We start from the raw sequence: 288,358 nt of genomic DNA, 5'->3' as shown, positions 1-288,358 counted from the left end.
GCGTGTGCAAAGTTTCACTTTCTTGCTCCTTTCATACCAGCCGTGAGCGTTCTCTAAGCGCAGACGGCTCGCTTGCTCAACACAACCCAGCGTTACAAAATGCCATAATTCCAGCCAATCAGAGATGAGACTGCTAAATTCTGATTGGCTGGCTTGAAAACCAATCACAAGACTCCCTGCATCACCGACTGCGGAAGAGAACTAGTGCAGTTGAGTAAAGTTGTCAGTAAATTCCAAAACTGAACTGTGGAACCTTCCACATATCTGAATGGTTAATTTAAACACTCAGGGAAGGGTTAACTGACCAAAACTGAACTGTGGAACCTTTCACAGATCTGAATGGTTAATTTAAACCCTCAGGGAAGGGTTAACTGACCAAAACTGAACTGTGGAACCTTTCACAAATCTGAATGGTTAATTTAAACACTCAGGGAAGGGTTAACTGACCAAAACTGAACTCTGGAACCTTCCACAAATCTGAATGGTTAATTTAAACCCTCAGGGAAGGGTTAACTGACCAAAACTGAACTGTGGAACCTTCCACGGATCTGAATGGTTAATTTAAACCCTCAGGGAAGGGTTAACTGACCCAAACTGAACTGTGGAACCTTTCACAAATCTGAATGGTTAATTTAAACACTCATGAAAGGGTTAACTGACTAAAACTGATATGTGGAACCCTTCACAAATCTGAATGGTTGATGTAAACCCTCAGGGAAGGGTTAACTGACCCAAACTGAACTGTGGAACCTTTCACAAATCTGAATGGTTAATTTAAGGGTGATTCTTAGACTATGGGCACTTTTATGTAATTTGGTCATATTTTTAAAAATACATACAATTTTGGACAAAATCCTCTTTCTTTTTAAAACTAACAAAACCTCCTTAAAAACTTATTACTACTTTTCTATTATGATTTTTTCATACTTTTCAACCTCCTTATAGGTGTCAAAGTCACTGTTTTATCCTTGTCGCACACCCAGACTTTTTAACTTCAATGATGAAAATACAGTTTAAAAGTATGACTAATCTGGTAACTATTAATATACCTAAATTAAGCACTAGTAAAATAATTAAAATACATTATAGTATTTAATGTGAGACCACCATCAATATTACTTTTTATACAAAATATAGCTGTCGCACAGTATTGGTGTCATTTCCACCACAACACTAATGTCCCTTTAAAAAGTTTGTGTGAAAGATTGTTTAGGTGGTTTCTATGGAAATGTTTAGACTCAGAGACATCAGAGCACATGTTGGACAGAGGCAATTTTAAATTTTCATCAAGAACAAAATAAGAAAAATCAAGGTAGGCTAAATATTGCTTGATCAGTTAATATATTTATTCTACGTCATTTCCAAACATGCTGTACCTTCAAGGGTGTTTTTAAGAAGTTAAAAAAAATTAAGTTAAATAAGAGTATTTTACATACATGAAATGCTAAGTATTAATTCAAAGCTAATCAGTGAAGCCATCTTCCATTTTTTCACAAAAAACTACAGAAATGTCATTTCCACCACAGTCATTTCCACCACACTGCCCTCTGTGGTGGAAATGACAGCATGTGGTGGAAATGACATTTATGATTACAAAGTACAATTGATATAGATTGCAAGATCAGATTGACTTTGTGAATTGAGTTTACTGAGTGTGAGGAGTTTAATAGTTTTTCAAATAAATATTTCTCTAAATATTACTGTTTCTCTACATTCACGTTAATTCATTGTCATTTCCACCACCACCCTGTCATTTCCATCACCACACACATTTTTTAAAAACATTTAAAAAGTTCTCATCACACATTAAAAATGTATCCACAATTTACGAGATCATGCTCTACTTAATATAAAAATTCAAGTTATTTATTTTCTAATAAGCTATTGCCCAAACCAATATTAAATTTCAGAGTGTGACAGGTGTACAGTTCACCATTTGGTCCCTAGGGCAGTTAATTTATCTCATTGACAAATGTATTATTGTACATTGTGGAAAAACTGATAAAACTAGTTACAAAAATGATCTTAGACAATTCTTGAGTGGCATAAGTTATTCTGTTTTTAAATAACAGCTGTATAGAGATGTGGTGGAAATGACATTTGTTCATTGCAGGTCGGAAAAAAATGTAAAATATTAACAATTTCTCTTGTAATCTAAGTTTGTCCTCTTACAGACCTTAAAACTAGGCAAATTATTTAAACTTATGAGACTGTGTTACGTGACTTTTGAACAAGTATTTTTTATTCAACTTCACACGCCTAAAAGTGCCCCTAATTGAAAAAACACCCTTAAACACTCAGGGAAGGGTTAACTGACCAAAACTGAACTGTGGAACCTTTCACAGATCTGAATGGTTAATTTAAACACTCAGGGAAGGGTTAACTGACCAAAACTGAACTGTGGAACCTTTCACAAATTAAGAATGGTTAATGTAAACCCTCAGGGAAGGGTTAACTGACCAAAACTGAACTGTGGAACCTTTCACAAATTAAGAATGGTTAATGTAAACCCTCAGGGAAGGGTTAACTGACCAAAACTGAACTGTGGAACCTGTCCCAAACTGAACCTTGGAACCTTTCACAGATCAGAATGGTTCATTTAAACACCCAGGGAAGGGTTAACTGACCAAAACTGAACTGTGGACTTTTGGAGATATATGCAATTTAAAAATAAAAGTCAGTATAAAAAAACAAAAAACAAAATACACGCATTTCGGACCGGAGGACCGCATCACACGAATTCGCAAATCATGAATAACGAAATTAGATATTGCATGTCTACGACACCGCATGGCGGGACAATAGCCAAAAGAATAACTTACAGAATATCAAACCGCAAAACTATCTTTAACTACGTCAACATTTTAGCCATTAGTCAACGCTTCATAACATGGCTGCTGCTGTCTCAACCACAAATGCCTTCTTTCATCAGTTTTTTGCACTCTTCTCTTTAACTTCTGACAGTCTAAAGAACTCAAAATGTTTTTTCCCGGTGCGACCGATTGGTACAGTCCAAAACTCAACCATTTTCAGCAGCAATAATCAGCCAAATTTGCGAGTCCGTTTAGTTCAGTGGAATTGTTTACGTTCAGTGCCTCCAAAATGGCCGACTTCGCGATGACGTGCAGTGAAAACCAAAACCCTCTATCGGCAGAACATGGCAAGACTGTAAAAAAGAAGGGGTACACACCTTGGTCGCATATCCGCGTAGCCACATTTAAGCTATTTAATGTATTAAAATCATTGGGATTGCAAGCCCTCGTGATATACACATCATAATGTCAATTGCTGTGTTTTCCAGACACAGTCTCATCGCAAATTGACACTCTTGCAAACTTATTGATGCCACTTGGTTCACTTGTACTGCAGTGTGCAAAAACCTTGGTATGCAACATTTGCCTAAAGATTTACCAGAACTGTAGTATGATAGTAATGCGCCTTACCGTTTAGACAGTGGGCAGTTTCCCAGACAGAGATTAAGCCCCTAGACTAAAATGGCCCAAACCATGTGTTTACCAGAAGAACCTGCTTCAGTTACTCACATTACATTTTAAAATCACTGATTATTCATTACGAAGTCAAACACATCAGACAAAAACAAAGTATTTTAAAAAAAAATACACACATTGAGACCCAGTTTAATGAACATGATCAGATTTTTTATTATAATTTTCATCTCGCTAGCTCTAATTGTTTGATTGTGATTTTAACTTTTCCAGTTTATCAGTTTCACTTGATGAGACACTGTGTTTGTCGCTGATGCCATTAAACACTGATAATTAAAATGAGTGTGACACTAAAAACAATGACAGTGATCAGGGGAAAATGTCTGATGTGTTTGATCAATAGGACAGGTATCATAATTCATAATAATCTGTGTTCGGTTCACTCTTGATCATTATATGAAGATCAGAATAAAAGCATCTGTTGATTGTGTCTCATCAGCTCCTGTGATTCTGGATCCAAACACTGCAAATCCACGTCTCATCCTGTCTGATGATCTGACCAGTGTGAGAAACAGTGGGATCAAACAACTTCTTCCTGATAATCCAGAGAGATCTGGGGCCTGTTTCAGAAAGGAGGTTAAGTGAAAACTCTGAGTATGTTAACCCTGAAATGAGGGAAACTCTGAGTTTTCTGTTTCAGAATGGGAGGTATGTTAAACCTGAGAAAGCAGAGTAAGTCAAGCCCGTTTCAGAAAGAGAGGTAACTTATACTCAGAGTCAGTTACCATGGTAACTTACTCTGTGAACCTAACCTGGTCGGGAGCAGGTTTTCTTCAGTAAACCCAGAGTTTCTTTCGGTCTCCTCCCCTTTTTGGTCCAGAGGAAGTGGTGTTTAAACACCTCATTCATTCTTTCAGTACATTTTTATTAATAAAATTAATCTTTTATTAATAAATAAAATATTGCTTTTTTTTTTTTTTTGCTAAGTCTATATAACTCCTTAACTGGCAACTGAAAATACAGTAGTAGATTAGAGTTACATAATGTAGTTCTAAACAAATTCTACAGAATTAAACTGTGGCATTTACTGGAAATCACTGAACTGTGTTCATCTGTGCAACAGAAGTTGATGGACCCTCCTCCTGCTGTTCTTCCACACTCTGGGGGCGGAGGGAGAGATAAGAATACCCATTTATACTTAGATTTAAACTTAGATTCTATAGGCTACTCCACATAAAAATGTGAAAAAATGTGAATGTGTAGATTGTTTGATGTGTAGACACATAATGTTAACATTACTTCTGTAGGCCTCTCTGTGGCAGCAGAAACTCTTTATCCCCATGTGATGAGCATTTGGTTGAGTACACTTTATATTTGTCATAATTTCTGGTGTATTGAGTGGCTACTTACAACTGCCTGGGGTTCTGTTGGGACAGGAGGCTCCAAAAGACAGATATTACCATCAGAATCGGTTGGGACCAACAAAAATCCTAACCCAAAGTAAAATAAATGGAAATATCAAAAATAGCCTATATAAAAAATAACACATATGTAAACCTCTTACATTTTATGAAGGTCCTTGGATCTTTGGGACTGGCTCTGAAGTCCATCCAGGAATTCCCTCAGCCAAAAATGCTGCTGCACTGCTAGACACTGGATGCTTTAGTTATTTAATATGTCACATGTTTGTAAAGTCAGGTAGCCTACACCCATGATATGCTCAAGCCTTACTTGACTGAATTATGCTTTTATATTTAAATTTCAGCTGCTGCCATGCTCTTTTAATGCCTGCAGGATTGCACCTACATGAAAATTAAAATTAGGTTGAATAACATACTCTTCTTCCAGTTTCACCTCTGATATTATAACAGTTGGGTAAGTTACTTGTATTACTAACTACAAATGACATCTTCAACAGTGTAATTAGATTAATGTAATAATGACTATCTTTAGAAATTATTGGTCTACTTATTACTACTAAATACCATATAAACCTCAACCACTTGAACCATACAAGGAGAGACAAGAAACAGCACTTTTAATGCTTTCAAATAAACAATATACAATTGCATGTATTCTTGAATTGACCAAAGTGTGTAGAGGGAGAAGGTTACATTAAAAATATAACTTTTAAAAATGTATGTTAAATAGCCTATACAGAATTGTTCTATAGTCTAATACAATTACATCAGATTTAACTTTAAATTACAGAAGAATTAAGAGTAATCCCTTTAATTAAATTACAGTATTTAGATTACTTGGTAATTAATTACACCCATCACTGTATAACAGTAATTAAAATGTGAAGAAATATGAAGATCTCTTTTTGTCTTGTGCTGTTGCCATGGTGACTCATAATATCGCCATTGATAATGGCTTTTCATAGTTGTGGTGCACGCGCTTAACTCAGAGTCAGTCAACTCAGAGTTGATTGAACTAACTAATTTCAGCTGTTCTGAAACCGAAAACTCAGAGTTCAAGTTTTAACTCCGAGTTGGTTGAACCTCCTTATTGAAACAGGCCCCTGATGAGTATTTGTGTGTTCTGGGTTCAGAGGGTTTTAACTCAGTAACACACAGCTGGGATGTGGAGGTTAAAGAGAGTCGATGCTGGAGACTTGGAGTAACTACAGCATCAAACCAGAGGAAGGGATGGGATTTCTTTAACACCGATGTCTGGAGTGTGGAGTATGGAGTGCTTGGGTTTGGTTTTGTGATAGAAATATTTTATGGGTATTTTCAACATTAAATGCACAGAGAAACGGACACTCAGGTCAAAAGCTATATACACTTAAAGGGATAGTTGGCCCAAAAATGACAATTCTGTCATCATTTACTCACCCTCAAGTTGTTTCAAACCTGTATGAGTTTCTTTTTTCTGCTGAACACAAAAGAAGATATTTTGAAAAATGTCGTTAACCAAACAGTTGATGGACCCCATTGACTTCCATAGTAGGAAAAAAAATATGATGGAAGTCAATGTGGTCCATTCAACTGTTTGGTTAACGACATTTTTCAAAATATCTTCTTTTGTGTTCAGCAGAAAAAAGAAATTCATACAGGTTTGAAACAAATTGAGAGTGATGACAGAATTTAAATGATGACAGAATTTTTGGGCAAACTATCTCTTTAACAAAAAAGTGCTTAACACAGTAGAACTAACAGTCATATGACTAGCTCAGATCATTACAAACCAATCACCAGAACAAATCACAGTGAAGAAGACTTGAGTGATATTGATTTTTACTCAACTGTATGATATAAATGTACATGTATCTTTCTATTCAGGAGACTCACTTGGTTGTTTTGGCCAGTGATCTCCCGGCCGTGAATAAAACTTCATTTCTACAAAGAGCAACATGGGAGTCGTGTCAGGTATATGCTGCGCAGCTGAGAAACAGATTCTAGGCTTAAAAGAAAACAGCAGAACATCAAAGTGTGATTGAGGTAGTGATAGTAGATTCATCGATGGGACGCCATCACCTTACTTCAGGGAAGTATTGTATTGTTTTGTATTTTTAACAACTTCAAGTTGTTTAAATTGTCCGTAATGGTATATATACTAGTATCTAAAAAATAAGTACTAGTAGAATGAAAATAGATACTAGTTTTAAGGATTAAATGTTGAAACAGCTTTCTATAAGATGTGGGCATTTACTATACACTAAAATATACTGGGTTGTTTCAACCCAAATTTGGGTCAAAAATGGACAAACCTAGCAAGTGAGTTATTTTTTTTTTAAACTTGTTTTAAATGTATTGTTTGTCCATATTTGACCCAAATTTGGGTTGAAACAACCCAGCATTTTTAGAGTAATAATAGTGGCAAAACCCTATAAGCTTCATACCACACAATATTTGCCCATGCAGGCAATATTTTTAGTTATTCTTTGTGGGTGTGCAGAGATTGTATTAACTACATTCTAATACTGGCATAGAAAAACCTGATTATGTTAATATAAAATTGCCCACAGCTTTAATATTACTTTTATTGATTTGTAATTCACAGACAACTGACAGTGAGTCATGAACAGATTAAAGCACACAAACCAACATCAAACCAAAATCAACATGTTGAATTACAGACATGTTATAACATATTGCTGAAATAAAAAGTGTAAAATCTTACATATTAAGATAAAGTAAGCCCCCTATTTTGAAAACTTGAGAACAAAGGGTCCAAAGCAGGGATAATAACAAATCAAACTGCTCTCATAATTTGCAAGATTATCATAATGGTACATCTGAATGAAAAATCCTAAACGGGCGTTTCCTTAATCTGTGCCATGCGATATTCCTTCACAGCCTTCTTTGTATTCAGGTCTGGCTTTAAGTGTGCTATCTGTAGCACATCTTCCGTCAGTGGATCAGTACTGCCATGCCTGAAATAATAATGCAAGTCAAAGATGTCAAATAAAACCATCCATTTTCCCCCCACACACAATAGTCCACAGAGGTACTTTGATATAATATGTTTCTAATGTAGATCTGTCCAACTGAAAATATCAGTTATATCTAGTAAATTCATAATTTTAAATGCTGGGAGAAAAAAAAAAAATATTCCAGAATAATCTGCTTTATATTTAAAGATAATGTTATCGTTAACATTTAAGTTAGCTTACTGCTTCAAATGATCCTCAATAGCACTGCGCTCATACACCATCCCATCTGTAGTTTTCACTGGATCAACAAACAACTTGTGTGACAGAGGACAAGTCAAAGTAGGAGGAGTGACATTTTTCTGCAACTCTGGACCTACATATTTCTAGAAAAGGAAGAAAAAAAATATTAAGAATATACTTACTCTTTATGTAAAAAAAATAAATTGATAGTACTGTGAAAATCAAGCATGCGTGTCTGTATATGCACTGATTGCTGTTTTTAAATTAATTATGAGTTAGTAGTTACTACACTGTAAAACATATATGAGCAATAAGTTATGACAGTGTGTTTTTACATTGCTTCAAAGTTAAGTAATTTTCTACTTTTATTATGTTATACAAGATTCAACATTTTTTTTAAATCAGTTTATTTAATTTAAAATGACTTAAACATCCAAGTTGATTGTACTTAAAAATTAAAGGTAGTGTAGTGTAATGCTTTATCTCAACATTTTCTTTTTTGTCAAATCAACTTAGATAATTAATTTGGCTCACATAACACAATATTTTGAGTTTCTATTTATTAAATCAATCTCCTTTGTTGTATTAACTCAATTTTTTTATTTTAATGACCTCACAATTTTAAGGCAACCAGGTTAACTTACCTTTTTACATTAAACCAACAATACTTTTACACAGTGCAGGAAGGAGGCGTTTGTAAACTTCATGGAATTGCGGTTTTGAAATTACCTTTTCCAAGTCATCCAAGGAGGAATTAGCATACATCTTTGTACTTTTCTTGGCTTCTTCCACATATTTGTGTTTGTTGGACTGGAATTCTTCTGCCAAAATGCTTAACAAATAGCATAATGTTTACATAATGACTTTTTGACTACATGACTACTTTATGAAAAATCTAAAGAGCTACAACTTTAATCCTGTTATAGTGTATATGTTTCGTTTACCTGTCAAGAGGATCATCTGGTTCAGGAGCGATCAAGAGCCCAAATATCGCATCCAGAATCTCTCTCATGGTAATGTGGGCCGAGTAATTTCGATCAAATATGTTGTGACAGATTCTTCCCACATTGTTGACATTGCAATGGTAAACCTTTGTAAAAAAAATGTTAAGGGAAAATGAAAATTCTCATTTTGTGGAGTTTAAACTGGGTGAATGTCTATATCACCTATCTGTAACTGCTGAAAGACTCAAAATCAATCTTTTAGTTCACCAGATCTAGTATGGATGAAGCACTGTGAGGACATCAGTGGGTAAAAGGATACAGGGGTGACGAATCTCATGAGAGGTGGTTTCACTGGGTATTCAGGACCAAATTCACAATACAGCTCAAAGACTCCCTCTTCATACGGGGTATCAGACGGACCTTTCATGAGAATCTTCCAGAAGGCTGAAGAACAAAACCTGTATTATTTAACAGCACACTAGCTCATATTGCAGGTACATGAATACTAGTATTTTGATGCCTGTCTGGATATTGTCTTTTTGTTTGACACATTGAAACTAAATTGCTTTGTTAATAACAAACCGTGTTTATTAATGATATTGGTTATCTTTACACAGCGTTTGAGTGCACGCACACACATTTTTTTATTAGTCCGTCTAGAAAAAGTCTAGATATATTGATACAGTAAGGAAAAATAGTCACTGGTTTAGAATGTGTTCGTGAAGTCAAATCTTTATTTGTTTTGAGACCAATCTTTGTTTGAGACCAGTGTGCCATTATTATTTTATTTATCCATTTTCTCAGTAGTGCAATGTGTAACAGATAACTTGCAGCAAACATAATTACTGCAAGTAAGAATAATCTGATTCTGTTAGTTAGTCAAGCTGATATATCAGACTACATGATGAACTATGTGAAGTCACAAATACAAATTATATATTTTTATAATTATTATTCAATTATTGAATTAATGCAAGCCATTATTTTAAGTTAATTCATTATTATTAATATTAAACCAATTTCTTACCCAAATCTGCCTCGGAGGGCAGCACTGTGCAGAACGGATGAGGGTCACAGTGGAGATTCTTGAGCTCTTCCAAGATCCTCTTGTCCTTCTCCAAAAAGAAGCCCGTCTTGGACTCCACGATCCTCTTTTTCAAAGCACTGCAATAAATTTTGCATAGATGTGAGAGACACTTACATTTTCAATTATTTAAACAATATTATTTGTACCTCATGACTCAGTGTAAAGAAATCCAATCACTAAATTACAGTAGGCACTGAAGTTTAATGGTTTGGCCTTATTTCTAATTAAAAACATTTAGACAAAACATCAAACATTTTGATCAAGTAATGTACGTTTAGTGCCTTCAATGTTGAATGGACATTTTCTTTAAAAATTTCTTTAAAAAAAAATTTCATTTGAACTTATTTCTAATTTATGACTGATAAAACAATGAATTTACATTAAGCTAAATTCTCCAAAAATTACTGTGAAATTCTATACATGCTTTAATTTGGCTCAAGCAAATTTGAATTCAACGTTAGCTCTTACTTCTTTGTCAGTGTCACTTTGTTGTGTATCTGTGGAGGTAATTTAACCTCTGGTTGGACATCATAACCACAGGTCCCGAAAATGTTGAGGTCATCCTGTCAAATACATCAATAAAAACAATCGTGGATAACGCTTAAAACTGTACTTTTTTTGCATCATGTTTTCAGTCTATTGTCATTCTTTTCACACATTTTAGCAAACTACATGAACATCTATATGACTGAAATATAAGTTATCCAAAATACTATACCACTTTGTTAATTGATGATGCATCAAAGCATTTCTTTTCCTTCCTCAGCTCCATTGACAAGACAGTTTCCATCTCAAAGAGTTGCAAGGCGGCTTTACTCGTTTCAGGTTTAAAACAGCAACCACCTCAAAACAAAACATTTAGCAGTAATAATTAGACAATGAAAACAATATTAAGCAGTTGTATAAAAAAGCCTAGTGACCTATATTGTGTAATATATATAAAAACAAAGTTACCTGTAACATTGCTGATGCCATGTAACTCAGTGTTATCTACTGCACCGATCAGAACAGCATCAACAACGATTTTTGAATCCATCAACCTTTTTGCAGTCGCAACCGGCATACACATTGATCTGTATTTTGTAAGAATATTATTTAACTTCAAATATTATACTAGTTAAATACATGAGAATGCTCTTCAAACTGCATCTTATATAATTATCGTGTATTCAATATTAAGCAACATTTCACTGAATAAGTAGCACACACAGGAACTGCAATGTGTTTCGATTGAAACCTTCCCCCATTCATTTCTCCATATGGCTATAGTAAGATGATTGGTGACACTTTAATACATCATTAATTAATAACTACACATGAACTAATGAGTAATGCACTATTTACACTAACTAACAAGAAGATAGTTCACTATCTAATCAGTAACTACTACTTTTTTTCATACCTTCCAGAGGACTACCAAGAAATACTATATAGGTTAATAATTAATGTGAATAATGCATAATATATCATTAAATCTAAAGTGAAGGAGGGAGGTGGAGCGGAGCCGGGATGGAGAGCCAGGCCCGTGTGGTGGAAGGAATGAAGATTAAGGGAAGATCAGTGAGGAGCCAGTGAGGAGCAGGCGAGACTGGGGACCTCCACACTGAAGCTGGCAGGGCTGGAGCCGACACAGGACGTGTAGCCCAAAAATACATGATGGATATTGCCATCACAGCGAGGATAGACAAAAGAGGCATTACCTCTGGCCACATGACTAAGAAGCTCTGAGGCAGGCAGATTTGGGAGCATGGGTCTTGGGATGTAGGCTGCTCGTGCTGATTATCAGGGGAGTGTCCGCAAAACAGGAGGCCAATCTCACATGCCAATAAAACGCCTTAGTTGCGAGCAGTTTGTGAGGGCCAGAAACTCTGGCATGACATCCATGTTGTCTGGAGACTCTAGGTGGAGGAGGATTTAATCATGGCCGCCAAGCCACAGTCAATAAACTGTGCCAGGGTCCAGCTAGGGTCTTCCCATGGCAAATTTAAGCTAATGTCCTGATCTAGACCGCTCCAGAAACAGTCCTTTAGTAAAGAATTGTTATCAGGCATGAGGTGGCTATAAAAAAGGAACTCCTCCACATAATTTTCAATACAATGGCCATCTTGCAAAACTAATACAGTTTGCTCCATGCGTCCCAGATGATGCCAGCTGAGATCAACTTGTGGTCTGGTTTTGCTGCTAGATCCATCTTTTGGCGAGTCGTTCTGGTACGATGGTTGCAAGGACATAGTTAGGAGAAGCGAGGATTTACTTGCAGCAACAGTTTATTAAAAATAGGTCACAAAAACAAAATTTTAATCTATAGGTAGAAAGTAGAAATACCTCTTTAAAGCAACAACTGCACATCTTCACTTTTTACCGTGTAGAGAGTTATGCGATTCACGTTAAGAATACTGATCCAAGAGTTTGGTAATATTTGAGTCATTACTGGTGGGTGACCACGACCCTCGCTTTAGAATTAATTATACATTATACACATTAATTATGAACCTGTATATGGAGTCCTCTGGGAGGTATGAAAAAATAGTTGTTATTGATTAGGTAATAGTGAAGTACCACATTCCTCTGAGTGGTATTACTTGCTAATTTACCTTCTTTCTTGTTAGTTAATAGTAGTTACTAAAGTGTTAATAGTGCGTTACTCATTTGTTCCTGTGTAGTTATTCATTAATGATGGAACAGTATCTAAAGTGTTACCAGATGATTAAGTACATCTTTTGTAACATAAAACTGGTTATCTGAGAGTTCCTGAAAACACACCCGCAATCGTTTCCATCTGTCAGGCATAAAATGCGACATCGGCAATCTGGAAATCTCTGTCTGATTTGGTTAAGTTCTTTGCATCCACGATTTAAAGCATCATACAATAAAGTGGCTCCAGATGGCTTAAGTCCATGAACATGCTCCTAAAAACAAGGAAATTATGTATTAAAATGTAATTTACTTTTTTTTTTTTTTTAAAGGGCTTTTCACACCTAGTCAGAATATTACACAAGTGTCAACAGTGACACTTTCCTGTGTAGATTTATATTTAATGAATAAAATAAAAAATATATACTTACCTGTGTATTGTTATGCTAAACAACATTTCAAATATATGATAATAATAATAATAATAATAATAATATTATCAAATAACAATAATAATACAAATAATTAAAAAACTAAAATCTAAAACCACTTTACCTTGAAGGTTTCCACTGTTTCTGTGAATGTATGAAGAGTTTTCACTATAGAGTCAAACTTCACAAGGCAGATTACTTGCTCAAAATTATAAGCCATGCATCGGTTGGCAAAGCAATCAAATATTTCTTTGACGGCTTCAATTCTCGTCATTTTGCAGTCTTTGTCAAAACACTCCTCACCCATGGAGGAACTTGAATCAAGAAGTACCTTTGCAAAAATGAAATGCCACACATTATTTCACGACTTATTTTTGACATATTTATGTACAATAGTAAACATACCACAATAGCTTCTTTAGGAGTCTTAGTGACTTTGAAGGTTAGATCGTCTCTGACATCTCTCAGTCTAGGGAGACATAAACCAGTCACATGGATATTTGTAAAGCTTATATAACAATATTAACATTTATGCACATCAGCACAGTACTTCTACAGTGGATTACAATTTGTAGATTATGCATTGTTCAATACTATTGTTCCAAACCATATAATAATATCAAAGGTTTACAGATTTTTGTTTTACCTTGTTGAAAATTATTGAATGTATTAATAACATTACAATGTATTAATAACATTACAATATAATAATCCATGTCTAAATCATTATAAGTATTTGTTATAAGTGTTTGTTACACAGCTTTTTGGAATACTTGATTCTGATTGGAAGCTGCTGTATTTAGAATTATTTTATTAATACAAAATTACCTGTTAACAAATATGCCCCAACAAGATTACAATAAAAATTAGCCCTGTCATTATTATAATTATTAAAATGATATTTAAAATGCTAATTCTGTCATAATTTACTCTCGTTGTTCTTAAAGCTGCCGTCGGCAACATTTTTTGATCATATTCAGTGAAATCGACACTATAATCTGACAGAACAACATAGATAAGGTGGTTTTAGAAAAAAACCCAAGCTTCTAACTCCACCTGGAGCGTGTTATTTGTTTTGCAAAAATCCACCACTCCCGGATCATCGGGTCCAATCAGCGCAGGGGGGTGTGAGATCTGACTGTCAATCACAGTTCGTGCACACGCCACAGATCCCACTCCCCCGTCGCTCACGTTACAATCACATGCACACGCCTGAAGGTCGCGCAGTAACGAAGAGTGATGGCGGAAAAGATTCGCTTTCAAAACACTAACAAATCAAATAAGCTCATTTAGAGTATAAATGACATTAGCAATTACAATCTATGGGTAGATTAGCCAGGGCAGCATACCTCTCCGAGTACTCCATGGTGTTGATCGATCGATGCTGATGAGACGGGCGCGCTCACAGAAAATCTGGTGCACACGCACTGACGAGCACGAACTCGATGGGAGGGTATTCGTTGATAGTGGGGGCGGGGCATGAGAGTTGTAAACATTCAAAATTTTTGCTAAGTCCACTCAATCTTCCAGGGTTGCCGACGGCAGCTTTAAATTGTGTGACTTTTTTATACTTACAAAAAATAAGATATATAAAAAAAAATGGTAACGAAACCATTTTTGTGACCATTGATTTCCATTGTATGGACAAAGAAATTCTCAAATTTTGGGGTGAGCCTATCGCTCGATTGACTAAAATGATGAATAAAGAATAATACTTACTTATTAGCCAGTTCATCTACGTTCACTCTGATGTGTTCTCCAGAAAGAGGGTCGAAAACAACAACGTTTTGTTGAGCCCCTTTATCTTTATAGCTGTACATGCCGTATTTTTCTGTAACAATAAAACATTAGTTAATACCCCTGCTGAGTAATATTAGTAGTTACCATTACCAGTGGTCTATCAGTTCTTCTAACACTTCTAATGATATACGTTATATATATATATATATATATATATATATATATATATATATATATGTTATATACGTTATACATTATACATTAGTAAACAGTGTGTGACATCAGTTACCATGACTGAGGAGGATCAAGCGTGGTGGGTCTACTCCAAACTCCTTGAGTTGTAGTGGTGGAGTAACAACCAAATAAGAATACTCTTCCACTTCCTTGTTCATTTCGGCAAATGTTTCCTCTGGATTGACGTTAAAACTAAAAGAGCACATTGACATCAGGATTAGGATTAAGGATAATAATAATTATTTATTTTGCTGAAAAAGAAACTCAAATTCATTAATAAAAAGGTAAGATAATGTTGACATGATAGATAATGTGGTCTTGTTTTATTTAGAGTATGTTCAAAAATGAACCAATAAATTCAATGGAGAGATGCAAAAACTGCATTCATTGTTCAAAAAGAACATTGTACAAAAAGTCAAAGTCTAAAAGGAAAACACCATCCATCCATTTCCAAACTGCTTGTCCTAGGTAAGGTTGAAGGGATGCTGGAGAAAGCCTGTCCCAGGTTCTCAGTGGGATAGGCTCCAGCATCCCAATTTAGTGCAGAAGTGTCCAATCCTCCTCCTTGAGGGCCACAATCCTGCAGAGTTCAGCTCCGGGCCTAATTAAACACACCTGAACCTGGTAATCAAGGTCTTCAAGATCACTAGAAACTTTATGGGACATGTTGGAGCTAAACTCTGGCCATCCAGGAATGGACACCCCTGATTTAGGCTGCTTTCACACTGGGCTTGTTTACTGCGGTCTGAGCCAGAGCGCGATTGTTCCCGGCGCCCCCCGCAGCGTTGGTATGGTTTCACACTCAACTTGATTCTATCGAACCCTGGTGCGTTTGCGCGCATCTTATGTCATCGCAAACGTGCACGGTGCATGATATAAAACAGAACACGGGTCAATATATTGTGTTTTTTATTAGTTTGGTGCTATTATGTGCAGCTGAGGGAACAACAAGGGTTTACTGTGTGTCGCATAAGGTAGCCTTCTGCTGCTTGCAAACTGACTCTTTTGAGGAGACAGTGGATTTCCATTCATTTGTTGCACTGATTTCAGGTGCTGTGTGCGAATACACTTGCTGGCTCACTCTTGCTCGTATCCAAGGTAAAGCATCAACACTATCATCCCTTAAATGTGTTTTATTTAACTAAATACACAATAATCAGCTAAAACGCATGCGCATGTTACTTTACTTCCTGAACAAGTGCGCACCCGAGTCCGTGTTGCTTTCACATTCATGCGAACCGTACCCCGCTCAGAACTAAACTGTGTGAAAGCAAGGTTAGTGTCTCAAGTTCAACTAACCTGCATGTCTTTTTGTGGGGAAATCCTGTGGTTGTAGCATCTGGGTGTGCATGTGCATATGGTTTCAGGTGGATTGGGGCCTGGATTCATTAAGATGACATTCGTTTTTAAGTCAAGTCAAGTCATCTTCATTTATATAGCGCTTTTAACAATGTAGATTGTTTCAAAGCAGCTTTACAGAGATAAACGTATAATTTAAGGTAACAGAGATTGTTTTGGCTTTACAGCGGTTCTTTTAATAAAGTTATGATTGATTCGCTTCCGTCGTAACGATCATTTGTTATTAAATTAGGGGCCGCCAAGACGACACCATTCTCTCTACACAGACTTTAAACGCGAACCAGTGAGAAACGCTGATGGCGTTCACATGAGCATTAAGAATTGGTTCTATAGTTATGTGCGTTTGAATATATGTGCGCAGGCTTCGAATTCCCTACAAACCAAGCCTAAACAAAGTACTGGGTCTTTCCTTATGAATTTTGATACAGAATTTTATTTTGTCACTTCGGGGTAGATACGCGAAACGAATTTTCCCGACAATGCTTTCTGTAGAGTGGTAAAGGGATCCTCCATAGGGAGAGACTAGTTGGCACTTCAGCACTGCGTTGACATCGGGTCAAGGCGAAGGTCCTTCGTCAGATCTTTTTTTTTTTTTTTCTGCCATTATGGCTCAAAGCTGGATCAGTTTACCAATAAGTAGGGGTTGCACGACTACTGATTTCTGCTAGTCGATTTCTTATCAAAACAATACTCGAGTTACTCGACTACTCGTGGTTCATGCTACTGTAAATGAAAAGACATGAAATAGCTAGATCTTATCAAACATTTATTAATTCAAAGCCTAATGCAACAACTACATAAGTAAACTCTCAAAACATTATAATTATGACATTTCATTTTTAAATTTTCATGTAACAGTCTAAAGCCAAATAAATAGCCATTCTTGCCTTTCATTTCAGACGTCTGCTTCTAGGGGCCGTTCACATATTGCGTCTTTTTCGCACTGAAGTTCGTTATTTCAAATGTAGGCGCGCGGCGAGCACGCTCAAAATGGAAGCAACGTGGTGCGCTAGTTTTTACATCTGAAAACATCTCAACTTTTCAGAATGCCTCAAGCGCACCGCAGGTCATGTGACAAAAACCAATCAGCTTCGGCCTTTCCGTAACATCAATCGAAAGCTCGGCCGAACAGCTGATCGTAGCTGTACAGGGCGGGTTTTTCCTTCTCATCTCCAGAAATATATCTAGTAGTAAAGCTAATGCAAGGGCTAGAAATCAATTAATCCTTTGCTGATACTTCTTCGTCGTCATCATGGAGAGCGCATTCATGGTTGCATAGCAACGACAGACGCCATGGGAGCACAAGCGCTTGTAGGAGACAGCGGCACGCAATATGTGAACGGCCTCTTGCAGAGTTGGCCAATTACAATATTTTTGTCATCCTTGATGAAATACTTCCACACATCTGACATGTGGTGTCTGTTGTTGACGTTCGCCATTTTTAATTAATTTATGGTTAATGGACGCTCGAGTAGTCGATTGTTTCCGACAGCGTCGACTAGTGGTTGAAGTAGTCGATCTATCAACTACTCGACTAGTCTATGCAAGCCCTACCAATAAGTCTAATCAACTTGCCTGCATTAAATCAGTATTGCCACACAGATTAAAATTCAGTGATGAAAAGTATTCATTGACTATAAATTGCAATGTGCAGTCGGTTAGTTCTAGTTAGGGCCTGAGCACCGATGGTGTGAGGACATTATTGGAATTGCTCTATTGTCAATTGTTTTTTTGTCATTTTAAACCCCCAGTGTTAAACTAACAATGTGTCCACACCAAGCGGCAACCTCCCCGTCTCTCTCTTGAAACCAACACGGAAGTGAGTTAAACTGCAATTCGTTGACTGGCCGCTTGAGGCTGATGTCAAAAGTGAGTCAAATCTGTATCTCCCCCATGTTAAAATGCCAAATTTTACAACTGTGAGGGGGGTGAATTTTTTTATAACTCATCCATTTAGTTGATTAATATTTAAAGTTCTGCATAATTAAGGGTGTGGCCACTTGAGTGACAGGTGGGTTGTCGCTGATGTCAATGCTAGCCGCTTGTCTGTTGTTACTAGCCGTCACTTCACCTCAGCAAATGTTAGCTGCTGAACTTGCCATCTCTGCCGTGTTTTGTGCTTTTTTTCCGGGATTATTTCATACAATTGAATACACCCATTAAGTAACGTTAACTTTGCCCACGGCTTAGGATTGTTGTCGTCGAGTATCGTTCGAGAGAACAACCAGCGCTGTATTTCAGTTTTCCTCTGTGAACATGCACTAATGGATGTCTGACAATTTCGTTGCTTTTTGGAGTTTTCAGATTTAAAAACGTCAATAAAGGCTCGTTCGTTCTGCTCTCACGGAACAGATATCAGATTATAATATGCTTATGTACCGTCAGATGAAATCATGCAGGCGTCGGCGCTTTCTCCGTCCATGCTATAAATGCACATCCATGAATGAGCGCGGATTTTCTAGCGCATTTACTTGAACTTCATAGGCAATATATCTATAACCCATTTGAGAGGCGGCCAAAATCAGAATTTAAAATGGACTGAATAAGCTCTCTACGAACTTGACGAGCGATGCCGCGCTGACGGACCATAAAGAGTGACTGACGTGCACATAAATCACTGTCACACACATACTCTCCGAGTAATATTAAGTTACTGCATAATACATTTTCAACTAACGTTAGCAGAATAGTACAGAATCACAATACACAGTCTCACTTGTAGCCGTGTCTTTTAAATATTATAATATAATATTTCGAAGGGCAAAAACAGGAACTTTTAATTGGCTTTACATCATCAGCTAACTCGATCACGTCGAGCCATATATATAAACAGTGTTTATAGATATATCATAGATATAAAACAGTGTTTATATCTATGACGTCGAGCTAGGTGATTTCGGCTCCTGTTTGCCTATTTTCTATAGTTTCTATTTTCTGTTATCCGGGAGTGACGCGAGGCCAAGATGGCGACGGCCGGCTCCGCCTACTTTAGGCTTCAAAAATGCTCTTCAGAAACCTACGGGTGACGTCACGGACACTACGTCCATATTTTTTTACAGTCTATGGTCCACACACACTCACCAGTGTTATAAGTAACACTGAAGCAGTGTTGAAGTTAATGAAATAATTAAGTGATTAATTGAGTGATTATTGAGCATTATTGGAGACACCTGATGATAACAAGCAGAATCACTGAAGGAGAAAAGCACAATTTTTAAGTTTAAAATTTAAATAAAAATGTTCAGTGTTTGCTTTAGTTGGGCTCTTGACCCTTACATTTCTAACTTTAGATTTTGTTTGGCTGCTGTAACTGAGTTATAACTGCCAGATGAAAACTTATACGTTCCTGCTCGCTCAGCGCTCACGGCGCCCGCGCCCGCTCGCGATCTATGTCAAAATTAAAAGTAATGACATTGGCAACATCGCTGTCTGTATCTGACAGGACAGTTAACAATGTAAGCTAACTTACCTCAGGCTTGCTTTCTGACGTGCGGTTCTTTGTTCGGCAGTGTTGTCCGGTTGTCAGACTTGTGGTGTAAAAGACTTTGAAAACAATTCTGCGCTACTCTGCCTCGGATTGGCTATTTAGGAATGATGATTGTTTTTTTAAAGCTGCGAAGTTTATGGTAACTATAGAGATATAGCGGGTAAATGCTGGCCACGACTGCGAATTACAGTGGATCGCTATTGGCAAGTTTATAGAGCTTATAAATGGCTATTTATAAAAGGTGCTTAGCAGGCAACTCACAGGCTCCCCGCGGGATCACATTGGAGATCGCTGTCGTAGAGAGTGTCATTCTCGTTTTGTACTTTTTTTTTTTTTTTACAAAGGAAATCATTGTATAATGCTACCTGTTGTTCATGTTTTTAGGTTGTTGTTTTATGAATGGCATAGTGTGTTTGTTGGGTAAAAGCCTATTCTGGAAGAATGAGTTGATTTAGACACGAATGAAGTGTTTTGGTAGTTTTAGTGTATTTTGATTGTGAAATGAACTGCTGTGCCGAGCTGAAAGTTGGTTAGAAGAAATTTGTAAAGAGTTTTGAAAAAGTGACCCCAGTATTGAGAAACGTGTCCCAGCGATTGTAAAAAGAAATGTTAAAAAAAATTATTCAGCAGAGAAAATGTGTGATACCTGCAATCAGGTGTAGTACCATCACAGTCAGTCCAAAGGGGGAAGGATTCAATGAACGGCGGGAGACTGAGCAGAATCTTTTCAACATCAGTGGCTTTTTTGATTGAGGTCTCTTTAAGGTTCAGTTCAGTGCAGTTTGGAATAATTCCTCCCTCTAAAAAGATAAAAATAAAACAGATAATAATACACAAGTATTGTCATAGGATAGACAGAGTTTACAGAGTGGGGAATATTTTCCTCCTTCTGAAGTGAAGCATTGGGTTTTTGTAAGAAAAATATCCATATTAAAATTTTTGATGCGATGTAGGAGTAGTGTAAGCCTAGACGGCTCTCACGGTTTACACAAATAGAGCTGGGCATCTTTGAAAAGAATTGAAAATTCTCGTTTTACACTTCTAATTCGTGACCGTTGTTTTGTTTTGCTCCATCCTCTGCGTTTCCGTGTTCGTCAATGGGTCATGCCTGAAGTTACTTTTTTGGCAATTTGCGTAGGCTGTCTTCCAGAAGCTAGTTATTTCAGAATATAAAGATTGAAATATGGATATTATTTCTTACAAAAACCCATTGCTTTGCTTCAGAAGGCCTATATTAACCCCCTGAAGCTGTGTGGAGTACTTATATGATGGATACACTTTTTTGGCCTTCAAAATCTTGTCCCCCATTCACTCAGCCAGGATATTTTTAATATAACTCTGATTGTGTTTGGCTGAAAGAATAAAGTCATATACACTTAGGATGACTTGAGGGTGAGTAAATCATGGGGAAATTTAAATTTCTGGGTGAACAATCCCTTTAACATACACTCTTAAAATTGAAGGTTCTTCAATGGTTCTTTACAGCACCTTTGATTCTGCCAATAACCTTCTTGTCAAGAACCAATTATCATTGTATAGGGTTCTTGAGTGAGCTAAATGGTTCTTTGGAGGTTAAAGAAGTTCTTGGTGTTTCATTACAGGTTCTTCAGATTAGAATATTGGTTCTTCAAGGCATTGTCTTTTAGGTTAAAGCAGGGTTTCTCAACTCTGGCCCAGTTGTAGGGAACCATTGACTTCCAGATTTAAAAAAAACAAAAAAAAAACCACTATGAAAGTACATTAACTGTTTGGTGACCGACATTCTTCAAAATATCTTTTTTTGTGTTCAGCAGAAGAAACTCATACAGGTTTGGAGCATCTTCAGAATGAGTAATTTATGACATCATTTTCATTATTGGCTGAACTATCGCAATCATTTTAAGAATATCCTGCTTGTCTGGTTTTCAATTGACTCTTTAATGCCGTTTATAGGAATTTACTTTTTCTTACCTTAACTTCTTATTTGTAAATTAATCAATACACTCTTCATGAATTAAATCTGTGGGCTATAAATGGTGATTTAATAAAATGCTTTTGATAATTTCAAAGGATTTGGCTTTTTTTTTTTTTTAAGCAAAAAAGTTTGATGTCACCATTGATGTCACCATCACCATGATCATGTGTCTGCTTAAGTTGTGTTCTTGACCCTTGAATTTTTAACTTGAGTTTTTTTTCCCCATATACAGTCAGCATCTAGTCAAAGTTGGGGGCGTGGGCCAGGGTGAAGTCGGCGTGGGGGAAAACACTGCGAACATCGTGTGTATTTGAATGACAAAAATGTGGTATTGCGAGTCATTGACGCCTGCCGACCGGCAACGGTACATTGTAAAATTAACTGTAATAGGTTATGATAGCCCTTATTTAATTAAAAACTGGGTCAATGACCCAACCAAATGGCCAGAGGTGTCGTTTCCAGACATATTTTGTTATCTGGTTGAATCTCCAAGACATCGCGGCAGCTGTAGCGGTAACATTAGCCTATAACTCAATCAACTGATGTTGCATACTATAACTCCATAAAACCTTGTCACTTACCAGTTGTACGTATGCTTCACTCCAAACTATTAATCCTTTTGTAAAACGGTGATCAGTAGTACGAAGTTGTCAAGGGACTGTGTTGACAGTTATCCCTAAAGTCTTCTAGTAACTCACAGACTGCAGTCTACTCCATAGATTCACGGCTCGCGTCATGAGCCTTCAGCTGATAACGCCAATGTGAATGAGACACCCCTTATGAAACACAACTATAGGAATCTTGTAGTATTTTGGGACAAAATATTATAGTAATCCTATAGGAATACTATAGTATTTTGGGACATAGACTACTATAGAAGTACTAGAGGTATTTCAGAACATCACATAAGTATTATACACTACTATAGAAATCTTATAGGATTACTATAGTTCTTTTTCGTAAGGGATGTAGACAAAACTAGCCCACCACTGCCTAATACGAGTTTAACACCCACTACTATATATCACACAGGGATCTACTCACACAGTAATCTCAAAAAAGAAAGCTCAAAAGCCATTTTGTCCTCCTTTCCGGTTCTGTGTGTTTATTAGGAAGGATGTAGAACTTCAATTCATAATTTGTTTGTTTATTGGCGGTACAGAAAACGACACAGCAACTCTTCGGCATGATTGCCCCGTGTATTTCAATGAGCGCCAAGGCAATGTTTTCCCCCACGGGCTAAATTCACATCACGTGACGGGGCGTTCCCGGGGGCGTTCCCAGACCAACCGTCTGTATCTATGCTATAACTAGGCCTGTCGCGATAATTAAATAACCGTCTGATCGCGATTATTTGATCTAACCGCGATTGTTTCAGACAACCGCGATTATTGCGCTCTTTTATAAGCCTACGGCACAAGGGGGAAGTCATGGACCAAAATAAATAGACAAGCACTAATTACGTTTTCCAGCAATATATTCAAAGTCATCTGAAGCCATTCCATAGCTTAATGTGAGGGACAGTAGTATATTTACATTGTTAAATTAAAGTTCACAAACTCGTCTGCAGCTGTCAATCATTCCGTTCAGCATTCAAACAGCGCGCGTCGTCCGGTTACGACAGGATACACGGTAAAACTTTCTCCAATGTGACATTGACGTTATAATGCTTGATCTGTAGATAAAGGGCTGTGGATTTACATAAAATGACTTTATTTTGCTGGAGTTTTTTGCTGTTTCTAAATGACTCGCTCGCTACCGTGTGCCTACACAGCACAATGACTATGAATTGGCATCAGACGCACAATAACTGGAGTTAAAACTGTGAAGAAACAAATGATCAATAAACTGTTGGACTGATATACACTAGGATTTGTGCCCTCGACATTTCTTCGCTTTGTGCCGTGAACTTTTAAATGCGCACTTGTGCAGCGCTGCGCACTGTGACTCCATGTTGCATTAAGCACATCATTCTGCACCCGCGATGCGCATACGCGCTTTGTTCCGCTCTGTTTTGAAGCGTATCATATTATCATGGTTTGTGCACATTTGTTTTTATTAACATGTTTAGATTTTATTAAATTACTGTGCAGATGTTTTCAAAAATTTCTTTTTGCTGCCGATTTATACACTCACTAAGTTTAATAAACAAATTGTCATAGCTATTGAATATATTTATTTAATATTTAAAGGTGTTAACTGTAGCCTAATCTTACACTACAAAATGATAACTTACAAAGGATTAAATTCATCACAATTATTTAATGAATGAAGCACAAAGCCCTAAAACAGACAATTAATCGGCATAATCGCCAAAGCCCTAACACAGACAATTAATCGTCAAAGCCCTAAAACTGACAATTAATCGGCATAACCGCAATTATTTTTTAGACAATTAATCGTCAGCCAAATTTCATAATCGTGACAGGCCTAGCTATAACGCTATAATGTTTGTTTTGGCGAGAGAAACTCTGATCAGATGATGTCGTACACTTATTGGTGATGATATTGAAATCATCTATTAGCCTGATTCACTGACATCACTTAGTCAAATATATATAGTATAATAGAGTTAAATTAACATGGTTTACAGTAGCCTTTTACAGTATTACAGCAGTATTTTGACCTTTTTCATTATACAGAAAACAAGAATCAAGAATCAATGGTGAAAATCAACAAAGATTTTTTGTTTCAGAGTTGATTTGTTTATCTGAATATTTTTGTGTCACCATTGTTGAGATTCATACCCTGATTCTGAGTGAATCTACATGATCCTGCCAAAAGATTTTCTGCATAACGGCTTCATAAAATCTGTATAGTATCACAACACTGTGGTAATGTCTGCAATAAAACTTAGTTTTCAAACTTAGTTTCAAATCATCATGCAAGTTATTTGCATTATTCAAGAGATTCACATTTTACAGTGAATGTGTTTGTTAGTGATAATTCAGGAAATACTTGTAAAACAAGTGTTTTTTTGTAAAAAAGTTGGATGAAAATGTCTGTAATTTTTTTTTTTTGCACTTATTTAAATTAGGACATTTTAACTTTAATTTTACAGCTTTGGTAAAGCAACCATAGATGACAATCATTGGCCTTTCTTTTTTTTTTTTACAGTGCTGGTAGTAAGTGGTTCCTTGTGGCACTGCTGTGAAGAACCATTTCTGGGTTTTTTCACGTTACTGGTACGTCGTGTGTTAGCTGAGAAGGATTTGCATGTAGGGATGATTTTCATTCTATTCACCAGGAGCAGTTTCCATGTTTCATTAACAGTTCTTGTTAATATTGTGTATTCACCATGGTAACTGTCGTTTCAATATTAACCCCAAAATGCCATTTTATTTTCACTTTGTGTTATTTTTTTTTATTTTTAAATGACTGTGGTGGCTCATACATACCAGCATTGTATTAACAAAAGCTAGTTTGGGACTGCTATTTAATAGCTTTAGAATAGGCCTAATGTTTATTTCTTGGTAGTCTTTACTATTAGTCATATTCTTACAATTTATGTGTATGTTAAGTAAAGGGGGACAGTGCGTGTGTTCACAATTTTTAAGTAAACGTATAATAATATGCATACATATATATATATATATATATATATATATATATATATTATATATATATATATATATATATATTTTTTTTTTTTTCAATGTAAATTGTGATGATCGTAATTAATAAATCGCAATTACAATTTCAAGGGAATAATCGGCAAGTATGATTTTTGTCATAATCGTGCAGCCCTACTTGCCTGACGTCTCATGCTACTGCTAACCCGGACGTCGACGTCACTTCATTGAGTTAAGAAAAGGACGTAAAAGTCCTGACAGAAAGCGATGCATAAGGATGTAGTGTAGCGACTAGGGGTGTAACGGTACACAAAAATCATGGTTTGGTACGTACCTCGGTTTTAAAGTCACGGTTCGATTTATTTTCGGTACAGTAAGGGAAAGAAATGCAAACATTAAACTGCAGGTTGTTTATTACTATAAACTCTTTTTTAACAATTTGTTTACACTTTTTTAAACACTTTTTAATAAAATATAACAAAATAGATATAAAATAAAAAAAAGAATAAGAAATAAAATACTGCTGCAAAGTTCTCCACTAAATAAAATACTCTCAGTCTCAAACCAATATCACATAATAAAATATAATGAAAAATATAAATAAATAACTATGATTACAGTGCAGCATTACCAATCCCAGCTTGTAGGCCTGCTCATATTTAAAAATTAAGGCTGGGAATCGATAAAAAAAAAAGAACTAATTAATTGCACAATTTGCTGTAATTAATTGCAATTCCTCCAAGCTTTTAATCATCAATAATTAAACTTATAATCACCTAATTAAATGAAACACGGGGAAAAAAAGGAACAGAAAATAGCCCTATATTAAAATAATATTAAACATAGATATATCAATGTATTATTATTTTTCAATAATCAATCAACAATCGATTTTTTTTTCCACTTTTTTACTAATTATCAAAATAAAATATAGTCCAAAGCTATAGTACAAAGCTATTATTACCAGAGCATGTGATCAGAGCAGGTCATTTTACCATTGTTGCCAGCATAACTATATCAGCTCAGCAAACAGACGTCTACTACTGAGAAATCTCACCTTATTTAAGCAGACTTTGCTTTTCCAGTGCGTGATCGGTACATGATTGGAGTGTTTGGGCCGTTAACGACAGAGCAGAACGTGCAGCGCAAACACGGACTCGAACATTGAGCAGAGAGCGCAGCGGGCCGACACACACACACACACACACACACACGGAACGGAGAGTGCGGCGGCGCACACGGAGCGGAAAAGCTTTTTTTCGCCCTGCAGTCTATTTCACTGGTTTAGGTTACAGTGACGACGGGTAAAACACTGGTAAAACATTAGAATCAGCTGCAGGGCGGGATTTGCGCTGAACGCGGAGACTTCCGCCACTTAATATGTTCGTGTGGAAACACGAAAATGTACCTATGTTCCGCACACAAAATATTGCATTCAGTCATTCGGTACACACGTGCACCGAACCGAAAGCCCTGTACCGAAACGGTCCGGTACGAATACATGTACCGTTACACCCCTAGTAGCGACAAATTAGGGCTGGGCCTAATCATTTCATATATCGAATCGCAATAAAAATTTATGTCAATAACAATGATAAGCTCTGGACATTTTTACTCAAATTTGGATTAATCTAAGGGCCAATCTCAAAGCAAAAATATGCGACAACAACCAATCAGCGTGCAGCTTTTAATGTCAACACGAATTCAGTCAGGGTTGCCAACTCACACATTCACCGTGAGACTCACACAATTGACACTTTTCACACACCACACAATTGACGAAAAGATAATCAATTGTGGTCCTGGTGCAAAAGACCCTAGGTTGATTTTACTCTGAACCTTCCCTTTAAAAAGGTTCTCCTATGGCATCCAGCAGAAAAAAAACTTTCGTACTTGGAACCTTTATATTTAACAGTGTATATTAACCTGCCATACAGCATAAATAAACAAATTAAATGAAAAGTGAAGACTTTTACCTCTAATGACATCCAGCACATACTCTCTCTCAAAAACTTCAGGCACGTCTGCTACACGCACCGGCTCAGAAAAACGCTGATTTGTTGACTGTGCCTTCATGGAAATTGAAGCATAGTTTTCATGCTCTGTGCTCACATCCTGCAGGGAGAAATACTAAAATCACTGAATGATCTGATGCTGTTAACTGTCATTGTTTTGTTGAAATATTGGTATGAATTAAACACGATTGATTGAGTGAATATATGCAAGACACTGAAAAATGGCAATGTTGTTGTTAACTTGAAATGCTTCTTTAACACTTAACTAACACTTGTCAAAACACTTCTTTGAAAACACCTGTACATTATACAATGCAATTATACCTCTGCTTGAGATATGAGGTAGGCCCAGCAAACTGGGGCATACTCAAAAACATCCATGTCCTCAATTATCCTGTCATCAGATCTTTTTGTATGGCTGGGTAACAACTCCCTGAAGAGATAGTAAAGTCCTTCAACAATGGCAATCTGTAAGTAGAGGCAATATAATAAACATTATATACTGTATATATAGCATATTTATGTACAATTTTATTTGATGAAAAATGTTGTGCATATATTTACCTTCTGGACCCGTGTACCAGTCTTGTTTTGGCACACAATCTGAAACAAGCTCTGGGCTAAGGCATTGCATCCACTGATTTTCCGAATGTATGCAATCACTTCCTTGAACTCATCTCCCCCATTTTCAATTCTCTAGATGTTCAGAATTAGATTAAGTGGAAGCATAGTATTAGATTTACAAACACATTTTTGCCTATTCATGATAAATAAGTGGCTATTTTAGCCTAATTTTGTGTAATGTAGGTTATTGGTTCATGAACCATGTATCAGGTTAGTATACGAGTTTGCTTTGCTATGCATGCCAGGAGTACGGTGGCCGAGAGAGCTCAACGCGCTGCAACTGAAGAAAACACATGCAAATAGAAAAAAACAGCAAGTTAAGAAAACATATTCATCAGTTTGACAACACGTGCTGAAAATACTCAAAACAGCCAAATACAAAAACCCGCTGCAAACACTTAACACAACAGAGTACAGAAACGTGATGCAAATACTCACAACGCAAACACAAACCCACTGCAAATACTCACAGCACAACAGAGTACAGAAATGTGATGCAAATATTCACAACATAACCACATACAGAAAAAAACTAAAATACTCATAACACAACTAAATACTTAAATGCGCTGCAAATATTCACAAGGCAATAAATACAGAAAAGTCCCACAAATACTCAAAGCAACCACATATAGAAATGCGCTGCAAATACTCACAATGCAACCAAATACAGAAACACATGTTGTCAAACTGAGATGTTTCCTTAATTATCTGAATCACTCCCCATCATCTATATAGTACACGATTTCTAGATTCTAGAAAGCATTTGACAAACCGTCTTGCCAAAGACACTATAACATGAGAACTGATGTGTAAAGCATTATTATGAGTGTGATGTGAGGTAGGCTAGTTGTTTTAATGCTAAAAAAAGTAAAGAGAGTAATCAGAAAAGGAAACTTACAACGGCATTCAAGGCTGAGAAAAAGGCACTGAGGCCCTTCTCTGTTTGTTTCACTGATGGGGTGATATCACTTTGGCAGAATTTATTCATATCCGGTACTTCGTCATGAAATGAGGACAAAGAGAACTGCAGCACTGCGTCTTCACTGATTTCAAGTTTACGTAGTGTATCATTGACTTTACATGCATAGTCTCTGTAAAAGAGAGAGACAAAGTATTGATTCAATTTAGTAAGATTTAACCACTGGGACAAATACCACAGATATACTGTTTACAATATTTTATAGGGTGTTTTGATCTATCTGATATTCTGTATTAAAATGAAGGCAATGAATTACTTGAGGTAAAGCACATGTGAAGGTATTCCACTCTCAAGTGAAAGCCGTCCTCTCAATTCAGTCAATGTGTCACAATCCAAGTTCACATGGATTTCATACCTGCCCTGTTTGTAAAAAACAAAACAATAGTGGTATGTATGTACAGTAGTTGTCCATACCTACATGCATATACACTTGCAATCAAAATTATTCAACCTCACAGAGACTATCAATTTACAAATAGAAGCTTTTCTAAAGATCCGAGATCAATAAAAATACATGATTTGAGTTATAGGATTTTTTCATAATAAATCTGTGATAATCATTCAACATTACAGTTTTTAAGTCACTTTTAAACACAATTAAGCCTTTGGTAATTAAAACGACACTTAATTTGCTACACATACATAAATTTAGCCCCATGCATGTGCTGAAGTTGAGTAGAAAATATGGCCAAGACAAAACAGCTCTCATAAAAGCCACGAGAAGAAGCTACAAAAGGGCTATTAGTGTAAGAGCATTTCCAAGAGTCTAAAAGCTCCTAGACACACAGTTGGCAGCATTGTTTGTAAGTTTAAAATGTATGGGACCATAGACCATGTGACCAGTGGCAATGTTTATTTGAGGTTATAAAGAGTAAAGAATTCTCTGCAAAATTTGACTTTTGAGGGTTTGAATCATTTTGTATATTGATTAGAGCCAATTAGACCCCAATTTGAACTCAGAAACTTTACATTCTCAGAATCACTCAAATGTGTGTTAATAAACCTTCTATGATGGTTTACTGGTGCCATATCATTTACGTGTTTTCGCATACCTCGTTTATTGATAAACACCCCAATTAGGTACAATCCACTGAAAAATGTGTATTCTCTCAGCATTGCCGTTCCAGATAAACCCAGCCAGTGTAATCACAATGTTCGATTTTTCAAGTGTATTTGATGACGCTAAACTCTGTGTAATAGTTGCCCACCCCTGCCCTACAGTCTCATGGAAGAAAGAGTCATGTATGAAATAGTTTGAGGGCGAGTAAATGATGAGAGACTTTAAATTACTGATATAATGCATCTAAAGGAAAAATGTGAAAATTAATTACAACGAATTGTGCACAAGGTAGAATGACATTTAACCAGTGGCTCATGGGCAGATTCTTCAAACCCAAAAGAAGGGGTGATAGTTAAAATAGTGAAACTTTCAATAAGTGAAATATAAAATGTATTGGGGGAGGGGAAAAGCTGCATTTAAATTGATAAAAAATAAAATAAAATTCTTGTTACTTTCAGCATCACATGACAGAAGACACTGTTTGGGCCTTCATTTTTAATGTTGGTTTGCTGGGAGCTGGCAGTTCCTTGTAAGTTTTCTTTTGGTGTAAATATGGCGTACAATTCACTCCCATTTTCAATGTGCCTGTCTTTCAGGGACCCTGTGAGAATAAACACAAAAGGCAAAGACAATTTCAGTTACATTAAATGGAGAAAATCAAAGCTGTCTGAACACACTAGAAAGAGAGATCAACAATTAATCACTGAACATGATTTTATTAAATCACTTGAGCTTATTGATTGTCGATTAATCAGTTCAGCACAAATGCGTTCAGTAATCATTGAAAGCAGAAGCTGAAAACACTTTTAAAATCATCAGATGCTGGTGCACATATTTCATGTCTGCTACACAAATGCTCGGCTTGCATGAAAAAGTAATAGAGGCTCAACATCACGAGTGATGAAGTGCTTTTTCTTAAGGAAAGATTATGTTGTGTTTACAGTAATAAACAATATATACATTACTACGGTTTCATTTTGGTTGATGTGCTGAGATGCCATATTGGAATTAAAGTCGGGTTGTTGCGGTTTCCCCAAGTTTCTCAGTCCCAACTCTGACTTATTCCAGTTAAAAGTTACTACTGGGAACTAGGAATTTCCCACTTCCAAGGACAAATGGAACACACCATTATGCACACTAAAAACACTGTGATCAAGTTCAACATGAATACTTTTTATTTACTGTAATTGTCAATATTTCAAACATTTAGTTTGTTTTAATCAGCACCATGAGTGAGTTGCACCAGGAATTAAGATAGATTTTTGGTCATCTGATCACAAGTGGATCAGCCAACCCTTACAAAAATATAGGTATACTTCAAGTTCATTTTATTAAGTTTACTTAAGTAAAGTTCAAGTATATTTTTAAGTGCCCCTATTATGCTATTTTAAAGTTGCCTAATGTTGTTTTGGAGTCTCATACTACAGGTTTACATGCATCAAAGGTCAAAAAACTGTTTAATTTCCTCATAATATACATTTGAACATCACCACATTTTTCAATGATTCTCAAACGACTCGTCAGATGAATCAATCCCTCCTCTCTGCGAGCTACTCTGCTCTGATTGGCCACACAGCTCAGTCTGTTGTGATTGGTTTACCGCGTACAGTGCGCGCTTCGAAAACAAATATGCCCATTGCCATAACAACATCAGCTGTCCTGAGGCTTCCTACACCGTAAACTAAAGACAATAACGAACAGTGATGTCAATTTGACCATATCAATGCGAGCGACAAACCGTCACTCCATCAACAAACCGATTATTTTACTTGTACTCAATATATTGTGGTGAACATGTGGAAACTGTATCAATAACAGTGCATGTATGCAACGTATACATTAGCCGAGCTCTAGCGTGAATGACTGATGTAACAAACGTTGGTAAAACAAATCTTGCTCCATGCTTAATCTTTCCTCAAAGTAGTGAGAACGACAGACAATCTGCATTAATAGACACAGTTATAGGTAATAGTGGTCCACAACTGATTAGCAGAATTATTTCAGTAAGACAGTGATAACGTGAGTTAGCAGGAGACCTACACAATATAAAACTCAAAACTAAGTATTTTGAACACCATCTCTGAAGAGCAAGCGGTTTGTGAATCCTGCACTGAATTCCGAGATTTAAGACGCAGTTGTCAGGGAAATAAAGAGAACACAGCAAAAGTTTAGCATTATACTGCTAAACTTTAAGCATTATACTGCTAAAAGGATGTTTTCATCCACTTAGAGCTATGTTACACACTACATGAAAGGTCATTTTCAAAAATACATAATAGGGGCCCTTTAAAGTATATCCACTGGAATCTACTGCCACTTTATTGTATAGATGTACATATTTTTTTGAGAAATGTATAAGTTATTGATCAATAATCAATATTTTTTCTTCTACATGTTAAATGATTTGAACAACTTCAAGCGTATGTTAAAGCATTTACTTTACATCTTCAATCAATAACGGATAATAATGAATATTGTCTGTGCCTCTCATTGAGAGAAAGAACATTCATTCGGTCGAGCTCTGCTCTAAACAAGAAACTTTCCCAAAACATACAGATAGTGTGTTTTGGGAAAGTTTCCTGTTTAGAGCAGAGCTCGACCAAATGCAACCTTGACGAGGCTGGATCCTGTGTATCTGTGTGTGTGTGTGTGTGTGTGTGTCCTAATATTCTGTGTTTACAGGTCAGTATTTGTAAAATGAACAACTGGCACCCTGGAGAGATTAAATAATAGTTGTTCTCGACATGTTCTATCGTAGCTCTGTGAACTGAGGGTTCAGGTGTCATATCAATGAAGATATGATTTTCTTTCTTTTCTTTTTTCTTTCTTAAATCTTTTCATTGTATGTACCGTACCGAAAGCCCTGTTAGGCCTGTCGCAATAATCACTATATTGACTTATCGCACAATACATGTATACGTGACCTCAATCATTTTTGTTGACGCAATTTATCGCCCATTTTTATCGCGATCTTGTTGTAATCTTTTCTGTTCTTGGTTTCAAAGCTGCAATCCACTCTTTCCGGTGCAAATGTAAACGTCACAGCGCAAATTAGTGCACACTAAAATAGTTTTAGCAGCAGATATGGGCTGTTGAGGCATTAGTGCCTTTGCTCATACGGACATCTGACTGCTTACTAGGGTTTGTGTTTTTCAGCAATAGTCCACCCTTACTTTACTGAGAAAAGAAGGACAGGGCAAAATCTGCAAATGGAAAATCTCCATAAGTGCCTTTTTTGCATTTGCAAGAGTGTTTTTCTTCTACTTATTACTTTTTTTAACAGTTAAGTTAACAGTAAAGTTTTTTTTATTATATTACTTAAAAGGTTGTTGTCATTTGAAAGTGTGTAGGCCTTTTTGCATAATTATGCTGTTATATTATGATTATATTCAGTTGCATAAAAAGGTCTTAAGATGACAATAATATTGTTTATCACAATTATTTCTAGGACAATATATCCTGACAGGCCTACGCCCATGTCTCCGTTCAGTTCAGTATTACAACTATTCAGCTACTATATGGGCATTTGAAGTTCTCCACATGCGTTTTATGGTATTAACGTTAACGATTATTTATTAATTGATTTTAATAGAAATTGTTTACCACTATTCCTGAAAATGTACATCCCTAATTCTAAACATTTTCATTAACGGTGCTGATCCACTTGTCCGACACGACTGTTGCGTGGTGTCGCGACGCCTCCCCACATTGGTACGTTGATGGGCGTTAACCGCTATGGGCGTGGTTTTGACCGAGCGGGAAATGTAGCGTATTAGAACAGAGGACCTGCGAGAGACTTCCCTCCGTCTCCATATGCTCTACTTCTATTGGATAGACGCGTCGCGTTTAACGGACTTCATTTGCATAAAGATGGGCATCGGCCAGCTTTTTGACGCACAGCATTTTTTCAAATGAAGCGCCGCCTCCCCGGAATGCTTTGCGGGCGCGACAAAGTCGCTTGACGTCACCCATAGGAATATAGTGGAGAGCGGCGCGACAGAAGTGTCGCACGGACAAGTGGATCAGCGCCGTAAGACTATGACTGATTTGCTTCTAGCCCATGGAAAAAGACTGTATAATTGTATTAAAGTATAAAAAAACTCTTATTTCAGTGCTGTATACGACGTACTGTGTTACAGTAGAACATTATTAAATATAAGAGAATATCAATAAACACTAACATGTGTTGAAGAACGGGTCATCTGTCAAAGGCATCCCATCAACAGTGAACAGACACACAGTCATGTTGTCACCGATGTTCTCGTGAATGCTGATCCTCAGGATAAGATCATCCACTGTGTTTTGTAACGGGTCCATATCTGTGCAAAAAAAAGAAAGAAAGAAAGAAAGAAAAAACCCTCAAAATTATGAGTTAACTCTTAGAATATCACACAAAAAGTCATGTCTTTCAAGTTTAAGGGATTTACCAAAACACTTACCTTGTATTTCTTTGCGCCCTTGACATTTTGGATATGAATAATACAGGAAATATGTCTGAAGTGATTTCCTCAATGATCCTTTTTGTGGAGGAGCCAAACCAAGTCTCTGAATGTCATCGATCATGTTCTTAAATTTGTTCTTCTGAACTTGCTTAAACTCTTTGGGAGACACCAAGCAGAGAATGTCATTTAATAATTAAAGTAACTATAAAAAATAAAAAGTATAATTTGAATTGTAGTAACGGCATGTAATGACTTTACTATATAAAAAAAATATATATTAATACATTTTTTCCAGAAAAAAATGTTGCTAAATCTTACTCATGTTGTCCAAGTCCTCATCAGTCACACCGTCAATGAAATCCTTCACGTCCTCAATCCCAAGCTCAACAAACTGGTCGTAAAACTTCTCCAGTTTGTAGTTTTCTAAAAGCTTCAACACTTCATCCATCTGAAAAACACATGGACTTTATAATGAGTGCATTTTCTTCACCTACATTTTAAATATTGCATAAAATTTGAAGTTTTTTTTCTTCATTGTTGTTCTCATACAGGGGTTAAATTGGGATTTGTTATGCGCGTGTGTGTGTGTTACATGCCATGACCAAGTAAACAATGTAATAAATAAATAAATAAATAATGTTATATTTTTTTTTAGAAATTATAATACTGGAATGCATAAATATTACACAGAATAAACTGTGATATTATTTAATAAAGCTTGTTAGAAAAAGAAAGAAATAATTCTTGTGCTGCGTGCGCTTATAAGCTGGTGTCAGGATATATGAGGATGTGCTGTCCGCATGTTTCTTTTTTAATTCACACCACAACAGTTTGTGTGTCTTTATAGAAATCTTAAAATATGTATTTTCTTCAAAAGGCAAATAAAATTGTATCTTCATTCTAAATGGACAGCAATATATTTAATCATGTCTGGTTATTTGAAATGTTTTTTGGGTGTACAGTGCGTGCAGAATTATTAGGCACTTGTCAAAATTTCTTTGTCCACCACTCGTTCATCCAAAACAAACTACAAAATAGACTCAAAGTGTTAAATACCGGAATTGTCCTTTAAATGCCCATGAAAAGGATGCAATACTAGTGCAATACTAGAAATTGCAGTTAAGGCATGACCATTGGACAGTGAAATGCTCATTGGGTCATTCAAATACAAGTGGAGAAGAAAAGACATACATTCACTGCAAAAGAATGAAGGTGAAGAATTAAGTGTGAAACCATCAGGAAACCTTTAGTCTCCAGCGCCACCATTTTCCAGAACTGCAACCTACCTAATAAAAGACATATGTTTTATATTTCCCAACAAAGATGCGTCATATGGCCTTGAGAGGGATGTGGGACACGGACAGGAAAGAAACAGTCATTCTGTTTTCTAAAATCTTCATGTTTTCTCCTGTTCTCCTGTTGTAAAAGGTCTGAAGAGCGAATTTGATCTTTCGCAGTGTCAAGACTTTTAGGCTGTGTTTGAATTTGTGCAGCCAGAGAAAGCAAAACTAAAATCCCAAGTGTGTGTGAAATGCGCTGTACAAATAAACTTGACGGGCCTTACCATAATAACAAACACGAACTGTGTTGAATAAAATTTGATGTGCAGGCAAAAAGGTATCAGGCCAAATATACTCGCATTTTTACTGTGGTAAAAGCAAACCCAAGGAAGAAACGTTAATAATCCCCTACGTAAATGGACGAGACGTGAGTGAAGATTTGTGAAAAAAACAAGATATTCAATATCTAATGGAATATTGTTAGATATTCGCTGATAATCGGGTGACCAGATCGCAAAACATAATACAAAGCTTACATTTTTGGGCTCACATGACGTAACTCTCATTTGGCATGAATCTATGTTTTCATGGCTGTGATGTAACATTTAATTGCTAACCTATTATTTATTTTATAAACAAAGCTTTGTGCTTCACTCATGTCATAATATTCACGTAAAACAGCATTCATGTAAAATAAAATGTGTTTTGGCGAACCACCGCCGGTGCTACTCAGCCACCGCTAATATATCGCGAAAGTAGTAGCAAAAGTCAAGGCGTGAAAATGCGAAATTGCAATGTCAGATTTAAGAAGTTGCAAGTGCCTAAGTGAGGTTGTACTGTAAATGTGAATGAAAGAATAAGTGCAAATACTACAAGTTTGTGTCTGTCATTGTGTTTTTGTGAATGGTGTTTTAAAGATTTGTGACAACTTGTCTGAAGCTTCAAATTCAGAATAAAGGTTTGTGACTATTTTCTGCAAAGTGCAAATCTCAACATTCAACTTCAGATTTTTATTTTACAGGTTTTCACATTGGAGCTGTGGGCGTAAACTTTAGCGCACAAGCACGAATATTTATTGTACAAGTTCTCAAATTCACATCTTACACAATAACTTCATATTTTTATTCCTCATAATGTCGAAGAAAGTTGTTGGTCTTGATTTTCTTTTAACCTGTAATTTTTCGCCTACTAAATTACCCATAAAATTGCATAAATTTCATTAACAAGCACTCTTGGCCTGGAAACTGTGGTTTGTAGGCTATACTTTTTCTTCTAACAGAATGCAATTGTGGAATAATGAATTGATTACAATTAAAGGAAAGAGTATTTTTTTGGAGAAATGGTTGGATTATGGTTTAAATTACTTGCGTGAGCTGTTTGATTCAACACTACAACTTTATTCTTACGATTCTTTTATGATCCGTTCATTGCGTCTGTCACGTGACATGGAAAGACTAAATTAAATAGGTTATGTTCCCTGTAAATTATCTTTGGCTACATTATAATTATGTCTTAATTCAAAATATGATCAGGATTGCGTAGATGTATGCGTTCGAGGAAATTTCGGCTGTTAAAAAAAATAAAAGCCACTTAAATTAACAAAATGACTCGAATAAGATTCGTTCATTTTGATGAACAAGATCGAACGAGAGAGTCAGTTAAAAAGATCCGAACTTCACATCACCTGGATTTAGTAATTTGATGAGGAGCGATCTATTATAAAGTACTCAATAAAACTGATTTTTTCAATAAGAAATAAAACCTTATATAGCCCCGCCCCATTTTCAGCGATGCGATCGTTGTATTTCCACATTTCTTACATAGTTATGAATTAACAGCTCGTTTTAAAATCTTCCCGGTCTACTGACATGTGCTAAGACATCTGCTTTAAACATTACAATGCTCATGATAACTTTCGTTAACTCTACAGTAAGTAAATCCACTTCACCAGCTAATTAATCGACAGCGATGCCATTGAAATATACAGAAGTAACGTTACCGCAAAAATGGAAGTTCAGAGAAACCTCCAAAAATGGCAGCGCGCGCGCGCGTGTCTCTGGAGAAAAAGGTCTGATAAGACCATCCTCTTCAGTCAGTTTACTGAGTGAGAAGGGTGAAATATATTCTTACCGTTGTCTCCATTTGAGCTGCCATCTTGCAGACAGCATCTCTCTCTTGCAGTTCAAGTGCCAAACTGCTGGACTCTGAGGAACAAGACAGGGCGTTTGGGCGTTTCCAACCTTTGGCGCATTTTCAAAACGGGAGAGTTGTTTTTAACTAAGATATGGAAGCCTAAGAGGCTCATTCATTATTTTTCTTTCTTTCTTGTTTTCTCGTGATCGCAACTAAGATCATAAGAAAAATATCTTATGTCAATATCATGAGAAATAAAGATATATAAAATGGGACATGCTATTAGGACTTCCATAAAACAGGGGGCTATGCGTTTTTCCGTTTTCCCGAGTGCCTGCGTAGACGTTGGCAAAGGAAACATTTTACTCATGAAATTCACAGACTTTGAAGAGCATCAATTATTAATACTTGTAGCTTATATATTGAGAAGGCAAAATATGGCTAATAAAATATTTCTATATTAGCCTATTATTGATCTATATATCACTCAGTATTTTTTGTTTGTTTGTTTTTGTTTTTTATACAGTGCAGTCTTTCTTTTGACTGTTTTTTTTTTTTTTTTTGTTTGTGTGTAGTGTTTGTCACAATATAACTATTGTAGCCTTTATATTACACAGGTTACACGTTTAATTCATAATTTATAATAGGCCTAATAATAGGCCAGACTGAGTTCCAGTGCTGCGACACCTACATGTGCAATGACAGCCCTGCCCCAGGTATGCTTTATTTAGCTATGACCTAATGCCCATTTAAGTGTACCTACTAGTTCTGGTTCTGGTTCTCGAAACGGAACCCTTTCCAGCCAACAGATATTTTACTAATATCACACGGGAACCAGTTTGTATAAGTTTCATAATTTAATATTTTAGAACGCTGCCTTAGTACTTTCAAATAGTTTATTTTCTATTGTAATGCTCATTTAGATCCACAGCTGAGGAACTGTTGTTTGATTTCAGTGTTTCACAGAAATGAAAATGTTCTTTTGTTTCTTTCACAGACTTGAACTCTCAACCCAATGGGAAGAAATGTTACTCTTGTAACTCGGAGGGCTGCTCACAGACAGACAGTGGATTGTTTGGGGAATGAGAATCACTGCTTTACTGCAAACGGTACGAATTAAGTGATGGATGAAGAAAATGTAATAGTTATTTTATCCTGTATTGCCATCAAATATGATTTATTTCTGTATATCGGATACTTTATACAATAATTCCAGACATGACACGTAGCGTTGCTATACGACACTTCAGTTTTTCTTTCGGTTATGGTTTAACTCCTGTTTTATATAACAGTGTATGGAGAGAGAATTGTGTCTTTATTACATGCAAGAAAATAAATGATCTGAGAGAGAAAAAAAAGTTTGAGAGAAAAAGTTTTCATACCAATAGCAAAAAATAATAATATTTGAGACTAAAAAAAGTTTTGAGAGAAAGTATTTTCTCAGAACAAAAAAAATATATATATATATTTGAATTTTTTTTTTTTTTTTCTGAGAAAAAAAAATCTCTCTCAAAATACTTTGAAAAAAACTCTCAAATATATATTTTTTGCTATCAGTGTGAAAACATTTTCTCTAAAAAAAAAAAGTGTTTCTCTCAAAACGCTTTTCTTTGCTCTCGATGCAATTTCTTGCTCTTGTGTCAGGATTCGAGTAGGGTATAAACGGAGGTCGGAGCCAGCTGCAAGTGGGTGGGTTAGCAGCAAGTGGGTGGAGCTTTAGCCGCAAGTGGGCTGTACAAACTTCCAGAGGATTTTGATTGGTTTATTTAGTATCACCTGTGTTGTAGTAGCTATTGGTTTATGCTCCACAGTTGGTGGCGGTAATGTGTAAGTTTTGTTGCGATCCATCAGAAAACAAAGAAGAAAACCGCTTTCACATGTCAGCGTGCCGTTGAGATGAAGGGGGTAAGCTTGTTGTACAGTTTTTAGTTTTGTAAAAAAGCATTATAAGTTCTGAAAAAGACCATTTCATAATGGCGTTTGTACACTGTTTTTAGTCTTGATGTATTAAAAAAAGAATAAGGGTAAAGTGTATCCAAATAAATTTCTGTAGTTTTTTTTGTAGCACACAAATTACAAAATCTGTAACGTGCATGACAAGATCTTTTCTGCGTTCCATTTCTACAATTTGCTCTCCAGATTATGGATCGTGAAGACCATAATAAGGTATTGTGGCAGTGTAATTTTTGTACGTTTTAGGACTGCATTGATTTTCAAATTGTAAATGTCTTAAACGTTTTGTAAATGGATTTGATATCAGAATACAACTCCTAACTTAACCCTTGTGCATCAATTTAAAAAAGTTACTCATAGGTCCAAAGAGGACAAAAATGTCCATGTCAAATTCATAATTTATCCAACTGGCTCTATAATAGCTCAAAATTCATGGTTAACATTAACAACAACAAAAAAAAACTTACTTGTAGGTCCAAAAGGGACAAAAATGTCCAAGTCAAAAAACTCTCATAAAAATGTTACGCTTGGGAGCAAATACTTAAGTTTGGTCTCATTTTAAAGGAGAACTTGGTAACTTTTTTAACTTAATAAAACTGTCTAGAAATCATTTGGATGGTTAAACAACCTGTTCTGGTGATATTGGTGACTTTCCCCGCTCCCCCCAGCGTTCCCAGGCGGAAAACCAACCTTGCAACTTGTTCACTACCGTCCCGGCAAGATAGAAATTGGAAGTCTCGTGAGAAGCGAGAACTAGAACGAGAACGAGCGCGAAACACAAATTGCTTTACGGCAATTCGACATAAACACACACGCATGTATGATGTATTACCAGATTACCCACCTCGGTAGACATAGCTCCACGCGATACAGTTGGCTTGCTCCGATCAAAACAAACGCACATGAGCAGCGGTAGAGAAGGGGAGGAGGCCGCCGCAAGTGAGTTTTTTACGACCGTGTTGTGAAATATACACCCTCCCACAGCTGTAGGGGGAGCTCGTGGGGAAAACATGCAACAACAAAAGGGAAAATCAGCGAAGAAGTGACTAGAGTTCGCTAGAGTTACCGAGTTCTCTTACGAGAGGTCTCTCGTACTGCGTTGAAAACGCTAGGGGAAAAACTCTTTTTCACGAAATACTGAAGCAAAAAATTATCCTTTAATTTTGAAATAATGTAAAGCGCATTGCAGCAGCACGCAGCCATGGGCGAGACGGCTCGCTCGCTCATTGGCTGCTCTGCGGCAACTGCATAAGCCTATCGAGCGAGGCCTGTGGTGACGTCAGGCCAATGAGGGCGCTTCGCGCCCTCCTCGCCACTTCCCGCCGAAACGGGCGTGGCTTAGTCCTATAAAAGGAGCTCGAAAAGGCTGATTCACTGATTTTTCATCTCTTCAGCGAAGCTCACGCATCGTTGGATCACGAGAGGAAGCAACGCGTCGTCTGAGAAGCACTTCAGCGGGACGAGTCACTCACGGAAGCTGCTGGCCTACGCCGCCTTCGACTGCCGTTCCTGCTGCGCTTTCCGGCGCCCATATCCTTTTTCTGTTTACTCTCTGTGTGTGTGTGTGTTCGCCCTGCGACATACACTCGTAAAAGAGCTCGCGTCTTTTTCAAGATGCCTTCAAAATGCGGCTCGTGCCGAGCCCCACTCAGCGAGGGAGACCGTCACGTCATCTGTGTCTCCTGCCTGGGTGAAGACCATGCAGCGCTCGCGCTCGCTGACGGCGGCTGCCCTCACTGCGAGCTTATGCCTATGGTGACTCTGAGGACTCGCCTGGCAGTATTCTCCGAGCCTGCATCTCCCGCTGTACTGCCGCGCCGTAAGAAGCGCCGCTCTCAGCGGGTCCCGGAGCCTTCTCCAACCCGACTAAGCTCGCCGGTTCGCCCGCCTGCTTCACCGGTTTCGCCTGGATCACTTCCTGGTGCTCAGCGACCGCTGTCTGCCGCCGCTTCAGCAGAGGAAGCTGATTCTAAAGCCGCGTCGGGGGATGATGACTCGTGCTCTCTGTTAGCCTCGGGCAGTGAAGACTGGGCGAGCTCTGCGGATCTCGCGCTTCCTGCCCATACACCTAACAGAAGAGCTAACATCGAGAGGGAGCTGATGCGTGTACTCTCGCTGGCCGCGGCGAGCCTCGGCCTTGAGTGGTCCGCTCCGGAGCCCCCTTCTCGGACTCGACTGGATGGTAGCTTTCTCCCTGGTGAGCGCACTTCTCCGGAATCCAAGCCTGCCCCCTTTCTTCCTGAGCTTCATGAAGAAGTTGCGAAGGCTTGGAGCGCTCCCTTCTCAGCTCGAACACGTTCGTCTGTCTCACCAGCATTCGCTACGCTAGACGATGCTAAAAACAGAGGCTACCATTCGCTTCCGCCGGTGGAACAGGCGATAGCGACCCATCTTTGCCCGCCCTCTGCTGGACGGCGGACGAAACCGGTGTTGCCATCTAAAGCCTGCCGCATGACGTCGACGCTGCTCGCGCGAATCTTCTCCGCCGCTGGGCAAGCCGCGTCTGCACTACACACCATGGCTACACTGCAGATCTTTCAGGGAGATCTTCTCCGTCGACTGGATGAGATGGGACCTGACGCGATCTGCCTCTCGGACTTAAGGAGCGCTTCGGATCTTTCTCTCCGCGCTACTAAGTCCGCTGCACAGGCCATGGGACGGTGTATGGCTTCCGCCACTGTAGCTGAGAGACATCTGTGGCTAACGCTCTCAGATATGGCTGATTCTGAGCGCACCGCGTTCCTCGACGCCCCACTATCTTCTGCCGGCCTCTTCGGATCCTCTGTCAACGAGTTCGTAGAGAGATTCGCCGAGGTCCAGAAAGCGTCTCAAGCCTTTAAGCACTTCCTCCCGAAGCGCTCTAGCTCTTCAGCGAGCCGTGCTAAACCGGCCCCACGGAGCTCTCAGCCACAGCCTCCCCCTCCTGCTGCTTCGTCGCAACACCGACAGCAACGCAGCTCGAGGCCCCGCTCTCGCTCTGCCAACCGTCGCCCCGCTCCCCGTGGGCCGCGGCCGAGGATTGTGGTGAAACCGGAAGCCCCGAAGACATCCTAGCGTGCCTAGGAAAGCGCCGGTGTGTGAGTCCCGCTGCGGCCGGACTCTCACCCAAGCGCGCCGCTGTTTCAGTCCCAGGAATTGCAACTGTCTCAGCGTCTTCTGCAACGCGCAAGCCCGTACAGTTGCCCGCTTGCCTGCACACAAAAGCCGTTTTTACGGCTACCCAGATAAATCCTGTAAAGAGTGTATTTTCTGGTATTCCGGCCACGGCCGATGGTGCAATAAATGTAGCGCTGATGTCCACTCCTATGTGCCCATCCCTACACACAAGCACAGCCCTTCACATAGGGCGCGCACCCATAAAATCGACTCAGGTCGATCGCGCAAACAACATAGTAAACGTGCCCACTTCCCAGTGCCCACAAACGCTATGTCACACATGTCACAGGGTTTCTGTAAAAACGAAACCTGTGCGCGCTCGCTCTGCCCAGGCAGACAGTGCATCCAAAGCAGTAAATGTGCCCGCTTCCCCGTGCCCACACTTACTCACAGACACCATGAGTCCTCCGGGACCCGCTCAGCCCTCCCTCACTCGGTTAAGCACCGTAGTCGGGTTGAGGACGAGCGCTCTGCCCGCTGTGATCAGCGCGCCCCCCGCCCCGAGTCTCGCGGGCATCCCGCCTATGCTGCAGCACACCGAAGCACCTCTGTCGCCCAGCGAACAGAGCGCGCTTCGCATCCAGCCCTTAGCCATCCATGCGGACGCATGGGCAGCGCTTCCAGGGGTTTCGGAATGGGTGCTAGGCATTATAAAGAAAGGCTACTCGCTACAGTTTTATCGACGTCTTCGCCGCTTCACAGCGCGCGTCGAGACTACGGTGAATTCAGAAGTAGCACACCTACTTCGCGCCGAAATATCAAAACTGTTGAGCAAAGGGGCTATAGAGCCTGTGTCTCAGGCTCAAAGCGAAGAGGGGCTGTACAGCAGATATTTTCTGGTTCCCAAAAAAGACGGGGGTTTCAGACCCATACTGGATCTAAGACGGCTGAACAAAGCATTAATGAAACGCAGTTTCAGAATGCTCACGACCAGGAAAATCCTCGCGCAAATTCGCAGAGGAGACTGGTTCATGTCGATAGATCTGAAGGACGCGTATTTTCAAATACAGATAGCGTCGCGTCACAGGCGATACTTGAGGTTCGCTTTCGAGGGCCAGGCATACCAGTATACAGTCCTGCCGTTCGGCTTATCCCTGGCACCCCGTACATTTACGAAGTGCATGGACGCAGCGCTCGCGCCTCTCAGACTCAGAGGCATGCGAGTGCTGAACTATTTGGACGACTGGCTGATTCTAGCTCAATCGCGATCAGAGCTCGTGGAGCACAGGACCATTTTACTCGATCACCTCGAGAATCTTGGTCTCAGAGTCAACTGGACGAAGAGTTCGCTGAACCCCAGTCAAACGACTTCGTTTCTGGGCACAGTTCTGGACTCACAGTCTATGATAGCGCGGCTGTCACCACAGCGCGTGCTAGACATTCAGCGCACGGCGAAACTTTTTCGCTGCGGCGCGACCGTCACGCTCAGGAAATTTCAGAGGATGCTAGGTCTTATGGCCTCAGCATCATCAGTTCTCCAGCTGGGCTTGCTCCGCATGCGCCCTCTGCAGTTCTGGTTGAAAGAGCGGGTACCGCGCAGAGCGTGGGCATCCGGTTGGCTGCGTCTCAGGGTCAATCAGAGCTGTGTGAAAGCTCTAAAGCCCTGGAAGTCGAGCGACTGGTACCAATCAGGTGTAAGCCTGGGGACTTCCTCGAGAGTGTTAGTGGTGTCGACAGACGCCTCCACATCGGGATGGGGAGCGCTGCTCGAGGGCAGAGCGTTTTTCGGCCTGTGGTCAGAACGCGAAAAGCTCCAACATATCAACTGCCTGGAAATGATGGCAGTGGACAACGCGCTGACGCGTTTTCGTCCCCAAATCAAGGACCAACACGTCTTAGTCCGTTCGGACAACATGTCTGTGGTGTCCTATATAAATCGCCAGGGCGGTCTCACATCCTTAAACCTGTACAGGCTGGCGGAACGCCTCCTTTTATGGGCTCAGCGCAACTTGCGCTCGCTGAGAGCAGTGCATGTGCCAGGGATCCAGAATCTGGGTCCAGACAGACTGTCCAGGAACAACATTCCTACGAGCGAATGGTCTCTACACCCGCAAACAGTCCGGCTGTTGTGGGAGAGATTCGGCAGAGCGGAGGTGGACCTGTTCGCGTCCCACGAAAACGCTCACTGCCCCGCGTTCTTTTCCAAGAGGGAGAGCGCGCTGTCCCGAACGTGGCCGCGCTGTCCGCTCTATGCTTTTCCCCCCGTCTCCCTCCTGCCTCAGGTGTTAGAACGGATCAGGGAAACGAAATGCTCAGTGCTGCTCGTAGCGCCGCTCTGGATGAACCAGCCGTGGTTTCCAGTCCTGATGCAGCTAGCAGATACTGCCCCGTGGCCAGTGCCATTGAGGAGGGACCTCCTCTCGCAGGCCAGGGGTTCGATTTGGCATCCGCACCCGGAGTTGTGGTCCCTCCACGTGTGGGCGCTCAACGGGTACCCGCTGATCTCTCAGTAAGGGTGCTAGACACTATCACTCAGGCTAGAGCACCGTCAACCAGACGGCTTTACGCCTCAAAGTGGTCAGTATTCTCCAGCTGGTGCACAGCTCGGGGTTTTTCACCCCTCGATTGTGAGGTGACGGAGGTTCTCTCCTTCCTACAGGAGCTGTTGGATAAGGGCAGAGCCCCTTCCACGCTCAAAGTCTATGTGGCGGCTATTACAGCGTTCTCTGAAACAACGCTTGGTCAGTCATTAGGGAGGAACGATCTAGTCATCCGCTTCCTCAGAGGAGCGAGGAGGCTGAATCCTCCCAGACCTCCTTCAGTCCCTATGTGGGACCTCTCTACAGTTTTGGAGGCCATGAAAGGTGCCCCTTTCGAGCCCATCCAAACGGCTAGCCTCAAACATCTGTCATTCAAGACAGTGTTTCTGTTGGCTCTCGCTTCAGTTAAGCGCGTAGGTGACCTGCACGCGCTCTCGGTGAGCGCGCCGTGCTTAGAGTTTGGGCCAGGTGACTCGAGAGTCATACTCAAACCTAGGCACGGTTATGTGCCAAAATCCCTCAACACACCGTTTCGGGCTCAGGTTATCTCCCTGTCTGCCCTGCCGGTGTCAGACGAGGAAGGGGACTCAAGTTTTCTCTGCCCTGTAAGGACCCTGAGAGCTTATGTGTCTCGCTCTTCTGTCTTTAGACAGACTGAGCAGCTATTTGTCTCGTTCAGTGGACGTTCCAAGGGAATGGCTGTTTCGAAACAAAGCCTGTCCAGATGGATAGTCGATGCTATAGCGCTAGCTTACACTGCCAAGGGTCTTCAATGCCCGTTGGGTGTCAGAGCGCATTCCACGAGAGGCGTTGCCTCATCGTGGGCTTGGTCTAGTGGGATTTCCTTACAAGACATATGTATGGCGGCAGGCTGGGCCTCGCCGTCTACATTTATTAGGTTTTATAACCTAGAGGTCCCCGCTCTACAGGCTAAGCTATTGTCAGTTTAATCAAATCAGTGGTCTGATTAGGTCGCTGAGGCCGCGAGCGCAGTGCGCTACCGGCTATCATTTGGGCAGTATTGCGTAAGACCCACATATTCCCACATTAGTTCAGGCTCCCCGCCTTGTCTATGTGATGTCATGTTACTGCGTCAGTGGACGTCACCATATAAGGGCAGAAGGGTTCCCTTTTCTGTTCCAGGACTCTCTGTGAGTCCCTCTAGTGATTTGTGCTTGATAAATCCTGGGTTCCAGGTTTATGGGTGATTAATCACAGTACGCACGGCGTTTTGCACTGGTTCCCCTAGCGTTTTCAACGCAGTACGAGAGACCTCTCGTAAGAGAACGTACTCGGTTACTAACGTAACCTCGGTTCTCTCTAGAAGAGGGAACGAGTACTGCGTTTTCTGGCCGTGCGTACGGTTCACTCTGGTTCGCTTCGGCGATGAATAAAATCAGTGAATCAGCCTTTTCGAGCTCCTTTTATAGGACTAAGCCACGCCCGTTTCGGCGGGAAGTGGCGAGGAGGGCGCGAAGCGCCCTCATTGGCCTGACGTCACCACAGGCCTCGCTCGATAGGCTTATGCAGTTGCCGCAGAGCAGCCAATGAGCGAGCGAGCCGTCTCGCCCATGGCTGCGTGCTGCTGCAATGCGCTTTACATTATTTCAAAATTAAAGGATAATTTTTTGCTTCAGTATTTCGTGAAAAAGAGTTTTTCCCCTAGCGTTTTCAACGCAGTACTCGTTCCCTCTTCTAGAGAGAACCGAGGTTACGTTAGTAACCGAGTACGTTCTCCTTTAAAGAAGACCCTTGGCAGATTGTTGTTGAAGTGAAAAAAGTGCAACCAAAAAAATGTTATAGAAGTTTAAGTTTATGAAAAATATTTATGAACATTATAATCAATATTTTATCTAAAATATAAATAAGTATTTTGTGTAACTAGTGCAACATTTTTTTTTCAAATGAAATGGGGGTGAAATAGTAAAATTTCAATAAAAATAGACACCTAATTAACTGCCAAAATTAATGCAGTTAACATTAAAAAAAAGAAAAAACTTACACATAGGTCCAAAAGGGACAAAAATGTCCAAGTCAAAAAACTCTCATAAAAATGTTATGCTTGGGAGCAAATACTTAAGTTTGGTCTCATTTTAAAGAAGACCCTTGGCAGATTGTTGTTGAAGTGAAAAAATTGGAAAAAAGTGCAACCAAAAAAATGTTATAGAAGTTTAAATTTATGAAAAATATTTATAAACATTATAATCAATATTTTATATAAAATATATATTTTATGAAACATTTTGAACTCTAAAACTGATATAAATTCAAAGCCATAAATCTAAACAGGTTGTGTTCCGAATTTGAGGATGATATCTCAAAAAATGAGCTTTCAGTAAGATTTTGTTTGGCCGCAGTACCAAACTTTCCCCATTGGATGCCAGCATAACTCCACTGGTGAACACAGTGATTGGATTTTCGATTTGCAGTTGAGTTTTTCTGTCTCAAATATTACAAGCACACAAACAACCTTTTTATTTTATTACACACATACAAACCACACTTAGACATCCATACCAACACACCCACACAATTATCGTTGCATAATTTATCCAGTTGGCTCTATAATATGCCGAAACAGAAAACAGGAATAAAGCGAGTATTTGCTTTATAGGCCTAACCTGAAAAAATGGCACCATCTGATAAAAATTTGTAAAAATGTAAAAGGCATTTTAAAGGCATTTTGAAAGGCATTTTGAAGCCTTGCCAACAGAATGAAAGCCTATTAAAAAAGATTGCATCATTTTATAGTTAAACGGCACAGGGATTAAAAAATGCAGTTTTAATGGGTTTCAATGGGGCCATTTTTGTCCAAAAGGCACTGAGAGGAAGTATAGAGTGCAAAATAGATTTTTTTAAAGGAAATGGAGATGAAATAGTAAAATTCCAATAAAAATACACACCTGTGCCAAATTTTATGCAGTTAGCATTAACACAGGCAAAGTGATCAAAAAAACAAAACTGAAAAGGACAAAAATGTCCTCAAGGATGCACAAGTTGTACAAAGTATGCAATTCTTTTAAAACTTGTTTTCATTGTAGTTATGCTTTTTTTCTCCGTAATCCACAATGTAATGTAATGTAATTGAAACATTTGTTTTAATATCATAATTATTTTATAAAATGTATGTATTACTCATAACAGTCAGTGAAATACATGTGAAACGCATGTTATTGTGCTTCTTATGGCTAGAAAGTAAATATTGACATTAAAAAATAAAATGCATAATAAGAACATCATTGATAATGTTAAATGTTATGTTCATATTTTTGTTTCACCTCAGGTGTTGCATGCTGGAAAAATAAGTGGTCTCATTACAAACAGCTCTTCTGGAGGATGTACTCAATCTCCACTTGTTTGGAGTGAGTGTGGGTTTGAGTACAAATGCTGCACACCTGGTACATTTTGTGTAAATTGGTGATGAATAAACTAGTTAGTCTAAAGGAACCCTAGTTCTTATTGTGCTTCTTGTGTATCCACCAGGTTATGCTGGGAAGGGAAAGCGAAGCGAGCTCCAGGGCATTTATTCAGAAACCTTCCACCCTGGATTTTGCAGTTTTCACTGCATGCAGATCAGTTATTATGAGCTGATATAGTGTCCTTACAAATAACAAAAAAAGACTAAAAATAATAAAATAAACACTTTTGCAATCAATTCTGAGTGACTTGTACATGATTTTATTCATTGAAAAAAATAATTTATCCACCCTGAGATTTAAATGTAATGTATGTGTAACACGTTCAGAAGAACATTAGTCTGCTATTTAAAAAAAATATGCAGTGATGGTAACTTTGTTTTTGTTTTTTTTACATTAGCCAAATTTTTTTCATATATTTACACATTCACTTCAGTCCAATTGCATTACATTTTAATATGTTCATTTACTTGATACTGTAGAATTGTAGAATATATATCTAATATTCAGAAATATGCTTGAATAAGGCCTAAAGCCTGATTAATTTACAACACCATCACTTTAAGTATGGTAAAATGTGTAAAGACGTGACTTCATCATTGACAGTGAGTGGTATTGGACACACACAATAATAACAAAGCTGTAAGAAATCAGACCATGATGAGGAATGTAATATTTTATCGTTTATTTTCATTACTGTCGCTACTTCCTGCCATACTCATTCACCGCCGTCCTCGGCAATGACAGCTTGGGGATTTCCGCATAAGCTCCTCCCACTTGCGGCGTAAACTCCTCCTACTTGCACATTTCTGAAATCCCTCCTACTTGCGGCATAAGCTCCTCCCACTTGCGGCGTAAGCTCCTCCCACCTGCAGGTCTCTGGGCTGCAGCGATACATACATGGAGGATTCTGCTTTGACTGTGAGAATTGTGTCATGGGCGGGGCCACGATCCTATTGGCCAGTCGGGTGAGCATCGTCTTGTCTTGGGAGTCGAACTGAATCATTATACCATTGTTCGGTTCACCGGCATAGATGCCGCCTCTGCTAGTTGAGCAAGGACACTCCAATGTTTGGGTAAGATGATTCACGGTGATCTTAGATCACGGACGTATTGCCTGCGATAATTAATGCGATATTGCTCAGCTTGTCAGTGAACTACGACTCTGTGTTAATGCCGCTTCATCTGAAAGCAGGAGATGGCGATTTACTACTAACGACGAGATGCGCATAACAATATCGTGCGATATATCGCCCAGGCCCAGCCCTAGTTCATCATATACAACCTCCTGTACAGTTTTACTCGGACTCAGAATAAACAATTTTGTTTTAAGGTCAATACATTTCCTGTTTGAACCTATAACTTAACTATAACCTAAAAGGATTTTTATTCATGTGTTTAGCATCTGTATCTCAGATGCTATTGAGCACTATTGTTGTGCCTGAACGGTTCATTGAACAATAGTTCATATTTTGGGTGAACACGTGAACTGAAAGTAGCATACTGTATTACTGCCTGATGAACATTATTGTAAACTCGTTCATTCTGGTGTCTGTGAACGTCACGCTCTCTCAGTTTAACTTCGTTCGACAGAGTGCCAGATTTCTATAGAGCTTTCCAGGCGAAACCCCGGCATAACGGTCCTCCCTGGTGAAAAAAAAATATGTTAAGTACACTTGAAGCCAGACTAATTATTAGTATACTTCAAGTGTGTTAATGATTAGTTAACTTAAAGTGTGCTATTTTGAAACAACTAATTTTGTACTAAGTATATTTTAGTAGTAATGAAGTTGTAGTAAAGCATAACTTTAAATGTATTTAGTGTACTAAATTGGAACAACTTTAAGTATATTTAGTATATTTTAAGTATATGCCTGTGTAGGGACTAGTTACATACTTGATTAGTGTATTAAAGTGTACTTTATTTGTGTTACAAGTACATTACAAATTAATTACAAGTGTCTTCGAAACATACAAGAAATATACCGTAAATTTATTAAAAATATATACTAAGTATACTTGCAGCCACACTAATTATAAGTATACTTCAAGTGTGTTAAGGATTAGTTAACTTTAAGTGTGCTATTTTGAAACAACTAATTTTGTACTAAGTATATTTTAGTTGCATTTAAATTGTAGTAAAGCATAACTTTAAGTCTATTTAGTGTACTTTTGTGTGCTAAATTGGAACAACTTCAAGTATACTTAGTATACTTTAAGTATATGCCTGTGTAGGGACTATTTACATACTTGATAAGTGATAATAAAGTGTACTTTATCTGTGTTACAAGTACATTACAAAATCATTACGAGCAATATACAAGTCTATTATTTTTGAGTAAAAATGATATTCTCCGTAATACCTTTGGCTTAATCCAAATACTACAAATAGCACACTTTGTCATCAATAACAAATGCACATTAATAAACAAATATTACTTAGCTATACTTTGTACAATATACTTTAAAGCTATAGTAGGTAATGTTGGAGAGCTAGCAAGATTTGAAAGCGGCACCTCTTCTAAGCTCCACCCCCTCCCGTCAGTACTCCATCCAAAGCTACGCCCCCACAAACATGAACGCGCATCCACAGTCGGAGTCAGCTGCAGGTCACAGGAAAGCAGAGTATTTTTGTCATGTTGGAATAAATATTTTGAAACGATAAATGCCTTTCCTTTCCTTTACCATTTCAGCATAAACAAGCTATTACTTTTCTTACCTCCTTACATGCTAAATGAATAATGACAATGAATGTGGTATAACACTTTTTTTTTATTTTTTTTTTTAAAACGAACAAGAGAGACCTAAGAGAAATACTTTTTTACACAAGTATCTGTACTTTCGCTGCTTTTGATTGTCATAAACAATCTGTATTTACATATAATAAATAAGAAATAAATATATAAGAAAAGGAGTGTCCAGGGATGGCTGACAGGTCAGGCTTTGCATGAGGCGTCGTCTGCTGTGGTGATCTACTCCTTTGGCAGTGATTTACCTTTAGGAAGAATATCACAATTACACATCTGACAATAATTACTGCATCTCAAAGACACACAAAGAATGACAACAAAACTTTGTTTCCATTTCACACAGTAACAAACATTTCTTCTCGTAGCTAACAAAACACATATGCCACATCACCACAGTTGTCCCGTTTATAAGCAATATTAACGTCATTTTATCACAATTATAATGCAGACACTTGCAACTATGGCTGTGCAATATGTTCAAAATGGCATGTCCTAAAAGTCAGATAAGCAGACCTGTAACGCAACTGGCTTACACCGACAGAGAAGCTAATGTTAGCATTGCTAGTTAGCACTAGCTACAAAAGTAGCTACGTGGCCTAACGTAACATATATCATGGAAATAACAAATCCCCCCGAAGCAAAACAAATAATTACCTGTTCAGCAGAAAGAACGCAACCTCGGCATCGCTTTTCATCACTTTTGCTCCCTCAGTTGTCTCCACCATTCAAATGCTGCAATGTTGACGCAAGTTTGTTCTCTGGCTTTATCCAGTGCCTGTTTCGTTGCAGCCTTTTCTGCCTCCGATTTTCTTTTTTTTAGGCTTTTTATCAGGGCGAGCAGTTACCAGCAAAGCTGGCATTGGTAGATTTTGCTGCATTTTCTCTTCCATTGTGCCGCAAACTCCTGCTTACTCGGTGTAGTGAGCTGAATGTTTCCGGTGTTACAATATATTCAGTTCCTGAAATATTTGGTTCCAATCATAGACTGTAAAAAAAGATACAAACTTGGAGTTGCATGTTCCATGCTTTGGATGTTGCTTTACTCAACTGGAAATCTTTTTGATACACAACCTTTACTTTATCAAAGGTTATCATAAATGTTAAGCTTCAGATGCATTAACAGGTGTTTTCTCTAGCAATGCTTTAGAACGTTGGTCAAATTAATTGATAATAATGACTAACCATTAGGCTAATCATAAAAATTAGGCCTACATCTTATCAGTTTAGTAATGTTATCATTCTTTTCTTATGAAATCTTTTTGTAAACAAGTGAACACAACAACACACTGGTGTAGAAGGCATGGGTATAGGCTACCGAAATATTAAGGAAAGGTATATTCATAAATACATATTTGAATAATATAGTAAATATTTTTTTAGTCCTGCTGTATTAATTTTGTCCTTGATCCCATGTTTTTCTCTTGTCTAACATTCACGTTTTTACAGATGAATATAAATAAAATATGTCATTTTAAGACACTGTATCTTACTATTAAAGTAATTTCGAGTTAATGAGTGACTGCTTTAAAAAAAAACTTAATCATTTTTACACAGAAATATGTTGAGGAAAATTTTTTTGTTTATCAATTTTATGTATGTATATTTTTTTTTATTAATTTATTTGCACAAATTAAAGGAAGTACAACACCAAGGACAAACTGATGCAGTGCCGGAGAAGGCAAAAAGCCAGTATGGCTTATCTAAAGCCTCCACCAAAGAAAGATAAAAAATAACCAAAGAATGCAAACACAATATAATACAACTCATACAAACATTAATAAAAGAAAAAAAGAAAAAAACAAACAAAATATGTCATGATAATACTGGTGATAAAACAGCAAGCACTTCTCAGTAAAATAAAAATACAAAAAAATATAGAAACAACCAAGTGCACAAACTAGTTCATTAGCAGACCTCTTAAAACTCTTTTAAAACTCTCTACTGAGGTGCATTGTCTCGCCTCATGAGAAAATCTATTCCATATCTGTGTACCTTTAAATCTTATTGAAAATTGGCCTCTACATGTGGTAAAGTTTGGAGGATGGAGATCCATTACCTGCCTGGTATTATGGGCATGAACAGCTGAGTTAGCTTTAAAGTATAACATGAACTGACCAGGAATCTAACCTTCCAATGAAAATATTATATATAATTTGTACATGAAAACACATATTTGGAAGGTGTTAATGTCAAAAATGTAAAAAATCTGCAGTTTCTTAAATAACATAGCTGAAGATGTCTGGGAACCTGAACGAGTCGCTATCCTGACAAACCGTTTCTGGAGAATTAAAATTTTATGTAGCTTTGTAGGAAATGTGCTCCCCCACACCATGTTAGAATAAGACAAATACGGATAGATTAAACTGTAATATAGGGTACGGAGACATTTTGGAGTAACAAGATGACTAATCCTCCTTATTATGCCAATTGACTTGTTAATTTTGCCACAAACATAGTCTATGTGTCCTCTCCAACTCAAACCTTCATCAATAATAACTCCTAAAAATTTGTTGTTGTTGTTAACTGAAGCATCTCAACAGGCCCAATTCTAATTTGCGCTAGTTCTTTGTTGTATGTTTTTTTTGCCACTGAAAATAACAAAATTACATTTCTTAATATTTAAAGATAATTTGTTTAACGTGAACCAAGCAGTGTAAGCAACTAAGCCAACATTTGCATTGCTCATTAACGTACTAAAATGTGAATGTGAAAGAACAAGGGTTGTATCATCCACAAACATGATGGGGGAAAGCACATCTGAAACACTAAACATGTATATATGTATATGTATTTAGGATAGGTAGATAACTTTATGCATAATGTTTTATATTATAAAAATTATATGTATTATATTCTTTAAATGAGAATAATTTTTAATTATATGTCCATATCCCACCACACCTGAGAAACTTCTTTTCTGATCTCTATTTCGGTGCAATTTACTATTGTACAGCTTTGGCCAATAAATAATTGGTTCATTACATATAGTTTGCAAAGCATTCATCATCCAATTAGTTATGGTGATGTTTTAGAATAACGCGTCTTAACCACAATTCATGTATATAAACCTACCCATCTTTGTTGAATTTGTCATTTTGGCTGTCAATATAGATAAGGAAATGTTTAAAACCTTGTATGAATTTAAAGAATCTGGAAAGGTTCCTCATGGTGTTTCTAAAAAAAAAATGAAAAATATGTCCTTAAAAGGGCACAGACCTATACAATGAGAGGTGAGTTAAGTAACACTTAGTGATTTCTCTGTCTCTTTATGATCAAAACATACTACTTTTAGATGAGGTCTTATACTATATTATACAGTGAGGTTTTTATTTGCCCTAGATGTAAACACCCTTAATTTTGCACTCCCATGCATGATATTAATGAAAGAAAATATGAAATTAGGCAGTGTCAAATAAAAAACAAAATTAAATGAATCAATTTGCTAGAGTTTTGTCTCTGTTTTATTACAATTAGGTGCACTTACCTTTGGAATGGTACATTCAAAACGACAAATTGCACAAACTGAGTATAACATTACTTTAGTTGGACCTTGCTATGTATACATCAATACAATTGAAATAATTATCACTTAATTTGACCAACGTTCTAAAGCATTGCTAGAAAACAACTGTTAAAGCAACTGAAGCCTAACATTTATGATAACCTTTGACAGTTGTGTATCAAAAAGATTTTCAGTTAAGCGTAAAGCAACATCCAAAAAGCTTCCAACAACATGCAACTCCAAGTTCGTATGTTGTCTTGAGTTATCATATATCATATAAAAGCTATTTCAATAATAACCTACAGACAACTTTGGGAGACAGAATCAAAACACAAGAATATATCTGTAAATATTTATTTAAACATACAATAATAGACATTTAAAAAGCTTAATCTCAGAAACGAATAGTTATAGTTTAGGACGCGATCTGAGGCGCTCACGCTAATAATTTCTGTTCCACTCGCTTGTATTTGTCGCCCCGCCCACGCTAATGGTCTCGTGAATATTCATGATAGCTCCACCCATTGGAACCAAATATTTCAGGAACTGAATATATTGTAACACCGGAACGGTGACATGTGATGAGTGCACGCAGGGCAGCGCACGCAGTGGGGCTCGGGCACGAGACATGAAGGCATCTGATTGGTTCTTTACATTCGCACCGAATGGCAGTGATTGGTCAGAGTTTTTACTGTCCTGCAGCTGCTACAGAGGTCTGATTTTTTTCATTCCTTTTTCTGAACACATAATGTATTGACTACTCTCAGGATGGAAGGACCATTTCACCCAGTATAAAAAAAAGTGTTTCTGAACAGGATTACCTACCCTAGTGAGTGAACTTCCATTTCAGGCCAGTGTTTACTTGGCTGCATGTTAAACGGCCACTTGTGACATCACAATCCAGTAGCTGCCACTTTCTGTACAGTAGAAAACACATTTTCTTGTGTGTTCCAATGGTGTGATTGTTGATGTAAAATTTGTAATGGATTTGTGTTTATTGTACATTGTGCCTATCTTTAACATTGTATAAACTTAAATTAAAAATACTTAAATCACAATTACAAAAGTAGCCATTTGTACACTGCATACTCAAATCTATTTTAAGTAGATCAACATAAGTATGTTTTCTTTAAATACACAAAAACTTAAAAGGACTTGTAGTGTACTTTTTAGAAATATGTTAAACGTGTGCTTGTTTTTAGCATATTTCTTAAAAGTGTAATTAATCATATATTTATTACCAATGTACTTATAGTGCACTTGTTAGAAATATATTAAAAGTATGCTTGTTTTTAGCATTTTTTTTAAAGTGTATTTAAGCATACATTTATTATCAATGTACTTATAGTGCACTTGTTAGAAATATATTGAAAGTATGCTTGTTTTTAGCATATTTCTTAAAAATGTAATTAAGCATATATTTATTACCAATGTAGGCTACTTATAGTGCACTAGTTAGAAATATATTAAAAGTATGCTTGTTTTAAGCATATTTCTTAAAAGTGTAATTAAGCATATATTTATTACCAATGTACTTATAGTGCACTTGTTAGAAATATATTGAAAGTATGCTTGATTTTAGCATATTTCTTAAAAATGTAATTAAGCATATATTTATTACCAATGTACTTATAGTGCACTTGTTAGAAATATATTGAAAGTATGCTTGATTTTAGCATATTTCTTAAAAATGTAATTAAGCATATATTTATTACCAATGTACTTATAGTGCACTAGTTAGAAATATATTAAAAGTATGCTTGTTTTTAGCATATTTCTTAAAAGTGTAATTAAGCATATATTTATTACCAATGTACTTATAGTGCACTTGTTAGAAATATGTTAAAAGTATGCTTGTTTTTAAATATATTTTTAGAAAATATACTAAAGTACTATTATTTTAAAGTGTGTTAAAAGTTGTATTATAAAAATAGATAAAAAGCATGATGCTAATATACTTTTAATATATTTAAAGATAGTATATTTTTTTTAAATATATTTGCAATGTACTATTGAAAAAGGGAATATATTTCAAATATAATAAAGTATACTTTTTTTTCACCAGGGCTTGCTCGGTTCCGAGCGACGGGTTCCGCCAAGAGTGACTATGTGAGTCAGAGTGAGTGCAACAGCGAGTGTGTGTGTGTGTGCGTGCGAGAGCAATTGTGTGTGTGCGAGTGAGCGATTGTGTGTGCGCGAGTGAGGGAGCGAGCTACAGTGTGTGTGAGTGTGTGTGCGCGAGTGAGTGAGCGAGCTACAGTGTGAGTGTGTGTGTGTGTGCGCGCGCGCGCGCGAGTGACTGTGCTCGCTCGCTCACTCACGGTACGTTCACACGGGGCATCAGCGTCAACGCTTAATGAGTGAGCGAGCGAGCACAGTGCGTGTCTGTGTGTACTTGAGTGAGTGCCTGTGTGTGCGTGAGACGGCTCGCGGTGACTGGTCGGAAAGCAACGTGTAATCTGACATATGTCTTGTCCATCCACGACATGACAGGATTTTAAGGAGTCAAAATCGTGTAATCTGACACCGTGACTATCGTAACAGACACAAAATTCTTGTAATCTGAACCAGGCGTATGATCACCGTGAATCATTTTACCCAAACATTGGAGTGTTCGTGCTCAACTAGCAGAGGCGGAATCTATGCCGGTGAACCGAACAATGGTATAATGATTCAGTTCGACTCCCAAGACAAGACGATGCTCACCCGACTGGCCAATAGGATCGTGGCCCCGCCCATGACACAATTCTCACAGTCAAAGCAGAATCCTGACACCTATGGGGTTAGAAATCTAACCCCATAGACACCAGAGCAAGAAATTGCATCAAGAGCAAAGAAAAGCGTTTTGAGAGAAACACTTTTTTTTTTTTAGAGAAAATGTTTTCACACTGATAGCAAAAAATATATATATATATATGAGTTTTTTTCAAAGTATTTTGAGAGAGATTTTTTTTTCTCAGAAATAATAAAAAAAAAATCGAATTCATATTTTTTTTTGTTCTGAGAAAATACTTTCTCTCAAAAAATTTTTTAGTCTCAAATATTATAATTTTTTGCTATTGGTATGAAAACTTTTTCTCTCAAATATTTTTTTTCTCTCATAAAATGCTTTTTTGCTATCAGTGTGATAACTTTTTCTCTCAAACTTTTTTTTCTCTCTCAGATTTATTTTCTTGCATGTAATAAAGACACAATTCTCTCTCCATATTAACAGCACCTTTATTTTTCACAGCACCTTTTCCACAATCATTAGTGATGAAAGGATGTGCATCTGAATTTGTATGCGAGTCGTCAGGGATGTTTGGACCTCATGATAATGTCACATGTTGTGAGGGGAATCTGTGTAATGCTGTAGAGAGAGTCTCTCAGAGCTTCTTGTTTCTCTGCTGTTCTCTGATATTTTACTTCCTCCTGAACTGAGTTCAGATTCTACAGAAACACCCCCCCCCCCCCCACACACACACACACACACACATATATATATATATGTTTCACTCAAATTGTTCTACTGATCTGATAAATTTGGAACCAGTGTGTGTTTTCAAATGTTAAAAAAATATGCAACAATTTATTGCATAAATATATTCAGACCACAAGAAACATGTTTAATATATAATGTTTCAAAGAAAATAAAGAAAATTAACTATGCATGTCCAGACAGAGTTTTTAAATCCACATTAACAAATGATATATTCTTTGAAATAAGCACAGACACTTACAAGAAACATAATGCATTTCCTTTGCTCATTGTACCCACACAACCACACACACTCTTACTCTCTCACTCACTCACTCACTCACTCACTCACTCACTCACTCACTCACTCACTCACTCTCTCTCTCTCTCTCTCTCTCTCTCTCACACACACACACACACACACACACACACACACTCCCCCCCCCCTCTCTCTCTCTCTCTCTCTCTCACACACACACACACACACACACACACATTTGTGTGACTATCTTAGTGAGGATATTGCATATAATATCAGGTTAATATTTTCTATGGCCTAACCCAACTCCTGCCCCTAAACTTACCCATCACAGAAATATGTGTGAAACACTATGTTTTGTATGAATTATAATCCTTTTTAAGGTGCAGTAAAATGTAAAATGTGCATAATTTTTGCAGTCATGGTGGGGACTTTCCATTTACTATTATAGGTAGATAGTCTAACAAAGAGATTTGCAAACTGTATTTGAGGTTGTGACTCATTTTTGGTGTGGGTTTCAGAGTGGGAAAGGTGGGTTGCACATAGTCACTTAAGTAAAGCTAGTAAGCACTCTCCTCTGCTGAGATCTTGAGAGATCTGTTAGTGTTTAATGTTCTGTTGGGATAAAAAGTATTTCTGTTATCTGAGTTTTGTGGGTCTCCATTGTGCTGAAGAGTAGAGACTGTGCTTCAGTCCAGAAGAACAAGAAACACTGATGATATGCTGAATGTTGCTTTAATTAAAATGCAGTAGCAGTATTACAGTGAATGTATAACTACTGTACATTTACGTATTCTTTTTTATTATTTTATTCGGTCAAGTTTTAGACATGCACAAAGTAGGGATGCAAGTCTCATGAAGGCTTTCTCCTGATTGTGCCGGAATAGAGTCAAAGCTTCGAGAGTGTTGAGAACAGCGCCATCTGGTGTTTAGTAGAAAATAAAGCAGCCAAAACCCTGTAAAAAGAAGCTTCCTCGGACGCAACAGCCACCATACAGTATATTCCATAGACAGTTTCATGTTACGGCACAAATAAAAGCCTAACAGTGTGTGTTTAATTTATCTCTGTGATAAATTAATTTAAACATTAAGTTGTGGCAATTTAATGGCGGTACGAATATCAATATGATGTGATGAATAACGTACACGTATAGCCTATGAATTGCATATGGCAAATATTGTATTTTCCTGAAATAATTTGTATTCTTTATATTAATTGTATGACTGGGTATTTAACCCTCAGTTTGTATTCAAAACCCTATAACACTTGATGTTCCCAGACAAAAATGGCTGGCCTATAAAAAATAGCTTATACATAACTTATTATGCTATATTATCACCCAATATTGGATTCAATCTTTTTGTCAACTTGTTTTCTTTCAATTAGGACTATTCAATTTCAGTTTTCTATTTCTATTTGCATCTGATTAATCGTAGGCCTCATTTATCTGAGAGTAGGTATCTTTTTTTAGTAAAAAAAACCCCATTATTTATGAATAATTTTCACAATATTAAATAAAATATGAAAAAAAATTGCACTGTTGATCACACTAGTCTACTTTAATGTTTAACCAGGTAGTTTGTTTTGAAAAACTTTTATTTCGTACAAAATGTTATACTTGTAATGTTCACGGTCAAAAATGGCCGGCCATTGAAAGTGAATGGGAGAGACTGAAAATAAGAGAAAAAATACGTTTTCAGGAGCATTTTCATTATGTTCATGTGCAGATGTGCATGCAAACATCGAGCCCTTGGACATGTGCACGTGTGGATACATGCATACCCACACACTGCCCACACACTACCCACACACACACAAACACACTACCCCCCCCCCCCCCACACACACACACACGTTACTTTTAACACACTGCTGGTGGTTCCCATATTTCCGAGCGGTGTTAATTTAACATTGGGGAGCTTACTGTGCAGACATTGTTTTTGTGTGTCTATAAAGGCATGCAGAGAAGATTCACTTGCTACTGAGAACTCAGGAAATGGACAGACGCCACACAGAGAGCTACATCAAGGTTTGACTTTATTAATTAATAAGATACATGTTATTAGTTTGTTTTCAATTATTCAATGTCTATATATATTTTAAAGTTCAGAATCAGAATTACAGAGTAAAATACTGCACACTAAAATTGTACTGTAGGTACAACCTTTTATATAATAAACATTTATAATAAACACAACAGGATCAACACATTTTACAAACTAAATAAATTTAAACATATTACAGCTGTAATTTATAATATGAGGAACAGTCTAGTGTTAAATTTGAAGTTAAGAGTTCGGTGTTCTTCAAAATGTTCAAAAATGTAACTTTTTTTTTATTTGCAAATGTATTATCAAAGGTCTGACTGTACAATATATCGTCACCTTCCTAAAATAATTGGTCATAATCATTTTTTGATAAAAAATATTTTTTTTGTATAAGTCATCATCTCATGATACTGGCCACCTCTGGTAAAATCGCCCACATCCTCAGTTGAACAGATCACGCAGTTCTACCTGTAGTGTAATGGCCTAGAGTGTGACTTAGGCCGTTTTATTTAGCCTAAGTCAAAATACAATGAGACTTAGGCAATTTTACAAGCTTTTCAAGATGGTAGCTGCATCAAGAAGAACGAAAATCTACTCGGCCTCTGAAGTTAGGTTCAGTTTTTTGTGTTTTCTGAGAAACCTGAAAAAATTACTTGGGCAATTATTTTAGGAAGGTGACGATATGCAGATAAGAAAACACTTAACAATTTTATTGGGACTGTGGACTCACATTAACTCACATAACTAATGAGCCATAACTGTTGTCATATTGTCAAACATGTAAGATGATACATGCCAAATTGTCTCATATTTGAAACCTTCTGTTCTCATCAAACTCTTCCTGTTAGCTGGTGGCTTTCTGAAATGTACCACAGCGGTTTCATTAATGTCACGTGATTCGCTACCCAGCTAACAGAGTTTTGTTATAAGAACATTCTCCAAATATTCAGTGTTGGTTTTGGGAACGTAAAAAAATGTCCAGTTTTCTTGACGTTAGAGGAACATGTTTTAAATATGATGTTCCTCAAAAGTTCTTTCAACTTCATTTTGATTAACAATTTAACATTCTAGGAACGTTGATTTCTAACATTCCGAGAACATACAAATGTCTAGTTTCCTGAATGTTCACAGAATGCTATTTGAAGGTTAGTATGATGATGTTCCTGAAACATTATTTCAATCATTCAAACACCTGCTGTGAACAAGCACTGAAAGAAAGAGTAATAAGAACACAAACTACAACTTTATTTAGCCACAGCCTTAGAGTAACTGGTGATAAAAGACATTAACTCCCTGAAGATCTGATTAAACAACTCCACAAACAGCATTACAGCTTCACTTATTAACCAGACTGACTTTATTTCTGTCACACGTCTACAGTTCTTAGTGAGAACTAACAGAGGTTTAGATGTTGATGAATGATCGTTTCATTTGACGTTACCATTCGGTGATCAGAGTTTACTTTAGTTAGTCTCTTGACCCTTGACGTTTGTCAAGATGCTATTTTTTAGTTATTGTAGGTGTTTTCAGAAAACATTTCTGCATTGATAAGATAAATCAAATTAACATGACACCATTATGGTGATTAGTGTTTCCTTTAGTTGGGCAGTTTGATTTTTGGCTTATTGTGTGGACCTTCCGACCCACTATAGTAGCTTTCTAGTAATCCTGAAGACATTGATTAGCTGGTTCAGGCATGTTTAATTAGAATGTTTGCATGTTGGGAGCCACCAAAGTATAAAACCAGCATGTATTGTGGCATGAAGCATGTCACCATTGTTGAGATTCAAATGCTGACTCTTGATGTCTGTGTGTTTAAAAAAGAAAATTCCTACTTTGTATTTAAAATTCTAAATTTTTAACATTTGATCTGTTGCAAGAAAGTATTCGGTCAAGTCAAGTCACCTTCATTAATATAGCACTTTTAACAATATAGATTGTTTCAAAGCAGCTTTACAGTGATAATAATAGGAAATTCTTTTGGCTTTACAGCAGCTCTAGGATAAAGTTATTGTCCAAGTTAGTTTTGATTGTTTCACTTCTGTCGCAACGATCATTAGTTATTAACCTAGGGGCCGCTAACACCCTTAATGTGTTCAGGCCGTTCATTTGCACAAGACAGTGCCTGGTGGGTCGAGAATGCAAACCATAAAATAGGTTCCAAGGTACAAGCCTTGAAAAACTTTGAGAAAAAAAAAAGTTATCTCTGCACAAACTTCTAAAACACGAACCTGTGAGAATGCTGACAGCGTGCACATGCGCATCACATGTTTAGTCTATAGGTGTGCGTGTTTGAATATATATGTGTGCAGGTGTGTATAGTCCTTCTTTACAAACCAACCCTCAACAAACTACTTTTCTGGCCTTAAAAATGTATAATACAGATTTATTTTTCGCTTCCACATAGCCACATGACCCGGATTTATCCCATCAACGTTTTATCTGTAGAGAGGTAAAGGGAAAGGAAAGAGGCCTTCACAGGGGAGAGACTTGTTGACACTTCAGGACTGTATTGTCGTCGTGTCCAGTTGCAGATCACAGGAAGTTTAGACGGTAATGTTTTATGGAATCTTTCGTTTCAAGTCACCATTATGGTGGTCAGTGTTTGCTTTAGTTCTTGGCCCTTATTATTTTTATTGTTAGTTTTTCTCTGACTGTTTCAACATTGTGTTTATAAAGCACATTTGTGCACACAATGGTGACAATAATCAAACTAGTGACAAACAGATCAACTATCAACAACACAAAACAAGCTTCTAAAGTCAGAACAAAACAATAGCAAAATAAAAGCAAACAGGAAAAACTAATGAAAATTACAGGACAATTCAGCTGCATAATTTATTCATGTTGCAATGCATGATGTCAGCCATTGATGCGTTCTGATTGTTGGCTCCCATCATGCACTTCAATATGAAGCATTTGTGTGATTGTCACCATTGTTGAGATTCATATGTAGATTCTTGATGTCTGTATGTGATTCTGTCTCTTTTGCATTTATTTGATCAAAAATACAGTAAAAACTGTAATATTACAATTTAAAATAGGCTATCTGTTCCCTTTCGTCAGCAGGGAACTCCGACGCCTCGTCGGGGGAGTTCCCCTGATGAATTGAGATCACGCTAGAGAGCCAATTGCCTTCGAGAGAGTTAACAACGAGCCAATGAAAGAGAAACTGAATTGGCATGCAATATTTGCATTCCGCGGCCCGCCTACCAGCGCGGGTATAAAAGGCGGAAGTAAACATTGCGCAATGCTTATCGCCTCGGAGCCGAACAGGATTCATCACTGAAGTTTGCTGCTGTTTCCTTCGCCTGAGAGTGTCAAAAAGAGTTTGTTTCAACGAGTCCTCTTCAAGGAAAGAGTCCTCTCTCTGCCGGTGTTACAGCGCTCATCAGCGATCGCCGCTTCCTGCTGCCAGCCGTATTGAGTGCCCACACGGGCTTACAGTTTCCCCGTGTGTGGCCGCGGTGGGTCCCTGTGTGCTTCGGCACGTAAAAGAGAGGTTCTCTCTCTTTTCTAAAAGAGGTGACCTGCGCCTTTACGGGTGACCTGCGCCTTTGTCTACGTGACAAAGATGTCATCAGGCGATAAGATGTCATCAGGCGATAAGCATTGCGCAATGTTTACTTCCGCGTTTCTGGATGCGGTAGACTTCTGTCGCAGGGTGATGGTCACAAATACTGTGTCTCGTGTTTGGGCTTAGCACACGCAGAGGCAGCATTTGTGAACGAGTCATGTTCTCATTGTGGGAACATGACTCTGGCGGCGCTCCGCTCAAAACTAAGAATCCTTCAGCAGAAAGTTGCTGAGGGTGTCCCTTCAGTCTACACCCGTTCTAGTCCGTCTGCTGGTTCAGTCCAGCGGGCGGCTACTTCGGCTGTGGCTGTTGGTGAGCGTATGAGGGTTACAGTGCGGAATATCTCGCCAGGTGAAAGATCCTCACGAGGTTCCCACTCCTCAGTAGCGCCGTTGCCATCAGTGCCCCCGTTGGAGCCGCTGGAGCCGCCCCGTGCGGTTCCGGTAGTCTCCTTCGGGGCGCCACTTGACGATCCGATGTCTATCGCTGCATCGGAGGGAGAGCGGTCATCCTCAGGTGACGACTCGGCGGGTCTACCCCCTTCGGGTGTGGTGGCTGCGGCCGAGCCGGATCCTGAGTTGGCCGCTATGCTTGCCCGGGCGGCTGCGAATGTCGGGCTCGTGTGGAACCCTCCACCGTGTTCCGAACCTTCGCGGCTTGATGATTGGTGTATCGGGGCGGCCCGCGCTGGTTCTCAGCGTCCCGCTCAGGTCCCATTCTTCCCGGAAGTGCATGAGGAGTTGACGAAGTCGTGGACGGCACTTCTGACTGCCAGACATAGACCATCTCACTCCTCCTCCCTCACCACCCTGGATGGTGGAGCGGTGAAGGGATATGAGGGAATCCCCCCAGTGGAGCGATCGGTAGCGATGCAGTTGTGTCGGGATGCCCCTTCACTCCCCTCCCGCGCCTGTAGATTCTCTTCCAGTCTGACCGCGAAGGCCTACACGGCGTGTGGAGAAGCCGTTTCCGCCCTGCATGCCATGGCGTTGCTTCAGGTTCACCAGGCCAAATCACTTCATGACATGCAGCAGGGTGGTCCCGACCCAGGGGTGCTGCAGGAGCTGCGTGTGGCGACGGACTTCGCCCTACGGGCGACGAAAGTCACCGCACGTTCTCTGGGACGGGCGATGTCCACTTTGGTGGTCCAGGAGCGCCACCTTTGGCTTACCCTCTCGGATATGCGGGATTCAGAGAAAGCCAGGTTTCTGAATGCCCCTGTATCCCGAGGGGGCCTTTTCGGCGACGCGGTGGGGGACTTCGCCCAAGAGTTCTCCACCGCCCAGAAGCAGTCTGAGGCGCTTCGGCATGTCCTGCCCAGGAAGCGGACTGCTGCTGGTCCGTCTTCTGCGGCCGTGGAACCTCAGACTGCTCGTCGCCGAGGGCGCCCTCCTGCAGCCCCCTCTGCTCCTCCTCCTGGGCAGCAGTCTAACCCCAGGAGTCGGGGTGCCGGTCGCAAGAGGGCTCCCCCGCCCGCTCAGCCGTCTTCGACCCCCAAGAAGAACACCAGGGGGAAGAAGCGTTCCTGAGACGGGCGACCCGGAGGACCGAACAGCTGCTCTTCAGGAGGGGGCCTCTGCTCCTCTCCTTGGGCCGGGTGGAGAATCCTGTGTTTGTTTTTTCTGTTCCGCCGCCGACCAGCCGGTCGGTGGTACCCAAAACTTCATTAAAAGAGCAGTTTCTTCCTCCTCTGGGTCATTCACGGTTGGGTCTGCTGAACAAGCAGTCTCTCCCGTTAGAGAGTCGGACGGCAGTGTGCGCCACCCTCGGGTCTCGCCACTCTCAGTCCCCTCTCCCCAGCTCTCAGATAGCAGTGGCGCCACCTCGGTCACGCCGCTCCTGTCTGCCGCTGGGCGGGAAGGCGTCGAGGCCAGCAGCCGCCCTTGGGGCCCGCTTCTTGTCTCCTCCCCTTCTCTCGCCAGGCGACAGCCCGCAGCAGAACACTCTCGGGTCTTCTCTGCCGTCTGTCTCTCGGTGGAAGCAGGTAGGTGTTGTTCAAGTACACACTCAGACCCCGCTCTCAGCCGCTACAATGCCTCCGGAGCCGTGTCCCTGCCTTCCATCTCGCTGCCCCTCCGCGGGTACGCCGGCGGTGCGGGTGGGCTCGTTGCGGCAGTTTCTCGGAGCCTGGCTAGCGCTCCCGAGGCCGTCGCACTGGCTCATTCGCACCATCCGGCTCGGCTATGCAATTCAGTTTGCACGCTGGCCTCCCAAGTTCAGGGGCATCCACTTCACCCGTGTGCGTCCAGTGGATGCTCCTGTCTTGCGGAAGGAGATCGACGCCCTGCTGGCGAAGGACGCGATCGATCCCTCCAGCCGATATGAGGTCAGGGTTTTACAGCCCTTATTTCATTGTACCCAAGAAAGGCGGTGGGTTACGGCCAATCCTGGACCTGCGTGTATTGAATCGGGCCCTGCACAAGCTCCCGTTCAAGATGCTCACGCAGAAACGCATTTTCGAGTGCATCCGTCCCCAGGATTGGTTTGCAGCGATCGACCTGAAGGACGCGTACTTTCATGTCTCGATTCTTCCCCGACACAGACCATTTCTTCGGTTTGTTTTCGAGGGTCGAGCATATCAGTACAAGGTCCTACCCTTCGGGCTGGCCCTGTCGCCCCGTGTCTTCACGAAAGTCACGGAGGCGGCCATTGTTCCCATGAGAGAGCAAGGCGTTCGCATTCTCAACTATCTCGACGACTGGCTCATTCTAGCGTACTCGCGGGATGTGTTGTGCGATCACAGGGACATGGTGCTCCGGCACCTCAGTCGGTTGGGGCTTCGGGTCAACTGGGACAAGAGCAAACTCTCCCCTGTGCAGAGGATCTCTTATCTTGGTATGGAACTGGACTCGGTCGCCCAGACTGCGCGCCTCACGGAGGAACGCGTCCAGTCAGTGCTCAACTGCCTCAAGTTTTTTCGAGGCAAGTCAGCGGTCCCACTGAAACAGTTTCAGAGGCTCCTGGGGCATATGGCAGCCGCAGCCGCAGTAACGCCGCTCGGCCTGTTGCATATGAGACCGCTCTAGCACTGGCTTCGCGATCGAGTCCCGAGGTGGGCGTGGCAGAGCGGCAAGTTCCGGGTCAAAGTCACCCCGCACTGTCGCCAAACCTTCACCCCTTGGTCGGATCCTGGGTTTCTACGGGCCGGAGTGCCCCTAGTCCAGGTTTCCAGGCATGCTGTGGTTTTCACAGATGCTTCTGCCAAGGGCTGGGGGGCCACGTACAAAGGGCATGCAGTCTCGGGTCTGTGGACGGGGCCCCAGCTGCATTGGCACATCAACTGCCTAGAGTTGCAAGCAGTACGCCTAGCTTTGTGTCGCCTCAAGGGGTTTCTCAGACACAAACACATACTGGTCCGTACGGACAGCACTGCGACCGTTGCGTACATCAACAGACAAGGTGGTCTACGCTCCCGTCGTATGTCGCGACTCGCCTCCCACCTCCTCCTGTGGAGTCAGAAGCATCTGAGGTCGCTTCGTGCCGTTCATGTCCCCGGGGAGCTCAATCGTGTGGCCGACGAGCTTTCACATCGGTCCCCCCTTCCGGGAGAATGGGGACTCCATCCCCAGGTGGTCCAGCTGATTTGGCGAATCTTCGGAGCTGCACAGGTAGACCTGTTTGCCTCTCCGGACACGACCCATTGCCAGTGGTATTACTCCCTGACCGAGGGAACTCTCGGCATGGATGCCCTGGCACACAGCTGGCCCCAGGACCTACGCAAGTATGCGTTTCCCCCAGTGAGCCTTCTTGCACAGACTCTGTGCAAGGTCAGGGAGGTCGAGGAGCAGGTCCTTTTGGTGGCCCCGTATTAGCCAACCCGGACTTGGTTCCCAGAACTCATGCTCCTCGCGACAGCCCCTACTTGGCCGATTCCTCTGAGGAGGGACCTCTTGTCTCAGAGAAGGGGCACCCTAGTGCACCCGCGTCCAGACGTTTGGAAACTCCATGTCTGGTCCCTGGACGGGACGCGGAGGTTCTAGATGGCCTGCCACAGGCAGTGGTAGATACCATCTCTTCAGCTAGAGCCCCCTCTACGAGGCGCCTCTGTGCTCTGAAGTGGAACCTGTTTGTCGGCTGGTGTTCTTCCCACGGGGAGAACCCACGAACTTGCCCAATCAGAGTTGTGCTCTCCTTCCTACAAGAGGGCTTGGAGCGAAGGCTGTCTCCCTCCACCCTCAAAGTGTATGTTGCTGCAATATCCGCACATCACGATGTAGTTGATGATAAGTCCGTGGGGAAGCACGACCTGGTCATCAGATTCCTCAAGGGTGCTAGGAGGTTAAATCCACCTCGAGCTTAATATCCTGTCCATTAAGACAGCGCTCCTGTTAGCATTGGCTTCCTTCAAGAGGGTGGGGGATCTGCAGGCTTTTTCGGTCGATGAATCGTGCCTAGAGTTCGGGCCTGGCTTTTCTCATGTTATATTGAGACCCCGGCTCGGATATGTGCCCAAGGTTCCTACCACTCCATTCGCGGACCAGGTAGTGAACCTGCAAGCGTTGCCCCAGGAGGAGGCAGACCCAGCCCTAGCTTTTCTCTGTCCCGTCCGGGCCCTCCGGGTTTATATAGACAGAACGCAAAGCTTCAGGACCTCAGATCAGCTCTTTGTTTGTTATGGAGGCCAGCAGAAGGGGAAGGCTGTCTCCAAGCAGAGGTTAGCCCACTGGCTAGTGGATGCTATCACCAGGGCTTATGAGTCCCAGGGTGAGCCCTGCCCACCCAGGTTTGCAGGCTCATTCCACTAGGAGTGTTGCCGCTTCTTGGGCTCTGGCACAGGGCGCCTCGCTAACAGACATTTGTAGAGCTGCGGGCTGGGCGACACCGAACACGTTCGCTAGGTTTTATAGCCTACTTGTGGAACCTGTTTCCTCCCGAGTACTTGCTACGGCCAGTAATTAGAGGGAATAGGTGTGTCGGCTTGCGACGCCATTCCGTGAGTGGATACGTGCGTCTTTTTGCTCCGTTTGGTTACCCAACAAACGGCTAACCTTGTGAGTTCCTCCATCACCCCCTCCGGTGCCAGGTGTTGCGGACCGCCCGGCACCAGGTCTGCTACCTTCAGTAAGGAGTTGCTAGTAAACTGGGTGCCTTTTCCAGTGGTCCCTGCGGCGACCCAGGATTGCCACGTGCAGTTCAGCCGTGTCTTCCCCTTGACAGACTCATTCTGTCGTCCCTGTTGAGTACGCTCCTCACTCCTCCGGACTGGGACTACCTTCAAGGACTGCCATATGTTTCACTACCCTGCGTGGTTAGTACATGTGTGTATTTGAGGGCCTTCCTCTAGGCTGCCTCAGCTTCCGCAGCGTTCCCCCCCATTATTATTTTCCTTGGGGACGGGCACGCTTTCCCATTGTTATCCAATATCCACTGATTGGGTCTTGCGGAACAGCAGTATGATTCCCTAGCTAGCTCCCACAAAATTTCTGGAAACTGCTGCAGGGTAGCTTAGCTGGGCGCTGGAAGGGGCCAGCACCATGGCGTTTTGGTAGGGATCCCAATTCGTCAGGGGAACTCCCCCGACGAGGCGTCGGAGTTCCCTGCTGACGAAAGGGAACGTCTCGGTTACGTATGGTAACCCTCGTTCGCTGAGTCCAGGGAACGGAGACGCCTCGTCCCGTCGCCATGTTGCTGTACCTTCGCGGAGGACTGGACACTGTTCGGCTCCTCAGCGAAAAGCATTGCGCAATGTTTACTTCCACCTTTTATACCCGCGCTGGTAGGTGGGCCGCGCCTCGAGCTTAATATGCAAATATGCAAATATTGCATGCCAATTCAGTTTCTCTTTCATTGGCTCGTTGTTAACTCTCTCGAAGGCAATTGGCTCCCTAGCGTGATCCCAGGCTGGACTCAGGGAACGAGGGTTACCATACGTAACCGAGACGTTTTCTATGCCATAGTAAACTGTAATTTATTCATGTGATCAAAGCTGAATTTTCGGCATCAGTACTCCAGTCATGATGATGATTCATTTTAATATACTGATTTGCTGCTCAGGAAACATTTCTTAATATTATCAATGTTGAAAACAGTTTCATATTTTTGTGGAAACAATGTTACATTTTATGCAGAATTATTTGATGAACAAAGTTGAAAGAACAGCATTTATATGAAGTAGATTTTTTTTTTAACAGTGTAAAACCCTTGACTGTCACTTTTGATCAATTTAATGCATCGATCCTTGTTGAATAAAAATATTAATTTCATTACAAAAAATCTTACTGACGTCAACATTTTCAACCGTTATGTACACTTTTGGTTTGTTTATTGCGAAATAACTCCCGATTGTTTCTCTGTCATCAAGGCAAGGCTTCGTTTCCCAAACGCACTGGGCCTGTGAGCTCAGCGAAGCACCAGCATCGAACGCTCTCTGTGATTGATTGGTTTCGTCTTTTATCCAGATGACTAGGAGAAAAAGTTCTAACCTACACAATTATCCGCTAACATTCGCTTATTTTTGCACTTAGAAGCTTATTTAACGCACTGAATTGCGTGCTAAATTAATAAAAAAATACTGGTAAAAAAACCCACACATTTGGATCAATATTTTTATGTGAGGATCGATCCTTTTCGATACCACGTCAGTATCGAAAGTATCGATACTTCAGGATTGATTCGCCCACCCCTAGTGTGATTTTAAAACCTTCAGATTATTAAAGTACTGCAGGAAGTAGCTACTGTAATGGGAATTTAATAAAGCATTTGTATAATCAGTTTATAATGCTGGGTGAGATCAGTGAGTCAGGCCACTACAGAATTGTAATTTCATCATCTAAACATAACCATCATGACCTGGGCTGCGTTTCCCAAAAGCATCTTAAACCTAACTTGGCTCAAATTAGGCTTCAGATGCTTTTGGAAAACGCAGCCCAGGTCATAGTTTCTCTAGCCACAACAAATGGGCTTTATAAACACAGAGTTGGAGTAGCCAGAGAAAAACTACTATTAAAAAGTAAAGGGTCAAGGGCCCAACTAAGGCAAACACTGATCACAATAATGGCAACCTGAAACGAAACATTAAATAAAACATACCCATACTTTATGAGTCGTTCCTGAAGGAGAGAAGTGAGAATCGTTCATCAGGGTCTGAGGAGATCTGAAGTTTACACAATGAGAAACTCAAACTTCTGTCTGGGGGACAAACAGCCTGTGTGTTTAGTGTGCAGAGATTCACAGAAACACATTAATCACACATTCGGGCCCATCGGTGAAGTTGTGCCATTATATAAGGTAAGACGGATTTAAACATAGAGTTGCTCAGAGGCACTGTCGCCTCACGGCAAGAAGGTGGAGTTTCGGTGGAGCCAGTGTGTGTGTAGTTTGCATGTTCTAGGCCAGTGGTTCCCAAACCTGTCCTGAAGGCACCCCAACACTGCACATTTTCTTTGTCTCCCTAATCAAACACACCTGATTCAACTCATCAGCTCATTAACCAATGTGATAATGAGCTGATGAGTTGAATCAGGTGTGTTTGATTAGGGAGACAAAGAAAACGTGCAGTGTTGGGGTGCCTTCAGGACAGGTTTGGGAACCACTGTTCTACACTGTAAAAAATGTTCGTAATTTTAACAGTAAAAAACTGTAAAAAATCAACGAACAAAAAAATGTAAATTCCTTAACGGTAAGTACCCTTACTATATACAGTGAAAAACTGTAATAGCTTTCACGGGACATTTCATGTATTTTTACATTAATATACTGTTAAATGTACGGATTTTGGAAGTACACTTTAAAAAAAAAACGTACCGTTGCATTTACCGTACCTTACCGTAAAAAATACGGTAGCAATTGTTTACTAATTTTACAAAGTTTTACATCATCGAACTAAAAATTACGGTAAAAAAACATTACTTGGTAGCCAGTACTTTACCGTAAAAAAATACGGTAGAAATATATATGTTTTACGGCATTTAACTAAAGTTTACAGTAAAAAACTGTCAGCTGGTTGCAAGCGATTTACCGTAAAAAATATGGTAGTAATATTTTAGGTTTTACGGCAGTGATGTAAATATTACGGAAAAAAACTGGCAGCTGTGGTTGCCAGTACTTTACCGTAGAAAATACGGTAGAATCTTTTTTTGCTTTTACGGCACTAAACTAAAGTTTACGGTAAAAAACTAGCAGCTTGCAAGTGCTTTACCGTAAAAAATATGGTAGTAATATTTTAGGTTTTATGGCATTGAACATTGAACTGAACTTTTATGTAAAAAAAAAGAAAAAAAAAAACCCTGCCAGCTGTAGTTTCCTGTAATCTAAAAAAATACTGTATTACAAACCAATTTGTCATAATAACATTTATTATTGAGAATTACCAGAGGTTCAGACGTTGATGTTTTATTAAAAATAATAAAGTTTGAAGTTACCATTGTGGAGATGAGTGTTTGCTTTAGATGGGCTCTTGACCCTTGACTTTGTAACTTTAGATTTACTCTGAGTGTCTTAACTGTGTGTTTATTTAACGCAAATGTTATGGCAATCGATCAAAATCAGAGTAAAAATGTGATCAGGTGGTGTTGGCAGGTTACTGATAACATCATTATCATGTAATGGCCTGATTCACTGATCTCATGAAAAGTCTTATCTTTCACTTTATGATCAGAGTTGTAATTTTAATATAATGCATATTTTTTAGTATAATATCTCTGTGAGCCAGCAATGAGCAACAGATAATCTGAGGAACTTTAAAAAATACACAGTGAAGAAAAAAAAATTTGAACTATGGTGTCAGTTAAACCAACACAGATATCAAGAATCAGCGTATGAATCTCAACAATGGTGACAATCAACAAAATAATCAGACAAAACTCTGAACGTCACAAAACAAGCTACTAAAAAGCTGCAACAAAAACAACATAAAAAATAAAAGCAGATATAATAATAAAAGAAAATACTAAGGCAATTCAGCATAACGTAGTCCTGCTGCAATGCATGCTGGGAGATACTGATGAGTTTTGATTGGAGGCTTTATCAAGTGCACTGCACTTTTATCATCACCATTGTTGAGATTCATACGCTGATTTTGATGTCTGTGTGTGTCTGAAAGATACAGTAGTTCAAACCTTAATTGTGCACCAAGTTAAAAAAATTCTTCTGATTATCACAACACTGATGGATCATATGCTGGAATCATAGAGCTACTAAAATCAATAATGTAAAAGTAATGACATAAAATCAATGGAAAGACTCTATAAGAGCTCTGCAAATCAAACATGATGATTGCCATCATTAATACATAATCAACATCACATGATTCATTTTCTCTCTGATTTCCTAGCCATAATCAGTATGTCTTATAAACACAGAGTTAAAGCAGGCAGAGAAACACTAATGTCAGAAAGTCAAGGGTCAAGAGCCCAACTAAAGCAGTCACTGATCTCCATCATGGTGACTTCAAATGAAACAATAAATCCTCAACATCTAAACCTCTGTTAATTCTCAAACATAACTGTAGAAGTCTGACAGAAATAAAGTCAGTCTGGTTAGTAATAAGTGAAGCTGGTAATGCTGTTTGTGGAGTTGTTTAATCCTCCTCTGCTGAGATCTTCACAGATTTAATGTTTTTTCTCTTCAGCTGATTTCATCTAAGGCTGTGGCTGAAGTCAGTTGTAGTTCTTGTGTTTCTGCTCGTCTCTTTTTTCTGTTCTTCTTGTTTCTCTAAATGGACATTCCCAGAATTCCCTGTGTGACACTTCACATTTGATGCTATTTCATTTAAATAATTATGTTTCTTCTTGGTTTTTGTTATCAGATTTATACATTTGGGGTTTATATTACATCATATATTGTTTAATTAATGTTTATGGGATTATTTGGAGTCATGTGTGTGTCACCATGATGGTGTTTTGTGTTTGTGTTTGACACTGTGCACCTTATTGGTATTAACATGTGCCTCAGTTTGTGAAAAACTAATGGTATACTTGAATCATTGCTTGTTTTTCTTTTTTACCACCCGTCTTATTATGATGATTATCAGTATATTACAAAGATATAAAGCGGACTTTAATACTTCAGTGAATTTTGATGATAACACTTATCGGTTTATGTTCTATAATGATTGTCCCGTGCAAACTAAAAGGTTCCTACTGTATTTTTTTTTTACGGTAAAGTACTGGTAACCACAGCCAATGTTTTTTTTACCACACTTTTAAATCCTGCTGAAGGTTTTTTTTTTTTTTTTTTTTTTAAGTAAGGTTGCTACCATAATTTTTACGGTAAAATACTGGCAACCAAGCTAACATTTTTTTACCGTAAATTTCACAGGGTTTTTTTTACATTGTGTTTTTTTGCCCGTAAATTTAAATCCTGTAAAACATAAAAGGTTGCTACCTTATTTTTTACGGTAAAATACTGGCAACCACAACTGCCGTTTTTTTTACCGTAAATTTCACGGGGTTTTTTTAACAGTGTTACTGTACAGTCTACCTGTTCCTGCGTTGGGTAGATTAATTACAGAACACATTATAAAAATCTCTGGTATCTTATAGATTTTCTGTTGGAATTCTAGAGGGAGCTGAATACAGCACTGAAGTCCTTACAAGAGAAACTTAAACACAATGAAAACATTAAAGAAGAGCTTGAGAAAACAGTTCAGCATATCAAGGTGAGGATTGATATATAAAAATGATTGATTCTTTTGAGATATGTACAAGGATTAGAACAGCTGAAGTGTTTGTGACATAATTACATGTTCCTTTATTGACTGAAAAGTTACAGTTGTGGTTAACTAACCCACATTTTCCCACTCACTCTTCATGCTGCTCCAGAATCAGTTGCGTCTATGAGATGATTGAAGTGAATGTGATTTGATTTCAGTCTCAAGCTGAGCACACAGAGCGTCAGATTAAACAGCAGTTTGAGAAGCTTCATCAGTTCCTCAGAGATGAAGAAGAAGCTACAATCACTGCACTGAGGGAGGAAGAGGAGCAGAAGAAGCAGATGATGAAGGAGAATCTGGAGGAGATGAACACACACATCTCAGATCTTTCATACACAATCAAAGACATGGAGGAGATGATGAAAGGCAATGACTTCTGCTTTCTGAAGGTCTGATTTCACATCAGTGATTGATTGATTGATTGATTGATTGATTGATTGATTGATTGATTGATTGATTGATTGAGTTCTTGATGATAAATGGTGTGTTTGTTCTGCAGGAGTTTCCAGGCTCAATTGAAAGGTGAGTGATCTGCTGATGTCTCTGGTCTCTCTGGTTCTGATCCAAAGCCACTGCAGTTCTGACTCCTGAATGTTCTTCCAGAGTCCAGATCTCACAGTTGGATCCACAGATGGCTTCTGGAGCTTTGATTCATGTGTCACGATACTTGGACAACCTGCCTTTCAGAGTCTGGAAGAAGATGCAGGACATCATCCAAAACAGTGAGTCTGGAGAAGATCTGTGCTGTTACACACTGGAAATCATGTATGAGGGAAGATTTTAGCATGATGTTTGAATTACCAGATTAGATGCTCTAAATGAGCTGTAAAAAAGAGAAGAACATGATATTTATCAGTTACAGTGATATAGCAGATATATAGTTTAGAATGATTGATTGTTTTTGTCAATACAAGCTCTGTTGACATTAGATTTAATACACAGCAAAATCCCCAGTTAAATCAACACAGAGTACCAATGTGATACTAAAATAATAAATAAAATAAAATAAATAAATAAATAAATAAATAAATAAAAAGAAACCATGCTAAATTATATTTTAAACTCTATGCATCACTGTGTGGAAGAGACTGGGATACTTTTTTGATGAAAATCATCTATTATTAACCAATTACCACTTTTGGTCAGTGATGAGTTTAGTGAATTATTCTACCTTGTGATAATAAAAACTAAATCACATGGGGCCTGTACCATGATGCTTGTTGAACAAACTCAGGGTTACAGGATTAGTTTTGAGTTGACAAAACCAAACCAATCCAACCGGACTTTGTTGGTACCATGATGCTGATCATCTACTTTATCTGTCAAGTCAGGCGTGACATCAGTAGCGAACAGCCAATCACATGCTGAAAAAAAGTGAAACTGTAATTCACTTCTCTTCTGCATAATTTTACGGGATTGAAAAATATTAAGAATTTAAACAAATTTGCACAGCAATAAGATAATGGCTGTCTATGAAAGAGGGCAACTAAAATAAAAAATCTTGCTATATCAGTGAAAGTAAAGGTTTGTGAAGTTAGTTTATACAGTTGATAAAGGTATAGATAGAATTGAACATTTAAGCTCATATGTACTCATTTTATAGCTTTATCTATTGATTCTAAAGTGTATTTATATTTCCTTTATATATTTATTCATTTAAACTGTGTGTAATAATAATTGATAAACTAAACGTGTACACTGATTAAGGGTAATAGTTACATAAATAATATCTAAATCATAAAAAAATATTATTCTAAATAAGCATTGCTAAAAGCCAGACGACTTTAAAAATCATTTGCTATGTAGTGGCCTTTAAATTGGAGTAGAAACAAGGGGAATAAATTTATTGCATCAGACATGTTTAACTTTGCTCACAGCTGATTGGTCCAAGTTTGGTTTGCAAACTCTTACCTGGAACATCACCTGACCCGCACCAGGTTAGCAGTGGAGTGTAAGTTACTATGGAGATGAACACTGCTAAAAGCCAAACCACTTTCATGGTGCCTAAAACCCAGGGTTGGTGCAAATTAAACTGAAACATATCTGGCTAGCCACCTAATCCGGCTTCATGGTATAGGCCCCTGTTTTTTTTTTTTTTTTGGCTATTGTGATGATGCCATAATCATCCTGGAAATGTCTGATTCACAGTTCTCTTCCTGTGTATAATCTTTGAATTTATGTTTATTTCATATTTATTAATCATATCTCTATGAATCTACAGCATGAGATCCAGCAATCAGTAATTCTGAGGGATACTGAAATCATAATTAGTGCATTAAAACATTTTTAACTCCTGTTGGACTCAAGACACACACAGACATCAACAATCAGCACATGAGTCTCAACAATGGTGAAAATCAAAAGTTTCATGTCACAATGCATGCTGGGTTCCAGGATAAATTATGTTTTTTATTGCCACCTTTGTTGAGAATCATGTGCTGACTTTTAATATCTCTGTGTTTCTAAAAGACAGTGTAGCTCTGTTTTTTTTTTTGTTTTTTTTTTTTTTGTTGTTGTACATGATGTGTTAAAAAATTTCATTGTAATTGATTGCTGTAGTTTCAGAGTGGTGGAAATGTAACCCTTTTGATATAGGATTAAACTCCAAATGAGATTAGTAAATGAACAGGCTGTATGATGATTTTGTTGTCATCATCAACATAACAAACTGCATTCAAATTCCGTGTGTGTGCGTGCGTGCGTGTACAAGTATGGCTTTTAAAAACACAGTAAAAGCAGCAGGAGAAAAACTAATGTTAAAAAGTCAGGGGTCAACATCCCAACTAAAACAAACACTGATCTCCATAATGGTAACTTCAAACCAAACATTTTAAATTAAACATCTCAATAACAATTTCTGTAGATGTCTTTCTTTCAGTGATTCTGCTTGTTAACAGCAGGTGTTCATGACTAATGCTCAACAATCACTTACATATTCACATATCTAATTTCAACACTGCATCAATGTTACTTTTACTCTTTATAGTGTGGACCCTAAAGGATTTTCCATTGGGGTTGAAAGGGTTAGATAAAAAGATAAAAAGACACACCCACAAAATGTACAGTAATAAACTGTAAGTAAAAAAAAAAACAGTTATAGATAATAAATTACTGTAAAATTGTGTTTTATGGGTGCTGAAGAGTAGAGTCTGTGCTTCAGTCCAAGAGAAGATTTAGATATATTGATGATATGCTGCATGTTGTTTTATTTAGGAAACGTGATTGTGTAGTTGCTGGTCCAGTGAAAATCTCTTTATTTAAAATGTTTTTAGTGGTCTCAAATAAAATAAATTCACAGAAATACTTGTTCAAATTATTAATGCATTATCAATGTTATTTAATACATTTAAACAACAGTTGGTCAATTTAAGGCAGTCGATTTATGCAAATGAAATTAGTTATAATTTAGTACATATGTATTATTTTTTACAGTAACATACTGTAAATTAGATTACAGTAAAGAACTGTACAATTAAAAGTACATTTTACTGTAAAAAAGACCGGTAAGATCTAACAGTGTAGCCTAAAGGAATATACTGTGAATTAACAGCGCTCAAAGTCGACACTCAGAGGCTTTTCCAAATCACACCCTATACCCTCATTCACTATTCCCTACATTAGTTCACTAATATAATCCACTTCACTGTGTGAATAAAAACAGGTGAGTAAATTCAGACACTGATGAACACCTGCTGTTAACAAGCAAAAACAGAAAAAAGATTAAATCAACTGAAGATAAAATATATGAAATGTATTTTATCAGATTTGATGTTATCTTTTTTGTTGTTGATTGTCAGCATTGTTGAGATTCATTTGCTGATTCTTGCTGATTCTGTGTGTGTCTAAATGATGCCATATGAGTTTAAAAATCCTTTTTTAATCCTTTTTTGCAGCACTGCTTGATCAATAGGACGAGAGTCATAATTCATAATAATCTGTGTTTGGTTCACTCTTGATCATTATATGAACAACAGAACAAAAGCATCTGTTGATTGTGTCTCATCAGCTCCTGTGATTCTGGATCCAAACTCGGCTCATCCACGTCTCGTCCTGTCTGATGATCTGACCAGTGTGACATTCAGCTGGGACGAACAACCTGTTCCTGATAATCCAGAGAGATTTGACATCTTTGAGTGTGTTCTGGGTTCAGAGGGTTTTAACTCAGGAACACACAGCTGGGATGTGGAGGTTAAAGAGAGTGAATGCTGGAGTCTTGGAGTAACTACAGCATCAAACCAGAGGAAGGGACGTGATTTCTGTAACACTGATGTCTGGAGTGTGGAGTATGATCCGTATGGACTGTCTAGGTCTGGTTTTCGTGTTGAACAGGATCTTGAGTGTGTGAGAGTTGATCTGGACTATGACAGTGGAACGGTGTCATTCTCTGATCCTGTAACTAACACACATCTACACACATTCACAACCACCTTCACTGACACACTCTTTCCATTCTTCTGCAATTTTGATGAAATTAAATGTCTAAGGATTTTACCAGTTAAACTGCAACAACAGAAAATCACTGAAACATAATCTGATCCTGCCAATGAATTACTTGTGCCATCTTATATTTAGTATGTGAAAGTCTGAATTTCATAATGTAACTCAACATATTCAGAAACAGACAGTTAAAGCAGCAAAGGAATAAATCATATAAAAAAGTCAAGGGTCAAGAGTCCAAATAAAGTAAACACCGATCACCGATTTGTATTTTTTTTTTTTTCAATAAGACATCAACAACTAAATTTCTCAATAAGAAGTTTTGTATGAAAGAAATAAAGTCAAGCTGGATTGTAATGAGTGAAGATGCTGAGATCTTGAGAGATCTGGTAGTGTTTAATGTTTGTTGCTGCCAGTCATTTGAATTAATTCAAGAAATACAAGATATCCCTGTTAAAGTTTTTTGCACTTTATTTAAATTAGGATATTTACTTTCATTTTACTTGTTTTTTTATTTTATTTTATTTTTTATTGCAGTCGCTGCTGACTGTCATTTGTCATTTTTGTTTACGATCAGTATTGAGGAAGGAGATAAATACAAAAGCTTTCTATTTCAGATAAATGTTGTTCTTTTGAACTTTTCATTCATCAAAAAACCCTGAAATAAAAATGTAAATAACTGTTTTCAACATTGATAATAATGAGAAATGTTTCTTGAGCATCAAATCATCATATTAGAATGATTTCTGAAGGATCATGTGTGTTAAGATGTATAAGTATTATGTTGTCATTTGTATTTGTATTTGTTTTCCCAGTTTTGTGATTTTTGTGAGACAGGCAATCACACTGCAAGGTATAAATCATGTGACCTAATCAGTGACTGAATGAATGCACGTGACTTTTTTTGTTTAAATAAAAATGTGCCAGTCAGAGCGACTGGATGCTGTGAAAGAGTACAACGTATTCCGTGTGTTATCTGGGTACTCTGTTAACAGGTTATGGGCCCAGCTAACATAATATAGTTTGGGAGTTAAGAAGCCGAGTGAAAGTCGCAACGGATACTGAGTGTACCCGACATGAGTAGAAGGGTGAAGGAAGCGGTAACAATGAGCTCACGGCTTAATTTGAGCCGGAACACGCCGGAACATGTTCCGGCACATCCGACATTGGATCCGGAACCTTTTTTATTGGATCCGGCACCTAATGTGTCATTATGGAAAATTACCGTCTAAATGAAAAAAAAAAAAACTGTTTGTGTAGTGTTCAATGTTGTTATCTGTCTTGTTATTCTTTATTCCCCATTGAAGTTCCACAAAAATCTTGTGTTTGCATTTTCAATGCGTTTTGAGGTGAATTTTCAGGTTAAGACAGAGGGGGGGAGGGACGGGGGGAGGGGAGGCACTTCAAGTGACACATGCCCTGTACTTGTTGTGCTGGTTGAGATTGCTGTTAGCCTCGTTTCACTCAGGGGAAAAATGTCAAAAAGACAACAAAGTTTGCTTAACTTTTTCAAATACGCTGGCCAGTCAGATCCCAAACAAGCAAAAATCGTTTCCGCCGATCAAGAATGTGGAGACCACGGTGGACACAGCAGTAGTACGCCTACTATTAATGCTGCTAATGCACCTGTCGTTAGCGGGGATGATGATGACCCTGACGGGGAAGGAGATGAAGATGACGACGAGGCGGCTGATGGACACTTTGAATCTGCAAGAGATTGTGATGGCGACGAAGCAGGTACATTTGTCGGGGACACTCAAACTGGGCAAATCTAGACGGACGCTCAGTTTACAGAGAAAAAAAAAAGTTATCCTTGGCTTACAATGGACAAAACTGGACTGTGCCATTTGTAAAAAAGTGGGATCACTGGGTCAGGAAAAAACTGCAGGCGTGAAACTGGCAAAAAAATGGATCTCGGGCTCAGTAACATCATCTCTGCCCGATTTAAGAAAAAAGCAAAGAGCCTTAAGGAAAAAGGTTTTTGAGCATGGCAGTACTAAAGCACATGTAATGGCATCAATACATGTGTTTACAGTGGAAGTTAGATGCGGCTGAGCATGCGCATAACACACGCCATAACCAAACGTTATGTGATTGGATAACCAATGATTTTAAGCTTCAGACTAGCGCCCCCAGGCGGTAAAGAAAACGTTTTTCTATTACGGAACTCCAGACTCTCTCTACGAAGCAAAGCGAAGTAGCAGAGTCTGGTATTACCAGGCTAGAGGATTCTGCTCACGAGAGCGCAACTCGGGAAAGCTACAATGTCTTGGCAAAGCGCCTTTGTTTACAATTTAGGACTCATGTATGATGCACTGCAAGAACTGTCAGAGCTGTCTCTCGAGCTCCAAAAACAGAAATGCAATATCATAATGGCACATAAAGCCATTTGCCTACAGATCAGGGTTAAACAACTAGGCTATAAAAGGTTCACAATGTTAATTAAAGAAATTGACAAGACTTCTCACTCTTGGCTAGTTCCTATCCCAGGGATACAGGGATATACGCCAAATACACATAGGCGTACTCTTTTACGTTATTTATTTCTGAAACCGCATTCAGAAGTTTCTGGAGCTCAAACAGTGAAAATTGCTTCACTAAATGTATCTGCAGAAAAGTTTTCTTGTCCCATATGTGTCATAAAATCTTCAAGTCTCCTGTTCTTCTGTCATTTCTGTAAAGAGTGTCTTCAACAGTTCTGGAGAACCAAGGAAACTCAGGAGTGTCCTGTCTGCAGGAGAAGATCCTCAAGAGATGATCCTTCATGTAATCTCGTATTAAAAAACTAGCGTGAGTCGTTCCTGAAGGAGAGAAATGAGAGGCGTTCATCAGTATCTGAGGAGATCTCCAGTTTACACAGTGAGAAACTCAAACTCTTCTGTCTGAAGGACAAACAGTCTGTGTGTTTAGTGTTCAGAGATTCACAGAAACACGACAATCACACATTCAGTCCATTGGTGAAGTTGTCCCATCATATAAGATGGATTTACAGATGAGGATAAACACTTAAGCTTGTGTAATTCATATATGAATATAATATATCAAATAATTTAATAGATTTTAATTTAATTTAATTTAATTTAATTTAATTTAATTTAATTTAATTTAATTTAATTTCATTTAATTTAATTTAATTTAATTTAATTTAATTTAATTTAACAGCTCAGAAGTCCTTACAAGAGAAACTTAAATACAAACAAAACATTAAAGGAAAGTTTGAGAATACAGTTCAACAAGGTGAAGATTGATTCATTCGACAGACATTAGAACAACAGAAATTATTTGTCTGACACAAAAAATGTTGGGTATAAATTTTAAATGTTGACTATGTATTTATTGAAATAATCTATAATAATTATGTACAATCCTTTACATAAATAAACTAGGTCATATATATATATATATACCATATAGAGAAGTGCACATCTCACTTGTTCAAGTCTTTGTATTAAATGTTTATTTTAAATTGCATATGATTACAGTATATTTGACAATATATGTCACATACATCTGTGTCTCATAGACTGTAAAAAAGGATGGGCAGCTGCAGCACGTCGTTCCACTGTAGAAATATGAAGCCTTTTTTTTTTTTTTTTTTAAGGTATAGCGGAGGATCTTTCCGAATTTTAAATAAGACCCGCCCTCTCCACTTTTTGAAAAGTTTGATTGATTCACCAGAATGATTGACAATTAGGAGGACCAATAGTATAGGTCACCCACCCGGAAGTAAAAAATCCTCCGCAGTACCTTTAATGACGCTAAAAGATCCCAGAAATGGTCAATCGCAAGCACAGCTGTCAATCATGACGTTACATCCCATTTTTATGGCATTGAATTACTTACTAAAACCAAACATATTGGAAGAACGAACACTTGAACATGATAAAGCTATTACCAACAATGACAGAAACCATCTTTTGAATAAATAATAATTTGAAGTGTAATTTGATTTTTGTAGTCAGGCTTCCGTCCCATTTGATTACATGGAGAGGGCAGGTTTATGAACTATTCTGCAGAATCAAAATACTTTGGCTTCACTTTTAAGGATATGGCAGCACACTTGTTAACATGAACAAGAAGGAAATAATTTCACATACAGTCAAGTATGGGAAACGCTTTACAACACGGCTACACATTTATTAATATAATTTTAAAATTAAAAAGCTGAATATCATTGAAAATATCAACAAGCTGTTTGTATCCATCAACATTATCTAAATATGATTCATAGGCTAAATAAAATATTGCTCTTTGTAGCCTACATCATAATATCTTAGGTCCCATTATGCTTTTCACTTTTTCAACTTTAGTTAGTGTGTAATGTTGCTGTTTGAGCATCAAGAAGATCTACAAAGTTACAAACCTCAAAGTCACTCCAAAGGGATATTTGAAGAACTAGCCTACAACGAATGGCTCGTTTGGACAACAATGCGTTTTTTTCCAGATCTTATGAAGTCAAAATGTTCCACGTTTAAATAATAATTTCTATTAACAGTTCCAATTATAAGTTTATGTAGTTGCTATGATAGCATTGCTATGATCTGATATAAAGCTTTGCCTCAGCTCGCCTGCTTGCCAACATTAGTAATGATATGTGTTTACTGTAGATTTTGTAAGCTTTCGCTTTTGTAAGGCTATTAACTGCCCCTTAAAGGAAATTAACCAGCAGTATATCAAAATACTTCTGTATGCAGATTCTTCCTTCTCCGGTAAGATTAGTAATTTGGAACAAAGACCCTGAATCCTGCTGGACAAAAAAAGGTATAACTTTTATTATCTGTCGCTTCTCTGTCGTCTTAAGGCTAATTTACACTGCACATATCTGAAAATATACAGAATAATATATTGTGTTAATATATTACTATATATATTGAATAATACATAAGGATTTGCCGCTTTTCATACATTGAAAATATGTGACAATATATTTACTAAAATATCATAATGTATGTAATTTTATATTCAATAATATACTTCATAATATATAGAGAGTTATATGTGATCAGAAATGGTACTGCATGTGTAATATATTGCAGATATATTTACTCATACAAAATAAACACACATATATAGAGAAATATATAATGTAATATGTTTCTTATATTTATTTATTAATTATTTACATTATAAATGTTTCATATTTTCAAGCTAGTTATCATAAGCACCTGCATGTACTAAAGTATTTAAAGGGATACTTCACCACTGGAAAGATGAATGTGTATTTAAATTACATCATTTATGTAGTAAAAATGTGAAATTATTTTAGAAGTTGGTGCCTTCTACACTGAGAAAAGCCAGAAAATGTATTTTTGGCTCATGTGCAACTCCCAGAATGCACTTGCTTCACTGCCCTACGAGGCCACTCCCAAGCCACGCCTACACTCAAAAAAATGATTTTAGCTCTTTGTTCAATTTCATTAATTAAAATGAGCATATACAACACAACCCTTCATAGAAATGATTCCAGCTTAATTTCATTAAATGTAATCAATGTAATTTTTTTAAAATTTGGTTTACCAAATTTTTTTTAATTGAGTCAACATGAATATTTTTCGTTCGTCTTAACCGGATGTCACTCAAAAAAAGAATTTTGGCCTCTTGTTAAAATAATTAATTAAAATAAGCAAAAGTAAAACGATTGTTTAATATTGTCACAACTTAATTTAATTGTGTTCAATCAACCTAATTCATTTGTGTGAAAACTACATGAATCATTGTTGTTGACATCTAACTGGGCAGTGGATCTGTAGTTCCCAGCATGCTTTGCAAGGGACTGCATTAAGAGGGTCAATTTAGGGAAAAAGTGTTATTTTATGTGTTTTTCAGTAAATGGAAAGATGTTGTTAGTTAATGTTAGTGTTTAATGTTCAGTTATGTTATAAACTTAGAGGACTTTCTGTAATGTTTTTGAATTTTGTGGTTACCATTTTGCAGAAGAGTGGCGACTGTGTTTAGGCTGTGGGCTCAGTATTACGCTATATGTACATTAAACCTCGTGTTCAGGCTGTGGGCACTCAGTATACACTGTGTAAACCTTGCTCACAGACCTGCACAAGTAATAATTCAATTGAATACTAGTAGTGTCTATCATTAGAAGTGACCATAGAGTCAAATTAACTAAAGTTATAATGTTGGTTATTTAAGGCAGGACAAAAACTAAATGTAGTTAACCTGACAAAACTTTATCTAGCAGGAATGACTAAATTAATTTAAATTCATACAACAAGATTACAACAAATTATTTCAAACTATTTCGATTTTGTTGGAAAAATGTAATTCAATTTCGTGGAAAACCTTTCCTTAATTTAATTAAGTTCGTTCAACAGATTATTTTTTTGAGTGTACCGGTTTCAGAGGGCAGTATCGGAAGAACTGATACAAATAGGCAACTAGTTGATTCGCCTTAGACGAGGCCTTAGTCTGCCCCAGCTCGAGTCTGCCCAGGGTATTCCTCTTGACCGCCAAGCAGGTCTTGCTCCTCTGCTGCAGAAGCTGCTCTGGCTGCCTCTTGTTCCTCCATCGTAGCCACGAGCATCGGACAGGTCGACCGGCCGTGATTTCAAGATCGCCCAAAATGTCCGTTGCTTTCTACAGTCGCCATTCATTATGTTTACATTATTTGACAGTGACACGTACGTGCCAGCTTTGCAGGTCATGCATTCTGCTTCACACGGATCCCGACCGAGACGAAAACACAGGAATTTTCTTAGCAATGCTAAAACGCACATCAACCGATCACTTGTTTAGCGTTCATGTAAACACTACATTCCGATTCACCAATCGAGTTAGTCCGATTAAACAAAAGGTGTGCATGCAAACATAATGAATGACGACTGTAGAAAGCAAAAGTCGAATCCCGGACATTTTGGGCGATCTCGAAATCAGGGCCGGACATGTCCGGGAAAAAGAGGACAAATGGTCACCCTTATGAGCCTGTTAGCTTAGCTTAAAAAAAAGATGGCTGACACTATTTGTACATTCTGTGAGTCAGATACCACCCCCTATGGGCGGGTTGAAAACATGCCGAACTAGCTCCTACTACTGGCTGTAGTCTCTAGCCTCCGGCCAAAAAATCCTCCGATGACGAAAAATGACGATTGTTGCATCATCAGAGGATTTTTTCCAGACAAAAAATAAAGAAATCTCTCATCGCAGGGAGACATGAGGGATGGAAGCACAGTCATTCAAAAAATAGTACAGGAAAGTACTGATACAAAGCTTAATGTTAATCGGTGAAGTATCCCTTTAACCAAGAGACTGTCACTGTGTTGAGGAATGCACATCATTACTTTAAAATATAATAATTTTTAAAAAATCAAACAAACCACAGGCTCTACTCTTCAGCACAATGGTGACCCCAAAAACTCAAACATAAAAGAAAAACTTTTAAATTCCAAATGAATAGAACATTAAACATTAAACACTAACAGATCTATATTATATATTATATTAATATTGAGCAAAACACATTAAATATCACTTAATTTTAACATTTGCTCTCCTTTTAGAAGTCAGTCAGAAGCAAAGCATGCTGGGAACTAGAAATCTGTTGAAACTCATTCCGTGAATGTGTGTGTATATGTATGAACATACCTTCACATTTATATGGGAACATGTATGCAATATATGTATACAATAAAGGATAAAACTTTGTGAATATTACATGTAATGCTATTTTTGTCTTCATTTATAAATATTTTATATTCATTAATATAGCCATACATGGTCAATGCATATATTGCAGTCTATTGAAAAATATAAGCACTAGTTTCCCATATATGGAAATGTAATATATTGCATTATATTTTGCCATAATATATTCCCATATATTTTAAATCCGTAAGGGAAACTCATGTTAAACAGTCACCTACACAGCAAAAAGTCCAGTGTTAAATTAACTCTTCTGGGAATTTATATGGCTCCAGAGTCAGTGTTGAAAATTGTAAAAATACAGCAGCCGCACACTCAAACACTGTGCAAGATCAATTTATTAGCAAGCTTTCGGTCTTGCGACCTTCTTCAGGCATACAAACAAAGTGAATGTGGCCATACAAAAGGGCTCTTGCCAATCACCTCTCCTAATTGCATAATGCCAGACACCTGTGTTAACATGGCTAAGGCTACAGGGATAGGGAACATGGGAAATGTAGTTCAACATAGCCTATATCAAGTATAGCCTTAGGTACAGGGTCTACTCAAAAAAAACAAAAACAAAAAAAACCCCTAAAATTACATCAAAACTTCAAATAGAAAAATACATTACACGATAACCGTGCATCGACACAAATAGAAAGAAACCACTATTCTATGCAAATATCAGGCTATGACCATCATAAAGCATAGAATAGTCTATAGTGATGAGATTAAAGAAACACGCTCATATCAAACTCCTCATTGAGACCCAGTGGTTGTAGAGCTTCTAACTAGGGATGGGCGATATATCGCACGATATTGTTATGCGCATCTCGTCAGTAAAGCCGGTTCCCTTGATTAGTAGTAAATCGCCATCACCTGCTTTCAGATGAAGCGGTGTTAAATTAACACTCCTGGGGCTGGGAGTGTATATGAGTCCACACTCAAGAGTGTTAAAGTTAATGAGATAATTAAGTGATTATTAAGTGACTATTGAGCATTATTGAAGACACCTGATGTTAACAAGCAGAATCACTGAAGGAGAAAATCACAAATTGTAAGTTACCATTAAGGTGATGGGTGTTTGCTTTAGTTGGGCTCTAGACTAGAGGTAGGCAATACTCCAAATTTTGGTATCGATCCGATACCAAGTAAATACAGAGCCAGTATCGCCGATACCGATACCAATACTTTTTAATTTTAAAAGCATGCACTTGAACTTGTATGCACTTTCCTGTGCTAGAGCAGTGTGTCATGGTTTATGAGGTGAATGCATCATTAATATGCTAACTCTGAAAACGTTTTCATGACTACTAAATATTTTGTGATTTGTGCTCTCAACTCGCCTGTAATTATTAGTCATTGACTTTTACAAAACTTTTAATTTTCTTCTGCATTTATTTGATCAAAAATACAGTAAAAACTGTAATATTACAATTTAACATAGGCTATCTGTTTTCTATGTCATACTAAACTGTAATTTATTCAGTTGATCAAAGCGTAATTTTCGGCATCATTACTCCAGTTATGATGATAATTAATTTTAATATGCTGATTTACAGCTCAGAAAACATTTCTTATTATCAATGTTGAAAACAGTTTCATATTTTTTTGTGGAAACCATGATGCAGAATTATTTGATGAACCAAGTTGAAAGAACAGCATTTATATGAAGTAGATTTTTTTAACAGTGAAAAACCCTTGACTGTCACTTTTGATCAATTTAATGCATCGATCCTTGTTGAATAAAAATATTAATTTCATTAAAAAAAAATCTTACTGTCCTCAACATTTTGAACCGTTATATACACTTTTGCTTTGTTTATTGCAAAATAACTCCCGATTGTTTCTCTGTCATCTAAGCAAGGCTATGTTTCCCAAACGTGCCTGTGAGCTCAGTGAAGCACCAGCATCGAACGCTCTCTGTGATTGATTGGTTTCGTCTTGTATCCAGATGACTAGGAGAAAAAGTTCTATCCTACACAATTATAATCGCTAACATTCGCTTATTTTTCCACTTAGAAGCTTATTTTACGCACTGAATTGCGTGCTAAATTAATAAAAATTACTGGTAAAAAAAAACACATTTGGATCGATATTTTTATGTGAGGATCGATCCTTTTCGATACCACGTCAGTATCGATAGTATCGATACTTCAGGATCGATCCGCCCACCTCTACTCTAGACCATTATATGTTTACTTTAATATTTACTGTTGTTTGTCTGCTGTTATTGATTTATAACAGTTAAATGAACAAAGTAAAATGTTATCTTATAGTGTTGGTTATGTTTTGACATAATCATGCTGTGATCTGAAAAAGGAAACTTATTGAGATAGTTTGGTTTAACTTGTTAGCAGCAGTTTTGTGATTCTTCAGCCTATGATTATCAGTACTTTACTTATAATTCAAAATATTTAATAAACATTGTTCTAAACAATAGATATTCGGATTACTTCATTTAAAACACACACATTAATAATCAGCCTGTGAATCTCAACAATGGTGACAATAATAAAGCATGTTGCAGTGGCTGCCACCAATCACAACTCATTAATGGCTCCCATCATGCATTGTGGTATGAATAAATTATGATCTGAATTGTCTATGTAATTTACTTTTCCTAATTGAATATTCTGCTCATCACCATTGTTGAGATGCATAGACTGAATCTTGACATCTGTGTGTGCCTAAAAGAATGATTTTTTTTTTTTTTTAAAAACAACTTTTAAGAAATCCTTTATATTATATCAAAAATTCTGGGCATTTATGCAGATTCACAGGTATGCTTTAACCAACAACATAATTCGAAGTCAGAAAGAAAGATCTTAATGAGTTCAGTGATCAAGTTCAAATGATGAATGTTATAATATAACCAACATCATCAGACAACTCTTTTCTTTGTTCAAATGGCAGTTACAATTCAGATACAACAACCAAACAAAATCTAAAGTAAACATATAATGGTCAAGAGCCCAACTAAAGCAAACACCCATCACCAAATGGTAACTTACAATTTGTGCTTTTCTCCTTCAGTGATTCTGCTTGTTAACATCAGGTGTCTTCAATAATGTTCAATCATCACTAAATTAATCACTTAATTATCTCATTAACTTAAACACTCTTGAGTGTGGACTCATACACTCCCAGGAGTGTTAATTTAACACTGGAGTTTTTGCTGTGTACAAAGAGCCGTAGTTAACTGACAAGCTGAGCCATATCGCATTAATTATTGCTGCCGATACGTCCGCGATATTAATGCGATATGGCTCAGCTTGTCAGTTAACTACGGCTCTTTGTAGTAAATGCCGCTCCATCTGAAAGCAGGTGAAGGTGATTTACTACTAATCAAGGAACCGGCTTTACTGATGAGATGCGCATAACAATATCGTGCGATATATCGCCCATCCCTACTTCTAACATATAGATCCAATACAGCTCTCTCTGACATAGTCGCCTGTCAACATCACCCCCTCTCTGAGAAGTAACCTGTTCTATTCCCTGAAACCTGAGGGAGGATAGAGGATGCGAGTGGTTATTAAAGTGACGGGCAACAGGATAATTCATATCATTTCGTCTTATTGAACTTTTGTGTTCGCTAATTCTTTGCTTCAGAGGGCGAATAGTTTTACCAATATAAATCATATCACGCGTGCATTTAAGCATATATACAACATTTTTAGTGTTGCATGCAGGGCCTGAAATTAACACCCGACCACACGCCAAATGCGGGTGAATTCTGCAATTGGCGGGTAACACTGTCAATCTACCTGCCACATTGGCAGGTAGCCAATGAGAATCGACCCTTCGCGGGGAGTTTGATTGACGGCGATCTGGCCAATCGTAATCCGCCGAATCCGCCTTTTTTTTTGTCCGACAAAGCAGTCAGAGGAGAGTTCAACGTTGGATGATTTGAACTTGAAAAAACGGAGTATACTGAGTAGACCTACTGACATCTTTCCGCAGTTAAAACTTCATTCCTTCTTATGTTCATTCATGTTTATTTTATGCTATAAATTAACTAGAAGGAAGAGATGATCGGTTCACAAGCAGCTTTAACTGAGGCACCACAGCGATCTGTCAAGACAGTTACAGAGCCACAAAACGGTATTGTCTAAATTTCTTTAAAAATGACCAAATTTTAACGTTGATACTTTGTTTAAAATCAAAAGTAACCTGGACTGTCTTGTCTGTCAGCGTGTTGTCAGTGTCCTCCTCTCTGCTGCGCGATGTGTTTTTCATTGCGTGAGATCATGGTTTGGCGTGAGCGCGGTGTAGCTTGTCGGACAAAGCAACAGTAACTAAAGCGGCCGGGTCTTTGCGTTTTTTTTTTTTTGCAACTGTTGTTCTTTGATATTTAAACGAAGTCAGCCATAACGCACCAAACGCTAATATGCGTCTAAATTCGCGCCTGACGCGCTATTCGCGTCCGGTGTGAACGCACCATAACGGTTCCTGAACGCTGTAACTAACAGCTGCCCAGCCATCAACACAGCCGCGTGTGATTTGTTTACATACTAGCTGCTCTAGGTCTATATCTGTATTCTAAGAGTTATTATTACTTGTATGAATCTCGTTAATAACTTGACAGCACTTACATGTGTATTCTTACAAGTTAAAGAACAAATGTTTGTGCAGTTCCTTTTTTTCACCTTTTATGAGGCAAAAAAAAAAACAAAAAAAAAAAAAACTGGCTGGTAAAAAGTCACTGTGGCGGGTGGATTTTTAAATCCACCTGCCACAGTGGCTGGTGGTCAAAAAAGTTAACTTCAGGCCCTGGTTGCATGTGATAACCCCTCTTACTGGAAAAGAGTTCCCTGTTCTAGGATGTGTGAAAGTGTTGTTTTCCACGTATTGTGGCACTGGGCACAGTTACCACAAGGGTAATTTCCATGTTTGAGGGGAGCTAAAAGTGTCTGTCTGGGACTTGGTAATATATTGGCTCTAACCAATTTATTTCGTAGATTTGGCCCTCTTTTGTAAACAAAAAGGGGTGGATCTTTGAAATGTTGGATGAGAGCTGGGTCTGAGGTCAAAATGTGCCAATATTTAAGGATGGTACTCTTAAACATGTGAGCCTGAGGGGTATAGGTGGTAATACAGGTTAATGAAAAAATGTTTTCTTCCTGGATACTCTTTGTCAATAAGATCTGTCTTGATTTCGACAGGGCAGCCTGATGGGCGTCCTCAACACACTGAGCAGAATAACCCCTTTCTAGAAACCTTTGTTTCTTTTCCAAAGATTTTTCTGTGTAATCTTCATAGGGCTGGGCGATTTAAATCGCGATATTGTTATGCGCATCTCGTCAGTAAAGCCGGTTCCTTGATTAGTAGTAAATCACCATCACCTGCTTTCAGATGGCGCAGAATTTACTACAAAGAGCCGTAGTTAACTGACAAGCTGAGCCAAATCACATCAATATCGCGGACGTATCGCCAGCGATATTTAATGCGATATGGCTCAGCTTGTCAGTTAACTACGGCTCTTTGTACACAGCAAAAACTCCCGTGTTAAATTAACACTCCTGGGAGTGTATATGAGTCCACTCAAGAGAGTTGAAGTTAATGAGATAATTAAGTGATTAATTTAGTGATGATTGAACATTATTGAAGAAACCTGATGTTAACAAGCAGAATCACTGAAGGAGAAAATCTCAATTGTCAAATCGTCATAACGCCACCGTTATGACGATCAATGGTTGCTTTAGTTGGACTCTTGACCCATTATATAATTAACTTTAGATTTTGTTTGTCTGAGGTATCTGAGTTATAACTGCCAGTTGAACAAAGAAAAAAAAAGTGATCTGATGGTGTTGGTTATATTATGACAATCATCATTTGAACTTGATCACTGAACTCATTAAAATCCTTCTTTCTGACTTCGATTTATGTTGTTGCATAACTGTGAATCTGCATAAATGCCCAGAATTTTTGATATAATATAAAGGATTTCTTAAAAGTTGTTTAAAAAAAAATCATTCTTTTAGGCACACACAGATGTCAAGATTCAGCCTATGCATCTCAACAATGGTGACGAGCAGAATATTCAATTAGGAAAAGTAAATTACATAGACAATTCAGATCATAATTTATTCATACCGCAATGCATGATGGGAGCCATTAATGAGTTGTGATTGGTGGCAGCCACTGCAACATGCTTTATTATTGTCACCATTGTTGAGATTCACAGGCTGATTATTGATGTCTGTGTTTTAAATTAATTTATTTGAATGTCTTTTGATCAGAACAATGTTTATTAAATATTTTGAATTATAAGTAGCCTACTGATAATCATAGGCTGAAGAATCACAAAACTGCTGCTAACAAGTTAAACCAAACTATTTCGATAAATTTCCTTTTTCAGATCACAGCATGATTATGTCAAAACATAACCAACACTATAAGATAACATTTTACTTTGTTAATTTAACTGTTATAAATCAATAACAGCAGACAAACAACAGTAAATATTAAAGTAAACATATAATGGTCTAGAGCCCAACTAAAGCAAACACCCATCACCTTAATGGTAACTTACAATTTGTGATTTTCTCCTTCAGTGATTCTGCTTGTTAACATCAGGTGTCTTCAATAATGCTCAATCATCACTAAATGAATCACTTAATTATCTCCTCAGCCCTAAATGCCGCTCCATCTGAAAGCAGGTGATGGTGATGTACTACTAATCAAGGAACCGGCTTTACTGACGAGATGCGCATAACAATATCGCGATTTAAATCGGCCAGGCCTAAATCTTCATCAGAATGGCATATGCGCCTCAGTCTATAAAACTGACTCTTAGGTAAGCCATTTTTCAAGGCTTTAGGATGGGCACTACTTGCCAAAAGGAAGGTGTTACGGTCAGTGGGTTTCCTGTAAAGTGTGGTGATGAGGCCTCCATCCTTTAACTCAATCCACATGTCAAGGAAAGATACACGTTGTAGATCATATTCAATTGAGAATTTTAAATCAGCATAAACACCATTAAAAAAAAACACGAACTCTAAGAGTTCTTCCCTTTTCCCTTAAAAAAGACAGAATATATCATCAAGATATCTGTACCACTTAAAGATTTTTTGTATTTTAGACTCTAAATAAAATCAGTGATTCAGGTGAAATTATGATTATGTCAAAACTAGGGCTGGGCGATTTAAATCGCGATATTGTTATGCGCATCTCGTCAGTAAAGCCGGTTCCTTGATTAGTAGTAAATCACCATCACCTGCTTTCAGATGGAGCGGCATTTAGGGCTGAGGAGATAATTAAGTGATTAATTTAGTGATGATTGAGCATTATTGAAGACACCTGATGTTAACAAGCAGAATCACTGAAGAAGAAAATCACAAATTGTAAGTTACCATTAAGGTGATGGGTGTTTGCTTTAGTTGGGCTCTAGACCATTATATGTTTACTTTAATATTTACTGTTGTTTGTCTGCTGTTATTGATTTATAACAGTTAAATGAACAAAGTAAAATGTTATCTTATAGTGTTGGTTATGTTTTGACATAATCATGCTGTGATCTCAAAAAGGAAAGTTATTGAGATAGTTTGATTTAACTTGTTAGCAGCAGCTTTGTGATTCTTCAGCCTATGATTATCAGTACTTTAATTAAAAAATATTTAATAAACATTGTTCTGATCAAAAGATATTCAGATAAATTCATTTAAAACACAGACATCAATAATCAGCCTGTGAATCTCAACAATGGTGACAATAATAAAGCATGTTGCAGTGGCTGCCACCAATCACAACATTAATGGCTCCCATCATGCATTGCGGTATGAATATTTGGATATTCTGCTCCTCACCATTGTTGAGATGCATAGGGTGAATCTTGACATCTGTGTGTGCCTAAAAGAATGATTTTTTTTTTAAACAACTTTTAAGAAATCCTTTATTATATCAAAAATTCTGGGAATTTATGCAGATTCACAGTTATGCTGTAACCAACAACATAAATCAAAGTCAGAAAGAAGGATCTTAATGAGTTCAGTGATCAAGTTCAAATGATGATTGTCATAATATAACCAACACCATCAGATCACTTTTTTCTTTGTTCAACTGGCGATTATAAGCCAGATACAACAGCCAAACAAAATCTAAAGTTAATAATATATGGGTCAAGAGTCCAACTAAAGCAACCATTGATCGTCATAACGGTGGCTTACAATTTGAGATTTTCTCCTTCAGTGATTCTGCTTGTTAACATCAGGTGTCTTCAATAATGTTCAATCATCACTAAATTAATCACTTAATTATCTCATTAACTTAAACACTCTTGAGTGTGGACTCATACACTCCCAGGAGTGTTAATTTAACACAGGAGTGTTTGCTGTGTACAAAGAGCCGTAGTTAACTGACAAGCTGAGCCATATCGCATTAAATATCGCTGGCGATACGTCTGCGATATTGATGTGATTTGGCTCAGCTTGTCAGTTAACTACGGCTCTTTGTAGTAAATGCCGCTCCATCTGAAAGCAGGTGATGGCGATTTACTACTAATCAAGGAACCGGCTTTACTGACGAGATGCGCATAACAATATCGCGATTTAAATCGCCCAGCCCTAGTCAAAACATAACCAACAAAACCTCAACTTTCTCTTTGTTCATCTGGCAGTTATAACTCAGAACAACAGCCAAAAATCATCTAATGTTAACAGTTTATGGGTCAAGAGCCCAACTAAAGCAAACACTGAAATCGCGATATTGTTGTGCGCATCTCGTCGGTAAAGCCGGTTCCTTGATTAGTAGTAAATCGCCATCACCTGCTTTCAGATGGAGCGGCATTTACTACAAAGAGCCGTAGTTAACTGACAAGCTATATCGCATTAATATCGCGGACGTATCGCCAGCGATAATTAATGTGATATGGCTCAGCTTGTCAGTTAACTACGGCTCTTTGTACACAGCAAAAACTCCAGTGTTAAATTAACACTCCTGGGAGTGTATGAGTCCACACTCAAGAGTGTTGAAGTTAATGAGATAATTAAGTGATTAATTTAGTGATGATTGAACATTATTGAAGACACCTGATTTTAACAAGCAGAATCACTGAAGGAGAAAATCACAAATTGTAAGTTATCATTATGACGATCAATGGTTGCTTTAATTGGACTCTTGACCCATATATTATTAACTTTAGATTTTGTTTGTCTGTTTTTTCTGAATTATAATCACCAGTTGAACAAAGAAAAAAGTGATCTGATGGTGTTGGTTATGTTATGACAATCATCATTTGAACTTGATCACTGAACTCATTAAAATCCTTCTCTCTGACTTCGATTTATGTTGTTGGTTACAGCATAACTGTGAATCTGCATAAATGCCCAGAATTTTTGATATAATATAAAGGATTTCTTAAAAGTTTTTTTTTTAAAAATCATTCTATTAGGCACACACAGACGTCAAGATTCAGTATATGCATCTCAACAATGGTGAGGAGCAGAATATTCAATTAGGAAAAGTAAATTACATAGACAATTCAGATCATAATTTATTCATACCACAATGCATGATGGGAGCCATTAATGAGTTGTGATTGGTGGCAGCCACTGCAACATGCTTTATTATTGTCACCATTGTTGAGATTCACAGGCTGATTATTAATGTCTGTGTTTTAAATGAATTTATCTGAATGTCTTTTGATCCGAACAATGTTTATTAAATATTTTGAATTATAAGTAAAGTACTGATAATCATAGGCTGAAGAATCACTAAACTGCTGCTAACAAGTTAAACCAAACTATCTCAATAAGTTTCCTTTTTCAGATCTCAGCATGATTATGTCAAAACTTAACCAACACTATAAGATAACATTTTACTTTGTTCATTTAACTGTTATAAATCAATAACAGCAGACAAACAACAGTAAATATTAAAGTAAACATATAATGGTCTAGAGCCCAACTAAAGCAAACACCCATCACCTTAATGGTAACTTACAATTTGTGATTTTCTTCTTCAGTGATTCTGCTTGTTAACATCAGGTGTCTTCAATAATGCTCAATCATCACTAAATAATCACTTAATTATCTCATCAGCCCTAAATGCCACTCCATCTGAAAGCAGGTGATGGTGATTTACTAATAATCAAGAAACCGGCTTTACTGACGAGATGCGCATAACAATATCGCGATGTAAATCGCCCAGCCCTACTCTGGAGCCATATAAACTCCCAGGAGAGTTAATTTAACACTGGACTTTTTTGTAGAACAGAACACTTTTAAATTGAGTGTTGTCTTTAACCTTGTGTCTCCATCCGGTGTATTTGCTGAGATGTTGATAAGTTCATAGTCTCACTGATGTGTTAAACTCAGTTCTGATCTGAGGAGAATCCAGAGATGAACAGTCTTGTACTTGATCCATTAGATGTATTGATCCAAACTGTCAATAGCTTCCTCTTTTGAGTATTTTCTCCATTCATCTGAGATCTCAGTACTCTTAAATGTTTTAACGTAGTATTTTTCCAGATGATTTTGGAATCTGCACACAAACCACTTCCAGTAGGGCAGTTTAGAGAGATCAGGAGTGATGCTCCAGTCTGCATAAATTCCTCCTGCTCTTCTGTAATCTCTACAGAGGTCTTTATCATCTGTGGCATTGGGATAGAAATACTGATTTCTGTTTGCTACCACTGATGTGCAGATTTTAACAGCCAAGTTTGCGTTTTCTCTGTAAAACAGCCCTGCAATTCCAGTCACTCTGTGGAAAGGAACACTGTGATCTCCATCATGGTTTTCTATGGTGTTGGTACAGATGGCTCTACAGAACGGACACTGAACCCAACAGCACTGACAGAAGTGATCCATCAGAAGCTCATCTGGCCTGAATTTATAGTCCAGTTTTAATGTAAATGTCTTTGCATTGAATGTTTTGCTGATATCAGACATTATAGCAGGAAGTTCTTTTCTTATCACATTTTCTAAGAGGTTTAAATCATCAACATCATCATGTTTCACTCCAGTGAAGTCTTTTTCAGAGAAGATCAGCTCATCTGAGAGCTGCTGTGTGAAACTCTTCAACCACAAACCAACATCTCCACTGTTAACTTGAACATGTTCAGTAGATTCATGCGCTGCTTTTTTGATCTTCTGTTGTAGGAGTTTAATGTTCTCCTTCATCTTGGGTAAAACACTGACACTGAACTTGTCAGTGATGTACCGACTGACTTCATCTCTGATGAAACTCTTGAAGTAATCTTTGGGGTCATGAATGTAGTTCATGTATTTGTCAAAATCCTCCTCTTCTGCCAGTGTATTCAGGATGTGTTTCTCCAGATTTGATCTGTTTCCATTCAGTGATTGACAGTTTGTTGTCATTTCATCAGCCACATCTCTGGCAGTCTTCTTGTAGACACTCTGCTCAATGGGCTCTTTAAGTTTCTGACAGATGATCTCTCCAAAAACGACAGCTGATGTTGATCCATGACAGTATTTCTGGAAAATACTATAGTACTCTTCTCTCTTTTTCTCAAAATATATTACTGGATCATTGGCTTCCTTGAACATCCTGTGTTGGTCAGTGATCATCTTGTTTGCTCTCTTAGAGATGGAAAGAACCAAATCCCTGAATAATTCATTCTTGAACTTATATTTCACAGGTTCTTCCTGATGTTCTGTTACACTCTTCTTAATGTAATCTGTGAGTTGTCGAATGCAGCTGATGTTGTAGCCCATCTTTGAAATGTTAAAAGACTGAATCATTATGGCTGTCTGTAAAGCAATATCTGTGATTAAAGATCTTATTTGCACTTCTTCCTCTCTTGATAGAGTATAATCAAGCTTCTCTTTAGCTGATCTGATGGCTTTTGTGAAAAGTCCACTGGATCGCTTTACCTTTACATAATCATAATAACCCAGCACTGAGAAAATATCTCTGCTCTCCTTCCAGTGGTCTACAGAAGCACTTCCATAGGTGTCACTGAGGATCTCTTTCACATCTCTCATTATATCAATGTCTTTGATTACAAGAGTGTTTCTGATGATCTTCTTAACACTCTTTTTCCAAAGCAAATCAAACTCTTTCTTCAGTGTTTTTTCATCTTTAACTTTGAGCTTTAAGGCAAGTTCTTTGCTCTTTTCAAAGAGAGTGTTTTCGTGATGATTCCTCTGAGCATCAATCTTTTTCTTCAGGTCTCGCTGCTGAAGAATCTCATTTAATTTCCTCTTTGTTTCTTTCACAATGTTTTCCTGAAGCTCCTTAATTTTTATTTCAAATGATGTTTTCCAATGAATCAGTATATCTTTATCTTTGTCTTTCTCAAAGAATTCAGACATTGATTTTTTCACTTCTTTACTTGTTGTCTTCAGTTCTCTTTGAAGATCAGTTTCCTCAACTTCATGAATTACTTCATTTTCTATTTTGTTGTGTAGTTTGTTCTCAGTTTCCATCATGGCACTGCGAAGACTCCAGGTCCACTTGCTGTATTCGGTCTCCAGTTTCCTGTAGGCTGAAATGTCCAGATAATTTCTGAAGCTGAAGACGGCTTGTTCATTCAGTAAATCCTCCCAGAGATCATTTATACACACTTTTAAGTGTGTGAGCTTTATTCCATGTAAACTAGCAGCATGAAACATAATAGTTTCTTTTAGTTCTTGAATATTCTCACAGTAGTCTGGGTTTGGTGGTGCCATGGGTGGGCTTCCCTCCCAGAACTGAGCAAAATACTTCACATCTTTCTGAACATCAAATCTAATGACATCACTGAAATATTCTGCATCACAGTCTTCCTCTTTAGCAGCGAGTTTTGTCATCTCATCCAGTGTCTCCAGCAGTCGTCTCCTTGCCTCCATGTTTTTCTCTCCAGCTGCGATGTCTGAAATGTTCTTAAGCACAAACACACATCTGGGATTCAGTTTAACCTTCTTCATTCTTAGAAAAGCCTGAACAACAATCTGAAGAATGTCCTGCAGCTCAAATGGGTTTTCTCCAAAAATGTTGATCAAGGTCAGATTTCCAAGACCAACAACAAATGTGGACAATTCATTGTCATAATGACCTTCTGTATCAACAACCAGAATATAATCAAAGTTCATCTGTGATTTCAGCTCATCTGAGACTCTGACCAGCTGCATGAAAGCTCCTCTGGTGCAACTGCCAGCGCTGACGGCAAACTGGAGTCCAAACATGGCATTCAGCATGGTGGATTTCCCAGAGCTCTGAATCCCTAAAACTGACAGCACAAATACTCTCTGATCTCCCAGTTTCTGGATGAGTGCATCTATAACAGCAGAGATCCAGACCAGAGGAACATGACCAGCATCTCCATCCATCAGCTCCAGTGGGAATCCAGAGATCATCATCTCTGCTGCAAGACTCGGGAGAGAAGAGAAGTGAAACTGCAGATCTTTCTTGTTCTTCTTCACAGATGAACATGATTCATAGACTTGACTGATCTCCCTCATGATGTGCTCTAAACCAAACGCTGCTGCCTGAAGTTCCTCAGATATTCTCTCAAGTTCTGTTTGTTCAGCTTTGAGTTGCTCAGATTTATCATTGTTCTCTTTCAGTTTTAAGACAGTTGACCACTTTTTATCATACTTTTCGTGTAGAGCAGAAAGATCAGATGAGATATATTCATCCAAGAGGATTCTGAGCCATTTGAGGAAATACATATTCTCATGTTGATCATGTGAGTTCATTTGTTTAATGAAGAACTTCATAAACACACTGATGTCAGATTCATGCTGCTGTTCTCGTATTTTCTTCATTTCTGTTTGTTTTCTGCTTATGTCAATTTCTTGTTCATTTGCTTGAGGTCGATGAAGTTCTTTGTTCTTCTGACTCCACTGATGCCACAGTTTCCCCTGATGAGGCAGAAATGATTCTTTGATTTCTGTCAGATCTTCATCCTCCAGTAAACTCATCATCTGCTGTGCTGCTTCTCTTCCTCTCCTGCAGTCTCCATCATCTTCCTCATCTACTCTGATGTCTGAGCGTTTGGACACATCTTCAAGTCTGAACGTGGAAGATGATTCTGAGAGACAATCATTTATGGCTCTTCTGAGTTCTTCAGATACTTCTGACTGATTTCTGTCTTTCAGACCGATTTTGAATTTTCCTTTCTTCATCTCTGCTCCCATAGATTCATCCTCAGTGAAAATACAAATAAGTGGTTTTCTGTTCAGGTGCAGGTTTTGAATTGTTGCTGCACTTCTGTCATTACAGTCCAGTCCTGGTAGAAGAACAACATTGACGGAGGCCATTTCAGTGAGTATCTGCAGCTGTTTCTCATGGTCTCCTGCATCACCATGTAGATTACAGAATGCAACACAGTCAGTGAATTTATCTGTGTTTTTCCCAGAGGGGCAGAACCAGGCGATCTCCACCACTCCATCCATCAGGACTCTGGTTCTGCTGCTGCCCGGGCAGTTCCTGTGGAAGAACGTGTTGTGTTTCTCATTGATCAGACTGTTCATCAGATGAGACTTCGATGAAGACACAGAGCCAAACCTGAAGAAAGACACCATTGGAGTTTCTGTCTTGTAGACTGACTGGATTTGACTGATGATTTCATTGTTGGAGTTTCTCCTCTTCCAGCTCTTGTTGATTTGTCTGAATGTCCAGAGAGGAAACTCAATCTGTTGTGTGTCTGGATCAGGAACAAGCAGAGGCAGAGCGTACTGACACTGGGACAGTTTAGTGACCATCAGCTGCTTCAGGAAACCATCAGCACAATGAAACACGACCATCTCAACATCCATTGAGTGGATTCGCTCAGACTGACTTGTTCTTTTGTTTGACAAAGACATTTCTTTGAATATATCACCACTGTCTTTAGATGAGTCATTGTCTCTTTGTGTGTGATCGTTTTCACTGGCCTTATTAACATGAATGCATCTTGCTCTGTAGTTCATCATCAGTAGTTTTTGTAGGAATGTCTGAACCAGCTCCTCTTCAGCACAAGACTCATGGGACTGTAATGAATGTTCAGTTATTTGAAGAACGTCTGCAGTTCTCAGTTTATTGTGGCACCTGCCTTCAAGATGAAGTTTGTGAAATATTTGCTGTATTTGTTCTCTTCCAATCTGTTCCTGTTGTCGATGTTGATCTGGTCTGACTCCAGAGGTTCCAATGTCCTTGTTTTCTCCCTGTTTTATAGACAAAATAGAATTTAGAAACACTCCTTTGGGTACATGTGTATCAAAGTTCTAAATAGGGATCGATACCAATACTGGCCCAATACTGCACAGCAAAATCCCCAGTGTTAAATGAACACTCCTCAGTGTACACGTGTCCAACTATAACCATGAAGCAGTGTTAAAGTTAATGAGATAATTAAGTAATGATTGAGCATTATTGAAGATACCTGGGGCCCTATCTTGCACCCAGCGCAATTGACTTTGTACAGCGACGCATGTATCATTCCTATTTTGCACCCGCGCACAGTGGACTTTTTCCTCCAAAGACAAACGTCGGTTAACTAAGAAATACACTTGTGCTCCCCGGGGCGGTTCAGCGCAAAGAGGAGGCGTGTTCTGGCGCAAACGTTCTCTCATGCTATTTTGCAGGTTTAGAAAAAAATTCCGCCACTAACCGGAAAAATCTAGTTTAAAGTCTGTGGCGCGTTGTGCATGTTATTCATATGCTATTTTAAGGGTGCATGCTTGGCCATAATCAATGTAGCATGTGCATAACGCACATACATTTTGATTCTCTCATCTACACAGAAGCTTCAGTTTTCATTTTTGCAAATCATACATTATTACTATAATGTGTCATACGCCTGTTTAACCAAAGTTAATTTGGGTGTTTTTCTCCATCCCCAATGTCACTTCTCTGTGTTTTACGGCCCTGATGAGAACGTCGGTCTCCTCGGCTATGAACTGCTCCTGGCAAATCCGCCATTATGATAGGAATCCGCTATAGAACAAGCGTGCCTGCTCTTAAAGAGAATATGAGATGACGCTCTGATTGGTTTATTTCACGTTACGCCCAAACCACACCTATGAATAATGAAGCTACTTCAGACCCACCCATTTTAGATTTGCGTCGGGCGCAAGAGTAATTTATCCCGCCGGTATAATAGCAACAGCGCCCAAGACCCAAAGTTACTTGCGTTTTGCGCTTGATACTTGCGTTTCAGATCTTTAAAATAGGGCCCTTGATGTTAGTAGCAATGAAGGAAAGAGAAACAAGAACAGAAAAAAGAGAAACACAAGAACTACAACTGACTTTGAGCCATTACACATTATTGCACTTATTATTACCAGTTTGACTTTATTTCTGTCATACATATATTCTACACACATTCTTATTTAGATTTAACTGTAAAAAAAATACTGTAGAATTTACAGCAACTTACTGGCAATTTTGGTTGCCAGTAAGCCTGTAAATTTTACAAGAGTATGTGGACTCCGAGAATACTGAGTACAAAGAACAGTACAAAGAGTACTGTTTGCTGTTTGTGGACTCCTCTGCTGAGATCTTCAGAGATTTATTGTCTTCTTTTCTCTTAAGTCAGCTGTTTACATTAAAATAATGTTTTATGGAATGTTTTGTTTCAAGTCATCATGATGGTGATCAGTGTTTGTATTAGTTGGGCTCTTGACCCTTTACTTTTTAATATTGTTTTTTCTCTGGCTGCTCCAACTCTGTGTTTATAAAGCATATTTGTTGTGGCAAGAGAAATGTCTCGATTACGTATGCAACCTTTGCATCACACACTCCGCCCCCACAACGCGGGTATAAATACGGAAATGGATGCACACACTAGTTGCTTTTCAGTAAGGACCCGAGCGTAACTTGGAGTCAGTGGTGGTCCAGCAATAGTGGCGACGGGACTACGTCTCTGTTCCCTCCTTCAGGGAACGAGTGTTACATACGTAACCGAGACGTTCCCTTTCAGTCACTCATGTTGGACGTAATCGACGTGTCGACTGATTAGGATCCCTATTAAAACGCCACTATTGCTGCCACCTTCCAGCGCCTAGACAGAAGCCTCCTGATCCCCCCGCATTCTTTTGAGGTCGGAGATGGGACAGGGCTTAGGCCAAGGAAGTCAGTGCTGTTCCACAGGACCAATGGAAGGAAGGGACGCTGCGGAAGCCACATCCTGCCCGAAGGGAGGTAGCATGTGGAGAATACACATACGGACTGACCGGATGACCGGATGACCGGCAGTACAACATATGGAGTGCGGTGTCACTGCGGTGGCTCCAGCCTATGACAGGGGGGAGACTCAACCGGACAGTGACAGGGAAGACACGGGCTCGCCGCAGGGAGCCGTACCGTGGAAGAATACACATATAGGAGGGATCACAACATATGGACCCAGCCTAACACAGGTTCCACCAGTGCATACGAGTGATAGGCCTGGCTTCAGACGTTCCCGCCACGTCCGTTGCCAAAGGGTATGGAGGAACTCGACAGGGTTCAGCTAATAAGGGGCAGTTATATCAGCAGTTTAATGAAATGTCAACGGTGATATTGAACTGGGGCGGGGAAATACTTCGGAAACAGAGCCGTTAAAAAATGGGCATCACTGTTAACATCTGGGTCAAATGAAAGCGAGGCTTGTTCTTCTTTGAAGTCTGCCTCTTCATATCATCTTAAATGGAAAAAGCTTCCTCTAATAACCGCACTAACTTGTTTATCAAAAAATAGTGAAGAGTCAAAGATCACTCCAAGGTTTTTGATTTGTTTGCATACATTTGTTGAGAGAGGACCTAACTGGGCTTTCAGAGCAGGAGAGGAATCTGCCGGACAACCCAGGATTAAAACCTCTGTTTTATCCTCATTTAGCAGCAGAAAATTATTTGTCATCCACCTCTTGATATCATCTACACATTCCAATAACACATCAAATGAAGCAGTGGTGTCAAGCCTTACTGGATGGTGAAGCTGAGAATCATCTGCATAACAGTGATATGAAATATTGTACTTCTGAAAAATGAGGGCCAAGGTGAGCATATAAAGGGAAAACAATAAAGGTCCCAAAATAGATCCCTGGGCCACACCAAACAAAACAGGCGCAGATGACAAGGAACAATTTCCTAAATTTACAGAAAAAGTCCTCTTTTCGAGGTAGGAAGCAAATTATTTTTATACAGTGCCCTTGGTACCTACCACATATTCTAGCCGTTCAAGAAGAATGTTGTGGTCAATGGTATCAAATGCAGCGCTCAGGTCTAACAAAACCAGCACAACACAAGAGCCTGAATCTAGAGCAAGCAAGATATCATTTGTAACCCTCAACAGAGCTGACTCAGTGCTATGTAATGATCTAAAGCCAGATTGGAACATGTCCAAAATATTAAAAGAATTAAAATAAAACTGGAACTGTGAGAAAACTACTTTCTGTCATGGTTCATAAATCCTATGTCTCTTCCTTGTCTCGTGTTCTGTTGTTGTGTGTGTGTGTTAGTGCTAATTGTGTGGGCGTGTCTACTCATTAGTGCTCATCAGTGTTCCAGCTCATCATCCCCGTCACCAGCTGCAGCTCATCTCATCACCCTATATATACTCACCACTTCCTCATCTCCTTTGTCAGATCGTTGTGTATGGTGTCCCGGTGTGTTTCCCAGTCTGCGTTCGAGTCGTGTGTTCCAGTCGAGTCGCCTTCCTTTGTTCCTGTTCCTGTTCCTGTTCGTGTTCCTGTGGATTACTTTGGATTATCTCACCTCTGGACTCACCTCATCGCACTGCTGCACCTCACCACCGGGTTTCATCTGGCCATCGGGGTCCCTGCGCCGCTAGCCTGTTCTCTGGACGTTACGTCATTCTATATAACAATAAAGAGTTTAACTTGCATCTTGCTTCCTGCCATCATTTCATGACAGAACGATCTGACCTCACCATGGAAGCAGCGAGTGACTCTTCAAGTTCACTGGAAACGTTTGTGAGCAACAGCAGACAGAGAATGGACGCTCAAGAGAAAAACCTCAACAATACAGCTCGCGCTGTTCAGGCGTTAGTGGCGCAGGTGTCCGGGCTCACCCAGCAGATTCAACAGCTTCGCGTTCCCACTGCGCCACCCACGCCGCCGATTCCCCCATCACCAGTACAGCCCTCCCAGTCTGAGCCCCGCCTGCCGGTTCCCGAAGCCTATTCAGGTCAACCTAATTACTGTCGAACTTTCCTAACCAGGTGTTCGATGCATTTCTCTCTTCAGCCCAGAACATTTCATGATGAGCGGACCAAGGTCACGTTCGTACTGACGCTTCTGACTGGGAAAGCGGCGCTATGGGGAACGGCGGTGTGGGAGAATCAGGACGAATGCTGCTCCTCGTTCCAGAGGTTCTCCGATGAAATGAGGCGGGTATTTGATCGCGCTGTTGCAGGAAGAGAGGCTGCTAGAGTGCTGGCAGATCTACGACAAGGCGAGAGATCCGTGTTGGATTTTTCGATTGAGTTTCGAACCCTTGCAGCAGAGAGCCATGGAACGAGGAGGCGCAGTGGGACATGTTCCTGCATGGGCTGGCTGACCGCGTCCAAAAGGAAATCTACGCCATGGACCTTCCCACCAGACTCAATGACCTCATTGCTCTGGCCCTAAGAGTGGACGCACGGCTTTCTCGTGTAGAGCGACGTGATCAACCTAACCGTCCTTCTGGAGGAACCGAGGGACAGCGTTCCAGAGGTGGGGACGCGGTCAGCCCCGTCTACAATCACGAGCCCATGCAGGTGGGTCGAGCCCAGCTTTCCTGGGAGGAGAAGGAGAGGCGGAGATCCCTGGGCCTTTGCATGTACTGTGGAGGAGCTGGACATTTCGCTTACAGTTGTCCGTTAAAAGGCCCAGCCCTGACAGTAAGTATGAGGCTACTGTCGGGTGGGATCTCTGCCGAGAAGACCTCATCAACATCTACTCTCCTTCCGGTAAGACTCCGATGGTCAACTCACCTCCACGACTGTCGGGCACTTCTGGATTCGGGGGCTGAGGGTAATTTCATGGACCACACTTTTGCACACAAGTTTCAAGTTCCCCTCAGACCCCTCACACACCAGATTGCAGTACACGCCCTCAATGGTCAGAAGCTCCCCACCATTTCACTGGCCACCGAAGACATCACCCTCATCACATCAGGCAATCATACTGAGACCATCTCCTTTTACATTCTGGACACTCCTCTTGCACCCATCGTCCTTGGTCACCCCTGGCTCACCCGTCACAACCCCAAAGTAGACTGGCAATTAAAGTCTGTGTCAGCGTGGAGTAATCTTTGTCATAAGTCTTGTCTTGTGTCTGCTTGTCCGTCTGTTTCTGTCCCTGTGTTTCAGGAGGAGGCAGTGGATTTACTGGGGTTCATCTGCCCTTCCTCTTCTCCAGCGGGGGCAGGGTTCTTTTTTGTGGGGAAGAAGGATGGATCGTTGCGACCTTGTATTGATTACCGGGGGCTGAACAGCATCACGGTAAAGAATACTTATCCTTTACCGTTGATGTCTTCAGCCTTCGAGAGGTTGCAGGGAGCCTGGGAACGCCAGGAGGCGTTCCTAGGGAGGGGGGAACTGTCACGGTTCATAAATCCTATGTCTCTTCCTTGTCTCGTGTTCTGTTGTTGTGTGTGTGTGTTAGTGCTAATTGTGTGGGCGTGTCTACTCATTAGTGCTCATCAGTGTTCCAGCTCATCATCCCCGTCACCAGCTGCAGCTCATCTCATCACCCTATATATACTCACCACTTCCTCATCTCCTTTGTCAGATCGTTGTGTATGGTGTCCCGGTGTGTTTCCCAGTCTGCGTTCGAGTCGTGTGTTCCAGTCGAGTCGCCTTCCTTTGTTCCTGTTCCTGTTCCTGTGGATTACTTTGGATTATCTCACCTCTGGACTCACCTCATCGCACTGCTGCACCTCACCACCGGGTTTCATCTGGCCATCGGGGTCCCTGCGCCGCTAGCCTGTTCTCTGGACGTTACGTCATTCTATATTAGTGATCGACCGATATATCGGTCGGCCGATAAATCGGGGTGATATTTGCGGGTTTTACGTGTATCGGCATCGGCCGATACGCGGCTGCTGCGTTCGCCGATAGTTTTTTCCCGGCATTATTTACAGACAGGCGTCCGCAGGCAGCTCTGTGTTGCTGGAGACGCTGCAGTTCACGTGCAGCTCATGCACTGCCCCTCCCACACTAGCAGAGTGCTGGAAGCCTCTTCAAGACAATGGAAAGTTTTAAACTTTCAAAGCATCTTTTAACTGTTTGACTTAGCTGAAATATTGCCATACACTTAAAAAGTGGAAACACGTTGCTCTATATGTGCGTGCAACTAAGCAAGTTTGTGGGTCCAAATGGAAAACGCGAATGCCTCATCTATAAAACTGCTTGTCATTGTATTTAGGGAGCTGCAAATAGCTAAGTTTGAGGCTGTCCATATGCATACGGCAGCTGTTAAGAACACTGGTCATAGGATTAAATAATGCCGACGTTGTTCCGTGATATTTGTGGGAGTTTTATTCAGCGACCACCTGGCTGAGGTTTGGACGTGTGCTCATAAAAGAAGCGACGCGGTTGCGACACAGCGCGCTCGTTTGTCCAGGCGCTCCTATGCCGTGGTGAGATGAAAACATCTAAACTTTTTAGGGCCTGTTCACATATCGCGTCTTTTGCGCGCTCAAGTTCGTTATTTCAAATGTAGGCGCGCTTCATAATGGAAGCGACGCGCTCGTTTTTTCCAAGCGCGTCCGCGCCGCATCGAGATGAAAACATCTCAAGTTTTCATACGCCAACATCGAAAGCTCGGCCGAACAGCTGATCATAGCTGGACAGGGCGGGTTTTTATTTCTCATCTCCATAAATATATGTAGTCATAAAGGGCTAGAAATAAATTAATCCTTACTTCCTCGTCATCATGGAGAGTGCAGTTCATGGCTGCATAGCAATGACAGACATTTATTATGCTCCTTGCTTGTTGCTACTGTGTGCAATAGTGTAATTATTTTATTCATGCTTAAATATTTATTTTCAGAATTTACTTAAATAATTTGAATTATGCTTAAATATTTATTTTCAGTATTTTTAGCACTGAACTTTTTTTTACTTGTTCTACCTCACATGTTTTTAATATTTGTCAAATATTGTTTTTTAAGTTCAATAAATGTTCCTTTTTTAAATTGAGACTTGTAACATTTGTTATCATCATTGTGTCATTTTTATGATTTAAATTGAGTGAGCAAAAGCAGTATCGGCTCCAAATATCGGCCCAAGAAAATCGGCAGCCCGTATCGGTCATCGGCTAAGGCTGATGAAAAAAAATCGGTATCGGCATCGGCACTAAAAAATCCATATCGGTCGATCCCTATTCTATATCACAATAAAGAGTTTAACTTGCATCTTGCTTCCTGCCATCATTTCATGACACTTTATCTAAAAGCTTAGAAATAAAAGGCAATTTAGAGATCGGTCGATAGTTACTGCACATTTCTGGATCAAGTTGAGGTTTTTTCAACATAAGTTGCACAATTGCATGTTTAAAGCTGGAATGACACTTTTGGCTAAAGAGCTGTTTATGATAGCGGTTACCATTATGACTAATGGTAGAAAAAACATCCTTAAAAAGATGAGCCGGGATAATATTTAACTTAGAACCAGAACACTTCATAGTAGAGATTATATGAGTTGGAGAGCCAAGTTTAAAGTTAGACAGACAACTCATAGGACAGGGCAGTTGCAAGTGACATGGTTGAGAGGGAACGAGCTTCTAATATGGGCAAATGAAGCTTTGGTGAAGCACTGAACCACTTAGAAGAATTGTTTTGAAAATGGGTTCAGGAGGCTTTAAGATGAGTGAAATAAATCTAAGACATCAGACATCAGAGACTTATTTTACATCTTGTGAAAAGGGCATTAAAGCACCCCTTTAACAGGCAGGCAACGGATTTCACCCTCAGAAAATGTATGAAATTTAACATGTTTGAAAATATTGGTTGGCAAATATGTAAACATCTTTTTAAACAAGAAAATGATGTTGATTTAAGAGAATCAGAGCCAATTTATTTAGCAGTTTATGTTATGTTTGATATACTCACACTGACACAGGAGGTTATTACTCGACACAATGCATCATAAGCAGAGATGTATAAAGTAGACCCAGACTTGAGTAAAAGTACAAGTGCTCTATCAAAAAAGTGACTTGAGTAGAAGTTGAAGTGCTCTTTAAGCACCACACTTAAGTAGAAGTACTAAAGTATTCAACATTGCAAGTAGATCATTTTAAAATGTACTACTCAAGTACTGAAAGTAAAGTAAAAGTAAAAAAGTATTGTGTTATGAAGTTATTAAAGAAAGCAGTCAAAAGATTGCACATCATATTGTTTATATTAATTCAAATGTTTAGGACATTCACAATTAATTTGGCTGAAGCAGCAGTATAAGGACAGGAATGTGCTGAGCTTAACTCCTTGTAAATAATAACAGATCAAGTGTGTCCCTTCCCCCTTTAAAGCATCCCTCCCTTCTCTTCCCTGCTTGTGCCTTTTTTCTCTCCTCTGCTTATAGGGTATTTATCTGCATGTTACAGCAATCTCTGGAAGCTTTGTTTATGGCAGGGAGTTCCTGGAATGTCACATGATATGGCTCTTCTTCATGTGTTCCATATATGGACTAAATGTGCATAGGGCCCCTCAGACTGCCAGTATGGATTGAAAACCCAGTACATCAGAGTATCCAGAGCTCATAATGATTACATCGGCCCATTTTGGTTATAATTTCAATAAATATTATTCCTCTCTATAGAAATCTGACATAAACCTATGAAATCTGTCAATAGTTGTCAAACTGCACATTTTTTAGCTAAAAGCCCTGAGGGACGTTGTTTGGTCAAGCACTTTTAATGACGACAGCACAGGAGCGGCTGACGCTCATTCATATTATAGGTATCGACTAATTTTTTTATTACATAACTCCTGACACAAATTTAGATATAACTGTCACTATAAGTTTCTCAGAATAAAATAGTGCTCAAATACTGAAACTTGAGTCTTATATCTATTTAATGATGTATAATTTGTCAAGGTAATAACATTACATCTAATAGTAACTTTAATCTATTTATACAAAGAACGATTCAGTGCGTCGGCGTCCTCATGAAGGCTAACAGATACGCACTTCATTCTATAATTGTCTTTCACTCCGACAAATGAAAACATGGACTCTAAGTTAGGGCTCTTGACCTTTATACATTCACTTTAAATTTTGTTTGTCTGCTGTTATTGATTTATAACAGTCAAATGAACAAACAGAAGTGTGATCTGATAGTGTTGGTTATGTTTTGACATAATCATGCTGTGATCTGAAAAATGAAACTTATTGAGATAGTTTGGTTTACCTTGTTAGCAGCAGCTTTGTGAGTCTACAGCATATGATTATCAGTATATTTCTTTTAAAGGTGAACTAAGTAACTTTTTTACCTTAACTGAACAGCTTCGGAGTCATTGGAATGGTTATATTACTTATTTCGGGTTGAATGGTGGTCGTTTCGCACCCCCCTGGTGCCCGTGAGCGGAAAATACGCACTTGCAACTTTGAGCCGGCGGGCCGCCGGCCGCCGCGTCAGGAAGTCTCGCATGATATCAGGTCTCGCGATGTAAACAATTGCTTTACGTCCGAAAGAAATCTGCTAAAATACTGTCATTATTGCGCTCCCTCACGCTGTCCGAACCTGAAAGAAGAAGACGTTTTAAAGAATGTCCCATCTGCTTTAATGTCGTTGATCTATAGCCTCTGGTGTCTGAGAATCACCAACGAGTTTTTACAACAGTGTTGTCAAATATCTATTCCGAAGCTGTGGGGGGAGTTCTAGAGAGAAACCTGCGAGCAAAAAGCGAGAATACAGCGAAGAAATCCCGAAGCTACTGAGTGCTGCTTTAACCCATAATATTTAATAAACATTGTTCTGATCAAAATACTAATAGAAACACAGACATCAATAATCAGTCTGTGAATCTCAACAATGGTGACAATAATAAAGCATGTTGCAGTGGCTGCCACCAATCACAACTCATTAATGGCTCCCATCATGCATTGCGGTATGAATAAATTATGATCTGAATTGCCTATGTAATTTACTTTTCGTAATTGAATATTCTGCTCGTCACCATTGTTGAGATGCATATACTGAATTTTGATGTCTGTGTGTGCCTAAAAGAATGATTTTTTATTTTTTTTAAACAACTTTTAAGAAATCCTTTATATTATATCTAAAATTCTGGATATTTATGCAGAAAAACAGTTATTCTGTGGTCAACAACATATATTTAAGTCAGAAATAAGCAAACAAGACGTTCAGTGATCAAGCTCAAATGATGATTGTCATAATATAACCAACACCATCAGATCACTTTATTCTTTGTTCATCTGGCAGTTATAACTCAGATACAACAGCGAAACCAAATCTAAAGTACATATAAAAGGGTCAAGAGCCCAACTAAAGCAACTACCCATCACAATAATGGTAACTTACAATTTGTGATTTTCTCCTTCAGTGATTCTGCTTGTTATCATCAGGTGTCTTCAATAATGTTCAATCATCACTAAATTAATCACTTAATTATCTCATTAACTTCAACAATCTTTAGTGTGGACTCATACACTCCCAGGAGTGTTAATTTAACACTGTAGTTTTTGCTGCATACAAAGAGCCGTAGTTAACTGACAAGCTGAGCCATATCGCATTAATTATCGCTGGCGATACGTCCGCGATATTGATGTGATTTGGCTCAGCTTGTCAGTTAACTATGGCTCTTTGTAGTAAATGCCGCTCCATCTGAAAGCAGGTGATGGTGATTTACTACTAATCAAGGAACCGGCTTTACTGATGAGATGCGCATAACAATATCGTGCAATATATCTACCAGCCCTATAGGGCCAGGGGTGGTCTCCTTCCTCTCCCTCACCGCCATGATCACTCAAAGTTGAATGTGGTGTTGCTGGTTCTTCCATCTCAAAACAAACTTACAAAGCTCAAGTGTTCTCAATGGAGGCAGGCAGCAGAGTGAACAGGAACACACGCGGCCTTCTTGATCACTTGATTCGCTCAATGATGAGCCAGCTTAATCAAACCTGGTGACAGAGCCATCTACTGCTCTGGCAGTGATAATGTGGGTTTGGAATGATTGTCCTAAACATTTGAAATAATATAAACAATATGATGTTCAATCTTTTGACTGCTTTCTTTAATAACTACATAACACAATACTTTTTTACTTTTACTTTTACTTTCAGTACTTGAGTAGTACATTTTAAAATGAATGTTGAATACAATGCAATGTTGAATACTTTAGTACTTCTACTTAAGTGTGGTGCTTAAAGAGCACTTCAACTTCTACTCAAGTCACTTTTTTGATAGAGCACTTGTACTTTTACTCAAGTCTGGGTCTACTTTATACATCTCTGCTTATGATGCATTGTGTCGAGTAATAACCTCCTGTGTCAGTGTGAGTATATCAAACATAACATAAACTGCTAAATAAATTGGCTCTGATTCTCTTAAATCAACATCATTTTCTTGTTTAAAAAGATGTTTACATATTTGCCAACCAATATTTTCAAACATGTTAAATTTCATACATTTTCTGAGGGTGAAATCCGTTGCCTGCCTGTTAAAGGGGTGCTTTAATGCCCTTTTCACAAGATGTAAAATAAGTCTCTGATGTCTGATGTCTTAGATTTATTTCACTCATCTTAAAGCCTCCTGAACCCATTTTCAAAACAATTCTTCTAAGTGGTTCAGTGCTTCACCAAAGCTTCATTTGCCCATATTAGAAGCTTGTTCCCTCTCAACCATGTCACTTGCAACTGCCCTGTCCTATGAGTTATCTGTCTAACTTTAAACCTGGCTCTCCAACTCATATAATCTCTACTATGAAGTGTTCTGGTTCTAAGTTAAATATTATCCCGGCTCATCTTTTTAAGGATGTTTTTTCTACCATTAGTCATAATGGTAACCACTATCATAAACAGCTCTTTAGCCAAAGGTGTCGTTCCAGCTTTAAACATGCAATTGTGCAACTTATGTTGAAAAAACCTCAACTTGATCCAGAAATGTGCAGTAACTATCGACCGATCTCTAAATTGCCTTTTATTTCTAAGCTTTTAGAGAAAGTAGTTTTCTCACAGTTCCAGTTTTATTTTAATTCTTTTAATATTTTGGACATGTTCCAATCTGGCTTTAGATCATTACATAGCACTAAGTCAGCTCTGTTGAGGGTTACAAATGATATCTTGCTTGCTCTAGATTCAGGCTCTTGTGTTGTGCTGGTTTTGTTAGACCTGAGCGCTGCATTTGATACCATTGACCACAACATTCTTCTTGAACGGCTAGAATATGTGGTAGGTACCAAGGGCACTGTATTAAAATAGTTTGCTTCCTACCTCGAAAAGAGGACTTTTTCTGTAAATTTAGGAAATTGTTCCTTGTCATCTGCGCCTGTTTTGTTTGGTGTGCCCCAGGGATCTATTTTGGGACCATTATTGTTTTCCCTTTATATGCTCCCCTTGGCCCTCATTTTTCAGAAGTACAATATTTCATATCACTGTTATGCAGATGATTCTCAGCTTTACCTTCCAGTAAGGCTTGATACCACTGCTTCATTTGATGTGTTATTGGAATGTGTAGATGATATCAAGAGGTGGATGACAAATAATTGTCTGCTGCTAAATGAGGATAAAACAGAGGTTTTAATCCTGGATTGTCCGGCAGATTCCTCTCCTGCTCTGAAAGCCCAGTTAGGTCCTCTCTCAACAAATGTATGCAAACAAATCAAAAACCTTGAAGTGATCTTTGACTCTTCACTATTTTTTGATAAACAAATTTACGAGTTCACACTTACATATAATTTGAGGGGGTAAAGTTTAATGCGTATTTGGCATGCTGTCCGGAGTTCGGCCCGAACCCAGAGTACTCCCCCGTATGTAAGTGCTTAGGACTAGAAGCGTGGAGAAGGGGTGGTGGAGGGATGCTGCAAAACTGTCAATGGAATGAGGTGAGACTGCTGAGTATACACCTCTTACCATTGATTGCTGAGTGCTCTCCACTTGTGTTAATTTTCTGAACGCCCCCCCCCCCCCGAACCTTGTTAATAAAACATAATTTAGTGCGGTTATTAGAGGAAGCTTTTTCCATTTAAGATCTATTGCAAAGTTGAAGAACCTTCTTTCATGCAAAGATTTAGAAGTTGCAATTCATGGATTGTAACATCACAATTAGACTATTGTAACTCTCTTTATTGTGGTCTTCCTCAATCTTCACTCTCTCGATTACAAATTGTTAAAAATGCAGCTGCAAGACTTTTGACTGGGTCTAGAAAGAGGGATAATATTTCTCCTGTTTTGGCATCCCTTCACTGGCTTCCCATTAAGTTTCGAGTTGATTTTAAGATCCTTATGTTTGTTTATAAGGCGTTGTCTGGCTGTGCACCAAGGTATATTTGTGATCTTATTGTGCCATACTGTCCTGCTAGGGCACTTAGATCTTCAAATCACTTGCTTTTAAATGTGTCACAAAGTCGCTAAAAATTAAAGGGTGATCAGGCCTTTTCTGTGGCTGGGCCCAAGCTTTGGAATGCATGTGAGGTCTGCGCCTTCATTGGACATTTTTAAATCTACTCTGAAAACACATTTTTATTCTTTAGCTTTTGGAATTGTTGTTTTTTTAAAGTGTAGTCCTGCTATGCAGTATGTATAGCACTTTGGATCAATTTGTATTGTGTTAAATGTGCTTTATAAATAAAGGTTGTTGTTGTTGTCACTATCCCCGCATACGACCGCATCCAGAAACGCACGGTTGGAATGACATCTTGAAAAAGATGTTGAAAGTGAGCGACTGAAAGGGAACTATGACCTGGGCTGCGTTTCCTGAAAGCATTGTAAGCCTAATTTGATCGTACAGACCATTTGTTGCAATTGTTCTATGACCAAGTTAGGCTTAAAAAGCTTTTGGGAAACGCAGCCCAGGTCATGATGGTTAGGTTTCGATGATGAAATTACAATCCTGTAGTGGCCTGATTTACTGATCTGATCTCACGCAGCATTATAAACTGATTATACAAATGCTATTTAAATTATTCATTACAGTAGCTAATTCCACCAGTGCTTTAATAATCTGAAGGTTTTAAACTCACACACAGACATTAATAATCTACATATTATTTCATTTTCATCAAAAACTAAGTCTCAAGGAGCATTGGAACGATTCCACCAAACATTGGAAACCATATTACGCACATATTGTGTTGATTCCGAGAAAGAATGGGACGAAGGATTACCACTGTTGTTGTTTTCTGTACGTGAGACGGTACAGGAGTCTCTGGAGTTTAGTCCCGCAGAGTTAGTTTTTGGGCATACGGTGCGTGGTCCACTTAAGCTGCTCAAAGAGAACTGGTTGTCTGAAACAAAGCCATCGTGCAGTATTTTAGATTATTTTAGCTAATTTCGAGAACGTCTGCATAAAGCTCGAAATCTGGCTCGGTCCGCTTTATCAAATGCTCAAAGAAAGATGAAGGTGTGTTTTGATAAAAAGGCAGTCACTCGTTCCTTCGTTAAGGGAGACAAAGTTCTTGTTCTGTTACCACTGCCTGGCTCTTCATTGCAAGCAAAGTTTTCTGGACCTTATGTTGTGGAGCGAAAGCTCAGTGATACTGACTACATCATCTGTACCCACGATAGACAGAGAAAAACCCGCGTGTGCCACATTAACATGTTGAAGCGTTATGTTGTTCGTAATGAACAAATGGAGTTAAACAGCTCTACCGTTCCAGTTGCTTCTCTTTCTTTGGTACCTTCCTGCGAGGATGAAGACGGGTTAAATCTACGGAGTATGCCAGTGTCTGATGTCAGATTAATTAATTATTGAAACTTTGTCAGATCTTAATTCTCACTTAGGTCATTTATCTGGGAATCAACGAGATGAGATTGTGAGTTTGATCCAGTCTTTTTTAGGACTGTTTTCGGATGTGCCTACTCAAACAAATGTCATTCAGCATGATATTGATGTGGACGAACATCCACCCATTACCCGAGCCACACCCGAGCCGAAGTGCTTGGAGCTCGCCCTGTCTACTTGTTCCGTAACCTGATGGTACTCATCAATTCTGCACGGATTACCGTAAGGTAAATGCGATCACAAAATCTGACTCATTTCCACTACCGTTAATAGAAGATTGTGTGGATAACGTGGGATCGGCTCAGTTTGTTACAAAGCTCAACCTTTTAAAGGGGTATTGGCAAGTCCCCTTAACTGAACGTGCAGCCGAAATATCTGCTTTTGTTACTCCAGACAATTTCCTGAATTATACTGTGATGGCTTTCGGGCTTCGGAACGCGCCGGCGACTTTCCAGCGTTTAATGAACACCATCCTTGCTGACGTTAAGAACTGTAAAGCCTATTTGGATGACATTGTCGTGTATTCATCAAGCTGGAAAGAACATATGGATACCCTCTTTGCTGTTTTCACACGCTTGCTTAATGCTTCCCTTACGTTGAATTTGTCTGAGTGTAAATTTGCCAAGGCAACTGTTCTGTATTTGGGTAAGCGGGTTGGACAAGGACAAGTACGTCCTGCAGTCCATAAAGTGCAGGCAATTTCCTGTGCCTCAAACCAAGCATGATCTTCTTAGTTACCATTAACTAATCTGCTCCGTGCCTCACAAAAATTCTTGTGGTCTAATGAGTGTCAACATGCTTTTGAAGATGTCTGTTGTGTAGTGATCCAGTGTTATCTGCACCAGATTATTCACGTTCTTTTAAACTTGATGTTGATGCTAGTGCTACCGGAGCTGGAGCAGTCCTCTTGCAGGATGATATTCATGGAGTTGAGCATCCTGTAGCCTATTTCTCGAAAAGGTTTTTGCCATATCAGTTACACTATAGTACTATTGAAAAAGAAGCACTTGCTTTATTACTGGCGTTACAACATTTCGAAGTGTATGTGGGATCGAGTTTTATTCCCGTGCTCGTTTTTACTGATCACAATCCACTCGTATTTTTGTCTCGAATGCGCAATGCAAATCAACGAATTATGCGCTGGTCCTTGATTATTCAAGATTTTAATCTTGAGATTCGCTATAAAAAGGGCAAGGACAATGTACTAGCAGATGCCTTATCTCGTTCTTTTAGTTTTGTTTAAAAATCAGTAATGATTTTTTTCTTTATGTGTGGGGGTGTTACGATCCTGGGTATCTGTTTTCTGTGGGTGTTGTTTTGTATATGTGTGCAGGGATTGGCTGTCATCGGTGGAGTCTGATTGATGGATTTACTGATTCGCCGCTTTTAAAAGGGCGGCGCTTACAGAAGATGGCAAGCTCATTCTGGCGTTGGCTTGTTGGCGTGAAGAGCTCCGGTTTCCTCCTCCCGTCGGCAGATCCCAAAACCTTCAGTTTATTGTGTTCGTTTGTCTATGATGATTTAATTTGGTTTTGTTTTAGGAGCGTAGTGGTGTCCTGCCATTTATTTTGACCTTGTTTGTGATTTGTTTATTTATAGGGAGTTAGGGAAGTTACTTTGTAATTTTGTTTTTTTCCCTGATTAGGTCATTTATATCTGTTTGTTTATAAGTTTATTTTGTTTATTATTTTGGCCTTGGGGCACCCTGAAGCCAATGCTCCTTAAGTTATCTATTCTTTCCACTTTAAATAAATTATACTTTTGTGGAATTTAGTTTTGTGTCATTGGTGATCTGTCGGCTGGGGCTGGTTTCCTTTAACCAACATAAAAATCGCTTGCCAAACCCGTCCTTATAATACGGGATGTAACATGAAATAATTTATTTTATTACTACATACTAGAGATGCGCGGATGGGCTATTATTTAATCCGCAACCGCATCACAAAACTCATCATCCGTCCGTCATCCATCCGCACCAACGTTTTTGACCAATTTTCAAAACCGCACCCGCCCGCCATCCGCTGATTGCTGTATACATAATATTTTTCACTTGATTGGTTCAACCGCCCGCCACCCGCCGGAATTGAATTAAAATATAATTTTTCGTCACGTCATCCGCCTGATCCGCGGTTTATCCGCGGAGTCCGCGGCTGTAACCGCCAACCGCACATCTCTACTACATACATTTTCAAAACAATTCTTCTAAGTCAGATGATATGACCGGCATAAAAAGTCAAAATGATATGACCGGCATAAAAACTGGGGTATTTTTAAAATATAATAATAAACGCGAATCCAATATGTAGGCCTACTAGCAACTTTATTAGCAGCGTCCTCGTAACATTGCGCCTAAAGATAACTGAGAAAGCCTGACCACACAAACAAAATACCCCCCAAAATAAAAAAAATCTCCATGTTTTCGGTGCTGATGCGTTCATGTAACATGTAAGGGTGGCGATGCCAATAAAGCACCTAAAAGCTGTCACAACGAACCAGCAAAATTAATGATTATGAATATATAAAATATAGCAGGAGACATTTTAATTGTTTACTAATAAACAAGTGTTTTCTGTGTCAGTGTCGGCTGGAAAGATGAAGTTGACGATGCTGACTCACGATCTTCGCAGTAGTGAACGCGCCAGAGAGAAATGCACAATTCATACGAATTACATAAGCAGAGAGTCAGTTTTCTTTCGTTTTGAATTGTTCTGTTTAAAAGTAGACATTTCAAGCTTTCTATATATGTCTCAGGTCTGTGAGGCAAGTAGGCTACCTTATCACTGAGTTTCGGTTAATTTATGAGACAAGCTCCAGTTCACGTGCCGGCGCCTCCATGTCGTGATTATCTATTTTCTAATATGTTTACTTCTTATTTATTAAATCCAGGCAATTGGTTGAGGAAACATTGATTAAAATTAAGATACAATTAATAAAAAACTTAAATTTAAAGACAGGCTTTGTGCTTTCTGTTTGATGTCTCTGTGAAAGTTTTAAAGCAGTCTTTTAGTGTCGCTTTCAGAGCGCTCACGTCCGTAACATTTTATTTTTTTTAATAAAATAAATTTCTAAATAAATGCGACTTATAGTCCAGTTTGTACCTAATGCTGATTAGGCTATATATGTTTTTTCTTCTTCATGGTGCATTTTTTGCCTGGAGCGACTTATAGTCCGGAAAATACGGTAAGTTATTTATTCTTTCTGTGCGGCCTGGTACCAAATGTCCCACGGACCGGTACCGGTCCGCGGACCGGGGGTTGGGGGCCCCTGTTCTAAGTTGTTCAGTGCTTCACCAAAGCCTAATTTGCCCATCACCAGTTCAGAGTTGATCTGTTTGTGACTAGTTTGTTTATTGTCACCATTGTTGAGATTCATATGCTGATTCTTGATGTCTGCGTGTCTAAGCTCAATAGCTTCTGTGCACAAAGTATTTTCAAAATTGTTCATATTGCTGTTGGATCTCAAACTGTAGAATATCAGGGCTACAATCACCAATACTAAAATGAGACATCAAGCACATAGTCAAAGATTTAGACTCTGAATGACATCAGTGATGATGCTGCCGACATGATGATAATGTCATCATCAAAACATATTATGAGCGGGTAATTTTTCTTGTGCAATAACAAATGTGCTTTATAAACACAATATTGGCACAGTAAGAGACAAACTAACTTTAAAACATGAAAAGGGTCAAGAGTCCAACTAAAGCAAACACTAACCACCATAATGGTGACTTGAAACGAAAAATTCCATAAAACATTACCGTCTAAACTTCTGTTGAATCTCAAGAACTTTTTTAGATGTATGACATAAATAAAGTCAAACTGGTTAATAATAAGTGCAATAATATGTAATGGCTCAAAGTCAGTTGTAGTTCTTGTGTTTTCTCTTTTTTCTGTTCTTGTTGTTTCTAAGGGCCCTGTTCAGGCCCAGCAGAACCCCACATTCCCTGATTTTGGTATTTAAATGACCTTTTATTTTTAAAATAATATTTTAAGAAGCATGCTATAATGAACAGGTATTCATTTTAGCATGTGCCAAGTGTGTGTGTGTGTGTGTAGGACTATAGTTATTCAGAAACTCTGCAGTGCACATCACAGTAGGGCTGGGCGATTTAAATCGTGATATTGTTATGCGCATCTTGTCAGTAAAGCCGGTTCCTTGATTAGTAGTAAATCGCCATCACCTGCTTTCAGATGGAGCGGCATTTACTACAAAGAGCCATAGTTAACTGACAAGCTGAGCCATATCGCATTAATATCGCGGACGTATCGCCAGCGATATTTAATGCGATATGGCTCAGCTTGTCAGTTAACTACACTCAAGAGTGTTGAAGTTAACAAGATAATTAAGTGATTAAATTAGTGATGATTGAGCATTATTGAAGACACCTGATGTTAACAAGCAGAATCACTGAAGGATAAAATCTCAAATTGTAAGCCAACATTATGGTGATGGGTGTTTGCTTTAGTTGGGCTCTTGACCCTTGTATTATTTAATTTAGATTTTGTCTGGCTGTTGTATCTGAGTTATAACTGCCAGATGAACAAAGAAAAACAGTGATCTTATGGTGTTGGTTATATTATGACAATCATCATTTGAACTTTATGTTTTTGATTTATGTTGTTGACTACAGCATAACTGTGATTCTGCATAAATATCAGAATTTTAGATATAATATAAAGGATTTCGTAAGAGTTTTTAAAAAATAATTCTTGTAGGCACACACAGACGTCAAGATTCAGTCTATGCATCTCAACAATGGTGATGAGCAGAATATTCAATTAGGAAAAGTAAATTACATAGACAATTCAGATCATAATTTATTCATACCACAATGCATGATTGGAGCCATTAATGAGTTGTGATTGGTGGCTGCCACTGCAGCATGCTTTATTATTGTCACCATTGTTGAGATTCACAGGCTGATTATTGATGTCTGTGTTTCTAAATAAATTCTTTTAAAAGTTTTTTTGATCAGAACAATGTTTATGAAATATTTTGAATTATAAGAAAAACACTGATAATCATATGCTGTATTACAGAGCTCCTGCTAACAAGTTAAACCAAACTATCTCAAAAAGTTTCATTTTTCAGATCACAGTATGATTATGTGAAAACATAACCAACACTATCAGACCCACCTTTTTTTAACATAACCCACTTTTCTTTGTTTATTTGACTGTTATAAATCAATAACAGCAGACAAACAAAATCTAAAGTTAATAATATAAGGGTCAAGAGCCCAACTAAAGCAAACACCCATCACCTTAATGGTAACTTACAATTTGTGATTTTCTCCTTCAGTGATTCTGCTTGTTAACATCAGGTGTCTTCAATAATTATCAATCATCACTAAATGAATCACTTAATTATCTCATTAACTTCAACACTCTTGAGTGTGGACTCATATACACTCCCAGAAGAGTTAATTTAACACTGGAGTTTTTGCTGTGTAGTAAATGTCGCTCCATCTGAAAGCAGGTGATGGCGATTTACTACTAATCAAGGAACCAGCATTACTGACGAGATGAGCATAACAATCTCACGATTTAAATTGCCCAGCCCTACATCACAGTTCAGGTAGATGGCAAAAGATGGCACATGTAAAATCAGGATCCCAAAAGAGGAAAGAAAAGAGGAGAGAGCAAGATGGGGAAGAGAGCTAGTCCATAATAATAATAATAATAATAATTAAAACAATTATGTTGTCAATAAAATAATCTCAATAAAACTTTTGTAGACGTCTGACAGAAATATAGTCAGTAATTCTGACTTAGTAGGTCAGTAATAAGTGAAGTTAGTAATAAGTGAAGCTGGTAATGCTGTTTGTGGAGTTGTTTAATCCTCCTCTGCTGAGATCTTCACCGATTTAATGTCTTCTTTTCTCTTCAGTGGGTTTCATCTAAGGCTGTGTCTGAAGTCAGTTGTAGTTCTTGTGTTTCTGCTCGTCTCTTTTTCTATTCTCTCCCGAGGTGTAAAGTCCAGGTTCAGAAAGCAAAAGTCTTTCTCAGTATTTTATTCCAATCACCTGGATTTGCTGAGTTCATGAGTGGAATAAACACATGGCAGGAGTTTTACTTTCTGACCCCTGGAATATACACCTCTGAAAATAACAGCTGAGTTGTTAATTTAGAGATATTGTTTGTAATTTTACAGTGTTTTGAGTATAATTTCTGTTTCTCAGAACTCAGGGCTTCCTGTTCCGGGGTACGCTGGCGTGTTTTGCTGCCGCTCCTGTTACTGGATTTTAACATATTTTTTATATTATTCAATTTTTAAGTTTATTTGAGTCTTGTGCTTCACCTGGGCTAACGTTAACGTAAACTACAGCGTGGATTTGGATTATTCCCTTGCTTCGCCAGTGAGGATTGTGTGACTTTGTTCTCGCAGTGTGCTACGGAGTTTGACTTTGTGCTCGCTACAGCATAAACGTTGAACTACAGCGTGGATTTGGATTATTCCCCCGTTCCGCCTATCTGTGAGGATTGTGTGACTTTGTTCTCGCAGTGTGCTACGGAGTTTGACTTTGTGTTTGCTGTGCGCTAAAGAGATTCAATGGGAGTAACCTGCACTGTGTAACTCCGGATCTTTGCCTCAATTCGGCTATTTATGTGGTCTGTAAGACGTGGTGCTTGCAGTTGTACTACGGAGATCCATTTGGAACAACCCGCATTGTGTTATTTTGGATCTTCATCTCAATTCACCTAACGTTACTGTGTGGATTATACGGCGTCCTGCAGTGTGCAACTGAGGTTTGCGAGTGGCACTTACCGATCATGGTGTTAAGGTACACTACACGCACACTTTTGAAGTTAAATCAGTACTGTTATTGCCTAAATAAAAACTCTTACAATCTCTGTCGAGATGCTGGACTGTTACGTCCTAAGCCATATATCCATCGAGGTTTGAGCCGCAGCCTTGCTGTCTCATCCTCTCAGAATGTCTATGTCCCTACATGTCGACGTAAGACCAAAAAACTGTTACATACTAGTGCTGTTGTTCACAGTAATTTAATTTCAGTTCCCCGCGTGGAAAATAAACCTTTGCTATCTCCATTACAAAGCAAGGCTTATGCAGCTTTATTCAATGCGCGGTCTGTGAACAACAAAGCATTGCTTTTAGCGGATTTTCTTACAGATAAAAAGCTAGACCTGTTGTTTTTAACTGAAACTTGGCATAAAGAAAATGATGGGCTTCTGTTTAATCAGATCACTCCAGCGGGCTTTGGAGTACTAGATCTCCCGAGGATAACTGGCAGAGGTGGAGGCATTATTGTGCTATATAACTTGAAGTTCCGCATAAGCTCTGTGACTATCCCCCAGTTTTCATCATTTGAATGTCTGGTCTTGAGTATCTCTGCTCCTGTCTCCACCATCATCGCTACAATCTATAAACCACCTAAGGCCAAGACACACGCAGCTTTCTTATTAGAGTTCGCAGACCTCCTGTCGATGTTGACTTTGAAGTTTGACAGAATTCTAATTGTGGGCGATTTCAATATACATGTTGACCAGAGTGACTCAGGGACGGCCAAGGAATTTCTGTCACTAATTGACTGTTTCAGCCTCACACAGTTTGTAACGGACCCAACTCACAACAAGGGTCATACTCTAGATCTTGTGATAGCTAATGGCTCGTTTGTATCACAGTTTTCATCTATTGACATTGGTTTGTCTGACCACTCAGCTGTCTTTTTTAACCTTGAACTGTATCATACAAATGAGCTTACCACCCGAACAGTAACCTACCGGAAGTGGAAGTCTATCGACCAGGCAGCTTTCTCCAATTCGGTGGTTTCCATCTTAAGTGACCTTCATCCCTCATCACTGGAGGAGAGAGTTTTGCATCTAAATTCCACTCTTGCTACTAATCTTGACACTTTTGCTCCTCTATTGTCACGAAAAGTCACATATGTCCGATCTGCCCCTTGGTACAATGACAATCTACGTTCTAAAAAGGCTGCTTGTCGGAAAAAGGAACGCAAATGGCGTCTTACTGGGCAGAGTGTCTACTATCAAGAGTGGAAAGATCTTCTGCAGGAATATCGAGTTCTTTTGGAGATTGAAAGATCCTCTTTTTTCTCCCAGACTATTGAAAATCATCAAAATAACCCCAGACACTTGTTCCAAACCATAAACAGACTGCTTCAAGTTAATCAGTCTGCCACGCCTGCTTCCCAACAGCTCTGTGACTCTTTTTTAAGTTTTTTTAATTCAAAAATTGACAATGTCCGTAAAGACATTCATGCTAACTTTGACTGTGCCACTCCACCCTTTTGTGCACCTGGGTTCACTGGTGTTCTTTTCACTGACTTTACATTACTGGATTCTGAGGTTCTTTCAAGGGAGGTATCCAGCATGAAATCAACTACTTGCTTGCTGGACCCAATTCCTACGGATTTATTAAAATCTTGCTTCCCTGTGTGGTGCCAAATTATCCTTAGAATTATAAATGAATCATTGGAAACTGGGATCGTTCCAGCAGTGTTAAAGACTGCTGCTGTTACGCCAGTACCAAAGAAAGAAAATGTTCCTAGGGATGATTTTAACAACTTTCGTCCCATTTCTAATCTTCCCTGTTTGGCAAAAATACTTGAGCGTGTTGTTGCCTCTCAACTTTGTAATCATCTTACAACCAATAACCTCTTTGAACCCCTTCAGTCAGGTTTTCGCAAATTTCACAGCACTGAAACAGCGTTGGTCAAAGTTACCAATGACTTGTTAATGGCTTCGGATTCTGGTTCTACCTCACTTCTCATTCTTCTTGACCTTAAAGCTGCCTTCGATACTGTGGATCACGGTCTTTTACTTTCCCGTCTAAAAACTGCCTTTGGTGTATCTGGTACAGTTTTGGACTGGTTCAAATCTTATTTTACCGACCGTACCCAATTTGTCTCGATGGGTGGCTTTAGGTCTGACACTCGTCCGGTGTTCACAGGTGTTCCTCAGGGATCAGTTCTGGGCCCACTACTTTTTAATATTTATCTGTCTCCGCTTGGACATCTGTTGCAATCTCTCGGTCTTAATTACCACTTATATGCAGACGACACTCAAATATACATCCATTCTAAACCTGGCGAAGACATTGATGCTCTTTATCTTTCTGGCTGTATTTCTGAGATTAAGGTATGGATGAATAATAACTTTCTTTGCCTGAACAGTGGCAAAACTGAGGTCATGCTTATAGGTTCCCGTCACCAAATTTGCAAAGCAGCTCCACTATCCCTGTCTGTCGATGGCTCTGTTTTAGAGACCCAGAGTAAGATGAGGAACCTTGGTGTAATTTTTGACACCAGCCTCACTTTTGATTATTTTGTACAGAACACTGTGAAGGCATCTTTTTTCCACCTTAGAAATATAGCCAGACTGCGTCCCATCCTAAATCTATCTGTTGCCGAGAAACTGATTAATTCATTTGTTGTCACGAGACTGGATTATTGTAATGCAGTTCTAGCTGGAGTTTCCAAATCTACAATTAACAAATTGCAATATGTCCAGAATTCAGCAGCCCGGATTCTGACGGGAACCGGAAAATTCGAACATATCACCCCAGTCTTGAAGTCTTTACATTGGTTACCGGTTAAGTTCCGCGTTGACTTTAAGGTCATGATGTTAACATATAAGGCTTTACATGGCTTAGCACCGCAATACTTGTCTGGTTTACTAAACAGTTACACTCCAGCACGTAGACTACGCTCTTCACAGTGTCACTTATTAACTGTTCCACAAACGCACCTAAAATCTATGGGTGACAGGGCCTTTTCTGTTTATGCTCCAAACCTTTGGAACTCTTTACCGCGTGAACTCAGGGAAGCACAGACTTTGGGTATTTTTAAAGTTCTTCTCAAAACTTATTTTTTTAAGCATGCATTTGATTGCTAATGCCTTCGCGGTTGGTGTATTGTAGCTTTTATTATTCATTTTTGCTGTTTATGTTATTATTAATTTCCGCTTTTTGGTGGATTGTGATTTTATGTTCAGCGCTTTGAGAAGCCACTTTTAAAGGCGCTTTATAAAATAAAGCTTATTATTATTATTATTATTATTATAATTTAAAGTAAAATTAAACAACCTTTAAAAAACAGTTATTTTCTATTTTTTTTTTATAAATTAATTGTTTTATTATTATTATTATTATTATTATTATTATTATTTACAGTGAGGATATAACATGCTAAGATAAACATAATAAAACTTACCATCCCTGCTGCTTTTGTCTGTAATTGTCTGTGCCCTTGTGATCTAAAAATTGCATATTTTGCTTCTGCCACAAATCCTAATCCTCCTCCCAGTAATCCTTGGCTTAATCCAGCTCCTCCTCCTGATGCTGCCAGTGATGCTCCTCCTGATGCTGCTGATACTGCCTGAAATGCTTCTCCTGATGCTGCTGATTCTGCCTGTGATGCTCCTTCTGATGCTGCTGATAATGCCAGTGATGATGCCGCTGATGCTGCCAGTGATGCTCCTCCTGATAATGCTGATGCTGCCAGTGATGCTCCTCCTGATACTCCTGATACTGCTGATGCTGCCAGTGATGCCCCTCTTGATGCTGCCAGTGATGCTCCTCCTGATGCTGGTGACACTGCCAGTGATGCTCCTCCTGATGCTGCTGATACTGCCAGTGATGCTCCTCCTGATGCTGCTGATACTGCCAGTGATGCTCCTCCTGATGCTGCTGATACTGCCAGTGATGCTCCTCCTGATGCTGCTGATACTAACTGTGATGCTCCTCTTGATACTGATGATACTAACTGTGATGCTCCTCTTGATGCAATTGATTCTGCTTGTGCTTGTGATGCTACTGCTTGTGATGCAGCTGGTTCTGCTTGTGATGTTCCTCCTGATGCTGCTGATTCTGTAGGTGATGTTCCTTCTGATGCTGCTGATTCTGCTTTTGATGCCTCTGATTCTGCTTGTAATGCTGCTGATTCGACTTGTGATGCTCCTTCTGATGCTTTTGCTTGTGATGCTGCTGATTCTGCATGTGATTTTCCTCCTGATGCTGCTGATTCTGATTGTGATGTTCCTCCTGATGATGCTGATTCTGCTTGAGATGTTCCTCCTGATGCTACTGATTCTGCTTGTGATGCTGCTGATTCTGCTTGTGATGTTCCTTCTGATGAAACTGATTCTGCTTGAGATGTTCCTCCTGATCCTGCTGATTCTGCTTGTGATGCAGCTGATTCTCCTTGTGATGTTCCTTCTGATGAAACTGATTCTGCATGTGATGTTCCTCTTGATGCTGCTGTTTCTGCTTGTGATGCTTCTCCTAATACTGTTGATTCTGCTTGTGATGCTCCCGATTGTGCTGATGATGCTGCTGATTCTGCTGGTGATGCCACTGATTCTGCTTGTGTTGTTCCTCCAGATGCTGCTGTTTCTGCCTGTGATGCTGCTGCTATTGCTGTGGATCCTGATCCTACAATTAGTGTTGCTGTAGGTAATACTTGTCTACCCCATTGTACTGATGCTTTTACTCTTTTTACAAAGGCTACAACCCATTGAAGTTTATCCATTACCCTCTGTGTTTTATTGATCACCCATTGTAATTGTTTTCTTGCTATTGCTACTATTGCAGCTCCTGCCATTGCTCCAGCTACTGCTGATCCTGTTATTGATTGTGCTACTATCAATGATCGCAAGATTGCTGCCGCTGTTCCTGCAAGGCCTCCTGTTACTGCTGTTACTAATACTGCTGCTGTTCTTCCATCTTCCCATAGTGATTGTAAAATGCCCACTCCAGCTGCTGCTCCTGCTGCTGCTCCTACTACTACTTCAGCTAATGTTGTTCCTGCAATTGCTACTACTGCAACTACTGCAACTGTCAATGCTATTGTTACTATTAGTGGTGTTTGTTTCCATGCTGCTTGCAGTGTGTATTGTAGAGTTATTTGTTCTCCAGCTGCTTCTTCTCCTGGCACTGCATCAATTAAAGGAAGGAAGGAAGGAAGGAAGGATTTTCATCATCAAATTTTATCATTCCAGAAATACAAACATCTTAAAATATACAGCATACTAGGGCTGGGCGATTTAAATCGCGATATTGTTATGCGCATCTCGTCAGTAAAGCCGGTTCCTTGATTAGTAGTAAATCACCATCACCTGCTTTCAGATGGCGCAGAATTTACTACAAAGAGCCGTAGTTAACTGACAAGCTGAGCCAAATCACATCAATATCGCGGACGTATCGCCAGCGATATTTAATGCGATATGGCTCAGCTTGTCAGTTAACTACGGCTCTTTGTACACAGCAAAAACTCCCGTGTTAAATTAACACTCCTGGGAGTGTATATGAGTCCACTCAAGAGAGTTGAAGTTAATGAGATAATTAAGTGATTAATTTAGTGATGATTGAACATTATTGAAGAAACCTGATGTTAACAAGCAGAATCACTGAAGGAGAAAATCTCAATTGTCAAATCGTCATAACGCCACCGTTATGACGATCAATGGTTGCTTTAGTTGGACTCTTGACCCATTATATAATTAACTTTAGATTTTGTTTGTCTGAGGTATCTGAGTTATAACTGCCAGTTGAACAAAGAAAAAAAAAGTGATCTGATGGTGTTGGTTATATTATGACAATCATCATTTGAACTTGATCACTGAACTCATTAAAATCCTTCTTTCTGACTTCGATTTATGTTGTTGCATAACTGTGAATCTGCATAAATGCCCAGAATTTTTGATATAATATAAAGGATTTCTTAAAAGTTGTTTAAAAAAAAATCATTCTTTTAGGCACACACAGATGTCAAGATTCAGCCTATGCATCTCAACAATGGTGACGAGCAGAATATTCAATTAGGAAAAGTAAATTACATAGACAATTCAGATCATAATTTATTCATACCGCAATGCATGATGGGAGCCATTAATGAGTTGTGATTGGTGGCAGCCACTGCAACATGCTTTATTATTGTCACCATTGTTGAGATTCACAGGCTGATTATTGATGTCTGTGTTTTAAATTAATTTATTTGAATGTCTTTTGATCAGAACAATGTTTATTAAATATTTTGAATTATAAGTAGCCTACTGATAATCATAGGCTGAAGAATCACAAAACTGCTGCTAACAAGTTAAACCAAACTATTTCGATAAATTTCCTTTTTCAGATCACAGCATGATTATGTCAAAACATAACCAACACTATAAGATAACATTTTACTTTGTTAATTTAACTGTTATAAATCAATAACAGCAGACAAACAACAGTAAATATTAAAGTAAACATATAATGGTCTAGAGCCCAACTAAAGCAAACACCCATCACCTTAATGGTAACTTACAATTTGTGATTTTCTCCTTCAGTGATTCTGCTTGTTAACATCAGGTGTCTTCAATAATGCTCAATCATCACTAAATGAATCACTTAATTATCTCCTCAGCCCTAAATGCCGCTCCATCTGAAAGCAGGTGATGGTGATGTACTACTAATCAAGGAACCGGCTTTACTGACGAGATGCGCATAACAATATCGCGATTTAAATCGGCCAGCCCTACAGCATACATGTATGATATTGATGTTATTCAATCATATAAATCACAATATCTTACCCATGCTGCTTGATTTTAAACCACCAGGATATGATGACCAAGATCTTCTAATCACTCATGTCAAGTTCACACATGGCTGGCCAGTAGGTTGTGGGACCCTAGGCAATATCATAATAAAGGATCTCACCAATATTGGACATAATATTCAAAATATATAACCACATGACAACTGCACTAAAAAAGAAATCCCTAATAATAACCCAGCTAACAGAATTTTGTTATAAGAACATTCTCCAAATATTCTGTTGGTTCTGGTAACATAAAAAAAAAATGTCCAGTTATCTTGAAGATAGAGGAAAGTTTTTTAAAAGGTATAATGTTCCCCAAACGTTCTTTCAACTTAATTTTTATTTAAAATTCAACATTTTAGGAACATTGATTTGTAACAGTCCAAGAACATAAAAATGTTTCCTGAATGTTAATAGAATGTTATTTAAAGGAGACATATCATGCTTTTAAATCGTTCCTTTTTACATATAAATGGGTCTGAATTCCTCATTATTGCAGCTCCACAGGCCACTTTTCTACCCCTTTTCTGATGTCTGTCTGAGAGCAACTCATTTTGGTGCGGTCTATTTAAATGCAAATGAGACACTTCATATCCCGCCCCCTCTCCAGGTTGCAGAGGTGACACTCAGTTCAACTCCACCCTGTTCGGCCATTTTTGAGGTTTGATAGCAGATATATACGGTGGCCGAGAGGTGCAAAACAAATCACAATTACAAAAACAAAATAACAATTCAGAAAACAAAATAACAATTCAGAAAACACAACGACAATTTAGAAAACAAAATAATTTAGAAAAAAAAAAAAAAATTCAGAAAACACAACGACAATTCAGAAAACACAATGACAATTCATACAAAACGGAAGAGGTAGGTATATTTTGAGAATGACGTACTTATCACTGATTGGAAGAGACACCTGTCAATCTATAAAAAATTTTGATCAACTTTGTTTTGCTATGCGAAAATAGAACACATTAAACTTTACTTTGAAGAAGGACATTCATGTGCCTTGTGATTGTGGACATGCTGGCGACATACCACATAATATTTACTATATTAATAGTGTGTCATGAGTTTAGTATGCCTGAGCACATGGTTAGCATGAGTGTTTTGTGATTAGCGCGATAGCCCGCTATTCATTATAAATGGTCATGTTGATGTTATTTGAGTGTATGAGAGTACATGATGTTGTTTCAGTCTTATTTTGTTTGTAAAAAGCATGAGATTAGAGTGTTACTACCAGCTGCCACACATCATTTTGGGGCTAGCTAGATCATGAGAACTGAGAGAGTGTTAAATAGTGTTAAATAGCTTGTTGATCATATTTTTCCTTCTAGTGTGATGGAATGTTTAAAGTCACTTATGTCTACAATGGTCATTACTGTAAAAAAAGTGATATACATGTTAAGAATGTATGTTTTGCTTTTGTTATGCATATTCGCTTCATTCTGAGTAAATACACCAACAAAGAAGCCATCACTGCAATGCTCTTTTATTTCATTTTTCGACATACCACAATATTAAAATCTGCGTCGACCAGGACAGTTGTTCGGCTACCGGACAACGTGGTTAGTACTTCGGCAGAAGTTGCGTGTTAAACGTGATGACATATGCGGCTGCGGCAAGAACTCAACCCACCAGGGACAGAACAAGGACACATCGTAAATTCGTTAGGCGTACCTATCACTCCATGGGACCGAACTATCTTTGCCACGTTGATGGGTACGATTTGTTTCTACCGGTACTTCCAGACAGTATCGCTTGATTCCGGTTCTGGCTTGATTGACAGGTGTCTCGTCCATTCAGCGATAAGTACGTCATTCTCAAAATATACCTACCTTTTCCGTTTTTTTCTGAATTGTCGTTGTGTTTTCTATATTGTCGTTGTGTTATCTGAATTGTCATTGTGTTTTCTGAATTGTCGTTTTGTTTTTTTCTGAATTGTTATTTTGTTTTCTGAATTGTTATTTTGTTTTCTAAATTGTCATTGTGTTTTCTGAATTGTCGTTTTGTTTTTTTCTGAATTGTTATTTTGTTTTCTGAATGGTTATTTTGTTTTCTGAATTGTCATTGTTTTCTGAATGGTTATTTTGTTTTCTGAATTGTTATTTTGATTTTAGACTTGCCATTGTGTTTATAATTTGTTGTTTTGTTTTTGGATTTGTTATTTTGTTTTTGTAATTGTGATTTGTTTTGCACCTCTCGGCCACCGTAGATATACGATTATCTAGCGGCACAGAAACTTTTGGACATCCAAGATTTGTGTCAACACAGAAAACATTTCATCATTGGATAGTTTTTTCGTTTTATTAAAGTGTTGTTTTATGTCAGCTTAATGCACGGAACGCTTTTCAGAAAAGATAAGGCAACTTATTTAGCACAATTCACACGGTAATTCAGGAAAAAAATACATGAAACTTTGGTCTTCCGACCTTTTACCACCATGTTGATTTATTTTGATTAATATGTGCAAGGGAGAGAGAGCAAGACAGCGCTTAGTTTGGAGACGGTGAAGTCTTGTTTACACTTTCGCCTGGCTCCGAAGAGAGAGAGAGAGAGAGAGCGCTCGCGCGCGCGACCAGGTCTCTCACTCTCTCTCTCTCTCTCTGCTCATTCTTTCAGTTAAACATGCGCCCTGTCACAAGCGCTGCAGTTCATCTACTTTACTCACCGATCAAGTAAGACTTTGGCAGGACAAAAAAATGACTTAACCCACAGATGTGGGTACATTTCTGTGAAAAATAAAACCAGGCACTTCGAAGAGGTTCTGATGCTGGGAGACGGTGTAATGAAGTGTGTGGGTTACTACATCCAACAACTGAACATTTTGACTTACACTCTCGTAACTTCTGCATCCTTTAGCTTAGGCTTGGGCCGGAAGTCGATGTCCTTATTTGGCAGTTCCACTGCAAATACTGTGACGTCATTGTTCAAAAAACGTAATAGAGAATAGAAAAATCGGAACAGGTTGCAAAATATGACCAAAACAGAATATAAAGATATCAACGAAGCACCTGAAGAGACTAATTTCAACTTTTCTGTACTTCTAAAGACTCCAAATATACAAAAAATGCATTTAAGGTCTAAAAAAGTGGATTTAGCATGACATGTCCCCTTTAAAGGTTAGTGTGATGTCCCTGAAACATTCTTTCAATCATTCAAACACCTGCTGTGAGCAAGCACTGAAATAAATAGTAATAAGAACACAAACTACAACTTTCAGACACAGTCTTAGATGAACTGAAGATAAAAGACATTAACTCTCTCAAGATCTGATTAAACAACTCCACAAACAGAATTACCAGCTTCACTTATTACTAACCTGACTGACTTTATGTCTGTCACGTCTACAGAAGTTCTTATTGAGAATTAACAGAGGTTTAGATGTTGATGTCTTATTGAAAATGTTTCATTTGAGGTCACCATCATGGAGATCAGTGTTTGCTTTAGTTCTCTTGACCCTTGACTTTCATTAAGTTGGTGCTTTATTAGCAATTAGGTGTTAATGTAGATCATAGACATGTCTGTTTAAAACGTCTTCTTCATTCGGGTTCGAACAGCGTGAGGGAGCGCAATAATAACAGCATTTTAGCAGATTTCTTTTGGCCGTAAAGCAATTGTTTACATCGCGAGACCTGATATCGCGCGAGACTTCCTGACGCGGCAGCCGGCGGCCCGCCGGCTCAAAGTTGCAAGTGCGTATTTTCCGCTCACGGGCACCAGGGGGGTGCGAAACGACCACCATTCAACCCGAAATAAGTAATATAACCATTCCAATGACTCCGAAGCTGTTCAGTTAAGGTAAAAAAAGTTACTTAGTTCACCTTTAACAAGCAGAATCACTGAAGGAGAAAATCTCAAATTGTAAGTTACCATTGTGGTGATGGGTGTTTGCTTTAGTTGGGCTCTTGACCATTCTACGTTTACTTTAGATTTTGTTTGGTTGTTGTATCTGAATTGTAACTGCCAGTTGAACAAAGAAAAAAGTTGTCTGATGATGTTGGTTATATTATAACATTCATCATTTGAACTTGATCACTGAACTCATTAAGATCCTTCTTTCTGACTTCGATTTATGTTGTTGGTTAAAGCATAACTGTGAATCTGCATAAATGCCCAGCATTTTTGATCTAATATAAAGGATTTCTTAAAAGTTGTTTAAAAAAAAAAATCATTATTTTAGGCACACACAGACGTCAAGATTCAGTCTATGCATCTCAACAATGGTGATGAGCAGAATATTCAATTAGGAAAAGTAAATTACATAGACAATTCAGATCATAATTTATTCATACCGCAATGCATGATGGGAGCCATTAATGAGTTGTGATTGGTGGCAGCCACTGCAACATGCTTTATTATTGTCACCATTGTTGAGATTCACAGGCTGATTATTGATGTCTGTGTTTTAAATGAAGCAATCTGAACATCTATTGATCAGAACAATGTTTCTTAAATATTTTGAATTATAAGTACTGATAATCATAGGCTGAAGAATCACTAAACTGCTGCTAACAAGTTAAACCAAACTATCTCAATAAGTTTCCTTTTTCAGATCACAGCATGATTATGTCATAACATAACCAACACTATCAGATCACATTTTACTTTGTTCATTTAACTGTTAGAAATCAATAACAGCAAACACACAGCAGTAAAAATTAAAGTAAACATATAATGGTCAAGACCCCAACTAAAGCAAACACCCATCACCACAATGGTAACTTACAATTTGTGATTTTCTCCTTCAGTGATTCTGCTTGTTAACATCAGGTATTTTCAATAATGCTCAATAGTCACTTAATTAATCACTTAATTATCTCATTAACTTTAACACTCTTGAGTGTGGACTCATATACACTCCCAGCCCCAGGAGTGTTAATTTAACACCGCTCCATCTGAAAGCAGGTGATGGCGATTTACTACTAATCAAGGGAACCGGCTTTACTGACTAGATGCGCATAACAATATCGTGCGATATATATCGCCCATCCCTACTTTGAACCATTATTGCACTTATTATTTTACCAGTTTGACTTTATTTCTGTCATACATCTACACACGGTCTTATTTAGATTTAACAGAAGTTTAGATGGTAATGTTTTATGGAATGTTTCGTTTCATGTCACCATTATGGTGGTCAGTGGTTGCTTTAGTTGGGCTCCTGACCCTTTACTTTTTAACATTAGTATTTCTCTGGCTGCTCCAACTCTGTGCTTATAGAGCATATGTGTTGTGGCAAGAGAAACTATGATTTGGGCTGTGTTCCCTGAAAACATCGCAAGCCTAATTTGATCGTATAGATCAGTGGTTCCCAAACCTGTCCTGGAGTACCCCCAACACTGCAAGTTTTCTTTTGTCATCAAGCATATAGTCAAAAATTTAGACTCTCACATCAGTGAATCAGGACACTACATGATAATGTTTTTATCAACAAAACATATTGTGAGCAGGTCATGTTTTCTCTTGCAGTAACAAATGTGCTTTATAAACACAGAGTTGTAGCAACCAGAGAAAAACTAATATTAAAAAATGAAAAGTGTCAAGAGCCCAACTAAAGCAAACACTGACCACCAAAATGGTAACTTGAAAAGAAAAATCCCATAAAATATTAGCGTCTAAACTTCTGTTGACTCTCAAGAACTTTTGTCGATGTATGACAGAAATAAAGTCAAACTGGTAATACTAAGTGCAACAATGTGTAATGACTCGAAGTCAGTAGTTCTTGTGTTTCTCTTTTTTCTGTTATTGTTTTTTCTCTTTCCGCCAATGATTCTGCTTATTAACATCAGGTGTCACCACTAATAGCCAATCATCACTTAATTAATCACTTAATTATTGCATTAAAGGGATAGTTCACTTTGAAATGCTTTTTCACTTTGACCATCGACCTGCATTATATGACTGACAGACAAGAACGGTTTGACCTAAAAATATCAAAATTGAAACTACTGTGGAAACAAAGACACCTACATCTTGGATGCCCTTGAGGTAAGCTAAAACATATCAAAAATTAATTTCAAAGTGAACTATCCCTTTAACCTCAACACTGCTTCAGTGTTAACTTAATTATCTCATTAACTTCAACACTGCTTCAGTGTTAATTTTTAACACCCTGTAGTGTGGACACATATAAACACTGAGGAGTGTTAATTTAACACTGGGGATTTTGCTGTGCATAAACTCTCTCTCTCTCCCTTTCATTATCATCATCATACGTAGCGAATTACACAAAACACTTGTTACAACTAACAGTAAATAAATATAAACACAGCTTTTCACGGGGTGCTTAATAAACTGGTCAACTTTATATCCGTAAAACAACTCAGATGAACTGTAATAAAGTGCGCACTTTCCCATTCATTACTGCCGTGTCCAGTTTCGTAACAGAGACTAAAGCTGGATCACAAACAGTTGGTACAGATCCATCCTCGAGTAACAACGAGAGAAAATTATGACTGCTATGTGTATTCTTGCATCTTATAACAAAACACCTTGTTTGCTTAGAAGACATTCTTGTCTACACCTGCTCCGGCGTCGACACAATGGCGGACTGTGTTTAGCTCACTCAGGGCGGGTCTACACTAATACGGCAGTGTCAGTCAACAGTTGTGGGAGGGACTTGTGCAAATCTACATCACTTTGCCCAGAATCTGAAAACCGCTTGTTCTGAGACACTGCTTATGATTTATGGGGATTAAAAAAAAGCACTGGTTTAGGTAATAAAACCTGTATAATTTGTATAATCATTTTATTATAGAATTGATTAATCAATTGATAAACACTTATGTAGTGCAGCAAAATAAATCTTTGTTCAAAATAAGTGTGTACACAAAATGTGGGTCAGAAAGTGCAAAGGCGAATAGAAATTAAAAATCAACCAAGTACCAAAAAATTATCATTTAAATTACATTTACACTGTAAACACATACATATATTATATATATTCTTCATGTATAGCCTACATATATTCATTTGAGTATTTTAAATATAAGTAATATACATGTGCCTCTTAGAAAGCAAAACTTTAGTATGGTTAATGTACAAATTAATTGCCTACCCTTTTTTGCATCTTTATGTTGACTCTCTTTGAATTTGATGCACAGAATATTCTTGAGAAAAGCCTTGTTCTAGATTATCCGTCACAGTTCTGTGGAGAGAGGTTTATTCAGGTCTGTTGTCCGGGAAATGAAGCACATTGAGGAATGTGTTAGTCATTTCCATCCGAGTAAGCCCTTCCCCCACAGCAAAATCTCTCTTATTACAAACCAGACTGACATTATTTCTGTCATTTGTCTACAGTTCTTTTTGAGAATTAACAGAAGTTTAGATGTTAATGGTTTATTGAAAATATGTGGTTACCGTTATGGTAATCAGTGTGTCCTTTAGTTGTGCAGTTGATGTGTTGACAGGCTAGTGTACCTGCAAAGAAAAGCTTTATCTCAGCCAATCCTTTAGGAATTTGCTTCTGGCTCTGATGTGTTAAACATGAGGTGTAATTTTTGAAAAAAATAAAAATAAAATTGACATTAATTGTGGGAGCAAAAGTGATGTTGAATTAATGCAGTTAAAAATGACATATTAACATTGACATAACCTTGATTCGATGGTTGCTCGCTATCTGGGACCCTAATCAAACACACTTGAACCAGCTAATCAATGTCTTCAGGATTACTAAAAAGCTACAGGCAGGAAAGTTTATCAGGGTTGGAGCTAAACTCTGCAGAGCTGGGGCACTCCAGGACACAGATTCCCCATCCCAGTATTAAAACAACACTAAAGCAATTCATGAGATTATTAAGTGATGATTGACCAATCCTAAAACACTATAGGAAAGAGGAACACATAGTTACGCATGCAATGAATTTTTTGACACATTGTTGGAATGTTGGAATTCATTTCCCACCCCTCCACTGTGGTCTTTTTCCTGAAAGTCATGTGATTTGCTGGAATAAGAGAGCAGACCTCTGAGACACACAGATCCTTTCTGATTGGCTGACATGCATCTTGCGTGACACAAATAGGCTGCTATTTAAGCCTGCAATATAGTGGCAAAAGAATACAGCAAAATAATTCAAGAGAGCAAGACATTTATCTTGTAAAATATCATTCAGAAAACTCAGTTTGCTGTTTGGAACACAGATTTCCTCAGGTTTTACTTTTTACATTTGCATGTATTGTTATTTCACTTTTATTAAAACCCAACTAAATATTTCTATAAAAAAAACAAAAAAAAACAGCAGGGAATGGATGCTGCATGTCGATTGTGAATCATAATAGAAATACCTGATTCACAAACAAAATATTTTGATCAAATGATTCTTTTTAAATCAATCAAACCGGTTCACAAAAAAAGTGTGAATGATTCTTCTCAAAAATCATGAATCTGATTCTAAATCTCAAGCGAAGCAAACTGGACAATAGATTTCCATTGGTGGATGTAAAGATTTACTGGATAGATTATCTTTGGATATAAATTAATTGTAACATATTTCAGGGTTAAAATTTAGATTTTTCTAGAGTGATGTTTATGATGATAACTACAAGAATTATATAACATATTATAATACATCAATGATTTGTTTAATGTGCCCATATTATGCTTTTTCAAATATGATCTTTGCATACAGCTGTTTGTCAGTGTAAAAAGTTTTAAAAATCAAAGTGCGCTACAAAAAAAGTTATTGACTTTCCAAAAGAAATAATCAATTCTGAACTGCCAAAATGAGTCATCAGCATGCAACAAATTTGCAAAATGCTAGTGAACAGTGTCTACTTTGACCCTCAAACACTGTAGTTGTTTCGTGTTGTCGACATCATGTTAAGAAGAAGACGCTGTTTTCCGCATCGTGAAAGCAAATTATTTTATCCTAATTCCCATGCCATACCACAGCAGAATAACCTTTATTTGTGTTACCGCTGCTCTTTTGTGATGTGCAATGTATATCATGAGAAAATGAAAGTGTTTTTTTTATCTTGCATGCATGTAAACCTACAGTAGGAGACCGCAAAAATAAAGTTGACAACCTTTAAAACAGCATAATTGGGGCACTTTAATCTTATAATCTGTGCAACAAAGACCTGCATATTCCCACAACAGCAAGATTAATCAGTCAATAATTTAAATAAAATAGTTTGATCAGTCACACGAAAGTAATCGATTATCATTCGAAATTGGAGTCAGATTAAGCGTAGAGCTAAAGTAATATTGAAACTAAATTCCAATAAATTAAGTGAACTTCAGCGCTGAAAAGACATACACGCATTATCCCTTCGCCCGATTTCCGTCGTTATTGGGCCAATGGGTGGTCCTTACAACTGTTACTCAGATCATACAGTGTATGTAATTGATTTCACTGCTTTAAAATTTAATCAATATTTTTAAGTGTAAAAATGTTTCACCAAAAAAATGGAGTAAATCATATTAAACGTTTTTAGAGTGCATCACCTCCAGAGTTCGTCACATATACAAAAATATATTCCAGCCAATTTTCAACATTTTAATCACTGTTCTAGAAACATATTTGACTCAATTTTGTTCATTTGCAATAATATATAATGATTTGTTCACAAACAACATGCCCTGACAGTTCACAATTAATGTAAATACACAGTCTTACAATTGCTTTTCAACTGCTCTTTCAAATCCTGTAGGAAAATGAACAGTCCTCATAAAGGTCAGTGATATTTTGACAGTTCATCCTCAAACCGGCTTCTGCACTGTACAATTTCCAAATTTGCCAACTGCATATAAGTGATGTTGGTCATCAAAACATTAAATATGTATGAAACACATAAACAAATGACACACAATTTGTATAAATCCTATATGACTTTAATTTGACTAGCATATGATTCAATATAAGAACCTTAAATGATTTGTATATGAATACCAGTTATTTTCTGACACAATAATGGTGGCCATAATCGGTCTAATTTTGGACAGGACATGTACTGGGCTTACATGAAACACAGAAGGTAATTTTGGCCGATTTAAGCAAGGAAGATATGGTTGCTGTAAATTAACCTGCAGGTTTTTTTTTCATATGGGCATAGCTATGAAAGATCAGAAGTTTATATTTCTCAGCAAATAGTCCATTCTGACTGCAGAAAAAAATATGCTTACCTTTGCAAATTGTCACCAAAAGTGATTTTTTTGTTTCTGACATCCATGTTAGAGGAAGTGTTGTGACGTGCTGTTGATTGACACTGTGACATCTAGTTGAGTTAAGGTACTCCTCTCAATAAAATATAGTACCTCTAAATGTGCTTAACCATTTGGTCGAGCAGGCAGTACCAATGCACTTCTAGTATAATTTTCAGAAATACAGTACAGTATATTTTAATGCACTTCAAATAAGCATGTTGGCAATACAAATGTAATATAAACATACTATTTAAATTTCAAGTACATTTTTAATACATTAATAGAAAATACATATCCAAATCACAATAATATTTAGCATTCTCACATAAAAAAAAGACAAGTTATACATGCAGTGGACATTCCTGGGTGACGCACAGAGAATGTGTTGGAAGTCATTTATCCCCCCCACCCCTCAGCTGTGGTATTTTTCCTGAACGTCATGTGATTTGGTGGAAAGAGAGCAGACCTTGGAGACATCAACTCCCTTTCTTGGCTGACATGCGTCTTGCGTAACATGAATAGGTCATTATTCAAGCCCACAATATAGTCAACAGTGTAAATCAAAATAATTCAAAAACACAAGGCATCTCTTGTATAATATCCAGCAGAAAACTCAGTTTGTTGTTTGGAACACAGATTTCCTCCGGTTTGACTTTCTTTCTTTCTTTCTTTTTTACATTTACATTTATTTTTGTAGGCTCAACAACAGTTTCTGATAAGCAGGTGAAGGTTTCTGCGTGTTCGGTCTTTTCAGCGTGCAAAGTAGTTTAGTTCCAATTATTATTTTTTCCCAAATTGCTTAGACCAGTGTTAAGGACCCCCAACACAGCACGTTTTCTTTGTCTCCCTAATCAGACACACCTGATTCAACTTATCAGCTCATTAGAAGAAACTCTACAGCAGGGGTCGGCAAGTAACTTTGGCCGTGGGCCAATATTTTTTTTAGCCAGTAGATGGCGGGCCAGCTACACGGAGTAGGCCTATGGATACAAATTAATTACTCTATTTAACTACTAAAAAGTAAATAGAACTAATTAAAAACAGATTACAGCCATTTTAATAAACGTGTGAAAAGCAATCATGCCTCATTCACTTACAGTCCGACTTTTGAGCTTTATTCCATTTTTTTTATTATTATTTATTTGGGACACACACATACACACCTAAGGTTTAAGAAGGTCTGCCGGGACTGTTTTTTTTCCGTCCCACTCCCACAAGGTTCTATTCAGAAACCGCTTAAAATACACTCTGTGTTCACCCGCTTTATTTCCCGACCTGACGGGTCCGCAAAATTTAGATCTCGTTTCCAGAATCTCACATTCAAATGTTTTTAACGGAAAGAGAGTGAGATTAAGTAGCCTATAACAATTATAAATGCTATACAAAAATTGTGTTTGCGTCAATATAAATATTATTTTAACATTGTACTGTCAGCAGAGAAAAAAATGTCACAGAAAAAAATAATGAAATATAAATAACATAAATTAAATAGGACAAAGCCTATCACTCAAATTTCTAAGCAACATAAATGAAAATCATATTGCCCTACTGCCAAATGAAGTACACTGTTAGACTCTCTGCCTGCTGTGAGTTTGTTTGCTTCGGTGCTGTTAGCTCCGTCTTAGCCTCATATTTCTTTGTTTTGAACCATCATTTACTACAATTTGTAGTTGTTTATACTAAATACAGCTTACCCAACATCTCAGATTGACATCGCTAGCTTCCGTTACTACTAGCACAATACGCTAATTCGCTACTGCTAGCCTGTTAACGCGCCACCCGTGCGCTCAGCTGTTTTATTTATTTATTTTTCTCTCGCGCGCTCGCGCCTTTGAGTTAATAAAAGCTCAGGTAAGTAATAATCAGTCAACAAACACGGTGAGTAATGTCTTGTCCTGTTATTGTCACCTGCACTTCATGCCACATGTTTAGCATAGGGTTCTCTGTTGGCAATGTAGGATTTATATGTGATAAATGCAAGGAGTCAGTTAGGCTGACAGAGAAGATTTCAGAACTAGAAACACGCATCCAAACCTTAATTAAGGATAGTAAGAGTGCTAGAGCTTTAGATACTATTTTGGATGTGCCTAGCATAGTGAACTCTTTACATGATTCGGTTCCAGCTGAAGTAGTGCCTGTGCAGCCGGGCAAATGGGTGACAGTGAGGGATCGCTCTAGTCGCGGATCAAAAAAACACTCTTCCGTTCCGATTACCACAACAAATCGATTTGCCCCGCTCAGTGAAACACCCACTGAGAATTCTGTTGATTGTGCCCTAGTAATTGGTGATTCGATCACACGGAACGTGAAAATAGAGACACCAGCGAACATAGTCACATGTTTGCCGGGAGCCAGAGCGCCTGACATCAAAGCAAATTTAAAAGTGCTGGCTAATGCTAATCGTAAATTCTCTAAGATCATTATTCATGTCGGCACTAATGATGTTCGACTCCGCCAGTCGGAGATCACCAAAATTAATATTAAAGAGGTGTGTGAACTTGCAAGTACGATGTCAGGCACTGTAATCTGCTCTGGCCCCCTTCCTGTTCGCAGGAGTGATGAGATAGTTAGTAGATTGTGTTCACTGAATCGCTGGCTGTCTGAGTGGTGTCCGTGTAATAATATAGAATTCATAGACAATTGGAAAAGTTTTTGGGGCAAACCTGACCTGTTGAAAAGAGATGGTATTCATCCCTCCTGGGATGGTGCTGCTCTTCTCTCTAGTAATATGGCTCATAGTCTTAGAGCTCAAACATGACAAATTGGGCACCAGGTCAGGAAGCAGACAGACTGGCTAAACCGACCGTCTGCTAGCGGCCTCACGTCACCAAGGTCAGATAAATCCTATCACATAGAGCCTCTTTCACCTAGCTAGGGCTGGGCGATTTAAATCGCGATATTGTTATGCGCATCTCATCAGTGAAGCCGGTTCCTTGATTAGTAGTAAATCGCCATCACCTGCTTTCAGATGGAGCGGCATTTACTACAAAGAGCCGTAATTAACTGACAAGCTGAGCCATATCGCATCAATATCGCGGACGTATCGCCAGCGATATTTAATGCGATATGGCTCAGCTTGTCAGTTAACTACGGCTCTTTGTACACAGCAAAACCTCCAGTTAGGGCTGGCCGATTTAAATCGCGATATTGTTATGCGCATCTCGTCAGTAAAGCCGGTTCCTTGATTAGTAGTACATCACCATCACCTGCTTTCAGATGGAGCGGCATTTAGGGCTGAGGAGATAATTAAGTGATTCATTTAGTGATGATTGAGCATTATTGAAGACACCTGATGTTAACAAGCAGAATCACTGAAGGAGAAAATCACAAATTGTAAGTTACCATTAAGGTGATGGGTGTTTGCTTTAGTTGGGCTCTAGACCATTATATGTTTACTTTAATATTTACTGTTGTTTGTCTGCTGTTATTGATTTATAACAGTTAAATTAACAAAGTAAAATGTTATCTTATAGTGTTGGTTATGTTTTGACATAATCATGCTGTGATCTGAAAAAGGAAATTTATCGAAATAGTTTGGTTTAACTTGTTAGCAGCAGTTTTGTGATTCTTCAGCCTATGATTATCAGTAGGCTACTTATAATTCAAAATATTTAATAAACATTGTTCTGATCAAAAGACATTCAAATAAATTAATTTAAAACACAGACATCAATAATCAGCCTGTGAATCTCAGCAATGGTGACAATAATAAAGCATGTTGCAGTGGCTGCCACCAATCACAACTCATTAATGGCTCCCATCATGCATTGCGGTATGAATAAATTATGATCTGAATTGTCTATGTAATTTACTTTTCCTAATTGAATATTCTGCTCGTCACCATTGTTGAGATGCATAGGCTGAATCTTGACATCTGTGTGTGCCTAAAAGAATGATTTTTTTTTAAACAACTTTTAAGAAATCCTTTATATTATATCAAAAATTCTGGGCATTTATGCAGATTCACAGTTATGCAACAACATAAATCGAAGTCAGAAAGAAGGATTTTAATGAGTTCAGTGATCAAGTTCAAATGATGATTGTCATAATATAACCAACACCATCAGATCACTTTTTTTTTCTTTGTTCAACTGGCAGTTATAACTCAGATACCTCAGACAAACAAAATCTAAAGTTAATTATATAATGGGTCAAGAGTCCAACTAAAGCAACCATTGATCGTCATAACGGTGGCGTTATGACGATTTGACAATTGAGATTTTCTCCTTCAGTGATTCTGCTTGTTAACATCAGGTTTCTTCAATAATGTTCAATCATCACTAAATTAATCACTTAATTATCTCATTAACTTCAACTCTCTTGAGTGGACTCATATACACTCCCAGGAGTATTAATTTAACACGGGAGTTTTTGCTGTGTACAAAGAGCCGTAGTTAACTGACAAGCTGAGCCATATCGCATTAAATATCGCTGGCGATACGTCCGCGATATTGATGTGATTTGGCTCAGCTTGTCAGTTAACTACGGCTCTTTGTAGTAAATTCTGCGCCATCTGAAAGCAGGTGATGGTGAGGATTTCTTAAAAGTTGTTTAAAAAAAAATCATTCTTTTAGGCACACACAGATGTCAAGATTCAGCCTATGCATCTCAACAATGGTGACGAGCAGAATATTCAATTAGGAAAAGTAAATTACATAGACAATTCAGATCATAATTTATTCATACCGCAATGCATGATGGGAGCCATTAATGAGTTGTGATTGGTGGCAGCCACTGCAACATGCTTTATTATTGTCACCATTGCTGAGATTCACAGGCTGATTATTGATGTCTGTGTTTTAAATTAATTTATTTGAATGTCTTTTGATCAGAACAATGTTTATTAAATATTTTGAATTATAAGTAGCCTACTGATAATCATAGGCTGAAGAATCACAAAACTGCTGCTAACAAGTTAAACCAAACTATTTCGATAAATTTCCTTTTTCAGATCACAGCATGATTATGTCAAAACATAACCAACACTATAAGATAACATTTTACTTTGTTAATTTAACTGTTATAAATCAATAACAGCAGACAAACAACAGTAAATATTAAAGTAAACATATAATGGTCTAGAGCCCAACTAAAGCAAACACCCATCACCTTAATGGTAACTTACAATTTGTGATTTTCTCCTTCAGTGATTCTGCTTGTTAACATCAGGTGTCTTCAATAATGCTCAATCATCACTAAATGAATCACTTAATTATCTCCTCAGCCCTAAATGCCGCTCCATCTGAAAGCAGGTGATGGTGATGTACTACTAATCAAGGAACCGGCTTTACTGACGAGATGCGCATAACAATATCGCGATTTAAATCGCCCAGCCCTACCTCCAGTGTTAAATTAACACTCCTGGGAGTGTATGAGTCCACACTCAAGAGTGTTTAAGTTAATGAGATAACTAAGTGATTAATTTAGTGATGATTGAGCATTATTGAAGACACCTGATGTTAACAAGTAGAATCGCTGAAGGAGAAAATCGCAAATTGTAAGTTACCATTATTGTGATGGGTAGTTGCTTCAGTTGGGCTCTGACCCTTTTATGAATACTTTAGATTTTGTTTGGTGGTTGTATCTGAGTTAAAACTGCCAGTTGAACAAAGAATCAAAAGTGATCTGATGGTGTTGGTTATATTATGACAATCATCATTTGAACTAGATCACTGAACTCATTAAAATCCTTCTTTCTGACTTCGATTTATGTTGTTGGTTACAGCATAACTGTGAATCTGAATAAATGGCCAGAATTTTTGATATAATATAAAAGGATTTCTTAAAAGTTGTTTTAAAAAAAAAAATTATTCTTTTAGGCACACAGAGATGTCAAGATTCAGTCTATGAATCTCAACAATGGTGAGGAGCAGAATAGTCAATTCAGATCATAATTTATTCATACCGCAATGCATGATGGGAGCCATTAATGAGTTGTGATTGGTGGCAGCCACTGCAACATGCTTTATTATTGTCACCATTGTTGAGATTCACAGGCTGATTATTGATGTATGTGTTTTAAATGAATATGTCTGAACGTCTTTTTGATCAGAACAATGTTTATTAAATATTTTGAATTATAAGTAAAGTACTGATAATCATAGGCTGAAGGATCACTAAACTGCTGCTAACAAGTTAAACCAAACTATCTCAATATGTTTCATTTTTCAGATCACAGCATGATTATGTCAAAACATAACCAACACTATAAGATAACATTTTACTTTGTTCATTTAACTGCTATAAATCAATAACAGCAGACAAACAACAGTAAATATTTAAGTAAACATATAATGGTCTAGAGCCCAACTAAAGCAAACACCCATCACCTTAATGGTAACTTACAATTTGTGATTTTCTTCTTCAGTGATTCTGCTTGTTAACATCAGGTGTCTTCAATAATGCTCAATCATCACTAAATTAATCACTTAATTATCTCCTCAGCCCTAAATGCCGCTCCATCTGAAAGCAGGTGATGGTGATTTACTACTAATCAAGGAACCGGCTTTACTGACGAGATGCGCATAACAATATCGCGATTTAAATCGCCCAGCCCTACACCTAGCTATCATCATATAGAGACTGTGTCTGTTCCCCGAATTTGGAAATCCAAAAAATGTTTAAACCTATCTAAGGTTAAAAATTGAATTGATGTTCAACAAATAAAAAACAGCTATAATACAGATGAGCAAATGCTAAAGCTTGGGTTGCTGAATATTCGATCGCTTACTTCAAAAGCACTCATTGTTAATGATATGATTTCAGATAATAACCTAGATGTGCTGTGTTTGACAGAAACCTGGCTAAAACCAAACGATTACATTACTTTAAATGAGTCCACCCCGCAAGATTACTGTTATAAACATGAACCTCGTCTGAAACGCAAAGGGGGTGGTGTTTAGGGCTGGGCGATTTAAATCGCGATATTTTTATGCGCATCTCATCAGTAAAGCCGGTTCCTTGATTAGTAGTAAATCGCCATCACCTGCTTTCAGATGAAGCGGCATTTACTACAAAGAGCCGTAGTTAACTGACAAGCTGAGCCAAATTGCATCAATATCGCGGACGTATAGCCAGCGATATTTAATGCGATATGGCTCAGCTTGTCAGTTAACTACGGCTCTTTGTACACAGCAAAACCTCCAGTGTTAAATTAACACTCCTGGGAGTGTATGAGTCCACACTCAAGAGTGTTTAAGTTAATGAGATAACTAAGTGATTAATTTAGTGATGATTGAGCATTATTGAAGACACCTGATGTTAACAAGTAGAATCGCTGAAGGAGAAAATCGCAAATTGTAAGTTACCATTATTGTGATGGGTAGTTGCTTTAGTTGGGCTCTGACCCTTTTATGTGTACTTTAAATTTTCTTTGGCGGTTGTATCTGAGTTAAAACTGCCAGTTGAACAAAGAATAAAAAGTGATCTGATGGTGTTGGTTATATTATGACAATCATCATTTGAACTAGATCACTGAACTCATTTAAATCCTTCTTTCTGACTTTGATTTATGTTGTTGGTTACAGCATAACTGTGAATCTGAATAAATGGCAGAATTTTTGATATAATATTAAAGATTTCTTAAAAGTTGTTTAAAAAAAAAATCATTCTTTTAGGCACACACAGATGTCAAGATTCAGTCTATGCATCTCAACAATGGTGAGGAGCAGAATATTCAATTAGGAAAAGTAAATTACATAGACAATTCAGATCATAATTTATTCATACCGCAATGCATGATGGGAGCCATTAATGAGTTGTGATTGGTGGCAGCCACTGCAACATGCTTTATTATTGTCACCATTGTTGAGATTCACAGGCTGATTATTGATGTCTGTGTTTTAAATGATTATGTTTGAACGTCTTTTTGATCAGAACAATGTTTATTAAATATTTAGAATTAAAGTACTGATAATCATAGGCTGAAGAATCACAAAACTGCTGATAACAAGTTAAACCAATCTATCTTAATATGTTTCATTTTTCAGACCACAGCATGATTATGTCAAAACATAACCAACACTATAAGATAACATTTTACTTTGTTCATTTAACTGTTATAAATCAATAACAGCAGACAAACAACAGTAAATATTAAAGTAAACATACAATGGTCTAGAGCCCAACTAAAGCAAACACCCATCACCTTAATGGTAACTTACAATTTGTGATTTTCTTCTTCAGTGATTCTGCTTGTTAACATCAGGTGTCTTCAATAATGCTCAATCATCACTAAATGAATCACTTAATTATCTCCTCAGCCCTAAATGCCGCTCCATCTGAAAGCAGGTGATGGTGATTTACTACTAATCAAGGAACCGGCTTTACTGACGAGATGCGCATAACAATATCGCGATTTAAATCGCACAGCCCTAGTGGTGTTGCTGTAATTTATAGTAATATTTTCAAAACCACTAAGAAATCAAGTTTCGAATATAATTATTTTGAAGTGTTAGTGCTTAATGTAAAAATATATAGTATAAATGATAAATCACGTTTGAGATTTGTGCTGGCTACTGTATACAGGCCACCAGGGCACCATACAGACTTTATCAAAGAATTTGCGGACTTTCTATCAGAGTTAGTATTGGCTGCAGATAAAGTACTAATTGTTGGTGATTTTAATATACACATCGATAATGAAAAAGATGCATTGGGTTTGGCATTTAAAGACATTGTAAACTCAATTGGAGTTAGACAACACGTGTCAGGACCTACTCATCGTCGTAATCATACTCTAGATCTAATATTATCACACGGAATAGATGTTGATGCCGTTGAAATTCTGCAGCAGAGCGATGACATCTCAGATCATTATCTAGTCTCGTGTAAATTACATTTAGCCAAGGCTGCAAAGCCGACTCCGTGTTACAAATATCCATCCATCCATCCATCCACCCACATAGCAACATTGTGTCGGCCCAGATCCGGCCCACATCTGGCACACGTGGAAAGATGATCTGGCCCACATGCAGCATGGATCTACGGCACTTGAGTGGCCCACTCCTGTTTGCCAGATCTGGGCCACAAGCAGGCCATAGCAATGCCACATGTCAGCCAAGAGCAAAGAAATAAACCAGAACTGGACCTTATCTGAGCCACAACATCTGTGTATATTAAATATGAAGTCATCTCAGCCTTAATAAGCCTGTTAACAAGCAGAATCACTGAAGGAAAGAAGAGAACAGAAAAAGAGACGAGCAGAAACACAAGAACTATAACTGACTTCAGACACAGTCTAAGATGAAATCAACTGAAGAGAAAAGAAGACATTAAATCTGTGAAGATCTCAGCAGAGGAGGATTAAACAACTCCACAAACAGCATTACCAGCTTCACTTATTACTAACCAGACTGACTTTATTTCTGTCAGACATCTACAGAAGTTTTATTGAGAATTAACAGAGTTTAACTCTAATGTGTTTCATTTGAAGTCACCATAACAGTGATGAGTGCTTCCATTAGTTGGGCTCTTAACTCTTCTTATATCTTTTGTCTTCTTTGGCTGCTGTGACAGTGTGTTTGTCAAACACATTTGCAGCAGCAAAGAAAGCTAAAGTGAAATGAGATCAGGTGATGATGGTTACCTGTTGATGGTTTTATAATCATCATGATATAGCCTGTTTCACTGATGTCTTTGAAATCTAAAAATTATGTTGTTCAACTAATATATTCACATTACATACGTAACATCTGCAGCGTGAGGTCCAGCAATATTATTACAATCAGTTAGCAGACTTTAACAAACATGAGCATGAAACATTACTGTTCGATGACAAACACAGACATCAATAATCAACGTATGAATCTCAACAATGGTGACAATCAAAAGTACCTTGCTGCAATGCATGCTGGGTACCATCATAGTACAAAACTCCCAGCATGCATTGCAACATGAATAAATTATGCAGCTGAATTGTCCTATAATTTTGTTTGATTCTAAATATTTGCTTTTATTTTTTTGCTGTTGTTTTTGTTGTGACATTTGGTAGCTTTTCAGTGATGTTCTGAATTATTCTGTTTATTTTAAAAAAAAATATTGTCACCATTGTTGAGATTCATGTGCTGATTTCTCATATCGCTGCGTGTCACCATTGCTTCATTTTTCGTGCTCATGTTTGTTAAAATCTTCTAACTGATTGTTATAATATTGCTAAATCTCACGCTGCAGTAACACAGGGTTTGTGATGAGAATATATTAATGGAACAAAACAATTGTTAGATTCCAAAGACATCAGTGAAACAGGTTATTTCATGATGATTATAAAACCATCAACAGGTAACCATCATCACCTGATCTCATTTCACTTTAGCTTTCTTTGCTGCTGCAAATGTGTTTGACAAACACACTGTCACAGTGGCCAAAGAAGACAAAAGATATAATAAGAGTTAAGAGCCCAACTAATGGAAGCACTCATCACTGTTATGGTGACTTCAAATGAAACACATTAGAGTTAAACCTCTGTTAATTCTCAATAAAAACTTCTGTTGACGTCTGACAGAAATAAAGTCAGTCTGGTTAGTAATAAGTGAAGCTGGTAATGCTGTTTGTGGAGTTGTTTAATCCTCCTCTGCTGAGATCTTCACAGATTTAATGTCTTCTTTTCTCTTCAGTTGATTTCATCTAAGGCTGTGTCTGAAGTCAGTTGTAGTTCTTGTGTTTCTGCTTGTCTCTTTTTTCTGTTCTCTTCTTTCTTTCAGTGATTCTTTTTGTTAACTTATTAAGGCTGAGATGACTTCATATTTAATATACACAGATGTTGTGGCTCAGATAAGGTCCAGTTCTGGTTTATTTCTTTGCTCTTGGCTGACATGTGGCATTGCTATGGCCTGCTTGTGGCCCAGATCTGGCAAACAGGAGTGGGCCACTCAAGTGCCGTAGATCCATGCTGCATGTGGGCCAGATCATCTTTCCACGTGTGCCAGATGTGGGCCGGATCTGGGCCGACACAATGTTGCTATGTGGGCATCTTCTACCGCTTATCCGGGGCCGGGTCGCGGGGGCTGCAGTCTAAGCAGGGATGCCCAGACTTCCCTCTCCCTAGACACTTCCTCCAGCTCTTCCGGGGGGACACCGAGGCGTTCCCAGGCCAGCCGGGAGACATAGTCTCTCCAGCGTGTCCTAGGTCTTCCCCGGGGTCTCCTCCCGGTGGGACATGCCCGGAACACCTTCCCGGGAAACAAATATGTTAGACCTATCACTTCTGCCACTAAAGATTGCTTTATTAATAATCTTCCTGATCAGTTTCATCATTTTAGCATCCCGGATAGCTTAGAAAAACTTGATATTGCAACAGAAACTTTTAACTCTCTCTTTTCCAGCACTTTAGACACAGTTGCTCCTTTGCGCTTAAAGAAGATTAAAGAAAATAATCCAACGCCGTGGTACAACGAGCACACTCGGGCCCTTAAGAGAGCAGCCAGAAAAATGGAGCGCAACTGGAAGAAAACAAAACTAGAGGTATTTCGCATTTCATGGAAAGAGAGCTCGATTGCATACAGAGAGGCTTTAAAAGCTGCTAGATCTGCTTATTTTTCAAACCTATTAGAAGAAAATAAACATAATCCTAGGTATTTATTTGAAACAGTGGCTAAACTAACGAAAAAGAAAGCTTCAAGCCCAGAAGTTTCCAAGCAGCACAGCAGTAATGACTTTATGAACTTCTTCACTTATAAGATTGATAATATCAGGGATAAAATTATAACTATGCAACCGTCTACTACAGTATCGCATCAGGCAGTGCATTGTAGCCTCCCTGAGGAAAAATTTGATTCATTCGTTGCTTTAGGAGAGGAAGAATTTACTAAACTCGTTAAATCATCTAAATCTACAACATGTATGTTAGACCCTATACTGACTAAGCTACTGAAAGAGATGCTTCCAGAGGTCACAGATCCTCTTCTTAATATCATTAATTCGTCTTTGTCTCTAGGATACGTACCAAAAAACTTTAAGCTGGCTATGATTAAACCGCTTGTTAAAAAAATGCAACTTGATCCTTCAGAATTAGTCAATTACAGGCCGATCTCGAATCTACCTTTTCTGTCAAAAATACTAGAAAAGGCAGTATCTTCACAACTATGTTCCTTTCTAGAAAGAAATGATATCTGCGAGGATTTCCAGTCCGGATTTAAACCGTACCATAGTACTGAGACTGCTCTCGTTAGAGTCACAAATGATTTGCTCTTATCATCCGATCGTGGTTGTGTCTCTCTATTAGTGTTACTCGATCTTAGTGCTGCGTTTGACACCATTGACCACAACATTCTTTTAAATAGACTAGAAAACTATGTTGGCATTAGTGGCATTGCACTAGCATGGTTTAAATCATACTTATCTGACCGTTATCAGTTTGTAGCAGTAAATGAAGAGATGTCTCATTGATCACAAGTTCAGTATGGCGTACCACAAGGCTCAGTACTAGGACCGCTACTGTTCACTCTGTACATGCTACCCTTAGGAGATATCATTAGGAAACATGGAATTAGCTTCCACTGTTATGCCGACGATACTCAGCTCTATATTTCTTCAAAACCTAACGAAACTTACCAATTCACTAAATTAACAGAATGCATAGCTGATATAAAAAATTAGATGAATTTCCTACTTCTAAATTCTGAAAAAACAGAGATTATAATTATTGGACAAAAAACTTCCTCACGTAATAACCTAGAATACTGTCTAACACTTGATGGCTGCTCTGTTAAGTCTTCGTCGTCGGTTAGGAACCTGGGTGTGCTCTTTGATACCAATCTTTCATTTGAAAGTCACGTGTCTAGTATCTGTAAAACCGCATTTTTCCATCTTAAAAATATATCTAAATTACGCCATATGCTCTCATTGACAAATGCGGAACAATTAGTTCATGCGTTCATGACATCAAGGCTAGATTATTGTAATGCTCTACTGGGTGGTTGCCCTGCACGCTTAATAAACAAACTACAGCTAGTTCAAAATGCAGCAGCTCGAGTTCTTACCAGAACCAGGAAGTATGACCATATTAGCCCGGTTCTGTCAAAACTGCACTGGCTCCCTATTAAACATCGCATCAATTTTAAAATATTGCTGATTACTTACAAAGCACTAAATGGTTTAGCCCCGCAGTACTTGAGCGAGCTCTTAACGCATTATAGTCCTTCACGTCTATTGCGATCTCAAAATTCCGGCCATTTGATAATACCTAGAATATCAAAATCGACTGCTGGCGGTAGATCCTTTTCCTATTTAGCACCAAAACTTTGGAACAGCCTTCCTACCATTGTCCGGGAAGCAGACACACTCTGTCAGTTTAAATCTAGATTAAAGACACATCTCTTTGACATAGCGTTCACATAATACATTATAGACTTCTATAATTCAATATTAGGCTGCATAGATTAGGTCAGCTGGAACCGGGAACACTTCCCATAAATCCTGATGTACTTGTTACATCATGAGAAGAATGGCATCTACGCTAATTTGAGTGTCTTTGTTTATCCCAAGGTTTTCCCACAGCCTGCCGGATCCAGGCCGTTTCCAGATCTGATGAAGGACCTTCACCTGGACCCGATGTCAATGCAGTGCTGAAGTGCCAACTAGTCTCTCCCTATGGAGGATCCCTTTCCCACTCTACAGATAAAGCGTTGTCGGGAAAACTCAATTTGCGTATCTACCCCGAATTAATAAAATAAAATAAAATTCTGAATCAAAACTGTAAGGAAACACCAGTAATTTGTTTAGGCTTGGTTTTTAGGGAATTCCAAACCTGCACACATCAACGCACATAACTATAGAACCCGTTCTTAATGCGCATCTGAATGCCATCAGCGTTTCTCACAGGTTCGCGTTTAAAGTTTGTGTAGAGAGAATGGTGTCGTCTTGGCGGCCCTAATTTAAAAACAAATGATCGTTGCGACAGAAGCGAATCAGTCAAAACTAACTTTAGCTGGAAAATAACTTTATTAAAGAACCACTATAAAGCCAAAACAATCTTACGTTAAATTATACATTTATCTCTGTAAAGCTGCTTTGAGACAATCTACATTGTTAAAAGCGCTATATAAATGAAGATGACTAGTGACTAGTGACTAGTGACTAGACCTTACCGGGTGTTTTTACAGTAAAATACTGGCAACACTGTTGCCAGTAATTTACTGTTAATTGTGCAGTTCTTTACTGTAATCTACAGTATGTTACTGTAAAATGCACTAAAACTCAAGTTAACTAATTTCACTTGCAGAAACCTTAAATTGACCAACTGTCATTTAAATGTATTAAACTAAAATGTATAATGCATTAATAACGTGAGCAAAGTATTACTGTGAACTTATTTCATTTGAAACCACAACAAAACTTTTGTAAATAAAGAGATTTCCACTGGACCAGCAACTACACAGTCACCGCCTGTTAAAAAAAGCAACATGCAGCAAATCATCAATGTTTGTAGATCTTCTCCTGGACTGAAGCACAGGCTCTACTCTTCAGCACAATGGTGACCCAAAAAACGAAGTTTTACAGTAAACTACTGGCAACAGTGTTGCCAGTATAAACCTGTTTTATAACTTACAGTTTATTATGACCGCCGCTAGCATAGCTAGCGAAAGCGGTCATATAGGGATTGTCAAAGGTTTTTTTTTTTTTTTTCGTCATCTACTGAATTTTTCGTCAGCGATACCAGGGACACCGAAACACCGGGGAACATGAAATTTGGTGGGCATGTAGCCCCACTAGACTTTTACGGAAAAATTTCGTTTGGTCCCCGGGGGCCAATTTATGTGCACATTTAGTGACTGTACACTCATCGGCCTGTAGATGGTGCTATTGAGCGAAGTGTTGAATTATTAAACAAACTGCCGACGTAGCATGAAAAAGACTTGCTTGAACACAATAAGTGTGTTTTTGAAACTCATTTTTGAAATACATTATGTAGGGAAAACCACTGTTATGGATGTGACGTTTTCACATTATGGATGTTAAGTGTCTAAACTTATGACTTTTGATATAAAACTTAAATAGTAATGGCAAATAATTACAAAACTCTAAATTATCCATGATCCACAGGAATACTCCAGACAGTCTTTTAAAATATACAACTTATATACATAAACACGCAATACAGCCAAATTGCTCCACGTCATTTATTTTTGTGGAAAGCCAGTGCAGGCCTGAGCGGCGGTCATATTTTGTACCGCCATGCGGTACATCTACCCACATAGCAACATTGTGTCGGCCCAGATCCGGCCCACATCTGGCACACGTGGAAAGATGATCTGGCCCACATGCAGCATGGATCTACGGCACTTGAGTGGCCCACTCCTGTTTGCCAGATCTGGGCCACAAGCAGGCCATAGCAATGCCACATGTCAGCCAAGAGCAAAGAAATAAACCAGAACTGGACCTTATCTGAGCCACAACATCTGTGTATATTAAATATGAAGTCATCTCAGCCTTAATAAGTTAACAAAAAGAATCACTGAAAGAAAGAAGAGAACAGAAAAAAGAGACAAGCAGAAACACAAGAACTATAACTGACTTCAGACACAGTCTAAGATGAAATCAACTGAAGAGAAAAGAAGACATTAAATATGTGAAGATCTCAGCAGAGGAGGATTAAACAACTCCACAAACAGCATTACCAGCTTCACTTATTACTAACCAGACTGACTTTATTTCCAGAGGTGGGAGTAAGTCACATGAACAAGTCACAAGTCTCAAGTCTTAACCTTCAAGTCTCAAGCAAGTCCAAGTCAATTTTGTGAAAAGCAAGTCAAGTCAAGTCATTAATTGAGTGATGATTGAGCATTATTGAAGACACCTGATGATAACAAGCAGAATCACTGAAGGAGAAAATCACAAATTGTAAGTTACCATTATGGCGATTTGTGTTTGCTTTAGTTGGGCTCTTGACCATTTTATGTTTACCTTAAATTTTGTTTGTCTGCTGTTATTGATTTATAACAGTCAAATGAACAAAGAAAAGTGTGATCTGATAGTGTTGGTTATGTTTTGACATAATCATGTTGTGAACCTTAAAAACGAAATTTATTGAGGTATCTTATCTTGATAATTACAGCAGCTCTGCCATTCTACAGCATATGATTATCAGTATTTTTCATATAATTCAAAATATTTATTAAATATTGTTCTGATCAAAACACTTTCAAATGAATTTATTTAAAAACACAGATATCAATAATCTCTAATCTGCCTGTGAATCTCAACAATGGTGACAATAATAAAGCATGTTGCAGTGGCTGCCACCAATCACAACTCATTAATGGCTCCCATCATGCATTGCGGTATGAATAAATTATGATCTGAATTGTCTATGTAATTTACTTTTCCTAATTGAATATTCTGCTCGTCACCATTGTTGAGATGCATAGACTGAATCTTGACGTCTGTGTGTGCCTAAAAGAAAGATTTTTTCATCTTTTTTTTTTTTCAAAACAACTTTTAAGAAATCCTTTGTATTATATCTATCTGGATATTTATGCAGAATCACAGTTATGCTGTAAACAACAACGTAAATCTAAGTCAGAAATAAGGATCTTAATGAGTTCAGTGATCAAGTTCAAATGATGATTGTCATAATATAACCAACACCATCAGATCACTTTTTTGCTTTGTTCATCTGGCAGTTATAACTCAGATACAACAGTCAGACAAAATTTAAAATAAACATATATGGGTCAAGAGTCCAACTAAAGCAAACACAAATCGCCATAATGGTAACTTACAATTTGATATTTTCTCCTTCAGTGATTCTGCTTGTTATCATCAGGTGTCTTCAATAATGTTCAATTATCACTCAATTAATGACTTGACTTGACTTGCTTTTCACAAAATTGACTTGGACTTGCTTGAGACTTGAAGGTTAAGACTTGAGACTTGTGACTTGTTCATGTGACTTACTCCCACCTCTGTTTATTTCTGTCAGACGTCAACAGAAGTTTTTATTGAGAATTAACAGAGGTTTAACTCTAATGTGTTTCATTTGAAGTCACCATAACAGTGATGAGTGCTTCCATTAGTTGGGCTCTTAACTCTTATTATATCTTTTGTCTTCTTTGGCCACTGTGACAGTGTGTTTGTCAAACACATTTGCAGCAGCAAAGAAAGCTAAAGTGAAATGAGATCAGGTGATGATGGTTACCTGTTGATGGTTTTATAATCATCATGAAATAACCTGTTTCACTGATGTCTTTGGAATCTAACAATTGTTTTGTTCCATTAATATATTCTCATCACAAACCCTGTGTTACTGCAGCGTGAGATTTAGCAATATTATAACAATCAGTTAGAAGATTTTAACAAACATGAGCACGAAAAATGAAGCAATGGTGACACGCAGCGATATGAGAAATCAGCACATGAATCTCAACAATGGTGACAATATTTGTTTTTTTAAATAAACAGAATAATTCAGAACATCACTGAAAAGCTACTAAATGTCACAACAAAAACAACAGCAAAAAAATAAAAGCAAATATTTAGAATCAAACAAAATTATAGGACAATTCAGCTGCATAATTTATTCATGTTGCAATGCATGCTGGGAGTTTTGTACTATGATGGTACCCAGCATGCATTGCAGCAAGGTACTTTTGATTGTCACCATTGTTGAGATTCATACGTTGATTATTGATGTCTGTGTTTGTCATCGAACAGTAATGTTTCATGCTCATGTTTGTTAAAGTCTGCTAACTGATTGTAATAATATTGCTGGACCTCACGCTGCAGATGTTATGTATGTAATGTGAATATATTAGTTGAACAGCATAATTTTTAGATTTCAAAGACATCAGTGAAACAGGTTATATCATGATGATTATAAAACCATCAACAGGTAACCATCATCACCTGATCTCATTTCACTTTAGCTTTCTTTGCTGCTGCAAATGTGTTTGATAAACACACTGTCACAGCAGCCAAAGAAGACAAAAGATATAAGAAGAGTTAAGAGACCAACTAATGGAAGCACTCATCACTGTTATGGTGACTTCAAATGAAACACATTAGAGTTAAACTCTGTTAATTCTCAATAAAACTTCTGTAGACGTCTGACAGAAATAAAGTCAGTCTGGTTAGTAATAAGTGAAGCTGGTAATGCTGTTTGTGGAGTTGTTTAATCCTCCTCTGCTGAGATCTTCACAGATTTAATGTCTTCTTTTCTCTTCAGTTGATTTCATCTTAGACTGTGTCTGAAGTCAGTTATAGTTCTTGTGTTTCTGCTCGTCTCTTTTTCTGTTCTCTTCTTTCCTTCAGTGATTCTGCTTGTTAACAGGCTTATTAAGGCTGAGATGACTTCATATTTAATATACACAGATGTTGTGGCTCAGATAAGGTCCAGTTCTGGTTTATTTCTTTGCTCTTGGCTGACATGTGGCATTGCTATGGCCTGCTTGTGGCCCAGATCTGGCAAACAGGAGTGGGCCACTCAAGTGCCGTAGATCCATGCTGCATGTGGGCCAGATCATCTTTCCACGTGTGCCAGATGTGGGCCGGATCTGGGCCGACACAATGTTGCTATGTGGGTAGTTACTGTTAAAATACATTTTGTGGGTGTGTCTTTTTATCTTACACTGTTAACCCTTTCAACCCCACAGGAAATCCACACTACAAAGAGTAAAAAGTTACATTGATGCAGTGTTGCAGTGAGATAATTAAGAGAATATGTAAGTGATTGTTGAGCATTAGTGATGAACACCTGCTGTTAATAAGCAGAATCACTGAAGAAAAGAGAAACACAAGAACAGAAAATAGAGAAACACAATAACTACGACTGACTTCCAGCCATTACACATTATTACACTTATTATTAACCAGTATGACTTTATTTCTGTCATACAGAAGTTGTTATTGAAAATGTTTGGTTTGAAGTTACCATTATAGAGATCAGTGCTTGCTTTAGTTGGGATGCTGATGCTAAAACATTCGTCTTTCTTTTGCTGCTTGAGCTGTGTTTTTGCAAGTCACACTTGTGTATACTCACAGTTTATGAATGATTGCGGTTGTAACGCTTATGATGACAAAATCATCATATTGCCTGTTCATTCACTAAGGAATTAATTCTTATTCATTCAGAGTTTTATCCTCGATCAAAAGTGTTACATTAGCACTACTGTGAAAACTACAGCAATAAATTACTATGACTCATTTTGTTTTTAACACATCATGCATAAACCAAAAAAAAAACAGCTACACTATGTTTTAGAAACACAGAGATATCACAATTTAGCACATTAATCTCAACAATGGTGGCAATATTTCTTTTTTATTATTATTATTCATGCAGCAGTGCATGCTGGGAGTTTTATATTATCCTGGAACCCATCATGTATTGCGACATGAAACTTTTCACCATTGTTGAGATTCATACGCTGATTGTTGATATCTGTGTGTGTCTCAGTCAAGCAGGAGTAAAATAAAATTGAATGCACTATATGATTGTTATTTTTCAGAAGACCTGATTACAGAAATATTGATTTCATTTGTAGATTCACAGATATATGCTAAATATGAGATAACTATCATTTCAATGACTATATACAAGAGAAATCTGAAAATCAGATGATGATTGTGACATCATCACTAAAGAACAAAAACACCTGATCATCTTCTTCTTGACTTTTTCTTGCCATATCATATGTGTTTTATAAACTCACTGTTACAGCAGTCAGAGAGAGATGAAAGGTAAGTCATCAAGGGACAAGAGACCAACTAAAGCAAATACTGATCTCCATCATGGTGACAACAAATTTTATTATTAACTAAATCTCTGTTAACCTGTTAAGTGTCACTGGCCCACCGGTGGGCCCAAATTCCCAAAATATTTAAAACAGTAATATCCTATACTAAACCTAAACTAATCTTGACAAACTATATATCTATCAAACTATATATCATTTGACAGCTTACAATCTCTAAGATTACACTTACACTCTAAGCGTGTTCAGACCTTTATTTTGAAATAGCAATGAACATGAAAAATCATGAAAGAATATAGAAACCTCAGTTTGTTTTCATGTCAAGAGTTGAAAAGAAAGCATCCATTCAATTATTTTAGAAAAAAGGGTCTGAAAATGTTTTAAATATAAAGAAAAAAATAATAGATTCACCATTTGTGATGTGGCAGCGAGCTATAGCGCACATATGTGTTCTTTTTATGTTTCTTAGAGGTTGAATTCATATCAAAATCTGCCAAACTTCCCATATTACTTCTGAATAGAATGTCTACTTCATAAATTGTATGAAAATTGTGGAAATAATGGTTCAGATCACTCAAACCACATATGGAAATGGAGGCGCCCTTATATGGGCAGTAATGGAGTCTGGTTGTCACCTAGTGAAAATGTTTGGTACTGCGCAAACAAAATCTTACTGAAACCTAATTTTTTGAGATATCAACCTAAATTTTGAAACATAACTTGTTCAGATTTTTGACTTTGATTTTTTGGCAGTTTTAGAGTCGCCCAGGTTTTAAAAATATATATTTTATATAAAATATGAATAATTATTTTTTTTACATTGTATATTTCCATAAACTCAAACTTCTATAACTTTTTTTTGGTTTCACTTTCCTAATTTATTTCACTTCTACAAAATTCTGCCAAATGTCTACTTTAAAACAAGACTACTTTAAAACAATTGTACGTCTAAACTCCAAAGCATTCTTTAATTACAACCATTTAAGTTTGAAATGTGCATTTTCAAGTCTACTCAAAAAAAAGGGGGGTGACAGTTAACAGGCTCAACAAGAACTTTTGTACATGTATGAAATAAATAATCGTAAACTGGTTTGTAAACTGGTTTCACACTCAGTGTTACTGGAAGTCAGTTGTAGTTCTTGTGTTTCTCTTTTTTCTGTTCTTTTTTTCTCTGTCCTTCAGTGATTCTGCTTATCAGTTGTTCATCAGTGTCTCAATTCACTCACTTCTTTTCATTCACTCTGTCAAGGGGACTATATTAGTGAACAAATGTACACTGAAAAAATTGTGGAGTGACATTTACTTAAAAAAAGCTAGGCAGTAAAAGCCGGTTCCTTGATTAGTAGTAAATCACCATCACCTGCTGTCAGATGGAGCGGCATTTAGGGCTGAGGAGATAATTAAGTGATTAATTTAGTGATGATTGAGCATTATTGAAGACACCTGATGTTAACAAGCAGAATCACTGAAGGAGAAAATCACAAATTGTAAGTTACCATTAAGGTGATGGGTGTTTGCTTTAGTTGGGCTCTAGACCATTATATGTTTACTTTAATATTTACTGTTGTTTGTCTGCTGTTATTGATTTATAACAGTTAAATGAATCTCAACAATGGTGACAATAATAAAGCATGTTGCAGGGGCTGCCACCAATCACAACTCATTAATGGCTCCCATCATGCATTGCGGTATGAATAAATTATGATCTGGGCTGCGTTCAGCCCCGACAAAACGTTGCACAACGTTTTTTAAACAGAAACGGTGATGCGTTGAACACACTGTTCTGATGACGCAAGAGTTGCCACTATGGCAACTGAGAAGGCCATTCTTTGTGTTCTTTGTGAAGAATTTTCGGAGCCTGATGAAGTCGGTATAAATGTGTTTAATACTACAAAATATGCCCGATGTTACAGTTACTGCACTTGCCGCCCAGAACAAAAGAGAACATCCCAATCGAGTGAAGGGATTGCTGAAACTGAAATGGAAGCACACATCTTACCTAATTCAGACTAAAACACATCTATTTAGCCTCACATACTGACTTTATTTGTAGTTCATACTGTTTTAATACCCTGTATTTTCTTTCTCATTTTTAGGAAAAGCACTTAATTACCATTGTTTATTTCTATACCAAATGTCATACACTTGCAATGAAGCTAAAACTATAAACAACTACATCATTATGTTGATATCCTATATTTTTACAATAAAACTTACGACAAACATGTCTTCTAATATCCTCAGTTGTTGCGTATACCGAACTGCATCGAACACATTTGTAAATTACTTTCCTTGAACCCATTGTGCGAGTTCACTTTAATACCGCGTGCTTTATATACATGTTGCTGCTGATTGGACTGCAGTTCTGACACACCCACCAAACGAGAAAACGTATCTCAAACCCCGTTGCACACCGGTGCACGCCGTTTCCAGGAAACATGACGTTCAACCCGGAAACCGTAGCAAAACGTTGCGCACCGTTTTGAACTTGAACATGCCCCTGAATTGTCTATGTAATTTACTTTTCCTAATTGAATATTCTGCTCCTCACCATTGTTGAGATGCATTGACTGAATCTTGACTTGTGTGAGTGCCTAGAAGAATGATTTTTTTTTTAAACAACTTTTAAGAAATCCTTTATATTATATCAAAAATGCTGGGCATTTATGCAGATTCACTAACCAACAACATAAATTGAAGACAGAAAGAAGGATTTTAATGAGTTCAGTGATCAAGTTCAAATGATGATTGTCATAATATAACCAACACCATCAGATCACTTTTTTCTTTGTTCAACTGGTGATTATAATTCAGAAACAACAGACAAACAAAATCTAAAGTTAATAATATATGTGTCAAGAGTCCAACTAAAGCAACCATTGATTGTCATAACGGTGGCTCAGTGATTCTGCTTGATAACATCAGGTATCTTCAATAATGTTCAATCATCACTAAATTAATCACTTAATTATATCATTAACTTAAACACTCTTGAGTGTGGACTCATACACTCCCAGGAGTGTTAATTTAACACTGGAGTTTTTGCTGTGTACAAAGAGCCGTAGTTAACTGACAAGCTGAGCCATATCGCATTAATTATCGCTGGCGATACGTCCGCGATATTAATGCGATATGGCTCAGCTTGTCAGTTAACTATGGCTCTTTGTAGTAAATTCCGCTCCATCTGAAAGCAGGTGAAGGCGATTTACTACTAATCAAGGAACCGGCTTTAATGACGAGATGCGCATAACAATCTCACGATATATATCGCCCAGCCCTAGTGTTCACATCATAGACCGTCAAAAAAAAAAAACCCACACATTTCCAATATCCACTGTAATGTTGCTCCAGAAACCATGTGGAGTATGATTAAATGCAAGGAGGAAAAAAAATACTATGGAAGTCAATGGGACCCAAAAACTGTCTGGTTACTGATAATCTTCTAAATATCTTCTTTTCTGTTCATCAGAAGAAAGAAATTCATACAGGTTTGAAACAACATGAGGGTGAGTATATGATGACAGAATTTTCATTTTAAAAGTGAACTTCTCCTTTAATGATGAACATCTGCTGTCAACAAGCAGAATCAATGAATGAAAGAGATTCAATAAGAACAGAGAAAAAGAGAAACACAAGAAGATGAAATCAAATGAAGACAAAAGACATTAAATCAGTGAAGATCTCAGCAGAGAAGGATTAAACAACTCCACAAACAGAATTAGCAGCTTCACTTATTACTAACCAGACTGACTTAATTGGTGCCATTTCTACAGAAGGTTTTATTGAGAATTAACAGATGTTTAGAAGTTGACAATTTATTGAAAATCTTTGTTCACCATTATGTCGATAAGTGTTTCCTTTAGTTGGGCAGTTTGACTCTTGGCTTTTTTTTTACGAGACTGTGGTTTTTGTAACAGTTTACCAAAACAGGTAATTTGTTACAAAGAAAGCCAGAAACAAAGATGAGCAAGTGATACAGTTTTCAACAACAAAAAGTAGAACAAGGCAATTGTCTCATCACTGTCCAAAAGTGGTTATTTGATTTTATAGATTATATTCACTAACAATACTCTCTTGCCACAGATCGGACTCTCTGAATTTTGGTTTTTAAAAAACATAAAGGGGATTTTTTTTTTTTTTTTTTTAAAGACACAGACGTCATGAATCAGCATATGAATATCAACAATGATGACATGTTTCATGCCACAATGCATGCTGGGAGCCACAATAGTATAAAACTCATGGCTCCCAGGATGCATTGCGGCATGAAACATGTCACCATTGTTGAGATTCATATGCTGATTCATGACGTCTGTGTCTTTAAAAAAAAAAAAAAAAAATCCCCTATATGTATTTAAAAAAATAATAATTGAATGTCCAATCTGTGGCAAGAGAGTATTGTTGGTGAATATAATATATTAACATCAAATAACCACTGATGAGAAACCACTTTTGGACAGTGATGAGATAGGTGCATTATTCTATTTTTTGTTGTTGAAAACTATATCACTTGACCATTTTTGCTTCTGGCTTTCTTTGCAACAAATTACATGTTATGGTAAAACCTGTTACAAAAACCACAAACTCAAAAAAAAAAAAAAAGTGTCAAACTGCCCAACCAAATGAAACACTGGTCACCACAATGGTGACCATACATTTTCAATAAATCATCAACATCTAAACCTCTGTTAATTCTCAATAAGAACTTCTGTAGATGTATTACACAAATAAAGTCAGTCTGGTGAGTAATAAGTGAAGCTGGTAATGCTGTTTGTGGAGTTGTTTAATCCTCCTCTGCTGAGATCTTCAGACATTTAATGTATTTTATCTTCAGTTGATTTCATCCTAGGCTGTGGCTAGAAGTCAGTTGTAGTTCTTGTGTTTCTCTTTTTCTCTGTTCTTATTGAATCTCTTTCATTCAGTGATTCTGCTTGTTGACAGCAGGTGTTCATCATTAATACCCAATCATCACTTAATTAATCACTTAAGTATCTCATTAACTTTAACTCTGATTCAGAGTTATTTTAACTCTCTGTAGAGAGGGACCAAATGTTCTCTGAGCAGAGTTAATTTAACTCTGGGGATTTTGCTGTGTAGCAGATTATTTAACAATAATAATAAATACTTCAATTCGTATCGCTTCAAGTAGGTCTGCTGCTATCATTGACAGTATAAGGCTGCTATAAGGTCTGCTGCTCTGATATATGACTAGGCTCATGTACTAATATACAGCCTCTTACTACTGGACGCATCAGGAACAACAGGGGCGTAAAACTGACAGGGGCGTAAAACCATAGATATCATATAAAGGCTATGTCTTCAGGCGGAGTCACTTCCGGCATCACCGGCGGCCATCTTACCACAGGGCTCTGTGAATTAAGGTGAGTGATCAGCACGCACACAAATCCTCTTATCTCGCTGAAATCTTGATGGATTTACAAACGGTTTGGTTTCTTACAAACGTCATTAACGTGGCTATAATTCTTTCATATGGAAGACCATTTGTATAATTATTCATATGTATGCGGTGTCATAACTGCATCTCTGATGTTTATAACAAACCAAACCGTTTGAAAATCGGTAGAAAATTGAGCAAGTTATGGTTATTTAATGGTTGTTTATTTGTTTTTTTTTCTAACTCGTTAGATCGTATTTAGATTTCTAAAAAATGCTCTTTTGGCTTCTAGGTTACGTTGGTTACGTTGGATTTATGTAACATTATTTATTTCAATTAAATTAAGTTAATTACATAAGGTTAATCCAATGCTGTTTAGTTGAATAAGGTTAACAGTCTTAATTTTGTTCAAAACAATTAAGTTAATTAAGTTCAATTATCCTAAAATTAATATTTTTACATTCAACCAAAACAAATAATCCAGCAGCTCCAGTGTTAAATGAACTCTCCTGGGAGTTTATATGGCTCCAGACTCAAGAGTGTTAAAGTGTTAAAATATGAGTGTTAAATTAACATTCAAGAGTGTTAAAGGTAATGAGATAATTAAGTGATTCATTGAGTGATGATTGATCATTATTGAAGACACCTGATGTTAACAAGCTGAACCACTCAATTAGACTAATTTTTTAAGACACCGTTATGGTGATCAGTGTTTGCTTTAGTTGGACTCTTAAACTCCCAGGAGAGTTCATTTAACAGAGTTCATTTTGTTTTGGACAAAATTAAGACTGTTAACCTTATTCAACTAAACAGCATTGGATTAATCTTATGTAATTAACTTAACCCTTTCATGCATGAATTATGATAACCTCAGTGAGGATTTTTTTCCTATGTGTTTTTATTGCTCTTAGGGCATGAAAAACAAGAATTGATTTTTATTTTATTTTTTTACAAATTTTTCAAAGAGATCTTCAGATGTCCACTTGAGTGGACAGCATGCGGTTGGTTTAAACTGAAGATATACTGTATTAAATATAAGACAATAATCAAACAGATAAAGTATGTGAATTTAACAAACTAATCAATGCAATTATATCAAATAATGTGAAAACTATAAAATATATACAAAAAATATAAATGCAAAATATTGCAATGGCTTCATACAACTTCATACAAGTTGCACTTCGTGTATCTATGATATCAGAACATGAGGACGTGATTCCATCAGAATTTTCTACAGCCTGTCAAGCTACAACTGTGGAAACCACTCAGATGCTCCCTCCAGTGCACCAGAGTATGGAGATTTACCCTTATTAGCTGATAATTCTGAATATGTTCAAGATGGACATGCACATTTCTATCATAGCCCTCCTCTGAGAAAACCTAGCGATACGTTTTTTCAATCTCATCTGAAATGATCAGTGTTGGGGGTAAAGCATTACAAGTAACATGCATAACGCATTCAGATTACTTTTTGATGTTACAAGTAAAGTAATGTGTTACAAGTAACATGCATTACCTAATCAGATTACTTTTTGATCTGACAAGTAATTAACTACAAGTAATGTGCATTACCTAATCAGATTACTTTTTGATGTAACGAGTAAAGAAACGCATTACAATAACGCACATTACATAATCAGATTACTTTTTGATGTTATGAGAAAGGAAATGCATTAAAAAGTAACATGCATTACATAATCAGATTACTTTTTGATGTTATGAGTAAAAAAACGCATTACAATAACGCACATTACATAATCAGATTACTTTTTGATGTTATGAGAAAGGAAATGCATTAAAAAGTAACATGCATTACATAATCAGATTACTTTTTGATGTTATGAGTAAAGAAACGCATTAAAAGTAACATGCATTACGTAATCAGATTACTTTTTGATGTTATTAGTAAAAAAACGCATTACAATAACATGCATTATAAAATCAGATTACTTTTTGATCTAACAAAAGTAATGCATTACAAGTGTCATACATTATGTAATCACATGCCTTTTTTCGATGTCAATGAAAATTATATTCTAATAATACAAATACATTTATTTACAGTAGAAAAAGTCAATGCATATTAAGTTTTTAAGTTTTAAATTTCAAAAATAATATTCACATTATAATTATGAATTGTAGCTGAAATATAGCCATTGCATGCATGACGTCCACTACAGTGGACATGTGATTAATCAGAGTTTTCTCTCAATCTAAAATCAAAACTTGGAAAATTTTACTGTGATATGACTCATTAGATATTGCTTGATGCTGCAATATTTTTTTTAACTACAAGAGTCTCCTAGGATAGAAGGAATGGGTGGATATTCTGGAGCAACTTGGCATGTCTGACTGACCCTTGGCCATCTTGGTTTGGAGGGGGAAAAATCGAAACACAAAGGCTTGCCACTTGGTTGCAATTTATAGGATGATGCACCAGGGTCCAATGAAGAGATTGATGTGCAACTTTGCCATAAAAACCCGTGCAAATTCAAGAAAATGCTTTTTTAATAGCTGTCCACTGTAGTGACCACTCTGCGTGAAAGGGTTAATTTAATTGAAATAAATAATGTTACATAAATCCAACGTAACCTAGTTACATGGGACCTGTTGACATGAAAAAGTTAATTAAAGCCAACAGAGCATTTTTTAGAGTGCTGCGCCGAGTGGAATTCCTGAAATTTGACGTCTCGGCCATGATCTGACACAACACATCATACACTGTCAGAAATAGGGCTACAGCAGGAGTCCATTTCTGTCCCCCAAGGTACATATATGTACCTTTTTGAGGGTCAAATATATGTACATATATGTCCCCAAGCATTAAAAGGTACAAATATATACCGTTTATTTTAAAGGTTAAGGTAAAATATCAAAAGACAGCCTCTGCTAAGTTTTTTTTAAGGTTGTAATGATACCTTAATCATTTAAGGTACACTCTCAGAAAAAAAGGTACAAAAGCTGTCACTGGGACAGTACCCTTCAAAAGGGTTCTAATATGTACCATTTAGGTACTAATATGTACACAAAAAAAAAAAAAAAAAGATTTTTGCTGCTTGTTCAAATTGCTTGATTAAAATGAGCTTAAGCAACACAATTGCTATACATTTGTCCAAACTTAATTTGATTGTGTTCAATCTGCTTAAATATAGGTACATTTTAAGTTTACTTAATTGATTTGTGTTGGATTACATGCATGATTTGTGTTGCATTAACTGAAACTGGGCAGGGCTTGTTAGTTTCCAGCATGCTTTTCATATGGCTGAATTAAGAGAGAATAAATGTTAAAATTAAGTGTTATTGTATGTGTTTTTGAGAAAATTACAAAAGGGGAAGACTTGATAGTGTGTGTGTTTAAAGCGGTGGTTCAGGATTTTCAACATCAGACCTCATTTTCAAGTGAGCCTGTTTGTCATTCATCAGTGGAGACAGTTTTCAAAAAAAAAATCATCCAGTCCTTACTTTTGGATAGTTCGCCGGTGCTAGCGCGAGTCAACGGTAGATGCGTTAGCCCGCCATTAAAAACAGTTTTACCCACTCCACAGTACACCAAAAGCAAATCAATTATAACACCAGACTATCGATGTAAATGTCTGTTGAGAGAATAATGTTAGAATTCAAACTACACTTTAGTGCTGTTAGTCTTTTCCATTGCTTTTTTTTTTTTTTACCGTTAAAATTATGATGAACTTTTCAGTCAATAAAGAAACATGTAACTATGTCAAAAACATTTCAGCTGTTCCAATCCTTGTACATATATCAAATGAAATTAAAGAATCAATCCTGATGTGTTGAACTGTTTTCTCAAACTCTTCTTTAATGTTTTCTTTGTGTTTCAGTTTCTCTTGTAAGGACTTCAGTGCTGTATTGAGCTCCTCCTAGAATTTAAACAGAAAATATATGAAAATGCATGTGATGGAACAGGAATGGACAGATAGTTTCATTTTCATATTATATCAGCTCACTGACTTCTGCTTTCATATTTTATGATAATAATAATTGTATTTATTTATATACATATATATATATATATATATATATATATAGCTATAAGGTCTATACTATATTAGACATTTTCCCAGTGGCCAATTTAATCTGTAATCAATTAGAAAACAACCTGGAGAAAAACATCATTGGATTGCTGATTTTACTGGTTGGGCAGCAGAAAAAGGTGCTAAAACCCCCTTAAAACCATTAAACTAGACCAGTCTGACCAGTGAAGACAAACTGAGTGGGCCAGGCTGTTTTTTTTGATTAAATAATCCTGTTGTAATTTACTCATTCATTCATATGTTGTTCCAAATATGACTTTCTAACACAGTTTGAATAGAATGAAAAGTAATGAAAGGAAATGAGCTCTATGAGGCTGTTGAGCTCCAATAAATGCCCCATTTATAAAAGTAGTCCATATGACTGCATGGTGCACTATATTCTGTAAGTTTGAAGTCCTGATGGTTTAGTGACAGGAACAACAACAGAAAAAAAATTAATTGGTTGAAAATCTGGACTTTTAAATTAAGTCACTTTAAAGTACTCATATCCACATACAAAGAAAACAAATCCTAATAAATGCAATGATTTAGAATGGATGTCAAAATTCAGTAATAAAAGCATGATCAATTGCTGCCCCCTGCTGGATACACAGAGTACATCTCATTTCACAGCAGGACAGGTTTAAAAAACACTGCATTACAGGAATATAAATATCAGGATTTTTAATGATTCATATTTTGACATTCAGTTTTAAATTTCAGTTTCTTTCTTTAAAATAATTATATGGTAAATAACACAAACTATCATAATAATACATATTGTTACAATATGATAATTATTTTTCATAATACTTATGTATACGTTTCCTTTGAGTCATTCTGAGTTTCAGATCACCACAGATTAGTGAAGTGTGCTGCCAGCAGTAATATGGTGATCAGCAGGCAGTCCTTATTAGGCCTCTTTCACTCGTCAGCCGGTGCCACTGCTCCAGACTTCCTGCCAGCCACCTGACAAAAATGTTCTCTTACACATACTGTTTTATAGATAAATGTAAGTTCCCTTAAACCTACTCCCAAACCTTAATATACATTACTAATTTTATACAGAATATAAAAAGAATAAAACACTTTATGGACAGAGATGTGTAGGGAAATGCCAGTTTTATTAATAGCATTAAAATATATTTCGAGCCACTAACATTAATCCTACTCCTGCCCCTAAACCTACCCATAACCATTTCTTAAAACTATGCAGGCTAAAATTATGAAGAAAAACAACAGATGTGTAATCATAATAATTTATTGCGAAAATGTAAATCGGTACCAAAAGTCGCTCAAATGACGATGTGTTGCAGTCCTCTCTGGCAGTATATAATAGTTTTGTATAAGGGACAGAGCAGAATTTAACCCAGTGGGCATTTGATGTCAATTTAACATCAATATGACATCAAATTGATGTCAAAATTACGTCAAGAAATAGGTCAAAAATGAAAGTCAAATTGACGTCAAAGTGTTGATGTCAATTTGATGTCAAGATTTGACCTCTGCTGATGTCATTTTGCCAAACAAAAAGGTGAAATGCATGGCCGTACACTTATTACCAGCTTCACTTAAAACTAACCAGATTTACTTTCTTTAATTTCCAGTTTAATGAAATCATATTTTGTATTTTAAAGTCACCATGATGGTGGTTAGCGTTTGCTTTAGTTGGGCTCTTGACCCTTTACTTTTTAATATAAAAATTTCTCTGGCTGCTTTAACTGTGTGTTTATAAAGCACAATTGTTGTAGCTAAAAAAAGCCATCAGAAACTGAGATCAGGAGATGTGGGCAGTTTATTGATGATATCATCATGTAACTGCCTGAATCCCTGAGCTTATTCAGTGTCTAATGCTTTGATTATATAGGACTTGTGGTATAAAAGTGATTTTATTCATGATAAAAGTAATTTGATTCTACAGCATGTCTAGCAATGCTATCAAATAATATACTTGGTTTTTAATAACTATTTAGTGCACAAAAACGTTTCATTTATGGCATTACTGAGACACACACAGACATCAAGAAACAGCATATGAATCTCAACAATGGTGACAATCAAACAAAATATCCAGATAATCAGATCAACTCCAGCTGCATAATTTATTAAAGCCGCAATGCATGCTGGGAGATGTGGGTGAGTTTTGATTGGTGGTTCCCAGCATGCACTGCAGCATGAAGCATTTCACTGATTGTCACCATTGTTGAGAGTCATACACTGATTCTCGATAGCTAAGTAATAATGTTGAGTTTAATGCATTAAATGTTTTTAAAATCCTTTATTAATTAAAAAAAATATTCTCATGCTGTAAAATTAAATGGCTTCTATTATAATACAACATTAAAATCACAAGTCCTATATAACCAAACATCAGACACTGAATAAGATCAGAGATTCAGGCAATTACATGATGATAATATCATCATTTTCAATAAACCGCCAACATCTCCTGATCTCATTTTCTCATGGCTTTTTTAGCTACAACAGTTGTGCTTTATAAACACACAGTTATAGCAGCCAGAGAAAATTTTATGTTAAAGAGTCAAGGGCCAAGAGCACAACTAAAGCAAACGCTAACCACCATCATGGTGTCATCAAAATATGTTTAATATATTTTAAACTATTTAAATATTATCTTTATTTAAACCGGAAATTAAATAAAGTAAATCTGGTTAGTTTTAAGTGAAGCTGGTGATAAGTGTACGGCCATGCATTTCACCTTTTTGTTTGGCAAAATGACATCAGCAGAGGTCAAAATCTTGACATCAAATTGACATCAACACTTTGACGTCAATTTGACTTTCATTTTTGACCTATTTCTTGACGTAATTTTGACATCAAGATGCCCGCTGGGAAGTTATTAATCCATGAAAATGTTAACCCAGCTTCCCTCTGCGTGAAGACGGCGCGCGCGCACGCGCTTCTGCATTTCAATGTTGTTTCAACTGAAACACGGCATGCTGCAATCTGTGACGAAGCAGGCGAGAGCCAATGAGCGTTTGATATCACTGCCGTAAAACATGTCGTAACGCTTCTTGAGGGCGCAATTTTTGAATTTAAATTCCTCACGAGCGCGGGATTTGACATGTACGGTCGCTGCTGTGAATGGAGATGGAGATCGCTGGATGTGGATGAATATGGCAAGCCATTTTAACATTTAACAGCTAGACTGGATATGTGTTGCAGATATCTGTAATTCAGTTTTTCCTAGTCAAAAAGAACATTTCAGATATCCGCAACTACATTCTTCCTATCCATAATTGTCATTTCAGATATCCACAAAGACATGAACTTGGGCTGTCACGATCGATTGTTCAATTTGGTAGACGAGGAGTTTTACCGCGACGCGCTGTTTGAATGCTGCTTGAATGCTGATCAAATGATTGACAGCTGCAGCGGAGGGAAGACGAGTTTGCGCAAACTTTAATTTAACGATGTAAAATTTCTTCTGTCCCTCACAACAAGATATGAAATGGCTTTACACCACTTAAATCATTACATTAGAATTTGTGAATGATTGAGTAACAATATTTCTGATTATTTATCGCGACAGGCCTAATCTGAGCCTGTCTGAGTTTTGAGGACAGCCGGATCGGGAACGCCATTTGACGGAGGCGGTCGCCTTGTAATTCTCAATGCAGGAAAAACCCAAATAAATAATGTAATTAAAAGTCCACAAATTATCTAACGTTACTAACGTTACTTAAGTATCTATTAATGGCTATCCATTGTTACTAGGCCTAACAGTTATAGCTAACATTAACTGTAGCCTACACTTGAAATATCAGATGACTCTGACCAAAATAAAACAGATAAATTATTCAACCAAACACATGCATGAATGCATTGAATTCTACTTTAATATTATACAAATGTATATCAACGGCGATAAAACTTAATGAAAACTTATTTTTAGGATTACTCACCAATACTGTGGATCCGCAACGGTCTTCATACAGCAAAACAAGATGGCGGCCGAACAGAAAATTCTCGACCCAAGCTTGATGACGTCAGTAGTCACGTGGTTTGGACGTGGACGTAAAATTGTAATTTGATTTAAAGCAATTATTTTAAATTACACCCAAACAAATTGTTTTACTTCAAGACAAATAAACTCAATTACATTAGACCAACGACAAGCCAGAAAAGTGAATGTATTGAGTCAGATCAAGTATAAAAAGTTCTTTAAACTAATGACAAGCCATATGCACTTTTTAGAGTGTATGGCTCTTTGTAGTAAATGCCGCTCCATCTGAAAGCAGGTGATGGCGATTTACTACTAATCAAGGAACCGGCTTTACTGACAAGATGCGCATTACAATCTCACGATATATATCGCCCAGCCCTACTGGCATGTTGCAGTGGCTGCCACCAATCACAACTCATTACTGGCTCCCATCATGCATTGCGGTATGAATAAATTCTGATCTGAATTGTCTATGTAATTTATTTTTCCTAATTGAATATTCTGCTCCTCACCATTGTTGAGATGCATAGACTGAATCTTGACTTCTGTGTGTGCCTAAAAGAAAGATTTTTTTTTTAAAACAACTTTTAATAAATCCTTTATATTATATCTAAAATTTCTGGATATTTATGCAGAATCACAGTTATGCTGTAACCAACAACATAAATCAAAAACATGAAGTTCAAATGATGATTGTCATAATATAACCAACACCATCAGATCACTTTTTTTCTTTGTTCATCTGGCAGTTATAACTCAGAGACAACAGCCAAACAAAATCTAAAGTTAATAATATAAGGGTCAAGAGCCCAACTAAAGCAAACAATGATCGCCATAATGGTGGCTTACAATTTGAGATTGTCTCCTTCAGTGATTCTGCTTGTTAACATCAGGTGTCTTCAATAATGCTCCAATCATCACTCAATGAATCACTTAATTATCTCATTAACTTAAACACTCTTGAGTGTGGACTCATACACTCCCAGGAGTGTTAATTTAACACTGGAGTTTTTGCTGTGTACAAAGAGCCGTAGTTAACTGACAAGCTGAGCCATATCGCATTAATTATCGCTGGCGATACGTCCGCGATATTAATGCGATATGGCTCAGCTTGTCAGTTAACTACGGCTCTTTGTAGTAAATGCCGCTCCATCTGAAAGCAGGTGATGTCGATTTACTACTAATCAAGGAACCGGCTTTACTGACGAGATGCGCATAACAATGTGATGCGATATATCACCCAGCCCTACTTTGAGTCCACACTCAAGAAGCAGTGTTAAAATTAATGAGATAATAAAGTGATTAATTGAGTGTTGACAATTAGTGATGAACACCTGATGTTAACAAGCATAATCACTGAAGGAGAAAATCTAAATATTAAGTCACCATTATGGTGATCAGTGTTTGATTTAGTTGGGCTCTAGACAGGGTGGGAATTATGTAATTTGAGGCCATTTGGCCTCCACCTTTTTTTTTTTTTTTTTTAGGGGCACCATGGCCATATGACAGGGCACAAAGGCCATCGTACAATTCGATGGTTTTCCCATTCAGATTGATACCATAACATCCTAATTTGGAATAAGACATGGATTATGACTTTTTTAATAAAAAAAAACATTTTTTAATGAGAGAGAGAGAGAGCGCCATTACATCCAGAAGGTATACACCCTCACACAACAATAGAAACAACATAAATGCCAATAAAAGCATTCAGAAACACCACAAATGCCAATAAAAACATTCAGAAACAACACAAATGCCAATAAATTAATAATTTCCTGCATTGTCGAACGCTCTTCTTCATGTGTTTCAAATATGGACTATAATGTTCAGTAGAGCGCCCTCAGGCTGGTATGAATTGAAAACACAGCACATCAGTATACAGCGCTCATAATGATTACATTGACGCATTTGGCTATAAATTCAATAAAATATTATTCCTGTCAATAGAAATCTGATGTAAACTGAGAATATATCAATATTTCGGTAACACTTTATTTTGATAGTCCGTTTGTTGAGACTTTACTAGTTATTAGTAGCCATTCAGTAGCTTGTCAACAGTGCATCAGTTGACATTCAACAACACTGTTTTAACAGACAAGTAACATATGTTCAACTGACTGCCTATAGACTATAAGGTACAATTCAAGTGTTAATCTACAGATTTTACAAAAAAGTGCCTGTTGACTGTCAGTGTTATTTTGCAACAGGTTATTAACCAATTGTCAACTAACTTTCAATTGTCAACTAACTTTCTGTAGATTAAGTACCAACAACTCAAGATCAATCTGTCAGTTAAATGTCAACAGTCATGTCAGCATATGAAGTATATGATACTGTATATCCTACTCAAGGGGTCTCATATGCATCAAATTAATAATTATTTTAGCTGATTTAAAACTGTTTTTAAAAAATTGTTAACCATTTGTAGATAATCTGTTGATAGTCAACTAAAGATTAGATCTGTTGCTTGTCAACAAATAAATTGTTTATGATCAGTAGACTATTAATAGACATTCTCAACTAAGTGTTAGTAGATATATTTTAGGACTATCTAATTAAAGTGAAAAACAGTTTATATCAGTAGAAAGTCTATAACCTATCAACAGATTAATATATTGTTTATGATCAGTTGACTATTAATAGACATTATCCATAAGTGTTAGTAGATATCTTTTAGGACTATCTAATTAAAGTGAAAAACAGTTTATATCAGTAGAAAGTCTATAACCTATCAACAGATTGTAAACATACTTTTTTTGTACGTTTGGATAGATGCTGAAACGTATGATACAGACATGTCTGCAACGTAGAATTATTACGAATTCACAGCTACAAAACGTTTACGAATCATAAAGATATCTGTATCATTTCCCTTACCCACATAGCAACATTGTGTCGGCCCAGATCCGACCCACATCTGGCACACGTGGAAAGATGATCTGGCCCACATGCAGCATGGATCTACGGCACTTGAGTGGCCCACTCCTGTTTGCCAGATCTGGGCCACAAGCAGGCCATAGCAATGCCACATGTCAGCCAAGAGCAAAGAAATAAACCAGAACTGGACCTTATCTGAGCCACAACATCTGTGTATATTAAATATGAAGTCATCTCAGCCTTAAAGGGATAGTTCACTTTGAAATTAAATTTTGGTATGTTTTAGCTTACCTGAAGGGCATCCAAGATGTAGGTGTCTTTTTTTCCGCAGTAGTTTCAATTTTGATATTTTTAGGTCAAACCGTTCTTGTCTGACAGTCATATAATGCAGGTCGATGGTCCCTGTCTCAAAACACAAGCACAGAGTCCAAATTAAAACAATTCCCCATCGTCCAAATTAAACAATTCCCCATCGTAAGTACACATTGATGGCCTAAGACACGAAACGAGCGGTTTGTGTGAGAAACCGAACAGTATTTTTATCGTTTTTACCTCTTATAACACAACCACGTCGAAGTGATCTGAAGTCGCGGGCGCTTCCTGCTGTGTGACGTGTACCCAGACTGGTGCATAGATGTATATACACTAGATGTCGCATTAAAGACATTCTTTCCAATGAACTGCCGTAGCCAAGGCAAAATCTAGTATATATATCTATGCGCCAGTCTGCGCACACGTCACACAGCAGGAAGCGCCCGCGACTTCAGATCACTTCGACGTGGTTGTGTTATAAGAGGTAAAAACGATAAAAATACTGTTCGGTTTCTCACACAAACCGCTCGTTTCGTGTCTTAGGCCATCAGTGTGTACTTACAATGGGGAATTGTTTAATTTGGACGATGGGGAATTGTTTTAATTTGGACTCTGTGCTTGTGTTTTGAGACAGGGACCATCGACCTGCATTATATGACTGTCAGACAAGAACGGTTTGACCTAAAAATATCAAAATTGAAACTACTGCGGAAAAAAAGACACCTACATCTTGGATGCCCTTCAGGTAAGCTAAAACATACCAAAATTTAATTTCAAAGTGAACTATCCTTTTAATAAGCCTGTTAACAAGCAGAATCACTGAAGGAAAGAAGAGAACAGAAAAAGAGACGAGCAGAAACACAAGAACTATAACTGACTTCAGACACAGTCTAAGATGAAATCAACTGAAGAGAAAAGAAGACATTAAATCTGTGAAGATCTCAGCAGAGGAGGATTAAACAACTCAAACAGCATTACCAGCTTCACTTATTACTAACCAGACTGACTTTATTTCTGTCAGACGTCAACAGAAGTTTTTATTGAGAATTAACAGAGTTTAACTCTAATGTGTTTCATTTGAAGTCACCATAACAGTGATGAGTGCTTCCATTAGTTGGGCTCTTAACTCTTCTTATATCTTTTGTCTTCTTTGGCTGCTGTGACAGTGTGTTTGTCAAACACATTTGCAGCAGCAAAGAAAGCTAAAGTGAAATGAGATCAGGTGATGATGGTTACCTGGTGATGGTTTTATAATCATCATGATATAACCTGTTTCACTGATGTCTTTGAAATCTAAAAATTATGTTGTTCAACTAATATATTCACATCACATACATACGTAACATCTGCAGCGTGAGGTCCAGCAATATTATTACAATCAGTTCGCAGACTTTAACAAACATGAGCATGAAACATTACTGTTCGATGACAAACACAGACATCAATAATCAGCATATTAATCTCAACAATGGTGACAATCAAAAGTACCTTTCTGCAATGCATGCTGGGTACCATCATAGTACAAAACTCCCAGCATGCATTGCAACATGAATAAATTATGCAGCTAAATTGTCCTATAATTTTGTTTGATTCTAAATATTTGCTTTTATTTTTTTGCTGTTGTTTTTGTTGTGACATTTAGTAGCTTTTCAGTGATGTTCTGAATTATTCTGTTTATTTTAAAAAAAAATATTGTCACCATTGTTGAGATTCATGTGCTGATTTCTCATATCGCTGCGTGTCACCATTGCTTCATTTTTCGTGCTCATGTTTGTTAAAATCTTCTAACTGATTGTTATAATATTGCTAAATCTCACGCTGCAGTAACACAGGGTTTGTGATGAGAATATATTAATGGAACAAAACAATTGTTAGATTCCAAAGACATCAGTGAAACAGGTTATTTCATGATGATTATAAAACCATCAACAGGTAACCATCATCACCTGATCTCATTTCACTTTAGCTTTCTTTGCTGCTGCAAATGTGTTTGACAAACACACTGTCACAGTGGCCAAAGAAGACAAAAGATATAATAAGAGTTAAGAGCCCAACTAATGGAAGCACTCATCACTGTTATGGTGACTTCAAATGAAACACATTAGAGTTAAACCTCTGTTAATTCTCAATAAAAACTTCTGTTGACGTCTGACAGAAATAAAGTCAGTCTGGTTAGTAATAAGTGAAGCTGGTAATGCTGTTTGTGGAGTTGTTTAATCCTCCTCTGCTGAGATCTTCACAGATTTAATGTCTTCTTTTCTCTTCAGTTGATTTCCTCTAAGGCTGTGTCTGAAGTCAGTTGTAGTTCTTGTGTTTCTGCTTGTCTCTTTTTTCTGTTCTCTTCTTTCTTTCAGTGATTCTTTTTGTTAACTTATTAAGGCTGAGATGACTTCATATTTAATATACACAGATGTTGTGGCTCAGATAAGGTCCAGTTCTGGTTTATTTCTTTGCTCTTGGCTGACATGTGGCATTGCTATGGCCTGCTTGTGGCCCAGATCTGGCAAACAGGAGTGGGCCACTCAAGTGCCGTAGATCCATGCTGCATGTGGGCCAGATCATCTTTCCACGTGTGCCAGATGTGGGCCGGATCTGGGCCGACACAATGTTGCTATGTGGGTATGCTCATCAAGCCTGCATTTATTTGATCAAATATACAGAAAAAATCTGTAATATTGTGAAATATTATTACAACTTAAAATAATGGTTTTCTATTTGAATATACTTTAAAATATAATTTATGTCTGTGATGCAAAGCTGAACTTTCAACATCATTATTATAGTCTTCAGTGTCACATGATCCTTCAGAAATCATTCTGATATGCTGTTTCTGGAGGGCCACTGTCCTGCAGAGTTGCTAAATAAATAAATAAATAAATAAATAACATAAATAAACACATCTGGACCAGCTAATCGAGACCTACAGGCACACTACACAGCAAAAAAATAAATAAAAATAAATAAATAAACAGTGTTAAATTAGCTCAGCATTTATTTGGAACGTGATTGTTGATCCAATCGCATACACAAATAATCAAATTTGGAATGAGAGTCTGAACGTAGCCTTTGAGTTAGGGCTGGGCGATAGGGCTGTGCGATATATATCGCGATATTGTTATGTGCATCACGGCAGTAAAGCCGGTTCCTTGATTAGTAGTAAATCACCATCACCTGCTGTCAGATGGAGCGGCATTTAGGGCTGAGGAGATAATTAAGTGATTAATTTAGTGATGATTGAGCATTATTGAAGACACCTGATGTTAACAAGCAGAATCACTGAAGGAGAAAATCACAAATTGTAAGTTACCATTAAGGTGATGGGTGTTTGCTTTAGTTGGGCTCTAGACCATTATATTTTTACTGTTTTTTGTCTGCTGTTATTGATTTATAACAGTTAAATGAACAAAGTAAAATGTTATCTTATAGTGTTGGTTATGTTTTGACATAATCATGCTGTGATCTAAAAAAAAAGGAAACTTATTGAGATAGTTTGGTTTAACTTGTTAGCAGCAGTTTAGTGATTCTTCAGCCTATGATTATCAGTATTTTACTTAAAATTCTGTATTTAATAAACATTGTTCTGATCAAAAGACATTCAAATAAATCCATTTCAAACACAGACATCAATAATCAGCCTGTGAATCTCAACAATGGTGACAATAATAAAGCATGTTGCAGTGGCTACCACCAATCACAACTCATTAATGGCTCCCATCATGCATTGCGGTATGAATAAATTATGATCTGAATTGTCTGTGTAATTTACTTTTCCTAATTGAATATTCTGCTCCTCACCATTGTTGAGATGCATAGACTGAATCTTGACATCTGTGTGTGCCTTAAAAGAATGATTTTTTTTTTTAAAACAACTTTTAAGAAATCCTTTATATTATATCAAAAATGCTGGGCATTTATGCAGATTCACAGTTATGCTGTAACCAACAACATAAATCGAAGTCAGAAAGAAGGATTTTAATGAGTTCAGTGATCAAGTTCAAATGATGATTGTCATAATATAACCGACACCATCAGATCACCTTTTTCTTTGTTCAACTGGCGATTATAACTCAGAAACAACAGACAAACAAAATCTAAAGTTAATAATATATGGGTCAAGAGCCCAACTAAAGCAACCATTTATCGTCATAACGGTAACTTACAATTTGAGATTTTCTCCTTCAGTGATTCTGCTTGTTAACATCAGGTGTCTTCAATAATGATCAATCATCACTAAATGACTTAATTATATAATTAACTTAAACACTCTTGAATGTGGACTCATACACTCCCAGGAGTGTTAATTTAACACTGGAGTTTTTGCTGTGTACAAAGAGCCATAGTTAACTGACAAGCTGAGCCATATCGCATTAATTATCGCTGGCGATACGTCCGCGATATTAATGCGATATGGCTCAGCTTGTCAGTTAACTACACTGAAAAAAATGAGTCGTTGGATCAAAGTAAAAAAAATTACTTCAACTTGTTACAAGTAATCGGTTTACTTTATCTCAACTTAAAAAAATTCATTTACTCAAATCACATTTCCATAGTCAACTTAAAGTAAAAATACTCTTTCAACCAAAGAGATTTGTTTAATTAGCATTAAATTAAAAATTATTATTTGGATTAACTTAATTTTTAAAACTTTTATATATTAAATATCAAAATAAATACAAAACAAAATTACAAACATGAAATATCACCAAATTTTTGTCTGAAAAAATAAGCCTTTTACCAGAGGTGGGAGTAAGTCACACATGAACAAGTCACAAGTCTCAAGTCTTAACCTTCAAGTCTCAAGCAAGTCCAAGTCAATTTTGTGAAAAGCAAGTCAAGTCAAGTCAAGTCAAGTCAAGTCAAGTCAAGTCAAGTCAAGTCAAGTCAAGTCAATGCTTTATGTCAAGCAAGTCAAGTCAAGTCGTAGCTTGGGTCACAAGTCACTGGCAAGTCATACAAACGTTTGATGATTTCACTGAATTTATATATTAAAATAAGTTAAAACTACATAAGTTGTGGACTATGGTTTTATTTGAAACATTTTTTAAATATGCATTTCCACATGCTGAGTGGTTAAAAATCTAAAAAAGAAAAAAGAAATAAAATTTCAAACTACATAGCCTAAACTGTAAATGTAATTGCAATTAGGCCAACATTAAAGCATGAAAAATAAATATGCCTCAAACATTGCAGTAGACCATTAAAAGATATTAAATAATTCACAATTCAAGTATAATTGTTCCTATGCCACCAAATGGCATTCTTCAAACTGGCATCCCCTTTACGGAACATGAACACATCCTTAACAACAAGTTAGATCTTTCCTTTTTAACAAAAGAATAACAGTAAAAAAAAAGAAAAAAACAGTAATAATTTAATTGACACAAAACTTACACCTGTCAATCAGGTGGATTGACTATTGTACATTATTAATCTGTGTGAGTGAGTGATTTATTAATATTTGTGAATGATGTGTGTGCATGTGTACACAGCAAAAACTCCAGTGTTAAATTAACACTCCTGGGAGTGTATACGAGTCCACACTCAAGAGTGTAAAAGTGTTAAAATATGAGTGTTAAATTAACACTCAAGAGTGTTAAAGTTAATGAGATAATTAAGTGATTAATTGAGTGATGATTGAACATTATTGAAGACACCTGATGATAACAAGCAGAATCACTGAAGGAGAAAATCTCAGATTGTAAATTACCATTATGGGGATTTGTGTTTGCTTTAGCTGGACTCTTGACCCATATATGTTTACTTTAAATTTTGTCTGACTGTTGTATCTGAGTTATAACTGCCAGATGAACAAAGCAAAAAAGTGATCTGATGGTGTTGGTTATATTATGACAATCATGATTTGAACTTGATCACTGAACTCATTAAAATCCTTCTTTCTGACTTAGATTTACGTTGTTGTTTACAGCATAACTGTGATTCTGCATAAATATCCAGAATTTTAGATATAATACAAAGGATTTCTTAAAAGTTGTTTTGAAAAAAAAAAAGATTAAAGATTTCTTTCTTTTAGGCACACACAGACGTCAAGATTCAGTCTATGCATCTCAACAATGGTGACGAGCAGAATATTCAATTAGGAAAAGTAAATTACATAGACAATTCAGATCATAATTTATTCATACCGCAATGCATGATGGGAGCCATTAGTGAGTTGTGATTGGTGGCAGCCACTGCAACATGCTTTATTATTGTCACCATTGTTGAGATTCACAGGCAGATTATTGATATCTGTGTTTCTAAATAAATTCATTTGAAAGTGTTTTGATCAGAACAATGTTTATTAAATATTTTGAATTATATGAAAAATACTGATAATCATATACTGTAGAATCACAGAGCTGCTGTAATTATCAAGTTAAGATACCTCAATAAATTTCGTTTTTAAGGTTCACAACATGATTATGTCAAAACATAACCAACACTATCAGATCACACTTTTCTTTGTTCATTTGACTGTTATAAATCAATAACAGCAGACAAACAAAATTTAAAGTAAACATAAAAGGGTCTAGAGCCCAACTAAAGCAAACACAAATCGCCATAATGGTAACTTACAATTTGTGATTTTCTCCTTCAGTGATTCTGCTTGTTATCATCAGGTGTCTTCAATAATGCTCAATCATCACTCAATTAATCACTTAATTATCTCATTAACTTTAACACTCTTGAGTGTTAATTTAACACTCATATTTTAACACTTTTACACTCTTGAGTGTGGACTCGTATACACTCCCACACTGTAAAAAAGAATACATTGATGTTATTGATATCTAATTAATAAAAATGAGGCAACAGATTACAAGCAATATTATTAATTAAATTGAACAAATTAGAATTGAGTAATAATTAATCAAATGAATTCCTTAAAAGTTAACCATTTAAAATGAGTAAAATGTACAAAATATCTTTTATTGCCAACATTGAAGACACCTGGTGTTAACAAGCAGAATCACTGAAGGAGAAAACCATAATTAAAGTCACCATTGTGGAGATCAGTGTGTGTTTTAGTTGGGCTCTTGACCCTTAACTTATTAACTTTAAGTTTTGTTTGGCTGCTGTACATAAGTTATAACAGCCAGATGAACAAAGAGAAAAGGTGATCTGATGGTGTTGGTTGTGTTTTAACATAATCATTATTTCACAATCATTAGACCTGAATCACTGAACCTCATATAGAGTCCAATTTATGAATTAAGTTAACTTTATTAATTACAGCAGTACAATATTTTTAGCCTTTTCAATGAAATCCAAATGATCAAATCAATAATAAAAAATAAATAAATATGTATTTATGGTGTTTTTTTTGGTTTTTTTTTTTAGGCACAAACACACATCAAGATTTTGCGTATGAATCTCAGCAATGGTGACGAACAGATCACCTCTGAACATAAGCTCATTATTTATTCATGCAGCAATGCATGATGGGAGCCATGAATGAGTTTTGATTGGTGGAACCCAGAATGCACTGCAACATGCTTTATAGATGTCACCATTGTTGAGATTCACAGGCTGATTATTGATGTCTGTGTGTCTCCATATTATGTAAGAGAAACTTTTCAGAAATTATTTGCATTACATTGTAAAAGTTAAAAATATTATGCCGTACAAGGCCAGTGCTGCTATAATTAAGAAAGTAAACCTAACTCATAAATTGGACTCTATGAGTTCAGTGATTCAGGTCAAATGATTGTGAAATAATGATTATGTTAAAACACAACTAACACCTTCAGATCACCTTTTCTCTTTGTTCATCTGGCTGTTATAACTCATGTACAGCAGCCAAAGTTAATAATTTAAGGTCAAGAGCCCAACTAAAACACACACTGATCTCCACAATGGTGACTTTAATTATGGTTTTCTCCTTCAGTGATTCTGCTTGTTAACACCAGGTGTCTTCAATGTTGGCAATAAAAGATATTTTGTAAATTTTACTCATTTTAAATGGTTACCTTTTAAGGAATTAATTTGATTAATTATTACTCAATTCTAATTTGTTAAATTTAATTAATAATATTGCTTGTAATCTGTTGCCTCATTTTTATTAATTAGATATCAATAAAATCAATGTATTCTTTTTTACAGTGCAGGAGTGTTAATTTAACACTGGAGTTTTTGCTGTGTACACATGCACACACATCATTCACAAATATTAATAAATCACTCACTCACACAGATTAATAATGTACAATAGTCAATCCACCTGATTGACAGGTGTAAGTTTTGTGTCAATTAAATTATTACTGTTTTTTTTTCTTGTTATTCTTTTGTTAAAAAGGAAAGATCTAACTTGTTGTTAAGGATGTGTTCATGTTCCATAAAGGGGATGCCAGTTTGAAGAATGCCATTTGGTGGCATAGGAACAATTATACTTGAATTGTGAATTATTTAATATCTTTTAATGGTCTACTGCAATGTTTGAGGCATATTTATTTTTCATGCTTTAATGTTGGCCTAATTGCAATTACATTTACATTTTAGGCTATGTAGTTTGAAATTTTATTTCTTTTTTCTTTTTAGATTTTTAACCACTCAGCATGTGGAAATGCATATTTAAAAAAAATGTTTCAAATAAAACCATAGTCCACAACTTATGTAGTTTTAACTTATTTTAATATATAAATTCAGTGAAATCATCAAACGTTTGTATGACTTGCCAGTGACTTGTGACCCAAGCTACGACTTGACTTGACTTGCTTGACATAAAGCATTGACTTGACTTGACTTGACTTGCTTTTCACAAAATTGACTTGGACTTGCTTGAGACTTGAAGGTTAAGACTTGAGACTTGTGACTTGTTCATGTGTGACTTACTCCCACCTCTGCCTTTTACACTCTGGAATCAAACATTTAACTGTTTATTTAGTGCAATCTTCCAACAAACTCACAGAAACCAGAATTTCCACTTGTTAAAACATGTGATGAAGAATTCATTTGATTTACAAAAGTCAATACTGAAACCGTTTTAGTGCATGACTTAATAAAATAAAATAAAAATACATTCAATAATAAAACCGTCAACAATGTAATTTTGTACAACAACAAAAAAAACATCCATCAATAAATGTATACATCAATTCCATTTGCTATAGTAAAATTGTCACTTGACATTTCAGATTATCTTGCATTAAATTTAGGAATGTAACAGAAAACATTGAAAAGCCCTTAATATGGCATTGATAAATCATCCAATGTAACATCAATTCATTGAAAAAAAAAAAAAAAACATTGAAACAAATCAACATTGAAAACTCCTTAAAAGACATGACATGCAGGAACATTTAAAGGGTTAGTTCACCAAATTAAAATATTTTCAATGAGATCTGAGAGCTGTTTCACTCCTTCATAGGTTGCTATGTAATTTCATTCTGCCGGCCAAGACAGTTAATAAAGACATTGTTAAAATAGTCCAAGTGACTACAGTGGATCAACCTTAAGTTTATCAAGCGACGAGAAAACTTTTTGTGTACAAAAAACAAACAAAACTTTCGACTTTATTCAACTATTAATTTTCTTGAGTTTGGGTCTTGAGTGAGTTCACGAGAGCGCCACGACACATGCGCGAGAACTGAGAAGATGACGCTCACGATCATTTGATGGGAAAAGGTTGAAAGGTAAGCCATTCATTTAGCAGCATTGGCAAGGAACTTATACGTTTTCTCGTTGTTTTTTCACGATTCGGACATCCAGTAAATTCACACTTTCGAACCATTTTAAACACTACATCGAGACTCATCTGCGGCATCTTCTCAGTTCTTGCGCATGCATTGTGTTGCTTTTGTGAACACGTCAAGAAGATGAACGAAAGTCTTACAGGGATGGAACAACTTGAGGGTGAGTAAATACTGACAGAATTTTCATTTTTGGGTGAACTAACCCTTTAAAACCCATTTGCATCTTCGCTATGTCCATGACAATTTTTTAAAAGGCCTCAAAGGTATATTTAAGTACTTCAGGATACCTCAAGTTCTCAGTACGTGATTCCAAACATCATGGCACAAGCAGATGCAACTGAGGACAACTCATGTAAAACCTCAATACCATCAATGACAATGCTAAAGTCCAGGGGAGTGCTTAGACCATCACTTTCACAGAGCACAAAAACTGTCCAAGTTCTCTCTGTGCTTCATCTTTCTGGCCAATCTGAAAGACACACAAGCAAAAAAAAAAAAAAAAGGAAACAATTCTTACTCAGAGAGCTAATTCATAAATTCAACTGCTCTTACCAAAAAGAGACCAATTACTTACCGTTATCTTCTGACTGGACTACAATGACTCCAAACTGTTGTCTTTCAAGTTTCAACATCTGTATCTTAAAAAAGACAAACACAGCAATCACCAACTTTCATAAAGAATAGCTTATGCTTATGCATGAAGGATATGCTTTTGCACCTAAGAGCCAAAATTTTTGCAAGTTTAGATATTTATAAATAATACGTTAAATAAGTTGGTGTAATTTGAACGTTTATCAATAATTATTTTCAAAGTTGCAAAGATGTCATGTCATACAGATTTCATAAAATAATGTATTTTGTGTAACATATTATGTAATAGGTCATTGCGTGAGTGTATGCATGTTTAAACTTTTATGACGTAATCGGAACCTACTGCAGTGTGTTAAAACGTCAACAACGTAATTGATCAATCAAGTATTTACCATATATTTATTCTTTTAAGGTTATACAGTAGTATGTATATATGAGGCTACTGTCACTTTAAGAATTAACACACATACCAACAAAGACAAACTCGATTTTTTGGCAAATGTTTAAGACACAACCAAATGTGTTAAAGTGAATACTTGACTAGGTAGACATTTTCAATTAAAATAAAATATCTATGACCATTCAAACGCCATATGACACTAAAAAGAACTCAATTCAGTGCTGTGCAATATATTGATAAAGTGTAAATTCTCTGATGTCCACTTTGAATTCAAACTTTGAATTATTTGATAAAACACGTTTGCATCAGTTAACTGATCCTCATGTGATTATAAATGTATGATAGAAACAAACTTAACTTAATTTGTAAGATTACTCACCATATGTAATTTTGTGTCCACCATGAGGTTATCCTGCAGCAAAAGAAGATGATGGTCGAGAAGAATTTTGTCCGTGCGTGGTCACTCACGTGGCTTAAACAGAATGCAAACTTGTCATTTGATTTGAAGCATAATCACACCAACTTAACTGTTGCTTGACTCATTTTAAAGTATTAACCACTCTTGCTACTTTATTTTTCTCATTCACCAATGTTTCTACATCAATCAAATGTCAGAAACTTATGCAATCCACTCAATGAACGAAATGTAGATACGCAATGTATTATTATATAACGTTACAATCTCTACCGATAGTAACAATTATATACTATTTTAGGGTTTTTCCTGGATCAAAATGAGTTGAAGGTGGTAAAATCCTGCTTGGAAAATAGGTCCCACATAGCAACATTGTGTCGGCCCAGATCCGGCCCACATCTGGCACACATGGAAAGATGATCTGGCCCACATGCAGCATGGACTTACGGCACTTGGGTGGGCCACTCCTGTTTGCCAGATCTGGGCCACAAGCAGGCCATAGCAATGCCACATCTCAGCCAAGAGCAAAGAAATAAACCAGAATTTGAGGATTAAACAACTCCACAAACAGCATTACCAGCTTCACTTATTACCAATCAGACTGACTTTATTTCTGTCAGACGTCTACAAAAGTTTTTATTGAGAATTAACAGAGGTTTAACTATAATGTGTTTCATTTAAAGTCACCATTACAGTGAATAGTGTTTCCATTAGTTGGGCCCTTAACTCTTATTATATATTTTGTCTTTTTTGGCGGCCGTGACAGAGTGTTTGTCAAACACATTTGCAGCAGCAAAGAAAGCTAAAGTGAAATGAGATCAGGTGATGATGGTTACCTGGTGATGGTTTTATAATCATCATGAAATAACCTGTTTCACTGAGATAATTTGAATCTCACAATTGTGTTGTACCATTAATATATTCTCAGCACAAACCCTGTGTTACTGCAGCGTGAGGTCCAGCAATATTATAACAATCAGTTAGAAGACTTTAACAAACATGAGCATGAAAAAAAATCCACGGTGACACACAGAGATATCAAAAATCAGCACATGAATCTCAACAAGGGTGACAATATTTTATTTTTTTTAGATTAATTCAGAACATCACTGAAAAGCTACTAAATGCCACAACAAAAACAACAGCAAAAAAATAAAAGCACATATTTAGAATTAAACAAATTAATAGGACAATTTAGCTGCATAATTTATTCATGTTGCAATGCATGCTGGGAGTTTTGTACAATGATGGTACCCAGCATGCATTGCAGCAAAGTACTTTTGATTCTCACCATTGTTGAGATTCATACGTTGATTATTGATGTCTGTGTTTGTGATCGAACAGTAATGATTCGTGCTCATGTTTGTTAAAGTCTTCTAACTGATTGTTATAATATTGCTGGACCTCACGCTGCAGTAACACAGGGTTTGTGATGAGAATATATTAATGGTACAACACAATTGTTAGATTCAAATTATCTCAGTGAAACAGGTTATTTCATGATGATTATAAAACCATCACCAGGTAACCATCATCACCTGATCTCATTTCACTTTAGCTTTCTTTGCTGCTGCAAATGTGTTTGACAAACACTCTGTCACGGCCGCCAAAAAAGACAAAATATATAATAAGAGTTAAGAGCCCAACTAATGGAAACACTATTCACTGTAATGGTGACTTTAAATGAAACACATTATAGTTAAACCTCTGTTAATTCTCAATAAAAACTTTTGTAGACGTCTGACAGAAATAAAGTCAGTCTGATTGGTAATAAGTGAAGCTGGTAATGCTGTTTGTGGAGTTGTTTAATCCTCCAGTTCTGGTTTATTTCTTTGCTCTTGGCTGAGATGTGGCATTGCTATGGCCTGCTTGTGGCCCAGATCTGGCAAACAGGAGTGGACCACCCAAGTGCCGTAAGTCCATGCTGCATGTGGGCCAGATCATCTTTCCATGTGTGCCAGATGTGGGCCGGATCTGGGCCGACACAATGTTGCTATGTGGGTAGAGACTTATTTCATGGCATTATTATTTTTTTTTTTTCGTTTCCATGTAGTTGTGAGAACTAAATAAAGTACTATATCATTTGTGATGTGAAATTAACTAACTAGGTATGTGACATTAGGAATTATTTTTTGCCCCAGGGTTACACCCCTTATAGTCTGGGGTTTATTTTAACCCTTTATTCAGTACAGTTTATGGTGACTGTACTGGGGCGTTGGCGATATGTGCTGTAAGGACTATTTTACACCAGGGTTTCCCTTTATACAGTTCAGCTTATTGCAACTGTACTGGGGCGTTAGGACCCACTCAGGCCTCAGGTTGATCAGACCTGTGCTCTCTCTAACACCTCTTCCAGCAGCAACCCAGTCTCCCAGAGATCTCCCATCCAGATGAAGACTGGGCTCAACCCTCCTGAGTTTCGGTGGGAGTGCAGGCGAAAGCTTCAGGTTGATCGCTGCTGGCTGGTGCTTCAGATCTCCTCACCACACCTCTCTCCAGCCACTGATGGTTGCAACAATGGTTACAGTAAAAACAAAAAAGCTTGGGAATCCAGGATGAGTTTGTATTATATATGAAGCCACCCATCATGCACTGCAGCATGAAGCTTTATTTGTTTTGATTTGTAACCATTGTTGTGATTCATATGCAAAATCTTGATGTCTGAGTGTGACTGCATGATCAACTGGATCAAAATAGCTTAAACTCATGATTTTTATTCATTACTGATTGTTAAGTTACATGCATGATTTTCTGTGACTACATGTCACTGCATCAACAAATACAGAGTTACTGAATTTTAAATAAAGCAACACACAGTGTTCTTCTGCTTATCCTGGACTGAAGCTCAGGCTCTACTCTTCAACACAATGGTGACACACAAACAGACAATACATAAACACTTTAAACGCCTACAGAACATTAAACACTAACAGATCTCTCAAGATCTCAGCATCTTCACGTATTACAATCCAGACTTTATTTCTTTCATACTAACATTCTTATTGAGAATTAACAGAAGTTTATAAGTTTATGTTTTATTGAAAATAAGAAAATTTGATGATCAGTGTTTGCTTTAGTTGGGCTCTTGACCGGGGGCCCGTTTTTCGTACGTCGCTAACTCAGTTAGCTGGATTTGATTGTTGGTGATTTGGCATGATCTTGGATTGTTTGGTTTTTTTCGACGCTCATCCTGGACTTGCTGTCATAGCAACAGGTGTGAAAACTTAAACCTGTTCGGGAGCAGGCTTATTTCATGTAAACAGGATTAGACTGCGGCTTCATAAGCGGAGCTGATACGGGAAGTCGCGATAGTGCACTTTCTGAGATATATATTTTTTCTTGAGACTCGTGAGATCGTCGTTTACATTATTAATTTGTTGAAAACGCACATTTATTTTCGACTTGTCAGAGTCGGGCTTTAAGTACAGCACAAACTGTTTGCATTGCCCTAAGATTATTTGCATTATTGGAAATATCTTTCCTATATCTATCTTTCCTTTACACTATTGGAGATGCAGAGAACTTGATCATGGAAAGTGCTGTCTCTCGTGTCATTCGGAGTTTACCTGGCGCTTTTGGGTTTAAAAAACAGGGTTTTTTTTGGTTTTTTTTGTTTTTTTTTACATTTCCAAGCCACTTAAGACCCAATGTTGTAAAGCAGTTTTTTTTTTTTTTAGGCTATCATAATTTTTTTATGAAGATCATGCAATCATGACCATGCCGATTACAGTATAGGCTATGTGTCACTCAGGCTTCACTAACGTGATTGGTACCATAGTCTATAGGCTATAGACTGCCATCAAGGCCTCAATGAAGGGGATTATGTGAACAGAAAGGGGGTTCACAATGTAAATGTGCTGCCCAGTTACTATTGTGATTCTTAATATTCCAGATTAGCAATATTATATCAAATAAAAAAGGCAGTTGACTAAAATCTTCCATTAAGCAAAATGGCCAGGATCTGTGTATGACTTAAGAATTTTTAGAGATTCACATTTATGCACATTATTTGAAAGTGGTAAAGTTCCACAATTAAATATCAAGCTCACTGTATTACATACACTTATGCTGATCCTAACAGAACTGCATTTTTTCATAGGTGATTATGACATGTTCCTGCCTGCAGACAGGTGTTTTATGACCCCATTCCCTGACCCAAACCAGTTACAATGCAGCTCTAGCCAGGACAAGGGCACACAATGAAATTAACTTTGGCTAACTAAAGGGAAGATTTCAGTGTCTGAAAAGTCTGAGGGTTGCACACCTGACAGGGCTTGTGACATTGTTGCATGTGCCATATTACACAACATTGCCAAAAAAAAAAAAAAAAAACCTTTTCATTAAATGTTTAATAAAATACAAATATGCTTAGTTCCTTGAGTTTTATTTCAATTGTTCTTTGTAAAGAAAAGCCAGTGGTCAAGTGCCTGCAAAAAGAGATATTAGACACATATATGCTTCATGCAACAAATAAAAGGAAAAGTTGTCTATACACTGCCCACCTGTAGGCCTATGTCTCCTCTGTCTGTGCAGACTCTTCTGTAGGCCTTTTTGTAGATGTGGAATCCTGCAACTTATATTGCAGCCATAAGCATACAAGTATAAATTAAGTAATTTATGTAAAAGTTATTTATGCACTTGCAGGTAGGCTATTTCGTCCATATGACAGTTATCTGAGAGCGTTTATTCACTGTCCAGTGCAATTGAAACAAATGGACATTACAAAATCTTATACTTTCTTTTGTTTGGAAAGTTAGAAAATGTCCACTTACTGCACATATTTCAGCCACCACTTTCTTGGGAACAGATACAAGTGTTGGTGTATTATGTAAAAGTGCACAAAACACAATGGGTCTCATTCATGAAACATTCGTAAATATACGAGTAAATATGTGAGTGATTTGCGCGTAAAGAGACATTCCCGAAAATTCTTCTCCTGATTCACAAATACTTCGTAAACGTCAGATTTGATAGTGAAATGTGTGTGTGGGTTAATGAATTCCAATCACTCGTAAATGGGACGCGCGTGCACGCTCATTCTCAATTACCATAAATCCCGCCAATTAAAACCGACTGACAGCTATATATGGGCATCATATTATGACACGAAACGAAGGATTTCAACATGTCTTCTCAAAAGCGAATGCTATTGTATTATTACATGTATAATTTTGGAAGAAAAAAAAAAAAAAAAGCGAATGAAGAAGAGAAATTTCTCAGATGCAGAAATTGAAGTTTTATTATCAGAAGTTCATTCAAAACGCCACATTTTATTTTCAAGCGTACATAGTGGCGTATCAGGTCCTAAAAAAAAAGGATTTTTTTAGGTAATAGGCTACATGCTTTAGGTAAAAATGCTTGGCAGCATATTACAGATGCAGTTAATGGAGTTTCATCTTTTAATCGAACAGTCCAAGAAGTGAAAAGAAAATGGTTCGACATGAAGCTTGACTGCAACACTTGTAACTTGCGGACTTGTAAAAAACAAAACAAAAAAAAAACAGCTTGAATATAAAAAAAAAAAAAAACTTGTGGACTTGTGTTCCGTTTGCAGATGCTATTACTGGCTCTCGTAATACAAGTAAAAAGAAAAACCGTATGTAATTACTATATATAATACTTTTTCAAAATGCTGTGTAAATATGTACCCGATTACGTTGAATTAAAATGCAGTTTATTAATGAGCAAAACGTTCGGATGTTAAACGTACTATTTACGCGTGGCTGGGAGCAGGTGTAGATTTCTTTCGTACCAACTAACATTTGGGAAATACGAACATTTTAATGAATCCGAAAATTTACGCCAGAACCACTTTACACACGATTTACACAAAAATTCGTTCTGCTCGTGTTTCATGAATGAGACCCATTGTCATTACAATGAACTACACTCTGGAAAAATGTGATCAATAACTCATGGCAAAATATTTTTACATTAACATAAGTTTATCAGTTTTCACTTTCACAAGTCAAAGCAATTCATCATTACTCAAGATTTAACAGTTGAAATGACTATACGGCCTTAATTTAATGCAGCAAAAATTATTTTACAGTGTAGGCTACTAAGATCTTCTTTTTTTCAGCCTTTTTCTTGGTTGCTTTTATAAACAACACCATTTATTTAACAGTGCATTTTATAAAAGAGACTATAATATAACTAAAAATTACCATTATGTAGAATATTTTTGTACTTCACTTTTATTTGTTCCCATGTTCTAGTGTAGTGACTGACATTACAATGCACAAAGTAATTATGCAATTATTAAAATACAATAATATAGTCTAATAAGTGATAAAAACATCTAACATGGCCACTTCTAACGGATTTAAATTGTCATTTTTTGCCAGCCCTCTATCCTGGCTTTTGCAGACTTTGAGGTGTTCCCTGGCGTTTTGATTAAACATTAAAATTCCGAATAAACTTCGACTATTAGTTCTTGCTCTGCTGAGGAGAAAAACTGAGCGCGCTCTTTGCCCACGCTGAGCAGCCAATAGCAGCGTTGCTGATCAATGTTTCTACTATCGATTCATATCCCCTTTTAACCAGCGCATGAACGTGCAATTATCTCAGATAACTCAATCCAGCGATACTAATCATATCCAGCAAGTGTGTTCGAAGAACCGAGTTAGCCAGATCATGATTCGCACTATGATATCATCTTGGATGTGTCATTTGATCTCGGATGTAATAAGCAACGTACGAAGAACGGGCCCCTGACAGCTTTTTTGCTTTATCCCTCTTTTTCGACTCGTACCTGCTCGCTCAGTGCTCACGGCGCGATATTATCCCCCCTCTCTGTCAAAATTCTATGATGGAATCTTATGAAATCCTACTCTAGCCTGTTAGTCCTCTAAAAAGTTATATAACATTGAGGAAATGCAGAAATTATTTAGAAACGCACAACAGCAACTACGTATAGATTTAAAAAAAAAAAAAAAATACCATCACTTTGGCGCCCCCCTGGTGCTGCGCCCCTATGCGCCGCATTTAGCGCATACCCACTTTGTGCGCCACTGCCTTTGAATTAGGGCTGGGCGATATATCGCATGACATTGCATCTCGTCAGTAAAGCCGGTTCCTTGATTAGTAGTAAATCGCCATCACCTGCTTTCAGATGGAGCAGAATTTTCTACAAAGAGCCGTAGTTAACTGACAAGCTGAGCCATATCGCATTAATATCGCGGACGTATCGCCAGCGATAATTAATGCGATATGGCTCAGCTTGTCAGTTAACTACGGCTCTTTGTACACAGCAGTAAAACTCCAGTGTTAAATTAACACTCCTGGGAGTGTATATGAGTGCACTCAAGAGTGTTTAAGTTACTCACTCAGTGTTTAACTTGATCACTGAACTCATTAAAATCCTTCTTTCTGACTTCGATTTATGTTGTTGGTTACAGCATAACTGTGAATCTGCATAAATGCCCAGCATTTTTGATATAATATAAAGGATTTCTTAAAAGTTGTTTAAAAAAAGTCATTCTTTAAGGCACACACAGATGTCAAGATTCAGTCTATGCATCTCAACAATGGTGAGGAGCAGAATATTCAATTAGGAAAAGTAAATTACATAGACAATTCAGATCATAATTTATTCATACCGCAGTGCATGATGGGAGCCATTATTTTTTTATATTATATTATATTATATTATATTTCATTTGACTGTTATAAATCAATAACAGCAGACAAACAAAGCCTAAAGTTAATAATATACAGTAAGGGTCAAGAGCCCAACTAAAGCAAACACCCATCAGTGGCTAACAATTTGTGATTTTCACCTAATGATGTTCGAATTTGACCTTGTGTGGACATTACCATTACAACGTTAAGGAGACGTTGGGTTTTGGTTACCATGCTAGAGGTCTTCACGGGTGCACTTTGATCCGAAAACTCGAGTTCGGGTCTAAAACTTAAACAGGTGCCTTGGACACAGGTCGGGTTCGGTATTAGTGGCCTCGGGTCTCTGGCATCTAAATATGCTTTTTTGAATATGGACCTGAGAAGACCCGAATCCTTTTAAACTGTCAGGCATTTAACAAAACTTTATTAGCTATTTAAAACAATTCTATTACAGCGTTATTAATTTCTCTCTGAATTCACACTTCTACATGCAATGGACTCTACGTAAGGTTGCTTGCGCATTTAGACGTTGCTCCACTTTTTTGCCTACCGTTCCAACGATCATCTTAAGGTCAGGTATAAGATACAATTAAGTTATAGGATGTACTGAAGTTCCAGTGATGAATGATTGACATTTCAGCACTTCGCACGTACTTGTGCGTTCATGTCAAGTGCAATTTTGAGAAATGTGTGTAGAAAAGGAACAGATGTTTGTAACCTTGAACACAGAAATCCATTGTAACTATGAGATCCATCAGGCAAAGGCACTCGCTTCATTACACTGCGTGTTCATGTAGGGCTTCAAGTAAATAAATGAATAATGGAGCAGCAGCCAAATAAGTCAGCAGGACACCGGGATTCTTCTTGACAGACTTTGCTGTGCACATGTCAGTGCCATTTATGTTTTGGTCCAGTCAGGTTAGGAAAGAAATGCTGTCGGGTTGGGTCGGACTCGGGTTTGACTCGGGTTGGGTTTTTCTTTAAATAAAATTATTTATGCACGTCAGGTTCGGGTAAGAAGTGATTTGGGTCGGGTACAGATTTTAGGATCCAAGAAGACCTCTAAACCAAACCTCACAACTAAATTTCAGTGTTTTTTACGTCAATATGACGTTGTCAGGAGACGTTGGGTTGACGTAGTATTTTGGTTAGTTAATACCACAACCTAAAACCAACAAAATATCAACGTCTAATGATGTTATAATTTGATGTTGTCTGGATGTTGCCATTACGACGTAAAGATGACGTTGGGGTTTGGTCACCATACCTCATGACTAAATGTCAGTGTTTGATGGAAATATGACGTTGTCAGGAGACGTTGGCTTGACGTAGTATTTTGGTTAGATAATACCACAACCTAAAACGTACTCGGTTACTAACGTAACCTCGGTTCTCTCTAGAAGAGGGAACGAGTACTGCGTTGAAAACGCTACGGGAAAAGTCTCTTTTCACGAAACACTGAAGCAAAAATGATCCTTTAATTTTTCATATATGTAAAACGCGTTGCGGCAGCAGCAGACAGCTGAAGCAAGACGGCTTGTCTGCTCATTGGCTGCTCTGCGGCAACTGCATAAGCCTATCGAGCGCAGGCTGATGCAATATCAGACCAATGAGGGCGCTTCGTGAACCAAACGCACGGCAAGGGAACGCAGTACTCGTTCCCTCTTCTAGAGAGAACCGAGGTTACGTTAGTAACCGAGTACGTTCTCTTACGAGAGTTCTCTCGTACTGCGTTGAAAACGCTACGGGAACCCCTTGCAAAACGCCGTGCGTGCTGGGATAAGAACACTGATCACCGGAAGCTATTTCAGGCATACAGTGCATAATCACCAGATAGACTCACACAGAGTCAGGGAATAAGGGGGGGGAGCCTTAATTCCCTATATTGTAGCGTCCGCAGGCTTAACATGACCTCACAGGGAGAGTCTAAAGACAGGAGGGGTTTCCTCCGTCCTTATATAGACATGTCCACAGACGCGAATATGACATCACATAGCCAGGGTAGGGAGCCTGCACTAATGTGGGAAAACGTGGGTCTTACACAGTTCTGCCCAGTATAGTCGGTAGCGCATTGCGCCTGCAATTAGATTACACCGACAAAAGCTTAGCCTGTAAGGCGGGAACCTCTAGGTTATAAAACCTGATAAATGTAGACGGAGAGGCCCAGCCTGCCGCCGTACATATATCCTGTAAGGAAATCCCGCTGGACCAAGCCCACGAGGAGGCAACGCCTCTCGTAGAGTGCGCTCTGACTCCCAACGGGCATTGAATGCCCTTGGCAGTATAAGCCAGCGCTATGGCGTCAACTATCCATCTGGATAGACTTTGTTTCGAAACAGCCGTTCCTTTAGAACGTCCGCTGAACGAGACAAAGAGCTGCTCTGTCTGTCTAAAGGCAGCAGAGCGGGACATATAAGTTCTTAAAGCCCTAACAGGGCAAAGAAAACTCGAGTCCCCTTCCTCACTCGACGCCGGCAGGGCAGCCAGGGAAATGACCTGAGCCCGAAAAGGCGTGTTGAGGGATTTCGGCACATAGCCGTGCTTAGGTTTGAGTATGACTTTAGAGTCATTAGGACCAAACTCCAAGCACGTCGGGCTCACGGAGAGCGCGTGCAGATCGCCTATGCGCTTCACTGAAGCGAGAGCCATCAAAAACACTGTTTTGAAAGACAAATGTTTGAGGCTGATTGACTGGATAGGCTCGAAAGGGACACCTTTCATGGCCGCCAGGACCGTAGAAAGGTCCCACATAGGGACTGACGGAGGTCTGGGTGGATTCAGTCTCCTAGCTCCCCTGAGGAAGCGGATGACTAAATCATTCCTTCCTAGTGACTGACCCAGCGTTGAACCGGAGAACGCTGAAATAGCCGCCACATACACTTTGAGCATGGAAGGGGATCTGCCCTTATCCAGCAGCTCTTGTAGGAAGGAGAGAACCTCCGTTACCTCACATTCGAGGGGTGAAAGGCTCCGAGCTGTACACCAGCCGGAGAAAACCGACCACTTTGAAGCATAGAGTCGCCTGGTCGACGGCGCTCTAGCCTCCGTGATGGTATTCATGACTCCCTCTGCGAGACCAACGGGTATCCGTTGAGCGCCCACACATGAAGGGACCATAGTTCCGGGTGTGGGTGCCAGATCGAGCCCCTGGCCTGCGAGAGGAGATCTCTCCTCAACGGCACTGGCCATGGAGCGATGTCTGCTAACTGCATCAGAACTGGAAACCATGCCTGGTTCTTCCAGAACGGTGCTACAAGCAGCACTGGGCATTTCGTTTTCCTGACCCGTTCCAACACCTGAGGCAGGAGGGAGACGGGGGGAAAAGTGTATAGCGGGCAGCGCGGCCACTTTTGGGACAGCGCGCTGTCGGTCTTTGAAAAGAATGCGGGGCAGTGAGCGTTTTCGCGGGACGCGAATAGGTCCACCTCCGCTTTGCCGAATCTCTCCCACAACAGCCGGACTGTTTGTGGGTGTAGAGACCATTCGCCCGTAGGAACGTTGTTCCTGGACAGTCTGTCCGGGCCCACATTTAGCAGCCCGGGCACATGTACTGCTCTTAGCGAGCGCAGGTTGTGCTGAGCCCATAGCAGGAGGCGTTTCGCCAGCCTGTACAGGGGTATGGAATTCAGACCGCCCTGGCGATTTATGTAGGACACCACTGCCATGTTGTCCGAACGGACTATGACGTGTTGGTCCTTGATGTGGGGACAAAAACGCGTCAGCGCGTTGTGCACTGCCAGCATTTCTTGGCAGTTTATGTGTTGGAGCTTTTCCCGTTCCGACCATAGGCCGAAGGACGGTCTGCCCTCGAGCAGCGCTCCCCATCCCGAGGTGGATGCGTCCGTAGACACCATCCTCACCCTCGAGGAAGTCCCCAGGCTTACACCTGATTGGTACCAGTCGTTCGCCATCCAAGGCACCAGGGCTGTGACACAGTCCTGATCGACCTTGAGGCGTAAATGACCGGACACCCACGCTCTGCGCGGAACCCGCGCTTTCAACCAGAACTGCAGCGGGCGCATGCGGAGCAAGCCCAGCCGGAGAACTGACGATGCTGAGGCCATGAGACCCAGCATCCTTTGAAATTTTCTGAGCGGGGTGAAAGCGCCGCGGCGGAAAGACATCGCCGCGCGCTGAATGTTCAGCACGCGCTGTGGCGACAGCCGCGCTGTCATAGACTGTGAGTCCAGAACTATACCCAGAAACGGAATCGTTTGGCTGGGGTTCAGTGAACTCTTCGCCCAATTGACCGTGATACCAAGATTCTCGAGGTGATCGAGTAAAATGGCTCTGTGCTCTATGAGCTGAGATCGTGATTGGGCTAGGATCAACCAGTCGTCCAAATAGTTCAGCACTCGCATGCCTCTGAGTCTGAGAGGAGCGAGCGCTGCGTCCATGCATTTCGTAAATGTACGAGGTGCCAGGGACAAGCCGAAAGGCAGGACTGTATACTGGTATGTCTGACCCTCGAAGGCGAATCTCAAGAATCGCCTGTGATGTGACGCTATCTGTATTTGAAAATACGCATCCTTCAGATCTATCGACATGAACCAGTCTTCTCGGCGAACATGCGCGAGAATTTTGCTGGTTGTGAGCATTTTGAAACGGCGTTTCACTAATACTCTGTTCAGTCGTCTGAGATCCAGAATGGGTCTGATACCGCCGTCCTTTTTGGGGACTAGAAAGTATCTGCTGTATATCCCCTGTTTGCTTTGAACTCGGGGAACAAGCTCTATCGCCCCTTTGCTTATCAGTTTTGATATTTCGGCGCGAAGTAGGTGTGCTACATTCAGCGGAACCGAAGTTTCGACGCGCGCTGTGAAGCGCGGAGGGCGTCGACAAAACTGTAGCGAGAAGCCTCTCTTTATAATGCCTAAGACCCAGTCCGAAACCCCTGGAAGCGCTGCCCATGCATCTGCATGGTTGGCTAAGGGCCGGATACAGAGCGCGCTCTGTTCGCCATGCGACAGAGGTGCTACGGGGCTCACAAACATAGGCGTTATGCCTGCAGCATTTGAGGCGGGGGGCTTAATACAGCGGGCGGAGCGCTCGCCCTCGACCTTACAACAGTGTTTGACTGAGTGAGGGAGGGCTGCGCGAGCCCCGTGGGACTCATGTGTGCGAGTAGATGTGGGCTGGGAGCGGGCACATTTACTGCTTGGGGCGCGCTGCTTGTGTAAGCAGCGCGCGCGCTCACAGGTCTCGTTTTTACAGAGAGCCTGTGATCTGATAGACATAGTGTTTGTGGGCACTGAGTAGTGGGCACTTTTACTATGTGGGGGGCGCAATCGACCCGAGTCGATTTTATTTGCGCGAGCCCTGAGTGCAGGGCTGTGCTTATGTGTATGGATGGGCACAGAGGAGTGGGCATCGACACTACACTTATAGCACCATCGGCCGTGGCCGGGACACCAGAAATCACACTCTTTTCGAGACATATCTGGGTAGCCGTAAAAACGGCTTTTGAGTGCAGGCAAGCGGGCACTTGTACAGGCTTGCGCTTTGCAGAAAACGCTGGGACAGCCGCGAAGCTTGGGGCTGAGACAGCGAGGCGCTTGGGTGGGAGGCCGGCCGCAACGGGACTCACACACCTGCGCTTTCCTAGGCGAGCTAGGACTTCTTCGGGGCCTCTGGTTTCACCACAATCCTCGGTCGCGGATTGTTTAGATTAGTTTAGAGCCCAACTAAAGCAACTACCCATCACAATAATGGTAACTTACAATTTGCGATTTTCTCCTTCAGCGATTCTACTTGTTAACATCAGGTGTTTTTAATAATGCTCAATCATCACTAAATTAATCACTTAATTATCTCATTAACTTAAACACTCTTGAGTGTGGACTCATACACTCCCAGGAGTGTTAATTTAACACTGGAGGTTTTGCTGTATACAAAGAGCCGTAGTTAACTGACAAGCTGAGCCATATCGCATTAAATATCGCTGGCGATACGTCCGCGATATTGATGTGATTTGGCTCAGCTTGTCAGTTAACTACGGCTCTTTGTAGTAAATGCCGCTCCATCTGAAAGCAGGTGATGGCGATTTACTACTAATCAAGGAACCGGCTTTACTGATGAGATGCGCATAACAATATCGCGATTTAAATCGCCCAGCCCTAATATATATAATATATAAAAATATATAAAAAAATTCTATTATATTCAATGGGAAAAAATGGGTCATAATTATTGCATAAATATTAATTATAAATCATAAAATTATCTCAAAACACCAAAAAAGAAAAGAAAAAATATTATAAAAAACAAGTAAATTAAAAAAAAAAGATGATTTTTTTTATAAATATTATTCCCACCCTCCCGGACCATTTGGTCCCGAAGGTCCTGAGTGTGACTCTGAAATGAAGGACACCAGAGGGTTAATCTAATAATCTATGCAACAAAGACCTGCATATTCCCACAACAGCGAAATTAATCAGTCAAGAATTTAAATGACCACTCGGTCAGCATAAACAACTGTGGAGGGAAGGGCTCATTCAAATGGAAACTTGGCAATGACTAACACATTATGTTCAGTGTCCGTCATTTACTGGAGGACAGGACAGGCATGAATAAACCTCTTTGTGATGGTGAATCTATTGATATTTCTCTATGCCAATATATGTCAATTCCACAGATTTCTCTGGGACATTTACCGGAGCCAGTACTCTAGACTGAAGCTTGCAAGATTTTCTATGGACTTCTACTAGAACAGACAAGGTAAGGACTTTAATTCACTTCTGTTATATAACAAAACTACTTTTTATTGTCCTAATCCACTTTTTATAAATTAAATCCATGACTTAACATTTTCAGATGGAATATGAAGATGTGAATAATATGATATGCTACAAACAAGCAGTTAAAATGTAATGGTTGGTAAAATGTTTTGGTTTCCAAAATCAGATGTAGTAATATATATAAATAATAATAATAATAATAAAAAAAAAAAAACTATTTAATAATAAAAATAAATAAATGGAGTGCAATACAATGTGGATGTAAACATTTGTGTGAAGGTGAAACTACATAAGAAATAAGAAATAAATAAGAAATGGTTTTATTGGTCTTAATAAAAAGTCTCGAAGTTGTTCTGTTTGAAGAGAACATTATAAAACCTGTTTGTGTGTGTGTGTGTGTGTGTGTGTGTGTGTGTGTGTGTGTGTGTGTGTGTGTGTGTGTGTGTGTGTGTGTGTGTGTTTGTTTGTTTGTTGTAGAGGTAAAATCAGACCTGCAGAAGTTCCTGTTTATCTCAGATCACAACAAACCTGTTGATGTGAGTACATTTTTCTTTTTCTGTCGAATGAGTCCTAAATTAAGGAGAATTTATGAGAATATATATATATATTTTTTTAACATTCATTTATCCATGCAGGAAGAAGAGAAGATACTTAGATTAAGTCTCTAAGAAGTAATAAAACCAGATTGAGTCGAGGGTGACTTGTTTCTTAACTTTGTTCCTCTGCTGCATCAAGATGAGTTTTCAAAGTCAACCTCCTAAATCTTCTGGAAATGGTAAAACCACTCTTAAGAAAGGGGGAAGAGACCCACCTGATGTCAGTTTAGATTACATAGTTAATGATTTGTTATCATATTTTAATGAGATCAAGGAATTACGTGATGCTGAAAAGGAGGCTGAAAATAAATATGTCATTAAAAAGGAGCATGATGATTGCTGGCCAGCTGATGATATCAAACGAGCCTGGGGAAAAACACAAAGAATGGAAAAAGAGTCACCCAGGAGACGACACTGGACTCTTGTGATAATGATGCAGATGATAGAAAGACAAAGAAAAGGACTGTTTGATATGACCGTGGGTGGACATTTAGTCCAGAGTTGTGGAGAGTTGAGTGTGAACAATACGCCTGACCGAATGGAAGCTGAAAGAGAGAATGGAAGAAGGGAAGATGATCGTCAGTCAACTGTTGATATGAGTCAAGCTTGTGGAAAAGCACAACGCATTAAAGTAATCCCAGAAGACAGATCATCTCAAAGCAATGCTGAACTGGAGACAGTGGGAGCTGCTGGTCGAGTTAAACAGTGTTCTGGAGGAAAACACACAACAAATATCCATCGCATACAACCATGTAGACTCAGTCAGACTCAGGACCAGGCTGGGACACAATTTTCAGGCAGGAGTCAGGCCACTGGGAATTATTTTGATCTTCTCTATAGCGGGGACGGGCCTGGTGTAGCATTACAAAATGAAGAACCAAGAAATATACGTGAAACCATCTGCATACGCATCCCACTCTTACGCATGTTTAACAATGAACTAGTAGCACAGGACACTCCACCATTCAATTCTACCTATAAATTAATAGATGGACTTCCTTCAGAAGCTGATTTATGGTTAAGAAAAGATTACGCCTTGTCATTTAACAACCAAAGATATAATGCTGAATGGGTGTATGAGATATTGAACAGAGATACTTTAGTTATCAATGGTGTGGTACCAGGACGATTTGGAGCTCCCTATTACAGAGGTCACCTTGCAGCGGCTGCCAATCACAGGTTGTGTCAGGAAGCCCGTGATGATGCTAATCTGGACATCAACATAGTACCACAGCATGAGACCTTAAACAGCAGAACGTGGTTCATTCTGGAAAATCACTGTCGAAATATGATCACAGGTGATATCCGCAATGTCCATGTGTACTCTGGACCACTTTACATAAGAGATATGAATCCTCAGATGTTTCAAGGGAAAGCAGTACCAAGTCACTTCTTTAAGGTGATAATTAAGGAGAATAATGATGGGACAGTAGAGCCGGAATGCTATGTGGTTCCAAATGGGAATCTCCCTAGTGATCCCAATAATGGTCTCAATCAGGAGAATCCAAGATCAAACTTGGAAATACATAAAAGCAGCTTTGATGATATCGAGAGATTCTCTGGGCTGACCTTCATAGAACGCAGACCTGAGAGAGAGATGAATCAAACTAGAGTGATGGTATTGATGGGAGATGTAAACGGAGCGCAACATACTGCTAGAATAGAAGTCAGATTAGCCAGATCATAACATTGTTTTAGAAAACCGTATGATAATGCTAACAGGTTTTTCTTTCTTCTTTTACAAAAGAAAATATATTATTATTATTATTATTATTATTACTACATATGACTTGACCCGAATAACAGATAAGCATCCAACAAGAGTCCAGCAGAAACAGAACCTGCAATATTGTTTAAAAATCTCATGTGGAAAAAATATTTATTTTTTTTAATGACTTTTCTGTTATTCTAAAATTCTATTTAAACGTTTTTGAATATGTATTTAAAAACTTTTGGGTGTTTTGTCATTTGTATTTTGCTGCAGAAATCAGATGTCATTTGTAATGAAGTACTTTGAGAGGCTGTATTTTGTATTTGAAATACAAAGACTTAATCAGATATTTTATTCTCAAATAATTCAAAGAACTTTTTTTCCACCAGTGTTAACAGGATCGCCATATATGTCCTATCACAGTTTTTTGCTAGATGCAAGTAAATCATGTAACACATATTTTTGAATGTATATGTGGATCAATCATATGATTATTAATCCACCCATGGTTGGATCCAACTTGGAGAAAAAAAATATATATATATAAAAAAAAATATTGTTTGGGGAATATAGTTTGCTTTGGGGTTCAGTGCACACCTATAGAGTATGCAGTAAAATATACTGTCAGATATTGCTCACTGAATGTCAATATTGTACAGAGGGTTTATAGCATTTCCATGTATTAATCACTTTTTTGTTGCCTTTGAGTGAACAACTTGTAATGAAACATGTCTAAATGCCGGTCTTCGTGAGTATTTGCATTATGCAATCAGTTGTATTTTAAGTGAACAAAAGAAATATGAATAATAAATAATTAAACTGAATTGATCCTTTTTTATTGTAGGGTTAGATAATATGTTGTTTTAGAAGTTGTTCAAGGAGAGGAAAGTATCTGACTCCACTATAACTAAATGTGTTGTATCCTACTGTAATGACAATTTCACTTAAAAAGTATTGCTTGTAAATTATTAATGCATTTTTTTATTTTCAAATGACTTCTATTTTAAATACATTTTAACAATTAAATACATCTCTCCCCCCATTATTTTGTATTTTGCTGAGCAGGTATTTGTAATGTATAACAATAGTTTGTGATGTATTTGTGCACATCTCTGTTCATATTTATATCTAGTTCTCTGCTCTATGTTTGCACTGATTAGGTCAGAGCGTATTGAGGACCCTATTGGAATTGCTCTGTTTATACAGTATTGCAATTGTTTTGTAGCAGGTTGAAACTGGGTCGAAGAATGTACTTTTAACACTTTATCAACCTGGGGTGTCATTCACGACCCTCCTCCTCATTCATGTTTTAAAGTTAGATATCAACCTTCTTACTATTCCTCAAACAATTTATTATAAACAATATAACAAGAAAAAAACCCATAAAATTATAAAAGAAACCTGTTTTCCCATTCACGACTCGGCGACATATATTTTTTTCTGCACAACAATAATTATGACCACCGCTAGCGTAGCTAGCGAAAGCGGTCATATAGGGATTGTCAAAGTTTATCCCATTCTCACAAATGTTTAACAATACACCAGAAGAACAGAACACTGCACTAGTAGCACAGAACACTGCACCAGTCATTTCTCCCTATAAATTAATAGATGGACTTCCTTCAGAAAATGATATAGATGATATAAGAATAAGAAAAAATTTCACCTTGTCATTCAACAACCAAAGAAATAATGCTGCATGGGTGTATGAGATATTGAACAGAGAAACTTTAGCTAACAATTGTACGCAAGGAAGATTTGGAGCTCCCTACCACAGAGGTCACCTTGCAGCGGCTGCCAATCACAGGTGGTGTCATGAAGCCTATCATGACACTTATCTGAACAGCAACATAGTACCACAGCATAGGAGCTTAAACGGGGGCCCGTGGTCCAAACTGGAGAAGCACTGTCGACGTATGATCACAGGTATGAATAATATCCGCAATGTCCATGTGTACTCTGGACCACTTTACATAAGAGATATGAATCCTCAGATGATTCAAGAGAAAGCAGTACCAAGTCACTTCTTTAAGGTGATAATTAAGGAGAATAATGATGGGACAGTAGAAGAGCCAAAATGCTATGTGGTTCCAAATGGGAATCTCAATCAGGAGAATCTAAGATCAAACTTGGAATTACATAGTAGGAGAAATGATGATATCGAGAGAGACTCTGGGCTGACCTTCATAGAACGCAGACCTGTGAGAGAGATGAATCAAACTAGAGTGATGGTATTGGACGGAGAAGATGTAAACGAAATGCCATGTACTGCTAGAATAGAAGTCAGATTAGCCAGATCATAACATTGTTTTAGAAAACCATACTGTATGATAATGCTTACAGGTTTTTCTTTCTTTCTTTTACAAAACAAAATTTGGTATGATGATTATTATTATTATTATTATTATTATTACTACATATGACTTGACCCGAATAACAGATAAGCATCCAACAAGAGTCCAGCAGACACAGAAACTGCAATATTGTTTAAAAATGTCATGTGGAAAAATTATTACATTTTTTAATGACTTTTCTGTTATTCTAAAATTCTATTTAAACGTTTTTTTAATATATATTTAAAAACTTTTGGGTGTTTTGTCATTTATATTTTGCTGCAGAAATCAGATGTCATTTGTAATGAAGTACTTTGAGAGGCTGTATTTTGTATTTGAAATACAAAGACTTAATCAGATATTTTATTCTCAAATAATTCGAGAACTTTTTTTCCACCAGTGTTAACAGGATCGCCATATATGTCCTATCACAGTTTTTTGCTAGATGCAAGTAAATCATGTAACACATATTTTTGAATTTTTAGGTGGATTAATCATATGAATATTAATCCACCCATGGTTGGATCCAACTTGGGGGGAATATAGAATATATAAAAGAATATAGTTTGTGGAATATAGTATGCTTTGGGGTTCAGTGCACACCTATAAAGTATGCAGTAAAATATACTGTCAGATATCACTCACTGAATGTCAATATTGTAGAGAGGGTTTATAGCATTTCCATGTATTAATCACTTTTTTGTTGCCTTTGAGTGAACAACTTGTAATGAATTATGTCTAAATGCCGGTCTTGGTGAGTATTTGCATAAATGCAATCAGTTTTTTAAGTGAACAAAAAAAATATGAATAATAAATAATTAAATTGAAAGTGAAAATACTCAAGTTTGGCTAATGCTTAAATTGATCCTTTTTTATTGTAGGGTTATATAATATGTTGTTTTATAAGTTGTTCAAGGAGAGGAAAGTATCTAACTCCACTATAACTAAATGTGTTGTATCCTACTGTAATGACAATTTCACTTAAAAGGTATTGCTTGTAAATTATTAATGCATTTTTGTATTTTCAAATGACTTCTATTTTAAATACATTTTAACAATTAAATACATCTCTCACTCCATTATTTTGTATTTTGATGAGCAGGTATTTGTAATGTATAACAATAGTTTGTGATGTATTTGTGCCCATCTCTGTTCATATTTATATCTAGTTCTCTGCTCTCCTCCTCATTCATGTTTTAACCCTTTCACGCAGAGTGGTCACTACAGTGGACAGCTATTAAAAAAGCATTTTCTTGAATTTGCACGGGTTTTAATGGCAAAGTTGCACATCAACCTCTTCATTGGACCCTGGTGCATCATCCTATAAATTGCAACCAAGTGGCAAGCCTTTGTGTTTAGATTTTTTCTCCCTCCAAACCAAGATGGCCAAGGGTCAGTCAGACATGCCAAGTTGCTCCAGAATATCCACCGATTCCTTCTATCCTAGGAGACTCTTGTAGGTAAAAAAAATATTGCTGCATCAAGCAATATCTAATGAGTCATATCACAGTAAAATCTTCCAAGTTTTGATTTTAGATTGAGAGAAAACTCTGATTAATCACATGTCCACTGTAGTGGACACCATGCATCAACTGCTATATTGCTACAATTCATAATTATAATGTGAATATTGTTTTTGAAATTTAAAACTTAAAAACTTAATATGCATTGACTTTTTCTACTGTAAATAAATGTATTTGTATTATTAGAATATAATTTTCATTGACATCGAAAAAAGTCATGTGATTACATAATGTATGATACTTGTAATGCATTACTTTACTTGTTAGATCAAAAAGTAATCTGATTTTATAATGCATGTTATTGTAATGCGTTTTTTTACTAATAACATCAAAAAGTAATCTGATTACGTAATGCATGTTACTTTTAATGCGTTTCTTTACTCATAACATCAAAAAGTAATCTGATTACATAATGCATGTTACTTGTAATGCATTTCCTTTCTCATAACATCAAAAAGTAATCTGATTACGTAATGCATGTTACTTGTAATGCATTTCTTTACTCGTTACATCAAAAAGTAATCTGATTAGGTAATGCACATTACTTGTAGTTAATTACTTGTTAGATCAAAAAGTAATCTCATTAGGTAATGCATGTTGCTTGTAACACATTACTTTACTTGTAACATCAAAAAAGTAATCTGAATGTGTTATGCATGTTACTTGTAATGCTTTACCCCCAACACTGATCATTTCAGATGAGATTGAAAAAACGTATCGCTAGGTTTTCTCAGAGGAGGGCTATGATAGAAATGTGCATGTCCATCTTGAACATAATCAGAATTATCAGCTAATAAGTGTAAATCTTCATACTCTGGTACACTGGAGGGAGCATCTGAGTGGTTTCCACAGTTGTACCTTGACAGGCTGTAGAAAAATCTGATGGAGTCACGTCCTCATGTTCTGATATCATAGATACGCGAAGTGCAACTTGTATGAAGTTGTATGAAGCCATTGCAATATTTTGCATTTATATTTTTTGTATATATTTTATAGTTTTCACATTATTTGATATAATTGCATTAATTAGTTTGTTAAATTCACATACTTTATCTGTTTGATTATTGTCTTATATTTAATACAGTATATCTTCAGTTTAAACCAACCGCATGCTGTCCACTCAAGTGGACATCTGAAGATCTATTTGAAAATTTTGTAAAAAAATAAAATAAAAATCAATTCTTGTTTTTCATGCCCTAAGAGCAATAAAAACACATAGGAAAAAAATCCTGACTGAGGTTATCATAATTCATGCATGAAAGGGTTAAGTTAATTAGGCTACATAAGATTAATCCAATGCTGTTTAGTTGAATAAGGTTAACAGTCTTAATTTTGTCCAAAACAAAATGAACTCTGTTAAATGAACTCTCCTGGGAGTTTAAGAGCCCAACTAAAGCAAACACTGATCACCATAACGGTGTCTTAAAAAATTAGTCTCCTTCAGTGGTTCTGCTTGTTAACATCAGGTGTCTTCAATAATGATCAATCATCACTCAATGAATCACTTAATTATCTCATTACCTTTAACACTCTTGAATGTTAATTTAACACTCATTTTAACACTTTAACACTCTTGAGTCTGGAGCCATATAAACTCCCAGGAGAGTTCATTTAACACTGGAGCTGCTGGATTATTTGTTTTGGTTGAATGTAAAAATATTAATTTTAGGATAATTGAACTTAATTAACTTAATTGTTTTGGACAAAATTAAGACTGTTAACCTTATTCAACTAAACAGCATTGGATTAACCCAGTGGTTCTCAACCTCTCCTGCAGGGACCCCCTGACAGGCCATGTTTCTGTTTTAACCCTGAAATGGCACACCTGATTCAATTAATGAGTATAGGAAGAGTAGGAATTAGTCACTTAATCAATTAGTCAACTACTCATTAAGCTTTTAATTATTTGAATCAGGTGTGCCATTTCAGGGTTAAAACAGAAACATGGCCTGTCAGGGGGTCCCTGCAGGAGAGGTTGAGAACCACTGGATTAACCTTATGTAATTAACTTAATTTAATTGAAATAAATAATGTTACATAAATCCAACGTAACCAACGTAACCTAGAAGCCAAAAGAGCATTTTTTAGAAATCTAAATACGATCTAACGAGTTAGAAAAAAAATCACCCCCCCTCACAGTTGTCAGGCACTCGGAACCTATCCAAAAAAAAATAAAAGTCCATGGGACCAACCTGTAAAAACATGAATTTATGCTGTGAAAACAGACATTTTGGGGGTCTATGGACATTTGCTCCCTTTTGGGACCTGCCCCTAGCGGATTTTCGATGTATTGCCGTTTTTCGCACTTCCAGGTAGTTTTCATTTTTCGAGTAGGGGGAGGCTGCAGACCTGGAGCCGGTAGATATACGCCCCAAGCAGTTTTACGCATAGATATCATATAAAGGCTAGATGTCTCGTCCGCGCTGCTGGCCAATGGAGGTCGACGTCCGCACACGGCGGCCATCTTACCACAGGGTGCTCGCTCACTCGTAACATGGTGCATGTACTTTAAAATAACCATAACTTGCTAAATTTTCTACCGATTTTCAAACGGTTTGGTTTGTTATAAACATCAGAGATGCAGTTATGACACCACATACATATGAATAATTATACAAATGGACTTCCATATGAAAGAATTATAGCCACGTTAATGACGTTTGTAAGAAACCAAACCGTTTGTAAATCCGTCAAGATGTCAGCGAGATAAGAGGATTTGTGTGCGTGCTGATCACTCACCTTAAAGGGACACTATGCAACAATTTCGTGTTTAATAATCATCTTCGTAAGTCGGTATATGGTTAAATGACTCATTACAGGGTGAATGAAGACTCTCTCGCCCCCCCCAACTGCCTCTTAGGAAGAATATCCCGCTTGCAAGTTCGGTGTACACGACCCGCGTCCTTCAGTCTCGCAAAGTCTCGCACAGTCTCAGACATCGCGAGAAGCAGGATCAGTTTACGGCAAACATCCCCAGCACAGAGGCAGGCTAACGAAACCCGGCTAGCGGTTTTTGTAAACGTGTGTAATGGCAGAGCCGGTGAAGAAGCAGCTCAGACCATTGTTCAGTTTCTTGATCTGATTTTTTTGTGGCTGTTGGCTTATGTTTTGGATTATCTATTTTTCTGTGCGCAGCATGCACTCTATGAGCATCGAAGAACAGCACCACGAGTCATCAGATGAAGAGGGGGCTAATGATTTTAGGAAGACCATGTAAGTGCTGTCCATTAGTCTTTCATTTACTTCCATTGACCTCTTTCCTTTATCTGAAATATCTGTATGTGTTGTCTGAACAGCATTGAGTTTGATGATTTTGGGGCTAACCCAAGTCTCTTGGGTTTGGAGGAAGGAGACAGTTCGGATGAGGATTTTGTCCCTTCTCTTCATTTACGGTATGTTTGCATTTTATTTATGAATTTTGGGTGAAAGTTCAGCTACATTTGTCGGTCGTAAAGCGCAGCGTATTTCTTTCTAAACTGTACTACAACATTATCTTTAGAATATTTTCTCATGTAATTCTTTATGTAAAGTATTTTGTCTAAAGATGATCAATATGCATATTCAACTCTTCAGAATGGTCGGAGACAAGGCAAATGACCTGACTGAAATCAGTGTGGATGAGGCTGTATTAGACATTGACATGCCCGACCCTCCCGCTCCCGAATCAGAGGCCACCACACATCCTCACAGAGTACTCTCTGAGGATGATCTAGTCGGTAAAAAAGCCAGCATAACATACAACGACAATCTGCTTGATCTCGCCATGCACTTGAGACTACCAGTGCAACAGTGCACCTTTGTAGACAGAGTGCTAGGCGTAGCATGCTCTGGTGCACAACCTTTTCAAGTTGCCATGAGAACACGGGGGACAGGAGTAGTTTTAGAATGGGTAAGGTGTGAAGATTGTCAAAAAGTCAATTATGTTGTCTTGAATTGGCTTTTATATACAGTGCTGCTATTGTTTGTTACCTTTGTATGTATGTTTGTATTGTTTCTCACATAACATTGCCATTTCTTTACATTAGTTATGCCCCTTCGGACACTCCGTATGGAAATGGAATTCGCAGCCAACCTTGAAGTTCGGCATGCAGGGCGGAGACTTTATGCTGTCTGCCAATATTCTTCTGTCCGGGAACAACTACAGAAAAGTAGCCCTACTCTTCCAGTTTATGTCGATGGGGATGGTTACCGAATCCACATTCTTCAGAATCCAGGATGCTTACTGCATAGAGCCGGTGCAGGAGTTTTGGGATAAAACTAGAGCAGAAGTCCTAGACCGTTTACGGCAGAAGGACCATGTTGTTCTCCTGGGTGAGGAGGGTCTTTCACCTTTGATCAACTTTTACACTGACAAGTCTGTATGATATGCTATGACTGTATGATTGGAAGCTGAAATCTGATTCTAATGCTTATAATGTCTGTTCCCAATAGGTGATGGCAGAATGGATTCTCCTGGTAAGTTCTGTATGCATACTGTCAAAATTGAGAATCAGATTTGTATGTATGTACTGTTGTACTGCTTTATCATTATCTTCTAATATCTTTGGTTTTATGTTGATGATGCTTTTAGACTGAAATAGCATCATGGCTGCTCCGAGACTGTCAAACTGTTCTTTTAGCATAACATTTGGCCTTGTAGAGGGTGCAACCTTCAAGGTTAACAATCCAAAATATGTCAAGGCAAAATGTCCACTGTCTCAAACAACCTCTCTTTGTGAATTGCATAATCTGAATTAGATTTTTCCTGTAGTTAGAGATTGGGATGTGTAAATTATGTCTGCTGCTCTCTCCTGAGCATGATGAATAGATCATAGCATCTTTCCTCATTGACTGTTATTCTGGCGGCCTCTGTACTAATGTACATAAGTTATATGCACTTGTGCTTTTCCCTCAGGTCATTGTGCACAGTTCTGCACATACACAACAATTGAACAAGAATCCCGAGATGTGGTCCACATTGTTTCCGTTGATAAACGCGAAACAAATAAAAACTCAGTCATCATGGAGAAGGAGTGCTTTGTTCGCACAATGGATGAGCTCCTTCAAGAGCTTTCTATAAAGGAAGTGGTCACTGATGCCCACCCACAAATCACCGCTTTACTGAGTAAGGACAACTTTTGGTTATGGTGAAGTCATAAAGCCCTATAGACCGTCCCAAGTTCAAGTTTGATCACTGTTCCCACAGGGTTTCATTTTTACCATACAATTTGTATAAAGTAAAAAGAAATAAAAAACGTAACTGTCATTTTTGTTTACATTGTTTACATGGTCTCTCTTTTTGTTATAGATCCCGAGCGTGGCAAATACAAAGCGTGGGGTATTCAGCACTCATTGGATATCTGGCATGCAGCCAAGAGCCTAAGCAAGAGGCTTCGACGGGTATGCATCAGTACATTTATAGACATGTGACCAGTTTCTATATGTTGTTTTGGTGTTGTGGAAAGAAGCTAGCTATTGTGTACCTTGTGTACCTTTATCAGGCTGGGACCGTGAAAAGTCAGAGTGGTATTCAGCCATGGATCAAGGACATAGTCAACCACTTTTGGTACTGCAGTAAGCATGCAGACACAGAGGAGCAGTTCAAGGTATGGTTGATTTAAAAAAAAAAAATGTGTTGATTAGGACAGTTTAGTTGATATGCTAGCAGAGCAGGTTTGTGGCTCCATGCACTGTATAACTTTTATCATTTATGCAGATGATCTGGGTTGGTGTACTTCACCATGTCTGCAATGAGCACTCCTGGGCAACCAGTTGCTGTGATCATGAGCCACTGGATGAAGACAGCCAGAACAAGCCTTGGATCATACAAGGTAATTTCAATCAATACTGGTGCAGAATTCAACACTGTATGTGAATGCATATGTTTTACTGACTGTGTTATGACTATAGGTTCAGCTGCTCACAAGGCACTTACTGCTGTTGTCCTTGATAAAAGATGGCTGACCCTGGTGAATAAATTCCTAAACTTCAGGTAAATAACTGTAAGACATGGTTGTATTCACCCAAGTTATTTTTGAATTTCCAGTATTCCTCACTCAAGTGTTTGTCATGTTTGAGATGCAGCATATTTTACCATATTTCAATGTAATCTGTAATGAGGATTTCATTTCTTATTTAAAAATATAAGACAAAACATCACATGTATTACCACGAGTGTTGTTGTAATTATCTGTCTCTCCCACCTACACAGGACCACATCTGATTTGGAGTCATTCCAAAATCACATTTTGATGTACGCAGCAAAGCGCATGGCCTACTCTCCGTTTGTATACAAGACTCGGACATTGCTGGCAGCTATTGATTATAATAAACATAATCAACGTCGCCCTGCACGCAACAGAGATGGACATAAAATGTAGGTATTTTTGTAACATGTTTTTGTTTTTGTTATATTGTTTAGATTGACTAACGACATAAACAAATTGTTCTTGCTCTGTAGTTACTGACGGAAGTACAACAAAAAATCAAAAAGCTGGAGCGTTTACACGATGAAGGAGAAGAAGCAGTACACGTACATTCCAGAGATCCAGAGGGCCATTCTTGCCAGGAGACTGCGAAGTGGGTCTGGCCTTCCCCGCAAACAGACGCTAAGACCTGATGACCCAAGGCGTCTGGGTGTACTTGCTCCAGAACAGCCACCTCCCACATCAGAACTAGTGGCGATTCATGTCACACGAGGGGACAGTGGTCCCAGAGAATTAGAGGACCATTAAACAGTTTTCATATGGCAATCCACACAAAGTTGTGTACATAGACATGTAAATAAAAATAGCTGATTCTGAAACTTTGTCCCAAATATTTTTTATTTATAAATATACTGTGAAAGACATATAGGCATACATACAGCAGGGATGAAAAGTGGTAAGAAGAACTTTTACAATGTGTATGGTAACAAAAAACTATTTACAATATAATAACAAATCGTACTATGCAGCAAATATTGTAAATATTTATGCTAGGCGGCTCACCCTGAAGCCGGTGTACTGGCCTCTGGGGTCAGGGAAAGTGTCCCTTATCCGACAAACACAGCAGCTGGGTATTACTACTCGGTTGCCCACACCCAGGCGGCCATGCTGCCACAACACAAACTGCCTATAAGCTGTATGTCTGAACTGTCGCTGTTCCATCCCCGGTTCTGCATTATCAACCAGTGCAAATATGTCATTCCAGGCTGCCCTGGCCAGCCGCAACACACCCTCGTCTAAAATATAAAAGTCCATGTAAGCCATCTTGCTTATGCATTGCTGTGGATGTTGCCGGCAGCATTTCCTCTCCCGGTCTGTGTTCATCTCCCGGCAGTTTCCACAGACACACCAGTGGAGTCTGGCAGGGTCAGGGTCAGGGTCAGGACGCAGGGGCACCTCCAGAAATGACAGAATGTCGAACATCACCCCGGGGGACCTGGTTATCACTCTCTCTAAGAATAGGTCCTTCTGTGAGGTGTCTAGTGAATGAAGTGTATCCTAAAACACACACAAAAAAAATGTATAATTACACATGTCTTTGAAAAAAAAAGGCATCTCTGGTCTTCTTACATTATTTTGACAAACCTTCATTTCATTGATGCGTCTTTCCTGGAGATCCTGCAGTCTCCTCACTTCTTCAGCATCCAGTCTAGCACCCCTCCCCCTAGAACCCCTGGGGGTTCTCTGTCTGACCAGCCTTGAAGTTTTAGGCCTACCACCAATGGCCTGAGCAGTGTACTCAGATGAGGCTGAGGTTGACGTTGATTCCTGCAATATCACAAAACAGTTGACAATATTACACTTACTTTACAGATATGAGTTGAATTACGATGGCCTAGACTTTTATTTTATGCCACTAAGTCAACGCGTCTGATAATAAGCAATAAAAATTTTGCACATATCATGATCGAGCTAGACAAAAAACGTTCTGATGTTTTCTTAGACAAGCAAAGGTAAACCATCATTCTACTAGATGAACTTATAGACCTTGCTAATATAACTTTAGACAAATATTAGCCTCCGATATATATATATATATATATATATATATATATATATATATATATATATATATATATATGCACATGCACACTTCAAAAAAAAAAAAAAATACACGAAAACATTAGTTCGCCTCGTTCATATCGTTCATTCCTGGTATAATAGTATGCATGACAACAATAAAATAAATTTAAAAAAAATCGCCATCAGTTGGAAAGAAAATATTGCTTTACTTGCCTCAGTAGACATAACTGGTTTTGAAATAGCCGGTTCCTCTGCTCAGCCGGGTTGACAGCTGATCAGCTGGGTTGCTCGTGGCGAGGGGGGTGGGGTGACAGCAGTTCATTTTTACGACAGAGTGTTTGAAAGCATTTACTACCAGACACTAGGGGGAGCTCCGTAGAGAAAAAACACTCAAAGTTGCCTGGTGTCCCTTTAATTCACAGAGCCCTGTGGTAAGATGGCCACCGGTGATGCCGGAAGTGACTCCGCCTGAAGACATGAGGCTTGTTCGACTTCATGCAGCTCTGCGCAGACCGATCGGCGGCTGACTTGAAGCAGTGCATGCCGGTTAGAAATTTTGTCCGACTTGATGCAGCGCCGACGCCACGTGACTGTGACGTATGCCATCAAAGTACCGCGAGAGCAATTCGAGAGTAGCCGGAGAACTCAGCCAGCGCAGCTTCTCAAGAGCGGCTGCACTGGGCTGCACGAGGGCGGATGACGAAACAGCTGTTCCACGATTGGCCGGATTCACTGCATGACAACGATCACGTGTGTTTCGTGTTTATTCGAACACCTTTAGTTCTTCTAAAGCACTCAAATCAGTTTATTATAACAGTAAACACTCTTTTCATGTCGTTGTCATGTTATATTGTGTCATGTTTATCAAATAAAACAGATTAAAAAACGTAGACTCCACTTCATTTATAACAGCTTATGTTGAACTTTATTCTTGTTCAAACAGACGCTGTATGAAGCAGTAGCCTAAATAAAGTATTGAATAAAAATGTATCTGAAAAATCTGTGTATTATTTGTCAAATATTGCATTTATTTCACTTCAGCTGTGGTAAAGTATGCAAATACCACGTGAGCAGTCACTTCGGGAACCAGAAAGTGTCCGACTTCACGTCTCCATTTGCAGCTCCTCCCCGCCTGCACGCGGCTACTCTCGCCGATCGGTTGCATCCAGCCGCAGCCGATGTCGAACACACCTATGGGCTGCGTTCCAAACCGCATACTCAATGAGTAGGTACTTAATTTCAATAAGTACTTACTTAACGAGCGCTAAAAGAGTAGGTACTTTATAGCCAGATCTCGTTGAGTATGAATGATCTGCCATGTTGACGTTATCATGTGACCTACGACGCGTTATCACAAGCGCAACAACTTAAAAGATTTGAACGACACGTTTAATTCATCTCTCTGTTAATATCTTGATATTGATTAAACTTGCTCATTTTGTGGTCTTTTTGAAGAAACTGCTGCCCATTTATTTTGTGAATATATTTAGGGTTGATTTAAGTTCTTATATTTAACCCTACTAATGTGACCCACCGTTTTATCCTTAACGATATTTATTTTTATTACGAAATCCCAAAATTGTCATCTCTTGAATATGTTGTTAATTTCTTTATCTTATATCCAAACATTTTCATCCATAAGCAAAAGTGGCTTACTGCTTTATATGTTTTCCTCTTTTTCTTGTTGAATTTAACTCTCGTTTCATCCCTCAGGCCTATAAATTCATTTTTAAATGTATTATAATTAATTATTTAAGAAAATATATATTAGGATATTCAACCTTGTAGGTTCTTTTTTCCTGTGTATAAAATCTCATATTATGTATGCAAACCCATTATATATATATATATATATATATATATATATATATATATATATAGGCTATACATATATATATAGGCTATACATACATACATACCTCATAACATCAGTAACTCGACAGCCCTACCTAGAACGCGTTTCCTCAGCGTTTGTAACGTTTGCACAAAGGGCAGCTGTGTGAAGATTTGCCTTTGGAGAAAACTGTTGATTTTATACTCGAAAAATTTAAGTATCATTATAATAAAAATAATATTACCCAGTCCCAGAATGAATTGCATTGCTATCCCACCCCACAATAATGTAATGTATGTCATTTGAAATAGCTATGTATGAATACACTCTAGATGTGTATATAGTGAACATATCTACATTTTCATTCCAACAATAAATAAAGCATTAATTAAATAATTGTATTATATTTACTGACAACAATGAGAAATATTAATAAATTAGTAAAAGAATGAATCAAAGTCACCATCACACAATAAACAAATGCATATACAAGTCAACACATGAAACAAAGCTTCATTGAAACTACAATCATATATGTAGACTACAGGCGCTGAAGCCCACATCCTTCTGCCATCTCAACACAGCGGTTCCCATTCTGCAGCTTTATTCTGATGACTCAGCTGACCGCCAGAGGTGAGCCGTTCCCTCGTGCCTGAGGTTGTTGTGTGTTGTGTTGAGGCAATAAGAGCAGGTGGAGTGATGGAGGGTCTCGTAAGGGCAGGTGGAGTGATGGAGGGACTCGTAAGAGCAGGTGGAGTGATGGAGGGACTCGTAAGGGCAGGTGGAGTGATGGAGGGACTCGTAAGGGCAGGTGGAGTGATGGAGGGACTCGTAAGGGCAGGTGGAGTGGTGGAGGGTCTCGTAAGGGCAGGTGGAGTGGTGGAGGGTCTCGTAAGGGCAGGTGGAGTGGTGGAGGGTCTCGTAAGGGCAGGTGGAGTGGTGGAGGGTCTTGTAAGGGCAGGTGGAGTGATGGAGGGACTCGTAAGGGCAGGTGGAGTGGTGGATGGTCTCGTAAGGGCAGGTGGAGCGGTTGAGGGTCTCGTAAGGGCAGGTGGAGTGATGGAGGGTCTCGTAAGGGCAGGTGGAGTGATGGAGGGTCTCGTAAGGGCCGGTGGAGTGGTGGAGGGTCTCGTAAGGGCAGGTGGAGTGATGGAGGGTCTCGTAAGGGCCGGTGGAGTGGTGAAGGGACTCGTAAGGGCTGGTGGAGTGATGGAGGGTCTCGTAAGGGCAGGTGGAGTGGTGGAGGGACTCGTAAGGGCAGGTGGAGTGGTGGAGGGTCTCGTAAGGGCAGGTGGAGTGGTGGAGCAGACTAAGTGGAGTGATGGAGGGTCTCGTAAGGGCTGGTGGAGTGATGGAGGGTCTCATCCATGGCACCGTTTCCAGGATTCAGCTCTGTGCTCTTCCTCCTCAGTGCTCACCTCAGTCTGCTGACATTTCAGATCCTACAAAAATGCACAAACATAACACAAAAGCAGTCATTTTAGCAGCACAAAGTCATTTGATTTCAGTATTATTTAGAAGACAAAAACGCTTTTTTTTCACAAATGCCGCCATCATCTTCCCTTGCAGGTCCTGCTCCACCACAAAAGATCTGCAGCAAATGCACAGAAATCAAGAATCAGAAAAGTGCTGTAATAGCTCTGTTTGAAATTACAATAATTAAAATAAACTACAACTTAAGATTTAAATATTTATTCATTTCTGTAATGTCACAAAGCCTTTGATGGCAGCATTCAGCTTCACAAGCCACTCTCCACCGGATAAACACACATCTGTTCATCTGTCCCTGTAACATCCAGACGAGATTCACATTACCTCTGTGATTTATGAGCTCAACACTACATTTACATGTTGAGGTTGTTTTAACTTTTTATCCAACATAAATGTTCCTCAATTTATCAACTACCAATGGACAAATAAAATAGATAACTTATGTTTAGTTACTTTGTAGATTTGTTCTACATAATAGCACACATACATCACTCAGATGTCTATTTAATATCTATTGGACGTAGTAATCTGCAATTCTTATAGAAGATTTTCTTGCCAGATATTAAATAGACATTTAGTAATTGTATTTAAGATGTATACGGTTTAAAATGTATGCAAATCCACTTTGGAGACGTATGTGTCCTTACTGGAGCTCCTCTGTTAGCTACATAATAAGATGTGATTTACAGCAAAATCACAAATATATAGCGTCTTTACACCTTCAACAATTCAACAGTTTACTGTACAGTAGTTCAACACATGCGATCATTTGATTTGTATACTCCGTCATCCTTTCCGTCACGTTCGAGTATGACCTATCCTTCTTCTTTTTTATGACGTATCCTCTCGCGTGGCCTCCTGGGATAGAAGAGTATCCATCGGTCGAGCACTCGAAAATCTGGCCTGAAGCAGTAAGCCATCCGGGAACTTCTCGCCTACTCTTTTATGAATACTGATGTTTCGAACGTACTGCTTCCTTCACGTACTGTTTTTGCCTACTATATAGTAGGAAAGTAGGCATATTGGAACGCACTTAAGTCCGAATCTCGCGATAAATAGTACGTCACCCAGGTAATTCTCGCCTACTCTTTTGGATTCGTACATACTTTTTCGCTCGCCTACTCTTTTTCCCATACTAAATAGTAGGGAAGTATGCGGTTTGGAACGCAGCAATAGCCTTTATATGATATCTATGGTTTTACGCCCCTGTCAGTTTTACGCCCCTGTTGTTCCTGATGCGTCCAGTAGTAGGAGGCTGTATATTAGTACATGAGCCTAGTCATATATCAGAGCAGCAGACCTTATAGCAGCCTTATACTGTCAATGATAGCAGCAGACCTACTTGAAGCGATACGAATTGAAGTATTTATTATTATTGTTAAATAATCTGCTACACAGCAAAATCCCAGAGTTAAATTAACTCTGCTCAGAGAACATTTGGTCCCTCTCTACAGAGAGTTAAAATAACTCTGAATCAGAGTTAAAGTTAATGAGATACTTAAGTGATTAATTAAGTGATGATTGGGCATTAATGATGAACATCTGCTGTCAACAAGCAGAATCACTGAATGAAAGACATTCAATAAAAACAGAGAAAAAGAGAAACACAAGAACTACAACTGACTTCTAGCCACAGCCTAGGATGAAATCAACTGAAGATAAAATACATTAAATGTCTGAAGATCTCAGCAGAGGAGGATTAAACAACTCCACAAACAGCATTACCAGCTTCACTTATTACTAACCAGACTGATTTTATTTGTGTAATACATCTACAGATGTTCTTATTGAGAATTAACAGAGGTTTAGATGTTGATGATTTATTGAAAATGTATGGTCACCATTGTGGTGACCAGTGTTTCATTTGGTTGGGCAGTTTGACACTTTTTTTTTTTTTTTGAGTTTGTGGTTTTTGTAACAGGTTTTACCATAACATGTAATTTGTTGCAAAGAAAGCCAGAAGCAAAAATGGTCAGGTGATATAGTTTTCAACAACAAAAAATATAATAATGCACCTATCTCATCACTGTCCCAAAGTAGTTTCTCATCAGTGGTTATTTGATGTTAATAGATTATATTCACCAACAATACTCTCTTGCCACAGATTGGACATTCAATTATTTATTTTTTTTAAATACATATAGGGGAATTTTTTTTTTAAATACACAGACGTCATGAATCAGCATATGAATCTCAACAATGGTGACATGTTTCATGCCGCAATGCATCCTGGGAGCCATGAGTTTTATACTATTGTGGCTCCCAGCATGCATTGTGGCATGAAACATCTTTAAAAAAAAAATAAAAAAATCCCCTTTATGTTTTTTTAAAAACCAAAATTCAGAGAGTCCGATCTGTGGCAAGAGAGTATTGTTAGTGAATATAATCTATAACATCAAATAACCACTTTTGGACAGTGATGAGATAATTGCCTTGTTCTACTTTTTGTTGTTGAAAACTGTATCACTTGCTCATCTTTGTTTCTGGCTTTCTTTGTAACAAATTACATGTTTTGGTAAACTGTTACAAAAACCACAGTCTCATAAAAAAAAGCCAAGAGTCAAACTGCCCAACTAAAGGAAACACTTATCGACATAATGGTGAACAAAGATTTTCAATAAATTGTCAACATCTAAACATCTGTTAATTCTTAATAAAACCTTCTGTAGAAATGGCACCAATTAAGTCAGTCTGGTTAGTAATAAGTGAAGCTGCTAATTCTGTTTGTGGAGTTGTTTAATCCTCCTCTGCTGAGATCTTTACTGATTTAATGTATTTTGTCTTCATTTGATTTCATCTTCTTGTGTTTCTCTTTTTCTCTGTTCTTATTGAATCTCTTTCATTCATTGATTCTGCTTGTTGACAGCAGGTGTTCATCAGTAATGCCCAATCATCACTTAATTAATCACTTAAAGGGGCATTTCACCCATTTGAACATTGTTTTTTATTTAAAGTGGGTCATATATGTAGTCGATATGTAAAATAAATTTTGAATTTGGTGCCTTTGTGACCGAGGAAAGACAAAAGGCTTGTTCGACTTCATGCAGCTCTGCGCAGAACGATCGGCGGCTGACTTGAAGCAGTGCATGCCGGTTAGAAATTTTGTCCGACTTGATGCAGCGCCGACGCCACGTGACTGTGACGTATGCCATCAAAGTACCGCGAGGGCAATTCGAGAGTAGCCGGAGAACTCAGCCAGCGCAGCTTCTCAAGAGCGGCTGCATTGGGCTGCACGAGGGCGGATGACGACACAGCTGTTCCACGATTGGCCGGATTCACTGCATGACAACGATCACGTGTGTTTCGTGTTTATTCGAACACCTTTAGTTCTTCTAAAGCTCTCAAATTAGTTTATTATAACAGTAAACACTCTTTTCATGTCGTTGTCATGTTATATTGTGTCATGTTTATCAAATAAAACAGATTAAAAAACGTAGACTCCACTTCATTTATAACAGCTTATGTTGAACTTTAATCTTGTTCAAACAGACGCTGTATGAAGCAGTAGCCTACATAAAGTATTGAATAAAAATGTATCTGAAAAATCTGTGTATTATTTGTCAAATATTGCATTTATTTCACTTCAGCTGTGGTAAAGTATGCAAATACCACGTGAGCAGTCACTACGGGAACCAGAAAGTGTCCGACTTCACGTCTCCGTTTGCAGCTCCTCCCCGCCTGCACGCGGCTACTCTCACCGATCGGGTGCATCCAGCCGCAGCCGATGTCGAACACACCTGATAAATAACTTCAGGACGCATTTGTATGAAAGACAACAACTCCCACAATGCACCACATTGCACAGCTCCGCAAGCCACTCCCACTAATCCAGAAAGCGCATATCTGCCTATAAGAGAAATCACTCTTCCGTCTACAAGGCTAGCTACCACCAGAGCTTCAAATTAATTTCACATTCACACAAAATGTCTAGTTAGTTGGCGAACTCATTAGTGCATTACTCCTCGTCTGTATTTCTTTCGAAAAGGTGAATTATTGCATGGTACCTGGATGTTCAGTCAGAACATATGCGGTGCGAAACTAGGATCGTTCTCAACACAAACGTCCGTGTCCTCGTCTGATTCAGAGATTTCGTCCAGGAGAAATTGTCATCGTTGAAATTCTTTGCCGCAGACGGACTCTATCTCTGTGTTCGTAGTTGCATCTGACAGTCTATGAGTTGCATAGTGAGCTCACCGGCGCCACCAGTCCGCCCTAACTCGAGCCAGTCCGGGCTCCTCGTCCGCGGCAGGCAGGTCTTCTACCTCGGCTGCTCTTCGCTATAATGCGGCTTGTAAAGGTAGCCACAAACACCTGATTCAAGCATCAGACTTCCGAAATCCTCTTCCTCTATATCATATTGAGTACTCTCCTCCGCTATTGTCATAACTTTACATCTGTCTCCACAGCGTCTGTTAGCTTAGCTTCAAACAAGATGGAGGATATTGCTTTCAGTTTCAGAGAGTAAAGTCCCACCCACTGATCTGTAATAGGTCTGTAGCGTGAGCGGGTCCCGCCCCCTGGGAAAGATGAGGAACTAGTGCTTGTAGTCTCAACAGAAATCCCCCCCCCTCTTACACTTCCTCCTACAATGACGCAAAATGACGATTTTTGAGTCATTGTAGGAGGAAGTGTAAGAGGTAAATAACGGATTTCTCCCGTCTCAGGGGAAAATGAGAGAGTGTTGCACGACCATTCAATAGTATGACTGGGTTTCTAACAATGCAAAGTTAATTGCAAATGGGTGGAGTGTCCCTTTAAGCATCTCATTAACATTAACTCTGTTTCAGAGTTATTTTAACTCTCTTTAGAGAGGGACCAAATGTTCTCTGAGCAGAGTTAATTTAACTCTGGGGATTTTGCTGTGTAAAGACATTGTTGTTGATTGTATTGTAATGATGCAACATTTATTATTTATAAACGATTGATGCAATATCAATTCAAAAGATGGGTCTATAATTTATTTCGAGAGAGGTTAGGGCAGCCTTCTCTTTCTCTTTACCCGCTCTGTCTCACTCACTTTTAAAATTAATTACATTTTTATTTTTATCTTGTTGTCTGTTTTTAGCTTGTGTGACATGGCTTCTTCTGGTAAGACCCTTTACTCCTTGCATTTAAGCATACTCCACATGGTTTCTGGAGCAACATTACAGTGGATATCGGAAATGTGTGATTTTTTTTTTTTTGACAGTCTATGATGTGAACACACAAAATACACATTTATAATAGGCATGTATGCATGTATGCAAATCTCTATAGTACACACTCACTCATATATGTTGTCAAATAATACATACATACGTCATGCATGATAAAACCCACATTAAAAACTTTCGTCCCATATGATTTGAATGTAGATTCTGGTTTGAGTTGTTTGTTATAAATGAGATGATCTAATTCTCTAATGTATATCTTAATATACAGTTTTCTTAAAATAACTTACTGATCTGGACAAATATATGTGCACTTAATGTGTGTTTTATCATACTCTGTCTTTAGTTCTTTTTAAACTTGTATCTCATAAAGGTGTGTGTTTGCTTTAGCTACTTAAGAAAATTAAAATCTCTCTCTCTAAACTTGTATAAACTAAAAACACCCATCTCTTTTTTCTCTCTCCAAACATAAATTGTATTCTCTCTTCAGGGGAAGAAATAGGTTGCAACTTACCTGCGCTTAACAGATGCACCTCCTGCTGTTCCCTATTTCACTGTCCTTTCTGTACTTCTGATTTTTTTCAAGCCCTCAAAGAAAAATAAAGTACAAACTAATCTTCAGCTTCACTTTTCTAGGGCAGTCGTCCATGAGGTAGCATCATTTATGATTTATGATTTTTTTTTTTCTAAAAATGTTGTAATGAATATTAATGTTAAATGGATGCATGATTGATGTTTTAGTATCGCTGAAATAAAGCAATGTCAACATTGTCAGGGCACGTTGCATAGAAGTTTAACAAATACAGATGGTGCCCAACCAGAATGAGACTTTTACCGCCGCCGTTCCCGCGGCGGCAAAATTGGGATGTGTATTTGCTGCCTTTTACCGCTGAGTGGCGCTGTAATCACAGACTTTGAAAAGTGTCAGTTTATTCTCTTTATGACGTAATCTGCCGCGGCAGTAATCTGAGCTGAGGTCACAGATAAATTCAAGATAAATATTGTGGTTAAACGAATTCAAATTCATTAAATTTAAACAAAGTAGACACACGTTAACATTGTGTGCCCAGTTTTTCTATAATTTAGAAAGGCTATGTCAATAGGTTACTTGTCATTTACTTCGTGTTATTTTAATGTGTTTGTAGATTTATTAACTGAAACATAACAGTGAAATAAATTAAAATAATTTACCGTAAAATTAAAACATTTTCAGGACTTGCAGTTACTAACCGATGTTAGTCGGTTTAAGCATTCTTTGTTATATTCAGAATTAAATAGGCTTACATGTTGTTATGATTATCAATTGAATTCTTTAATAAATAATCAACCACAATGCCTATTAGGCTACTGCCGCAGCAAAAATAAACCAGTCGAATTTCAAGTTGTTCGCGAAATGACTAGGCTATACCGGGTGGCGCAAGTGACAGGGCAAAACAGCAGCAACTGCAGCATTTTAAAAGGTAAGTTTCCTATATGTTTATTTTTAAAAAAATAATAAAAAAAAACATGACGCAAGATCTTGTAAAAAAAAAAAAAAAAACGTTTTTCATTATTTGAACAAAAATGAGACTGATTGAATATGTAAAAATATAAACAAACAAAGCAGAGAATAAAACAAACTTTTAGGGAAAAAATATAGGCCTATTATGCTACAACAGAATTGGTTAACATTAACGAAAGCAAAATATGTAAAAATACATTTCAAACAAACTAAAACAAAACAAATTCGTGGCCGAGTGGTAGGCTATAACTTACGTTTCAATAATTCAGATGACACGGGTTCAAATCCCGAACAAACATGGGCTACTTTTTTATTATTAATGCAGAGAGATTTGGTAGTTCTAAAATATTGCTACACCATATTGTTTTTTTCTCCTATAGCCTATATTAAATATTTTATATTTATAAAATAAAATTACCATTCATTTCCATTTTACATTAGGGACAATTTTTATCCAACAGAATGGCTGAATTAACATCTGCATAATAATAATAATAATAATAATAAATAAATAAACAGCACAAGGTCTTGTAAAAACACTTTTTTAATAATTTTTTCGACACATAATTTCGAGACAGTAAATTGCCAATGTTAAAAAACACGAAAAAGACGATAGCTCTGTGGTCAATGCATTAACAATAGCCTCTCGGAGCTTCAAACGATCTGAGATCGAATCTCAGTGTAGCCGACAGTGTTTATGTTTTTTCCATTCTTGATGCTTAAATATGCATCTGTTTATTAAAGTCAATCATCTTGTTTAATTATCAATTTACAACATAAATTTGCCGCTGCAAAGACGACACATCTGATGAAGGAAGACTGTCAGCCGATTGCACCAGAAAATTAAGATGATGAAGCTCTCTTTAATCTGCTAAATTATTTTTTTTGTGTGTGTGTGAATCATTCACGAGATTGAGATGACTGACAGTGATACCCGGCCATAGCAACGGAAGACATTTTTCAAAACAGATCGAACAAATCAGAAAAATACTTTCAATACAGTATTGCTTTCAATTAAAAAATAAACAATGAAAATGTAAAAGAAAAAGAAAATTAATTCAGTTTGAAAACCCATCGCACATTTCAAGGTATGAATAAAGTGTCGGAACAGTTTATTTATTTAAACAGGGTTGCATCAATAGAGTTTATTCCCTTTGTGATGCAAAATAAGAAACACAATCTCATTCTTGCAACATTTTAAATTTCTATTGTCAAAGAAATTGCAGCTAAATTAAAAAATTAAAACGGTACAAAACGAAAAAAGTTCAAAGCAACATAAATTAAGAACAGGCGTTTTTCTTTGCCTCTCTCGCGCTGGATATTTTTTAGTAAGTTTGGTCTCCCTCACTGCGCGCGGCGGGTCTTTCTCGAAATTAAGCATTTCAGCGTAAAAAAAACACCATACAGCTGATAATACTGTATATGTTGCTGTGTGTCATCCACACAAATCACGAAAGAAAAAACTGTAACAAATAGCTTTTGTTCCTTCAAAGATACAACATGCCTTGCTGAATTCACCTTACAATAAAACGAGGTGGGTCGCGAATTAAAGAGCTCTGTATCTGCTAAATTGAAATTGTGTGTGGAAAACCTTTAAATACAATCAATAAAACTACAATATATAATTTAATAAGATATAGGGCCTACTGTACATAGACTATGGACTTTTGGAGATTTTGAGATTAATCCTTAAAAGAACTTTGCCTTTGCCTGCTCATCAGGCTGGCTCCGACACTCTCCATATGAAAGACGGAACATTAACACCTCTGTCCTGCACCCCCACGATAAAGCAACTATTGCCTTCACCAAACCCCCCACAGGCTAGCTGAGTTTGCAAAACAAAACAAAGAGTTTGCCACTCGTCGTGGTGTGCCAAAACACTTCATTATAAACTTAAATATTTCATTCAAAACAATCTCAAAACGCTTTGTGACATTTTGAAAAGCCGCAGATGCATTACTGCCACTGGAACCATGACCGCAACAGAATACTGGTTCTGATTTTATTGTTTGTCGTTTAAACGTCATACATATATTTTAAAAAAACTGCTTTTGAAATTACGATTGGAATTTTTATAGGCTACAGAAGTAAAGTCATTGTATAATATTTGTTCCTTAGTGTAAAATGGAAATGCATGGTGATTTTATTTTGTAAATAGGCTATAAGCAAAAAACTATGTTTTAGAACTAGACAAATCTCTCTGCATCAACAATAGACTATAAAATGCATTAATAGGCTAATATAAAAATATCAGTAGTCCAAGTTAGTTCGGGATTCGAACCCGTGTCATCTAAATTATCGTAACGTAAGTTCAACCACTCGGCCACGATTCACTCGTTGCGACATGGCCTAACGTTCTAGTGTGTGTTCGCTCACAAGAGCGAGAAGCGCTCCTCATTCAAATGAACGCGCCGCCGCGTTTGTCGAACACTATCAACATGCCAGAATAAAACCTGGCTTTAGAACAATGCATAGCGTGAGACATAAGGTGTCTCAACTGTACACAGTCTACCCTATACAGTGTGAATTCGTTACAAGGTTTCATTTAATTAAATTAATGTGCAGCAATTTGTACAAATAGAGTCTATAAGCCTACTATACTGTTGTAGCCATTAAATAATCTCATTAAGTATCATATTTGTTAAAATATTATAATGTTATTTTTTTCCATCTATGTTGAATATGAAAAGTGAACAGCACGAGTAAGATAGGATGCATTATATCGAGAGATGGATATGGAGTGGGTCAGACATGATTTTGACCACTTCATTAAGTTTTGTTTAGTAGAAAACCTTTCTTTAAAGTGAATTTCGTTTTCTATAAATTGTATCTTAATTTTAATCAATTTTTCATCAACCAATTGCCTGTATTTAATAAGTAAGAGAAGCAAATATAACAGACACTAATCATGGAGGCGCCCGCGCGGTCACTTGCATTGCATGTCAGCTGGAGCGCATCTCATCCTCCTAACTTAACGAAACTCAGCGTATGCCTCACACAGACATGAGAAATACATCAAATACACAAAGCTTGAAATGTCTTCAAACGAAATAATTCAAAACGAAAAGAAAAAGGCTACTCTCTGATTATGTCTTTATGTGCATTTCTCTCTAGGTGCGTTCACTACAAATATGGCGATCGTCAACTTCATCTTTGCAGTCGACACTGTCAGAAAACACTAGTTTATTGATAAAAATCAATGCACGCATCACCGGATTTACAAATACACATCTTGCTTGTTGCACGCACACATATTATGTCGAAAAAACGAAATATTATGTTGAAATAACATTATTATTAATAATACATCTTTTAGAATATTTGATTAAATGCTGATGGTTGCGCTTGTTCAATTTAATAAAATTAAAACTTTAATTGTGATAATTAAAATAATTGAAAATTAAATATTTAGTGGCCAAGTTTTGCTAATTTATTATATAGGCTATTATATGCCTATTGCCTATATTAAGTAGGTCATATTAAGACAAGGCATATATTAAGTTATTTTAGCTGTTATGAGAAAAATAAATCTAACGAAATCTAAAATCTAAATCTAATAAATCTAAAAAAAAAAATCTAACGCCAATTCAACATGCCAGAATAAAACCTGATTTTTGAACAATGTGTAACGCCACTCGGCCTGGTGTGCCAAAACACTACATTTTAAACTTCAATGTTTAATTCAAAACAATCTCAAAACGCGTTGTGACATTTTTTTTAAAGCAGTAGCCTAGCCTATATACATTAAGGGCATTGAAACCAGGATCTTAACTAAAACGCGTTCCGCGTATATATTAATAATATATTAATTATATATATTTTTTTTTTTTTAAGGACTGCTTTTGAAATCACTATAAATTACTATCCGATTGTATCTCTTCATTTATCTAATTCCTCAATAGAATAGTAAAAATATTATTGCTCGTCATTGCTCCTAATATCGTCTCTATTTTTAACTTTTGATTCTATTTTTTCAGTTCTAAAATTGATTCTATCTTTGGTTCTATTCTGTTGTAGCCTTATAGGCCTATTTATATATATGAAAAATATGCCTATTAGGCTTAGGGTTTTATATTCAACCCACTTACATTTTAAAATACGGCAATTGCTGCCAATTTGCACAATGTCCCTTTGCGCCACCTGGCGGTCATTTCGGGAACGACTTTGAAATGCGGCTGGTTTATTTTCGCCGCGGTGATTTCGCCGCGGCGGCTGGCGCGGCGGTAATAGGCATTCTGGTTGGGCACCATCTGTAAGTTGTGCTGTGTCTTTTTCTGAAACATTAAGCTGATAACATGAAGTAGCAAGTAAATGAGTGATTTTTGTTTTGTTTTTCTTTTTTCTTTCAGATTATACAATCCACCGGTGTGGTCTAGGTTGTGTGTCACAATTGCACTATTATATCAGTCAGTCTCCTGTATATAAAAACAGTTTATAAATAAATAAATGTAAATAATAAATTCTACAGTAGGTCATAGGTCTGCAGCCTCTCCATATAGTGTCATTTCACCGTATTTCCTTCTCCTCCTACTGGACGCATCAGGAACAACAGGGGCGTAAAACTGCTTGGGGCGTATATCTACCGGCTCCAGGTCTGCAGCCTCCCCATATAGCATTTTTCAGATTAGAATGTTTCCGCTTGGTTCAGACACAACAGTGCCTGGCAGCATAGCAAAAACCCGTTGTATTAATCCCCGGAAGGGAAAATCCCACATGAAACAGCACAGTAAAAACAGGAAGAACTGGATCTGGCAGCCAAAGCAGACAGGGGACTTGGGGAGCAAATATAGTCAACAGAAAGTCCCCAGCATGACAAGAACCATCATGTTTTGGTTATACTTGTGAGGGCCAAATATCCTCACTTATAGTGAAATATTATGACAGCCGATTAGTGAGGGACATTTAACTGCTCCACACTAGTTTAAAAAAGCTTATAAATCATTTTTATTTAAATAGTGCTTCGCACATGTTTGTGTGATGGGTAAGTTTAGGGGCAGGAGTTGGGTTAGGCCATAGAAAATATCTTTAACCTGATATTAAATCAATGGAAGTCTATGCAATGTCCTCACTTAACAAATGTGTACGTGTGTGTGTGTGTGTGTGTGTGTGTGTGTGTGTGTGTGTGTGTGTGTGTGTGTGTGTGTGTGTGTGTGTGTGTGTGTGTGTGTAACACTGAGTAAATATACATTATGTTTCTTGTAAATGTCTGTGCTTATTTAAAAGAATATATCATTTGTTAATGTTGATCTAAACTCTGAGGCTCTGTCTGGACATGCATAGTTCTTTTTATTTTTATTTTTTTTTGAATAATTATATAGGATATTATACATGTTCGTTGTTGTCTAAATACATTAATGCAATAATTTGTTGTATTTGTTTAGCATTTAAAAACACACACTGGGTTCCAAAAGACTGAGGCCAATAAAATGCTTAAATTTCAAAATACTTAATTTTCTGTACATTTTATTATCAGATCAGTATAACAATTTTAGTGCAAAATTTATAAAACATTTTTTTTTTTTTAACCCGTTGAATTTAAGTATTTTCAGCACTCTGATAAACCTTAAACTTTTATAAACAAAACTATGTTCAGTGTTTCCACGGTTAAGTGTAAAGCGTGGTAATTTGGCTTCTGTGGGGTCTTTCTGTAGAATCTGAACTCAGTTCAGGAGGAAGTAAAATATCAGAGAACAGCAGAGAAACAAGAAGCTCTGAGAGACTCTCTCTACAGCATTACACAGATTCCCCTCACAACATGTGACTTTAGCACGAGGTTCAAATATCCATCCTGGCGACCCGCATGCAAATTCAGATGCACATCCTTTCATCACTGATGAGTGTGGAAAATTATCTGTTTAAAAAAAACAAAAACAGGAGTTAAATCAAAACCAAAAGCAAACTGAAGTGTCGTAGCAACACATCTTGTCATGTCTGGAATTATTGTATAAAGTGAAGTAAAGTATCCAATATAAAGAAATAAATCACTTTTGATGGCAATACAGGATAAAATAACCATTTAATTTTCTTAATCCATCACTCAATTCTTACTATTTTCAGTAAAGCAGTGATTCTCATTCCCCATACAATCCACTGTCAGTGAGCAGTCCTCCCAGTTACAAGAGTAACATTTCTTCCCATTGGGTTGAGAGTTCAAGTCTGTGAAAGAAAGAACATTTTAATTTCTGTGAAACACTGGAATCAAACAACAATTCCTCAGCTGTGGATCATGAGCCTTACAATAGAAAGTTAACTTTCTGAAAATACAAAGGCAGCGTTCTAGTTGAAAAATATTAATTTCTTGAGCAAATAATAGATTAATAAGACCAAAGATCGCCTGTTAGATACACCCAAACTGAACTGCATCTCATGTTTAACACATCAGACCCAGAGGTAAATTCCTGAAGGATTGGCCGAGATGAAGCTTTTCTCTGCGGGAACATGAGCGCTGAACGACTGCTGACGGCCTGGAGCTCACATCTCAGAAAACTTCAATACAATAGCCACTATCTATCTCTATGTTTCAACCACTACACTCAACAAAACAAACAAAGAAAACCTCTCAAAACTACATTTCGTGACACAATAAGATTTGTAAAATGTGTAATTGCTCCTCCGCAATTGTCGCTCACTGTGAGAAATGCTGCCTGTGTAGATCCAGTAGATTCCCGTGTGATATGAGTAGAATATATATGTTGGATGGAAAGGGTTCTCAGCCAATCAGATTCAAGAACCAGAACCAGAACTAGCTGTATATAGGTACACTTAAATGGGCATTAGGTCATGGTTAAATAAAGAAGCATACCTGGGGCAGGGCTGTCATTGCACATGTCGGTGTCGCAGCACTGGACTGAATATTCAATTCTTTTGTGTGTTGCAGTAAAAGACCAGCTTTTACATTCACTTGCTCTAACACAAGCTTCATCAATAGTTTCATGCTTTACACCAGCTAAATACAAAACAGGAAAAGAAAGAATGAAGTAACAGCTTGGGTTTAAACTGCATAAAATACATGGCACGACACTAATTTGATAGTTAATTTAATTATTTAAAGTGTATTGTATTTGTATTGAACGACATTCATCACAAACCCAGACATTTTTCATAAGATTTTTACAAATCCAAGTTCATTTGGTGACTATAGGATGAAATACAGAAAGTATTTTTTTGGAATTATTTCAGAGCAATATGTGTTTATATATGTTATATATATATATATATGTGTGTGTGTGTGTGTGTGTGTGTGTGTGTGTGTGTGTGTGTGTGTGTGTGTGTGTGTGTGTGTGTGTGTGTGTGTGTGTGTGTGTGTGTGTGTGACTTAAAATATTTTTACCATTGATATCATATTATTATACCTCTAAAATTATTTTATATAAGATGTTTAATCATTTTAGAAATATTTTCAAGGTCAACAAAAGTAAATGTGCACTCTTGACTTACCCATATATTCTACTCTTCTTAAACCCGCACACCTGCTCTCTTCATTGTAACATCTCAAAGTTTTGTTACATGTAAATTCTAGGTCATAATATTCAGAATAGTCTTGAGAGAATCCTGAAATGACAATGAAAATAAACATTCATTGACCCATTTACATCCCGAATATCTTCAATATACTGTATATGTTTTCTGTACCTTCAGTGAGAAGAATGAAGAGAAGAACAATGGACACGTGGAGATGCATCTTGGGATGGAAGACAAATGTACAGATGAAGTTCAGTCACCCTTGCTGTAAAAGTATGTTTTCTGTCATTGACTGTCGTGTCAGTAATGCTCCGCCTCCTCCACACATTCACCTTAACCGTCAGTTTACTCACTTCTGCACTGAGTTTGTGCTAAAGTCACAATGAGCAACACAATCAATTTCACATTCTCTGACTTGATCCTCAAGATATTAAGCATCGCGTTAGTTCAGGCAGGTCACGTCAGCCGGTCCATCCATCAGTCTCTAAAAGTTGTGGGAAACACATTATAATTATAACCAACGTTAATAGCAAACACTTTAGAGTTCAAAAGATCTTTACATGACTTCAATTCATGGGTTTATTTTTCATGTAGTCCCATCATTTTGAATACCCACACAGCTGTTTCATTTGTCTGATTGGCTCTATTTCATAGACTTCAAAGACAATGCAATCAATTCATTAGAAACACCTGTGGGTCCACAAAATGGCAGATCTGGGACTACATGGTACCCATAAATAGAGGAAATTTACATGTTTACATAAAATAAAAAGTTACTGTCATTGTAATGTGCATTCTTGCTGCTTTTTATTTCCAGCATGGAAAATTCCCGCAGTGACTGCACACAACCTCCGGTAAGTCATTGCAAAATTTATTTCAGTGCTGTTGCCATGCACACAATATTTTTTTGAGGTGTCCTTACATGTATAATCCCTTTCAGTCTGATGCACATGAAACCAATAATGTGCAACACCTTTCTAGAGTTTTAGGTATGAGGCCCTCTTTACCCAAACATTGAATTATCTGTAGCCTATCTGCACTTCATCTCCTTGTTGATATATATATATATATATATATATATATATATATATTATTATTTTTTTTATTTTTTTTTTTTTTTTTCTATTTTCCCTCTTGCAGGAATCAATTAGGTGGCAGCTATTAAAAAGGGCCAGGGATAGACTGGCTGCTGTAATCAGTAGGGAGTCCATTGATTTTGAATATCTCCACTTCATCACCTATCAGCAGTGGTGGAATGTAACAAAGTACAAATACTTTGTTACTTTACTTAAGTACATTTTTCACGTATCTGTACTTTACTTAAGTAGAATCAACAGTGCATACTTTTGACTTTTACTTCATTACTTTTTGCAGCAATTATTATACTTTCTACTATTTCTACAACGTTTCGTTACATTTTCGTTACATTTTCTGATCAGTTTCCCCCCCCCCTACCAAAACAACACTGTAAAAAATGTTTGTAATTTTAACAGTAAAAAACTGTAAAAAAGCAACGGAAAAAAAATGTTAATTCCTTAACGGTATGTACCCTTACTATATACAGTGAAAAACTGTAATAGCTCTCACGGGACATTTCATGTAATTTTACATTAATAATCTGTTAAATGTACGGATTTTGGAAGTACACTGTAAAAAAAAAAAATTACCGTTGCATTTACCATACCTTACCGTAAAAAATACGGTAGCAAATATTTACTAATTTTACAAAGTTTTACATCATTGAACTAAAAATTACGGTGAAAAACTGCCAGCTGGTTGCCAGTACTTTACCGTACAAAATACAGTATAAATATTTATGTTTTACGGCATTGAACTAAAGTTTACGGTACAAAACTGGCAGCTGGTTGAAAGCGATTTACCGTAAAAAATACGGTAGTAATATTTTAGGTTTTACGGCAGTGATCTAAATATTATGGAAAAAAACTGGCAGCTGTGGTTGCCAGTACTTTACCGTAAAAAATACGGTAGAATTTTTTTTTGCTTTTACGGCACTGAACTAAAGTTTACGGTAAAAAACTAGCAGCTTGCAAGTGCTTTACCGTAAAAAATACGGTAGTAATATTTTAGGTTTTATGGCATTGAACATTGAACTGAACTTTTATATAAAAAATAAAAACCTGCCAGCTGTGGTTTCCTGTAATCTAATTATTGAGAATTACCAGAGGTTTAGACGTTGATGTTTTATTGAAAATAATAAAGTTTGAAGTTACCATTATGGAGATGAGTGTTTGCTTTAGTTGGGCTCTTGACCCTTGACTTTTTAACTTTAGATTTACTCTGACTGCCTTAACTGTGTGGTTATATAACACAAACATTATGGCATGAAAATTAGAGAGAAAATGTGACCAGGTGATGATGGCAGGTTAATAATGAGATAATCGTCATGTAATGGCCTGATTCACATAAAGAGTCTTATTTCTCACTTTATGAACAAAGTGATAATATTAATTATAGTATTAAAATAAATAGTTCATATTATTGAGTATAATATCTCTGTAAGTGAGCAACAGATAATCTGAAGAACTTTAAAATGCATGGTGTAGAAATTAGGTTTTGAACTACTGCTTGATGTAAACCAACACAGACATCAAGATTTAGCGTATGAATCTCAACAACGGTGACAATCAACACAATAATCAGATAAAACTCTGAACATCACTAAACAAGCTACTAAAAAGCTGCAACAAAAACAACATCAAAAATAAAAGCAGATATAATAATAAAAGAAAATACTAAGGCAATTCAGCATAATGTATTCCTGCTGCAATGCATGCAGGGAGATACTGATGAGTTTTGATTGGAGGCTCCATCAAGTGCACTGCACTTTTATCATCACCATTGTTGAGATTCATATGCTGATTCTTGATGTCTGTGTGTGTCTGAACGATACAGCAGTTCAAACCATTATTGTACACAATGTTTTAAAAATTCTTCGGATTATCACAGTAATGATGGATCACATGCTGTAGAATCATAGGGCTACTACAATTAATAATGTAAAATTAATAACACATATAATCAAAGATAAGAGCTCAGTGAATCAAACATGGTGATTGATTACAGCAGGCAGAGAAAAACTAATGTCAGAAAGTCAAGGGTCAAGAGCCCAAATAAAGCAGTCACTGATCTCCATCATGGTGACTTCAAATGAAACAATAAATCATCAACATCTAAACCTCTGTTAATTCTCAAACAGAACTGTAGACGTCTGACAGAAATAAAGTCAGTCTGGTTAGTAATAAGTGAAGCTGGTAATGCTGTTTGTGGAGTTGTTTAATCCTCCTCTGCTGAGATCTTCACAGATTTAATGTTTTTTATCTTCAGTTGATTTCATCTAAAGCCCTATTTGGACGGGACTAGTTTCACAGGGGGACGTTAGAGAAATTTCTGTTTCACAGACGTACTTTGAGATTTTAATCCTGTCCGAATCTGCCATGTCTGTCTTTTTCTCACACGACCTCTGTAAAAATTCCAGAGCAAATTACCTACTGTTTTTCGGCAAACTCGGCGGTCCCGTCCGAATGCGAATGTCTGTGATTGCCGAAAATTTTTTTTCCAAAACGCTTTTTCTTGTGTGTTTTGGTCAACGTGAACTGCCGTACAATCTCTCGCTATCGCGCCAGAATTTGTGCACCGATAATGGATGTAGATGTGTTCGGTACACTGCGAAGAAATAAAAAAATGAAATCAACAAGAGCCAAATCACGTAAACTGTTAAGACTGGCTACTGTAATAGCAGTTTCAGGTAAGATCACTTTCATTTCTGCACTTAATTACATAACGTGTAAATTATATAAGTTAAAACTTTTTATTCCAGTGGGTTTATTATAAGAACCCAGTTCTATAAATTCATGATGATAAATGTATGTTTAGTTTTTTTATACTACAATTTTTATAAAATGTTTACAAAACACTAAATAGGTTAGGATGTTTTACTTTACATTTCAAAGTGCTTAATTTTAAAAGTACTTAATTTCAAAATACATTTGATACATTTGACCATACGCAATCCACGCATTCTGAACACGTGATCTTCTGCAATGCCCACATGTAAAACACAGACACTCCTACGTCGGTAATAAACACGAGATGTTAGTCCCGTCCGAATCCGTACATGAAATCACAGACGTAGGTTGATAACAATTGTAACTCAAACATCGTTTGGAAAACTAGTCCCGTCCGAATAGGGCTTAAGACTGTGGCTGACGTCAGTTGTAGTTCTTGTGTTTCTCTTTTTCTCTGTTCTTATTGAATGTCTTTCATTCAGTGATTCTGCTTGTTGACAGCAGGTGTTCATCATTAATGCCCAATCATCACTTAATTAATCACTTAAGTATCTCATTAACTTTAACTCTGATTCAGAGTTATTTTAACTCTCTGTAGAGAGGAACCAAATGTTCTCTGAGCAAATGTTCTCTCTTGCTCTTTTAGCGCTCGTTAAGTAAGTACTTATTGAAATTAAGTACCTACTCATTGAGTATGCAGTTTTGAACGCAGCAATTGTGTTAAAAATGAAATGTTGGAAAATGTGAAAATGAAAAGGATTACATAAATTCTGATTTTAATTCAGCATGTGTGTAATATATATATATATATATATATATATATATATATATATATATATATATCATTATAGTCAACGATTGTACCCTGTCAAAGACAATTTTGTACCCTTTTTGAAGGGTCCATTTTTGTACTGTTAAATAAAGGTACACAATTGTCACCACAGGTACAAGACTGGTCTCTTAAGGTACAAATCACAAGGGTACAAATATGTACCCATATGGCAAGGGTACAAAAGCTGTAAATGAAACAATGAAAGTATTCTTTTAAATAATGAAACTAAAACAGCCAGTATAGGTGGCAGCAAGTAGCCTAACTGTTTAATCATTCACTCAGCTGATTAGTTCAATTCAAATACGGCGATTCATTCAGTATAGAAACACCACTAGCCTATAAAGCTCAGAAAATCAGCAGTTCTGCTGTGGTGTTTGGATACAAAACAGTTAAACATTCAAATAAAACCATTAAACAGTCTGTGTAAATATGCCTAATGTAACTTCAAAGTCAGTGGCATTAGTGATTTCGGACCGGAGGACAGTCTCACCTGAATTCACAAATCATGAATAATGAACTGCTATAATATTTGTATGTCTATGCAGTGCACTGCAAATTTATAGCCATACAAATCTCAATTTCAAACCACAAACTGTCTTCACTGCAGTGCATTACAGCCAAACGAAAAATAATCTCTAGCTCTGTTCTTGGAATGTTCTGACAAAATTAGTCTAACATTCTCAGAATGTTCTAGAAACCAAACATGTTTAGTTGGGTTTTGATAAAAGCATCTGCTAAATGAATAAATGAAAAAAAAAAAAAGTCAAACCTGTCCTGAGGGAAACTGGATTCCAAACAGCAAGCTGAGCACTATAAAAGTCTTTGTCTTTTGCTATTTATCTTCACTCGCACTGTGTACATAATGTTCCTCAGCCAATCAGAATGCTTTGGTAGGTGATGTCAGATGTCTCCTTTTCTAGTAAATCACATGATATTATTGAAGCCTGCATTATAGAGGGTCTGGGAGGGGCTCATATCAACTGGGGCTGTGTGGTGCTTTCCAACCGGGAGATCTGCTGAGCCTTTGTGGAAATGGATAAATACTCATAAACTCTCCCTCTTCAATAAACTCTGCAGATTTTATATTATCAAGGGCCAAACAGGAAATAATTCAATTAAATCCAAATATATAAATATAAGTATAAACATATTAAGTTATAAGCAATTGAAAACTGACAGAACGGTAAGTAATTGAACTAATACTCTTTTTCAGTAAAATCCCTGGTGTTAAATTTAACACCGGTCGGTGTTTATATGGGAACCACCAGCAGGGTGTTAAAAGTAACACTGAAACAGTGTTAGAGTTAATGAGATAATTAAGTTATTAACCCATTTAATCCCAAATTTTTCTCAGACACAAAAATATCCAAATCATGTGTCATTAGTATCCCTTTGAAACAATCAATCATAATTTTTTTTAAATTTTCATGGAAAAGTGTGTGAAAAAGTGTGTTTTATGATCGGTCACAATTGTGTGTGTGATTGTAATTGTGTGTGTGTGTGTTTTTGTGTGTGTGTGTGTGTTTGTTTGTGTGTGTGTGTGTGTTTGTGTTTGTGTGTGTGTGTGTTTGTGTTTGTGTGTGTTTGTGTTTGTGTGTGTGTGTGTGTTTGTGTGTGTTTGTGTGTGTGTGTGTTTGTTTGTGTGTGTGTGTGTGTGTGTGTGTGTGTGTGTGTGTGTGTGTGTGTGTGTGTGTGTGTGTATAAGAGTGTATAAAATCCTTATAGAATCCTTAAGATACTATCTTGAGGCCACAGGATAGTATCTTGAGGCCACGGGATAGTATCTTGAGGCCACAGGATAGTATCTTGAGGTTACGGGATAGTATCTTGAGGCCACGGGATAGTATCTTGAGGCCACTGGATAGTATCTAGAGGCCACGGGATACTGTCTCGAGGCCACGGGATACTGTCTCGAGGCCACGGGATAGTGTCTGGAGGCCTCGGGATAGTGTCTGGAGGCCACGGGATAGTGTCTGGAGGACATGGGATAGTGTCTGGAGGCCACGGGATAGTGTCTCGAGGCCACGGGATAGTGTCTGGAGGCCTGGGGATAGTGTTTTGAGGCCACGGTATAGTGTCTCGAGGCCACGGGATAGTGTCTCGAGACCACGGGATAGTCTCTGGAGGCCACGGGATAGTGTCTTGAGGTCACGGGATAGTGTCTCGAGGTCACGGGATAGTGTTGGAGGTCACGGGATAGTGTCTCGAGGCCACGGGATACTATCTAGAGGCCACGGGATACTGTCTCGAGGCCACGGGATACTGTCTGGAGGCCACGGGATAGTGTCTGGAGGCCACGGGATAGTGTCTGGAGGCCTCGAGATAGTGTCTGGAGGCCACGGGATAGTGTCTGGAGGCCACGGGATACTGTCTGGAGGCCACGGGATAGTGTCTGGAGGCCAAGGGATAGTGTCTGGAGGCCTCGGGATAGTGTCTGGAGGCCACGGGATAGTGTCTGGAGGCCTCGGGATAGTGTCTCGAGGCCACGGTATAGTGTCTGGAGGCCAGGGGACAGTGTCTGGAGGTCTCGGGATAGTGTCTCGAGGCCACGGGATAGTGTCTCGAGGCCACGGTATAGTCTCTGGAGGCCACGGGATAGTGTCTCGAGGCCACGGGATAGTGTCTCGAGGCCACGGGATAGTGTCTCGAGGCCACGGGATAGTGTCTCGAGGCCACGGGATAGTCTCTGGAGGCCACGGGATAGTGTCTCGAGGCCACGGAATAGTGTCTCGAGGCCACGGGATAGTGTCTCGAGGCCACGGGATAGTGTCTCGAGGCCACGGGATAGTGTCTCCAGGCCACGGGATAGTGTCTCCAGGCCACGGGATAGTGTCTGGAGGCCTCGGGATAGTGTCTCCAGGCCACGGGATAGTGTCTGGAGGCCTCGGGATAGTGTCTGGAGGTCACGGGATAGTGTCTCGAGGCCACGAGATAGTGTCTGGAGGCCACGGGATAGTGTCTGGAGGCCACGGGATAGTGTCTCGAGGCCACGGGATGTGTCTGGAGGCCGCGGGATAGTGTCTGGAGGCCGCGGGATAGTGTCTCGAGGCCACGGGATAGTGTCTCGAGGCCACGGGATAGTGTCTCGAGGTCACGGGATAGTGTCTCGAGGCCACGGGATAGTGTCTCCAGGCCACGGGATAGTGTCTCGAGGCCACGGGATAGTGTCTCCAGGCCACGGGATAGTGTCTCCAGGCCACGGGATAGTGTCTCCAGGCCACGGGATAGTGTCTGGAGGCCTCGGGATAGTGTCTGGAGGTCACGGGATAGTGTCTCGAGGCCACGGGATAATGTCTGGAGGCCACGGGATAGTGTCTGGAGGCCACGGGATAGTGTCTGGAGGCCACGGGATAGTGTCTGGAGGCCACGGGATAGTGTCTGGAGGCCACGGGATAGTGTCTCGAGGCCACGGGATAGTGTCTCGAGGTCACGGGATAGTGTCTCCAGGCCACGGGATAGTGTCTGGAGGCCTCGGGATAGTGTCTGGAGGTCACGGGATAGTGTCTCGAGGCCACGGGATAGTGTCTGGAGGCCACGGGATAGTGTCTGGAGGCCACGGGATAGTGTCTGGAGGCCACGGGATAGTGTCTGGAGGCCACGGGATAGTGTCTGGAGGCCACGGGATAGTGTCTGGAGGCCACGGGGACAGTGTCTGGAGGCCACGGGATAGTGTCTGGAGGCCACGGGATAGTGTCTCGAGGCCACGGGATAGTGTCTCGAGGTCACGGGATAGTGTCTCGAGGTCACGGGATAGTGTCTCGAGGTCACGGGATAGTGTCTCGAGGCCACGGGATAGTGTCTTGGCAATTTAGGACATTTTGATGGGGGTTTTTTTTCAGCTTTTCTTCCTAGACCACTTGTGCGTGTGTGTGTGTATGTGTGTGTGTGTCTGTGTGTAAAATTAGGTAGAAAGTTAGGTAGCAGCAGAAAGTAAGGTAGAACAGTTAGCCTATGTGTAGTAGCATGTAGATACAATGGGTTATCCCACCGGTCACTATTGTTGCCGTTGACATGTTTGTGAGTTCTATGACCACATTAAACAAAGTTGAGTAATTGTAATGCATATATCAATACTAGACACCTTAAACATGATGTGTACCAAAAATCTATGTCCTATCTTTATGTTAACATACTTTAATAACCTTTTCTTTGGGAGCTTTCTTGCTGCCATCCTCTTCTCTTGGTGCAAACAGGAAGTAAACAGCTCTGGTCATGTGACAATTTACAGTAAACATGCGACACTGCACATATTTCATTGAGACCCTTTATTATTTCAATATCTGCTGGAAATGCATTGATAGATCATTCAGTAACATTTTTATAGCCTTAGAAATTAAAAAAAATTTTACGGTCACTATTGTGACCGTTGGGATTAAATGGGTTGAGTGATGATTGAGCATTGAAGACACCTGATGATAACAAGCAGAATCACTGAAGAAAAGAGAAACTCAAGAACTACAACTGACTTCAGCCACAGTCTTAGATGCTCTGTAAACCGCAAAGCAATCCAGTTAATCCTCATAATTCATGTGTTAGTGTTGATGTAGTTCTTATACAATGTATGAACAAACAACTGTATGAATTAATTTATGAAAAAAATTATAATGAATGGAACTTATTCATTTGTACAGAAACAATTCTTATGAATCTGCTTTGATCTACAAATGCAGCCTTATTCACATAAACTTTAGCCTCAGTCCTAATCCTACGAGTTCATAGGCAAGGCTCATGTAGGCATTTATAATCAAAATAAAATAAAATTGTGTTAAGTCTATATCCGAAAGTCAATTTTTTTTAATTTACTACTACCGAAGGGCATGACACTCAAAACCTGCTCAAGGGGTTCGCGCTATTTTTGAATCTGAATACGAAGCATGTCATGTGACTGTAGGCTTGTTCGACTTCATGCAGCTCTCCCCAGACCAATCGGCGGCTGACTTGAAGCAGTGCATGCCGGTTAGAAATTTTGTCAGACTTGATACAGCGCCGACGCCACGTGACTGTGATGTATGCCATACCGCGAGAGCGACTCAAGAGTAGCCAGAGAACTCAGCCAGCGCAGCTTCTCAAGAGCAGCTGCACGAGCTCTGATGACGACACAGCTGTTCCATGATTGGCCGGATTCACCGCATGACAACGATCACGTTTGTTTCGTGTATTCGAATACCTTTAGTTCCTCTAAAGCTCACAAATAAAACATTTTATAAAAGTAAACACTCTTTTCATGTACTTGCGATGTTATATTGTGTCATGTTTATCAAATTAAAACTCCACTTCATTGATAGTAGCTTGTTTTGAACTTTATTCTTGTTCAAACAGACGCTGTATGAAGCAGTACATAAAGTATTGAATGAAAATGTCTCTGAAACATCTGTGTATTATTTGGCAAATATTGTATTTATTTCACTTCAGCAGTGGTAAAGTATGTAAACACCACGTAAGCGGTCACTACGGGAACCAGAAAATGTCCGACTTCACGTCTCCGTTTGCAGCTCCTCCCCGCCTGCACGCGGCTACTCTCGCCGATCGGTTACATACAGCCGCAGCCGATGTCGAACACACCTTGTGTGTGGAAATGAAGCTTCGGACATCACAGATCACGTGGTTATGGCAAAACAAATCAAGCTCCAATACACTGCTTCAATGTGTGATACTTCATTTTTTTGATACAACCCACTAAGCAAAATGATGTCCAAAACACGTCTTTTCAACGTCTTTGTCACAAAAGTCGGACGTTGAAATGACGTCCACTGAGGAGCCAGAATGAAAGTTTTTATGACGTCTTTTTCTGACGTGTTCTGCACGTCTGATATAGACGTTCGTCGAACCTTCGTACAAGCTTAAAACTAGTTCAGATGTGGCCATTGTGGACATATTTTCAGCATCATTTATGGTCTCATTTATACATAATTACTTTGACTATTGCTGTCAGATGATCTTAGTGAGAATTAACAGAGGTTTAGATGTTGATATTTGTTTAATTTGAAGTGTCACCATTGTGGTGATCAATGTTTGCTTTAGTTAGGCTCTTGGTCCCCTTTCTTTTACTTTAACTTTTATTTGACTGCTTTAACTGTGTGTTTGTAAAGCACAATTGTTGTGGCAGAGAAAGCCAATAATAAGTAAGATCAGCTGTTTTCAGCTTATTGATGATCATGAAATCCTTACAAAACAAGCATCTAATGTTGTCAGATGCTTTGGCATTCATAACCACCAACCTTGTGGAACTGCAATATTGGTGTGAAAAGCATTAAAATGATCACTTATTTGAAGGTGTATAAAAAGCATGTGCACATGATGTTTTGAGCAAATGTATCATATAGTCACACACAGACATCAAGATTTTGCATATGATTCACAACAATGGTGACAAAAAAAACAAAAACAAAAAAACCTACATGCTGCAATGCATGATGGGTAGCTTTCATAGTACAAAACTCATCCTTAATTCCCAAGCTTTTTTGTTTTGATTGTCACCGTTGTTGTGATTCATATCCAAAATCTTGATGTCTATGTGTGACTAGATGTTACATTTGCTCAAAAACATCATGTGCACATGCTTTTTTTTATACACCTTCAAATAAGTGATCATTTTAATGCTTTAGGCACCAATATTGCAGTCCCACAAGGTTGGTGGTTATGAATGCCAAAGCATCTGACAACATTAGATGCTTGTTTTGTAATGATTTCATGATCATCAATAAGCTGAAAACAGCTGATCTTACTTATTATTGGCTTTCTCTGCCACAACAAATGTGCTTTACAAACACACAGTTAAAGCAGTAAAATAAAAGTTAAAGTAAAAGGAAAGGGGACCAAGAGCCCAACTAAAGCAAACATTGATCACCACAATGGTGACACTTCAAATTAAACAAATATCAACATCTAAACCTCTGTTAATTCTCACTAAGATCATCTGACAACAATAGTCAAAGTAATTATGTATAAATGAGACCATAAATGATGCTGAAAATATGTCCACAATGGCCACATCTGAACTATAGTTTTAAGCTTGTACGAAGGTTCGATGAACGTCTATATCGGACGTGCAGAACACGTCAAAAAAAGACGTCATAAAAACTTTCATTCTGGCTCCTCAGTGGACGTCATTTCAACGTCTGACTTTTGTGACAAAGACGTTGAAAAGACGTGTTTTGGACATCATTTTGCTTAGTGGGAAGCTTCAGGCTACTTCATGACGATTATAAAACCATCAACAGGTAGCCATCATCACCTGATCTCATTTCACTTTGCCTTTCTTTGCAGCTGCAAATGTGCTTGTTGAACAACACTGTCACAACAGCTGAAATAAATCTTGTAAGAGTTAAGACCACAACTAATGGACACACTAATCACTGTTATGGTGACTTCAGATGAAAATTAAACCTCTGTTAAATCTCAATAAGATCTTTTTGGACGTCTGCAGAGGTTTAATGTATTTTATCGTAAGTTGATTTCATCTAAGACTGTGTCTGAAGTCAGTTGTAGTTCTTGTGTTTTTGCTCGTCTCTTTTTCTGTTCTCTTCTTTCCTTCAGTGATTCTACTTGTCAACAGGCTTATTAAGGCTGAGATGAGTCCATATTTAATATTCCCAGATAGGGCTGTGCGATATATATCGTGAGATTGTTATGCGCATCTCGTCAGTAAAGCCGGTTCCTTGATTAGTAGTAAATCACCATCACCTGCTGTCAGATGGAGCGGCATTTAGGGCTGAGGAGATAATTAAGTGATTCATTTAGTGATGATTGAGCATTCTTGAAGACACCTGATGTTAACAAGCAGAATCACTGAAGGAGAAAATCACAAATTGTAAGTTACCATTAAGGTGATGGGTGTTTGCTTTAGTTGGGCTCTAGACCATTATATGTTTACTTTAATATTTACTGTTGTTTGTCTGCTGTTATTGATTTATAACAATTAAATAAACAAAGTAAATTGTTATCTTATAGTGTTGGTTATGTTTTGACATAATCATGCTGTGATCTGAAAAAGGAAACTTATTGAGATAGTTTGGTTTAACTTGTTAGCAGCAGTTTAGTGATTCTTCAGCCTGTGATTATCAGTATTTTACTTAAAATTCTGTATTTAATAAACATTGTTCTGTTCAAATAAATTCATTTAAAACACAGACATCAATAATCAGCCTGTGAATCTCAACAATGGTGACAATAATAAAGCATGTTGCAGTGGCTGCCACCAATCACAACTCATTAATGGCTCCCATCATGCATTGCGGTATGAATAAATTATGATCTGAATTGTCTATGTAATTTACTTTTCCTAATTGAATATTCTGCTCCTCACCATTGTTGAGATGCATAGGCTGAATCTGGACGTCTGTGTGTACCTAAAAGAATGATTTTTTTTTAAACAACTTTTAAGAAATCCTTTATATTATATCAAAAATGCTGGGCATTTATGCAGATTCACTAACCAACAACATAAATCGAAGTCAGAAAGAAGGATTTTAATGAGTTCAGTGATCAAGTTCAAATGATGATTGTCATAATATAACCAACACCATCAGATCACTTTTTTCTTTGTTCAACTGGTGATTATAATTCAGAAACAACAGACAAACAAAATCTAAAGTTAATAATATATGGGTCAAGAGTCCAAGCAACCATTGATCGTCATAACGGTGGCTTACAATTTGAGATTTTCTCCTTCAGTGATTCTGCTTGTTAACATCAGGTGTCTTCAATAACGTTCAATCATCACTAAATGAATCACTTAATTATATCATTAACTTAAACACTCTTGAGTGTGGACTCATACATTCCCAGGAGTGTTAATTTAACACTGGAGTTTTTGCTGTGTACAAAGAGCCGTAGTTAACTGACAAACTGAGGCTGAGCCATATCGCATTAATTATTGCTGCCGATACGTCCGCGATATTAATGCGATATGGCTCAGCTTGTCAGTTAACTACGGCTCTTTGTAGTAAATGCCGCTCCATCTGAAAGCAGGTGATGGCGATTTACTACTAATCAAGGAACCGGCTTTACTGACGAGATGCGCATAACAATCTCACGATATATATCGCACAGCCCTATTCCCAGATGTTGTGGCTGTAAGGACCACCCATTGGCCCAATGACGGAAATCCAACGGTATGGGGAAGGGATAATGCGTGTATGTCTTTTCAGCACTCCAGTGAAGTTTATTTAATTTATTGGAATTTAGTTTCAATATTACTTTAGCTCTGCGCTTAATCTGACTCAAATTTCAAATGATAATCAAATTTAGATTGTGTTTCTAATTAGAAAATAGTCATAAATACTGATTATGAATTCACTTAGAACTTTCATTATTCTGAGTATCCCACACTTTCAGTTATTCATTCATTAAAGTGAATGCCACACAGAGTCACATGCCCCAGGTTTACATGGATCTCACGGACACAGCCTCGCCAACCTAATCTTGGTAAGTGGATGCAGGGTTTGCTAACACCTATTAAGTCAGTTGCCTTATACATACATACAATCATTCTTCAAGGCACACACAGAAATCAAGATTCAGTGTATGAATCTCAACAATGGTGACAAACAGAATATTCAATTAGGAAAAGGAAATTACAAAGACAATTCAGATCATAATTTATTCATACCGCAATGCATGATGGGAGCCATGAATGAGTTTTGATTGGTGGCACCCAGAATGTACTGCAACATGCTTTATTATTGTCACCATTTTTGAGATTCACAGGCTGATTATTGATGTCTGTGTGTCCAAATAAAATATCATTTTAAAGTCTTTTGATCAGAAAAGCTTTTTTAAGTCTATTTAAAAAAAACTGCAAATAGTATACTTTAGAATCACAGGCTGCTGTAAATCAACAAGTTAAACCTAACTCTCTAAATGAGATTTGTGATTCAGGTCAAATTATGATTATGACAACATAACCAATACTACTTGATCAACTTGTTTCTTTATTCATCTAAGAGTTATAACTCAGATACAACAGCCAAACAAAATCTAGCATTAATAGTTTAAGGGTCAAGAGCCCAACTGATTCAAACACTTATACCATAATGGCAACAAAAAAGAGATTTTCTCCTTCAGTGATTCTGCTTGTTAACATCAGGTGTCTTCAATAATGCTCAATCATCACTCAATCAATCACTAAATTATCTCATTAACTTTAACACTCTTGAGTCTGGAGCCAAATAAACTCCCTGGAGAGTTCATTTAACACTGGAGTTTTTGCTGTGTGAGTTCATGGGTGGAATAAACATATGGCAGGACTTTTACTTTCTGACTCCTAGACTTTCCGCCTCTGCTTGAGTGTAGACTCAAAGGCTACGTTCAGACTCTCAGTCCAAATTTGATTATTTGTGTATCGATGTGTGTTATGTTATGTTATTTATTTAATTTATTTATTTAGCTAAACTCTGCAGGACAGTGGCCCTCCAGAAACAGCATATCAGTGATTTCTGAAGGATCATGTGACACTGAAGACTGGAATAATTATGCTGAAAGTTCAGCTTTGATCACATAAATAAATTATCTTTTAAAGTATATTCAAATAGAAACCCATTATTTTAATTGTAATAATATTTCACAATATTACAGTTATTTTCTGTATATTTGATCAAATAAATGCAGGCTTGATGAGCTTAAGAAACTTATTTCATGGCATTTTTTTTTTTTTTTTTTTTGTCGCTTACATGTAGTTTGTGAGAACTAAATAAAGTACTATATCATTTGTGATGTGATATTAAGGATTATTTTTTTGCCCCAGGGTTACACCCCTTATAGTCCAGGGTTTATTTTAACCCTTTATTCAGTACAGTTTATGGTGACTGTACTGGGGCGTTGGCGATATGTGCTGTAAGGACTATTTTACACCAGGGTTTCCCTTTATACAGTACAGCTTATTGCAACTGTACTGGGGCGTTAGGACCCACTCAGGCCTCAGGTTGATCAGACCTGTGCTCTCTCTAACACCTCTTCCAGCAGCAACCCAGTCTCCCAGAGATCTCCCATCCAGATGAAGACTGGGCTCAACCCTCCTGAGTTTCGGTGGGAGTGCAGGCGAAAGCTTCAGGTTGATCGCTGCTGGCTGGTGCTTCAGATCTCCTCACCACACCTCTCTCCAGCCACTGATGGTTGCAACAATGGTGACAGTAAAAACAAAAAAGCTTGGGAATCAAGGATGAGATTGTATTATATATGAAGCCACCCATCATGCAATGCAGCATGAAGCTTTTTTGTTTTGATTGTCACCATTGTTGTGATTTATATGCAAAATCTTGATGTCTGAGTGTGACTGCATGATCAACTGGATCAAAATATTTTATTCTCATGATTTTTATTAACTTTTGGGGTTAATGATCTTTAAAGTACATGTATTTTTTCTGTGACTATATTACAGTGTTTATTTCATAATAAAAATCTTGTTGCGAATTAACAGAAGTTTAGAAGTTGATGTTTTATTGAAAATGATAAAGTTTGATGATTAGTGTTTGCTTTAGTTGTGCTCTTGACCCTTCAATTATTAACACTAGTTTTTCTCTGGCTGCTTTAACTGTGTGTCTCTGATACATGTTTGTTATGATAGAAATCCAAGAGAAACTCAGATCAGATAATGTTGGTCACTTTTTAGTAGGGCTGGGCGATATATCGCATCACATTGTTATGTGCATCTCGTCAGTAAAGCCGGTTCCTTGATTAGTAGTAAATCGCCATCACCTGCTTTCAGATGGAGCGGCATTTACTACACAGCGGTGTTAAATTAACACTCCTGGGGCTGGAAGTGTATATGAGTCCACACGTGTAAAGTGTTAAAATATGAGTGTTAAATTAACACTCAAGAGTGTTAAAGTTAATGAGATAATTAAGTGATTAATTTAGTGATGATTGAGCATTATTGAAGACACCTGATGTTAACAAGCAGAATCACTGAAGGAGAAAATCACAAATTGTAAGCCACCATTATGGCGATGATTGTTTGCTTTAGTTAGGCTCTTGACCCATATATGTTTACTTTAAATTTTACTGTTGTTTGTCTGCTGTTATTGATTTATAACAGTTAAATGAACAAAGTAAAATGTTATCTTATAGTGTTGCTTCTGTTTTTGACATAATCATGCTGTGATCTGAAAAAGGAAACTTATTGAGATAGTTTGGTTTAACTTGTTAGCAGCAGTTTAGTGATTCTTCAGCCTACGATTATCAGTAATTTAATTCAAAATATTTAATAAACATTGTTCTGATCAAAAGATATTCAGATAAATTCATTTAAAACACAGACATCAATAATCAGCATGTGAATCTCAACAATGGTGACAATAATAAAGCATGTTGCAGTGGCTGCCACCAATCACAACTCATTAATGGCTCCCATCATGCATTGCGGTATGAATAAATTATGATCTGAATTGTCTATGTAATTTACTTTTCCTAATTGAATATTCTGCTCCTCACCATTGTTGAGATGCATAGGCTGAATCTTGACATCTGTGTGTGCCTAAAAGAATGATTTTTTTTTTTCAAAACAACTTTTAAGAAATCCTTTATTATATCTAAAATTCTGGGCATTTACACAGAATCACAGTTATGCTGTAACCAACAACATAAATCGAAGTCAGAAAAAAGGATCTTAATGAGTTCAGTGATCAAGTTCAAATGATGATTGTCATAATACAGAGGTGGGAGTAAGTCACACATGAACAAGTCACAAGTCTCAAGTCTTAACCTTCAAGTCTCAAGCAAGTCCAAGTCAATTTTGTGAAAAGCAAGTCAAGTCAAGTCACTGCTTTATGTCAAGCAAGTCAAGTCAAGTCGTAGCTTGGGTCACAAGTCACTGGCAAGTCATACAAACGTTTGATGATTTCACTGAATTTATATATTAAAATAAGTTAAAACTACATAAGTTGTGGACTATGGTTTTATTTGAAACATTTTTTTTAAATATGCATTTCCACATGCTGAGTGGTTAAAAATCTAAAAAAGAAAAAAGAAATAAAATTTCAAACTACATAGCCTAAAATGTAAATGTAATTGCAATTAGGCCAACATTAAAGCATGAAAAATAAATATGCCTCAAACATTGCAGTAGACCATTAAAAGATATTAAATAATTCACAATTCAAGTATAATTGTTCCTATGCCACCAAATGGCATTCTTCAAACTGGCATCCCCTTTATGGAACATGAACACATCCTTAACAACAAGTTAGATCTTTCCTTTTTAACAAAAGAATAACAAGAAAAAAAAAACAGTAATAATTTAATTGACACAAAACTTACACCTGTCAATCAGGTGGATTGACTATTGTACATTATTAATCTGTGTGAGTGAGTGATTTATTAATATTTGTGAATGATGTGTGTGCATGTGTACACAGCAAAAACTCCAGTATTAAATTAACACTCCTGGGAGTGTATACGAGTCCACACTCAAGAGTGTAAAAGTGTTAAAATATGAGTGTTAAATTAACACTCAAGAGTGTTAAAGTTAATGAGATAATTAAGTGATTAATTGAGTGATGATTGAACATTATTGAAGACACCTGACGATAACAAGCAGAATCACTGAAGGAGAAAATCTCAGATTGTAAATTACCATTATGGGGATTTGTGTTTGCTTTAGCTGGACTCTAGACCCATATATGTTTACTTTAAATTTTGTCTGACTGTTGTATCTGAGTTATAACTGCCAGATGAACAAAGCAAAAAAGTGATCTGATGGTGTTGGTTATATTATGACAATCATGATTTGAACTTGATCACTGAACTCATTAAAATCCTTCTTTCTGACTTAGATTTACGTTGTTGTTTACAGCATAACTGTGATTCTGCATAAATATCCAGAATTTTAGATATAATACAAAGGATTTCTTAAAAGTTGTTTTGAAAAAAAAAAAGATTAAAAATTTCTTTCTTTTAGGCACACACAGACGTCAAGATTCAGTCTATGCATCTCAACAATGGCGAGGAGCAGAATATTCAATTAGGAAAAGTAAATTACATAGACAATTCAGATCATAATTTATTCATACCGCAATGCATGATGGGAGCCATTAATGAGTTGTGATTGGTGGCAGCCACTGCAACATGCTTTATTATTGTCACCATTGTTGAGATTCACAGACTGATTATTGATGTCTGTGTTTTAAATGAATTTATTTGAATGTCTTTTGATCAGAACAATGTTTATTAAATATTTTGAATTATATGAAAAATACTGATAATCATATGCTGTAGAATCGCAGAGCTGCTGTAATTATCAAGTTAAGATACCTCAATAAGTTTCGTTTTTAAGGTTCACAACATGATTATGAAAAGTTGTTTAAAAAAAACAAAAAAAAAACTTTATTTTAGGCACACACAGAAGTCAAGATTCAGTCTATGCATCTCAACAATGGTGAGGAGCAGAATATTCAATTAGGAAAAGTAAATTACATAGACAATTCAGATCATAATTTATTCATACCGCAATGCATGATGGGAGCCATTAATGAGTTGTGATTGGTGGCAGCCACTGCTACATGCTTTATTATTGTCACCATTGTTGAGATTCACAGGCTGAATATTGATGTCTGTGTTTTAAATGAATTTATCTGAATGTCTTTTGATCAGAACAATGTTTATTAAATATTTTGAATTAGAAGTAAAGTACTGATAATCATAGGCTGAAGAATCACAAAACTGCTGCTAACAAATTAAACCAAACTATCTCAATAAGTTTCCTTTTTCAGATCACAGCATGATTAAATCAAAACATAACCAACAATATCAGATCACATTTTACTTTGTTCATTTAACTGTTAGAAATCAATAACAGCAGACAAACAACAGTAAAAATTAAAGTAAACATATAATGGTCAAGACCCCAACTAAAGCAAACACCCATCACCACAATGGTAACTTACAATTTGTGATTTTCTCCTTCAGTGATTCTGCTTGTTAACATCAGGTGTCTTCAATAATGCTCAAAAGTCACTTAATTAATCACTTAATTATCTCATTAACTTTAACACTCTTGAGTGTGGACTCATATACACTCCCAGCCCCAGGAGTGTTAATTTAACACCGCTCCATCTGAAAGCAGGTGATGGTGATTTACTACTAATCAAGGGAACCGGCTTTACTGACTAGATGCGCATAACAATATCGTGCGATATATCGCCCATCCCTAATTTAGTTTAATTCTAAATATTTGCTTGTATTTTTTGCTGTTGTTTTTTTAGTGACATTTAGTAGCTCGTTTGTAATGTTCAGAATTGATCAGTTTATCTGAATATTTTTGATTGTCACCATTGTTGAGATTCATACGCTGATTGTTGATAAGTGTGTGTGTCACATGATTGGTAAAAAAAAATGTCTCATGTTTGTTATAATATTTCAACTGATAGGTATTATACTGCTTGATCTCATGCTGCAGTAACACAGGGTTTATGATATTAATTAAACTAAAGAATTTTATTGTACAAATTACACCAGTGATTCAGGCATTATGATTACAAAGCCATCAACAGGTTACCAACATCACCTGCCCTGATAAAATTTTGCTTTCTTTGCTGCTGCAAATGTGTTTGACAAACACACTGTCACAACAGACAAAAAAAAACAAAAAACATAATTGTTAACATAAGAGTACATAATAAGAGTTAAGAGCCCAACTAATGGAAACGCTAATCACTGTTATGGTAACTTCAAATTAAACATCTCAATAAGGAGTTCTAACAGAAATAAAGTCAGTCTGGTTAGTAATAAGTGAAGCTAGTAATGCTGTTTGTGGAGTTGTTTAATCCTCCTCTGCTGAGATCTTCACAGATTTAATGTCTTCTTTTCTCTTCAGTTGATTTCATCTAAGACTGTGTCTGAAGTCAGTTGTAGTTCTTGTGTTTCTGCTCGTCTCTTTTTCTGTTCTCTTCAGAGGTGTAAAGTCCAGGTTCATAAAGTAAAAGTCCTGCTCAGAATTTTGTTCCAATCACCTGGATTTGCTAATTAGCAGTTTTTCAGCCAGGAGATAGAAATCAGCTGACTGAGTTCATGGGTGGAATAAACATATGGCAGGACTTCTACTTTCTGACCCCTGGACTATACAACTCTGATAATAATGCATTTAAAAGATGGTGCTTCACCAACGGACGTCGGAGTGGACGTCGCTCAAATGACTCTGGGCGCAATTGGATAGGCTAGACCTAAAACCAATCAGAGCGATCGTCATGTGTAAAGCCCGCCTCAACGTTTCTGATTGGTGCCGCGATTTCTCGTCACGGGGAAATGGACTTGAATGAGCTCTTTGCCAGACTACTTGCAGAGCAAATCTAAATTTGCCGGAAGTTGTCTGGGTTTTCCCAGGCTAGTGTCCTGTACTTTTGCCATGGAAAAATGTTGTATCTTTTCTTTCATTCTCTTTAAAACTAGCCTGGAAATCCAGACCTAAATCTGAAAGATTAATGGTCTGGCGTCGACTAATGAAACTCGCTCAGCTCGAGGGGCAGCACCAAGCATGCTTTTGAAAATCTCACTGCACGCAATTGGATAACACTATGACCAATCACAACAATAAACCCCATACGCTTAGTACACCGGTAGATTAGACTCTTGCCGTATCCGGTCGGCAAAAGAGCAAAAACGTCCTTCTTGCAAAGGAACGATTCGACCGCCGTCTTCTGTTCCTGTTTTAAATAAAAAGCCAAGTCTAACTCGTTCATTGTAGCGGCCAAAGCCATTTCAAACAACTGGTATTCATCCATAGCCATCTTGCAATGTTTACTAATGACTGCGACGTCGCACCGCTGTCGTCATCTGTTTAGCTCGCCTCTGGCCTGCCTATATCAGATAACCCGATGTGATTGGTGCAGCTCAGATAGAGGGGCATATTTAATGAGCATCATTACTCGACGCCAGAGTAACTCGCTGAGCAAATTCAACTTGTGCTCTCGCGAGAACTCTGGATTTCCAGGGTACTTTAAAACATGATTTTGTCACAAATTTATTATCATCTCTTTAAAAATCATCAGCTCTAGCACATGTTGATATTATGCTTATTTCAAAGAAAGCAATATTCAGTAACATGATTGATTTAACTGCACTGATGAAAACTAATTTCAAATTGAATTGAGCTGAATACTGACACTACTGTTTTCTGTCGAGCTGCTTTATTGTTGAAGTGATCTTGTTTTAAAATTGATGAACTTTGACGGCGTTATTTAACTGTATTGAATCAATATTGAACCTAGGCAGTTCATTCCTCGTCCTCTGTGACCTTTGCATGAAGGAACCAAGAAGTTTCTTCAAAGACCAGAGGAATGAGGCGGGTGTTGAGGATATTTACAGTACATGACAGGAAAACTCCTGTGGCTTTGTCAGATTTTGAGTCAACTGCATGTTTCTTCATTGGTCAAGATGTTTTACCACTTTACCACACTATAAAAAATGCTATGTTGGCTTTAATTAACTTTTTTATGTCATTCAGGTCAAATTATGATTATGTTAAAACATAACCAACACCATTTGATCAACTTTTTTTCTTTGTTCATCTGAGAGTTAAAACTCAGATACAACAGGCAAACTAAATAAAGTTAATGATTTAAGGGTTAAGAGCCCAAGTAAAGCAAACACTGATCACCAAAACAATTTTTTATATTTTAAAATTATTTTTTTCTCCTTTGGTGATTCTGCTTGTTAACATCAGGTGTCTTCAATAATGCTCAATCATCACTCAATGAATCCCTTAATTAGCTCATTAACTTTAACAATCTTGATTGTTAATTCAACATTAATATTTTAACACTTTAACACTCTTGAGTGTACAAAAGCCATCTGCAGATGTGGGACGTGCAGACGCTGACTCTGAAGACTGTTTAATGAAAAGGGTGCATGAATGTATTTACACTGCAATTACATTTGCATAAATAATGTTATGAGCTCTTTTTTTTTTTTTTTTTTAATCTAAAAATTTGGATATAGAAATATTAAATGATGGAAACAATGAAATTATACTTTTAAATAATGAAACTAAAACAGCCAGTAGGTGGTAGCAAGTAGCCTAACTGTTTAATCATTCACTCGGCTGATTAGTTCACATACGCTGATTCATTCAGTATGGAAACACCACTAGCCTATAAAGCTCAGAATTGCAGCGGTTCTGCTGTGCCGTTTGGATTTACACAAAACAGTTAAACATTCAAATAAAACCATTAAACAGTCTGTGTAAAAATACCTAGTGCAACTTCAAAGTCAGTGGTAGTGATTTCGGACCGGAGGACAGAGTCACCTGAATTCACAAATCATGAAGAATGAATTGCTACATTGTTTCGGCCCACATCTGGCACTTGTGGAATGCGGATCTGGCCCACATGCAGCGTGGAATGATGGCACCTGACTGGGCCGCTCCTGTTTGCCAGATCTGGGCCACAAGCAGGCCATAGCAATGCCACATGTCAGCCAGAGCAAATAAATAAACCAGAACTGGACCTTATCTGAGCCACAAAATCTGTGTACGGTATATTAAATATGGAGTCATCTCAGCCTTAATAACGAGATGGTAATTTGTTGATAGTTGTATAATCATCATGAAATACTCAGTAAGAAATTCAGCTGTCCTGCATCAGATTTATCAAACATGAGCATTAAAAATTAGTCAACAGTGACACACGCACATCAACAACCAGCACAATCTCAACAATGGTGACAATTAAAGTGCCATGCTGCAATGCATGCTGGGTACCAGCATAGTACAAAACTCCCAGCATGCATTGCAGCATGAATAAATTATGCAGCTGAAGTGTACTATTATTTTGTTTAACCCTAAATATTTGCTTTCATTTTTTGCTGTTGGTGTTGCTGAGATTCATATGCTGGGTTTTGATATCTGTGTGTACTGAATCATAGGCAATTATAAATTTGTGCTCGCGTATGTTTAAATCTCTCGATGTTAATTGCAAAAATTGCAATAGGAAAGAAGAAAAAACAGTTATGCATGCAGTGAACTTTCTTTGATTACACAGATTAAGTGTTGGAAGTAATTTGTACCACCCCCCTCCACTGTGGTCTTTTTCCTGAAAGTCATGTGATTTGCTGGAGAGTGAGAGCAGACATCGGAAGACACAGATCCTTTCTGATTGGCTGACGTGTAACACGAATAGGCTGCTATTTAAGCCCACAATGTTGTGGCAAAAGACTGCAGCAAAATAATTCAAGGAAGCAAGACACTTATCTTGTATTATATCCATCAGAAAACTCAGTTTGCTGTTTTGGACCACAGATTTCCTCAGGTTTGACTTTTTTACATTTGCATGTATTGTTATTTCACTTTTATTAAAACCCAATTAATCATTTCTAATTCATGGGAGATTGTGGGAATGTTAGTTCTACTGGAACATTAGAGTGTCTTGGTTATTGAGAATGTATGGTTTATGTTATGTTCATGCAGGTTATAGGTGAATTAGGCATGTGCTAAAATCTGAAAGCACTTAACTTGGTTTAATGCACTAAAAAATGTTTTTACTGTGATGTAGGCTATTTCTTCAGACTGTTTAGATCTGCAACTGCAAACCGCAAAAAAAAATAATAATAATAATAATAATAAGACATCAGGGAATGGATGCTGCATGTGGATTGTGACTCATAATAGAAATATCTGAGTCACAAAGAAAATCTTTTGAGCAATTGATAAATCAGTTTTTAAATCAGTCAAACTGGTTCAATCGATGGATTAAAATTAATTGCAATATATTTCAGGCTTAAAATTTTGGTTTTCCTAGTGTGATGTTTATGATGATAACTACAATATACTGTAATACAACACTAACACTTTTTCAAATATTATCTTTCATGCAGTGTCTAGTATAGATGTTTGTCAGTGTAAAAAGTTTTAAATAGCAAAATGCGCTACGAACAAATGTATTCACAAATTACATTGTATTAAAAAAAAAAAAGTCAGAAAGTCTGATCTTTCGCATGAACATTTTGTTGGTGTAAAAAAAAACAATTAATAACAAACAACCACTTTTGATCACTAATGAGCTGTAAATAATATAATTTCCTGATGTCAAAACCTATCACTTCATCGTCCTTGCTTCTTTTGTTACCTTCTTTTGTAAGGAAACACAGAAATAAAGGGTCTGGTTTGTAATAAGAGAAATGTAATGTATTTTCAGTTGATTTCATCTAAGGCTGTGCAAGTCAGTTGTAGTTCTTGTTTCTCTTTTCTTCAGTGATTCTACTTGTTATCATCAGGTGTCTTCAATAATCGAACAATCATCACTCAATTAATTACTTAATTATCTAATTAACTTTGAAACTGCATCAGTGTTACTAATAACACCCTGCTGGTGGTTCCCATATGAACATGAGTGGTGTTAATTTAATAACATCAATTATTAAAGTTTTTTATGTCTTATTAAAGGGGTCATATAATGGTACATGCACTTTTACAAGTTGATTGTACTGAAATGTGTGTTGGCAGTGCCTGTACACAACCATCATAAAAAAAATTAAAATCCATCCAGTGTTTTTTTTTTTTTAAATCTTCTTATATGTTTCCCCCTCTCCTGAATCAACCCGTTCGACCTAGTGACGTCACAGGGTTGGACGCCCCTCCCACGATTGTTGAGTGACAGGAGTGTTTCAACACAGACCCGCCCTCGCTCGTGAGCGAGCTGTCAATCATAGCCCACGCGAATCGGCGCGGTCATTGTTGTGAAAGCTGGAGCACTGTCTATGAGCATAATGTCGTCTAGGCCAGCGGTCCCCAGCCTTTTTTGCGCCACGGACCGGTTTAATATCAGACAATATTTTCACGGACCGGCCTTAGGTGTGGCGGATAAATACAACAAAATAAAATGATATGACTGGCATAAAAACTGGGGTAGGCTATTTTTTAAATATATTAATAAACGTGAATCCAGTGTGTAGGCCTACTCGCAACTTTATTAGCAGCGTCCTCGTAACATCGCGCCTAAAGACAACTGAGAAAGCCTGAACACAAACAAAATGCCCCCAAAAAGAAAAAAATCTCCATGTTTTCGGTGCTGATGCGTTCATGTAACATGTAAGGGTGGCGCTGCTAAAGCACCTAAAAGCTGTCACAATGAACCGGCAAAATTAATGATTATGAATAGGCCTATGTAAAATATAGGAGGAGACATTTTAATTGTTCATTAATAAACCAGTTTTTTTATGTCAGTGTCGGCTGGAAAGATTAAGGCCCCGTTTACACGATGGGAAAACGCAGATATTTCCCTGCGTTTTGGCCTGTCATTTACACGAAACAACGTTTTTATCAAAGAAAACGATTATTTCTAAAAACTCCGGCCAAAGTGGAGATTTCTGAAAACGCCGGTTATGTGTTGCCGTGTCAACTGGGAGAAACGGGGTTTTAGGTTCTCAAACGTCACATTATGCGCCAGAAAATGCTTACGTCATGAACCTCGCTGTTGTTTTGAAAGGAACAGGACGTCGCTCGTGCTATTCGTTGTTGTCGATTTTGAGGATTCTGATTGGCTTGCATGGCTTTATCCTTCTCCCTACACTGCCGCCCATAGGTTTGGCATAGTTATGATGGCGCTCGACGGTGTATTTATGCGGGTTAATGTAAACAACAACTTTTTTGAAAACGATGGGGGGGAAATATTCGTTTCTCTAAATATGTAAATGTGGCCTAAGTTGACGATGCTGACTCGCGATCTTTTCATACGGATGAAATAATCAGAGAACAGTCAGTTTTCTTTCGTTTTGAATTGTTCTGTTAAAAGTAGACATTTCAAGCTTTAGCTATATGTCTCAGGTCTGTGAGGCAAGTAGGCTACCTTACACGCTGAGTTTCGGTTAATTTCCTGAGACGAGCTCCTGTTCACGCGCTGGCGCCTCTGTGTCATGATTATCTATTTTCTAATATATTTACTTCTTATTTATTAAATCCAGACAATTGGTTGATGAAACATTGATTAAAATTAAGATACAATTAATACAAAACGAAATTAAAATTTAAAGACACGTTTGTGCTTTCTGTTTGAGGTCTCTGTGAAAGTTTTAAAGCAGTCTAGTGACGCTTTCAGAGCGCTCACGTCCGTAACGGAGAACTGTCCCGTCTGTAACATTGTTTTTTTTTGTGTGTGAAATAAATTTCTAAAGGAATGTGACTTATAGTCCAGTGCGATATGCTATATGTTTTTTTTTTCTTCATGGCGCATTTTTTGACTGATGCGACTTATAGCCAACTCCGGGGCGGTACTAGTCCGCGGCCCGGGGGTTGGGGACCCCTGGTCTAAGCGATTGTGGTGTTCTGTTATTCGGTGCAATAACGAACACAGCAGTCATGCTGATGTTCCTAAATCCGAACCACTGAAGACGCAGTGGCTGAGTTTGTTTTCGAAGGGAATATTCCCCACGATCAACGTCAATGCTTTCATGATTGCGCGAATCATTTCACACACCAGACTGCTTTACAAACAATGGAACATAAGCCTGTAAGGTCTTTACGTTCCTCAAATCAAGCCCTACTGTCTATTCCAAAATCGCGGCTGAAGTGCAGAGGAGATCGAGCCTTCTGCATCGCTGCCCCAAGACTTTGGAATACTCTGCCAATCAGCCTAAGACAGGCTCCAACTCTTAATATTTTTAAATCTAAACTTAAAACATTTTTATTTTCAAAAGCGTTCGACTAAACTTTTGTTCGTTCGTATGTCTTTTTTTAAATACTTTTATGTTGTTTATCTTTGACTTTGTGGAAAGCACTTTGGTCAGCATCTGCTGTGTTTAATTTGTGCTTTATAAATAAATTGTCATTGTCATTGTCATTGCTTTACAAACAAGGGTCAGTATAAAGCTGGTTTTGCTAAGAAGCTGCTCCTGAAAAAAGGATCTGTAGCAACTATTCGTGTTCCTGCTGCACCTCCAGAAGAACTGAAGTGAGTGTAACGTTTTATTAACCTTTATATTAATATTTATATTAATCTTTGCAAATCGCTTGCTGCACGCTTCACAATGAATGCGGTTAAGGTTTACACTCAGGGTACATTACAGCATGTTTTCTATGTACGACGTTCTCAATATAATTCATATCCCACGTTTATAATGAACAACGCGTTATGGTTATTGTGTTATTGTGTTACAAACGGTGTACACACAGAACAGAGGGGCGGGGTGAGCAATGCTCATTATCATTTAAAGACACATGCACTTAAACGGCGTGCTGAAAACAGAGCTGTTTTTGACCACACTGTAAAAAAAAATCCTAATTTTACAGAAAATAACTGTGATTTTTTTACGATCATTTTCTTTCATTTTAAATTGTACTCAAAACACTGTAAAATTACAAAAAAATATCTGTAAAATAAAAATTCAGCTGTTATTTTAGGTATTGTGACATTAATGACAAATTACAGTAATTCACACTTTTTATACAGAACATTTGTTGTATTTTTCATACAGTATTTTTTCTGTTTTCTTAAATTACATAAAAATGTATGTAAAATTACAAATATAATCTGTAATTTAACAGAAAGAAAACAGTTAAATGATAAAATGGTCAAATGACTGTCAGCTCCCCAAAAAACTGTAAAACATCCTAAATTAAATAAACTGAAAAACACTGTTATTTTACAGGTATTTCCTGAATAATCACGATCAAAAACCTTCATTGTAAAAAAAATCGTAAAAAAAGGGTCAAATGACTGGCAGCTGCGGCTGCCAAACAAAAACCTTAAAATTAAAGTCAAATATGGTAATTTAAATAAACCGAAAAAGCACTGTTATCTCACAGGTATTTCCTGCATTATTATAATCAAATACCTTCATTGTAAAAAAATCGTAAAAAAAGGGTCAAATGACTGGCAGCTGCGGCTGCCAAACAAAAACCCTAAAATTAAAGTAAAATATGCTAATTTAAATAAATTGTAAAAAACTTTAAAATAAATTTGATGTCACCATGATTGAGATTAGTGTCTGCTTTAGTTGGGCTCATGACTTCAATTTTTAACTTACGTTATTCTTTGGCTGCTTTAACTGTGTATTTCATGCACATTTGTTATAGCAATAAATGCTGGAGAAAATTTCAGATGATCTTGGTCATTCTTTGATGATGTCATCATATGATGGCTTGATTCTCTGATATGACAGTCAAAAATATGAATATATTAGCTTAGATTACATGTAGATGGAATGTCATAATTTCTCACATGCATGCAATTTTTTAAAATCGTAATAATTCAGGAAATAGCTGTAAAATAACAGTGTTTTTCTGTAAAACATTTAAGGAAAATTTCTGTAAAAGTTTTTTGCACTTCTAAAATAGGATATTTGACTTTATTTTTACGGTTTTTGTTTGACAGCCGCAGCTGACAGCTTTAAAATAAATTTGATATCACCATGATTGAGATCAGTGTCTGCTTTAGTTGGGCTCATGACACTTGAGTTTTTAACATTAGTTTTCTCTGGCTGCTTTAACTGTGTATTTAATACATATTTGTTATAGCAATAAATGCAGGAGAAATATCAGATGATCTTGATCATTCATAAGTGATGTTACAGTCATCGTGATGATCTGATTCACTGATATGACAGCCAAATCTTTGAATATATTAGTTTAGATTACATAATATGTAGATTGAATTTAGATTTATACAAAGTCTATAATGTCATAATTTCTCACATGATCCTTGGCAACAAAATTGTAATAATATTGTAATAAAATTTAAAAACATATGTATTATATGGAAAAAGTTTTGAGCTGGTTAATTTTTTTTTTTTTTTTTTTGTAGTATAGACATCAAGAATCAACATATGAATCTCAACAATGGTGACAACCAACAAAGCCTTTTTGTGACTTTGTAGTAGTTCAGATTTATTTTTCATTGTCACCATTGTTGTGATTTATACGCTGATTCTTGATGTCTGAGTGAGTCTATATAATCCTGTCAAAACATTTTCTGTATAATGACATCATAAAATCTGAGTATCACAGCACTGCAGGATCTTCTATAGCAGTTTTATCATGCAAAAATTAACAACTAATATTTAATTACTTAATCAGATATCACACTTCAGGTGGTATCAATAAAGCAGGACACTACATGATGACTATTATCACTAAAAAGAGACTAACATCATCTGATCTGAATTTCTCTTGGATTCCTACCTTAACAAATATGCATCAAAGACACACAGTTAAAGCAGCCAGAGAAAATTTTAAGTTAAACACTAAAAGGTCAAGAGCCCAACTAAAGCAAACACTGATCTCCATCATGGTGACATCAAACTTTATTATTTTCAATAAAACTTCAACTTCTAAACCTCTGTTAATTCTCAATAAGAATGTTAGTATGAAAGAAATAAAGTCTGGATTGTAATAAGTGAAGATGCTGAGATCCTGAGAGATCTGTTAGTGTTTAATGTTCTGTTGGGGTTTAAAGTGTTTCTGTATGGTGTGTTTTGTGTGTCACCATTGTGTTGAAGAGTAGAGCCTGAGCTTCAGTTCAGGATGAGAAAAATAAAACAGAGATGAAATGCTGCATGTTGCTTTATTTAACAGACAGTAACTGTGTAGTTGCTGATGCAGTGACGTATAGTCACAGCAAATCATGTATATAATTAACTGCATGTTTTTCAGTAAAAAATCAGAAAAAATGTGAATTAACTGTGTGTTTCTGTTAAAAAAGATTAATGAAGATTTCTGTAAAAGTATTTTCCACTTATATATTTTACATTAATTTTACGTTTTTTTGTATGGTAGCCATTGCTGACAGTCATTTGACTGTTTTTTATGGGATTTTTTTACAATGAAGGTGTTTGATCGTAATAATTCAGGAAATAGCTGTAAAAAAACACTGTTTTTCCGTAAAACATTTAAGGAAAATTTCTGTAAAAGTGTTTTGCACTTAATTTAAATTAGGATATTTTACTTTATTTTTACGGTTTTTGTTTGGCAGCCGTACACTGTAAAAAAGAATACATTGATTTTATTGATATCTAATTAATAAAAATGAGGCAACAGATTACAAGCAATATTATTAATTAAATTTAACAAATTAGGATTGAGTAATAATTAATCAAATGAATTCCTTAAAAGTTAACCATTTAAAATGAGTAAAATTTACAAAATATATTTTATTGCCAACATTGAAGACACCTGGTGTTAACAAGCAGAATCACTGAAGGAGAAAACCATAATTAAAGTCACCATTGTGGAGATCAGTGTGTGTTTTAGTTGGGCTCTTGACCTTAAACTTATTAACTTTAAGTTTTGTTTGGCATGAGTTATAACAGCCAGATGAACAAAGAGAAAAGGTGATGTAATGGCGTTGGTTGTGTTTTAACATAATCATTATTTCACAATCATTTGACCTGATTCACTGAACTCATATAGAATCCAATTTATGAGTTAGGTTTACTTTATTAATTACTTTATTAATTATAGCAGCACTGTCCTTGTACAGCATAATATTTTTAACTTTTACAATGTAAGGCAAATAATTTCTAAAAAGTTACTCTTACATAAAAAGGAGACACACAGACATCAATAATCAGCCTGTGAATCTAAACAATGGTGACATTTATAAAGCATGTTGCAGTGCATTCTGGGTTCCACCAATCAAAACTCATTCATGGCTCCCATCATGCATTGCTGCATGAATAAATAATGAGCTTATGTTCAGAGGTGATCTGTTCGTCACCATTGCTGAGATTCATAAGCAAAATCATGATGTGTGTTTGTGCCAAAAAAAAAAAAAAAAAAAAAAAAAAAACATACATATTGATTTATTTTTTATTATTGATTTTGATCATTTGGATTTCATTGAAAAGGCTAAAAATATTATACTGCTGTAATTAATAAAGTTAACTTAACTCATAAACTGGACTCTATATGAGGTTCAGTGATTCAGGTCTAATGATTGTGAAATAATGATTATGTTAAATCACAACCAACACCATCAGATCACCTTTTCTCTTTGTTCATCTGGCTGTTATGACTCATGTACAGCAGCCAAACAAAACTTAAAGTTAATAATTTAAGGTCAAGAGCCCAACTAAAACACACACTGATCTCCACAATGGTGACTTTAATTATGGTTTTCTCCTTCAGTGATTCTGCTTGTTAACACCAGGTGTCTTCAATGTTGGCAATAAAAGATATTTTGTACATTTTACTCATTTTAAATGGTTAACTTTTAAGGAATTAATTTGATTAATTATTACTCAATTCTAATTTGTTAAATTTAATTAATAATATTGCTTGTAATCTGTTGCCTCATTTTTATTAATTAGATATTAATAAAATCAATGTATTCTTTTTTACAGTGTAGCTGACAGTCAATGACTGTTTTTTTACGATTTTATTTTTTACAGTGCAGGTAAAATGAGTGTTTTCTTACAATACTAATGAGAATTTTTAATTAAAGTATATTACAAAATTTTAATTTAGACCCTAAAGAATCATATTAGCTTGTACAAAAATGACATTATATGACCCCTTTAATGTCTTAATAAAAAGTATTGAAGTGGTTCTGTTTGAAGTATACGTTATGAAATATGTTTTGGGTGTGTGTGTGTGTGTGTGTGTGTGTGTGTGTGTGTGTGTGTGTGTGTGTGTGTGTGTGTGTGTGTGTGTGTGTGTGTGTGTGTGTGTGTGTGTGTGTGTGTGTGTGTGTGTGTGTGTTTTAGAACAGATTCGAGGTAAAGTCAGAGCCACAGAAGTTGCTGTTTATCTGACAGATCACAACAAACCCATTGATGTGAGTAAATATTTCTGTTCCTGTTTAATGTTTAAGTCCTGAATTAAGGAGAATTTTGACACTTTTTTTGTTTGTTTTTTACATTATTTTAGCAGGAAGAAGAGAGGATCCTTAGTTAAAGCTCTTGAAGAAGTGATAAAACCAGATTTTAACTGTGTACAAAGCCATCCTTCTGAATCTGATTGTAATTGTGAAGCTACTCTTGAGAAAGGGAGGAGAAACACTGATGTCATTTTAGATTATAGCTAAGCATTTGTTGTCATTTTTTAAAGGTGCTGACAATTTAGAGAAAACTAAATGAAAGATTGAGAAGAGATGTGGCATTAAAATAAAATTACAGTAATTGCTGTCCAGCTTGTGATATCAAACGAGTAATACAAGGAATAGATTAAGATTCAAGCAGAAGACGTTGAAGGAAAATGTCTTGGGATTTAAGAGGAAGGGAGCGTAGTTATGAGTGTAAAAGTATAAAAGTCCCGTTCTTTAAAATGTCTGGCATTGAATCAGACTCTAAACCAGATGAAGATATAGTGTCATTTGTCAGTTCACCCTATAAATTAGTCAGTGGATTTCCTTCTGATACTGAAATAAGGATAAGAAAATCTTATGTCATGTCATACAACAAAAAAAACAAAAATGCTGAGTGGGTGTATGAGATACTGAACAAAGACACTGTGAAGACCAATTGTAAGGAGACCATGAGCTTCGGAAGGAATGAATTTGAGGGCACTGTCTATGTTCAAGGTCATCTTGCTGCGGCTGCCAATCACAGATGGTGTCAGGAAGCCTATTATGAAACTTATTTCTTCAGCAACATGGTACCACAGGATAAGATCTTAAACAACGGGGATTGGAAAACTATTGAGAATTACTGTCGGAAAAAAGCTGAGAATGCTGTAGTCCGTAATGTCCATGTGTACACTGGGCCACTTTACCTGAAAGAAAATAAACTTAAATCAAAAGAGCCGGAGGATCGTGCTGACCCCAGTGAAATGAAGTGGCTGGGAGGGAAAGCAGTGCCAACTCACTTCTTTAAGGTGATAATTACAGAGAAGGAGGATGGGATGATAAAAGAAGAAGACGTAGAATGCTTTGTGATCCAATCCAAATTTGATGAAGATACAGATATTAAAAACGCAGCAAAAATAGACAACACAGAAACGGTAAAAAACAAGTATGTTAAGCATTATGAGAGAGTTCAGGAACTCTCTGGGCTGAAATTCATAGAAAGCCATCCAAAAGTGAAAACGGACCGTATAAAGACGATTACATGGACAGGAGAAGGTGAAAAAGGAGAGTTATGCAGTGCTAAAATAAAAGTCAGAATAAGTTCAGTCTAAGATAGAAGTCACATCAGATGTTTTTCCCCAACAGTTAACCAAACGTTCGCTTAAGACATTATGCTTGCGAAGCCAAGACAGATATTTTAAAATACTGTCATTCTGTGTATATGTGTCAGGATTTATGCGCTGTTTATGTCTTGTGTACACTTCAGAAGTGTCAGTCAGCACGAGTAAGATCTTTTTGTTTTCCTCAGCATGAGTCTGTAAATCACATTCACTGGTTCAGACTCATGCCATCGAGAATTCGCTATGAATATTCACAATGTTGGAATGCTGCACTTTACAACTATACCAAACTTGTGCTGAGTGGAGCAGAGAGAAACGTACACCTCTTAGAAAACATACAAATAAAGATTGTTTTAGATGTTTAATTACTATTTGGAGCATTGGGATTGCTAGACAAGGGTCGAATAAACTCATTTCTGTGTTAACCTCAAATTCAACCATATTTGACATTTGCACTTTTTGACATTTGAGTTTGGATGAATGGACCATCTGAAGATCAAAAGAGGGAACATCTGCCTAAGCTTGCAGTTGTATCACTACTGGTTAATAATCACATACTGTACATACTTATATATAGATGCACAGCATTCAAAAAGTGCTTTCTCATGCTTTCAGAAATGTTTCTCATGATCTGAGAGCTTATGCTTAAATGCTTGAAATGAATTGTGTTTATAATATATTTATGTATGTATTCCTCTTCTCACAAAGCAAATATGTTTTGTGTGTGCTGGACACTTGCTGCCTGCTTATCTGTGTTATTCACCTCATTTCATCTCTAGAATTCTACTTTATTTTTAAAAGTATAATGTGTGTTGTCTTAGTGAACTAACAGCATTTAACGAGTCTGTATTGATATTCTCCACTTATATTTACAACATATCTAATTCTGTATACTCTTTCTTATTGCATGTGCTTGCACTGATTCTGTATTGTGATCGTTTTACATGTTGAAACTGGGTCTGTGAATACTTTAAAAGTAATCATGAAACTAGAAAATAAGAACATTGTCATATCCTGTATTGGAAAAAGTTCAGATGAAATAAAACCTAATTACAACCTGCATATCTACTTATTGATAATCCCAAAGGGACTGTGGAAAACTTTAACATTTACAGTGAATGGTTCTTGGTCTTCTCCTGCATGGACTAAGGCACAGGCTCTACTCGTCAGCACAATAGTGAAGAGTTTTACCACAAAATTTAATTTTAAGGTAAACTACTGGCAACAGTGTTGCCAGTATATAACTGTTTTATAGCTTACAGTTTATTACTGTTAAAATGCATTTTGTGGGTGTGTCTTTTTATCATACACTGTTAACCCTTTCAACTCCACAGGAAAATCCACACTACAAAGAGTAAAAGTAACATTGACACAGTGTTGCAGTGAGATAATTCAGTGAATATGTAAGTGATTGTTGAGCATTAGTGATGAACACCTGCTGTTAACAAGCAGAATCACTGAAGGAAAGAGGAACACAAGAACAGAAAATAGAGAAACACACAAACTACAACTGACTTCCAGCCATTACACATCATGATACTTATTACTAAACACTTTGACTTTATTTCTGTCATACATATAGACATACGAGTTTTAGATGTTGGTGTTTAATTTTAAATGTGTGGTTTGTAGTGTTTGCTTTAGTTGAGCTCTTGGCTAGTGATGGGCAAATTAAGCTTTGGTGAAGCACTGAACCATTTAGAAGAATTGTTTTGAAAATGGGTTCTTTACTTAAAGCTTCAGTAACAGCGCCCTCGCCTGGTGAAGTGCAAAGGCTGCATCTAAATTATCCCGGCTAGATAGTGGACAGGACATAAATGTAATGCAGTAAAGGACATACATGCACGCAAGAACCTCACCTGGGGCATGTTGTCACATTTCACTTCCATTCTTTCAGGGTATATCAAGAAAAAAATTATACACGGTATTAATAAAACAAAACCACATAATTGTGCTAGACATGTGGGAAATTAATGTGGGTGAAAAATAAATACTCTGAACCCTAAGCAGATTTACACAAACTGAGAAAGTCAAAAAGCGTTAGGTTGTGCCCCGCTCTCCCTTACTCCAGGAGAGGTTTGAAAACCACAGCTGTAATGCATTCACTTTGCCAAAATAGTTATTTCCTCTGTGATAGAGATGTTCTCTGTGTGTCCTGCAGGGGGCAGCAACTGATCATGCTTTTATTAGTGAAGTTTGACTTCCATTCTAAATCATTGCATTTATTAGTGGGGGAAAAAAAAAAAAAAAAAAATATATATATATATATATATATATATTGGGGTATTTTGAGGTGGATATGAGTACTTTAAAGTGAATAAATTAAAAAGTGCAGATTTTCAACCAATTAAAAAAAATCTATTAGAGTTTTGTTGTTGTTGTTCTTCTCACTAAACTATTGTGACTTCAGAAGACTTAAAGAAGTGCACCAGTCATATGGACTACTTTTATAAATGAGGCATTTATTGGAGCTCAACAGCCTCATAAAGCTCATTTCATTTCATTACGTTTCACTTTTCATTCTATTCAAACTGTTTTCTACAGAAGTTGTTCACATCTGGAACAACATATGAATGAGTAAATTATAACAGGATAATTTCATTGAAAAACAACCTGGCCCACTCAGTTAGTTTTCACTGGTCAGACTGGTCTAGTTTGGTGCTGGATCTCTTGCTGCAGAATCACAACAATAAAACAAAGTGAATACCATACTACCTGTATAAACCTCACACATCATATCAGTGAGTTAAGCCTCTACATGATGATGATTATATTCGTATCATCAATCAGCTTAAAGCATCTGACTTCATTTTCTCTTGCTGTTCTCACCATAACAAACAGATACAGCTGCCAGAGAAACACTAATGTTAAAAAGTCAAGAGCCTGACTAAAGCACACACTGATCGCCACAATGGTAACATCAAACCAAACTATTACTTTCAAATAAATAATCAACATCTAAACCTCTGTTAATTCTTAATAAGAATTTCTGAAGACGTCCGATAGAAATAAAGTCAGTCTGGTTAGTAATAAGTGAAGCTGGTAATGCTGTTTGTGGAGTTGTTTAATCAGATCTTGAGAGATTTTATGTATTTTATCTTCAGTTGATTTCATGTTCAACAATACATGTTCATCAATAATGCACAATCATTGTTCAATCACTTAATTATCTCATTACCTCCAACACTGACAACTTAAGTGTTACATTAAACAGCCTGCAGTGTTCATTTCATCTGGGCAAACCCATGTGGGGCCTACATGGAAACTGGGTGCAAAACTGGCTGGGTCCCAGTTAGATAGCCCAGGTCAAACCCATTTGGGCCCCACATGGCTGTGCTGGCTGGGCTGCTGTGGTCATTAGTCATCATTAGCCGTCACGTCAGCCACGCCTACTTTAGACTTCAAAAATGGTCTTCAGAAACCTACAGTCTTTATACAGTCTATGGTGTCCACCAAAGTGTTTTTTCACACAGCTGGCATATTTTTTCACTTATTTTCAATGGGAGCGCTGTGTTTTTAAAACACCAGGAACATAACGATGCGCTGACTGTTTTTTTTTTTTTTTCACGCTGAAGCGCTGAGCGCTCTGCCTTTTTTACAGGTTGCGGAGAGTGGAAGAATGTTCAACTTTGGGTAAAACGCAGCGCTCATCACTGTCACTTTTTACCCAACCGTCCAGTGACAGTGGAAGAGGGGCGGGACTAATACCACACCGACCAACCACCACATTCTGCTGGTACAGCGTCAACAGATGACAACAACAAGCTAGTTCAAATGTGGTCATTGTGGACATATTTTCAACATCATTTATGGTCTCATTGAGATATAATTTATACTGTTTCTGGACCAAATAAACACTCTCAGGTTTAAACTCGTTTATTTCAATGTAATTTCCAGTTGTATTTGCAAAGCAACTCACAGACAGTTTGTGTTTGTCCAAAAAGCATGAGCATAAAGGAAACGTCTGTAAATCACACATTTTTTGATCCTGAGAGAAACCAGATTTGATGGAAATACTTTCTGGCTCAGACACTTGTGCTGCCCTTAATCACAGACATACAATACAGATACTTTGACTATTTCTGTCAGACATCTACAGAAGATCGTAATGAGAATTAATAGAGGTTTAGATGTTGTTTCATTTGAAGTCACCATTGCGGTGATCAGTGTTTGCTTTAGTTGGACTAGCTTTTCGCATAACCTTTTCTTTTCAGAGAACGTTGACTTGCTATTGAGAACTCAGGAAATGAACAGATGCCACACAGAGACCGACATCACGGTTTAACTTTATTAATTAATAAGATACATTTTACTAGTTTGTTTTCAATTATTCAATGTCTATATTTTAAAGTTCAGAATCAGAATTATAGAGTAAAATACTGCACACTAAAATTGTACTAACTTTTTATATAATAAATACAACAGGTTAACACATTTTACAAACTAAATAAATGTAAACATATTACAGCTGTAATTTATAATATGAGGAACAGTTTAGTGTTAAATTTGAATTTACATAGACATTATTTTAATATAATTTACAGAGTTAGGTGTTCTTCAAAATTTTCAAAAATGTAACTTTTTTATTTGCAAATGTATTATCAAAGGTCTGACTGTACAATATATGCAGATAAGAAAACACTTAACACTTTTATTGGGACTGTGGACTCATCAATAATGTGTAATAACTGTTGTCATATTGTCAAACATGTAAGATGATACTTGTCTCATATTTGAAACCTTCGGTTCTCATCAAACTCTTCCTGTTAGCTGGTGGCTTTCTGAAATGTACCACAGCGGTTTCATTAATGTCACAGGATTTACGGGTGTGGACTCATATAAACACTGAGCAGTGTAAATTTAACACTGGGTATTTTGATGTGCTGTACTCAAGTAATTATTAAAATAGTTACTTTTATTACTTGAGTAATTATTTCTATTTCTAATGCTTGTACTTTTACTTAAGTACAGTTTTTGGTTTCTCTACTCAGCTCTGCTCGCATCTCCAAACACTGACAATCAGCACGATAAACAAACGTGAGTTTATCACTGGAACTTCAGCATGTCAAGAAATCCTTTGACAGAGATTTGTTCATGACAGACCCTGGATAAACTCTGTCACTAATAAAGTGCAATAAAGTGCCTTTAAATATTTTTATTATCAATTTTTGTGTTTGATTCAAGTTTTTTTGGGGGATTATGCTTGAGAATGTTTCAATGCAAGTTAATTTGGAATCCATTTTTGTTAAAATGTAACCTAAAGAAAAGTTCCTGTCTGACTTGTTTAAACACACCAAAAGTTAATCAGAAACTCCAGCCTCTTTCAACACTTACCAGGAAGAGACTGACTTGTTATTTCTCCATTCTGTCAAACTGACTCTCTTTTCCAGTGACAAAAAGCAAAAACGATTCAGAGATAAATGAAGAATTAAAAAAAAAGTATTTTGAAAAGTTTGTTTCTGAACAGATAGCAGATCTTTGATTCTCGTGGTTATTCATTTGAAAACATCAAACAGAAAGTTAAAAGTCAAGTTCAGATTTCTGGAGCTCGAACAGTGAAAATGGCTTTACTAAAAGTATCCGCAGAAGAACTTTCTTGTCCAGTGTGTTGTGAAATCTTCAAGGATCCTGTTGTTTTATCATGTAGTCACAATTTCTGTAAATTGGTACCCACGTACACTGTAAAAAAAAAAATCCTAATTTTACAGAAAATAACTGATTTTTTGATAATCATTTTCTTTAATTTTAAATTGTAGTCAAAAAACTGTAAAATTACAAATAATATCTGTAAAATAAAAAATTCAGCTGTTATTTTAGGTATTGTGACATTACTGACAAATTCCAGTAATTCACATTTTTATACAGAAAATGTATTGTATTTTTCTTACAGTATTTTGTATTTTCTGTTTTCTTAAATTACATAAAAATGTATGTAAAATTACAAATATAATCTGTAATTAAACAGTAACAGAACAGTTAAATGATAAAATGGTCAAATGACTGTCAGACCCTCAAAAAACTGTAAAACATCCTAAATTAAATAAACTTAAAAACACAGTTGTTTTACAGGCATTTCCTGAATAATCACGATCATATACCTTCATTGTAAAAAAAAAAATCTTAAAGAAAGGGTCAAATGACTGGCAGCTGCGGCTGCCAAACAAAAACCTTAAAATTAAAGTAAAATATGCTAATTTAAATAAAGTGTAAAAAACTTTAAAAGAAATTTGTCACCATGATTGAGATCAGTGCCTGCTTTAGTTGGGCCCATGCCCCTTGAGTTATAAACTTTAGTTTTCTCTGGCTGCTTTAACTGTGTATTTGATACATATTTATTATAACAATAAATGCAGAAGAAATTATCAGATTCTCTTGTTCATTTAATGGTGATGTTATAATCATCATATGTTGATCCGATTCACTGATATAACAGTCAAATCTCTTCATATATTAGTTTAGATTACATAGAATGTAGATGGAATTTAGCTTTATACAAAGTCTAGAATTAATGTCATAATTTCTCAAATGACCCTTGAAATATTGCAACATGAGTATTATAACCATCTGAAATTTAAAAACACATATATTATACAGAAAAGTTTTGAGCTGTTTCATTTATTTTAGTAGTATAGAGACAGCAAGAATCAACATATGAATCTCAACAATGGTGACAACCAACAAAGCCTTTTGTGACTTTATAGTAGTTCAGATTTTTTTTTTCATTGTCACCATTGTTGCGATTCATACGCTGATTCTTGATGTCTGAGTGAGTTTATTTGATCCAGTCTAATCATTTTCTGTATTATGATTTCATACAATCTGAGTATCACAGCACTGCAGGATCTTATAGCAGTTTTGTTATGTAAAGTTGACAGCTAATATTAAACAACATAATCCAATATTACACTTTAGGAGGTGTTAATGAAACAGGTCACTACATGATGATTATTATCACTAAAAAGTAACCAACATCATCAGAGTTTTGTAAGTAATTACAGAGAAGTACAAAAGCAGAATTCATGAAGGATCTTTGGTTATGGGGTTTCTTAAGTTTTTTTTTTTATATAGAATTATGGTGGATAACTGACTTTAATTGAATCAATTTTGCTTTTATCAATAGTGTCACAGCAGTTATTAATACACTCACCTATAATGTTGCTCACATTATAATTCTGTGAAGGTAAAACTATATATTACAAAGCGTAAGAAGAAGACTGTGATTCCCTCCCCTTACATCAAGCAGGCCACATTAATGGGTAGCTGGACCACGATGCCCCAGAGATCCATCGACAAGGCAATCATGAAGTATGTTGTCCAAAGACTTCAGCCTTTCAACATTGTAGAGCAAGTAGCTTTCCGCGATTTTGTGTTAGACCTGGTGCCATAGCAAAATAATGACAAGAATCACACTTACATCTATGATTGATGATGCTGCCAAACAGATGAAGATCAAGATTATCGAGGCCATGAAAACTGTTGACCACATTGCGACAACCACTGACTGCTGGTCAGCCAGGGGGCGTAGTTTCATTGGGGTCACGGCTCACTGGCTGGACCCGGAAAGTTTAAAAAGGTGCGCAGTGGCCCTGGCCTGTAAAAGATTAAATGCTTGCTGCGGTGCTGTGCTTGATGTACATTTACATGTTCAATTTCTGCTCTTTTTGTTCTTCTGGCTCCGCACTGCTGTTGGTGCTTAAATGCTTGCTGCGCTGCTGTGCTTACAGTATTGCTGTGCTTGATGTACATTTACATGTACATTTAATTTCTGATGTTTTGTTCTTCCGGCTCCGCACTGCTGTTAGTCTCTTCATTTGTCTTCCATCACAAGATGCATCTTCACGTGTCCATTGCTCTTCTTTTTATACTTCTCACTGGAGGTACAGGAAACATATACAATATATTGAAGATATTTGGGATGTAAATGGGTCATTGAATGTTTATTTTCATTGTCATTTCAGGATTCTCTCTAGAATGTTATCAATGTCGTGATGAACTAGTATTGAACAAAACTATGAGATGTTTCGAGGAAGAGAGCAGGTGTGCGAGTTCAAGAAGAGTACTTTATATGGGTAAGTCAAGAGTGCACAATTACTTTTGTTGACCTTGAAAATACTTCTAAAATGATTGCAACATCTTATATAAAATAGTTTTAGAAGGTATGTATTCCATGTATTTTATGCAGGTTTAACTCAAGCTGTTACTTGATTCTTTCTTTTCCTGTTTTGTATTTAGCTGGTGTGAAGGACGTAACTATTGAAGAAGCTTGTGTTAGAGCAAGTGAATGTAAAAGCTGGTCTATTACTGCAACACCCATCAGAGGTGAATATTCAGTCCAGTGCTGCGACACCGACATGTGCAATGACAGCCCTGCCCCAGGTATGCTTCTTTATTTTTCCATGAACTAATGCCCATTTAAGAGAATATATACAGCTAGTTTTGGTTCTGGTTCTGGAATCTTACTGCCTGAGAACCCTTTCAGATATTCTACTCACATCACACAGGAACCAGTTTCTCACAGTGAGCGGAAATTGCGAGGAGCAATCACACATTTTACAAATCTTATTGTGTCACTGAATGTATTTTGAGAGTTTGTTTTGTTTTGTTGGGAGTGTATTGGTGTACTTGAAATATGTTGTTTATTTATAGAGATAGTGTCTATTGTAGTGAAGTGTTCTGAGATGTGAGCTCCAGGTCGTCAGCAGTCGTTCAGCGCTCATGTTCCCGCAGAGAAAAGCTTCATCAAAAATACTTACATTTTTTTTTTTTTTCTATTGTAATGCTCATTTATGATCCACAGCTGAGGAACTGTTGTTTGATTCCAGTGTTTCACAGAACTGAAAAGTTCTTTAATTTCTTTCACAGACTTGAACTCTCAACCCAATGGGAAGAAATGTTACTCTTGTAACTGGGAGGGCTGCTCACAGACAGTGGATTGTATGGGGAATGAGAATCACTGCTTTACTGTACATGGTAAGAATTAAGTGATGGATGAAGAAAGTTTTATAGTTATTTTATCCTGTATTGCCATCAAATATGATTTATTTCTATATTGGATACTTTACTTTATATGATGATTCCAGACATGAAAAGGCAAGTTTAAATATGTTGCTACGACACTTCAGGTTGTCTTTCCTTTATGATTAACTTCTGGGGTTTTTTTTAACAGAATATTTTCCACACTCATCAGTGATGATGAAAGGATGTGCATCTGAATTTGCATGCGGGTCGCCAGGATGGATATTTGAACCTCGTGCTAAAGTCACATGTTGTGAAGGGAATCTGTGTAACGCTGTAGAGAGAGTCTCTCAGAGCTTCTTGTTTCTCTGCTGTTCTCTGATATTTTACTTCCTCCTGAACTGAGTTCAGATTCCACAGAGAGACCCCACAGCAGAATCACATTACCACGCTTCATACACTTAACCGTGGAAATACACTGATCATAGTTTTGTTCATAAGAGTTTAAGAATTTTTGGGAAAAAAAATCAGAACTAAAAAAAGGAGAAACTTTTGACACACCATGGTTTATCAGAGTGCTGAAAATACTTAAATTCCATGTGTAAAAAAAATAAATAAATGTTTTATTATATATATATAATAAAATGTTATATATCACCAAAATTGTTATACTGATCTGCTTATAAAATGTACAGAAAATAACGTATTTTGACATTTCTTCTTTTCTTGAGGGTTCTTTTGGAACCCAGTGTGTTTTTAATGCTAAAAAAACTAAAACAAATTATTACATAAATATATTCAGACCACAAGAAACATGTTTAATATATAATTATTCAAAATAATAGTTGCCGCCCCAGCTAGCAGGAAACATTCTCAGAACGTTGGCTAACATTCCCTACAGGTTTGGGTAATGTTTTAAAGAAAACATGTGAATGTAATGTTCAAAGAATGTTTTGAGGATATTTTCTCATTCCAAATAATGTTTCTATAAGGTTAAATGTAAACTAAGATATAACATTTTAACTGTAACATTTTGAGGATGTTTTCAGAGAATGTTATCCTACACAGCAAAAACTCCAGTGTTAAATAAACTCTCCTGGGAGTTTATTTGACTCCACACTCAAAGGGTTAAAGTGTTAAAATATGAGTGTTAAATGAACACTGAAGAGTGTTAAAATTAATGAGATAATTAAGTGATTAATTTAGTGATGATAGACCATTATTGAAGACACCTGATGTTAACAATCAGAATCACTGAAGGAGAAAATCACTATTTTAAAACATGTATATGGCTGGGCGATATATCGCACGATATTGTTATGCGCATCTCGTCAGTAAAGCCGGTTCCCTTGATTAGTAGTAAATCACCATCACCTGCTTTCAGATGGAGCGGTGTTAAATTAACACTCCTGGGGCTGGGAGTGTATATGAGTCCACACGTGTAAAGTGTTAAAATATGAGTGTTAAATTAACACTCAAGAGTGTTAAAGTTAATGAGATAATTAAGTGATTAATTTAGTGATGATTGAGCATTATTGAAGACACCTGATGTTAACAAGCAGAATCACTGAAGGAGAAAATCTCAAATTGTAAGCCACCGTTATGGAGAATAGTGTTTGTTTTAGTTGGGCTCTTGACCCTTATATATTTACTTTAAATTTTACTGTTGTTTGTCTGCTGTTATTGATTAATAACAGTTAAATGAACAAAGTAAAGTGTGATCTGATAGTGTTAGTTATGTTTTGACATAATCATGCTGTGATCTGAAATATGAAACTTATTGAGGTAGTTTGGTTTATCTTGTTAGCATCAGCTTTGTGATTTGTCAGCCTATGATTATCAGTACTTTACTTATAATCCAAAATATTTTATAAACATTGTTCTGATCAAAAGACTTTCAAATGAATTTATTTAGAAACACAGACATCAATAATCAGCCTGTGAATCTCAACAATGGTGACAATAATAAAGCATGTTGCAGTGGCTGCCACCAATCACAACTCATTAATGGCTCCCATCATGCATTGCGGTGTGAATAAATTATGATCTGAATTGTCTATGTAATTTACTTTTCCTAATTGAATATTCTGCTCGTCACCATTGTTGAGATGCATAGACTGAATCTTGATGTCTGAGTGTGCCTAAAAGTAAGATTTTTTTTTTTAAAACAACTTTTAAGAAATCCTTATCAAAAATTCTGCGCATTTATGTAGAATCACAGTTATTCTGTAATCAACAACACAAATCAAAGTCAGAAAGAAGGATTTTAATGAGTTCAGTGATCAAGTTCAAATGATGATTGTCACAATATAACCAACACCATCAGATCACTTTTCTCTTTGTTCATCTGGCAGTTATAACTCAGATACAGCAGCCAAACAAAATCTAAAGTTAATAATATAAGGGTCTAGAGTCCAACTAAAGCAAACACTATTCTCCATAATGGTGGCTTACAATTTGTGATTTTCTCCTTCAGTGATTCTGCTTGTTAACATCAGGTGTCTTCAATAATGTTCAATCATCACTAAATTAATCACTTAATTATCTCATTATTTCAACACTCTTGAGTGTGGACTCATACACTCCCAGGAGTGTTAATTTAACACTGGAGTTTTTGCTGTGTACAAAGAGCCGTAGTTAACTGACAAGCTGAGCCATATCGCATTAAATATCGCTGGCGATACGTCCGCGTTATTAATGCGATATGGCTCAGCTTGTCAGTTAACTACGGCTCTTTGTAGTAAATGCCGCTCCATCTGAAAGCAGGTGATGGTGATTTATTACTAATCAAGGAACCGGCTTTACTGACGAGATGCGCATAACAATATCGTGCGATATATCGCCCAGCCCTAACTTAAAGCATGCGCATAAACCTTGCGCGCTGTATACAACAATAATATTAGGCACAGTAGCTTCTTTCTTTTCTTTTTTCTTTTTTTATCAAGAACTTTGTTGAACAATATGAAAAACCATAAATGGCCTGGTACAAAATATGAGTCACAAAATACGAACACTAGCATGTTGCTGTGACTTAGCGGTGTCTGACTAGATGACACCTGGTGTGATGACATCATCATTTCACAACATGTACGGATTGGCCGTACACACGAAAACGCAAGGGCGGTGTTTTCAGATTTATCCACCTTGGGACCCGGTTTAAAAAATAGCGGTTTCAGTCTTTGAAAACGCCGGATCCGTGTGGACGAAATGCCAATACGATAAAAAATGTATACGTATACAGCGAAACGCATCTCCGTGTGGACGGGCCCTAATATCGCTGACGTATCGCCAGCGATAATTAATGCGATACGGCTCAGCTTGTCAGTTAACTACAGCTCATTGTACACAGCAAAAACGCCAGTGTTAAATTAACACTCCTGGCAGTGTCTATGAACACTCAAGAGTGTTAAAGTTAATGAGATATAATCGCCATAACCGGTGGCTTACGATTTGTGATTTTCTCCTTCAGTGATTCTGCTTTTTAACATCAGGTGTCTTCAATAATGCTCAATCATCACTAAATTAATCACTTAATTATCTCATTAACTTTAACACTATTGAGTGTTAATTTAACACTGGAGTTTTTGCTGTGTAGTAAATGCCGCTCCATCTGAAAGCAGATGAAGGCGATTTACTACTAATCAAGGAACCGGCTTTACTGACAATGTCATGCGATATATCTCCCAGCCCATATATATATATATATATATATATATATATATATATATATATATATATATATTACACACACACTGAATTAAAATCAGAATTTATTAAATCCTTTTCATTTTCACATTTTCCAACATTTCATTTTAAACTCAATGTCTAACTGTGACAAATAAATGATCATCATCTGTGTTACAGCCCTTAATCTAATTTGGCTCTTTCAAAACACACAAAAGACAAGGACCGAACATATCAAAAATCACAGACGATTAGGTAGCGTTTCTGACGTTAACCACGCCATAAGTTTTAATGAGAGGATGATAAATCACCTCAAGAGATGGTCAAACAGAAATCATAAATCAACAACACAGGTAGGGCAGCTACGAGAAAACAGGAACCCTTAACTACACCTATTGTTCCAGGAGAGATCTTACCTAGCTCCCGAAAAGAACTGTAACGGGTGAATCTTCCGGTTAACTGCTTACCTTCGCTATACTAAATAAATAACAAAAAGTGTACTAAGAAAATAACACCACTACCTGGTTTTAAAGAATAAAATAGAATCAGAAAAACAATCGTAAGGATCGCTCCAGCATGGCGAGGCGAAGCGAGAGTGAACTTGCCACAAGGCGAGAAACCCCCAGCTGGCAATCAGGCGAGAGAGGCGGAGAGAGAGAGCGACATCAACACCGTCACGGCTTAAATAGCAGGAACTCCCATGACGTCACTTCACTTCCGCAGTGCAGGGAAAACCCCTTCTCAAAACTCCACCTACGAACTCAAAAGAAATAAATCACACACACTAACGGTTCAATATTATACCCACACGTAACAATCTGAGTAAGTGTCATTTGCCTGAAAGTCCATTTCATCTCCTTTCATCTAGACATCGGTTACTTCTATGCCTGCTTCTGATATTTTCTGAAGGATCTCCTCGGTTGAAAGCCCTGTAAGAACCATGAGTAACCGTGCTATGACTTCTTCTCCACCGATGGCCAAAAGAAAGAAAGACCGCGAACTGGACGTTCTTTTAAATTGAGATTCAAGCAGCCAATCAGGGCTGGCTCTAGTAGCTCCGCTTATGAAGCCGCAGTCTAATCCTGTTAACATGAAATAAGCCTGCTCCCGAGCAGGTTTAAGCTTGCGCACCTGTTGCTATGACAGCAAGTCCAGGATGAGCGCCGAAGAACCAAACAATCCAAGATCATGCCAAATCGCCAACAATCAAATCCAGCTAACTGAGTTAGGGGCCCGTTCTTCGTACATTGCTTATTACATCCGAGATCAAATGACACATCCAAGATGATATCATCGTGCGAATCATGATCTGGCTAACTCGGTTCTTCGAACACACTTGCCGGATATGATTAGTATCGCTGGATTGAGTTATCTGAGATAACTGCGCGTTCATGCGCTGGTTAAAAGGGGATATGTATCGATAGTAGAAACATTGATCAGCAACGCTGCTATTGGCTGCTCAGCGTGGCCAAAGAGTGCGCACAGTTTTTCCCCCTCAGCAGAGCAAGAACTAATAGTCGAAGTTTATTCGGAATTTTAATGTTTAATCAAAACGCCAGGGAACACCTCAAAGTCTGCAAAAGCCAGGAGAGAGGACTGGCAAAAAGTAGCAGACAATTTAAATCCGTTAGAAGTGGCCATGTTAGATGTTTTTATCACTTATTAGCCTATATTTTTGAGTTTTAATAATTGCATAATTACGTAGTGCATTGTAATGTCAGTCACCACACTAGAACATGGGAACAAATAAAAGTGAAGTACAAAAATATTCTATATAATGGTAATTTTTAGTTATATTATAGTCTCTTCTATAAAATGCACTTAATGGTGTTTTGTTTATAAAAGCAACCCAAAAAAAAGGATGAGAAAAAAATAGAAAAGATCTTAGTAGCCTACACTGTAAAATAATTTTTGCTGCATTAAATTAATGCCGTATAGTCATTTCAACTGTTAAATCTTGAGTAATGATGAATTGCTTTGACTTGTGAAAGTGAAAACTGATAAACTTATGTTAATTTAAAAATATTTTGCCATGAGTTATTGATCACATTTTTCCCCAGTGTAGTTCATTGTAATGGCATTGCACAGTAAAATCCCCGGTGTTAAATTTAACACCGCTCGGTGTTTATATGGGAACCACCAGCAGGGTGTTAAAAGTAACACTGATGCAGTGTTAGAGTTAATGAGGTAATTAAGTTATTAATTGAGTGATGATTGAGCATTGAAGACACCTGATGATAACAAGCAGAATCAATGAAGAAAAGAGAAACACAAGAACTACAACTGACTTCAGGAGATGAAATCAACTGAAGATAAAAGACGACGTTAAGTATCTGAAGATCTTAGCAGAGGAGGATTAAACAACTCCACAAAGAGCATTATCAGCTTCACTTATTGTCAACTAGTTATAGAGAATGAACAGAGTTTTAGATGTTTATGTTTTATTGGAAATAATAGGTTTTGTAAAGTCACCATTATGGTGATCAGGGTTTCGTTTGGGCAGTTTGACTCTTGGCTTTTTAATCAAGTTTGTGGTCTTTGTAACAGTGTTTACCAAAACACATCAATTGTTACAAAGGAAGCCAGAAACAAAGATGATCATATGATATAATTTGAACCGTCACGTATTAGAATGATTTCCTAATCTAATAGCTGAGCAAAAATGCTTATTTGTTATTAATAGTTTAAATGTTTTTGTGTTTTTTTTCACCAACGATAACTTTATACCACAGGTCAGACATACTAAATTGTGATTTTTAAAATACCTCATTGCATGCTGGGAACCACCATATTATAAAACTAAAGGCTCCCAACATGCATTGCAGCATGAAGCATGTCACCATTGTTGTGATTCATAAGCTGAATCTTGATGTTAGTGTGTGTCTTTCTTCTCTAGCAATGTATAAAGAAATTAAAATTCAGAATGTTTTATTTTTGGAAAAAATAAAGTATTGATTCAAATATTATAGGTTAAAATCTGTTATTGATAAAGAAAGCTCTTTTGGTCAATGATGACATTTGTCAATCATTTTTCTTGATGATGATGATGATACATATCACCTGATCATCTTTGTTTATTGTTTCCTTTGCAACAAATTATGTGTTTTGGTAAACACTGTTACAAAAACAACAACTAAGAAAAAATATAAAGTCAAACCACCCAACTAAAGGAAACACTGATCACCATAATGGTAACCAAACATTTCAATAAAACATAAACATCTAAAACTCTGTTCATTCTCAAAAATAACTTCTGTAGATGAATGACAGAAATAAGGTCAAACTGGTTTGTAATAAGAGAGATTTCATGTCTTTTCAGTTGATTTCATCTAAAGCTGTGTCTTTAAGTCATTTGTAGTTCTTGTGTTTCTCTTTTCTTCAGTGATTCTGCTTGTTATCATCAGGTGTCTTCAATAATCAAACAATCATCACTCAATTAATAACTTAGTTATCTAATTAACTCTAACACTGCTTCAGTGTTACTTTTAACACCCTGCTGGTGGTTCCCATATGAACACCGAGCGGTGTCAATTTAACACCGGGGAATTTACTGTGTGTGTTTTCCTCTTTTGTGCACTTTTACATAATACACCAACACTTGTATCTGTTCCCGAGAAAGTGGTGGCTGAAATATGTGCAGTAAGTGGACATTTTCTAACTTTCCAAAGGAAAGAAAGTATAAGACTTTGTAATGTCCATTTGTTTCCATTGCACTGGACAGTGAATAAACCCTCTCAGATAACTGTCATATGGAGGAACTAGCCTACCTGCAAGTGCATAAATAACTTTACTTAATTTACACTTGTATGCTTTATGGCTGCAATATAAGTTGCAGGATTCCACATCTACAGAAAGGCCTATAAGAGTCTGCACAGACAGAGGAGACATAGGCCTACAGCTACAGGTGGGCAGTGAATAGCCAACTTTTCCTTTTTATTTGTTGCATGAGGCATGTGTCTAATATCTCTTGTTGCAGGCACTTGACCACTGGCTTTTCTTTACAAAGAACAATTGAAATAAAACTCAAGGAACTAAGCATATTTGTCTTTTATTAAACATTTAATGAAAAGTGTTTTTTTTTTTTTTTGGCAATGTTGTGTAATATGGCACATGCAACAATGTCACAGACCCTGTCAGGTGTGCAACCCTCAGACTTTTCAGACACTGAAATATTCCCTTTAGTTAGCCAAAGTTCATTTCATTGTGTGCCCTTGTCCTGGCTAGAGCTGCATTGTAACTGGTTTGGGTCAGGGAATGGGGTCATAAAACACCTGTCTGCAGGAACATGTCATAATCACCTATGAAAAAATGCAGTTCTGTTAGGATCAGCACAAGTGATTGTGTTTCTGCTCGTCTCTTTTTCTGTTCTCTTCTTTCCTTCAGTGATTCTGCTTGTTAACTTATTAGGCTGAGATGACTCCATATTTAATATACACAGATTTTGTGGCTCAGATAAGGTCCAGTTCTGGTTTATTTCTTTGCTCTTGGCTGACATGTAGTCGGAGGTGTAAAGTCCAGGTTCAGAAAGTAAAAGTCCTCCTCAGTATTTTGTTCCAATCACCTGGATTTGCTAATTCAGACAGGAGAGAGAACTAATAGGTGAAATCAGCTGACTGAGTTCATGGGTGGAATAAACTATGACAGGACTTCTACTTTCTGACCCTGGACTATACAACTCTGCAAAACAAGCATCTGCAGTAGGGCTGGGCGATTTAAATCGCGATATTGTTATGCGCATCTCATCAGTAAAGCCGGTTCCTTGATTAGTAGTAAATCGCCATCACCTGCTTTCAGATGAAGCGGCATTTACTACAAAGAGCCGTAGTTAACTGACAAGCTGAGCCAAATCGCATCAATATCGCGGACGTATCGCCAGCGATATTTAATGCGATATGGCTCAGCTTGTCAGTTAACTACGGCTCTTTGTACACAGCAAAACCTCCAGTGTTAAATTAACACTCCTGGGAGTGTATGAGTCCACACTCAAGAGTGTTTAAGTTAATGAGATAACTAAGTGATTAATTTAGTGATGATTGAGCATTAATGAAGACACCTGATGTTAACAAGTAGAATCGCTGAAGGAGAAAATCGCAAATTGTAAGTTACCATTATTGTGATGGGTAGTTGCTTTAGTTGGGCTCTGACCCTTTTATATGTACTTTAGATTTTGTTTGGTGGTTGTATCTGAGTTAAAACTGCCAGTTGAACAAAGAATAAAAAGTGATCTGATGGTGTTGGTTATATTATGACAATCATCATTTGAACTAGATCACTGAACTCATTAAAATCCTTCTTTCTGACTTCGATTTATGTTGTTGGTTAGTGAATCTGAATAAATGGCCAGAATTTTTGATATAATATTAAAGATTTCTTAAAAGTTGTTTAAAAAAAAAATCATTCTTTTAGGCACACACAGATGTCAAGATTCAGTCTATGCATCTCAACAATGGTGAGGAGCAGAATATTCAATTAGGAAAAGTAAATTACATAGACAATTCAGATCATAATTTATTCATACCGCAATGCATGATGGGAGCCATTAATGAGTTGTGATTGGTGGCAGCCACTGCAACATGCTTTATTATTGTCACCATTGTTGAGATTCACAGGCTGATTATTGATGTCTGTGTTTTAAATGATTATGTTTGAACGTCTTTTTGATCAGAACAATGATTATTAAATATTTTGAATTATAAGTAAAGTACTGATAATCATAGGCTGAAGAATCACAAAACTGCTGCTAACAAGTTAAACCAATCTAGCTTAATATGTTTCATTTTTCAGATCACAGCATGATTATGTCAAAACATAACCAACACTATAAGATAACATTTTACTTTGTTCATTTAACTGTTATAAATCAATAACAGCAGACAAACAACAGTAAATATTGAAGTAAACATATAATGGTCTAGAGCACAACTAAAGCAAACACCCATCACCTTAATGGTAACTTACAATTTGTGATTTTCTTCTTCAGTGATTCTGCTTGTTAACATCAGGTGTCTTCAATAATGCTCAATCATCACTAAATTAATCACTTAATTATCTCCTCAGCCCTAAATGCCGCTCCATCTGAAAGCAGGTGATGGTGATTTACTACTAATCAAGGAACCGGCTTTACTGACGAGATGCGCATAACAATATCGCGATTTAAATCGCCCAGCCCTAATCTGCAGGGTTAACCCTAACTCTCTTTGCAACTCCTCCAAGATAATAAACGGAAAGCTCGCTGACTGGAAAAGGTCAGTTGTTATTGAATAACTGAACAGGAAGCACAATGAGTCAAAACAGCTTTCAAATTAATTTTTAGACCATAGTGAATCAGAATCAGGGAAGAAGATTTTGAACACTGTTTTGTTGTATTCAGTTGAATTTTGTTAATTTATAACCAAAAAAATCTTATGTTGGTGCAGCTTTCAAATGGAAAGAAAAATGTGGTTTATTGCCAGAGAATCAAGCATGACCATGTTTAAATGATAAATAAACCTTCAATTACTTGTATTTTTGTTGTAAATTAGCATTTATCTATAGTCTAAATAACAGTTGTGTTTGTACATGAGCAGATATTGTTTATGTGATGTTTTACTCCTGAATATTGAATATTTTGTAACTGTAGATACAGTATTTTTGACATTGATACTCAGTAATAACATGTCTTGTGTGTCTGTCCTGGACAATCTCTCTCTGCTGTGATGTTAGTGTGTCACAAAGAGACATTCAGTGCAGTGCAGATTTACTGACATCTAATGGTGAAATTGTGCAACTGATTCAAAACATGAAGGATCTCGAGGCCACGACTTTACATCGCGCATGTCCAGGACATATCAATGTCGATACCTCGACAAAATGATCTCACAAAAAAACTAAGTGAACTGAACATGTGCCCTCCTGGTCCCTGTACTAATCCAGTAGGATGGTGGACATCAAAGGGGTCTTTGAGTACTGGTAGACTAATGGACTTTATGGTGCTTAGAGCTGGATAGTCCCAGTGAAGCTGTGGAACACAGTGAGTCTTGATCTTGATCTGTTGTCTCAGACAAGACAGCAGTCTATTTCCACACAATAAAGGCAGTAAATCTTAACCATAAATCAGTATATCTTCTCCAGCTATCTTCAGAAGTCACACAAGTGTCTTACACATTACTGCATTTTAAAGCCTAAAGTTGACTTGCTGTAAATTTAACTATAGACTGAATTATAAAATGGTTTTAATCTGTATTTTTACACAATTTAATAATATTTTCTTTAATTGTGCTTGTTTTAATCTGTTTGCTTCCATCAGAAGAGGAACAGTTTAAAGTGTTAGTAACTCAACATTAATATTTAGAAAATCTCAAACTCTTGTCTCTCTATGATCCCTTAAGCCAAACTAATATGTGCGTATCAGTTCTGTCTACAAGTTAAATCTTGCAATTTCTCTGATAGATAGTTGAATTGATATATTATACTTGAGTTCAGATAGAATTATAAAATCCCTCTTGATTATTTTCCTAATATGTTACACTAAATATAACCAGCACTGTGGCCATGAGGAATACCCATAAGCAGTGTGTACAAAATACTGTGCGTAGTATACAGTGTTTAGTATTAGTATTCAGTGTGTAGTGTACAGTATACAGTGTAGTGAACGAGCGTTCCACTGTTAACAGTCATGCATACATAGAGAAAAACAGATACCAGATGACCACTGAATGTTCACTGAATGCATATTTTAAGTCAGTTATATGTAATTGTCATTTAGACAATATTTGATATGATGCCAGAGGAAGGATGTGCTCCTCCAGCTGAATCAGCTCGCTCATCATATTCAAAAGACAGT

The 288,358-nt window shown here is 37.6% G+C and overlaps 6 protein-coding genes and 4 long non-coding RNA genes across 13 annotated transcripts in view; 6 read left to right on the top strand and 4 right to left on the bottom strand.

Moving 5' to 3' along the window:
• Positions 1–80,041, top strand: part of LOC311079747 (zinc-binding protein A33-like) — a 270,005-nt gene extending 189,964 nt beyond the window's left edge. Inside the window, exons 3-6 of the mRNA XM_084109399.1 lie at positions 75,454–75,684; positions 75,795–75,817; positions 75,899–76,017; positions 79,302–80,041. Of these exons, the coding sequence (XP_083965525.1) occupies positions 75,454–75,684; positions 75,795–75,817; positions 75,899–76,017; positions 79,302–79,825 (897 nt within the window). The 3' untranslated portion in view covers positions 79,826–80,041. The remainder of the gene's footprint in view (positions 1–75,453; positions 75,685–75,794; positions 75,818–75,898; positions 76,018–79,301) is intronic.
• Positions 6,665–38,155, bottom strand: LOC311077526 (uncharacterized protein). The gene is made up of 25 exons (XM_084106063.1): positions 38,043–38,155; positions 34,951–35,080; positions 34,630–34,788; positions 34,372–34,509; positions 30,643–30,791; positions 29,387–29,490; positions 29,050–29,242; positions 28,089–28,220; positions 27,849–27,992; positions 27,486–27,624; positions 20,630–20,783; positions 15,193–15,329; positions 14,883–14,994; positions 13,569–13,632; positions 13,288–13,494; positions 12,862–13,007; positions 11,053–11,171; positions 10,817–10,941; positions 10,567–10,661; positions 10,039–10,175; positions 9,331–9,455; positions 9,012–9,157; positions 8,797–8,899; positions 8,068–8,210; positions 6,665–7,827 (listed from the first exon to the last, which is right to left on the bottom strand). The coding sequence occupies exons 1-25, from the start codon at positions 38,064–38,066 to the stop codon at positions 7,704–7,706; spliced, it is 3,249 nt and encodes a 1,082-aa protein (XP_083962189.1). The 5' UTR covers positions 38,067–38,155; the 3' UTR covers positions 6,665–7,703.
• Positions 40,184–49,280, top strand: LOC311083838. The gene is made up of 3 exons (XR_014606372.1): positions 40,184–40,211; positions 48,918–49,032; positions 49,118–49,280. It is a non-coding gene; the product is annotated as an uncharacterized lncRNA (long non-coding RNA).
• LOC311083275 lies at positions 49,373–52,744 on the bottom strand. Its single transcript, XR_014606261.1, has 3 exons — positions 52,455–52,744; positions 51,567–52,045; positions 49,373–50,697 (listed from the first exon to the last, which is right to left on the bottom strand). It is a non-coding gene; the product is annotated as an uncharacterized lncRNA (long non-coding RNA).
• Positions 80,042–97,483: 17,442 nt separating the features above from the next.
• On the bottom strand, positions 97,484–138,391 carry LOC311071803 (interferon-induced very large GTPase 1-like). Its single transcript, XM_084096342.1, has 5 exons — positions 138,112–138,391; positions 137,810–137,923; positions 130,742–130,839; positions 127,381–129,101; positions 97,484–102,456 (listed from the first exon to the last, which is right to left on the bottom strand). The coding sequence occupies exons 3-5, from the start codon at positions 130,743–130,745 to the stop codon at positions 97,732–97,734; spliced, it is 6,450 nt and encodes a 2,149-aa protein (XP_083952468.1). The 5' UTR covers positions 130,746–130,839; positions 137,810–137,923; positions 138,112–138,391; the 3' UTR covers positions 97,484–97,731.
• A 428-nt stretch (positions 138,392–138,819) lies between these two features.
• On the top strand, positions 138,820–205,761 carry LOC311079441 (uncharacterized protein). 3 transcript variants are annotated; one of them, XM_084108869.1, is made up of 4 exons: positions 138,820–138,901; positions 202,528–202,610; positions 203,108–203,166; positions 203,266–205,761. In XM_084108869.1, the coding sequence occupies exon 4, from the start codon at positions 203,366–203,368 to the stop codon at positions 204,911–204,913; it is 1,548 nt and encodes a 515-aa protein (XP_083964995.1). In that variant the 5' UTR covers positions 138,820–138,901; positions 202,528–202,610; positions 203,108–203,166; positions 203,266–203,365; the 3' UTR covers positions 204,914–205,761. The 3 variants fall into 3 exon arrangements, with proteins under 3 accessions (XP_083964995.1, XP_083964997.1, XP_083964996.1); XM_084108871.1 differs by lacking the exon at positions 203,108–203,166; XM_084108870.1 differs by lacking the exon at positions 138,820–138,901 and having other exon boundaries at positions 202,391–202,610.
• Positions 205,762–212,604: 6,843 nt separating this feature from the next.
• On the top strand, positions 212,605–215,525 carry LOC311098203 (uncharacterized protein). The gene is made up of 9 exons (XM_084138290.1): positions 212,605–213,104; positions 213,225–213,248; positions 213,688–213,897; positions 214,081–214,172; positions 214,274–214,378; positions 214,489–214,603; positions 214,683–214,764; positions 214,984–215,148; positions 215,233–215,525. Exons 1-9 carry the CDS (start codon positions 212,879–212,881, stop codon positions 215,237–215,239), a joined length of 1,026 nt encoding a protein of 341 aa, XP_083994416.1. The 5' UTR covers positions 212,605–212,878; the 3' UTR covers positions 215,240–215,525.
• Positions 215,526–232,211: 16,686 nt separating this feature from the next.
• Positions 232,212–239,696, bottom strand: LOC311067827 (phospholipase A2 inhibitor CNF-like). Of its 2 annotated transcripts, none has more exons than XM_084089965.1 (7): positions 239,626–239,696; positions 234,572–234,702; positions 234,390–234,438; positions 234,195–234,308; positions 233,560–233,703; positions 232,806–232,913; positions 232,212–232,608 (listed from the first exon to the last, which is right to left on the bottom strand). In XM_084089965.1, the coding sequence occupies exons 3-7, from the start codon at positions 234,436–234,438 to the stop codon at positions 232,418–232,420; spliced, it is 606 nt and encodes a 201-aa protein (XP_083946091.1). In that variant the 5' UTR covers positions 234,572–234,702; positions 239,626–239,696; the 3' UTR covers positions 232,212–232,417. The 2 variants fall into 2 exon arrangements, with proteins under 2 accessions (XP_083946091.1, XP_083946090.1); XM_084089964.1 differs by having other exon boundaries at positions 232,220–232,608; positions 234,390–234,483.
• An 18,245-nt stretch (positions 239,697–257,941) lies between these two features.
• Positions 257,942–268,957, top strand: LOC311083767. Its single transcript, XR_014606357.1, has 4 exons — positions 257,942–258,091; positions 261,633–261,727; positions 266,478–266,548; positions 266,641–268,957. It is a non-coding gene; the product is annotated as an uncharacterized lncRNA (long non-coding RNA).
• A 7,188-nt stretch (positions 268,958–276,145) lies between these two features.
• On the top strand, positions 276,146–277,291 carry LOC311066532. The gene is made up of 3 exons (XR_014603100.1): positions 276,146–276,273; positions 276,760–276,867; positions 277,064–277,291. It is a non-coding gene; the product is annotated as an uncharacterized lncRNA (long non-coding RNA).
• Positions 277,292–288,358: the final 11,067 nt, after the last annotated feature.

This window comes from Abramis brama, assembly GCF_963993115.1.
Source record: "Abramis brama genome assembly, chromosome: 1".
Classification (NCBI taxonomy): Eukaryota; Metazoa; Chordata; class Actinopteri; order Cypriniformes; family Leuciscidae; genus Abramis; species Abramis brama.
Note: the sequence above shows the minus strand (reverse complement) of the source record. Positions and strands in the feature narration are given on the sequence as shown.

Bases quoted from the DNA above. Each gene is read 5' to 3' on its own strand.
- LOC311077526 (XM_084106063.1), bottom strand. From the start codon at position 38,066: ATGGCAGCTCAAATGGAGACAACG. The intron at 27,993-28,088 runs GTAAATATATGC...CTCTACTTACAG, and splicing joins CTGGTACACGGGTCCAGAAG to ATTGCCATTGTTGAAGGACT. The intron at 20,784-27,485 runs GTAAAAGTCTTC...TTATCTTTTTAG, and splicing joins TGTGCTGGATGTCATTAGAG to AGGGAGGAATTATTCCAAAC.
- LOC311071803 (XM_084096342.1), bottom strand. The intron at 102,457-127,380 runs GTAAGTTTTATT...TCTATAAAACAG, and splicing joins AGACAAAAGCAGCAGGGATG to GGAGAAAACAAGGACATTGG.
- LOC311079441 (XM_084108871.1), top strand. From the start codon at position 203,366: ATGAGTTTTCAAAGTCAACCTCCTAAATCTTCTGGAAATGGTAAAACC.
- LOC311098203 (XM_084138290.1), top strand. From the start codon at position 212,879: ATGCAGGGCGGAGACTTTATGCTGTCTGCCAATATTCTTCTGTCCGGG. The intron at 213,105-213,224 runs GTGAGGAGGGTC...TGTTCCCAATAG, and splicing joins GGACCATGTTGTTCTCCTGG to GTGATGGCAGAATGGATTCT. The intron at 214,765-214,983 runs GTAAATAACTGT...CCACCTACACAG, and splicing joins AATAAATTCCTAAACTTCAG to GACCACATCTGATTTGGAGT.
- LOC311067827 (XM_084089965.1), bottom strand. From the start codon at position 234,438: ATGCATCTCCACGTGTCCATTGTTCTTCTCTTCATTCTTCTCACTGAA. The intron at 232,914-233,559 runs GTATGCTTCTTT...TTTCTTTCACAG, and splicing joins CAATGACAGCCCTGCCCCAG to ACTTGAACTCTCAACCCAAT. The intron at 232,609-232,805 runs GTAAGAATTGAG...TTTTTTAAACAG, and splicing joins TCACTGCTTTACTGAAAATA to ATAATTTTCCACACTCATCA.